Here is a 288,358-nt window from a genome sequence, read left to right on the forward strand (position 1 = left end):
GCTGAGAAGTTCTGTGACGGTGGGGAGACAGGCTTAATGCTCTGTGACAAAGAATAATTCGGCCAAAAAGGAATGGGAATCTCAGAGAGCAGAGCTCCCTATGGAAAAATCCCAGCATTCAAATGAGGAGGTGGCCAGACTTCATTCTAGATCTCTGTTGTCCATGTCGCAGGCTAGGGAGAGAGACAACCTACATAGAAGCATGGAAAATATAGCCATATGTGTGTGTATGTGTGTGTATGTTTGTGTGTGTGTATGTGTGCGTGCGTGCATGTGTGTGTGTGTGTGTGTTGGGGGTGGGTACCTGGCCATGGTTTAAAAAACAAAAGAATCCCAAAGAACCTGAATGTGAATCTAGAAATCAATGTCACCCTAAACAGGTGGAGGGAAAGAATCCTAACAAAAGTGGGACACCAACCCCATTTGTGAGCCCAAACTATGAGCATCTAGGTTTCTTTAATTAAGGTCAAGGTGACAATGGCAATCCCGACTAGGGAGCGTTTTGCCCAGAGATAAATATGTCCCTCTGCATTTCTGCCAGGCAGCAGGGAGGTGTGTGTTTGGAGCTAAATTAATTTGATTTCCAGCACTCCATGGTAACTTCTGTTCCCTCTTTCCCGCTGTCAGATGTCTTCGCTGGCTGTCTCCCTTCCCTTCACCCCCACACATTTCATAACACTGAGGGAGAAAGCATGGGCTGGCTTCGGGCAGAATTTAGAAACTGAATAACTAATTTGATTCTTCTACGGAGTGCTATTCTCTCTCTCTCTCTCTCTCTCTCTCTCTCTCTCTCTCTCTCTCTCTCTCTCTCTCTCTCTCCCTCCCTCCCTCCCTCCCTCCCTCCCTCCCTCCCTCCCTCCCTCCCTCTCCCTTGAGGGAGAGAAGTTGTAAACCCGAGCATAAGTATGGTTATTTTTATATCATGCTTAGCAGCACAAACTGCTTGACAGAACTTTTTCTTTGGGGCCAAACCTGGCGGCTCACCTCTCCTCTTCCCTTGGGTCGAATACTAACACCAACAAATGAAGTCAGAGCCCAGGCGCCCCGGAGGAACGTGCTGTTTTGACTCTGGCTCTCCCCACTAGCCAGACTTTACAGGCTCGTCACACCTAAGGACACCCAGCCCTGTTATGGCAGCCTGGCCATAGCACGCCTAGCCCACCGCCCCTCGCTCTTCCTGCTGCGGCTGGGCACGATAAGGTTACTCCCCCGGTCGCAGGGAAGAAGGCGGGCCGCTGGGGAGTTGCCACAGTTGGCAGCCGGGGTCCCTTGGGAACGCTTCTCTGCAGGCGGCTGGGAGCTGAGGGTGGGACCCAGAGCGCAGCCGGAGGTCGGGGTCCCCGTCATGGCCACTGCCAAGCCTCCCGGGCGTGGTTGTGGAGCCCTGCCCCGGTGGCTGTTCGGTGCTGCGCTGCTTCTGGGCCTACGGCTTTGCATGGAGTTGCGCCACGCGGGCTCGGGACCCCCGGGACGCGGCGATTCCCCAGGGCTACCCCGGACACACCTACTGTCGGCGCCCGGCCCCCCGCGCGGAACCAGAAGGAGGCAGGTGACCTACGTGCGCAGTGGGCGTCGAGTGCTGCCCCGGGGTGGCGGGAGCACGACGCCCCCAGAGCCGAGCTGCTGTGCCCAGAGCGGGCTTCCCCGCAGGAAGGTCAGTTGCAAACCATGCAGACATGGACCTTGGAGTTGAGCCTGCACCCAGATGGCGCTAGGGAGCCTTCTGCTCAGGCCGGTGGACTTGACTTGGCTGGGACCTCAAGATTCTTCTATTTCCTTCTAACTGAGCTCTCCCTGAAACTTTCTGTAGTCTCACTCAATGTCCCTATAGAATGAAGTGGAATCCAGTAGGGATCATGCAAATTCAACTAATGTTTGCTGAACGCCTACTGTGGCAGACCTCCTTCTAGGAAAGGAGCACCAAGCAACCACACCCATTTCAGCAAGGGAGGGGGCGCTGAAAGGGAAGGAGGCATGGCTTGCCATTGTGTTTTTCCCACTCAGGCCTGGACAAAGCAGGATGGGTAGACACTATGAAAGGCTCATCCAGGTGATGGTCAAGATCTGCCTTCCAGTAGCATCCAGACACTGCCCCCTTCACCCACACCGACCCCCGAGTCCCTACCCAGCGGTCGGGACTGGCACCGGGTGAGAAGCCAAACCCATAGCACCACTTTAGTGGGAAATAATTGGATGCTCCAGGGCCAGATCCTTGCCTCGTTAACTTCGCACACTTCATTGAGTAGGTCAGTTTAAACCTCTGGTTGTTAAAGCCTCACCTTACTAGCTTCTTTTGGGAGCTCTGTGGTACCTAGGACTGAAAAGTTTAGGAACTGGATATATGAGCTTGCCAGATCCTTATACCTACCACTCTTGCTTCCAACCGCGGTGCCATCCTCCGAAGCAAGGCTGTCTGTGCTGCCTGGAGTCGGGTTTTTCTTGATGGCATCTGAGCACCCAGCCCCCGCCTGCGTGCTGGCCCCTGCATTTACCAGTCTACCCTTCCTTTGGCTCCTCTACTCTAACACCCCCGCTACTTTCAGTGATTTTCTTCCCCCATTTCTATATGCCCTGCACTCAGTCTTCCCACATGACAGTTGCTTAACAGGCAGTTCTCTTATATTCTGGGATACACACAGCTCTGTTTTCTGTCTCCGAAATGCACCTCCGATATAAAGACTTAGCTAGTTACTCTAAAAGATACACCTCCTTCTCATTGTGTCCATGCAGTTCCCATGATGCTGTGCTAAGTAAGCTTTCAAAACCCTTGCCAAGGGCTTCCACTGGATACTGGGTCAAGTGCTGCCAGCACAAACTGAATTCAAAGTGTCTGGGGCTCAGGAAAGTCATACAATTTGATTCAGGCCTTGAACCTATAAAGAAAGATCAGAAAGAGAACAAAGGAGACATTTGAACTGAGATTTGATATTCTAAGAGTCTGGCCTCCTTTGTCCCTCTGTGGACACCCTTGAGCACTCTGTCTTTGATAATCTTCCCTTTCTGTGTGATTCTCCACAACTTTTGTTTCTGCTGTCTCCTGTTTAAGGAGACCTAAGGGGTTGTCTTCCAGGTTATTGGTGACTAGAGCCTGCCTTACAGTGTTTAGGTTTGGAATGCATAGAATCAGGGGGTCACTGGGGGTGTTTGTGGGGAGTTCACCCCTGTCCCCTATAGGATGCTGGAACAGAGATCAGTCTGAAAATGGCAGGCAGGTGGTAGATATGGAGGTGGCCAGACGTAGCAGACACTGGGAATGTTCGAAAGTTACGGGGAGAAGCAGCTATCTTGGTTTATCTCTGTTATCTGTTTATCTTTGGTAGATTACAGATAGAATGTGCTGACTCCAGATAAGTTTCAAATATCTTTTAGTGATTCAGTTGGAAATGCCAAATAGACATCCAGACACATTGATCTGGGGCTTAGAGGCAATGTCCAGGCTGAAGTAGCAATTTGGGGCTATTGCTCGCAAGTAGCATTAAAACTATGAGATGGTATGAGGTCAACTGGGGGTGAGTGTGACTTACAGGACAGGAGTCTGAGTACTGGGGTTCAGTCATTACAATTAAATTAAAAAGAAAAATGAAAGGAAAATGTTAGCATAGTGTCCAGCATGTTATAAACACAATGTAACAACTTTTATTTTCTCTAAGTTGTCTGAAGCCTTAGCTGTTCCTCGAGTGTAAACTGTTACAGAGTATTTAAGTTCTTTTGCCTTATCCCGGTCCTGCTCTGCGCTCCCACCTGCATCTTGTCAATCTTCTGCCCATTCCTACTGCAAACATTTAGGTCAAGGTTCACTGAGAACCCACTCCTATCTCCATGCCGATCTCTCTGCCGTCTGTGATGGCAACGGACAGCAATGCCTTCTGTGAGTTTGAGTTGCTTTGTTCCTGCGGAGACCTGAGAATCCATTTCAGATGGAATGTTTTGACTGAACAAAGTATTCTCCATCGGGCGGAATTTAATTTCCCATGGTTACCGTGGTAAACTCCGGAGACACTAACATGTGAAAGATGGATACAGCTACTTCTTGAGTTTCTAAATGTCTTTATAAAAAGTAAGGCCTATCACTATTGTAAAAAATATTGTTATTAGCCTCTCATGGGAACATTTGCCTTAGATTACCTTCTCCATAGTTATTAACTTATTTTATATGAGATTTTAAAAATTATAAATTTACAATGAGATTATAAATTTACAAATATATTTTATATATAAACCATATATTTCATATATAAACATATATAATTACAATTATAAAATTATAAACCTTACTTACTTCATAGTAAGTATTCTTATACTCATTATGAGAATATATATCTCATCTCACTAAGTTCCTAGACAGGATTTTAGATTTGTTTCACTTTGCCAGTCTTTCACAGCTGAGTTAAAATATTCCTCAAAACTGGAAAGGCCAGTTACTTCATCTGTGTTCTGATTTATGGGGATGGAGTTCACCATCTTATATCCTGGGATAAGCTTTGTTCCTTTTGAGCCATACAAAGCAAGGTATAATTCAAGGTGATGCACCACCAATAAAAGGAAATAGGATTTGGAAGTTACCCATTGAACTTTTACTTATTTTACTTTATTATTTTATTTTAATTGCTTGAGAATCCCGATCAACAGTTTCACAAGATTTTCAGTTCCTTTGCCCTGGGCGGCTTCCACATGGGTAAAGAAGGACAGACTCCATTCTGTGAGCAGCTTTCTGGGTGATGAGTGCTTGTGGGGAACACTTACCTGGGTTGCAGAGTGTTTCTTGCCACCAAGCTTTTGTTGCAGGAGTGAGAGGTACAACCATTCAGCAATTATATTACCACCCTATATGCTGTTCTTAATGGAAACAATCTGGAGATGCATGCACACATGTACACACACACACACACACACACACACACACACACACACACACACACACTGACACATACACAGAGAGAAAGAGAAAGACAGACAGACAGGCAGGCAGAAAGGCAGACAGGCAGACAGACAGACAGACAGGCACGCACACACACACACACACACACACACACACAGAGAGAGAGAGAGAGAGAGAGAGCAGAGGATAGTCCTCCTGTAATTCGCTCTCTCTTCCCGCATCCCCCTTTGCCAGGCTATATAGAGATAGCTCTAAATATGAAGTCCTGCGTATAAAGAGTTCTACTCTGTGAGCACTGGGAGGTGGGGACAGATGGCAGATGGTAGCAAGCACTGCCTCTCCTGATCGTGACGATCTTGGAACCTATCCATCCCTGAACATTAGCCTGTGAGCATCTCACCAGTGCTCTTAGTCCATAAACTTCGCAGAGTATGTGCGTGTTGAAACATCCCTCATGTCTGTCTTTACTTTCTGTTTCCTGTGTGTGTCTGGGGTTTGCTGTTGTTCTCTTTCTTACATAGGCATTTATGGTTTCTATGGGCAAAGTTCTTTTGTGGGGGAGGCTTATTTACATAAGATTTATGTGGTCTCTGTGACATAGGCTTCTTATGCACTCTTGGGGTGCATGTGGTACCCCTTACAGGTCATCAGTCCACCTACAAGGAAGCAGCTTTCTAACCCCTAGGCCTTACTTGTTCTGGAGATACTTAACCGAGGACCAGGCTGCCAGGAGAAATGTCTTTTCAGAGCTATGTCACTTGACATTTAATATCCTGGCAAGAAAAGTGACTGTGAGTCACTAAGCTACAGAACCCAGCCATGTGCTGCTGACTTGGCTGGTATGTTACAGATCCTTTGGAACAGTGTGCTTGCATGAATGTCTTAGTGTGTGAAAGCATAGATGTGTGTGTGTGTGTGTGTGTGTGCATGTGTGTGTTTGTGTGTGTGCCTGCATACATACAAGTGTGTGCATGTGTGCATGTTTGTGTGTGTGCGTACATGTTTCATGTGCATTCTTGTGTGTGCATATATGCATATGTGTGTCCATGTGTGCATATGTGTGTTTGTATGTATGTGCCTACATATATGCATGTGCATGCATGGATGTGCTTAGGTGTGTGTGTGTGTGTGTGTGTGTGTGTAGGGGAAACTGTTTCCTCTTCTGACCAAATGGCAAATGTAGTCTGGCTTCTTGTCCTTCTCTTAGTTCTCTAACTCTGTAGTTGTCATGGAGAAGATGGGGAACTGGCATGTGTGCCCTCCAGGTCTACGCAATTGTCTTAAGAGCCCTTCTTGTTTTCAGACTCCTTGCAGGAGAGACACAGAGAGAAGACATAGTCCTGTGATTTGCTTTCTCTTCCCCTTGGCCGAGCTCTGTAGAACTAGCTCTAAATATGAAGTCCCCTTGCACATGCAGAGTTCTAATCTGTGAACACCGGAAGATGAGAACGGATGACAGATGGTGCGTAAGCACTGCCTCTTCTGATTGTAACAATCTTGGAGCTCAGCAGTCATGTCCAGCCCCTCCGGTTGTGCATACGTACCCATACTTCTGACGTACAGGGAGCAGCATGAGTCAGCCCTCACCCACTTCCCACAGAAAGCTGAACATTTCCATTTGAAACAAAGTCAGTGGAGAGTAATTGAGAGAGCTCCAGCAGTCCGTGGGTGGGAAACAGCAGTTGCTTAGTTTCATTACAAAAAGTGGGTTTTTATTACAATTTTGATGTGCCTTAAGGGCTCTGCTTCTACCCAAACCCTACAGTTAATTTCTTGGAGTGTGTTCTGTGGGCAGAGGACTGCTAATGGAGACCCTATTGTTTTTCAACAACCAGAGGTGGGGATTTTGGGTTTTTGTGTATAGTCTGTGCAGTCCATTTTCTCTAAAGAGAAAAATCACCTGCCAGTTTTCTCGAATAGAATTGGTTTTCCTTTTTCAGTCTGTGAAGAGAATCAGGGCCTCATCATTAAACTGGAGACTGGCAAGGGTGGAGGGCCCTTGTGTTTTTCCATTTGTACAATGATACCTTTGCAGGCCTTCTGCCTCTGAGAAGTTGGGCTCTTTGTTCTCTCATACAGGGGAAGTAACAGGAGCCTGCTTCATTTACCATGAAGTCTCAGCACAGCAATCTGCCAGCAGTGATAAGCGTCTTTTTAAACAACACCTGGGTCCTCTGGATATGTCACAGTGGACCCATTAGTGTCCTGTGGAGCTTTCTGATAAAGAAGGGTGGGAAAATTTACTCTCCAACAAGCATTTTTATCCCAATCAAGTGATTGAAAGAAAATTGAGTTTTAGAAGCCTTACAATCCAGGGGCATGTGTAATTTAAAATAATAGCAAGCTAGCCCGTTAGTTACCCTGAAGGTAAATATAGCCAATGAATTTGAATCACATAGCATTTTCTTTCTCTAGTAGTAGAAACTGAACTCAGAGTACATACCTGCTAGTGCTCTACTTCTGAGCCCTACCTTCACTATAATGCAAATGTCTTTAGACGGGATATCCAGTGGGATCCAGCACTAAGCCCTGTAGAAGAGTTTTGGTGCACGTCACATTGAGTGACCTGGGTCTGTGTGGTCCAGTTGGAATGCAGACATGCCACATACCTTTAATCCCCCTGACTGGAGTACGGACACAGCTTTAGTACACACCTTTATGGTAAAATTAGTTTGTAGAAGGAAGCAGCCATGTTTGAAAGTAATGTCTGGTTGAGAGGCAAAGTGACAAATCAGAGAAAGATTTGACCAAATGAGTCAGAGACAGGAATTGCCCAACTCTCATGAGACTAGCACAGGGGGGGCGGGGGGAGCTATTTAAGAGCAATTCAGGGAGAGAGAGTCAGTTGGGAGGCAGTGCAGTGCAGTGTAGTGGAGTTGAGTTCATTCTTGAGTTCAGTGCAGGTTAGAAGAGGCAGTTGAAGCCAGAGAATGAGAAGAAGCCAGAAGATTAGAACCAATTACCAGAGTTAGTTTGAGGCCAAGCAGAGCAATTTCGTGAGAAGCTGAGAGAAGCCAGATTGAATCAGTCAGTTGGAGAGGAATGCTACCTTCACTTGCCTCTTGGTATTTTGTTCCAAAAGTGAGAAAGCAACAGATATGTCTACTTCTACCTGGGGGCAGAAGTAGACACTGGGGAAGATGCTAATAAGGAAGTGTATTTACTCAGGGTAGCACTGCTTTGGGTTTTACAACAAAAACAAGAACAATTACAAATCACCCAGTTTTTGTTTTTGTTTTTTTTTAATATTTATTTATTTATTTATTTATTTATTTATTTATTTAATGTATTGAGTACACTGTAGCTGTCTTCAGACACACTAGAAGGGGGTATCAGACCCCATTACAGATGGTTATGACCCACTGCATGGTGGCTGGGAATTGAACTCAGGACCTCTGGAAGAACAGTCAGTGTTCTTAACCGCTGAGTCGTCTCCCCAGCCCCAGTTTTTGGTTTTTAAATAAGAAAATGGCATTCTTGCCTGATTTAAAACAAACAGAGAGAAGAATTAAAGAAGTGTGTTGGGAAAAGCTGGCGAATTCTCACTGAGCTGGAGGAAGAACTTTCAGTCACTTCCTTTTGGAGGAGGGGGCTGTTCAGAAAACTCCAGTTTTTGGAGTCTACTGTCCTCATTTCTGAAGGGTCAACAGAAGGTGGCTTTCCTTGCTTTACCCTGTACCCTGGGACTAGCTCTCTAATGTCCACTTTGAATTGGCCAGCTCTGACCACTTGCTTTAAACATACCACAGGGTCATCTCCTGTCCTGAAAGCCATTCTTAGAGTAAGGGAAACTGTCACTAAATCACTGGCTCTAAACAGCTAAGTCCTTACTGCTCCCTAACCACTTGGAATATTTTTGTGGTTCTCCTTAGACTTTTGTTTTCTCACATTTTATATGATTTTGATTGACTCATTTTGGAAATCTTTGGCCTGAGTCCTAGAAATAGGTTATTACTTTTGTTTTGCTTTGCTTTTACTAGTGCCAGACCCTGTCCTGTATATGTGAGTTTATATGGTAATGTATGTGTCTACTTTTATCTCATAATTATTCACCTGTTAATTGTATCTTTGGGGTGTAGGCATTGTTTGTCCCCATGCGGAGACCAGGGGTTGATATTAGATGCCCTGCTTCATTGCTTTGCTATTTTTAAAATAAAGATGTATTTATTTTTACTTCCTGTGTATGAGTGTTTTGCCTGTATGAACATATGTACCACGTGCAGGTCTGGTGCCAGAGGACGCTGACAGAATGCATTGGATCCCCTGGAACTGGGGTTTCAGGCAGGTGTGAGCTGCTGGATGGTGGGTTCCTGGAATTGAACTGGGGTCCTTTAGAGGAACAGCAAGTGCTCTTAACCACTGAGCCATCTCTCTAGCCCTGTTCTCTAACTTCAATTTCGAGAGAGTGTTTCTCATTAAATCTTGTGTTGACCTATTGGCTGGACTGGCTGGCCAACAAACTCCTGGGATCCTCCTGTCTCTAACTTTCTATGCCAGAATTATAGCTATGTAATACTAAGGTTTTCACATGAGTGTGCGGGATCTGAGCCATTCCCCAACCCCTGTTTATTATAGTCCTGTCTTAGGGGTTTACTGCTGTGAAGAGATGCCATGACCAAGGCAACTCTTACAAGGACAACATTTAATTGGGGCTGGCTTATAAGTTCAGAGATTCAGTCCATTATCATCAAGGCAGGAAAGGAACATGGCAATATCTAGGCAGGCATGGTGCAGAAGGAGCTGAGAGTTCTACATCTTCATCTGAAGCCTGCTAGCAAAATACTGGCTTCTAGAATACCAGGAAACAAGTAAAAGGGCATTAAAGCCCACTCCCATGGTGACACACCTACTCCAACAAGGCCACACCTCCAAACAGTGCCACTCCCTGGCCAAGTATATACAAACCATCACAAATCCTATACCTAGGTTGTATTTGGCAAGAAAGTGGCATCTGGTGCACACTCGGTGGGTGTGTATACACAGAATCCCTTTTTATGGGTTTCCATTCATCCATCTATGCCTCCATCTCTTTTTTTCTCCCTCCCTTTATTTCTTCTTTATTACTATTTTTTTTTAAGAAGTTCTTTGGAAAGACTTATAGAAAAGTAAATAGCGATAGTTAGCTCATCTCAATTTAGGTTCTCAAACCCAAATTAGAGTCTTTTAGTATTTGATTTTTTTTTTTAGTGCAGTTCCTTTTCAAAAAACATCCAAGTTATTGCATAGTATGCTTGCATCTTTGCAACCTCCTTTCTTTCTTTCTTTTTCCTTTTTTATTGGGTATTTTCTTTATTTACATTTCAAATGTTATCCCCTTTCCCAGTTTCCACCCTCCCAGAAACTCCCAATCCCTTCTTCCCTCCCCCTGCTTCTATGAGGGTGTTCCACTACCCACCCACCCACTCCCACCTCCCCACCCTCGATTCCCTTACACTGGGGCATCTATGGAGCCTTAATAGGACCAAGGACCTCTCCTCCCATTGATGCATGACAAGGCCATCCTCTTCTACATATGCACCTGGAGCCATATGTACTCCTTTGTTGATGGCTTAGTTCCTGGGAGCTCTGGGGGGCATCTGGTTAGTTGATATTGTTGTTCTTCCTGCAGGGTTGCAAACCCCTTCAGCTGCTTCAATCCTTTCTCTAACTCCTCTGTTGGGGACCCCGTATTCAGTCCAATAGTTGGCTGTGAACATCTGCCTCTGTATTTGTAAGACTCTGGCAGGGCCTCTCAAGAGATTGTCATATCAGGCTCCTTTCAGCATGCACTTTTCGGCATCTACAATAGTGTCTGGGTTCGGTAACTGTATATGGGATGAATGCCCAGGTGGGACAGTCTCTGTGTTACACTTTATCTACAAATTTGCTCCTGTGAGTATTTTTGTTTTCCTAAGAAGGACCAAAGTACCCACACTTTCATCTTCCTTCTTCTTGAGCTTCATGTGGTCTTGAATTTTACCTTGGTTATTTGGAGTTTTTAGGCTAATATCCACTTATCAGTGAGTGCATACCATGTGTGTTCTTTTGCAATTGGGTTATCTCACTCAGGATGATATTTTCTAGTTCAATCCATTTGCCTAACAATTTCATGAATTCATCTTTTTAATAGCTGAGTAGTGCTCCATTGTGTAAGTGTACCACATTTTCTGTATCCATTTCTCTGTTGAAGGACATCTGGGTTTTTCAGCTCCTGGCTATTATAAATAAGGCTGCTATGAACATGGTGGAGCATGTGTCCTTACTACAAGCTGGACCATCTTCTGGGTATATGCCCAGGAGTGATACAGCTAGCTCCTCAGGTAGTACAATGTCCAAATTTCTGAGGAACCACCAATCTTATTTCCAGAGTGTTTGTACCAGCTTGCAATCCCACCAGCAATGGAGGAGTGTTTCTCTTTCTCCACATCCTCGCCAGCATCTGCTATCACCTGAGTTATTGATCTTAGACATTTTGACTGGTGTAAGGTAGAATATCAGGGTTGTTTTGATTTGCATTTCCCTGATGATTAAGGATGTTGAACATTTCTTTAGGTGCTTCTCAGCCATCTGGTATTCCTCTGAGAATTCTTTGTTTAGCTCTGTATCCCATTTTTAAATAGGGTTATTTATTTCTCTGGAGTCTAACTTCTTGAGTACTTTATATATATTGGATATTAGCCCTCTATCGGATGTAGGGCTGGTAAAGATCTTTTCCCAATCTGTTGGTTACCTTTTTGTCCTATTGGCAGTGTCCTTTGCCTTATAGAAGCTTTGCAATTTTATGAGATCCCATTTGTTGATTGTTGGTCTTAGAGCATAAGCCATTGGTATTCTGTTCAGTAATTGTCCCCCTGTGCCCATGTGTTCCCTACTTTCCCTACTTTCTCTTCTATTAGTTTCAGTGTATCTGGTTGTATGTGGAGGTCCTTGATCTACTTGAACTTGAGCTTTGTACAAGGAGACAAGAATGGGGAGATTTGCATTTTTCTACATGCTGACGACCAGGTGAACCAGCACCATTTGTTGAAAGTGCTGTCTTTGTTTCACTGGATGATTTTAGCTCCTTTGTCAAACAGCAAGAGACCATATGTGTATGGGTTCATTTCTGGGTCTTCAATTCTATTCCATTGATCTTCCTGCCTGTCTCTATACCAATAACACGCAGTTTTTATGACTATTGCTCTGTAGTACACCTTGAGGTCAGGAATGGTGACCTTAGAAGTTCTTTTATTGTTGAGAGTAGTTTTCACTAACCTGGGTTTTTAGTTATTCCAAATGGATTTGCAAATTGCTCTTTCTAACTCTATGAAGAACTGAGTTGGAATTTTGATGGGGATTGCAATAAATCTGTAGATTGCTTTCTGCAAGATGGTCATTTTTACTATATTAATCCTGCCAATTCATGAGCATGCGAGATCTTTCCATCTTCTGAGATCTTCTTTGATTTCTTTCTTCAGAGACTTGAAGTTTTTGCCATACAGATCTTTCTCTTGCTTGGTTAGAGTTACACCAAGGTATTTTATATTATTTGAGACTATTGTGAAGGGCATTGTTTCCCAATTATTTTCTCAGCCTGTTTATCTTTTGAGTAGAGGAAGGCTTGTTTGAATTAATTTTATATCCAGCCACTTTGCTGAAGTTGTTTATCAGGTTTAAGAGTTCTCTGGTGGAATTTTTTGGGATCACTTATACTATCATATCATCTGCAAGTAGTGATATTTTCACTTCTTCCTTTCTAGTTTGTATCCCTTTGACCTCCTTTTGTTGTCTAATTGCTCTAGCTAGAACTTCGAGTACTATATTGAATAAATACAAAGAGAGTGGGCAGCCCTGTCCAGTCCCTGATTTTAGTGGGATTGCTTCAAGTTTCTCTCCATTTAGTTTGATGTTGGCTACTGGTTTGCTGTATATTGCTTTTGCTATGTTTAGGTATGGGCTTTGAATTTCTGATCTTCTCAAGACACTTAACATGAAGAGATGCTGAATTTTGTCAAATGCTTTTTCAGTATCTAATGAAATGATCATTTGTTTTTTTTTGAGTTTGTTTATGTAGTGGATTATGTTGATAGATTTCCGTATATTGAAACATCCCTGCATCATTGAGATGACACCTACTTAATTGTGGTAAATGATCGTTTTGATGTGGTCTTGGTTTCATTTGGCAATAATTTTATTGAGTATTTTTGCATCAGTGTTCATAAGGGAGATTCATCTGAAGTTCTCTTTGTTTGGTCTTTGTATGGTTTAGGTATGAGTGTAATTGTTGCTTCATAGAACAAATTGGGTAATGTTCCTTCTGTTTCTATTTTGTGGAATAGTTTGAAGAGTATTGGTATCAGGTCTTCTTTAAAGGACTAATAGCATTCTGCAGTAAACCCAGGTGGTCCTGAGGGTTTTTTTGGTTGGGAGACTATTAAAGACTGCTTCTATTTCTTTAGGGATTATAGAACTGTTTAGATGCTTTATCTGATCCTGTTTTAACTTTGGCACTTGGTATGTGTCTTTAAAATGGTCCATTTCATCCAGATTTTCCAATTTAGTTGAGTATAAACTTTTGTATTAGGGTCTGATGATTTTTTGAATTTCCATGGTTTCCATTGTTATCTCTCCTCTTTCATTTCTGATTTTATAATTTGGATACTGTCTTTGTGCCCTCTTGTTAGTCTGGACAAGGGTTTATCTATCTTGTTGATTTTCTCAAAGAACCAGCTCCTGGTTTTATTGATTCTTTGTATACTTCTTTTTGTTTCTATTTGGTTGATTTCAGCCCTGAGTTTGATTATTTACTGCCATCTACTCCTATTGAATGTATTTGCTTCTTTTTGTTCTAGAGCTTTCAGATGTGCTATCAAGCTGCTAGTGTATGCTCTCTCCAGTTTCTTTTTGGAGGCCCTTAGACCTATGAGTTTTCCTTTTACCACTGCTTTCACTGTGTCCCAAAGTTTTGGTATGATGTGTCTCATTTTTATTAAATTCTAAAAAGTCTTTAATTTTTTTCTTTATTCCTTCCTTGACCAAGTTATCATTGAGTAGAGTGATGTTCAGCTTCCATGTGTAGATGTGCTTTCCATTGTTTTTATTGGAATTTAAGACCAGCCTTAGTCTGTGGTGATCTGATAGGGTTCATGGGATCATTCCAGTCTTCTTGTATCTGTTGAGGCCTGTTTTGTGACCAATTATATGGTCAGTTTTGAAGTAGGTACCATGAGATGCTGAGAAGAAGGTATATTCTTTTGATTTAGGATGAAATGTTCTATAGATATCCATTAAATCCATTTGGTTCATAACTTCAGTTAGTTTCACTGTGTTTCTGTTTAATTTCTGTTTCCATGATCTGTTTATTGATGAGAGTGGGTTGCTGAAGTCTCCCACTATTAATGTGTGAGGTGCAATGTGTGCTTTGAGCTTTAATAAACTATCTTTTATGAATGTGGGTGCCCTTGCATTGGGTACATAGATCTTCAGAATTGAGAGTTCTTCTTAGTAGATTTTTTTCTTTGACCAGTATGAACTGACCTTTTCTTATCTTTTTTTTTTTGATAGCTTTTGTTGAAAGTCTATTTTATTCTATATTAGAATGGCTACTCCAGCTTGTTTCTTGGGACCGTTTGCTTGGAAAATTGTTTCCCAGCCTTTTACTATGAGGTAGTGTCTGTCTTTGTCACTGAGGTGTTTTTCCTGTGTGCAGGAAAATGCTGGGTCCTGTTTATGTATCCAGTCTGTTAGTCTATGTCTTTTATTTGGGAATTGAGTCCATTGATGTTAAGAAATATTAAGGAAAAGTGATTGTCACTTCCTGTTACTTTTGTTGTGAGAGGTGGAATTATGTTTATGTGGCTATCTTGTTTTGGGTTTGTTGAAAGATTGCTTTCTTGCTTTTTCTAGGATGTAGTTTCCTTCCTTGTGCTGGAGTTTTCCATCTACTATCTTTTGTAGGGCTGTGTTCTTGCAACGATATTGTGTAGATTTAGTTTTGTCATGGAATATCTTGTTTTATCTGTCTATGGTAATTGAGAGTTTTTCTGGGTATAACAGCCTGGGCTGGCATTTGTGTTCTCTTAGGGTCTGTATAGGATTTGCCCAGGATCTTCTCGATTTCATAGTCTCTGGTGAGAAGTCTGGTATAATTCTGATAGGTCTGCCTTTATATGTTATTTGACCTTTTTCTCTTACTGCTTTTAATATTCTTTCTTTGTTTAGTGCATTTGGTGTTTTGATTATTATGTGATGGGAGGAATTTCTTTCTGGTCCAGTCTATTTGGAGTTCTGCAGGCTTTTTATATGTTCATGGTCATCTCTTTCTTTAGGTTAGGGAAGTTTTCTTCTACAATTTTGTTGAAGAAATTTACTGGCCTTTTAAGTTGGGAATCTTCACTCTCTTTTATGCTTATTATCCTTAGATTTGATCTTCTCATTGTGTCCTGAATTTCCTGGATGTTTTGGATTAGGAGCTTTTTACATTTTGTATTTTCTTTGACTGTTGTGTCAATGTTTTCTATGGTATCTTCTGCACCCAAGATTCTCTCTTCTATCTCTTGTTTTCTGTTGGTGATGCTTGCATCTATGACTCCTGATCTCCTTTCTAGGTTTTCTATCTCCAGGTTTGTCTCCATTTCTGATTTCTTTATTGTTTCTATTTCCATTTTTAGATATTGTGTGCTTTTGTTCATTTCCTTCACCTGTTTGATTGTGTTTTCCTGTAATTCTTTAAGCAACTTTTGTGTTTCCTCTTTAAGGGCTTCTATCTGTTTCCCTGTGTTCTCCTGTATTTCTTTAAGGGAGTTATGTATGTGCTTCTTAAAGTCCTCTATCATCATGAGAAGTGACTTAGAGTCTTGGTTTTCCAGTGTGATGGTGTATCCACGACTTGCTATGGTGGGAGAACTGGGCTCTGATGTTGACAAGTAACTATGGTTTCTGTTGCTTATTTTCTTATGCTTGCCTCCAGTCCTCTGATTACCTCTAGTGCTACCTGCCCTTGCTCTATCGGACTGGAACCTGCTCTTCCTGGATCCTGGTTGTGTTAGAACTCCTCTGAGTCCAGCTGTCTCTATGATCATTTTATTCCAGGATCCTGTGATCCTGAGATTCTGGGTGTGTCAGAGTTCCTGGGAGTCAAGCTCTTTCTGGGGCCCTGACATCCTGGTGTTACCAGGCTCCTGGGATCCTGTGTGTGTTAATGTGCCTGTGATTCGAGCTTCTTTTGGGTGCTGTGAGACTGGCTGCAGAGTTTCTACCAAAGGTAAACTGGCACAGACCAAAAGGAACCTAAGCCACTGCTAGCACGGAGTTCCTGCGCCCCTGTATCCTGCTGTTCCCAGTTACTCCTGGTGGTGTTGGAACCAATGCTGTGTCCTACTTAACACTGTTCCTATGATCCTGGGAGTGTTAGAGCACCTGGGAGTGGATCCTCTAGGTGTTGTGGGACTGGCTGCAGATTTGCACACAAGGTGAAGGCTGAAACCTCCTTTCTAATAGGCTAGTTTAGGATTCCTTAGTATAAGTTACTTCTGTATCACCTAGGACTTGGGTTGTGAGTGATGGACCTAGTTGAAACTTATAAACCCAGAGAATGGTTGGAACAGTCTGACAAGACAAAGAAGAAATACTGAAGCAGGGATAGCTCCAGAAAATCCAGCAGGGGCTAAACTGAGCCTGAATACCCCAGCTATCTGGATGACTCCATGTTGCAGTGTAGTGGATATCAACTGTTAGTGGTGCCTGTCCCCTTTCCTCCTCTTCCTGTGTTTGCAGAATGATCTATATTTTAAGAAGACATTTTTTGATTTTTCCTTGCACCTGATGTTCCTTCAAGGGACCTGGGCCTCATTCCTCAGACACACTTGCAAGGGAGATTGGATTATGCTTCACAGATGTAAAGAAGTGGACAGCAGGAGGACCACAGCGTAGCTGAGGCCAGCATTCTTGTGATGGGGAAGTGGGAGGTCTGTGGTGTCTGTATCCAGTAGTGAGGCAGTGCAGTCTATACTAGTGTGTCTGAAGGTGGTATCTCTAAGCCAATAAATCTTTAATCAATTCCCTTTCTGCTTAACTAGCTAGAGTGGTTTCTGTTGTTTACAAGGAAGAACATTGACAGAACAGTAAATTAGAGCTGGTACTTTGCAGTATTGCGACTATAACTTTCCTTTTCTGTTTTGCCTGGGTCTGTTTAATTCAGGTTTTGGAACATAATGATCGAGTGCTGGGTGAGCTATGGGCTGAGGGATCTCTCCCTGACAAGATGATAATATTTAGTTTCAGACACTAAATTATACAGATCTGCTAACTCATCTCTAGAGACATCAAGCCATGTTTCATAGTGTTGTTTGCCTGGGGTATCAGGAAGGAGGGAACATGCGCTTGAGGATATCACAAATAACAGATCAGGAACAGGCCTCACACTGCTGTAGGTTCATTTCTGGCTGGGCCATGTGTAACTTATGGATTGCATGGATGTGTGCCATGCTATTCTGAGTTATAACTGTTCTTTCCCTGGACTCAAGTTTCTTACTTACCTAAGCATAGGATAGGTGCTCTAGTGAGCTTTGCCTGGCCTTATTAAAAGCCCCAGCCTGGGGACTGGAAAGATGGCTTGGCAGTTAATAACCTAAATGTTCTTTCAGAGTATGTATTCAGTTCTCAGCACCCACAAGGCAGTTCACAATTACTAGTGACTTCAGTTTTAGGCTTCTCTGGACTCCTGCACAGGCATGGTGCACATGAACATATACGGGAATATATACATACACACAATTAAGAATTGGAAAAAAGAAATCCTAGAAAGGACAAATCTCTCTCTTGCACACAGTACAATGTTCAGAGATACCCAAGGCCAGCAGTGTCCTCCCGCAAGGTGTCAGAAGACAGCTGCAATGTTTAGTGAGCAGGGCAGTGTCATTACAGAATGTAACCTCTCAATCATGGATGCCTTTGTGGACACTGTCTAGGTCATGTTTTATGTCTATGTTTGGAACTCCTTGCTGTTCGGCATGTTTGATAGTATTGAAGAAAGCATGGTTGTTTGTTTTCCGGGGCTGAGATATGAAATGAAAAAGCTGTCTGTGATGTTTTGGATGACAATGGTCCCTATAGGCCCACAGGGAGTGGCACTTTTAGGAAGTGTGGTTTGTTGGAGGAAGTGTGTCACTGTGGTGGGCATTGAGGTCTCAGGTACTCAAGCCAGGCCCAATCTCTCTCTCTCTCTCTCTCTCTCTCTCTCTCTCTCTCTCTCTCTCTCTCTCTCTCTCTCTCTCTCTCTCTCTCCCTCTCCCTCCCCCTCCCCCTCCCCTCCCCCCTCCCCCTTCCCTCCCCCTCCCTTCCTCCTCTTCTTCTTCTTCTTCTTCTTCTTCTTCTTCTTCTTCTTCTTCTTCTTCTTCTTCTTCTTCTTCTTCTTCTTCTTCTTCTTCTTCTTCTTCTTCTTCTTCTTCCTGCAGATCCAGATGTAGAACTCTCAGCTCTTTCTCCAACACCATGTCTGCCTGCATGCTGCCATACTTCCTGCCATGATGATAATTTTCTAAACCTATGAAACTGTAAGCCAGCCCCAATTAAATGTTGGCTTTTATAAGAGTTGCCTTGGTCATGGCATCTATTCACAGCAATAGAAACTCTGAAGTTGGTACCGAGGACTGAAGTGTTGTTGTGGTAGGCCTGACCATGCTTTGTTTGTAGGAATCTGGTCTTGGGACTTTTGATTTTAAAAGCAGTTGAATGTTTTTAGTGGGTCTAATGTGTCACATTAACAGAAGTATGGAAAACAGTGATCTCAGGACAAGACCCCACCTGGCTAAGCTCCCAATGTGTGCAAAGGAATTAAAGAAACGTCCAGGGATGGGCATACAGCACTCAGAAGTCGAGGTTGATGGATCTCTAAATTCAAGGCCAGCTGGGTCTTCAGAGCTAGTAACAGGACAATCAAGCTTAGGAAGTAAAGGAAACCAGCAAAAATAGAGAGCTGGTGAAAAAATGTATTTGAACAATAGGACCATGTTCATCCCCAGCAAGCAGAAGAACTTGGCAGCTTCTTCTCTGCTGAGGTCAGGCATGTCAAGGGTGTCCCTCCACGGAGACTTAGAGAGGCCATTGCATGAAGCTATGAAGTTAAAGCCTGGATTGCCTTGGAGACCCCCAGAGTCGTCTGAGTTGTGGGATACCTGCTAAGAAAAGCTGCTAACAGGGTGTGGAAACAGCCCAAGAGAGAGAAGAGTGATGCAGTCAACAAAGCTGAAAGGAGTTGTAGATCTGAAGATGGTTTTTGACATCAGACATGGAGATATAGAGCCTAGAGTTTGCCCAGCTGATTTTACATCTTGCTTTGTTCCAGTATTTCTTCATTATGCTCCCTCCCCTCCTATTTGGAATGGTCATGTATGCATTGTGCCATTGTATGGTGGAAGTATGTGATCTGCTTTTTCATTTTGATTTTACAGAGGATTACAGTTAAGAGATTGCATGAGTCTCAGAAGTGACTTTGATTTAAATAGTGCTGATTCTGTGATAAACCATGGAGACTTTTGGTGCTGGGCTATGCTATGGCTGCAAGCCTACGGAGGCCAGGGAGCAGAATGTGGTGATTTGAATGAAAATGGCTCCCATAGGAAGAACTGACCATAGGGATTGGCACTATTTTGAGGTGAGGTCTTGTTAGAGGAATTGTGTCACTGCTCAATTGTTACAGGAATTGTGCCTCAGATGCTCAAGCCAGGCCCAGGGTTGCTCTCTTCCTGCTGCCTGCAGATCTGGATGTAGACCTCTCAGCTACCTCTCCAGTACCATGTCTGCCTGCATGCTGCTGTAACAATAATGGATTAAACCTCTGAACTGTAAGCTAGCCTCAATGAAATGTTTGCTTGTATGAGTTGCCATGGTCATAGTGTCTCTTCACAGGAACAGAAACCCTAACTAAGATACAGTCTAAATTTAGTAGTACTGTGTAATAAAAACAGACTTAACGTATAACTTAAACAGTGCTGGAACTAATCCTGGAGTCTGTTAGACACAATGGTTCTTGTTGACTTTCCTTATGTTAAACTCTTCCCAGGGCAGATGGAGGAAACAAATTATTAAATAAAATTATGAATGTAAAGGGCTGGGAGATGGCTCAGCTTCTTCTAGAGGACTGGAGTTTGGTTCCAGCACTCATGTTAGGTAGCTCACAACTGCCTGTAACTACAGCTCTAAGGGGAATCTGAGTCCTTCTTCTGGCCTCTAAGAATATCAGCATGCATGTGCTCATGGTCTCACACAGACACACAGACACACAGACACACACACACAAAGACAGAAACAGACAAGAGACACCCACAGTCACACACACAGATGCACAGACACTCCAAAGCACAAACACATACACACAAGCACACACATTCACAGACACACAAAGATGCACAGATGCACGCACAGACACCCACACACAGACACACAGATGCACACACACTCCAAAGCATACACACAGACACACCCAAGCACACACATTCACAGACACACAAAGATGCACAGATACAGACATACACACAAATAATCACACACAGATAAACACACTCACAGACAAGACACACACAGATATGCCCATAATTTGCAGCACACACACAGACACATGTATTCACAGACCCACACAGAAGCATTTACATAGACACACACACAGAGAAACAGAGACACATACACACACAAACACACACATTCACAGAAACACACACAGACACACACACAGAAGAACACACACGGATCTCTCTCTCTCTCTCTCTCTCTCTCTCACACACACACACACACACACACACACACACACACACACACACACTCAATCTGTAAAATAAACAAGCCATGGATGTAAGTGGACAGCTTCCAGTAAGAGGAGTCAAACACTGTCTCTAAAACCATGTTTGTGGTGATCATTTTCTCATTTTTACTTGGAGTTAACTGAAAGAACTCAAATATACTTCTGGAGCATGGTTACAGATTGAAGGCAATACTTGAGGTGGATACACACATAACACAACATGACAGCCAGCAATTTAGTTTATTTCTTATCTACTTTGAGTGTGGAACAAGAGATCGCTTAAAAGCCCTGCTTAGTCAAATGCAAGGATTAGGGGGCAGGAAGTGGCTTTTTTCTGTCAACTCTCTTGAGAGGAGACTTTGGAAGAATGTTAACACACGAGATCCTAGGACACTGGCGACATTCATTGAAATGTCATGCAAATGCTCTGATACAAGTAGCTTGCTTGTGAGATGGGTTTCTGGATTCTCTGGTGTTCTTTTCTGTTAGGAGTCAAACCCAGAGCCTTGTATATGTTAGGTCCAGGGCTCCCATTTTTATGTTTGGGGTCAGGTGGTAAAATTCTGCTCTTGTACATGTTGAATGTAGACAAGAGATGTCATTTTATGAACTTTATTTCCTTCTTTCCTTCTTTTCTTTCTGTCTGTCTGCCTTTTTCTTTTCAAGGTTGAATTTCAGTTTTAAATTATGTGTGGGTGTGCATGTCTGCCTGTGGGTATGTGTGTCAGTGCAGGTGTCCTCCGAGGCCGGGGGCAATGGAACCATCCCTCCCCACTACAGCTGGAGAGTTACAAGTAGTTGTGACTGTGAGCTGCCCAAGCATGGGTGCTGGGGGCTTTAAGGAGGAATTTGAGTCCCTGCAAGGTCAGTAAATATTCTTAACCACAGAGCTATCTCTCTGCAAAACAAAACTGGTTGGTAGTGCATAACTCACGGGGCTTCTGTGAAGATGGAATGAGAACATGGGGGCAACGGAAAACGTCAGCAGGGTGCGTGGCCCACGGACAGACACGCTCCTGTCACGGTCACTGGTGTGCAGTGTTAGAGAGTGACAGGTGTGGTGTCTGAGGAACGTGAAGTCAAGTGTTGTGATTGTGTTTCCTCAAAAACAATGGTAAGTTTGTCTGTTTGTTTTAAACAAAAGTGCTGTTGAGTTATTTTTGGTTTGTATAAGTGTTATAATGTTATTCTAAGCTTTTGCAACATAATTTTTCCTCAAAACAAATGTTTACAAATCTATTTATGGCCTCATCTATGAACACTCTATTATCTTTACTGCAAGGGAGGCCTGTTGGTGCATTCAAGAGTTAATTGATAAATTGGTTTGCTGTTTTTGTCTCCTACATCTTAGCCATATCGAGTGACTATTATTATATTCTGTATTTTATGTGCCTTTTAAAGATAAGCTTTACCCAACACATCAAACAGCATGTACATATTAATGTTGTGCCTGGTATTGGGGGATATAATTCCTTCAAGCAGCATAGACTTTGAATGAACCAGGAAGAGACCGTTCTCCTAGGTAGGAATTGTCCTAAGCCTGCACACAAGGAATTCAGTTAACACTGGAAGGAATGGCTGGGAGCACAGCTCAGTGGGAGAAAGCTTACAGAACGCAAGCTAGGCCCCAGCTCTGCTAGAACAATTCAATTATCACAAAAAAACATTTGAAAAGTACAAAAGAATGAAAAGACAAAAAGTAATACGTACATAGTGATCCACTCTACTGATATGTGGGGCAGGCAGATTGAATAAGATTTCAATGAGATTGTATTTCACCCACATCTTATTGGAAACAAATACACCATATTTGATAAAAGCTGATCGTGTGGCGAGAAGCACACTCCAGCACTCTGCTTTATTCAGAGCTGCTTCCAGCTCCTACTCTTCAATACATTTATTGTCTCCATGACACCACTTCTCTGTCTGTCTGTCTGTCTGTCTGTCTGTCTGTCTGTCTGTCTGTCTGTCTTCATCTCTGTGTGTGTGCTGTGTGTGTGTGTCTGTCTGTCTGTCTGTCTGTTTGTCTCTGTTTCTGCCTCTGTCTCTGTCTCTGACTGTCTCTCTCTCTCATGTCTGCAGTTTCATGCCTCATGAAACCATGAAGGCAGAAAGCTCATCTGACTTGCTGACAGTTCTATCCAAATTGACTGCAATAGTACTAGCACATAGTAGGTATTCACTAACACTTGCTGGAAGAATGATTTTCTTCATCGATCCTGGTACTAGCCAATGGGTTTGAAGCCACATGAATCTGTTCAGTGCTGTGCTGTGTTCCCTCTAAGGTCGCTCATTTCCAAGATGGTGAAATCCCACAGATCTTGGCACAAAGCAACCACCGTTTACTTTGCTTCTGACTACAGGATGGAGGCTGGAAGCCACATCCATCCCACACCTGTTCTTGTGTGGCCTGGGAACTCAGAACTACTCTCACAAATAGACCTTTGCAGTCATTTTAATGTTAGAAACATCAATCCTGGGCACAAATGAGACGAAATAAATAAAATAAAAATTCCAATTTTCCTTAGTAGTTCTACATTACTAAAATTTATGTCTAATTGCTATTGTGGCTTGGATTCTTCATGAGAAATGTAAGATTGTCCTTTTATCTTGTCACGTGACCACAGCCATGTGGTCGGCCTTTGAGTGTTTATAGCTGTGAAGACCTTTGTCACATGACCATAGCCATGTTGTCAGCTAATGAGTGGTTTGTCATTTTGAAGGCCTTTGTCTTGTGACCATAGCTATGTAGTGAGCATTCAGGTAGTTTGTAGCTGGCTTGGCTTACTAGGACGTGCTCTTGATTTTCAAACCTAACTGGACAAAGTCTGGGGTCACTTACATGCAAAGGGTATGAGCCACAAAGTAGATGTCAGTATCTTTCCTTCTGTATGATATCTGATAACGTCTGGGGGGGCCTCACATTTTCTGTCTATGTCTCTGAATCTGACTTCCAGTTCAGTTTCTCTTCTCTGGCCTGCCCTACCCACTTCTTTAATCTTCCAGGGTGATGCCACAGAGGCCTAAGGGGATCAATTCAGCCCAAAACAAATAAAATCAAAAGCATTCTAAAATCAATTCTTCAAAGTTGTCCTGGCAGTTGGGTCTTAGAGGCTGGCCTTTCTTCTCAGGCTTCTACTACACAGTTGTTGCCTTCTCTAAACACCTTCTTCCATTGTTGAGCTTTCAGTCTCAGACCACTCTTTCCTCTCTCAACCTCCTAACAAATTACCAATCCATTCTCTCTCTCTCTCTCTCTCTCTCTCTCTCTCTCTCTCTCTCTCTCTCTCTCTCTCTCTCAGCTGAAGCAGGTTTATTTTACTTTTCAAGTCTGCTTTTATATCATTCTAGGTACATACAAAGAATATGGTCAGTCCTAAGGCATAAAGCAGTCACGGGAAATAAACCAAGGCCTAAACACAGGTCTCCTGATTGCTGGACTCAGTCTTTCTTTTTTTGAAAATGATTTTAATATTTTCAACTGTTAATATTCAACAAACAGAATAATTATTTTAAGACTTATTTCATTGTTATGTCTTCTTTATTATTTCTGATTTTATTAATTTGGATACTGTCTCTGTATCCTATGGTTAGTCTGGACAAGGGTTTATCTATCTTGTTGATTTTCTCAAAGAACCAGTTCCTGGTTTTGTTGATACTTTCTATAGTTCTTTTTGTTTCTATTTGATTGATTTCAGCCCTGAGTTTGATTATTTACTGCCATCTACTCCTATTGAGTGTATTTGCTTCTTTTTGTTCTAGAGCTTCCAGAAGTGCTGTCAAGCTGCTAGTGTATGCTCTCTCCAGTTTCTTTTTGGAGGCACTTAAGAGTTATGAGTTTTCCTCTTATCACTGCTTTCATTGTGTCCAATAAGTTTTGGTATGATGTGTCCTCATTTTCATTAAATTCTAAAAAGTCTTTAATTTTTTTCTTTATTCCTTCCTTGACCAAGTTATCATTGAGTAGAGTGATGTTCAGCTTCTATGTGTATGTGTGTTTTCTGTTGTTTTTACTGGAATTTAAGACCAGCCTTAATCTGTGGTGATCTGATAGGGTGCATGGGATCATTTCAATCTTCTTGTATCTGTTGAGGCCTGTTTTGTGACCAATTATATGGTCAGTTTTGGAGAAGGTACCATAAGATGCTGAGAAGAAGGTATATGCTTTTGCTTTAGGATGAAATATCCTATAACTTAACTGTGAGATCCATTTGGTTCATAACTTCTGTTAGTTTCACTGTGTCTCTGCTTAGCTTCTGTTTCCATTATCTGTCCATTGCTGAAAGTGGAATGTTGAAGTCTCCCACTATTATTGTGTGGGGTGAGTTGTGTGCCTTGAGCTTTAGTAAAGTTTCTTTTATGAATGTGGCTGCCCTTGCATTTGGAACATAGATCTTCAGAATTGAGAGTTCATCTTGCTAGATTTTTCCTTTGACCAGTATGAACTCTCCTTCATAATCTTTTTTGTTTTGATAACTTTTGATTAAAAGTTTGTTTTTAATCAATATTAAAATAGCTACTCCAGCTTGTTTCTTGGGACATTTGCTTGGAAAATTGTTTTCCAAACATTTGCTCTGAGGTAGTGTCTGTCTTTGTCACTGAGGTATGTTTCCTGTATGCAGGAAAATTTTGGATCCTGTTTACGTATCCAGTATGCTAGTATCTGTCTTTTTATTGGGAGAATTGAGTCCATCTATTCTAAGAGATATTAAGGAAAAGTGGTTATTACTTCCTGTTATTTTTGTTGTTAGAGGTAAACTTATGTTTGTGTGGCTACCTTCTTTGGGTTTGTTGAAAGATTGCTTTCTTGCTTTTTCTAGGCTGTAGTTTCCCTCCTTGTGTTGGTGTTTTCCATCTACTATCCTTTGTAGGGCTGGATTTATGGAAGGATATTGTATAAATTTGGTTTTGTCATGGAATATCTTGGTTTCTCAATCTATGGTAATTGAGAGTTTTGCTGGGTATAGTAGTCTGGGCTGGCATTTGTGTTCTCTTAGGGTCTGTATGGGATCTGTCCAGGATCTTCTGGCTTTCATAGTTTCTGGTGAGAAGTTTGGTGTAATTCTTATAGGTCTGCCTTTATATGTTATCTGACCTTTTTCCCTTACTGCTTTTAATATTCTTTCTTTGTTTAGTGCATTTGGTGTCTTGATTATTATGTGTCAGGAGGAATTTCTTTTCTGGCCTAGTCTATTTGGAGTTCTGTAGGCTTCTTGTATGTTTAAGGGCATCTCTTTCTTTAGGTTAGGGAAGTTTTCTTCTACAATTCTGTTGAAGATATTTACTGGCCCTTTAAGTTGGGAATCTTCGCTCTTTTCAATACCTATTATCCTTAGGTTTTGTCTTCTCATTGTGTTCTGGGTTAGGAGCTTTTTTGCATTTTGCATTTTCTTTGACTGTTGTGTCAATGTTTTCTATGATATCTTCTGCCCCTGAGATTCTCTCTTCCATCTCTTGTATTCTGTTGGTGATGCTTACATCTGTGACTCCTGATCTCTTTCCTAGGTTTTCTACCTCCAGGGTTGTCTCCCCTTGTGATTTCTTTATTGTTTCTATTTCCATTTTTAGATATTGTGTGCTTTTGTTCATTTCCTTCACCTGTTTGATTGTGTTTTCCTGTAATTCTTTAAGAGGTTTTTGTGTTTCCTCTTTAAGGGCTTCTATCTGTTTCACTGTGTTCTCCTGTATTTCTGTAAGGTAGTTTTTTATGTCCTTCTTAAAGTCCTCTATCATCATCATGAGAAGTGATTTTAGTCTTGCTTTTCTGATGTGATGGTGTATTCAGGACTTGCTATGGTGGGAGAATTGAGTTCTGATGTTGACAAATAACCTTGGTTTCTGTTGCTTTTGTTCTTATGCTTGTGTCCCATCATCTGATTACCTCTCGTGCTACCTGCCCTTTCTATATCTGACTGGAACCTGTCCTTTCTGGATCCTGGTTGTGTTAGAACTCCTCAGAGTCCAGCTGTCTCTATGATCCTTTTATTCCAGGATCCTGTAATCCTGAGATTCTGGGTATGTCAGAGTTCCTGGGATTCAAGCTCTTTCTGGGACCCTGAGATCCTGGTGTGACCAAGCTCCTGTTATCCTGTGATTCTGAGTGTGTTAGGGAGCCTGGGAGTGGAGCTTCCTCTGGGTGTTGTGGGACTGGCTACAGAGTTCCTGCCCAAGGACTTCTCAGGGCACTGTCCCAGACTAGAAAGTTCTCTCTCTCTCTCTCTCTCTCTCTCTCTCTCTCTCTCTCTCTCTCTCTCTCTCTCTCTCTCTCTCTCTTCCTCTCAGAGCTGGCATGATTTATCTCTGTGTTTTTCCTTTCCTGCTGGCCTGACCTAATGATGCTTTAAGCTGACATAGTGGTGCAGAACTTGTTTTCCTTTGGTGGTGATGGGGACTGAACCTGAATCACTGTGTGTGTTAGAGAAGGGTTCTACTGCAGTTCCAGACTCCCAGATCTAGCATGCACATGGAAGCAAGAGGACACCCTCCAGTGTCTAGGCTTCTTTTTCACCTTGTTTGAGACAGGCTCTTGTTGGTTGCCAGTGTATATATAGCAGGTTCAGTAGCTCATGATTCTCCTGTTCCTACCTCCCATGCCTCCATAGGAACACTGGGAGTACAGATGTGTGCTACCGTTGCTGGCCCTACATGAGTGCTGGGGCCTTGAACCCAAGCCCCATGCTTTCTAGGGCCTTACTCACAGAGCAATCTCCCAGCCCTATAGAACATATTTTTTAATGTAAAATTTGTGCCGGGATATTTAGAGCAACCTTATAACATCCAGAAATAAGAAACCACTCAAGTGTCTCTTAGCTGATGAATGAACATGTAAAGTGTGGTTTAGCCAATCCAACAGAACTTAGTCAGGATTTGAAGGGAGGGAGGTGCTGGTGTGTGCTAACATGTAGGTGAACTTGGGAACACCGCGTTAAGTGAAAGAAAACACTCACAAAAATATCACATATTCCACGAACCCCATTTTAACAAAATTATCTACCAATGACAAGTGTAGAGTCAAAAGGTAGGTGTAGGGAGGAATAGAAATGGCTGCTCTTGGGAACAGCTTCTTTCTGAGAATATTCTGGAAGTGGCAGTGGTTACACAACTTGTGCCCATCCAAACCCCGCTGGATTGCACACTTCAAATGGCACATCTGTGGTATGTGGATTGAAAAGATTCCTAGAAGCCCACGAGTGACGGATGTGAAGTTCCATGCTCTGCCCTGTTCAGATGAAGATAAGCAAACCCCGAGAGGGCCCGAGGCACCCCAGCCTGCTGCTGCTCATGGATCAGCATGGTCAAGTGCAGCAGGGATGTGTCTGTCTGTCTGTGTGGCTCCAGAGATGTGTCTGTCCATCTGTATGGCTCCCGGGATGTGTCTGCCTGTCTGCATGACTCCCAGCTTGGCCTCGCAGAAGTTCCCACAGCTCTTCAGACCTAGCAACACATTGCAGGCTTTAGCACATCCAGTTCTGTGTTTTCAGATGAAGGAGAACCTCAAGGTTCCATTGGTTTGAGCTTGCTGGCAATTACTGCTCCAGATTTTGGCAGGAAAGATGGTGGAGAGCACCCTGGGTACAGACTTACTGTGACACATCAAGTCACTGCAGGACTAGACCACCCAGGTCTTCTATGTACATTGGCTCTTTCTCCTCTTCCTCACTCTCATCCATGTGACTTCTTTTTGTCTTTGCAATGATTTGTGAGGTGGTCCAGACAACGCTTTCTACCTTACAAAGGCTTACTCTTTTGTTACCCTAAGTGGGCCTTATGTAGTGCTGTGTGTACAACATTCATTACTCTCTTTTTATCAACAGGGAACCTGGTTGCATTTCTGGTTCTATATGAAATAAGAGTGTGAACCAGGTCTGCTGAGGTCAGATTTAGATCATTCCTACTCTCTATTATCAGTTATTACTGCTGAAAACCAAATTGCAGAAAATTGGTTGATTTCTATAGAATTCAGGTTCTATATCAAAGTGAAATAGCTAAGACATTTTCCAAAGCAACTAATATATTTTAGAGTTTGGCTTCAGCTATTTCTTTTAGGTAGAATTTCAAGTATGCCTTACACTGCTTAAAAACAAATTTGGACTGATTATGTAATTATGATGGGGAATGTTCTTTTGGGTGGTGAATATTCATTTTGCACAAAAATAGTAAGAAGCTGGCTTATTTAACTAATGTGCACTCAAAGGACCCTCAGTAAAGAGCAGGCAGCCACATGAGTTTTGAAACTGAAATGGCTTGAATTTATTTGGCTACCTTGGAAACAGAAAATTGTTTTGGAAAATCTGATGCCCAGGTCTTATTCTTGGACAAGGAATGTTCTTATTTACAAAAGCCGAGCGAGCAGTGAAGACTGACACTTAGCACACGCAGCAGCATCCAATTCTTCCTTGGGATGGTGATACACAGAGACAAAACCATGAAAACACTATATTATCCGTCTGTATAGATCTTATTTTTACAGGTAATATGTGGTGCTAAGAGTTAAATAACATGTGTGTTTGGTGCCATCATTAACTTCACAGTAAAACCAAAAAGTGTTTCTAAGGTTTGTTTTTAATGCTTTAATAACAAAACCAAACAGACATGGAAGGAGTTGGAAAAGGCACTTTGGAAATTCAATTTTCTATGTCTTTTATTCAAGGAATTTTTAGGTTATAGCTATTTTGAAACCAAAAATTTTCAACTTAAAAATAGAAGTGAAAAAATAGGAACAGATTGCAGTCTTCAACAAAAAGTATAAAAGAGAGTGGGGTGGGGGTGGGGGATTCCGCAGAGTGGGGGACTGCCAGGGAGCACTGGTGCTTGTTCATCCTCTGATGTTACAGAGTGGAGGACTGCCAGGGAGCACTGGTGCTTGTTCATCCTCTGATGTTCCAGAGTGGAGGACTGCCAGGGAGCACTGGTACTTGGTCCTCCTCATATGTCCCAGAGTGGAGGACTGCCAGGGAGCACTGATGCTTGGTCCTCCTCAGATGTCCCAGTGTGGAGGACTGCCAGGGATCACTGATGCTTGGTCCTCCTCAGATCCTCAGGGTGCTGCTAGTGAACAAGCAGTGAAGACATAGGCTGAGAACACAGCTGAGCATGTCCATATTTATTTATTTATAGTTACAAACTTGTGACAAAGATAGTTTGATGGAAGCTGTGGAAAGCATTGCTGAATATTGAACATTATACACAAATTTATACACATTAACATATACATTTATACACATACAGTTTACACACAGCTCACATACATGGAGCTTCAGTTGGGGAAGTGCCTTCATGAGATCTAGCTGTAAGACATGTTCTCAATTAGTGAGCAAGGTGGGAGGTCCCCTTGTGGGTAGTGTCATCTCTGGGCTGGTAGTCTTGGGTTCTATAAGAGAGCAGGCTGAGCAATCCAGGGAAAGCAAGCCAGTAAGTAACATCCTTCCATGTCCTCTGCATCAGCTCCTGCTTCCTGAACTGTTTGAGTTCCAGTCCTGACTTCCTTGGTGATGAACAGCAGTATGGAAGTGTAAGCTGAATAAACCCTTTCCTCCCCAACTTGCTTCTTGGTCATGATGTTTGTGCAGGAATAGAAACCCTGAATAAGACACACACACACATGCATACACACCCCCCCACTCATACATTCACATACACACATGCATACACATGTACACTCATACATTCACATGCACACACATGCATATACACATTCACTCATACAATCACATGCACACACACATGCATGCACATGTACATTCATATAATCACACATGCATATACACATGTACACTCATATATTCACAAACACATGCATACACGCGTTCACAAATACATTCACATACACACTCACATGAATACATACCCTCATTCACATAAGCACACCCCAACACATGCACAGCCACACTCTCACATACTCAAATACTCACACATTCATACACACATATTCTCTTATGCACAACTCACACGCACAACCACACACACACACACACACACTCAGCCCTGATTGTCCATGTCTTAGCCTAACACTCTCCTCCCCTAGGGGTGACCCTTCACAGAAATCCTTGGCTAGGTGAAGTAATTAATTTTGTTGCTCAGAGGTGAAGGCAGTCGTGACCCTCCTGAAGCTGCAAACTCTTACTGTGGTTCAGTATGACTCATGGGGGTTTCCAGAACCCCGACATTTCACCTAGTCAGGGATTTCTGTGACGGGTCTCTCCTCCAGGAGGTGAGTGTTAGGTTAAGATGGGGACAGATAAGGTTGAGAGGGCCTTCCAGTGAGAGGGCCCTTCCCCACACAGCAGGAATTTCTCTTCCGGAGTCTCTTCACTGTGGGCGGGGCTGAACTGAGTGACACTCCAGAGGGGTGGAGCATGCTGTTGTGGAGGATAGCCTGCTGAGTGGGGGCCATGCCCGGGCGGGTTAGCCCCAGCTAACCACTCCCTGGTCCCGTGACACGCATCCTACAGATGTCCAGGGTTGTTTACCTTGGCCTCCGTAAGTCACACCGTCAAGAAGAGCTGTATTTTCTTGTTCGAATAGAAGCCACTGGCTTCTCCTTGCTATTGATTTTTGTGTTATTTCATTTGTAAACAGTGCTTGCTCTGTGCTATAAAACTAGTCAATGCTAAGCAAATTTTTGAAGGTTGAAAATTCAGCTTCTAGTGAAAATAAATATGAAGGAAAGCATAGGCCAGCTCTTCCATCTTGTGCACATTCCGATTTTTGTTTCTCTTTCTCCAGTCTCACACCTACACTGGGTTGGCATCTTTCTGTGCCGGTCAATAGAATCGCACCATCTCTGACTAGGCATTTGTGCAGTGTCTCCAACTATCCAGTTATCACGCTGAGTCAAAGCCCTGTGTCGACAATCACCCACTGCAGTAATGAGGTCAGTTATAGAAGAGATAAAGCAGTAAATCGCAAAGCACACACACACACACACACACACACACACACACACACACACACACACGAGGTCTGCTTTAGCTGCAAATGTGCCTGTATATTAACCTGCCAATATTACTTTGCAGCCTGTCTTGCAAAACTCCATCGAAACTCCATCTCCCCGCCCTTTCCAGTTGGTTTCTTCAAATGGAGCAATAGCTCGACACCCGCGAAGCAGTTTAAGTGCAGAATGCTTTGAGATGGTAGCAATTAAAATATTCATTCACAGTCTGCTCACCCATACCTAATATTGCATTCTAAAAATTGTCACGGTGACACAGTTCCTGCCAGAAGCAACTTAAGGGAGGAAGGGCTTAGCTTGGCTGGTTGCTTGGGGTTGCTGTGCATCACTGTGGGGAAGGCATGACAGAGGTCCACCGCAGTGGGAGCCTGCCAGAGATGTTGCGTACACACGTGGTACCAACCAGCAAGCAGAGCACTGGGGTGGGAGCAGGTGGCTATAACCCTCCAGGCAACATCCCAGTGACCCAATTCCTCCAGCCAGACCCCCACCTCCTAAAGGTTCCTCAAACAGCACCTTAAGTTGGAAGCTTAAACGCATGATCCTGTGGGGGGACATCTCACAAACCATAAGAAGTACCTAACCTGCCCTGATTTCATTTTTATACCAAAAGAATCTGTTCTTTTCCTGGACTTGCCTAATGATCAGTTAAGCTGTCATTTCAAAAATCTGTCAAACTGGTATGGACTGGTCTAGGAACAAATGCAATGATTGCTAGTGAAAATAAACAAAGCTGTTAGCAGCAGGGGTTTACAGCAAAGACACTTCGAATGTCAGGTCACTGATTTTGTGGAGTGTTTCTGTGGTGGTGTGTGCCTATAGCCTCAGCACTCTGGAAGCCAAGGCAGAAGGATTGGAGGCCAGCCTTTGGCTACACACAGTGTGACTGTATCTCAGCCCTCCCTGTCAACCTCTCAAAGTGTTTCTACTATAATGTATAATGACTAGTATATGAGTATTTAATTAAAAAAAGAAAAGAAAAGAAACAAATTTCTGGTTTTGGTGATACTGAGGGCCCCAGAAAGTCACCGTGCCACTGAGCTACAGTCCCAGCCCCATAAATCTGTTTAAAATATTCATGTGTGAACATGTTCGCATGTGTGTGGGCACATGCGTGTGTGCACGGATGTGGCATCCCAAGGTTGATACCCGCAGTCTTTCCTGATTACTCTCCACCTTGTTCACTGAGGCAGTGTTTTTGGCTTGCGTCCAGAGCTTGGCAATCCTGCTAGTGTGTGTAGTAAGTGAGCTTGCTCTTGGGATCCTCTGTGTGGAGCAGTTGCCACACCCACTTGCCATTTCCTGGTGTTCTGGGGATTTGAACTTCAATCTTCACGTTTGCTGTATGGCTGTAAGCACTTCCTTTGCTGAGCCATCTCCTTGGCCCACAAGCGCTAATCTTTCATGACATGCTTTAAATTCTCAAAAAATACTTTCTGTAATTTCTCCTCAAGATTTTGGCTAACTCTACGTTGTCATCCTTGATTTTTCTTTAAATTAGTATTTTTATTTATTTATTTTTTTATGTGTGGGTGCTTCATGCCTGGTTCCTGAGAAGGCTAGAAGAGGCCATTTTACCCCCTGGAATTGGAGTCACAGGTGATTGTGAGCCACCACATGGGTGCTGGGACTCGGACCAGAGTCTTCTGGAAGAGCACACAGTGCTCCCTATAACTGCTGAGCCATCTCTTGTGGGGCATTGGGCTATGCACAGACAGCCTGGTTTCCAGTTGAGGCTAGATGTTGAACCCCGGGACCTGGTGGTGATAATTCACCTACATGGGACAGAAGGAGTTCTCTCATGTCTCCTGGAACTCTGGCTCCTGTCGAAGTTACAGCCCCCACAGGAGAAGCATGGCTAGCAGTCACATAGACAATGTCCCTAGCTTCTGACCTTCAGGCTAAACTCCTCCCCAGTTACCTAGCAACAGTAAAGATAACAGGATACAATAAGAGGGGCTGCTTGGCCCCACCTCACTCTCTTGCTCTTAGTCCCCTTACTCTCCTCTCCTCTCACTTTCTCCCTCTCTCTTTCTTACTCTCTAGCCTTTCTTCTCTCTCTCTTTCCCCCTTCTCGCCTTTTGGCCATGGCTAGTCTCTCTCTTTCCACCTCCTCTCCTTTCCCCCTGCCTTTCTACAATAAAGCTCTAAAACCAAAGACTGTCTCTGTTCATCAAGACCCACTGCGCAGACTCTCACCTGTGTGGGAACGAACCTCTCTCCCTCAGCCCTCTCTCCTGTAACCCTGGGGCTACAGGGTGTCGCCCTGGGCCCCTGGTTAGGGGCTGCCCCTTGTCCACCCCTTGTTGAGTGGGGTCAGTGACTTAGATGCCCACCCAGGGCCGAGTGGAAAGCGTCTGGCAGCCCTCCCAGAAAGCATCAGTTTGCCTACCCAGAGCATAGGAGGAACTCTGGCCAGACGTGGACTATCCTCTCTCCCCACTTCTTCCCCTACCCCCTTTAGTTCCCACAATCTCTCTAGCCCCTGATTTTTATTTTTATGTGAGCAGAACTGAATCAAGGATTCTCAGATTTCACAGCTTATTTCTGTCTGAGTAAAAGCAGTTATATTTAGCTACTTTAAGGTATTCCTACAAAGCCAAGTTAGTGAATTCTCCTACCCTGCCCCCAAATTAATAAAAAAGCCATTCTCAACTCTGAGAGATGTATCATGCTCTTTTCTCGCTGGCATTTAAACCAATGTAAAAATGTCCCTTGGAACCAGTTCTGTGGGGGATTGCAAGGGACATGTGGTGTCTTCATAAGGCTCCTAGTTAAGCCAACTCCCCTGCATCAGATCATACCAAATAGTACAAAGTGAGAGGCTAGAAGAATATCAGCAAAGCATCTGCCCCACGTAGTTTACTTTGCACATAGCAGAGGCCTGAAAAATTAGGACTCTTAAAAGCAGCATGTGACTAACACTGGACTGGGAAGGATAAGCCAGCTTTGAACCTACTCGTGAAGAAGAGGGAGGATCCTGGACAGGAGGGGCAGGCCTGGCTCAGTGTGGTATAAGCCAGATGCACTTAGAGAACAGATCAGACAGTAGGACTAGTTTTGCCACAGAAATTTCCTTATAGGTTCCTTCTGAGTGTGCCCTAGCTCCTCTGTGTCTTGACTCTCAGTTGTCCTTGGCTGTATTTCTTTTCTTTCTCTATCTAAGAATCCCAAACAACCCATTGTTTGCCTGTGCCCGCTATTCAGTCTCTAAAGGTGTGGCACTGGGAAGATCCTGTGACCATGTGGCCATCCCAGTAGTAAATGTCTTTTACCCCCTCAGTGCCTGTCAGTCAGGACAGGCTAGGTAATGCTGCAGTAACAAGCATTCATGTGGATTTCAAATTTAGGAGGGTTTAAAATAACTAATTTCATTCCTCACTCTTGCTACATATTCAGTGTGGGTTGGGGAGGGCAATGAAGCACACAGTCTCAATTGCTGCTGTCATTCAGAGGCTCGTGTGACCCTGATATCACCATCCATCAGCACAGCCTAGATCAACTTAACCCTCCCTTTTAACTACTGAGCATTAATTATACATAACGCTGTCAGATGCATGGGTGAGTTTCTAAGCGTGCCCGCTATCTTATGGATAAACAGTTTTACAAATTTGTTCCCACTGCATCAAGGACTGTGTGAGTGCAGGCCAGCCACTGTGCTTTTCCTGCACAGGCCCTCCTGAAGTTTCTAGTAGCATGGCCTATCTATAGGATCAAGACAACCGTGAGTGGGGAGTTAGAACAGAGCCAGCATGGAGGCAGGACGGCGTAGAGAGCAAGTGTGGGGCTAGCCATTCGAGTTCCACAGCTGCCTGCCACCTCCTCCTTGGGACTTGGGTTTGTCACTTTGCCTCTTCCAGGCTCATTTTCTTTGATAATCGTGTGGAGGACATGACATAGTGTGTTCTAGGTGATGTGTAAGGCTCCTTTCAAGACAGTCATTCTCTTCAAGCATAACCCAAGTAAAAGTTAAAGCCAGAAGCAGACTGTGCCTCTGTGCCTCTGTGCTCTCTAAAAATTGCAGTTTTAAAAAGGATTTTAAGCCAGGCGTGGTGGTGCACGCCTTTAATTCCGGCACTCGGGAAGCAGAGGCCAGGACAGCCAGGTCTATACAGAGAAACCTTGTCTCGAAAAACCAAAAAAAAAAAAAAAGGATTTTAAGCTGTTGCTTATAAAAGAAAGTTGTTTTCTTAATTTTATTTTTTGAGATTCTCGTGCATAATTCACCCTCCCTCCCCTCTCCAATCTCTCCAGTGCCCTCTCCTCCCAGACTCATGAGCTCTTCTTTAATTATTATTGTTACTTGTATATGTATGTGTGTATGCACACAAGCCTATATAACCCACTGAGTCTATTTATTTAGCTTTGCTCATGTGCGCATGCGTCTAAGGCTGAGCACTTGTGATTGGACGGTCCGTGTAGGAGTCCTTGGGGAGACTGGGTCTGGCTGTGTCAGAAAGCATCGAGCTGTGGGACTAGGTGGAACTTCCCTCCGTGTTGACCCGCCCACTAGTGTTTTCATTTTGTTAGTCTTGTTAGTCTTGTTCAGGCAACCAAATTGTTGAGAGCTCGTGGTGAAGCTCCCCTGTCATACCTAGAAGACACGTTCTCCCAGCTGCTGACATACTATTAAGAACGTTTACCTGCCATATCCAGGGATCCACCCCATAATCAGCTTCCAAACGCTGACACCATTGCATACACTAGCAAGAATTTGCTGAAAGGACCCAGATATAGCTGTCTCTTGTGAGACTATGCCGGGGCCTAGCAAACACAGAAGTGGATGCTCACAGTCAGCTATTGGATGGATCACAGGGCTCCCAATGGAAGAGCTAGAGAAAGTACCCAAGGAGCTAAAGGGATCTGCAACCCTATAGGTGGAACAACATTATGAACTAACCAGTACCCCGGAGCTCTTGACTCTAGCTGCATATATATCAAAAGATGGCCTAGTTGGCCATTACTGGAAAGAGAGGCCCATTGGACATGCAAACTTTATATGCCCCAGTAGAGGGGAACGCCAGGGCCAAAAAAATGGGAATGGGTGGGTAGGGAAGTGTGGGGGGGAGGGTATGGGGGACTTTTGGAATAGCATTGGAAATGTAATTGAGGAAAATATGTAAAAAAATATATATTAAAAAAACAATATCTTATCCAACTAGTAAAAAAAAAAAAAAGAACGCTTACAGTGCTGGTCGTGGTGGCGCTTGCCTTTAATCCCAGCACTCGGGAGGCAGAGGCAGGTGGATCTCTGAGATCGAGGCCAGCCTGGTCTACAGAGTGAGTTCCAGGACAGCCAGTGCTACACAGAGAAACCCTACCTCAAAAACAAACAAACAAAAAAACCCAAACAAACCCAATGCTTACAGAATCTCCTCAGCTTATATCTGTGCTATTTATTTGCGCAGTCTGTTCCCTCATTATTTCCAGTCTGCCGTAGGGAAAGGGTCTGGGTAAAACCCCTAGCCACCAGCGGCTTCACTTCCAACTTTGGAGAGGCTCATTCTCTTGCCACAAAAGAATCGCAAGGCCAGATGTTACACAGCAGCAAGCTGATAATAGCAGACCCCCAGAAAGGCCTGCTTCCTTCAGCAATTCCTCATGTTCTGAGAGGGGCACTTAGTGAGAAAGAAATTTTCCTTCCATTTAGGTTCGAGGCTTAAGTGCTTTTGGAACCCGAGGCGTCCAGCCAGCTCTGCCTGCCTTCTTTCACACGGTTGGCAGTTTCCCACAGAAAACCTTCACTGGGCTTTTGCTAACGTGTCAGCCGCTATGATTTATAGTACATTCGGGAAGAAAAATGTCCTATAAATATAGAATCATGCAAAGAATATCCTGGAAGCAAAGTCTTATCTCTAATTGTCAGGTAGGATTTCCCAAAGCTTCCAGGACAGTATGAGTACCTAAGGGCCAGAGGGGAATGGTGTGAATGCTATGAAATATGGACATTATAAGATGAGAAATAGTTCACGTGAATAAATGCACATTTAACACCGAGATATGCACACATGTACACATGCACAGTTATGTGTATCTGATGCCATTTTCAGGGGAATGTGACAGCTTTGTCTGGAAACTCATTTACCATGAGTCCTATCTCATGTATCAAAAGATGGCCTAGTTGGCCATTACTGGAAAGAGAGGCCCATTGGACATGCAAACTTTATATGCCCTAGTACAGGGGAACGCCAGGGCCAAAAAAATGGGAATGGGTGGGTAGGGAAGTGTGGGGGGGGAGGGTATGGGGGACTTTGGTTCTCGGCATTTGGTTCTCTCCCTCGTGCCTGTATGAGCTGTTCTCACAGGCGCCATCTTTGTGGAAGATGGCTCAAGCATCGCCCAGTGTCTCCAGTGACTTCCAGTGACTGTCCTGCTTCCTTTCAGTGTATGCACACGTGGCTGCTGTCCCACTGTCAGCTGTGGCGGTGGCTGTGGGGTGACACTGCCATTCTGTGTTTCCGAATATCGTGCATGCATTGCATTGGGTGCATTCCTTCTGGCATGATCCCCACACCTGGTGGCTGGGGTAAAGCTTGCGTCTTGTGTTGAGTTCAGAACAGCAGCACTTCTCCCGGTCTAGATAAGGTGTGAGGACTTAAATAGTTGAGAGCCAGCAAAGAGACCGTGGGAAGCCCTTGTGAACCACTGTGGGTCCTCATGAACCTGCAGGGGTTGTAGGTACTGAGAAGAAGCCCCATTTCGTTCTCTGCTTATAACCCTTCCAGTTTTCTTCTTCATGCTTACCCCATACAGTGGCTTTCCTGCCCTGCCCTGCCCTCTTGCCCACTCATTTGGACGTTGTTTTCTAATATGCAGACCTCCATCCTAAGAGGATAATGTTTTCAGGGAAGGTGGCTGTTCGGGGATGCTGATGGGTTTTTTTGTTTTTTTTTTTTTGACTGAGATGTGGACACAGCAGATTGATGTTGATGTGAATGATGCTAAGCTCCTAGAATTCTGGGACCCGACATGTCGTGAAAAGGTTGTGTATGCATGTAGAGGGGTGTGCATGTGTGTGCACGTGTGAGAGAGACAGACACACAGCAAAAACAATCCTGAGGAATATGGTTTATACTTTGCTAAATTTTTATTTGCTTTCCTAGGCAAACATTTTAATATAAACTTATCTCTAAAAGAAACAAAACTCCCCCTCCTTCCCTAGTTGGTATGCATGCCACCCCAGTGAAACTCCTAATTTGACATTTGAATCCCCACTGTATATGCAGATAGTAAATAGCATCTACATTATGCAAACTACTAGAAACCTCTGGCTCTCTCTGGATCTATCCTAGGTATTTGGCTTCTCTTTTTTATGCCTGTAATAAAACCCAGAAAAACGTGAGGTTTTATTCTCTTAGCCTTCCCTTGGGGTGTTCAATTGGAGACATTTCAACGTGCACAGAAAATGCAGGGAACTTAAAGATGTCTATTCTGTAGTAGGAAGAAAATCCTACTCTAATTTGCTTGTCTTCTCTTTCCGACTTAGCAGAATAACTTTGAAAATAAATCTAGAGTGTTTATTTCTCCTTCTCCATTTCTCCATCCCCCCCCCTAAGTTATCAGGGCCTGCTTGAGTTATAATGCGTTTTTTTCCTGTCAAAGAGGATTTGATTTCTAGTTCCCTCGTCCCTTGCCTCCCAACCCACACTCGGTGTAATGATGCTGTGGTGGCAGATTGATGGAGTGAGGATTTGAGATGCCTCTGTGGCTGTGGATTTCAGCATGTCTGATGCTGCCGCCAAAGGCTGTTAGCAGACTTGGTGAAGGTGAGGTGGGCTTGGGCCTCACAGCGAGTATCCCAGGGACTCTGTACCCTGTGACCTGGATTGCTTCTGTGTGTTCACACTCAGCCCTGATGCTACAGCAGTAACGGACTCAGCTTTCTTGCTATTGTCTTTAGTTTTAGTAGGTTGACTAGGATGTACATGGAAGTAAAAATCCTTTCATTTTGTGATTTTATACAAGCTCACTTGCATGGGGGTGGGGTGGGGGTAGGGGTGTTGACCCTAAAGCCTCACACACTCTAGTCAGACTCCACCACTGAGCTGTATCCCCGTGCCCCTTGTATGGAGCTCAGTGAGTGTTTCTCCTGGGAGTTTGCTGAGCCCTTTGCTGCTTTAGATGTATGTATTTTGTCAAAACTGGCAGCCTCTTAAGTATGAATTGTTTGACTGCTATTTTTCTACCCTGTGCTCTTTCTCTTTCTCTGGGATATCAAGGCTATGAATGTTGGACCTCTTGGTATTATCATAAATGTCCCCAAATCTTAAAAGATTTACATTTAAGTGTGTGTGTGTGTGTGTGTGATTATAGCTTGAGTGTCAGTGCCCTGAAGAGGTGGAAACCCCTGGAAATGGAGTTACAGACAATTGTAAACTGCCCACGATGGGTGCTGGGAACAGAACGTGCATCCTCTGTGAGAGTAGTACAAACTCTTAGCTGGAGGCCCGTGCTCACACCTCAAGCTCTTTTCATCCCATGCCCAGCCCTTTTTGTCTCTCAGTTTTCCTTTCTATTGCTTCATCTGTATTCTCCTGACTCATTCTGCTGCTGAGTGCATCCACTGAGATTTTATGTTAGTTACTATATTTATTGTTTTCTGTTCAGAGATGTCCATTTGGCTCTTTTTAGCTCCCATGCCTGGGCTAAGTCTTCTCTTCCTTTTCACTGCCTTCAGAGGCACATCCTTTTATAACAGTTGCTTGTCAGTCTCGGTCAAAGCATTCCCACGTGTTCTGTGCTGTAATTGGAGTCCAGGAATTGTCCTTTCTCGTCGTAGCTGGGAGTTTTCCGATTCTCACATGCTCAGTGGTTTGGGATTGCATCCTGGACATTTTGAGTATAATCTAGGACCTCTGGGTTGTAAGTACTATGAATAATAGTGATCTATATCATATTACATTATATTAAATTTTATTATATTATATATTCTATTTTATATTCTACATTCTATATTCTATTATATTCTGTATTCCACATTCTATGTTCATTATTTATACATATTCTATATATGTATTCTATATTTTATACTTTATATCCTCTAGTCTTTTACATTCTATTCTCTATATTCTCTATTTATTATAATATGGGACCTTCCTCATTGGGCTCAGGCATAAAATTCCAGCCAGCTTTCAATGGTTTTATGGGTTAAATATGGAATGTGCCCCCAAGCAATTTGTTGAAGGCTCTTACTGCTTTTAATATTCTATCTTTATTTAGTGCATTTGTTGTTCTGATTATTATGTGCCAGGAGGAATTTCTTTTCTGGTCCAGTCTATTTGGAGTTCTGTAGGCTTCTTGTATGTTCACGGGCATCTCTTTCTTTAGGTTAGGGAAGTTTTTTTTCTATAATTTTGTTGAAGATATTTACTGGCCCTTTAAGTTGAAAATATTCATTCTCATCTACTCCTATTATCCGTAGGTTTGGTCTTCTCATTGTTTCCTGGATTTCCTGGATTTTTGAGTTAGGATCTTTTTGCATTTTGCATTTTCTTTGATTGTTGTGTCCATGTTCTCTATGGAATCTTCTGTATCTGAGATTCTCTCTTCCATCTCTTGTATTCTGTTGCTGATGCAAGCATCTATGCTTCCAGATTTCTTTCCTAGGGTTTCTGTCTCCAAAGTTGTCTCCCTTTTCTTTATTGTTTCTACTTCCATTTTTAGATCTTGGATGGTTTTGTTCAATTCCATCACCTGTTTGGTTGTGTTTTCCTGTAATTCTTTAAAGGATTTTTGTGTTTCCTCTTTAAGGCCTTCTACCTGTTTAGCCGTGTTCTCCTGTATTTCTTTAAGTGAGTTATTAATTTTCTTCTTAAAATTCTCTACCAGTTTCATGAGATATGATTTTAAATCTGAATCTTGCTTTTTGGGTGTGTTGGGGTATCCAGGATTCACTGTGGTGGGAGTACTGGGTTCCAATGATGCCGAGTGGTCTTGGTTTCTGTTAGTAAGATTCTTACGTTACCATCTGGGAATCTCTGGAGTCAGTTGTTATAGTTGTCTCTGGCTGGAGCTTGTTCCTCCTGTGATTCTGTTAGCCTCTGTCAGCAGACCTGGGAGTCCAACCCTCTCCTGAGTCTGAGTGGTCAGAGCACTCTCTGCATGCAAGCTCTCCTCTGCAGGGAAGGTGCACAGAGGTCTGGAGCTCAGCTCTGCCTCCTGGCTGAAGATAAAGGCCCAAAAGGGTCCCTGTCCCAGAAGCTATGTTGCTTCTGCAGCCCGTGGGCTCTCCTGCGCAGACTGGTCTCTGAGGGACCCAGGATACAAGATGGCTCTCTCACCTGCTCCAGCGGTCAGAGCCCTCCCTGGAGGACACCTCTCTTCTGATGAGGAAAGTGCACAGATGTCTCATGTTGAAGGTCCTAAGCTGGTGACATTAGTTCTGGACTGGGGGACAAGTCTTTGAGAGGCATCTTGACCTGACCTCTTCCTGCTGCTCTGCTTGCTGCCCTCTTTGTGAGCACTCTGTGCCTTCTCCACTATCATGCTCTGCCTCACCAGACCACACACCCAGAAACTGGCCATGGGTCGAAAACCTGTGAGCCAAGGTGAGTCTCCTCCAAAATCGTTTCTCTCTCTGGTACTTGGTGCTGGGATGAGAAAACGTGTAGATTGTAAGCTTTATGTCAGTCATGTGTGCTACGCATCTGTAGTGTGCTTCAGGTCTACTCATAGGCCTGTGCCTACATAGCCAGTCTGGGATCTGGGCAGGGATCAGTCTGTCTGGACGGAAAGGCCAGGGTCAGATCTCAATGTGTGCTGGACCTCATAAACTACCATGGCATTTCCTCAGCTGATATTTCTTCCTGGTGGCCCCAGTGACCTCTAGTTCCTGATGGCTTCTAACGCTCTGGACAGAGGTTTGGATTTTAAGAAGCCTCATGTTTTTGTTCACATTTCTTCAGGCTGGATCTCAGTCCAAGGCCATTGAGGGGTGAGGGAGACACAGCGCCTTCCAGGAACTACAGCCTCAGCTCAAATCGCAAGCTGCTTTTTCTCAGATTAGTAGCCTTTTGACCTCAATTTTCACTTTTATCAGTTCAGTGGGATTGCCTTGGAGTTAGGATACAAGAATGGAGACCAGGAGAGGCTGGGGAAACGGGTGGCTGTCTCTGGGGAGCAGCAGCTGCCTTCCTTCCCTGATTCTGAGGGGGAGGGCTTCTCTGGCTTCCATCCCTGCTAGCTGGCCTGAATGGGGACAGGGCCATAGCAAAGAACAAAGGAGCTTACCATTGGCTCCATTGTGCTTTGAAGTCTAGGCTTTCCTGACATCTGCCTGCAAGCATTTACTTGTCTGAGTTTCTAAAGAACGATTCTTTGTTTCCCATCCCTCATTGTGTGAACTTGGGGGATGAGGACGCACTTAGCCATCTATCTGACCCATACCTGAGACTCAACTCTCATTCCAATATTTTTGGTAAGGTATCACTACAAAACATATGACTGACCCTTGCTCTTACTAAGTCAGGGCTGAGTCTGAGAACCAAGGCAGTAACCGAAGAAGGTTTTTGGAATTCTGGTATCTAAGAGCAGCATAGCTTGTAGAGGCCTGATGCCCATCAACCCTCAGGCAAGGCTGGATTTATGTTCCATCCAGATACTACTGTGTTTCCCCTCCCCCAACCACTCCCACCACCCTCTTTTCTCTCTGAAGAAGAAGAAACAGTTTCCTTCACTGGTCCCTGCCCAACAACAGATGCTCTCAATTATTGCAAAATTGATAAATAAATCTATTTTACTTGTTTTGGTTTGTTTCCCCAGGAAGCTTTGGCTTCTCTGATCAACACATAAACACACACTCAGTTCCATATCCTGTTTAGTTTGAATCAAAGATGTACAAGGCGTCTCTGTCCTTTGGCAGCCACTGTGCAGAGACTCTATTGTTAGCTCCCTCTCCTGGTGGAAGATGGCCGGCTATGAACCCTCAGGGGCCTGGCAATGTGCCTTTGGGAATACACTGATTAAAAACAACCCCCAGTACTCCATCATAGCCAAAGAACTGGTCATTTAAACCACCCATTACATGACCTCCCAAAGGAACAGGTAGGGCCAATAGAAAAACAATATTCCCTTTTTGTTTGCTTTATCTTAAAGTTTTCTTTCCTCTACCTGTCCCAGTTTTTAAAAGGCTTGTATAGAACCTGCCTGTACTGCTATGCCCAGTGACATGTGCTTATAAATCCTATGACTTGGGAAGCCGAGGCAGGTTCGAGGTCAGGATGAGCTACATAGTGAGTTTAAGAGCTGCCCGGGCAAGACACTGAAACCACAAACCACACCTCAAAGGCCGCAAGGTCGCTGTTTTTAGTTTGATGCTTTTCTCATGGGCTGCATGAGATTGTGTATGAGAGTGAGAGGAGCCTTGTGAAACAGAAAACTGTTACTCTAAATTCCCAGGCAACGCTTTTGCAAGGCAGCGCTGATGGCTTTTTTTCTAGGTCAAGGGTGGGACTACTTTAAAAAAATTTTTTTTTATTACTACTAGTTTAGCTCAAGGCCTTTGTCTTGAATTAATGATTGTAGGCTGACAGGCAAAAAATATTTTAAAGGATTGTTTTTAATTTTTCATTATTGTTTGGGAATAAAATCTTAGAATCAAGCTTCCTGGCTTTGAGAGATCCAGTTCTGAAAGAAAGAAAGAAAGAAAGAAAGAGAGAGAGAGAGAGAGAGAGAGAGAGAGAGAGGGAGGGAGGGAGGGAGGGAGGGAGGGAGGGAGGGAGGGAGGAAGGAAGGAAGGAAGAAAAAAGGGAGACAGATAGACAAACAAAATTTAATGTTAAGGTAATACTTGATTAAAAATATCCCCAAGCTTCATATCTGTGCTTGGTACAGACTCATGAAGTCAGACCCCTTGTTTGTTGCATGGGAAAAGCCTTTTTCATTTGAAAAGCAGAACTACAAATGTCTGCAAAATAGCAGGGGGGATGTGAGATAGCGTCTCAGAAAACCTTCTGTCATCCTTGATCTTAATGTTTGGAATTCTATGTTTTAAAAAAAAAAAAAAACAGCATCCTGCCTTCCTTTTAAGATGTAAACCTCGAAGTCCTGCTAGATGGGTAAAAGATTGCTGTTCCCTTTTCTGAGGCGTCCAGGAACTTGCCCTCCCAAGAAACTCACGTGATAGGAACCCCCACCCACCACTGCTTCTAGTGAATTCCTGGTGTCTGTCATACAAAGCAGGACCGCGGATTTTTAAAGGTCTGCAGGGGCTTCAATCCTTGGGGGTGGGCTCTGTGTAACAACCCCTTGTAATGCTGTGCTAGCCATTTCCACACAGGCCTGTGGGCAGCAAACACACAATACGAAGTGTCTCTGAGCACTGCCATCTGCTGCTAAGAGACTGTTTACCTGCCTTGGGAGTCCGCTGATGGACAGAGGGCTCTGGGAGTCCACAGCCCCACTGCCTAGGAGTAATGGAGGTGGTGTTGTTGGTCACTTGATATTTGAAGCACACGGATAATAGACACACAATGCACCCTGGCATTTAGGAAATTGTGTGGAGCAAAACCATCATCATCTATTTTTTAAAGAAAATTATGGGTCTTACTCTTTTCAATTAAACTTGCCTGGGTATTTGAAGGTGCTCATAGAATTCCATTTGTGGGAATTTGGGAAAGGCATTGTGTTGATGTGTGCAGTGGAGAATTAAGATGAATGGTAATTGAAAGAGAAGATAAAAGCGAGTGGTTTCCATGGGGAAATAATCACGACCTGCTGTCAGATTGATTCCAATAAGAACACTGCTTTATGTGAAATGTTTTTTAAACAGCTAAACCAAAGCAGTATGTGAGAGCTCATCTGAGAGCGTGTATTGCTGTCTGTGTGCTGTTATTAGACCTCCATCTGAGATTCCTTGACGTGCATTCTCCACCAGCACAGCTGTGTTTTGGCTTCTTTGTGGTCAACTCTCAGCTGGAAATGAGGAGTATCAGGTTGCAGAAAGATAATCCTATATTTAACAAGAGGGATTCACAACTACCAATGTGTGAAGTCACTCCTGTGTGCTAGCCCTGGCTTAATGCTGGTGCTGAGTCTGACGTGTCTCTGTAATGTTTCCAAAACACCTTGCAGCGTTTGGAAGCATTTAGCCATAGAAATTCTTCCCTGTGATTTGTATCCAAATTTTTTTGTGCATCTTTTGTGAGTAATCCTTAAGGAAGCCATTTCCTTGTGCCCCTATTGTATCCCATAGAGAACTCCATCAGAGACCCTAAATAATTCCTTGCTTTTATTGCATGACACCGCTGTGCCTCACATTAAATGGAAAGAAACATACCCTGTAGGCATGAAGCACAAATGCCTACAGAATAAATAAATGAATGAATGAACTTTGTTCAAACCTTGCTTCCATTTCACCTCCACTACTCTACCAGCTGGGACCCTGGGGATGGATGTGATGGGCAGAGGGGTGGGGGGACTGACAGGGGCCAGTCTCAGTTTTCCTCTCTGCGGATTTGGCTCACAGAAGGCAGGAGACCAGCAGATGTGGCAGATAAGGTGATATCTGTAATAGATTTGGCTGTTTTCCTTTCTTAAAGTCCCTCTCCATACCATTTCCCCAGAGGGTCGTCTGGTGTCACCTGTCATTGTTATCACCGTAATTCCTCTTTACCCTTAATTCCTGCCTACAACTTTGTAAAGGGTCTCTTTGTGAAATTCTCCTCAGTCAGTCAGTGTGACAGGTCCCTGACTGATATTTACCCAAGCCACAAGATGACAACGTTGACTAATATAGACACAACAGTTTGGCTCTCTTGTGTTCTAACTAGTAAATGGCCTAGGAGAGATCTGTGAAAGTGCTCTGTCTGTTTGATGCAGGAGAGAGTGTGGCTGGGTCCGAGGAGCAGGTGTTTGCCTTTAAATGTGTCTAACTTGTAGCTTCAGAAACCGTTCTCTGAAAGGAATAACTCTCTTAAATGTGTTCCTATTTCCTTTTCAAAGTCATTATGTACAAATCTGATGTCTGCTCCTAGCCATGACATCTCCTGGGAAAGTTTACATCTTATTCAGTTTTGTATTTATCCTTGCCTGATCCATGCTGGTGCTTGATAAATATTGACTGACTGAATGGTTATTAGCATCTAATAAGAGAAGAAAAAAATCAATACAGGGATGGAGGGTGGATTAGATAGTATTCCTTGATGCTCTGTGTTCTCCCTTCACAAGACAACAGCTATAAGACATGGCTGCCCTCAGAAAAGCAGCTTGCAGAGCAGAGTAGCTACATCTTTTCCCCCAAGTTAGAGTCTTGCTATGTAGTTGTCTTAGTTTCCTTTTCTGTTGCTCTGATAAGAACCCTACCAGATGCAACTCTAGGGATTTTTGGCTCACAGTCTGAGGCAGAAAAGTCACAGTGACAGATGGAAGCAGTGGGTCCCATTGCAGTCATAGTCAAGAAGCAGGCAACAATGAATGCTTGGGCTCAACCCACTTTCTTCTTTGTGTGTACTCTTTGATCCTAGTCTTGGGAATGGTGCTGCCCACAATGGGCAGGTCCTCCCATCTCAATCAGTCTAATTAAGATATGACCGGCAGGTGTGCATGGACACCTATCAACTATGGTTCTAGACCTCATCAAGTTGACAACTGAAATTGACCATCACAGTAGTCTGGGATGACTTTGAACTTGTTATTCTCCTGCCTCAGCATGAGTCAGTGTTGAGATTACCAATATATGCTACCGTGCCCTAGATATATAATTTATAAAGACTCTTGTTTAAAAATCACCAAGATTTCAGGACAAAGTCAGCCAGATGATAGGTTAAGCGAGAACCCCACAAAGCCTTCTTGAATGGATCCCTGAGAAAGAGGGAGATTCTCTGCTGACAGGTGTGAGCGGTCTCTCTGTGCTAGAAAGCCATCCTTCTCAGCTCAGCATCCTTGTCCCACACACCAGCTCAGCAGTAGGTCTCATTACCCATCTCTCTCAGTGCTAAGAGAGATGACCAAAGGCCTCAGTGTCTCTTCCACCATGCACCTCAGCTTTTTGATGCTGTGACCCCCAAAACTGTTCTTTAGGGAACAGATTCTTGAAACTCTAACCTTAGAAAGCAGTAACAGGTAATGACCATTCCTCTCTGAGTGTGAAGGGGTATCATGTATCCAGTTGCATTAAGGTCCTTTCAGGTGGAGTCAGGTGGAGTTTGTCTTTAACTAGACAGTCCCCAGGGGCCATTGTCATTAGCTTCTTAACTTGGCCACTGGACATCTCCTGTGGCTTATGCTGCCTTCAATGACAACAGTGCTGGGCACATATGCTGATAACCTTGGCCTAACCTTGTATTTCTTCTGTTCTGCCCAGATCCTGAATCTTTACAGACCCACTGTGTTCTCTGTCCTTCACAGGGTTCCCGATGGCACATAGAGCTCCAGCCATGGGCAGGCCCTTCTCGGTCCCTGGACGAAGAGGCCTCAAGGTTCCTGAGCTACATCAGTACCACTCAGGTTGTGTTTCAAGCTCAAATAGGTTTGGGAATAATGTCAAAGGTACTGACCAACCATTGATAGAAGATTTTGCCATCTAAGTCCTGGGAGTTGTGAGGAGCTCCTGAGCAGGGTAGGGTCCCCTGTTGCTACTCAACTTTTTCCCACACCCATGAAGGCAGAGAAGATAGCTTCTGTTTGCCTGTCATCTTCCTAGATTCTCACCAATCTGGAATGTTCTAATGATTCATCCCCATGTGTTTTAAAGAATCACTTTAGAAAATTGCTTTGGAAAGCCATGTGAAGAGACAGATTTGTCCCTGTGAGTAGGCAGTCAAGTATGTCACAAAACCAAACCATCTTCTTTCCCATTTGGAAGCATCCGGCTGTATGCTTCCCAGCCATGGGCTCTTGGCAACCAGGCTGTGATAGGCAAGGAAGACGGAGGCTCTGAGAAGAGAACCACCAGAAGCTAGTGACCCCAGCGCTCACTTCCCTCTCCTTGGATCGCCCTAAGTCATCACTGAGCAGCCCCAGTAATGGATGGCTTTCCACACAGTGGCAGCTCCTGTTCAGCTCTGGGAGTGAGGCAGAGTCCGGCCCTGAGGAGGCAAGAGAACATCCATTAAAGTGACTCTCAGGCTCTTGACACATTAATTAGAAGGTTCACTGTCACATTGCCCGATCCTAGAGAAGGCAGATGTAACGGAGAGATGAAGGCCCGAGAGATGCTTAGCCCTGCACTGAGAGGAGGAGGAGGGTAGAACTTTCCGAGCCTGGGAACTGAGCACAAGGTTACCCTAAGAGGCCCCCTGGGCACAAGTGGCCTGCGGGAGGGGGTGCTGGATGCTTATTTCCTTAAGTCCACTGGCCCTTACCACTGCACTGAGCCTCACGGCAGCAAAGCCGTAAAGGATAAGAAAGAATATGGCCCTTACTGTGAGACAGAGTCTGGCTGTTTAGCCCAGGCTAGCCTTGAACTCCTCCTGAGTGCTCAGGTCTCAGGTGTATGCCATCATGCCTGGCTTGTTGCCAGAGCTGTAGGAGGTTAGTTTAGGTTAAAAATCTTATTTCTTACATGATGCCACAAGACACTTATAGGAATTTTAATACTTGTCCCCGAGACATGGAAATAAAAGCTTGTGGAGTTAATTGTGGCTGATAGAATGATAAATCAGTCCTCATGCTTTATAGAAATTTATCTTATTTTGGCTGCTTTAAATTAATTTGGTGGATTTACCCAGGCTTAATTAAAATACTGAAATTTTAATTTCACAATTATGGTTTTAGATGAAGGATAGAATGCTAGATCTCTTAATTACAACCTAAAAACACTCTTTAAAAGCCTGGAGAAAAATTAGAGGTATTAAAATTATAAAGTGAACTTGAAAACGATGAGCCCCATCCTCCAACATTAATTTATTGAGCACAACTCTCCAAATCCTACTTTACATGTATTTTGAGCTAATGTTGCTTAACTTTTATGAGGAGTGTTTACTTGCAGGATGCGCTTTGGGCATCCAGTGGTCATTTCAGATTCACTTGGGTCTTTCTCATGAGCCATGGTCTGAAAGGGGGAAAAGTCTAGGAGTAAGAGGCACATTCTGATGTGATATGGGCTAATGCTGGAACCTGGACCATTGATTTTGCCTCTGTGACTGTCCCTGTTCTGATCCCCAAAACCTTGAGGTTGGACCAAATGCTTCTAAGATCTTCTCCATGGCTGAGAAAGTAGGTGAGGGTGGCTATTACCCAGGCATTCCTGAACAGCTAAGTGGTCAGGCGTTTCTGAAGGCAATGGGCTTGCAGTCTTGGCCTCACGGAGCCCAGAGATGAGTAAATATATAATCATCAGACAGCTGGAGAAGATCCATAAGCAAGAGCGTGTTTGAAGCGGTGAGAGAAAGATGCTTCCCACCTCCATGTGCTGTGGGCTCCATAGCAGGATCTTAGTTCCTAACTGATACAAGAGCTGGGAAGTGCAATACAAGAGCAAATGACAAAGTTTATGCTGAACTCCGTGGGTGTCTTCATAAGACAGTGCTGCTCTAAGACATGGCCAAAGCACAATGCTTTCATGCTTTGCACATGGAGAAAGAAAGGAACCTGGAAAGGAACAACAGGACAAATGGATTTCCTCTAGATCCAGGCAGTAAATTCTAAGGATGCTGACAGGAGATTTTTGGTGGAGACCTCAGCTGCAGGGATGGGGCGGGTGGGGCAGTGAATCTAAGAGCTAGTGGACAATGAAGAGATGAAAGCGACTTTAAAGTTTATTCTGTCTTATTGCAATCCCAGTGACCAGGAGGATTCAAGGCCCTTCCCCAGCCTCTGCATGGGAAGGCCACCCCACTCAAAAGAATCTGTATAGCTTGTTACACATAGAGGGAGCCAATTGCTCCCTGTGAAGTTATAGTCCCTTGAGAGAGTGCAGTTTGAGGTAATGATTGTATCAGGTTGGAATATTTTGAAATGATATGGCCCGAGTTCCTTTCAGACTCAGTGGAAGGCTTTTTGTCCTTCAGAAAAATGTGACAGATTGCAGACCTCTCAATGGTTTTGTAATCAGGAGACATTTTATCCAGCTGATGGCTTCCAGGTGGGAGCCGTCATAGATGACACTGATTCTCCGTTCGATTCTTTCACTAACTGTTGCTTCTCTATGCAATGCGGAGCTTTGCCGATGCCATTGTGACTTATGCCTCATTTAGAAATCATGTTAACAATGGAGGCCTGCAAAACTTGCAGAATATTAAAGTCACTGTTACCTAAAATTTTCTGTTAGCAGCAGTGAGCCACTGAGTGAATTCCACCCCCATCTTCCTCTGCTGCTTTAAGAAAACAATCCCTCAAATCTATGCTCAAACTGGTACAGTAAAGGCCAGCACTTGATAAGCTCATGGCTGAGTTTTTCATGTGTCAATCACCTACCCAGGGCCTGGCACTCTGTGAGTCTCCCGGATCTCAAACCTTAATAAAATGCCCTTCTCAAACGGTAATTAAGTAAGAGGGGTGTCTCTCAGAGGTTGAGCATGTGGGTGAGCTTTAGACAGTCATGGGTGTGGTACCCCTCTGCATACTGATGACCTTGGTGGCATGATTATGGCCCTGAATTTTTATATTTTTATTTTTCTTCCTTCCTTCCTTCCTTCCTTCCTTCCTTCCTTCCTTCCTTCCTTCCTTCCTTCCTTCCTTCCTTCCTTCCTTCCTTCCTCTCTCTCTCTCTCTCTCTTATGAAACACCAGAGGCTATGGCATTTGACCACAGTACACAGAGCTTCAGGTTCAGCTAAATTAGCAATATTGTTTTTCATAATATGAGAGGTCCTGCTCACACTACAGAGTTCTGCATGAATAATTCGGTGAACTGCTAACAGGAAACAGTTAACTCGTGAGCACTTGCTCTGTTCTGATGGAAGGCTCCAGAGCCAGCTTCTTAGGGCAACCCCCACACCATATGCCTCCAGGAAGCACGGCTTTGAGTACAGAGTTCATCTAAGCAACAGTAGCTGTTTTAAATAAGAAAAAAGGTTTAAAATCTGTTTTTCTGACTATTACTACCCATCTATTATCTGTTATTTATCCAACTACCTATCTCTACTTGTAAAAACAAAAACAAAAACCCTTTGAAGTCAGTCTGGATACACAGATTAGAACTTTGCAACCTTGTATCGATAGTATGTATTATATTTGTGCTCTCTCTCTCTCTCTCTCACACACACACACACACAGAGAGAGAGAGAGAGAGAGAGAGAGAGAGAGAGCAAAAAAATTCATTTTTGCCTTTGAGCTTTTCAGAAATAATGTAACCATATAAAAATAGAGTGAATTTTTAAGGGATTCTTGTCAAAACTCCTCAAATATTAAGAACCTCTTTGCCACATTCTATTCATGAGATGGTAGACTTGCTATCCAAACTTTTGGGATGCAAAACGAAATGGAAATGTATTAGACCTCTTTAAGCTAAATAAAAAAAAAATTTCACAAAACATTTTTTCCTGGAATCTATTTGCTTCTGTTCAGACCTAACTTACTTTATATGGCTAAAATTACAAGGGGAATTAGGCAGGCAGAGAGTATAATTACTTCAGCTGGAGCTTAGCTTGAAGTTGCTGTCCTCGCTTGTTTTGTTTGCAAGAGAGTTTTTTGAAACCATGGCTATAAATCTTAGCCAGAAAATTTGAAAAAAAAATCAATATTTAATTATTTTTTAAGAGCAAAGTTTTATAGAGGACTTCTAGTTATTTTCCAAAAATGAATGTCTGTCAATAAGATGGTTAATGAATGGTTAAAATTAGATAATTCCTGTGCTGTATCTTTTAGATAAGACAAGAAGGGGAGTGGAAAAGAGTGTCTCTCTGATTAAAGTATCTGTGCATGATTAAATCTTAGATTAAGGAAAAAATGTAATTAGATAAAGTACAATCCTTATAGAGAGGATTCTAAGTTAGTAACTGTCAACCTTCTTAATGTTATAACCCTTTATTCTCCCAACCATAAAATTATTTCATTTCTCCTTCATAATTGTAATGTTGCTACTGTTATGAATTGTAATGTAAACATCTGATACTCAGGATATCTGATATGTAATCCCTGTGAAATTCATTCAACCCCCAAAGGAGTTGTGACCTACAGGTTGAGAACTGCTGCCCTAGACCGTGTGGAGGCTCAGGAGGAACCACTGGTGCTATAAGCTTGACTATCTCTCTCCCAGAGTTCCTACTTTGAGAGGCCTCTGGTTAATTGTTGGTGCCAACTTCTCTGTTCTTTGTTGGGGGTCAAAGAGGATGCTGTCTTCACTTGAAAGCCCTGGCCCAGGTCTAGTCTCTTTCCTTAACATTCTAAGGTTCAGGTGGGCAGACCATGCTGGGTCTTTTTTTCTGGGGCTTTATAAAAGGCCAAACCCTCCAGTAAACTCAAAGGGCTGCCTTTCCAAGGAACACCTCCCTGCTCCATCCACTGCGGGGTGTGTGAGAGAAAACTTATTATACTACGGGTTCCCCAGGGATCATGATACCTTGTCAATCCGGAGTGGAACACAGAGTGTAACTCTTTTTTCTTTTTCCTTTTTTTCTTCTACAACTAAGGTGATTTGTAGCGGAGGAGCCGTGTTAACCATCACTTACATGGAAGTGGCCAGAGCAGAGTTTTGATGCCATTAGAATGGCAGTAGGAACATACCCTGTGTGTCATTGTGGAAAAGCTTAGAGAGAAGTGTCCACAATAAGTGTCTTATCTTCAGAGCAAGGCACTGCCCTGGAGCAAAAGGCTCAGGCTTAGGCAGCCCAGGACCCTCAAAAGTGCCTCCTCTAAGCAGCCTCCTGGAGGAGGCACGGCACAGAACAGAGCATGGAGAGCTCAGGTTTAAGACGCAGCAATTTTTCTATCAGTGGATCAGCTCTGACCAATTAGATTGGCAACAACTCTGTCCTTGGGTGGTTGAGGAAGAGCAGCAGGTAGGCAGACAGAGGCAGAATTTCTACCTCTGTCTGGCCAAATGGTGGAGGATGAATTGTAAAATCAGAACACTGTGCGCCGTTAACACACGTGTTCTGTAGTTGTTGCTTGGGAGAGGACTCAGATCCATTTTCTGATGACTAATTTCTTCTTTGAACAGTGGCCGGAGACGGAGAGGTGGAAAGACACTGAGCTAAAAGGAGAGAAACTTGAGTGCTTTTCCTTGCTTTTTTTTTTTGAGACCTCAGATCTCATGCAACTTAGGCTGGCCTCAAAGTCCTTATGTAGCTGAGGAAGCCTTGAAGTCTTCATGCTCCTGCTTCCACCTCCCCAGTGCTGAAATTACAAACACGTGCCACCACGTCTGGCTGATTTTTTGCTTTTGTTTATTTGTTTGGAGATTTTATTTATTTTTATTTCATATATGAATGTTTCCCAGAACATATATTTGTGCACTGTGTGCATACAGTACCCCTGGAGACTAGAAGAGGGCGTTGGATCCTCTGGGACTGGAGTCTGACTATTGGTCAGAGCTGATCCACTAATGGGAAAATTGCCGAATCTTAAACCTGATCTCTCTGTACTCCGTTCTGTGTCGTGCCTCCTCCGGGAGGCTGCTTAGAGGAGGCCACTTTTGAGGGTCCTACCTAAGCCTGAGCCTTCTGCTGCAGGGCAGTGAGAGCCCTGCTCTGAAGATTAGACACTGAAGATAAGAGTGCTCAGAAGAGCAGCCATTGCTCTTAACCACTGTGTGTGTGTGTGTGTGTGTGTGTGTGTGAGTGTGTGTGTGTGTGTGTGTGTGTGTGTGTGTGTGTGTGTGTGTGTACAGAGTCTTTCATTGATCCTGGAGCTCACTATTCAGCTAGACTAAGCTGTCTGTGGAGCCCCCAGGGTCTGCCTCTAATCATGAGTGCTTGAGTTACAAACATGACACCATGACAGCATTGCAGTTATAAATGGTCCAGGACAAGATTTCTCAGCAATCACTTTACATGCTGAGCCATCTTGCCAGCTCTAGAATATCTTTTTAATTAATAATAATAATAATAACTGCCCTGCTGTTGTTTTCCAATGAACAAAAGCAGTGAACTGCAGAGCTCCTTTGTACCAGGAGTGAGTGATCTTTTGTCTCCTGGGTGATGGCTCCTCTCAGCTTAGAAAGTCTTGGAGGATAACGATAAGGGGACTTTTGATCACTCAGTAAGGCAGGTGTCTGGGACTCAGAGCTGTTTTCTTCTATTTGATGAGCCCTGGCCGTGCACAGCACCAGCCTCAAACCCAAGCCCCCTTCCATGACCAAGTGCACTGGCTTTTCATGCACTTGGAGTAAGAAGTCTCTTAGCCAAAGTCCACTTCCCTTTGGTTTTCTTATCTCATTTTCATGCAAGCATTAGGAGAAACACTTGGGTTAACTGCGCAGCACTTTTCTGCTCCAGAGCTCCAGAGCGGCTCTCCCAGGAGGCAGCTCATTAGAAATGACCACAAAGTATCATTTTCTCAGTGACCCATCCCTCTTCTCATCAGGGATGGTCACTTGTCCCAGGATCAGCTATGCCCACAGGTGGCTTTTCTGGTCTCAGTGGTCCCTCCTTGCCTGCCTGAGTTAAGGCACTCACAACCTGGTGAATGTCTTCGCCAGGGTTGTGTCATATTCTTGTGGTAGCGCACTGCCCAGTTCTCAGTCCAGACCCCTTCTCATCCGCTCATCCCCCAGGCTAGCCAGACTACAGTCCCTCTCTGCACAGCCGCCTGACTCCTCTTCCATTCCATCCTGGTTTCCAATTTGCAATCTAGGCAGATGGCCACTGCAGCCCTTAATTTCCCTTCAAACCCGCACCGAGTCTTTGCGAGGTTGCTTCTTATCTGGCACGTAATTGAAATTCCTCTGAACGTTTTACAGCGGTCTTGTGGTTCCCTGGGGAGGAGAATAGTTAGCAGCGGAGGACATAACTCTCCTATTACTGTTTTCAGGAGCGGGAAAAGCAGTTAAGTCTCTACCTGTCGTTTATCATCTAGCATTTTAAATTATTCATATTGATTTCCAATCCTTACAGATTGCATGCGATCACATGGGTACAGACAGCTTTGCTACTGACTCCATCCCTGCACCGAAGCCCTGGCTGGTGTGTCTCGATGACAGGTTTGGCTTAGCTCATCAAATCCGCAGCAAGCGGTGCCGCCTCTACTCTTTAGGGTAAGACACTTTTTTTATAGCTGAGGAGAACACAAACATGCGTGCAGGCGGCCAAGGTCTTTTCCGTGACAACGGGGTGGAGGGTGCAACGTGCTGTCGCTGTGATTGGTCTCATGCCTCACTTCAGGCTGATCTCCCATGCAGCTGCAGGTGCCCGCAGATCACCAACTGAGGTCACCTTGGCACCGCTTTTTCTCCCATTCTGCTGGTAATGAGGTGCCAGCTTCAGTTCTCAGCATCAGGAGGATTCCCCTTGGAGAAACCAAAGGCTTCCAGTGTGAATCAGATCATCTTTGTTAGAGATAGAAAAGGTATCAATGGTTATATCGAGGAAAGAAGAATGTTTTGCACTGTAATGAATGACCCGAGACAGATAAGGCAGCTACTATTTATTTTGGTGTTTGGTTTCTGGTGTGTGTGTGGACCAGTGCCGATCTATATGTATAGCTTTGTATTTATGGGGTGTGGGGGTGGGGGGTGGGGAGTAAAGGAATCCTTGCAACAACCATGTATGTTTGTCCAACAATTGACTGGGTCATACAGGTTGAAAACGACCTCGACACGCACACATATTTAGAGAGGTTCCGTGTAAGAATGAATACGAAGCAATGAGACAATTCCAGCAAGTCCACCAGCACTTTTGTAAATTCCTGAACTCACAAATTGTTGTCTTAGCTTTCCATCGCTGGGATAGAACAGCATGACCAAAAGCATGATTTAAGCTTACAGCTCCACACCACACAGTTCACCCAGGGAAGTCAGGCACAAAGCTTGAGGCAGGAACTGAAGCAGAGGCCAAGGAGGATGCTGCTTACCATGATGTTGTGGCGTGCTCAGCCTGCTTTCTTATAGAACCCAGGACCACCAGTCCAGGGATGGCGTCACCCACAATACACTGGGATCTCCTCCATCAACCAGTAGTTAAGAAAATGCCCTACAGGCTTGCCTACAACCAGATCTGATGGAGACATTTTCTCAAATGTGGTTCCTTCTCAGTTCACTGTTGACAAAACAAAACAAAACCCACACACAAAATAATAAAACAAAAACAACCAGGAAAAAAATGATACCTATCTCAAAACAAAGCATTTTTGTTTGGAGTACTCTGCTCAGTAGGCTATTTATAGAAGCCAAGTCGGTTCTTAGGTTAGACCACTGCAGCATTTTTTTTTTTTTCGAGACAGGGTTTCTCTGTGTAGCACTGGCTGTCCTGGAACTCACTCTGTAGACCAGGTTGGCCTCGAACTCAGAAATCCGCCTGCCTCTGCCTCCTGAGTGCTGGGATTAAAGGCGTGCACCACCACGCCTGGCCACTGCAGCATTTTTAAAAGCACTTTTTAAAGAAGACCCTACATGATGTCACATGCTTGTTTCTCACAAATTCTTTTTTTGTTGTTGTTTTTGGTTTTTGAGACAGGGTTTCTCTGTGTAGCCCTGGCTGTCCTGGAACTCACTCTGTAGACCAGGCTGGCCTCAAACTCAGAAATCCGCCTGCCTCTGCCTCCCGAGTGCTGGGATTAAAGGCGTGCGCCACCACGCCCGGCCTTCACAAATTCTTAATGTGACATAAAAATACAGTCATCAGTCACAACTTCCCATTCTTCCTAGGGCCTTGAAGCATAGCTGGTGGCTTCCAGGAAAATCTTGGTTCTAAACAACAGGCTACACAGCCTCTGTCTGGCTCAAGCTCCATTAGCCACAGAGCCAGGGTCCCCTTCTCAAGGAACCCTTGACAACCTGTACCAGTGTCACCTATAGTTTCTCTTACTCCATTCCACTGTCCAGAGTTAGACATCTTCCAGACTCTGTGGTCACGGGGAGGAGCAGACATCTGGGTCTTGTGGAGACCTCCCCAAAGGAGCTAGTTACGAGGGGACCCAATCATGGCTATCAAACTATTACAAGCAGTGTGTGGACAAGAGATGTAGCTGAGTTTTGGAGTGTTTGCCTAGCATGCATGTGGCCCTGCCCTTGATTCTCAGTTCTACAGAAGCAAGGCATGGTAGCTCACACCCGAATCCCACCGCTCAGGAGGCAGAGGCAGGATCAGAAGTTCAAAGTCATTCTCTACTGTATAAAGAATTCAAGGCCAACCTGGGATTTGTGAAATCCTGTGTCAAAAAAAAAAAAAAAGTCATTGTGGATTGTGGATTTAAAAAAAAAAAGAAAGAAAGAATTCAAATAAAAGTGTGAAGTTAATGAAATATTCACAAATGTGTCAAACGGAGGTGTCTCGAAGGTCTCTGGGTGGGACTTGGTGTGATGATATCAGCTGTGTCAAGGGTTGCTTGAGAAGGAGATGCTGGCTATGTGTGGAGTGGAGCTTGAGTCAGACAGGAGCTGAACAGCCCTAAGAACTGAGATTTTCCTGGAAGTCACCAGCTCTGCTTCAAGGCCCTAGGAAGAATGGGAAGTCCTGACAGCAGACTTTATTTTATGTCACATTAAAAATGTGTGAAAGTAGGTCAAAAAAAAATAATTGCATAGTATAGCATACAAATTGGCAATGTCATCTCCATCCTATTTCCTGGCTCCAAACTGCCTTTATGTTCTGCTTAACATTTTACATTCCACAATAATTTCATTTAAAGCACATAACTGAGTAAAATAAAACTGGGGAAGTTATTTAGGGGGTGTTTTGAAATCCCCCCCTTATTCCTCCAAGCTGTCGGATAAGACAGTTCTGCAGCAAGATTTCAGATTATTACACAGAGAAAAAAAATGTCTCTCATTTACATTCAAAATCAGCTATGCAAAAAGCAAACAAGATACTCTGAATTACACTGGAGACAGAAATGAATAGATTATAGGGGTCAATATTTGAATAAAACCACGAAAGCTTTTATTACAAACTGCAATCTATCTGGGCCTGGTGGCACACACCTTCAATCCATCACTCAGTGGACAGAGGCAGGTGGATCTTTGTGAGCTCAAGGCCATTCTGTCCTGTTCCCAAATGAAACCCTGTCCCCAAAACAAAATACACAAACAACCAACCACCAAACCCAAACCAAACAAAAACAAAAACAAAACCACAAATAAATAAGGAAAAATAAAATGAAGACAGAAAACTGGAGTTTAAAGAAATTACGTGTGGTAGAAAACAAAATGACATTTGGATTGTATAAGGATGGTGAGTGTGTTATGACTTGGGGTCTGGGATCTAGACGGCCCTCCCATCCTGATGAACCCTCTTGTTGCAGGACAAGCAGATGGCTATTGGCCATCTCAGTTGCTGCTGAGAGGAGATGTTCAAGCAGTGGTTCTGATGCGAAGAACCACCACAGGGAACGTTGGCCCTGGGTTACCAGTGTCTGGGAGTGTTGGGACAGATGTGTGATAAGTAGGGGGTCAGAGTCTGTGACCTTCACATCCAAGTGTGTGTCTGAGTGCCAGAGAAGGCTAATGAGGAAGCTATACCTCTGCTGGCCCAGGCATTCCCAGGCAAACCGCAGATACAGAGCAGCTGTGGTGACCATTCCTGCACGAGACTCCAGGAGTCAGAAGATGAAGGCTGATGGCCCTGGGTCTGATCTGCCTCACTATCTCTCCTTCAGCCTCATCACTGTCTCTCTCAGGCTGAAGTGTCTCTGCTGGCTGTCAAAGTTTCATACTCCATGGTGGATTTAAAAGACAATATGTGCTATCATGAAAAAGTTAAATGCAGATCCTTTTCAGTTTTCAAAGAGCGGAGAGAAGAGCAGTGAGCATACAGGAGGGGACAGGAAAGGAAGGTAAACATTGACGAGAAGAAAAAGAAGGGGGATGGAAAACGAAACAAAACAAACAAACCAAACCAAAGAGACAACCCAGATCAGCTTGTAGGCTCAGAGGATAGTTTACACCTTACAACTTTAGACGGGCACTTCCCAGCAAGTCTTCCAGGGTAGAGACTGGTGAGGGGATTGTCCAGGTGTGGTGGGAGAACAGGGGATGAGAGGAACAGAGGGAAGAAACCCAGTCGCTTTCATGCCAGTGGCTGTGTTTTGGGGTTGAACTGCCCGTGGAAATGACAAGGAGAGGAAGCAAGGTGGAGGCCCACTGTCTTCATCTCCCCTTGCCCTGCGTTAAATTATACCACTCGGTTTCAAGACATAATATCTTGGTGTAAGACAGAAGATTTCCTAAGTCACACTTGTCGAGGCAACAGGAGCCAGTGTTTTAGACAGAAAACCTGCAATTTCTGGCGGTTGGGAGCATTTCAAGAAGGATGAATGAGTCTCACAGCCAAATACGTTTGTTTTCCAGAGCTTGAATGGAGGCAGAAGGAAAGTGCTAGCACAGGGTATGTGAACGGGGAAGGAGAGGACTGTGGCTCTCAGTATTTCTAGGTACTTGCTCCGACACCCTTTCTGTTGTCTGGTAATACCACAGGCACACAGACACACATTGTGCCTATGGTATGTTTTTGCAATGTATAATATCTATGCTATATATGTAAATAGAGGATGTGTGTGTGTGTGTGTGTTTCTGTGTGTGTGTGTGTGTGTGTGTCTGTGTCTGTGTCTGTGTTGTGTGCATGCCTGTGCTCCCTAAAATCCATTTCATTCTTTTGGGAGTGGTACTGTTCTGAAAAGACATGGGTTTTATTTGTTTTTTAAGGTAGGTTTCACTAGGTAGTCCTGGCTGTTCTGTAACACCCTACGTAGACCAAGCTAGAAACAAAACACACAAAAAGCCTCCTACCTCTATCTCACCTGATACTGGGATTAAAGGCCTGTACCCCATGCCTGGCTCCATGTTTTAAATGAAATTTTGGAAATTTGCAATGTTACTAACACACAAGTCAATACTTATAAACTGTAGTATTAACTATCCTCCTTGTGCTTTCAGACCCTACACACACACACACACACACACACACACACACACACACACACACACACACACACAGAGAGAGAGAGAGAGAGAGAGAGAGAGAGAGAGAGAGAGAGAGAGAGAGAGAGAGAGAGAGAGAGTCAGCAGTTTATAGATCTAGTTTAGATTCTGCCACCAGGTTACAATGCCTTTCTTGACCCTGCTGGTGTGTTCCCCCTCTGGAGGAAAACATTTCTTACCACTTCCAGCCCTCTCTTCTCAGTGATGAGGGCTGAGAACTTTGCCGATCTGTATTCTAGATTTATTTTTATTGGATTCTTCTCTTTCTTTCTTTCTTTCTTTCTTTCTTTCTTTCTTTCTTTCTTTCTTTCTTTCTTTCTTCCTTCCTTCCTTCCTTCCTTCCTTCCTTCCTTCCTTCCTTCCTTCCTTCCTTCCTTCCTCCCTCCCTTTCTTTTTTTAAGCTTTTTAACAGCTTTAGCTACATCTAGCTCACATACTTAAGTACATAAACGTAAGTCACTACCCTTAAGTTTAAAACATTATCTTTACCCTCTCCTTCCCCAAAGTCCTGGACCACTCCCTATTGTATCACTCCCTATTTCCCTCTAGGCTTTATCCCCACAGCTGTTCTGCCCCTTCCTGCCTACGCCCTGGCTGTGAGCAAACACTAACTGACTTTCTGTCTACACTCACCTATTCTGGACATTTCATGCAAACAGGGTCATGGACTGCGTTGTCTCTAACACATGTTCTCAGAGCTCAGCCACAGCAGCATGTATCAGTACTCCATAGCCTTTATGTCTGAGTCAGTCCATTGCATGGAAACTCTACAGCCTGTCATGTCACCCATCAGGTGATCCATTGCTTTGATTCCCTTTTTAGTGAGATGAGCATTGGTCTATAATTTTCGAGACTACGTCTTTTAAATTATCTTGAATGGATACCATTTTACACCTCCACTACCAATCTCTGACTGTTCCAGTTTCCCCATGTCCTGTCAACACCATATCGGACTGTTCAATTATACCCCTCCTGGTGGTTGGGATGGGATAGATCATCCTGGCTTCAAACTGTCTTTCCCTTCTGAGTAATGATCCTGAGTACCCCTTCATGTCCTTATGGTCCAAGCTTTTGATTCTGAGGGAACATAAGACCCACTTACGTGTACACACAATCCTGTTTGGGTTTTTTTTTTTTTTTTAGTTTTTTTGAAAAAACCAAAGACCTGCCACAATCTGTTCCTTTTTGCCTTTCTGTGGTCTATAAGAGCTCAGGTTGGCAACACACACAGTTCACATACTTAAAGCACACCCGTAGTTAGTCCAGAGAGCAGTTGCATACAACTTTCCAAAAAACCACTCCTCTTTCAAGAACTCTTAGTGCCATCCACCAGGAAATTATTATGATTCTAAGGTGATTCTGTGTGGAAGGAACATCTTAGAGTTATTTAGTGTGTACCCTACACAGCTACATGCAGAGAACCTGGTTGCTTTACTCTGAAACATCAGAGATGGAGGGCTAACATGGCTGTCCTGATATTCCAGTCTAGTCTACTTTTGGGAATTTAGCCCTGTAAGTCTTTCCCTTCTTTAGAAAAACCTTTTAGATTTTATATCCTTGCTATGCTGAAACATTCAGTGTGCCCTAAGATCCCAGCACCGGGATGTGTGATGGTATTTATTAGCTAATTGGATAACTTCACCTCCCTCTTACAGAGGGAGGATGGCCTTTGAATGAGCAACTTAACTGCTGAAGTGCTTCAGAAAGGAACTGTGGGGGCTGCTAATTGTGCCCTACTGTCTAGTCTCCAGTTATTCCCCTGGTAACATAACTCGTCAAGTTAGCAAAACACACAGCCACTGTGTGGATTCCTGGATTTCCTGACTTTCTGTATGAATAATCTCTTGTGTGCTATGTGGAAGCAGCACCTGTCAATAAAATCTGATGGCCAATGAGGTGAGACAGGGTTAGAAAGTGGGACAGAAGGCAAAGAGAGAGGAACCCTGGGAGATAGTCAGGTGCAGGAAGATCCCCCCTCCAACTCTGATGAAGTAGGGCATGTGAAACTAGCCATGTGGAAGACATAGAATAATATAAACGGGTTACTATGAGTTAGGAGCGAGTTGGGGGACAAGCCTAGTTTATGACCTAAGTGTTTACTCATAAATAAGCTTCCAGGTCGTTATTCGGGAACTGGGGCGTGGGTGGGAAAGGCAGCAGCTTTCCTTGTAGCTTCAATGGCCCTGTGATTAGCTGTGAGCAGTGACTGTGGGTGGAAGAAATGCGTGGAGGTTTCAGAAAAAGAACATAGCCACTGTTTCCCCTTTTACCTGTTTGGCTGCTGCAGGAGAAGGGAAAACTGGACCAGTCACTGCTGACCTTGAGATGGAAGCCAGACATCTGCTCTGTGCTACTTGCTCTGTGCACTAACCCTAAAGTAAATAATTCCACTGAGTAAACTTGTCTACAGCAAATTTCCTTTGCAGTTAAGTAACAGTAAACGATGGTTTTACCTTCGTATTTGTTTGTATTAATTAAAACAGGTATCATGACTATTGGTTTAAAATGCTCCTTCCTCATCTCTGTCTTGGAGTGGCCTCAGCTCAAGGGCACTTAGACTCTACTTGTTCCCACGCCAGTGGATTTCTTACTTACGTAGAGCATTCCATAAATACTCATTTCCATACGGGAGTAAGTCAGTGAATTGGAGGCTGCTCTGTGCTACATCTGAATGCTGTTGTCTATCCTGGGAGCTGGAGACATTACATAAAGTGTTCTGTGGGAGCATCATGGCTCTATCTGTCACCTGTCTGGGGCACAGGGGAGTTAGGAGTAAGAAATGAATCAACTACAGTCCTCCGCTCTACCAGCCATATCCAGGGATCCATCCCATAATCAGCTTCCAAACGCTGACACCATTGCATACACTAGCAAGATTTTGCTGAAAGGACCCAGATATAGCTGTCTCTTGTGAGACAATGCCGGGGCCTAGCAAACACAGAAGTGGATGCTCACAGTCAGCTAGTGGATGGGTCACAGGGCCCCCAATGGAGGAGCTAGAGAAAGTACCCAAGGAGCTAAAGGGAGCTGCAACCCTATAGGTGGAACATTATTATGAACTAACCAGTACCCCAGAGCTCTTGACTCTAGCTGCATTTGTATCAAAAGATGGCCTAGTCGGCCATCACTGGAAAGAGAGGCCCATTGGACTTGCCAACTTTATATGCCCCAGTACAGGGGAATGCCAGGGCCAAAGCGGGGGGGGGGGGGGGGGGACTGGGGGGGGAGTGTATTGGGGACTTTTTGGATAGCATTGGAAATGTAATTGAGGAAAATACCTAAAAAAAAAAAAAAGGAGTAAGAAATGATAATGCAGCCTCACTCTCTAAGATGTGACAACTTTCCAGACTTTGAGAGGCATGTTCTGCTAGAGCTCCGTGTCTCCGATCCCCTACAGGGAAGGAGAGAACCCACAGAGACGTGCTTTGGAGGTGCCAGACATGGATCCCTCTTCTGGCTCTATTATGCTGGGATGTGTGGCACAATACCTTGGCTCTTCCTCTTGCCTTTTACGTATGCCATGAAACTTGATCAATGTAAACTAAGCCTGGGAAATGCATTATTTTAAATACACAAAAGGCAAAAATCGCACACACTAAGTAAATGAGCAGAGCTCATGACTTCCCGACAAAGTACATATTTATGTATTAAAATTAAATGGTGTGGAAATGCCATGGTGAAACCCCACTACTTGATAGTCTATGTGCACTAACTGTGATGGTTAATCTTGTCAACTGGAGTAGACTGAGACACACCTCACGGATTAGTACAGCGCAGTATCTATGAGATTACAGGTCTCTGACGTGAACGGATTAAACCATTGATGGATTCAAGATGTGAATCAAGTGTTGGGAGGTGGTAGAACTGAGGAAGGTGAGAGCTAGTTGGACGTGTCCTGGGGATCTGTCTTGCCCCGCCCCCTTCCCGTTACTGTTCCACTCTGCTCCCTACCAGTCACACTGTGAGCTGTTCTACTGTGCCTTACTCTCTGTGATGGGATGAAACCACGAGCCAGAATTAGTTATTTTCCTAAGTACTATTGTCCCACAGCTACAGACTAAAATACTGCTAAGAAAAGAAAGGAATTAAATAGATTGAGTAAGTAATCTCAGTAAGTAAGATCAGTTAATAAAAATTACAAATAGTTTCAGATCATCTGAAACATTATATAAAAATATCGCTATTATGTAATGATCAACATACATCTATATGCATGTGCTTCTAATAATTTAGAATAGAGACCATTCCTTGTATATGTTTATGGGAAGACACAGGAAAACTACTAAACATATTAATCTTTAGAAGTTAATGGTGTGTGTGTGTGTGTGTGTGTAGAGCACGCATATATAAAGTTCATTGAATGTGTACATCTGAAGTTTTTAAACAGAAAGCATGATGTCACTAGGAAAGCATTAGAGGTGCCAACTTGTTCATCTAACTTTGCTTCATTATTCATATACATATATGTGATATAGATCATGTATATATCACAGTTTTTTCTCCCTCTGGTCTCTAGGCTGGGAAGCGATGACACACACTTTGAGGTGAGCATGGCCAACGGTGGATGTGAAGTGCATCGTTTTGATCCGAGTGTCAAGTCAGCCCATGTTCTGGAGCGGCAGGGCCTCTGGCATCACCGCTTGTCCATCGATTGGCGGGATCCGCATCCAGCCGTGGCTGCTCAGAAGCCGCAGAGCAACACCAGAAAACTGGGAAGCATTCTGAATGAATTTGGGCACCACAAGGTAAGACATCTCATTTGATTTTATAATTAAGTAAAGTGAATGAACCCATCAATGTAAAAAAATAAAAACCGAGATTAAGAACGTGGACACTAGAAAGTTGACGGCGTGGTTTTTCCGTTGTGCTGGAGGCTCAACATTACTTGTAAAGTTGACCTGTAGAGGTGATGTTTTGGTAATGCCAGAGCTGTTTAGGTTGAATTGAGGATTTTAATTGTTTTAAAAATTTATTTTCAAAAGTTCCAACTATAAAAAGTGACAGAAAAATAGAACTACATTTTGATATCTGTAACTTTGAACTGTGATCATATTGTTTTAATTTTAATTACAAAGAAGCTAAAAGAGAATTGGCATATAAATATCAATTTTTATTTTTAGGGAATATATTCCAAGAAAATAGAATAATGTTTATAAAGATCTACTAGCATACTCATGTTTATTGATTCACAGTAGCTTAAGTATAGAAGCAGCTTGTATCCATCAACTGATAAATGTATTAAAAAGTACAGTATAGCTGCATATAGCATTCATATAATAAATAAAATTTGATAATTAGCAACCAGAAAACCATAAATGCCAAGAGTTCATATAATAGACCCTTAGTTGTGAATATTATGGTCTGTCAGGTAAGCCAGGAACAGAGACAAATGCTATAGAGTCTTGTACAGAGCATCTAAAACAAATTAACCTTGAAGAAACGGTAAAAAAAAAATTACCAAGAATTGGTGCAAGTGGAGAAATAATATGAATGTTCAAAGCCTGTAATGGTATTAAAACACATTTCTCTGAAACCAATGGGAAGTTCATGTTGTGAAATCTGCATGTAAAAAAACAGTAGTATTTCTCAGTTTTATTTAAGCTTGGCCCATTTAACCAGTCTGGCCTGGCATTCTTTGAGATGTCTTAGAGTTAATTTTAATAAAAAGATTAACTGTGAGAGAAAAATCCATCTGGTTCATGCTAACTATGCCATGAATGTAGCTTAAAAAAATACTTTAAAATAAATTATATTTATTTGTTTTTAGGTATCAAATTCTTATCTTGTGTTATAAAATCAGAATCCCCAAGGAAAGCTAAAGAAGAGATATAAATTGCAGAGCTGTAAATTGTGTATGAAAACATTTTTGATCTTTAATTTTACCATTTCCAAAAGCATTTTCCAATAATTCCATTGCCAGTGGTATGTGTGTATGCATGTTTATGTGCAAGGGAAAGGCTACGAAGAGCAGGACAGTCTTAATGGCAAAGAAATCAGTCTAATGAGCTGCAAGCAGCCAAGCTTCATGAATAATCAATCAGCAGGAGCTGTTTTGTTCCAAATTACCTAATTTGATCTTATGTTATAAAAGTTAATTTAAAGATCTGAAAGCACTGTCTCCTCTCCAGTCTCTCCTGCTTACTTCTCCATTTTTATTGGCATATATTTGACGGAGATTGTGTGCATTCCAGATATATATGATAATATTTGGACATAACTTATTTGAGGTGAAAAATGATCACCACAGTCAAGCTAATCTGCATATATGCTAACTGTGTTTGGTAAAAAGACTCAAGAACTTCTTGGTTAGCAATATGAAATATATGACACCTTATCACTGATACTGTTACTATGCTGTGCATCCATTGTTCAGAACTTGGTGACCATATGACTGAAACTCTTTACCATTTGACAAGAGGTTGACTTTTAAAGAGCAGAAAATACATGTAGCTTTGAGTAAAATCTACTTTGTAAAATTGAATGAACACTATGTATATTAAAAATTATATGATATGTTAAAGGATGTAAAATATATGCAAATACTCTGTTGTGGAGGAACAGTGTAAAGAAATTCCCTCTTTGAGCAATGTTCCTTGGACCCAAGTTTTAGCATCACGTAGCCCAGTTAAGTGAAGTCTCTAAGCAGATGCTGAAAGGGACTGCCATTGCCCTCTTTGGTCTCCTTGATGTTAACCTGTCTTAGCCTATGGTTCCCAGTCCTAGGTGCCATGTAATTTAAAACACGTCAGAATAAGGGTCCATTTGTGAGGCAAGGTGTGGGAGACTTTGAGTTTCAATTGGCTTATTGATCTTTAATAAAAAGACTTTCCCTGTTATTCCTTCTCTTTTTTTCTCTTCTCTTTCTTCCCTTCCTCCTCTTCTTTGTTGTGTTGTGTTGTGTTGTGTTGTTTTGTTTTGTTTTGTTTTGTTTTGTTTTGTTTTTCGAGGCAGGGTTTCTCTGTATAGCCCTGGGCTGCACTGGAACTCACTTTGTAGACCAGGCTGGCCTCGAACTCAGAAATCCACCTGCCTCTGCCTCCTGAGTGCTGGGATTAAAGGTGTGTGCCAACCACCACCCGGCCCTTCCTCTTCTTTGAAAAAAAAAAAAATCCTGTTTAGGGTTTCTGTTGCTATAATAAAACACAATGACCAAAAGCAAGTTTGTTTCCTCTTACAGCCTGTAGTTCATTCTGGGAAGGCAGAGCAGGACCTCAGGGCAGGGACCTCAAGGTGGGAGCTGGTGTAGACAGAGGGCATAGAGGAGAGCTGGTCCCTAAGGCTTGCTCAACCTGCTTCTTATAGCACCCAGGACCACCAGCCCAGCAATGGTAGCACCCACAGTGGCTCTGGGCCCTCTGACGCCAATCATCAATTAAGAAGATGAACCACAGGCTTGCTTGCCTACAGGCCAATCTGGTGGGGACATTTCTCTTTCCAAATGACCCGTGTCAAGTTGACCCAAAACTAGCCAGTGCACTCCCTTTAATCAGACAGTCAAAGCCTTTTCAAGAACAACCTTAAAGAATTTATTGTTCCTCTAACGTGGGGCTAGTTACTGGTTTATGCGTTGTTTTTGCCACCAAGAATATCCAGCACCCTACAGTCAGGAATCTTAATGCCTCCTACCTAGAATATTTTGAGTAAAATCTGTGAACAGAACTTTTCTTCATGTGCTACGAAATTTTTTAAGAGACGTGAGAAGTGGGGGCATTGTTCAGAGTTCTAGTCTAGATTATTCTATTTGCCGCTCCTACATTTAAAAACCTGCCTTTCTTTACTGCTGAAAATTACAAACCAATTCCCTAATATGTCAAGTCTAGGTTATTCATAGAGGGAAGATTCTTTGTGTTCAGTAAAGAGTCTTTTGTTGTCCCTCTCTGTGAGTGTCACTGTCTGGTCCTGTCCTCCTTCACTCTTCTGAGAGCAGACTGAAGAGGCCAAAGAGGCTGATCAGAGTCAATACTCTGCTGCATTTTTCCAATCAGAGTTTAGCAAAAGATCTGCTAGACAATAAGAGAAAATGAAGCTTTGAAAAAGCGATGTGTGTACATAATTTATTCCAGCACATTTGCTATAAAGAGTATGCTTTGGGCTAAGGAGGCACAGACCTGAATTGCTCCTGTGTGGCTCCCTGGGAGCAGCAGTGGGCCAACCTTTATGCTGAGGGTCATCGTGTGCAACATTTTATCCCTGAGATAGCAGAAGCATTTCCAAGGATACTTACTTACAGAGGAGAGATGATTAAAGGGCTGCTTTGTTCCTATGGTGATTTATTCTTCTTTAAAAAAAAATTAATAACAATGAAAGTGATCTGCCTCTGTCTCGGAGTTGCCAGGTATGGATTTGATGGGTTTTTTTGTATTTTTAAAATTTTATTGTTGAAGAATGGAAGATGCCTTAGACTCTTTGGGTGAGTGCTCCCAAACAGAAGCAACAAAACTGAACTACCAGCCAGTGATTGCTTTCATTAGAAACACACTTCTAGGGGCTACACAATGCCAGATAAGAGGAAACCTCATTTGTGGCCCGCAGAGAGCATAGTCTGTTTTCATTTCTCTCTGTGTGTGCAGACATTGATAAATAGGACATGGCTGAAGCAAGGGAGGGAGTTAGAGCAGAGCACTTGAAGGTATCAGTACTTCTTCCTCTTCGTCCACTGATTCCAGAAGCGGCAACAGAAGCCAAACAATGCTGCAAAGACTTTAAAATATCTCATAGAGCTCTGTAATAATTTCCATGTTCATTTGTTTTTCTCTTTTCTTCTCTGCATCCAAACCTAGTTTCTAGTCAAGCAAGGAATGTGAGAGCCAAATGCATGCAGTATTTGGAGACAGTGACAGAAAGATGCATATGGCTTTTGTGCTGCTGTAGAAACTCTTTGCTAATTTTAACTTCGAACTATAAATCAAGAAAAACCTTTGCAGAGCGCCATGCCGAAGCAGCTGCATCAGCAAAGCCGTGTGGTCCTGAAGCCCGGTCTGCCAGGGAGTATATCACCTGGATTCAGCCTTGCTCGGGATGATTTACTGTCCAGCTTGTGCTGAAATGATTGTTGCTGTTAACTAAATCTATGGATTTTTCAAAACTGTTTGAAGATTAAACCTGAGGATTCTGTTCTTATTCATTTTATTGTGTGGCGTTCCCCCCAAGCCCCGCCAAACTCTTTATCACAGACTCAGCATTTCCTAGATGAACCTGGCTCGGTAATGATAAATTAAGTTCGTTATTGCTTCCAGTAAGCCAAGGGTGCTTTTGCCACGTTTGGATGGAAAATGTGGCTGTTAAATTGAAGCTCTCTTAGTGCCAGCCGCTCTGAGTCTAGGGTATTGAGAGCCTCTGATCTTTGCTTTCAGCTCTGCCACTCCCGCACACGCACGCACGCACGCACGCACGCACGCACGCACGCACGCACGCACACCTCCTCTCCCTGGCTTTGGGCTGCGGTGCCTGGAGCTTGCTGTTCTTGCGACTCTTGGCTTTCTGTAGTCTCTCCCCTGCATTGTCTTGTCTCTCTACAGCCTTTGCCATCTGCAGTCTCCGGAGTCTCAGCTTTCCACAGAAACACTTCTGCAGGCTTTCATAGTCCTCCCCTGGCTCTGTTCAGAGCCATTCTCTGGAACTCATCAGTCGCCCTCTAGTTACTACTGGGGTGGGGGGGAGCCTAAGGCTGGAGGCCCAGATAGGTGTCTCCTTTTTGTGCTACCAGCTCAACCCACTCTATCCATAGTAAAGACCACAAGGTAGGCAACAGGGCCACTTAGAAGAGGCTCTGAGAATGCCTAGTGTCGCAGCTCACTATAATAGTGCAGGAAGAAGATCCAGCTAGACCAGTGAGAGGCAGGCAGCTTCCAGAGCCACTCACCCATGTGCACAGTCCTCTGCCTACAACCACAAACATAAAACCAGTGCCCAACTTGACTGAGGGTTTGGGGTCATTTATGGAGTGGCTGATCATCTGATCCTGTCGATGGCTGATACAACATTTTCAAGAGTTGATTTAGAGAGTGCCCTGGAATGGCTCTTAATAAATGACTTTTTTTTTTTTTTTTTAGAGCAAAAGCCATGGTTTTGGCTAGTAGTCATGAAAGCTACTGTTGGTTTATATTGTTGGAAGGAAACCCTTTTCAGGCACCTGTGGCTGGGTAGGAGCCTTCCTCAGCAGCCATGAGGTGATCAAAATAGAGCTCCCAGTGCAACAGCTGGAGGAATCACACAAGCGATAGCTGGCTGACTGATGGCTCTCATGATTGCCGTGACAAATGGAGCTGAAGTCATAGCTGCTCCCATCCCTGATGAGATGACACCAGTGACATTCCCAGTCCCACTAGATATGAGAGTCATGGAGATAGCAGAATAGATCCCCATCCAGACACAGTCCTTTATGGTCCTGGAATCAACCCCTGGCTGGGCTCCTTAGCAACCATGGTAGCTGAGCACAGAAAAGGATTTTTTCTGACAGCTGTTAGTCAAGCAGCTGATTAGCTTACCCCTGGCAACTCCAGTCACTGAGAAAAACAACAACAACAACAACAAGCAAACAAATGAAGCTTACAACAGAGATCTAACATGGACATCTCATCCGTTGTGCACTCTATTTAATAAGACCTAACCCCTAACTGCTGTCCTGAGAACGTGATGGGTTCTCCTGCATACATCTTCCTTATTCCATCCTTCAGGCTTCACCATGCTGCTGACTGCAGGAAAAGATGCCTTTCTGGGTGCTCACCTCAGTGAAGGCTTTAATCTAGATTTGAATCTTAAGTCTGCTTGCTAGCATCTGGAATGGGACAAGGACCTGATCTCTCAGGCATTCGTTTGACCATCTGTAAAAGCAATGACATTAGTAAAGTGTGGCTTTTTGCGGGTTGGGGAATTAAATCTGAGAACACAGTGTGGCAGTCTCCAGCCGAAAGCCTGTCATGTGTTCATTACTTAATCTCTTTTGATGAATTTAAGGGATCGTGATCCACGTTTTCAGTAGCTGTTAAGAGAATAATACAGGAGATGTTTATTTTTTCTTTGTTTGTTTTCAGGGAGAATGTAGCATAGATTCATTTGGACATTGCTAACTACTGCTAACTTCAGTCAAGAGTTGTTCATGGAAGCTGTGTGTGAAACTAAAGGGCTCTTGGTCCTTCAGATGTGGCTGAAAGAGAATTATTATGTTTGCTGCCTTGGGGCGCTGAACAGCTTTGCCTGGTGATTGTGTAGAAAGTAAATACTGTGCTTCAAAGAGAGTAAATAAGTCACTGAGAATTAATTGGATTCTGTTCCACAAGAGCAGATGTCCACCTCAGGGCTGGGCTGTCTGGTCAGATGGCTCTGGGTGGCTGGGCTTCCTTCCTGTCAGCTCAGGTCTCTGCCCCTGACAGTCCTCTGGCTCAGTGTCCACTTGGGCCCTAGGAGGACTGTAGTCTCTGCCTTCCTGAGATGAGAGCTTTCTATTCAATCCAGAACATAATTTTCTTCTATGGTGTGTGCTTTTGGAGAGAATATGGGCTCTGAATAGAAAATAAATCCCTTTCCTTCCTACTTCACAGTCAGCTTCTGAATGTCTGTGAGGAGTGTGCAGAAAGTTCATTGATATAAATAGACTTTGGTCATTTGGGATATTTAATGTTTTTTATTTGCATTTTTAAATAATAAATTTTATTAAATGCTTTAGAAGATTTTTAAAATGAGACAAAAACATTTGTAGAGCTATGTAGAGGCAGTGTGAGATAGCTTATTAAGTATGCCTAAGGCTCTAGATTTGACCCATTGCAAAAAAAAAAAAAAAAGCCATATAAACTAAAACCAAAAAGAATACAGAAAGCACCTGATGAGAAACAGATCACAGAAAAGGAACAGAGGATTCATGAAAATCACTCAAGCGTCCTCATATTAAGAGAAATGCAAAATAAAACTGCACCTGAATGTTTCATCAAGCCACCAGCCCCAGAGCAGCAGGAACGGGAACCGGCACAGATTTTCTGCAGCAGCAGCTTGCAAGGGCAAACCTGCTTCTGTGAGCCTCCATACCCCGGGCTCCCATGTGTGTGAAGACAGCCGAATGAACGAGATCACCTGTTTGCAGCACTGTGTGATTGGGTAATCCACCATGGGGGGTACTGAAATGCCAGATATCTTTTTGTGGACTCCTGACAGTGCTGCAGTGACACTGACATGGAACTATTATTCAAACACACACACACACACATTATATACATATGCATTTGTGTATAAATACCAATATTATCTATCAAAGGAAGTCACAAGGCAAAGAAACTCACAGTTTTGAAAAATGAACTGATGACCTACACTAGTCGAGTCTAAAATTTAAGTTGTAGCCATCAAAATAGTATCATATTGATTTAAAGATAAATATAATTGGACTGTCCAGAGAACTTGCAAATAGAACCATATATGCAATATATACATATATGCAATGCACACCTATATGCAATGCATACATATAATGGGTTTTGGCAAAGTGCTGATGCAATTCAACGGTGAAAATGATAGTGTTTACAACAGAAGATGTCAGAACTGTGTTGAATTATCTGTATGGGAAAACATTTATACAACACAGTTTGATCACACCCTCCACCTTCCTCTAGTGCTCCTGCACTGCCCCCTCCCACCTTATGCTCTTGTTATTGATAACCTCCTGAGTCCCACTAGTGGTATCCATAAGCACTCCAGTGTGGAGCCATCCCCGGGAAGCATGGATAACCAACTAGCAGTTGTGTCCCCAAAGGAGAGTGATTTTCCCTCCCTCAGCAGCCATCACTATCAAGAGGCCACCTACCAAGCACAGGACCTTGGGAACCCTCCTTCTGCCATGTTAGAGTTTTGACTGGCTTGACCTTATGCAGCTAACCACAGCTGCTGTGAGTTGATCTGTACAGAGCGAGGTCTTGTGCAGCAGTTAGCTTCTCACAGCTCTCCTTCTCTTATGGTTTTGCTTTTCTGTCCGCACTTCCATGATGTTCCTGAACCTTGGATACAGGGTAGGTTAAAAGACATGATTTGTCCACAGCTAGTGGCTACTTCTACGTGACACCTTGGCCAGTTATGGGTCTGCATTGACCATCACTCATTGTGAAATGAAATTTCTCTAAACAAAGTTGAGACATTAAAATAATACAGGCATAAACATAGAAGGCAAAATTATAAAAATTTTGGAGATGTTTAAGACCTAGAAATTGGCAAATATTTCTTTAGAATTTTTTTGTGTATGGGTTTTGGCCTGCGTGCATGTCTGCTCATCATGTGCACGCCTGGTGCCTGAGGAATCCAGGAGACAGCGTCAGATGTTCTGGAGCTGGAGTTAGGGGTGGTTATGATTTACCATAAGGATGCTGGGAATCAAACCTGCAGCCTTCTGGAGAGCACCAGTTCGCTTAACCACCAAACCATCTCTGTAACCTAGGTAAACATTTCTTAAGACAAAAAAATAAAATAAAAGTATAAGCAATAAAACATTTTTAAAAGGTAGTGTTTCTAGCAAGATTTTGCTGAAAGGACCCAGATATAGCTGTCTCTTGTGAGACAATGCCCGGGCCTAGCAAACACAGAAGTGGATGCTCACAGTCAGCTATTGGATGGATCACAGGGCCCCCAATGGAGGAGCTAGAGAAAGTACCCAAGGAGCTAAAGGGAACTGCAACCCCATAGGTGGATCATTATTATGAACTAACCAGTACCCCAGAGCTCTTGACTCTAGCTGCATTTGTATCAAAAGATGGCCTAGTCGGCCATCACTGGAAAGAGAGGCCCATTGGACTTGCCAACTTTATATGCCCCAGTACAGGGGAATGCCAGGGCCAAGGGGTGGGGGTGGGTGGGTGGGGGACTGGGGGGGGAGTGTATTGGGGACTTTTTGGATAGCATTGGAAATGTAATTGAGGAAAATACCTAATAAAAAAAAAAAGGTAGTGTTTCATGAAGATACTCACCCAAAGACATTGCTAAGAACATGAGACCTAAGATTAAAATATTTACCACAATGTATCAGATTTTATAGCTTTCATCCAGGATGAACAAAGGATGTTCACATTAAAATGTGAAAAGAAAGGAAGCAGGCAGAAGCTCAGCTCAGAGCTGGGCAAAGATCTGGACAGACACTTTCCAAAAGGAGATAAATAGAGGCAAAAACACACGAGGAGATGCTCAACATCATTGGTCATCAAGGAAATGAAGGTTGGAGCTAAAATAGATGCTTTACAATAGTTACAAAGCAAAAATGATTGACAAGAAGCAGCAATGGAAGCACGAGATAACAGGACCTCTCAGGCACTTTTGGTGGAAAAGTGGCTGCTTTGGAAGAGTATGGCGATTTCTAGTTAAGTTGGAACTGTAGTTTAGATTGGAAGTGTTCCCCAGAGGCCAGGTATTACAGCTTGGTCTCTAGCCCTTGGCATTATTAGAAGATGGTGTGGGAGGGCTTCAGGGTGTTAGGTGTGTGCCTTTGGAAGGACTCCTGGGACCCCAGACCCTTCTTCTTCTCTCATGCCCCGTGTTTTAGTGTTTTATTGCTATGAAGAGACACCAAGACCAAGGCAACTCTTATAAAGAAAAACATTTAGTCGAAGCTGGCTTATAGTTACAGTATTATCATCTTGGCAGGAAACATGGCAGCATCCAGGCAGACATGGTGCTGGAGATGAAACTGAGAGTTCTACATCTTGATCTGCAGGCAGCCAGGAGGAGGGTCTTTTCTACACTGGGCAGAGCCTGAGCATAAGACACCAAACCAAAGGTCACCCCTGCAGTGATAGACTTCCTCCAACAAGGCCATACCTACTCCAACAAAGCCATACCTCCTAATAGTGCCACTTCCATTGGGCCAAGCATGTTTAAGCCACCACACCCTGGCCATAAAGTAACCCACTTTGTCCTGCCATGATATGCTACCTACAGGCCACAAAACTATAAGCCAATCAAGCATGCATTAAAGCCCCCAAAATAAATCTTTCTTCTTTACAAAGGTAGTTAACTCAGATATTTGTAACAGTCATAGAAAGTCAATGACAGTGCTCGCTTCGACAGCACATATACTAAAAAATTGGAACGATACAGAGAAGATTAGCATGGCCCCTGCGCAAGGATGACACGCAAATTCGTGAAGCGTTCCATATTTTTTGGAAAGAGAGGCCCATTGGACTTGCAAACTTTATATGCCCCAATATAGGGGAATGCCAGGGCCAAAAGAATGGGAATGGGTGGGTAGGGAAGTGGGGGGCGCTATGGGGGACTTTTGGGATAGCATTGGAAATGTAATTGAGGAAAATATGTAATAAAAATATTAAAAATTTAAAAAAAAAGAAAGTCAATGACACAGTTGAGCATATATTTACTAATAGATCGAAAGGCCTGCTTCTAGACATTTAAGCAAGAGAACTGAGCATGTACGTCCACACAAAGGCATTGTGCTTGAAAGTTCATGTAAGCTGTATTCATAATAGCCCTAATGCTATCAGTTCTGACATTATTATTATTATATTAACAGGGGTAGTAGTTATCTTCCGAAACGTGATTTAAAATTGCCTAGGAGAGACATCTTTAACATCTTTCCAGAAAGAATTAACTGAAGAGGAAAGGCCCACCCTGATGTTGATGGCACCATCCCATGTGCTGGAGACCCAGACTGAACATAAGGGAATGCAGGAGAGAGCCAAGTGAGCACTAGCACTCTCTCTGCAATCTGCCCCAGATGTGAGCAAATAGCCTTATGACTCCCCCATCAGGCCCTCTGGTCCATGATGGATTGTAGTTGCTAATACCATAAGCCCAAACCACTTTCTCTATTAAGTTCCTTCTTGTTAGGTAACTAAGTAATACAACATTTGAACAAATAGGCTATAGTTTGAATATATGAAAAACAATATTCCATATCATCCATATAGACTGAATATAGCTTAGAATTTTTTTTAAAGGGAATAAGCTTAGTAACTTACAGAGCATGAATCCATCTTACAGATTCCATACTGGATAGAAGAGAATGTCATGTACAATTTTGTACTCATTCAGACTCTAGGAAAAGAAAAGCCCTATTAGCTAGTGGTGAGAAGCTGACCAATCATGTCCTGGTGCCACTGAAATAGGAGTAAAGAAGGGTGCAGGAGATCACAGGGGACTTTGAGGTGTGTGAATGTTCTGTATGGACATGTGTTGGTGGCTTATATGGGTATTCAGGAATGCCACAAGTCTTTGGGCTGTACACTTGAAATGTACTTCACTGTATATTAGTTATACCCTCAAAAAGGAAAAGTACAGAAGAGTATGTCAGTTTTGACATTCCACTGGTCACACAGTAGTTTTGGTTTGCCTAGCCTCTCTAGGAAAGCAATGAGAACCTAGGGAGGTCTTTTGCTTCTAGGGAGAATAGGTCACTCAGAAAGAGACTCTATACTGCACATCTTGGATGTTGTACCTTGTGAATATTCCCAAAGACTGGTGTACTGCAGGCTTGGTTCTCAGCTTGACACTGCCGGGAGGGATGGAGCCTTTGAGAGGTGCAGTCAAGTAGAAGGAAGTTAGGTCACTGGGAACCTGCCCTGGAAGCCTTTTAGGACCCTGGTCTGCTGCAATCTTTCTCTTTTGCTTGCTGGGGGCCAGGAGGCAGCCCTTGCAGCCACCTGTTCTTTCTTTGAAGTTCTGTCTCACTGCAGGCCTAAAAGCAGTGGGAGGTCCAGTCAACCATGCATCAGAACTGTGAGCCAAAACCAAACCCTCTCTCATTTGGAGTCTTTTGCCCCAGGAGTTTTGTGCCAATGACAACGACTGATAACTAACATCCTTTCACAAGTTCCTTATAGATGCATTCTGGAGCTTCTCTCTCTACCCCCCCTCTCTCTCTTAGTTGCTTTTTCATATTTTTAAAATGTCATTTATTATCATACTCTGTGTGGATTTCTTAGTAGCAGCTTCCAACTCTTTCTTTTAAAACCGCATCCAGTACAAAGTTTATACCACTTATTGATATTTTTTTTACTAGAAAAATAACTTTTTACTTTCAAGATTTTTTAATTGGGATCCTTCCTGTCCATCTGTTCTGTTATAGTTGTACATGTTTTATTTAAAAATGTAGTGCCTCTGCTTACATCTTGTGAAGGCAGATCTTATTTTTGACTCCCCTGAGCATCCTAAACACACCATTTATAGCCAGACTGTTCAGTACAATTAATTTTGGAGTGGCTACCGATCCATTTGTTGTTGGAGTTGCCCTTGCTCTCATCCTGTGACTTGTGTGCAAGTTGGAATTTTGATTTGCTGACTCATTTTCTGCGGAAGGGTTTGGTTTGGCTTGTCTCTCTTCTTTCTTTGTTGGCTCACCCTTCTCTGCTAAGTGCTTTTGCAGTAGCCTCAGAGACCTCATCTTACACAAGCATATGGGGCTTCCACTCCCTTCAATGATGCCGGGAATGTCCTGCCACTGAACCATCTGAAGTATGTCTCATTTGCCATTACTAGGGTGTCTTTCTTGTCAATTCTCCTTAGGAAAGTAGCTAGTTTTCAGTCAGATCTTCAGCCAGTGGTGGTCAGAAATTTATTTCAGACTCTTTTCTGGAGCTAGGGAACTCCACCCTAGCCCTGGCTTTAATCAGTGGCAGTGGCTCTGGCTTTTGTCTAGAAGCCCCGCCTCTGTCTAGGCTCCTCCTCTGTGCAGAAGACTCCCAGCATCCGGTGCCACCTCCTTGAAGACTGAAAGCAGTCATCCTGGTTTCAGTCCTGCTCATGGCGTGAATGAGACACTCTTCTTGCTTTTGAGCTCGCCTCTGTTCTTTCCTTTCCTCTTCTTGAAATGCCTTTCTCCCTTTTGTTTTGTGTACGGCATGTGGCAGGAGTCTACCTCACCTCCGTACAATCACTCAACTGTGCTTTAAATGAATTCAACCTTCCTGGACTTCGGTAGATTATATTCAGGGGTCAGCTTCCCTAGTTATCTTTCCTAACATTTAGAATGCCAGGAATGAATGATTTTGAGATGTTTACAATGCCTGAAAATTATATTCCATATCATGATTTCTCAAATGGAATGTAGATGTTAACTAACTGGAACCTAATTAAACCGATGGCAATGGCAGCAGCGGCGGTGACGGCGGCAGCGGCAGCAAGGCGGAGGTCAGAGCTGGGGCCAGAGTCCTGTATTTCTCTTAGGTTCTAAGATGATGCTGGAAAGCCAGGCAGTTGGTGGTGCATGTCTTTAATCCCAGCACACACACACACACACACACACACACACACATACACAAATGATGCTGGAGCTCCTAGATGGAGAGCTATGCTTTCCGTAGCAAGTTCTGTAATCTACTTAGCAACACAAAGGACCTGAGGATCGTTAATAGCAATGGTCAGTGCTGGAACTTGAACCTGAGTGACATTCCCCAGAGCCAGAGCACTGAGCCACACAGCTCCTGTCTTCTTCCACACTCAGCATGAGTTCTTGTTAATGTGGAACAAAGGCTAAATGCCATGCCATAGGTCAGTGTTTTACCTGTAGCATATGACACCAGGTTTCTGTCATCCTGACATCTGAGCTGCCATCCTGGGACAAATTCTCCCCAGCTGGCCCATTACATCAGCTCAAGGCCCCAGCATGACTGAGTTCTAGATGATTATTGACCAACCTTTGAGCTGAAACCTTCATCTGAGATGTGTCCTCCCAACTGAGCCATGTCCCCCGACCTAAGATCCCTTATATTAGGTTCTCCCACTCCACACATCTGACCGAGTATTGTGGAAAGCCTAGGGAGCTTGCCAAACTAAGTCCTCCCCAGTACCATGCTAAGTGCTCCCCAGTACCATGCTAAGTGCTCCCCAGTACCATGCTAAGTCCTCCCCGGTACCATACTAAGTCGGATGTGCAGTGTTCCAATGCCTCATCTTTTGGTACAACCTAGTGCAATACCAGGAAGCACAACATTAATAAGCAGCAGGCACAAGCATACAGATCTCTACAGGAGATTAGTAATGTCTCCAATGAGCTTTTGTGAGAAAGCTTGCTGAAAACCAGCTCTGTTGCCGTAAAGGCTATTTTAGGCTCAAGTGCAATCTTCTACCTAAATTCTCTTGCATTCCTTTTTTTTTTTTTTTTTTTTTTTCAAAATGAGCTGGGTGTCATTTGTCATTCCATACATTTGAAGGCAGCTTCATCTTGTGGAATTACTATTTAGTCATGAAGGTTCTGTGTGTCTGTGAAATCAGCCAGTGGTGATTTAACAGTAATGAGTCATTCGAGGCTCCGAATTGCAATTGGAAAAGCAGAAACGTCTTTCCACTTCCATCCATCTGCAGTGGACCCCCGAGGATAAGGCATCTAGAAACAGGAGTCCAGAACTTTGCAATTCCACACTTAAGAAATGAGGAGTGTTTTGTTTTTTCCTTTTTCCAGTTTTGTTCACTCATCTGTAACAGTGAGTTTTTTCCTGTGGGGCACAATATCTTGCAATATCGTTTTCAAAACACCCCGTATTTAACTCATAGCACAGACCGACAAAAGACTAGAAAAGTTGCCCAGGAGAGAACTAAGCACATCTGGATTAAGTCGTCGGTGGCCTGGTTGTGTTCTCCTCACTGTATTCCAGGGGCAGAGGGTCTGAGTGACAAGCTTGTAGGAATAGCGTTCTGGGTCTGGGGCTCTGCTGCCACCTGGATGGGGACAATGGCAAACAGTAGGAAATAAACCAACATGGTAGCGAGGTACGCGGTAATCAATGAATCCCAACTGCAAGAAGCACTTGATTGAAATGGCAAGTCAGGACCAACCCTCCAGAAGGGGAGGAAGTTAGGTCCCTGAAAATATCTCCTTGAAGAGGTTCTTGGAACCCTCCCTCTTTTCTCCAGCTAGCACAGGGTAAGTCAATTTGACCATAAGCTGAGACCTTTGAACTATGAGCCAGAATGCCTATTTTTTTTTCCTTTTAATTTGATCATGTCAGGTCTTTTGTCACAGCATCGGAGCTTACTGTCTTTGCAGGAGCCTCTGAGGATAGTGAGGGCTTGGATGACGTAGGCTTTCATTTGGAGCCTCCCACTTCCTGCTGTGAGTAAGGCCCTGTAGCAAGAAGATCCTGACTGCCCACTTCTGCAGCGTCCTCCCTGCTTTCTCACCAGTCTCCGAGTCTGCTTAGTTCCCCTGTTATAAGATATATAATGTGATCGGTCATGTAGCCTAAAAGATCCACCACCACCGGAGAATGTGATGCAGGCAAACGAACTCATACTGGGGAGAAAAAGGAAGCAGGGGTATTCGAGAGGCACAGAAGTGATTATACTTTACGGAGAGTAAGGACTGTTGTGGCCCTTGGAATGGGAAGGAGCCCAGTCCTCTTAAAATGACGGCGATTTCCCTCGTGGTGGGACCGAGCCTCTGGGTGCTTTCTCTTTGTTTTTGTTGTTTGCATGCACCAGGAGTGGGCGGATTTGTCTCAGAACCTTGCCATTTTGAGTTTCCAGAACGAGAACCAAACGAACATGGAGAGGTTCTCTAGACGCCTCCTTGATTATTCTTTATATGGTGCCCTTTGGAGAGTCCTGCAGCCCCACGCTGGCTTTGTGCGTGTCTAATAAAAGCACAAAGCCTTCGATAGTAGAAGGCATAGGACTTGCAAATCCTCTGAGAGCATGTACCCCTGAGCAAGCAATGGGGTTTTATATTTTATTTATTTGTTTACTTATTTATTTGTTATTGCTGTGTGTGCACATGCGCGTGAGTGTATATTTGCAGGGAGGAGGTCAGAGGACAGCTTTATGGAAACGGTTCTCTCAACATTTAAGAGAGTGCTGAGAATAGAGGTGATAGTTGGTGAGCAAATTCAGCATTGAGCCTGTCCCAGGCTCCCCCGAGCAAAGTCTTCCAGGTCACATCTGTGATGGCCATTTTGTCTCTGGAGCTGAGCCGGAGCAGAGCAGCCATGAGTTAAGTTCCAGGTGTCTGAGAAGAGATGGACAGAGTCGACTTAGACATTAAATCTGCTTTCTTTTCCATCCAGGGAAAATACCAAGAAAGGAAGTTTCATTTGCTACTATTTAGTTAAGAACATGAAGACCCTTAAAAACCCCACAGCTTTCTCAGCGTGGAGTGATATTCAACAGTGTTGCAATTAAAACGATAATGAAACTTTTTCTCCCTAGCACTTCCCTTTAAAATCAGTGTGATGGGTACACAGCACACCATTAGGAGGAATTATGCAAAGCAGCCTCCCTGTTCCAAGTTTTATTTTAAGATTTAATTTATTCCAGATTCTGCAGGAAAAAATGCCCATGTGACAAGCCTGCTAACAGATGTCAATTTAGTTTTATAGCACATGCCTGCATTGCGGAGCCAGAAAATGGAGATTATTCCCCCTGCCTGCTGTTTATGGCACACTACAGCCTTGCAGCGCTGAGCTCCAGAGGGCGGCTGATTACTAACCTGTGGGCATGCGACTTTCCCTGCTTCCTCAATGGTGCTATCCAGTGTAAGCCTCAATATACACTGTCAGGTGAATAGAGACTCTGCGAAGAGCAGAGGTGTCTGCATATGGATTTTTCTCCACTTTAATATCATCTAAGCCAAAGGATGGGTTAAATTATGTTATGATGTGAGAGAAAAGAAGAGAATTGCATATTTATATGTACAATTAATTTAAATAATAGGTACTAATAAATAGGTCATTCTTTAATATTTATTTTCTTATTTCCTACTATTATTTTGGGTTTTTGAGACCGGGTGCCACATTCTAGCCTTGCTGGCCTATTAGCAGGGTAGGGCTGGCCCAAACACACAGCAGTCTTATTACCAGTGCCTCCAGTATGCCGGAATAATAGACACATGCAACTCAACTGGCCTTGTTATTTTCAATTGTGTTCAGGTGAATATAGAATGAGAATTGCTCGCTTATCTATCTTAAGTGGCTCAGCAGTGTGTGTTAGTGTTAAGTCCAGTGATGGTCTCCAGAAAGCCAATACCCAGTAAGCAGTAGCTGCCCCAGTCTCCACCCCCACGTCCCAGTGGCATCCTCTTGCTGTCTCACGCAAGTGGAGTCCCACGGAGTGTTTGTCCTTATTTGTATGTGGCAGTATTTCGCTTGGCATGCTGTATCAGTTACTCTTCTCTCGCTGTGATAAAATACCATGACTAAAAGTGACTGTGTAAGAAGCAATTTATTTTCGAGAATGGTTTCAGAGGTGTCCTAGTCTGCCATGTGGGGAAGCAAGGAGGCAAGCAGCAGGCAGTGGGAGCAGAGAGCTGGAAGCTCACGTCATCAACAGCAGGCTGGAAGCAAAGAGAGCAATCCAGGAGAAGGGCAAAGCCATGAACTCACGATGCCCACCTCAAGGGATATGCTTCCTCTCCAAACAGTGCCACCAACTGGGGGCAAGTATTCAAGTGCCCAGGCCTGTGAGGTGTTCGTTTCTCAGTTAAAACACCACACACATTTCCAGGGTTCCACCACTGAAACATGTATCAGAAAGTTCTTCCTTATTTATTTATATGTATTTATTATTTTTTGAGACAAGTGTCTTTCTATGTAGCCCTGGCTGTCCTGGAACTCTGTGTAGACCAGGCTGGCCTTGAGTTCACAGGGATCCGCCTGCCTCTGCCTTCCCAGTGCTGGGATTAAAGTTGTACGCCACTGCACCTAGCCTTCCTTCCTTGTTAAAGCTGAAAAGCGATTTCACTATATGTATAATGCATTTAGCTTATCAATTCGTCTGTCAATAGCCACTTGATTTGTGTCTAGCGCCTGTCTGTCATGGGTGGTGTGACTATGAACATGATTCTCTATAGCCTGCTTTCAACTCCTTTGGATGTATATGGACTATGGGGTGGCTCTATTTTAATAATAATATTAATAACGTTTTATAATAATATGTACTTATAAAATATTTTGGATTTGGCCTAGATGATATTAGATATATAAACTATTTTATATATTATAGTACATAATTTATAATTATAGCAAAAATCGTTATTATTTTGGTGGTGCTGGGAATTGAACTTAGGGCATGCTAGATAGAAGCTCTGCCACTGGGCTGGATCCTCAGTCCCTAATTTGTCTGTCTGTCTGTCTGTCTGTTTGTTTTTGAGGAACAACCATACATTTCTCATAGTGTGTACATCATTTTATATTCCCATAAAAAAGTCATTTGAGATTAAAACGTTGTCGAAAAACAGAACTCTTCTTATAAGCTACAAAGAGGAAGTTGGGTGTGCCATGGGAGGGTTTATAGAAAAACCTAATCTTAAGGTTGATTTGTTTTGTGCTCCTGCCAGCCAGGCCACTGTGGAAGCTGGGTAAGTGATGGGTGGGTCAAGGGGTCACCCCCACCTTCTGTGACTCCATTTTCTTCTTCCTGATCTCCTGTGCCCTCTACTCTACAAGATGGCAATAGAGAAAGATTGGAGAGTTTGCTAATGAGTCCAACCTTTTCATGGTGACCTCTGTATGTCTCTGCCAAGTTATAAAAAAACATGTTCTCAAGTTATAGAAAAACATTTTCCATATTCTATACTTCATCTAATCTTTAGAGATGTTTCTACCAGAGATTTCCTCCCTTGCCTTGAGGGTGAAGGAAGAACGTGCCCATTGGGCTGGGATGCTGTTAGGAAGTGAGGATATCTCAGGGAGAGACTGCTCTTTCTATTCTTAGGAAACTGGCTCCATTCTCTAACTCTCTAAGGAATTGTTTTATAAAGAGAACAGAGACTTTTTGCTTATTTTCTCACTTGGTTTAAATTAGTAATATTTTGCTCAATTGCATGCTGTATATAGCTATTTTAAATTGAAGCCTCTGCCTTGAGACACCAAGAGAGTCTCAGGTAGTAAGACTATAAAGAAACTACTTTAGAAGACCTACCTTCCTTCTTGTACTTGACTTTATAAAAGAAATATGTTTATGCCAAACATGATTGGAAAACTAGTAGAGGGTACAGTTATTCTAAGTTTTGCTGTTGTGGTTGCTGTTAGCAATCAAGGCAAAGAAAAAGGCTGGCCACAAAAACATTTGGCTCAGCTCTTTCCTTAGAAAGTTTTGTGTCTTGCTGTTACCATTCTGATTAACTGAAGATACTAATTATCTTTCTGAGGGGAGTTCTGAATTCCTCCGGGTGGCTCTGCTGCTGGCATGGGAGAGTCAGATTGATGGTGTTTTCAGGATGCCTCTGGAACAGTCAGTACATACTGAGCCACATTGCATGGTTTCTGCAGAGTGAGGACAACTTTCCAAGCAAGAAACTTGAGGGCATGACCAAAGTGCACCATTTGCTCCTGGTGGAGCTGACTACTGAGTGAGACAGAGCTAATGACTTTAGGGCAATGTTCAAATATTGAGATATAGTATCATGACATAGCTGACAGTGTGTTTTGTTGCTCTTTTTATCTTCTTAGTGGTCATGGTGGATTTCTTTTTATTATTATTTATTTTTATTTGATATTTTCTTTATTTACATTTCAAATGTTATCCCCTTTCCTAGTTTCCCCTCTGGAGACCCCCCTATCCCTTCCCCACTCCCCTGCTCACCAACCCACCCATACCTGCTTCCTGGCCCTGGCATTCCCCTACACTGGGGCATAGAACCTTCGCAGGACCAAGGGCCTCTTCCTATGATGACCGACTAGGCCATCCTCAGTTACATATGCAGCTAGAGCCATGAGTCCCACCATGTGTTTTCTTTGGTTGGTGGTTTAGTCTCAAGGAGATCTAGAGGTGACAGCTATATCAGAGAGATCTAGGAGACAGCTATATCAGGTTCCTGTCAGCAAACCCTTGTTGGCATTCACAATAGTGTCTGTGTTTGGTGGTTGTATATGGGATGGATTCCCAGATGGTACAGTCTCTGGATGGTCATTCCTTCAATCTCTGCTCCACACTTTGTCTCTATAACTCCTTCCATGGGTATTTTGTTCAGTAACCTACTATATAAACAAACTCAAAGAAAAAAAACCACACGATCATCTCATTAGATTCTGAGAAAGCATTTGACGAAGTCCAACATCCGTTCATTGATAAAAGTCTTGGGAAGATCAGGAATTCAAGGCCCATACCTAAACATAATAAAAGCAATATACAGTAAAGCAGTAGCCAACATCAAACTAAATGGACAGAAACTTGAAGCAATCCTACTAAAATCAGAGACTAGGCAAGGCTGCCCACTCTCTCCCTACCTATTCAATATAGGACTTGAAGTCCTAGCCAGAGCAATTAGACAACAAAAGAAAATCAAGGGGATACAAATTGGAAAGGAAGAAGTCAAAATATCACTATTTGCAGATGATATGTTAGTATACATAAGTGACCCCAAAAATTCTACCAGAGATCTCCTAAACCTGATAAACAACTTCAGTAAAGTAGTTGGATATAAAATTAATTCAAACAAATCAGTGGCCTTTCTCTACAGGAAGGATAAACAGGCTGAGAAAGAAATTAGGGAAACAACACCCTTTACAATAGTCACAATTAATATAAAATACCTTGGTGTGACTCTAACTAAGAAATCGAAAGATCTGTATGATAAGAACTTCAAGTCTCTGAAGAATGAAATTGAAGAAGATCTCAGAAGATGGAAAGATCTCCCATGCTCATGGATTGGCAGGATTAATATAGTAAAAATGGCTATCTTGCTGAAAGCAATCTATAAATTCAATGCAATCCCCATCAAAATTCCTACTCAATTCTTCAGAGTTAGAAAGAGCATTTTGCAAATTTATCTGGAATAACAAAAAACTTGGGATAGCAAAAATTCTCAACAATAAAAGAACCTCTGGTGGAATCACCATGTCTGACCTCAAGCTGTACTACAGAGCAATTGTGTACAGTGACAGACAGGTAGATTAATGGAAGAGAATTGAAGACACAGAAATGAACCCACGCACCTTTGGTCACTTGATCTTTAACAAAGGAGCTAAAACCATCCAGTGGAAAAAAGGCAGCATTTTCAACAAATGGTGCTGGCACAACTGGTGGTTAACATGTAGAAGAATGTGAATCGATTCATTCTTATCTCCTTGTACAAAGCTCAAGTCTAAGTTGACCAAGGGAATTCCACATAAAATCAGAGACACTGAAACTTATATGGGAGAAAGTGGGGATGAACAGAACAGCAATGGCTCGTGCTATAAGATCAAGAATCAACAAATGGCTCTTGCTCTTCCTCTCTCACCCTCTCCCCACCCCCCATCCCTTCCCTCCTCTCAGTCCAGGTGGTCATGGTTGGCCTCTACTCTATTCCTCCTCCTCCTTCTCTCTCTCTCTCTCTCTCTCTCTCTCTCTCTCTCTCTCTCTCTCTCTCTCTCTCTGACTTTCTCTGTTTCTACTACCCTCTCCTATGCCCTAAACAAACTCTATTCTATACTTAAAAAAAAATTGACAAGTGGGACCTCATAACATTGCAAAGCTTCTGTTAGGCAAAGACACTGTCAATAAGACAAAAAGGCAACCGACAGATTGGGAAAATATCTTTACTAATCCTAAATCCAATAGAGAGCTAGTATCCAATATATTCAAAGAACTCAAGAGGTTGGACTCCAGAAAAACAAATGACCCTATTAAAAATGGGGTACAGAGCTAAACAAAGAATTCTCAATTGAGGAATGTCAAATGGCTGAGAAGCACCTAAAAAAAATGTTCAACATTCTTAGTCGTTGGGGAAATACAAATCAAAACAACCCTGAGATTAAACCTCACACCAGTCAGAATGGCTAAGATCAAAAACTCAGGTGACAGCAGATGCTGGCAAGGATGTGTAGAAAGAGGAACACTCCTCCATTGCTGGTGTGATTGCAAGTTGGTACAACCACTCTGGAAATCAGTTTGGTGGTTCCTCAGAAAACTGGACATATTGCTACTGGAAGATCCAGCAATACCTCGCCGGGGCATATACCCAGAAGATGCTCCAACATGTAAAAAGGACACATGTTCTACTATGTTCATAGCAGCCTTATTTATAATATCCAGAACATGGGTGAATTTTTTTTAGATCAACCATTTGCTCAGATATTGTTAAATGGGGAGGGATGTCAGTATTCTGGATCGGATCTTGGAAGTACTTGGAACAGAAACAGTGAGAGTTTGGGGTCCAGCACTCCCTTTGGTGTCTTTGGAACTGATTTTGCTACAGTGACAGATATGGGCACATTGGTGTGTGATCGTGTGCTTGCTTCATGATGTCAGTAGAAATCTCCTCTAACACTAACGGGAAACAATCTAGGTTCTTTGGACATTTTTATGACGTCTAGCAGTGGAGCCGTACCTCTCAGTGGTTTTCCCCTATGACATTCATTTCTTCTGGCTCCCCAGTCCCCACGCTCCATCTCTGTATCTTGTCTGAAGCTCTCTGTTATCTAATTTTGACACCTTCTGGTATAGTAATAAATTCGATATTCTGGAATTTTCTAGATAGCTTAAATTATCTGACTAAATCAAAGAGGGGCAGCCACCTATCCTTGTCATTGTCCCCAAGCCTTGCCACTTAGTTGTGTTAAATAAAAACATCTCACTTGATATGAAAGGTCTGAATGTGTGTGTGTGTGTGTGTGTGTGTGTGTGTGTGTGTGTGTGTGTACTCGTACCAGGGGTCGACGTCAGGTATCTTCCTCTAGCACTTTCCATATCATAATTTTTTAGAATTACTTATTTTATGTATATGAGCACACTAAACTGTCTTCAGACACAACAGAAGAGGGCATTACAGATGATTGTGAGCCACCAGGACCTCTGGAAGAACAGTCAGTGCCCTTAACTACGGAGCCATCACCTCTCCAGGCCCTATATTATACTTTTTAAAACAGAATCTTTCACAAAGGCCAGAGCTTGAGAATTGGCTGGCTGGCAGTTGAGTCCCTGTCTGCACTGGTCCCAGCACTGGGGATTGTAGGCACACACCACCTTACCTGGCTGGGACCCTGTACTGGCTGGTTTTATGTGTCAACTTGACACAGGCTGGGGTTATCACAGAGAAAGGAGCTTCAGTTGGAGAAATGCCTCCAGGAGATCCAGCTGTGGGGTGTTTTCTCAATTAGTGATCGAGGGGAAAAGGCCCCTTGTGGGTGGGACCATCTCTGGGCTGGCAGTCTTGGGTTCTATAAGAGAGCAGGCTGAGCAAGCCAGCGAAAGAAAGCCAGTAAAGAACATCCCTCCATGGCCTCTGCATCAGCTCCTGCTTCCTGACCTGCTTGAGTTCCACTCCTGACTTCCTTGGTGATGAACAGCAGCATGGAAGTGTAAGCTGAATAAACCCTTTCCTCCCCAACTTGCTTTTGGTCATGATGCTTGTGCAGGAATAGAAACCCTGACTAAGACAGACCCTAAACCAGTGCTGTGATTGTGTAGCAAGTGCTTACTCACTGAGGCATCTTCATAGCCTCTGAACTCAATTTCTAACCGGTTACATTCCCTAGTATATTCCTACAGATACCTTTTTATTTTTGAGGCAAGATCCTACACACTCCTAGCTGGCCTTGAACTTGCTCTGTTTGGCGTTGAGGATGGCTTTGGTGTTGAGGATGGCTTTGAGCTCTCCAGTGGCTCAGTTTCTCTGTGCTGGGATAGAGCCCAGGGCTTTGTGCATGCTCTGCTAACTGAACTTCTCCATCCCTTCTGTTCACCTGACTGGGTGGCCTTACTTCCATTTGCCCAAATCCTTCCACTTCATGTAGCGTTGATCACGATTTCCACTGTTTCTAAAAGTTTTCCTGTATTTAAACAAGCAAAGATATTCTACTCATCTTCTGGATCCCAGATCCCACTCCAAATGCCATTTCTTCCACAAAGCCTTTCTCACGCCCATTTAGTTTTTATTGCATACATGATGTAGGTTCACTGTCAGAAATGTTGATGATAGAGAACCCAGGAAGGAAAAGAATGAAGATTAAAACCACAGTTAATGATTCTACCACTGGTGATGCCTTCTGTTAATATATGCAGTCTTTCATTCCAGAGTTTCCCTTCCTACACTAAATGCATTTTAACCATTACAGCACAATCATACAATATATGCTAGTATACACCTGATTTTCTTTTAACTTAAAATACCTTGAACATCTCTATATATCATTAAGCATTTGATTTAAGTATATTGCAGTATCATGTGCAATAGCCAAAATCTGGAAACAACACAATTATCTTGTTGAAGGATGGAATAAATGAAAGCCGCTAAAAATCTATAAGGCCAAATAATCAGTGACTATGAAAAATACCCTATCATATGGTGGTAGTGGGACATGCCTTTAATCTCAGCACTTAGGGGTGGAAAGTGGGCAGAGGCAGGTGGATCTCTGAGTTTGAGGCCAATCTGTTCTACAGAGTAAGTTCCAGGACAGCCAGGGCTACACAGAGAAACCCAGACACAGGGGGGAAAAAAGATGTACTTAAAATATCTACCATATATCTGTGTTTTGTTAATATGGAAAATATCTGAGCTAAATTGTTAAGAATTGAAAGCAAAGTACCAGATATACAGTATACTGTGACACCCACAATCTGAATAAATATAAGTGCGCATTTAACCCTATGCTTGTTTGTGTACTTTTAGGTAAGCATATTGAGGATTCTTTAGATAAAGGTACTTTTTGGGGTACCATTAGATAAAGGGATATTTTGCGTGTTCATGATAAATATTCAAATGGGGTAGAAAAACCCACCTCGTTGTCCTTTGGGAAGGCTGATATTTTACACATGTGTACTTTATTTATTTTTAATACATTCATATTGAATATTTATGTACAATGTAATCTTTGATGGCCATATATTCTAGTGAATATCTGCATCATAATGTATGGGATCACTTCTTAATTGATGTGGATATAGGCTACTTCAAGGTTTTGAGTATCCTACATCATTCAATAATGATCTTTCAGTATGTATTGCTAAATTTCCCACAAGAGACTTTGCTCTTAAAAAAGAAAAAAAAAATCCCCAAACTGAGATCTTCCAGTGGATGTGATTGCGTATATCTTAAAAGTCCCATACAACTTAACTTGCAAATCTGTTCTATGAGAACGAAATGCGGTTTCTTCCACCACTGTAGAGGAACACTGGATGCCCATCTTATACTCTTGAGTCCTCACTGTATCTCTGGCTATATGAATCATACTGTATATACATTAGACACTTTGAGTCCTCACTGTATCTCTGGCTATATGAATCATACTGTATATACATTAGACACTGAGTCCTCACTGTATCTCTGGCTATATAAATCATACTGTATATACATTAGACACTTTGAGTCCTCACTGTATCTCTGGCTATATGAATCATAATGTATATACATTAGACACTTTGAAATGCCAGATAGTGATTGTCCTATTTGCTTCCCTTTCCCCACTTCAACACAGGGTTGAAGAGAATCATAGCATAAAACTCTGAGTTTCACATAGTGAATATCTTTCTAAAATGATGGTAATGAAATTTGTCCAACTGACTATCCTGGGATAGCCTTCTTTGTAGGAAATACCAATATCTTCAACTATTCGAACTAAGACAAATTTACCTATTCATATGTATGTGTACATATGTATATGTACATATATGTATGTGTACATATGTATATGTACATATATACATGTGTGTTCATATATGTGTATATGTCTATATGTGCATATATGTATATATATGTATATATACATAATTATATATACAAATATATTTGTACATATAGACATACAAACATACACATAGACACATATACACATGTATATATGTGTATATACATATGTATATACATTCATATGTATATACACATATATACATGTGTATATATACACATTCATATATGCATATATATAAGTACATATCACATGAATAGATATCATAAATTCATGTAACCAAGCTGCAAAACTAAGCAATATTGACTGCTTCTGGCTTCCTCATTAATAATTAGCTGTCACTTGTCATTTATTTTCCTTCTATTGGCTCATGGTGGCAGACAATTAGCAGTCAGTGTGGAGGCAAGAAACACTGATGAATTTTGTCGTGTGGGAAATTACCCTGATGCAAATAGCCTCCGCATATACTCGAGGTGAGCTATCCCAGAGGTTATGGATCACAAATTAAGATGCCTGAGTTACATGCTTTATTGAATTAATTAAAAACACACAGTGGGAAGTAAGGGGAGGGAGGTGGAGTACATTCATGTACCAGTGGGATAGAAGAACAATTCTGCATGCATCCTAATCAGCCATCAGCCTCCCTGCCCCCTCCACCATCCCTCCTCTTCCTCCCCTCCCACTCTGTCTCCTCTGATCAGCCTTCCCTGCGGATGGTGGAACAATGAGGACCAGAATTAAGGTTGGGAGAAAGGAGACTCCATCCCAGAGATGCAGGTAGAAGTCATTTCTGTCACAGCCGTGAGCTCACTTATTTGGCTGGTAATTGATGACTCCCTGAATACTGATTGACTCCTGAACACTCACTGCTCATTAACCACTTGAATGTTTAATCAACATTCCTCTCTCTTGCTAATTCTCAGCACACATACATTCTGTAACCGTCCTGGAAGGAGTGACACTATTCTAAAAGGACTCTGGTACCCTTCTCTTTCGTTACTGAACAGTAGGGACAAGGTATTCCAAAGGATCTACAATTTTCCCAGGAATCTCCTGCTGGAAAATTGTAGGAAAGAAGGAAAAGGCTGGGAGCCTGGTGTTAGCCAGAGCAGAGCTTGTCTCCCAAAAAGAGATGTATAACTTGTTAGACAATTTTGTGGGAGAGACTGGAGCAGAGACAAAGATGCAACCACACTTCACCTGGAACTATTAGCAATTTACACCTCTTTTACTTCTGCTTAAGCCTAATCCTCATGTCAGGACCCGAAGATGGATTTGAATGTGTCGCTGGGCCTTTCTTCCCTTTCCCAATATGGCCATGTTGAGTAAACCTTTTTTTTTTTTTTTTTTTTTTTTTTTGCTTTTCACTATTATTATTTGTTTAATTGGCCCACTGAAATCAGCGGTCCAGCCTGATTTGTCAGCCTATCGAGGTCTAGCCTTAGTGACTGGATCCTAAGTTACTTGTTCACTATACAAGGTTTTGTGAAGTTCATACTTTCCATTTGCTGTCTCATCTTCTGTAGAACTAAATATTCTTAAATACACCAAGTGGCCATTACCAGTTTAAAACCTAAAATAGACAGAACTATGTTGAGTGTTCGTTTTCACCATTAACACATTTCTGGGATGGAACTCCTCTTTGCAGGATCCTGAGACAATCACTGGGTTGTTATGAATCAGAGTGAACAAAGTGAGGTAGGCATTCCACCATCCTGAAGACCCATCCTGAGTTCCATTCTTATGGTGGCTAGAGTCATCGGAGACAAACCTGGCTATTGCGCAAAGGAGAAGTCTCCTTTGCAAACATTTCACTTTTAAAATCACACTGTGTGTGTGCATGGGAGTGTTCATGAGTGTGTGTACGTGTATGAATGTGTGTGCATGCACTGTGCACCCATGTCTGTGTGCATGCAGTTATGTGTGTATGTGCATATGTTCATGCCTGTGTGTATGGGCACATGAGAGCATGCACCGTGTGCATGCAACTGTGAAGTGTGTGTGTGTGTGCACGCAGGTTCCTAGGCAGATCCTGTGGGAGTCAGGTCACCTCTTCCAGCACACGGATAGTGAGGATAGAACTCAGGTCATTAGGTTGAATGGCAAAGGTCTTCACACTCTGAGTTCTCACACTGGGAGAAACTGTTCAGAAAAAATAAATAAATAAATAAAATATATGCACTTTTCAATGTCCCTCAGTACTTAGGACATTATTTTATGACAAGTAGGAAATTTCATTTTATGGTTGAATTCTGGCTAACTGAGGTTTAAAGATGGTCTGCTGAGGACATGTGTTTAAGGGACAAAGTCTCTAGCGCTAGGCATAGTGCAAGTAAGCTCTTATCATTTCACAGAAAACTAAATGCCCAATTACTGCGACTCTTTTGTTAGCCCCCGGTCTTTCCTCAGTGTAGGTTTTAACACATGCTGTTTCTAAGAGGAATGTACAGAGATAAAGTTTAGCATCTCCCTGCTTCCTTGTAAAGATCAATATGATATAGAAAAGCCAAAAGCACCAGCAAGGTAAAAAACAAAAGGAGTGCTCTACCTGCCAAGGGTCTGGCTCCCAGGCTGCCGGTACTGTTTTAACACAAGGGAGCCAGAGATGAAAGACTTAGCATGCCCATGAAATAATTATCTTGGCCTGAAAAGTGTCATAGGAAGTAGAAAAGATAGGGATTTGGCTAGCAGTGTTGTCCCTAAACACCATGCACACACATGCACGCATGTATGAACATGTGCACACACACACACACACACACACACACACACACACACACACACACACACAGGGCAAACCTGTAAATGTCCCCTCTGAGAATCACCTGAAGTTTTCTCTCATAGCTGGGCTTATCACAGGCAAGAGTTGAAGAAAATCTGTCTTGTGAAGCAAGCTGAGTTCCTTCTCTAGCTTCTTCCACACTCTGTTATCAGCAGTAATTTATCTTGAGTGCTTGGAAGAATTCAGAATAATAAGTTTAGTTCAACTAGAATATCCCTATTTGAGTTTTAATGTGCTAAAAGCTTTTAATCAAGATAGAAGAATGCTAATTTATTTAGACAGCAAAATATATCAAGGGAGATTTAGCTTTCTGCAACATTTTTCCCTGACAATTTCTTTATTATAATTTAAACTGCATATTTTGGAAAGCGTTTTCCATTTAGAGTGAATTTAACATCCACAGATATAATGTAGGATAGCAACTTCTTAGAAATTATTGGACAGCAAGCGACAAATGAGTCCCGTTCCCTAGGCAACCACATGGAAAGATGTAACATCCCTCACACTCTTAAAACGAAGTTTAAGGTTGCAACTATTTTGGATTTCGGCTTCCTCTGAAAGTGGTTTTTATTTCTCAAAATTATTCTTTGCTCTAATGAAGTCTGAGCCCTTTCCACTCCTCTTTGCCACGCTCTTGTGTGTGACGGCTCTCAATCCTTTGATCTCAGCGTGCTGGGCTGTTAGGGGAATGGGCACCGTGCAAATGAGATCAAACTGGAGACTAATATGGATGGAGACCGGCAGCACCGAGTGTTCCCAGCCCGTTGGGAGGCTTTGTCGTCTGCCTGGAGTTTTCTGACCCCCCTCACTCTTTTGTGATCTTTTCTTTTTTCTTTTTTTAGCAGATGTGGTATGATGCGCTAACCTTTAGATGAAAACTGTTCTCATGGAAGAGATGCTGATGCATGTATGTTTCTGGTTCTTCTAACTGACTTTTCTGTAGGAGGGCTAAGAGCTATCTTGGCTGTGGAATCTTCTATGGTGACGTATCATCCTTTCTTTTCTACCAACTCTGGCTCAACTCTTCATTCTCCTTCCCCTGCTCTGTGTGTCTTGGTGATTTTATTTCAGTATTGCCTAGTCTATTGTGCCCCGAGCACTAATCCCTTAGGGGAGGCACCCTGATATACCCCTGCAGAGGCCTGGTATCAGCACCTTTCAGTAATGTGAGGACTACTTGTTGACAGTCTCTTTCCACCATGCTGTCTGTGGCTGGGGGTGTCTTGTGACCCAAATGATACAAGTGGCTTCTAGAATAAAAATCTCTTTCCCCTATTGCAGTGGTTAGACTTTACTTTATTTTAAAGACATTTCTTAAAAGACCAAGCTTGTTTTTGCCCAACTATCAACTACTTAAGTTATGAACTCTAATTGGTCCCTCTCATGCCATATGATATTTAGTTGTGGGCATGAAGATTGACCAACATGGAAAAGGAGAACGTTTCACTGTGACCTAGTGTGTGTGTGTGTGTGTGTGTGTGTGTGTACATACATGCTCTATAGCTACCCAGAGGGCATCTGCTGGTAAAGCTGGGGGTACAAAGGTACAGAGGGGAGAAAGGAGCAGAAAGAATGTTGGCAGAGGCGAGCTCTGGGGGCAGTTTGCTGCCTTTGCATTTTGGCTGCGTTGTGGGGCTATGGACGCTCCTTCTCCAGACTGTAGAGGTACATGTCCCCTGTGTGGGCCAGTGTAGGCTAGGCATGCTGCATGTCTGTATTAACTAGCACCACAAACCCTCAGTCCAGACTTTTAGGCCCATCTAATATTTTGAAACTGTGACAGAACATCATCTACAAACTTGACCCTCAAGAGCTGTGCAGTCAAGTTATGAAAGAAAATACGCCCACCAAAAACTCTTAGTGTTTTATGTACATTTATGATTTATTTTTGTTAATCTGCATTCATCTCTATCCTAGGGTGTAGGCAGGGCACACCTGAGAGAAAATGGATTTGGGTTATTGATTGAATTTGCTAGATTATAATGAAAAATTCTTAGTATCTTAAAAATCCTTTTTGACATTTTTTTGCATAAAGAACTAAGAGTGAAGGGCTAGTGCCAAAGGTCATTGCCCTCAGAGATAGCATCAGCTGTAAAGATTATATATGGTGTACACAATGCCTTGCACTGTCAGTGGCTTGGGGATCCATGGGTGGGACGGGGCCAGTCTATTTCAAATTGCTCTTGGCAATTATAGAGGAGTTTAATTTTTGTTTGTTTGGTTGGTTAGTTTTTATTTATTTTTATAGTGTTCAGGATTGAATCCAAGGCCTGTGTATGGGAGACAAGCACGCTAACTCTGAGCTACATCTTCAGTTTCAAAAGGAGGAAAGACAGTGGACACAAGGACATAGATATGAGAAGGAAAGAAAAGAAAGGGAATTCTGAGGGTGACTGAAGAATCAGCACATACTGTGTTCACAGATGAGCACTAGAGAAACCAGGAATGTTGAACAATTAGGCTTGCCTCTTCAAAAGAAGAAATGTATAGCCTGTTTCCTGTCCAGAAGGCTGGGAATGGAGGCCGTTAATATTAATTGCATAGCCTAGCATAACCTCTGCACTACTTACAGGCCAGGGCACATCTGGCTCCCCCAAGCTATCCAAGACTCTTACTAACAGGACCTTTGTGCTATCTGTTGGGCCAGGCCACATCTGGCTCCCCCAGGTTCCCACAAACAGAACCAGAGGTGATTAAACCCTAGATGACCTCTGCACTACCTGTAGAGCCAGGCCATACCTGCCCTCCCCCACAGACCTTTACAAACAGGACTGGAGGGAGACCTTTGAGACCACACCAGATCCTCTCCCAGGCCTTTAAGATGATGCATACGGTCAATCTATAGAGCCCATCTCCATGGAAGAAGGCACGTGGACTTTGAGAAGAGTTTTAATGTAATTATGCCTTAAGCTTTATTGTGCACACTGGATTGTGTTACACCAGAAAACTTTTTTTTTTCCCAAATTGTACTGTACTTCTGTGTGCATAAGATAAAGTGGCCACTGTGAGACTGGAAGTTAGGACCAGCACAGCTACTGAGTCATGTTGAATCTGATTTCCTTCTTTTTGTTTGTTTGTTCGTTTTTCCAGACAGGGTTTCTCTGTATAGCCCTGGCTGTCCTGGAACTCACTTTGTAGACCAGGCTGGCCTCGAACTCAGAAATCTGCCTGCCTCTGCCTCCCGAGTGCTGGGATTAAAGGCATGTGCCACCACCCCCGGCTCTGATTTCCTTCTTGCCTCACGCAGATCAATCTACGCTGGGGTTGCCCTGCGGGGCTGGAAGGGAAACGCTGGAAAGTCAACCAGTCCTTTTGTAGCTGAAAAAACTAGTAGAGACCTGTCAGCAAGCCTTAATAATTGGTTTTAAATGACCTGAATTTGGATGCCTGGTGGAAGTTGAACAATTCAGGGTCCAGATCCTCTGAAAAAGTAGGCAGGCTTCACTAAAATATCCTGGACAAAGCAAACATTAGAAAGGGTGATCTCAACTAGTGTTAAGGAAGGGGACATCAGGCAAGTCTGACATTTTAGTAATAGCTATCATTTCTGTCAGCAGACGGCAAAATTTAAAATGTGGACAGGCATGACATACCTCCCTTAGCTCTATTTTTATGACTGGCTTTCATAGAAACACACTTGTTTTTGAAAGAGCGGAGAATCAAATCCCACCGCAATAACGCTGAGGCATCCACATGTTCGAAAAACCCTTAGTTAATAATTTATTTTCCAAAGAAATACTCACTTCTAAAACACTGAAAATTACTCTAGGGATTTATATGAACAGATTTGAACTCTGTTGGTTTGTTTTGTTTTGTTTTGTCTGTGTAGAAAACAAAATATGTCACATTTCCCAGAAACAATGAGAGCAATTTCTGCATTGTCAGCAAGTTATCCCGTTCTGCCAAGGACCCCATTAATGCAAACTGTAGGGAACCCCAAACAAACATCTACTGTGAACACCTGCCCTACTTTTGAAATCACTCTATAGATAACTGAGAATTGAATTTTCTGTGAAATTTGTAGAGGGCTTCTTCACATAGCCTATGAATAGTTCTTTGTTGATACTTCCCCATTAACTGTTTTGTTGTTGTTGTTTTGTTTTGTTTCGTTTTAGTTCAAATGCATATCTGAGTGAAATATTCCAGTTCATAACTAATACAAGTAATTCGTCAAATTCAATATTTAGGGAACTGCAAGCTGAAAAGATGTGCTTTTCACTGAAAATGTTAAAAGTTGTAGTCAGCACAAATTCAATGGACACCCATCTAATTCCTGAGGTTGCATCATCAAATTTGGCAGCTTCACTTCTGTAGAAGGCATAGTTTTCCTTTCCTCGAGTTTGATAAGGGCAAAGCGCTGGTGTGAGGGTAACAGCTATGTGAACTCAGAGGCACTTAAAGTTACTACTTTCAAATCTTATAAAAGACGTGGACTTCTTTTGTCCACGTGAAGTTCTGCCCAGGAAGTTCAGGGGAAACGCCATTAGGTCTAGAGGCACTTCTCATTCTGCTTAACATGATTTGAAGTCACAGTCGGTGCCTAAATGATGTCTGCCTGAAATTGCCCGCTCCCTGGAAGAGGGAATGCTCATGGTATTGAGGGACAGTATTCCTGGTGATAGGAGACAACAGTCTCCTAAGCTCTGAACCGTGTCTGCACACCGGAGAAACTGCATTCTACTCTGATTCCATTGGTAAAAATGCTACCAGAAAACTCCTCTGATCCCGATACAACTGCATTGTCTCGTGATTGAAACTACCAGGCATCAGAAATTTGTCTAATGAAGGAAGATACACAGTGGGCAGAGACTCTTGGGGCTTCCGTTTCAGAAGCTGCAGAACCAAACCCAGCAACATGAAACAGGATGATGATGCCCTTGGCTGGCAACCCACTGGGTGTTGCTGGGTACCTCTAGGCTCTGTTCCAGGCCAACACACACACTTTTTTAAAAATCCATTACATATATTGGTCTTTGATTCTGTTAGAAAAGTATATTTTTGGATCATTTTCAAAGGATAACCATTTATCAAAATGTCCATGTTAGACAAAGTAGTCAAGGTATCTCTGTGCTTTGGCAGCCATCCTGCAAGTTTCCTGGCTGTAAATTTGGGACTAGAGAAATGATTTAGAGCCAAGAGGAGAAACCCCAGCCTGACGTCCTGTAGCATCCTCTCCCACTCCATATCCCCTCCCCCACCCCTCACAGCAAATGGATTAGGCCGTTTACCTTACATGAACGCCTAGGTGAGCCCCCTCTGCTCCTTCACTGTGCTGCCTGCCTTTTTTTTTTTTTTTTTTTGCTTCAGTATTTGCAGTCTTCTCTGCTTGTGGGGTGGGGTTTCTCACCAGGTGTGGAAAACAGTGGATGTTGTGAAACATTAAAAAGAAAATGTCTCTAAATTTTAGTTACCACGAGACTACAGTTATAACCACGTTGTTGTGAGGCTCCACAGAGATTAAATTGTATGACTATAACTTCTATGAGACCCTCCATAAAAAGAAAAAAAAAAACTCCAGGACATGGGGCTGGAAAGATGGCTCAGTGGATAAGCGCATTGGCAGGTCTTCCAGAGGACCTAGCTTCAATTCCCAGCACCCACAAGGCAGCGCACAACTGTTTGTGATTCCAGTTCCAGGGGATCTGATGCCCTCACACAGACATACATGCCAGCAAAACATCAATGTACATGAAATAAAATTTTCAATTAAAAATTAAAAGAAAAAATTCCCGGGACACATTACTGAGTTTCTCTCACGAGAAGCCCAGGCTGTCTGTCAGCACACGCCTCCAGAGCCTTCAAGTTAAGCTGCTGAAATGATCTTCGCCTGAAATATACAGGAGTTGTTTATGAATATTAAACAGATGGCCTTTTTAAATAAAATAACTGTAAAGCCCACAAGAAACAGATCTCAGAATTATACACACTATGTGGTGTTGATTATTTTCCAAATTGGATGAAATGCTTGCAAGAGATACAAGAAAGCTCTGTAAGGGGAGCAGCCATTTCTTCCAGCAGGGGGAGGGGGGGACTGGGACAGTGGCTCAAGGAAAGATGCCTAATATACCTTCAGCTTTAGTGTCAGTCCCCTAGTACTGAGGAGGAGGGAGGAGGGAGGAGGGGAGGGAGGGACAAAGAAGAAGGGAGAGGGAAAGAGGAGAGGGGAAGAGGGAAGAGGGGAGAGGAGGAGAAGGACTGAGGAGGGGAGAGGAGTGGAGAAGAAGAAGGAGGGAGATAGAGGGAGGGGACAGGAGGGGGTGGAGGGAGAAGAGAAGGCAGAAAACTAGAAAAAGGTCTTGTTTGGGGACCAGAAGATTGAATGAGCTCCTTTTTCTCTTCCATATACCTTTCTGTAGTTTCCTAATTGTTAACCAACACCATGTGTTAGGTTTTAATAATGGAAACCAGCTCATGGCTTCCTAAATTGTTCTCCCTTTCTGGGGTATGGAAAGGCCTGGGTGGACCTGTGTGCTACATAGCTTTTTGCTATATTGATCGGTTCCAGGCCAGTGAGAGACCCTGTCTTGAAAAAGAGGCTGAGTGACAACCAAGGTTGCATTCTGGCTTCCGCACAGATGAACCTGAATCCATATGCACATAACCCATGCATGTACACGCACACACACACACACACACACACACACATATACAGAGAGAGGGAGGGAGGGAGGGTCCCCAGGACCAGTACAATAAAAGGAGAGAATCCACTCTCACCAGGTATTCTCACAAATAGAATAAAGTAAAATATTTAAAATGTACAGACATGTACAATCCCCTGGTGATTCACAATTAGTCAATATCTGGTTTCTTAAAAATGGTATAGAACTACAAATGTATTGACTGGAAAGAAAAAGAGAGCTAAGTTAATTAGCATAATACTTCAAATGTAATGTTTTCATACTAATATGAACTGACTGAGTGTGGTTTTGATGTTAAGTTTTACTCTGCAGTGTAAATTCTAGACAAAGAAAGAAGGGCACATGGAGTGGTGGTCTAAGGAACTGCGGCAGGGGATTTGATTCTGGAACAAAGGAAACAGAAGAGAACAAAATGTCTGGAGAACCTGGAAGGAAAAAAAATGTAGATTCGGGAATTAAAAAGTTATTAACTGAGATGCTAACTAAGAACAATGGATTTTCAGGCGATAGTTTCTTTGCAATTTTGTGACAAAATGAATCTAAAACAAGGAAGAAGAAGAAAGGCCTACTGTGGCTCATGGTTTCAGGTGTTTTACTCCATGGCTGCCTGGTGCCATTGCTTTTATGTTGTCTTAATGTAGAGATATCATGATGGAAGGGGTCGCCCGCCATAGAAAAGCAGTGTTCTGCACAGCAAACAGCAGAGAAGCCTAGAGAGGAAGGGTCTGGAGACAGAGTATTCCTTTCAGCTCCATTTCCTCAGCAACTTGTTTCTTCCACACACCTCATAGCTCTGGATTCGTCAATACACTGACCCAATGATGTTAGCAGCTTCCTGTTCAAATCACCTTTCAATAGGGCCATCCCCTGGGAACCATGACTTCCACACTGAACATGGATCGTTCATATCCACATATCTAAATCACAGTATTCCATCCCTATCCCCCAGATAACATGTCTATCTTATAATGCAAAATCTTTCACGACCCATGAAGGTATCCACAGTTCCAGTGCTGCTCAAAAGCCCCAGTTTAATGTCTTCCCTGAGACTCAAGGTAAACTCTTAGCTAAGAGCCTCTGTAAAATCACTAAGAAAGTTATGTATTTCCAGCATAAGATGGTGGGATAAGGTACAAACTACCATCCCAAAAGGAAGGAATAGAAAAATAGCAAGGTGTGTGTGTGTGTGTGTGTGTGTGTGTGTGTGAGAGAGAGAGAGAGAGAGAGAGAGAGAGTAAACAGAGAGAGAGAGAGAGAGAGAGAGAGAGAGAGGGCTCAGTGGTTAGGAGCACTGGTTGATCTTCCAGACGACCTGTGATGGACTCCCAGCACCCTCATGGCAGTTCAAAATTGTCTATAACTCTAGTTCCATGCAATCCAATGTCTTCTTCTGGCCTCCGTGGACACTGGGAATACACAAGATACATAGACATACATGCAGGCAAAACTGCCATACACATAAAATAACAAAAATTTTAAAAAGGAAATAAAACTGAGGTATCAAACTAAAGCAATTTCAAAACCTGGCAAGGGAAACATTAAACAACCTGGCAGCTAGGTACATGGTGGCAGGATGTGGGTCCCCAAAGCCTTAGGAAGTCCTGCTCTTAGTTGCTGCTGGGGCAGCTCATGTGAGCCCTCTCCTGGGCTGGCATTTGCTTCCTACTCTGACCTGTCCATATACCATTTGACCTGCCAGATCTTCTCTGCAGCCTGGGTAGAAGCTGTGACCCTACAACTTTTTTCTTTATGCCTGAAAATTAAGCATTGTATACGCATTGAGAAGGCCTGATGCCAGCTGTACCATGACCAAGGACAATTAGACCATGGTCCCTGTGACTCTGGATAGGTGAACATAGCAAACGCTTCTCTATGGGACCGCCTTAAAGCATGATTTCTTGAATGAATGGTACAGCTTCACAAACTTAAGTCTGTGGTGAATTGGGTTCAGTCAGAGACTGAGAGCTCAGATTGTCAGGCATCTATCCAATGTCTCCATGTAAAATACTTAGCTGTTTTCATGGTGTTAATAATCTAGTTACCATGTCTTCCTTGCTTGTCACTTTATTTTTATATTTTATTTTTTATTAAACTAATAACATTTATTTTAAAATATACAACTCAGTATTAACATTTTTAAGTCATCAAAATAATTTATAATAGTTAAATGCCTCTTTAATATACATGATATCTTCTGAAGCTAAAAGTAATATGCACTCAACCAGTTTTAAAATCTATTTTAAAAGATAAAAGTAGAAAAAAACTCTTATGAAGTCCTCTATGAAAGAAACTTGTGACAAGTTCCTGATTAGACAGAAACCATTCCATCTCAAAAGGAGAATACTCAACATAACTGTGGCTTCATAGAATGAATTGGGTAGTGTTTCTTCTGTTTCTCTTTTGTGGAATAGTTTGAGGAGTATTGGTATTAGGTCTTCTTTGAGGATCTGATAGAATTCTCCACTAAACTCATTTGGTCCTGAGCTTTTTTTTCTTTGGTTGGGAGATGTTTAGTGACTACTTTTATTTCTTTAGGGGTTATGGGACTGTTTACCTGATCTTGTTTTAACTTTGGCACCTGGTGTCTATCTAGAAAATTTTGTTGAGTATAAGCTTTTGTAGTAGGATCTGGTGATTTTTTTTTTTAATTTCCAAGGTTTCCGTCGTTTTGTCTCCCTTTTCATTTCTGATTTATTAATTTGGATACTGTCTCTGTGCCCTCTGGTTGGTCTGGTCAAGGGTTTATCTATCTTGTTGATTTTCTCAAAGAACCAGTTCCTAGAGCTCTTGATTCTTTGCATAGTTCTTTTTGTTTCTATTTGGTTGATTTCAGCCCTGAGTTTGATTAGTTCCTGCCATCAATTCATCTTGGGTATATTTGCTTCTTTTTGTTCTAGAGTTTTCATGTGTGCTATCAAGCTGCTAGTGTATGCTCTCTCCAGATTCTTTTTGGAGCTATGAGTTTTCCTCTTTCATTGTGTCCCATAAGTTTTGGTATGATGTGTCTTCATTTTCATTAAATTCTAAAAAGCCTTTAATTTCTTTCTATATTTCTTCCTTGGCCAAGTTTTCATTGAGTAGCATGTCTTTCAGCTTCCATGTGTATGTGTGCTTTCCATTGTTTTTGTTGTTATTGAAGACTAGCCTTAGTCCCTAGTGATTTGACAGGTTGTATGGGATTATTTCAATTTTCTTGTATCTATTGAGGCCTGTTTTGGGGCCAATTATATGGTCAATATTGGAGAAGGTACTATGAGGTGCTGAGAAGTAAGTGTATTTTGATTTAGAATGAAATGTTCTATAACTATCTGTTAAATCCATTTAGTTTTTAATTTCTATTAGTTTCACTGTGTCTCTGCTTAGTTTCTGTTTCCATAATCTGTCCATTGCAGAGAGTGAGTTGTGGAAGTCTTCCACTATTATTGCGTGAGGTGCAATGTGTGCTTTGAGCTTTTGTAAAGTTGCTTTTATGGATGCAGATGCCCTGGCATTTGTAGCACAGATGTTCAGGATTGAGAGTTCATCTTGGTAGATTTTTCCTTTGATGAGTATGAAGTGTCCTTCCTTATCTTTTTTATAACTTTTGGTTGAAAGTTGATTTATTTGATGTTAGAATGGCTACTCCAGCTTGTTTCTTGGGACCATTTGCTTGGAAAATTATTTTCCAACCTTTTACTCTGAGGTAGTGTTTGTCTTTGTCACTGAGGTGTGTTTCCTGTATGCAGGAAAATGCTGGGCCTTGTTTACATATCCAGTCTGTTAGTTTGTCTTTTTATTGGAGAATTGAGTCCATCAATGCAAAGAGATATTAAAGAAAAGTGATTATTGCTTCCTATTATTTTTGTTGTTACAGGCAGAATTATGTTTGTGTGGCTATCTTCGTTGGGGTTTGTAGAAAGATTACTTTTTTGCTTTTTTTAAGGGTGTAGTTTTCCTCATTGTGTTGGTGTTTTCCATCTATTATCCTTTGTAGGACTGGATTTGTGGAAAGATGTCCCGTCTCATGGGACAGTCGAACAGGGACTTGAGAGGCACCTGGTAGAGAATGGAAGACAAGAAACACAAAGAATGGACAGCAAAACAAGAAGTCCTATTCAAGCTGACAAATTTGTATTTTTCCCACACAGGTTATAGACTCATAGGAGCAGGAAGGGGGTGGAGGGGGTTGCTTTGTCTCTGGGTAATGCACCTGTTCCCAGGAACAGGATTGACTGGGCAAACAATTCAGCAGGAAGATCAGAACAGAGTGGGTTATTAGACACCTACCCACAAGATTTATAGCTATTTGTTCTCTGCTGACTTCAGGATCTATGTCTATTTGTACACAGCTGGGCTAGTACTTTCCCACAGAGGCCAAGACTTTATGCCAGCAAGCACTTATGGCAGTAAATGTTCAAACAAGGTCGCTCCCAACAGAAGGATATTGTGTAAATTTGGTTTTGTTATGGATTATCTTCATTTCTCCATCTATGGTAATTGAGAGTTTTGCTGTATATGTATAGTTGCCTGGGCTGGCATTTGTGTTCTCTTAGGGTCTGTATGAGATTTGCCCAGGATCTTCTAGCATTCATAATCTCTGGTGAGAAGTCTGGTGTAATTCTGATAGGTCTGCCTTTATATGTTACTTGACCTTTTTCCTTTACTGCTTTTAATAATATTTTTCTGTTTAGTGCATTTGGTGTTTTGATTATATGTGAGGCCAACCCAACTTCCTGGGTTGGCCTCCACAAAGTCTCAGGACATGGACAAAATGGAGACAAAATTTCATATATTCTTTTCTGGTCCAGTCTATTTGGAGTTCTGTAGGCTTCTTGTATGTTCATGGGCATCTCTTTCTTTAGGTTAGGGAAATTTTCTTCTATAATTTTGATGAAGATATTTACTGGCTCTTTGAGTTGTGAATCTTCATTCCTTTCTATATCTATTATCCTTAGGTTTGGTGTTTTCATTGTGTCCTGGATTTCCTGGATGTTTTGGGTTGAGAACTTTTTGCATTTTGCATTTTCTTTGACTGTTGTGTCAATGTTTTCTATGGCATCTTCTGCCCCTGAGATTCTCTCTTCTATCTCTTGTATTCTGTAGGTGATTCTTGCGTCTATGATTCCTCATCTCTTTCCTAGGTTTTCTGTCTCCAGAGTTTTCTCCCTTTTTTATTTCTTTATTGTTTCTATTTCCATTTTTAGATCCTGGATGGTTTCGGTCATTTCCTTTTCCTGTTTGATTGTGTTTTCCTGTAAGTCTTTAAGAAATTTTTGTGTTTCCTCTTTATGGGAGTTACTTATGTCCTTCTTAAAGTCCTCTATCATCATCATCATGAGAAGCGATTTTAGTTCCAGATCTTGCTTTCTGGTGTGATGTTGTATCCAGGACTTGCTATGGTGGGAGAATTGGGTTCTGATGATGCCAAGTAACCTTGGCTTCTGTTGCTTATATTCTTACACATGCTTCTTGACATCTGGTTATCTCTAGTGCTAACTGCCCTTGATATATATGGCTGGATTTTGTACTTCCTGTAATCCTGGTTGTATTGGAACTCCTCAGATTTCAGCTGTCTCTGTGATCCTGTGATTCTGGGATCCTGGGATTATGAGATCCTGAGATCCTTGGTGTGTCAGAGCTCCTAGGAGTCAAGCTGCCTCTGGGACCCTGAGATCCTGGTGTGGCCAAGCTCCTGTAACTCTGTGATCCTGTGATCTTGGACATGTTAGAGCCCCTGGGAATGGAGCTGCCTCTTGGTGTTGTAGGACTGACTGCAGAGTTAGCACTCAAGGTCTGTTCAGGGCACCTCTGATCCTATGATCCTGGGTGTGTTAGAGTGCCTGGGAGTGGAGTTTCTTCTGAGTGTTGTGGGACTGCCCTGCCTGTCACTTTCTAAGCTGTTTTAAAATCTCCTCTGTTCTAATATTTGTTCCCAGTTCTCACTATAAATCTGGCCCAAAGCAGTCAGCCATAATAGTGCTGCCTTGGAACTTCCTGGGTTGGCCTCCACAAAGTCTCAGGACATGGACAAAATGGAGACAAAATTTCATGCCACAGTGTAACAGGAGTGGTAGTCCCTAATACCATGCTCTTTTCCAACTGAACCCTCATAATTCAGTCTTCACATTTCCTCTTGGCATTCTAGTCTTTAACACTCCTACCATAATCACACACTAAACTCTGTGGTCTGTGTCTTCATATATTGATTTTTTTTTTCTTTATAGTCTTTCTGATGACTCTGAACAATATGGTCAATGTGGTGGTTTGAGTGAGAGTGCTTCTTTAGGGTATCTATTTGAATACCTGGTCCCCATTTGGTGGAACTATTTGGGAAGGCTTAGTGGATATGGCCTTGTTGGAGGAGGCATGTCACTGGAGGTGGGCTGTGAGATTTCAAAAGCCCACATCAGGACCAATCACTTTCACTCTGCCTCCATCTTGTATAGATAGATGTAAGCTTTTGACTCCTGCTCCAATGCCATGCCTGACTGCTACTATGTTCCCGACCATGATGGAAATAGACTAAGCTTCTGAAGCTGTAAGCAAGCCCCCAATTTAATGCTTTCTGTTATAAGCTGCCTTGGTCATGGTGTCCCTTCACAGGAATAGAATGGTAACTGAGATAGCTAGGAATAGTCAAAGCAATGGCTCCACTTCTTGGTACCGAGTTTATTTTTGTGTGTGAGGGAGAAAATACTTGAGAAAATACTTAAAAAGAAAAAAAAAATAATTTTGATTCATGGTATCAGAGGTTTCAGTCCCTAGTGACATGGCTACATTTTTTTATGGGTTATGAAAAATCAGGGGCATGTATCAATGGAGCAAAGCTATTCACCTCATAACAGACAGGAAGGAAAAAGAGAGATGGAAAGGGACCAGGGACTCATATTCCCTTAGTAGCATTCTATCTATAATCTACCTGTAAACTGTCAGCTAGGCCCCAGTCCTACTAAGCCCATTCAGTGTGGACTTACCAGTGGGTCTGGAGTCTACTGGTGAAGCTAATACCTCCATGATTCAATCATCTTTCAGTACTTCCATTCATTGGACACCAAGCTTTTGGGGGAACACTTTATATCCAAACTGTAATAGATGGGGATCAATGACTTCTAATAGATTTAAATTATTAGTCTGTTGCACTGATGACCACTATTTCTTCATGGAAGTCTTCAGCTGTGCACAACTTTTAAAATATGCACCCCACTCTTGGAAGATAGCCAAGAATACTAGCATGTGATTCATATATGTAAGATTAAGTTGAATTGCATTTGGAAATAAAACAAACAAAGCAGTGGCTTAAGTGACAGAAACATTTCTTCCCCTTACATAAAGTCTAGACCTGGGTGGCTCAAGTTTCATGTGGAGATACCAAGTCATCGGGGACCATTGCTTCTATCTTTTCCTCTTTCATCACTGTAATATAACACTTTTTCTCTTGGCCCAGAAATGTTGTTGAAAGGTTCAGCCATGACAATTTCACTCCCAGCAAAGATTGGAAGGCACATTAAGTAAGGAAACTCGTTGGAAATTTCACATGACAGTTTTATATTATTGGGTAGAATTTTGTTGCCTTATTGCACAACTATTGAGAAATTAGAAAACAGAGCCTTTTCCCAGGGCACATGTGACTCTCCTTACCCTTGTGGATCAGTGGCAGATATCAGTCCATGTGGGCAAAGGGAGCAGAGATAACAGGGAGGGGGATTTGGAAGTTCTGTGTGTATGTGAAAAAGACATACAAAGACCAGCTTCAGGAAGGCAGATCAACTTTACTTGGGGGTTATTCAGTGCTTATGTAATTTGAGGGACCAGGGATTGGAACATCCAGGAAGAGGAAAGGTCACTCATTGGCTGAAGGCTTGGGGACTGAAATGCCTCATTAACATGAGGAGGCATTTCAGGAGTCTCAGGTGCTAGCTGAATGAGTTCTTATTGGGGAGAAAGGAAGTTGAACCTGTAATCTTAACCAAGGCTACATGACATTCTATAGGTAGAAACTCTCCAGATAAGGTCAGAGAAGGGGAAGTCCTGTCAATGAAGGGAGTCCTCCAAACTGTGCTGAGCCCCAGAAGGCTATCTGAACAATGGTAGACTTTGACATTTATGAGCAGAGTTTTCCCACAGGCATAGACATACACATAAATACAAAGCAAAAATAAATGTGAAAATTTTTAAATGTGCTGAGAGATCACTCAGCAGTTAAGAGAACATGATGCTCTTGCAGAGGACCCAAGTTAGAGTCATCTGTAAATCAAGGGCTTGTTGCAGAGGAAGAAAGATAAATAGGGACATGTGGGCAAGCAGCAGCTCTACTGGACTAGTTACCTTTGAAATATCATATACATATATAGACATATATACATACGCACACACACACACATATATATGTATGTATGTATATATATATTCCCCATTTTGTAAATGCGTTTCTCAAAGAATTTTATGAGACTTCCATGTATTAATATAAAAACTTGTATTGATCAAAAACAGGTTTAGAAAACACCAGATTGTGCTTTTGGTACAAAGAGATTCTTGGCAGAGAGGGAGGCTGGGAAGAGAAAGAAGATGTGCATCCTACTAAAATATGACTGTCTTTAACTTGGCCACCTGGCTAGGTCTTTAAATCTCCCTCCCTATTCTTCATGCCTCTTTCCCTACCTTCTCCTTTCTATCTGATTCTCCTCCCCTCCCTTCCCCTCCCCTCTCCCCCCTCCCCTCTCCCCCCTCCCCCTCCCCCCTCATCTCCTCTCCTCTCCTCTCTGAGCCATGTTTGAGATTAAGGCTTTATCACCAAATAAATAATTTGTGATCTTAAATGTGTCATTTAGGCCTTATCTTTTAAATGAGGAAGTTGGGCCAGATGTCCACAAAGCCTAGACTAGTAGGCTCTACTCTATAACAGAATACAATAAACGAGCATTAGTCATTCAGCTACCTATCCATCACCATCTGTCCATAAGAATCCCATCTATACATCCACTAATTCATCTTCCCAGATATAAAGGAGCACCTTCCAGATCCCTGGGAGTGTACTAGAGGCTGGGGATTCAAACCCAAACCATCATCTTACAATCGAGCTCAGAACTTTTCTCTCCTGTCAGATAAATATGTAGCTGAAGAAACTGTCTTCACTTGCCAGTGTGCCATGTATAGATGACTCATGGCTATCATGTTTAGAATGCCTCTGTATAATTCCTGGTTCAAATTTTAATATTGCTTCCGAGCTATCTACCCAAACGTGGGTGTTAGGAAGCATAGAAAGCACATTTTGAAGTTGCCTTAAATCAGACACTCATTTAAAATTTATATTTAAGTTTTAACTGTGTGTATATGGCTGTATGTCTGGGTAAGTCTGTGAATGTATAAGTGCAGATACCTATGGAGTCCAGAAAAAAGAGTGAGGTCCTCTGAAGTTAATGTGGTTGTGAACTGCTTGGCAAGGGTGCTGGGAACCAAATTCAGGCCCTGTGAAAGTGCAGTGTGTGTCCCCAACCACTGAGAGATCTGCCCTTTCCCTCAAAATCAGATACTCCTAACTTTTTTTTGGATTTCAGATTTTAGGAAGAAATAGTAAAAATCAGGAGGTGTCACTGATGGACCTGACTTTGCTCCTCACAGACATACATGGAGATGTTTGAGGTGTATTTCTTGTTTAGCCCCCAAATGGTCCTATGGTATGGAATATGCTGTTTTTCTCCAAGTCACTGAGAAGTTAACTTGTCCCAGACAGTTTGATTTGCCAGTCTGCCCTAGATCCAAGGTCCCCAGCCATTACACTGTTAATAGAAAAGGGTTCATGTGTGCAAATACATTTTTTTGTACACAGTTCCAGGGAATACAACTCTCACACGGAAAGCCTGTGAACTTAGCAGACTTTGACCTGATGGAATCATAATTTAAAAAGCAATTGGTTGTAAAACCACCATCAGCCTTCCAAGGCCAAGTATCACCGACATGCAAATACCTCTCTGCATTTGCTGATGAGAAGGCATGAAGTCGGCTGAGCTGAGGATGAGAGTCTCGGACATTTGCAATAGGAACAGCTCAGTCAGTGTCATCATCAGAGATTCTCCAAGTGTTGTCCTTGGACCAGCAACATCACCAACAGCTCAGCTCCAGTAAGAAATACAAATACTCAGCTCACACCATATCTACCAAGTCAGAAACTGTTCTCTGACACTCTCCAGATGATGGGGTGGGGGCGGGGGCGGGGGAGGGCACACAGGACTCTGCACAGTGTTCTCACAGGAAGTACTCCACCAGTGAACCTCTGGGGGGCACACAGTACTCCGCACGGCACCGCCAGTGAACCTCTAGTTAGAAATGGAGCATGTCTAACACGGTAGCCATTTGCCAGGTGCAGTTACAGAGCACTTGAGGTACACAGGAGGACCTGTTATGTGCTTGGCACATATGGTAAATGGCTACTTTACAAAGCAACACAGATGAGCAGCAGCCTCAAATTCTTTATCTCTTCTACTGAGCCCAGTGCAAATAATCTTTATGTGATTTTCTCAAGCAGTGTATTTCAGTTGTGTGTTTTATAGACACGTTTGTCTGCAGCTGTGAGCACAAACTCGTATCTGTTCTTACCTATTCAGCATCTAACTCTATAGCTTGTCCACAGCTAACCCCTTTCTTACTTTCATTCAAAGGACAGCATTTCTCCTCAGATTTAAAAATACCCTTTTTAATAGTCTTCATAACGCAGGAAGTTTATCTTGTTTCCACGTAAATAAGTGCTAGGCAGTCTTGCCTTCTTGCATTTGGGTCATATTTGGGGTCCACAGGCTCCAGCACGTTATCTTTCTGGAGAGTATTTTTATGTGTGCTTACTTGATTATTTATTGTTTATACATCTATTCATTTAAATTCAGCTTGCATTATTTGGTAAAGCTGGCTATATGGCCAAAACTAAGTGCTTGTAAATGTTGAACACTATTTCCTTTTAAATCCTAGGAACTTAGCTCTAGAGATGCACATTTTTAAGTTTCTTCTCATTTTAGAAATACTTCAGAATATTTGCATCAATGCAGTAGGCCAGAAGAATAGACGAACCAGAGAATACAACTTTTAGGCATTGAACTTTGAACTTAGAATTGCAGGCCCATGTGTTGTTAGCAGTAGCCCAAGAAGATAGGGAGGAGAAAGCTGCCTGGCTCTGTTCTTGGTTCTGTCCTTTCTACCTGACTTTGTTTTGGTGCAGGATGGGGAGAGAGAGAGAGAGAGAGAGAGAGAGAGAGAGAGAGAGAGAGAGAGAGAGAGAGAGAGAGAGAGAGAGAAAGAGAGGAGAGAGACAGAGAGAGAGTGTATGTGCATGCATGCACACATGTGCATAGGTCAGAGGAGGACTTCAGGTGCCACTGTTCATCTTCAGAGAGAGGCAGGGTCTCTCATTGAACCCAACATTTGCTGTTTTGGCTAGGCTTGCTGACCATCAAGTTCCCAGGATCCTGCTTCTATCCCTCAGTGCTTTCAGGTGAATGTGGCCATGCCTGGCTTTTTATGTGGGTTCTGGGCTCTGAACTCAGATCTGCATGTTTGTAAGACTCGTGTCTTAACCACTGGAGGTCTCCTAGGCCCTTTGATGTTTTTCTCCTGGTCCCTGGATGCAACCACAATAAAGCCTGCTTCTTGGTCCCTTACTATTGCAGATCTCCAGGATCCTGGTTCTACTTCTTGACTTGTCATAGGCTCAGCCATCCGCTCGTCCCTAACTTGGGCATCTGGGGCCATTCTTAGCATCCCCTTGCTAAGGCAGTGGGTTCTTGCCTATTAGCCTCAGATTAGAATCTATCAAGCTGGATATCTGGAAGAACAGTCTTTGTAAATGCCATTTCCTTTAAAACCCACAGAGTGCTGTTCCCTGCAGAGGTCATTTCTGAGAGCTGATTATCACATAAAATATTTCCCTTTATTATTAGTTCAGAATTTGTCTCAGATTAGCTTAGTGTGACCCTTTGTGCTTCTCATTATGTGCAGGGAAGTTCTTGTCTTTCAGACCCTAGTGGTGGCAGAAATTTTGCAGTTACATTTCTGGCAGTTGACAGTGTTAATTGAACTTGATTTAGTGTGTTTAAGGCTCCAGAAGAGACTTTTAATCCTCCTGCTCATATGTCCTATTTTTCTACAGTAAGATCACTTCCTAGTGCGTTTAGCATCAATTTTCTATGTGCATAGCTATCTTCCTTTAAGTAGACTTGATATATAGAAGCTTAGATTTACTTTATCATTAAATAGCAACCTTTCTTAATTAAACTAAAAAGAAGGAAGAATTGATACTTGTATATCCTAATTGAATATTGACCCACACTGTAATAATTGTAGGGAATTAATATATCTTGATTTCTTGAGATGTAAATAATTCATGATAATTCAATCTTTAAAAATATTCATAAATAGATGATGAGTTAAATGGCAGTTTAAATATGAGATCAATTACAAAACTCAATTTCTATACTTCTTTTCATGAATCTTTCACAAAATGAAGAATTTCCATAAATATCTCCCTGTGTGTGATCTAAGCCTCATGCTCAGACAGCTGCTAATGAGGAAAGGTGTGTTTGCAGGTAAAATGCTGCCCGTGTGGTTTGGCCCTGTCTGGGCTAGGTGCGTGGTAAGCTGGTGGTTTGTAATGACAATTTATCGATATCATTTATGCAGTTTCAGGTTCTCACCCCAGAGTTTGATTAATGAGTAATCATCATTATTGATAGAAGTAGTCAAATTAAAACTGCATGAATGTTTTCCAGGCTGAAAAAAAAATAATCTATACCTTGAAATTTTAGTATAGAGCAATGTACATCAGAAGCATATTTGTTCAAATGATTCAAGTCACAAGTCATAAATATTATAACATCAACTATTTAGTTAAAATTGACCCATTTTGGTTGTTTTTTTTTTCTTTAAAAGACATTCAAGTTTCTGTGTCACCCAGTAGCATAAGTACACAGGCAAGCTTAGAACTCCATCGAACAGGGTTGAGGGTATAATCGAAAGATGGAGTCTTCACAGTGTGCTTGAGATCTTCAGTACATTGAGGAACAAAAGTATTACATGGCTTCAAGGTAAGAGAAGGAGCCATGACCCGTGACAATGTCGGGTCTCTACAGTCCAGTCTGTTTGCTCTGAGTCTTAGCACACCTAGTTGGTCCCATTGTCACAAGTGCAGAGCCAGCAGAGACAACAGATTAATCCCCTGCTTCCAGAAATTTCTGTCAAAGGAAATCACAGGACATGTTCAAAGTCTGAGCTGCAAGTTTATTGATCGTATCCATTTGTAATATTATCAAATTTGTGAGAAACTTAGAAATCTGTCTGAAATTTAATTAACTGATCAAATAAGAGAAACCATAATAAAGACCTAAAACCTTAAAAAGGCATGAATGGGAGCTTTCAACGTTAAAAATAAACACGAGTGTTCTTATGCAAAGTGATTTTCTTCTTCTCTAGAGATTCAAAACGTTAAACATGAAATTAGAGGGAAGCATCTCCCAGTGAGGGATGTGTGAGGAGGTCACCTTGTGACTTCTATCAGAGCCCTCATTACTTCAGCCAGATTCTTAAGAGAGACTCGGAGGCTTAGCTGGAGAAAACGTTTTAGATGGAAATTCACCCATGTGGAAACCCATTCATGATCTGACACATTACAACACAATTGAGACTGGGGGAATCTCAGTGGTGCAGCCCTCATGTGACATTCGAGTGCTCGGCTCATTCTGCACACAGCAGAAGGCAGAGCACAGGCAAAGCATTAACTCTAGTTTAGTTTAGTTTTTTAAAATTGTGTTTTAGATGTAGTCACACATGTTTTATCTTTAGTGTTTATGTTGGTGTTTAGAACAAAACTTTTAAGCTCTTGATTATAAGTTTTAGAAATCTTTTTCTTTTGTTTATTTGAGTTTAACTGTTTAGTTCTAGTTACTGATTGCTGCATAAATGAGACAGCTTACAAACTTTAACAACTGATCATCATTCATGTGAGGTGAAGTTTAGGAATGGTTCTTGCCTTAGTTTCCATTGCTGTGAAGAGACACCACGTCCAAGGCAACTCTTATAAAGGACGACATTTAATTGGGGCTGGCTTACAGGTTCAGAGGTTCAGTCAGTTATCATCATAGTAGAAAGCATGGCAGCATCCAGGCAGTCATGGCACTAGAGGAGCAGAGGGTTCTGTATCTTCTTTTGAAGGCAAACAGGAAAAGACTGGCTTCCACATGGCTAGGAGGAGAATCTCAAAGCTAACACCCACGGTGATAAACTTTCTCTAAAAAGGTCACACCTACTCCACCAGAGCTACATCTCCTAATAGTGCCACTCTCTGGGCCAAGCATATTCAAACCACCACAGTTCTGCTGGATGGATCTGACTCAGAGTCTCTAATGTAGCTGAAGTCAGGTATTTGACTCTTGGTTTGAAGTTGAGCTCTTCACATGATCTCTCTGGTAGGGACTGTTCAGACTTTCTCAGAGCATGGCAACCTGAAGGGCGGTAGACACCTTGCACAGTGGCTAGTTTCTAAGAATGAAGATATCAGTGAAGGTGGCTGCTGCAGTACTTTCTGTGGCCCTGATAGGTGTTACAGCAAGGTATATGCATCCATCTAGTCATAAGCTCAGCAGGTTCAAGGATGCTGGCTACATGATTTGTGGGGCTTAGTAAAACTGAGATGAGGATTCTCTTGTTCAAAATGAATTAAGGCTTTCAAGAAAATAATACCAGAGCACAAAGCAAGCTTAGAACCCATCTCTGTGTGTGGCCTATGTGATTGTACAGGCGGTGGGCCTGCAAAATTCACCATAGGGAATCAACCTGAGGCTATCTCTTAATGAAAGGAGTGTCAAGGTCACACTCTATGAAAGCTTATGAGGTTGAAATTAGCATCTCCCATAGTCTCAGTGACTTACCTTCAATTAATTTGGTGACTCAGATGTGTGCTAACTAAAATCAGAGGTGGCCATTAACAGAGGAGAAACAGTTACTGAAACAGAGACAAGGGTATATTTGACATATTAGTAAAGAGAATGGTTGCTTCTAGATAAAGCATTGCAAAATACAATACATATTTTATTATTAGGGCTAAAATTGTGCCTTTCTCCAAATTTAGAGATGGTCCAGATTTATAGTTGTGTGAGAAGAAATTAGATATCCTGAGAGTGAAGATCAAACTTGTCCCTAAGGAATTTGATGCCCCTAATCAGCAGGAAGTAGTCTTACAATAATGTCACTCCCTTTCAGATCCCTAACTTTATTCAGGGATCTCTTTCCTTTCCTCTCCATCCTTACAGAGGCCAGAAGAAGGCATCAGGTTCCCCAGGTCTTGAGCTACATATGGTTGAGCTGTCATGTGGGTGTTAGAAACTGAACTTGGGTCCTCTGAAAGAGCAGCCATTGCTCTTACCTGGTGAGCCACCACCCCAAACCAAGATTTTACCAGTTTAATGTTTTGGCTTTCCTTCATTGCAATCGAGCCTTTGTATGCTTCTCTTGGTTCATACACCCTCTGCTGTATTTGCTTCTTTTGTATTTTCCTTTTGATTTTGATAAAACAGAAGTCCAAGACTACAAGTTGGAAGAAGAGTCCATTATTCAAACATAAGAAGAAAGAGCACAAAAAATTCAAGTAGCTTCTTTAACTTGAATAGACTTAAGCCTATCTCAGCTTTCATAGTTTACTTGGTGATGCTCACTCATTTGGATCTGAACCTATGCGTATCAATGTTTAAAGGGTGTTGTTAGCTGCCCTTTCTCACTGGCTCTAGTCCTAGGATAGTTCTCACTCTTGAAGATGTTGATGTGATATCCATGAGAATGAATACCTGTGCTCATGTCGGGCCACTGTTGTAAATCCAAGACTTCTGAGCAACCTTTCTCAAATGTCTATATTTATTTCACATATTAGAAAGTAGATCATGTGCCAAACAGAAACACGAGTTCATATGAAGAATTGGTATGTCTTTGCAGCATGTGTATTAAGAATAGTTTTAAGGGGTGGAAGATGGCTCAGCAGGTAAAAGTTTTTGTCAAACAAGCCTGGTAACCCAAGTTTGATCTTTGGGACTTACTTAAAAGTGGAAGGAGAGAACCAACTCCACAAAGTTGTACTGTGACTTCCACACATGTGAATGTGGCATACATTTACACACATGGACATCATGCACACACATGCACATACACACATACACAGCACACAATTTAAAAATTATTTTTTGGCTTATAATGGATTTATAGAATACCAAATGTCCTAGTGTGCTTTCTGTTTCTGTGATAAACACTAATGACTGAAACTACTTGGGTAGGAAGTTTGTTTGGTTTACATTTTTTAAGTTATGGTCCATCATGAAGGGAGGGTAAGACAAAAACTCAAGCAAGGTAGAACTCTATCAGGAACTGAGACCATGGACGAGTACTGCTTACTGGCTTGCTCCCATGGCTTGCTCAGTTTGCTTTCTTATACAACCCAAGACCACCTACCTGGGAGTGGCACCACTGGGCTGAAGCATCCCACATGTCTCTTTAATCAAGAAAATTGACTACAGACTGTCTGTAGGCCAAACTGATGGAGGCATTCTCTCAACTGAAGATTCCTCTTCACAGTTAACTCAAACTTGTATCAAGTCGACAAGAAAGAAAACAAAACAATACAACACAAAAGAGTAATAACAAAAACCTAACCTGCTCACCACACTTTGTTCAATTGGCCATAGGATTAAGTTCCTTCCTTTGTTGCTGGTGTCCATGACTCTCTGTGGCCTTGTGCACATAAGACAGGATATTTGGGCACACCATTTGCTCTACCCATGCCTTTCATTTAGACTTTTATGAAAATTACAATTAATATAATTTATGTAAACTTGCTAAATGTAGGGACTTTTTACTTCCACACTCAACTTTAGGGGCATTAGAGTAAAATTCTCTGGCTTTTACCTATGCCTGCCTATTACTGTGAGATTTTCCACCTGGTCTTTTTGTCCCCAGAATAATGACTTTGAGGCTAATTATTTAATAATAAATTCCTAGACCATAAACTTTGGCTTGTTCCCCGACTAGCTCATAGCTTCAATTTCCTATTTATTCTATTCTATGAGTACTACATGGTTAGTTATCTCTCCTTCAGTTTTATGTTATCATCTTCCTTAGAGTTCCAGGACAGATTCTCCCATGCCTGACTCTATCCCAGAATCCAACCCTCCTTCTCTTTCTCAAATTCCGCCTCAGCTCATTGGCCATAGGCTTTTTTTATTAGCAGGTTATGCTTCCATACAGCGTATAAGACATTCTCTCTACCTATTCCACCACACATTTTTCTTTTCCTTCTTTTTAAAATTTGTTTTCTTGTATTTGTCTTTTTGTTGAGTACATTCTCAACTTGTAGCCCAGACTACTCTGAAACTCATGTTAACACTAATCCTCCCGCCTCCTAAGTACTGGAATTACAACCATTATACCTGGCTCTTCGTTTCTTTGACTAATGACATTGGCTATTTTCTTCTGTAGCATGCACATCTTCATTGACACTCTTTGAATTTGCTTGAGTAAAAGGACTTGTGCATGCATGTGTTTGTGTGTGTGTGTGTGTGTGTGTGTGTGTGTGTGTGTTTGTCTTTGTGTGATGCTAAGGATCAAGCCTACTTAAAGAAAACACTGTAATGAAACAAATAATTGAAATGACCCACCAAGGAAGCTCTGTCAAGGTGAAATCTGGTAAGTAATTTTAGGTAATTACAGTAAACTAAGAGAATTAGGCTTGTGATTACTACATTAATTTGTATCTGGTAAAACATTTTTATTCCTATTAAAATATTTAGGTATTTACTGCTCTAGGTGTTACATAAATGAAATATCAATTCCTGTTTCCCCATGGTTGTAGTGAGATGTTCAAAGACTCTACTGGAGCAGATTTTCCACTCCTATACAGCTTTTTCCTTTAGTTGACAGGGTAGAACATACTGGGGTCAATAGCATCTGCTGATGCTATTTTGCCCTTCATTTTCAATGAGCCCAAATCCTCCTCTCATTTGCATCCACATACCATTTTTCAGATATTGGCTCCATTTGTGTATCTGTAGCCTCAAATTACTGTAGATACTGCTTTGTACACAGCACCTGTACCTCAAAACCAATGGTCATCCTGCTTACTCCCTGAAAAGGCAAAAGAGCAATATAGTACTGTGATTGTTTTTAATTTTACAGTTCAATTACATGTAAATAAATCTGTAATGAGGGCAAGTAGATTATTCTAAAATGAATATAACTCATTGTTATTGATTGATTGTAGAATTTAAAAAATTTCCCAGAGTCAAATTTCTGTGATAGCATCTTAGTTTAGGGTTTCTATTGCTGTAATGAAACACTAAAACCAAAGCAGCTTGGGAGGAAAGGGTTTATTCAGCGTATGTTTCCATAGCACTGCTCATCAGTGAAGGAAGTCAGGAAAGGAACTCAGATAGGTTGGGAACCTGGAGGCAGGAGGTAATTGCAGAGGCCGTGGAAGGTGCTGCTTACTGGCTTGCTCTCAAGGCTTGCTCAGCCCGCTTGCTTATAGAACTCAGGACCACCAGCCCAGGGATGGCACCACCCACAATAGGCTAGGCCCTCCCACAAAAATCACTAATTAAGAAAATGCCCCACAGGCTTGCCTATAGTTGAATATTATGGAACCACTTGCTTAATTAATATTCCCTCTTCTCGGATGACTTTGTCTTGTGTCAAGTTGGCACAAAACTATGCACCACAGTGAGTCATTTGTTTTTCATGGATATTTGTGAACTATCACATAATTTATTGTGTATCAGACACAATTAATCTAAAAGATCAGAGGCCATGCTATTCCTGACCATGACAGGGCTCCTGTTGGCTATGATGAACAATACAATGAGTGCTTGAGTTTTAATTTATAAAAATAAAATGCTAATATTTAACCTACCTCAAACTTACTAAATGGTTTTATGCTGATGAATTCTTCATGTTTAATGTCTTTTCTCCTATGCCACAATTTAGGATATGAAAACTGGCCAAACCTAGTTTATGCTAGGTATCTCTGTGTAGTTGGGAGAAACATTCCTTCTTTTTTTTTTTTTTAATATTTTTATTACATATTTTCCTCAATTACATTTCCAATGCTATCCCAAAAGTCCCCCATAGCGCCCCCCACTTCCCTACCCACCCATTCCCATTCTTTTGGCCCTGGCATTCCCCTATATTGGGGCATATAAAGTTTGCAAGTCCAATGGGCCTCTCTTTCCATTGATGGCCGACTAGGCCATCTTTCCATACATATGCAACTAGAGACAAGAGCTCCAGGGTTCTGGTTAGTACATCATGTTGTTCCAACAATAGGGTTGCAGATCCCTTTAGCTCCTTGGGTACTTTCTCTAGCTTCTCCATTGGGAGCCCTGTGATACATCCAATAGCTGACTGTGAACATCCACTCCTGTGTTTGCTAGGCCCCGGCATCGTCTCACAAGAGACAGCTATATTTGGGTCCTTTCAGCAAGATCTTACTAGTGTATGCAATGGTGTCAGCGTTTAGAAGCTGATTATGGGACGGATCCCTGGATACAGCAGTCTCTAAATGGTCCATCCTTTCATCACAGCTACGAACTTTGTCTCTGTAACTCCTTCCCTGGGTGTTTTGTTCCCAATTCTAAGAAGGTGCACAATGTCCACACTTTGGTCTTCATTCTTCTTGAGTTTCATGCGTTTATCAAATTGTATCTTATATCTTGGGTATCCTAAGTTTTGGGCTAATATCCACTTATCAATGAATACATATTGTGTGAGATCTTTTGTGATTGTGTTACTTCACTCAAGATGATGCCCTCCAGGTCCATCCATTTGGCTAGGAATTTCATAAATTCATTCTTTTTAATAGCTGAGTAGTACTCCATTGTGTAAATGTACCATAATTTCTGTATCCATTCCTCTGTTGAGGGACATCTGGGTTCTTTCCAGCTTCTGGCTATTATAAATAGGGCTGCTATGAACATAGTGGAGCATGTGTCCTTTTTACCAGTTGGGACATCTTCTGGATATATGCCCAGGAGAGGTATTGCTGGATCCTCCGGTAGTACTATGTCCAATTTTCTGAGGAACCGCCAGACTGATTTCCAGAGTGGTTGTACAAGCTTGCAATCCCACCAACAATGGAGGAGTGTTCCACTTTCTCCACATCCTCGCCAGCATCTGCTGTCACCTGAATTTTTGATCTTAGCCATTCTGACTGGTGTGAGGTGGAATCTCAGGGTTGTTTTGATTTGCATTTCCCTGATGATTAAGGATGTTGAACATTTTTTCAGGTGCTTCTCTGCCATTCGGTATTCCTCAGGTGAGAATTCTTTGTTCAGTTCTGAGCCCCATTTTTTAATGGGGTTATTTGACTTTCTGGAGTCCACCTTCTTGAGTTCTTTATATATATTGGATATTAGTCCCTTATCTGATTTAGGATAGGTGAAGATCCTTTCCCAATCTGTTGGTGGTTTTTTTGTCTTATTGATGGTGTCTTTAGCCTTGCAGAAGCTTTGTAGTTTCATGAGGTCCCACTTGTCAATTCTCGATCTTACAGCACAAGCCATTAATGTTCTATTCAGGAATTTTTCCCCTGTGCCCATATCTTCAAGGCTTTTCCCCACTTTCTCCTCTATAAGTTTCAGTGTCTCTGGTTTTATGTGAAGTTCCTTGATCCACTTAGACTTGACCTTAGTACAAGGAGATAGGAATGGATCGATTCGCATTCTTCTACATGTTAACAACCAGTTGTGCCAGCACCATTTGTTGAAAATGCTGTCTTTCTTCCACTGGATGTTTTTAGCTCCCTTATCGAAGATCAAGTGACCATAGGTGTGTGGATTCATTTCTGGGTCTTCAATTCTATTCCATTGGTCTATTTGTCTGTCACTATACCAGTACCATGCAGTTTTTATCACAATTGCTCTGTAGTAGAGCTTTAGGTCCGGCATGGTGATTCCACCAGAGGTTCTTTTATCCTTGAGGAGAGTTTTTGCTATCCTAGGTTTTTTGTTATTCCAGATGAATTTGCAGATTGCACTTTCTAATTCGTTGAAGAATTGATTTGGAATTTTGATGGGGATTGCATTGAATCTGTAGATTGCTTTTGGCAAGATAGCCATTTTTACAATGTTGATCCTGCCAATCCATGAGCATGGGAGATCTTTCCATCTTCTGAGATCTTCTATAATTTCTTTCTTCAGAGACTTGAAGTTTTTATTATACAGATCTTTCACTTCCTTAGTTAGAGTCACGCCAAGATATTTTATATTATTTGTGACTATTGAGAAGGGTGTTGTTTCCCTAATTTCTTTCTCAGCCTGTTTATTCTTTGTGTAGAGAAAGGCCATTGATTTGTTTGAGTTAATTTTATATCCAGCTACTTCACCGAAGCTGTTTATCAGGCTTAGGAGTTCTCTGGTGGAATTTTTAGGGTCACTTATATATACTATCATATCATCTGCAAAAAGTGATATTTTGACTTCATCTTTTCCAATTTGTATCCCTTTGATCTCCTTTTGTTGTCGAATTGCTCTGGCTAGGACTTCAAGTACAATGTTGAATAGGTATGGAGAAAGTGGACAGCCTTGTCTAGTCCCTGATTTTAGAGGGATTGCTTCAAGCTTCTCACCATTTACTTTGATGTTGGCTACTGGTTTGCTGTAGATTGCTTTTATCATGTTTAGGTATGGGCCTTGAATTCCTGATCTTTCCAAGACTTTTATCATGAATGGGTGTTGGATCTTGTCAAATGCTTTTTCCGCATCTAAGGAGATGACCATGTGGTTTTTGTCTTTGAGTTTGTTTATATACTGGATTACGTTGATGGATTTCCGTATATTGAACCATCCCTGCATCCCTGGGATGAAACCTACTTGGTCAGGATGGATGATTGTTTTGATGTGTTCTTGGATTCGGTTAGCAAGAACTTTATTGAGGATTTTTGCATCAATATTCATAAGGGATATTGGTCTGAAGTTTTCTATCTTTGTTGGGTCTTTTTGTGGTTTAGGTATCAGAGTAATTGTGGCTTCATAGAATGAGTTGGGTAGAGTACCTTCTGTTTCTATTTTGTGGAATAGTTTGTGAAGAACTGGGATTAGATCTTCTTTGAAGGTCTGATAGAACTCTGCACTAAACCCATCTGGTCCTGGGCTTTTTTTAGTTGGGAGACTATTAATGACTGCTTCTATTTCTTTGGGGGATATAGGGCTGTTTAGATCATTAACCTGATCTTGATTCAGCTTTGGTACCTGGTATCTGTCTAGGAACTTGTCCATTTCATCCAGGTTCTCCAGTTTTGTTGAGTATAGCCTTTGGTAGAAGGATCTGATGGTGTTTTGGATGTCTTCAGGATCTGTTGTTATGTCTCCTTTTTCATTTCTGATTTTGTTAATTAGGATGCTTTCCCTGTGCCCTCTAGTGAGTCTGGCTAAGGGTTTATCTATCTTGTTGATTTTCTCAAAGAACCAGCTCCTTGATTGGTTGATTCTTTGAATAGTTTTTCTTGTTTCCACTTGGTTGATTTCACCCCTGAGTTTGATTATTTCCTGCCGTCTACTCCTCTTGGGTGAATTTGCTTCCTTTTGTTCTAGTGCTTTTAGGTGTGTTGTCAAGCTGCTAATGTGTGCTCTCTCTAGTTTCCTTTTGGAGGCACTCATAGCTATGAGTTTTCCTCTTAGAAATGCTTTCATTGCGTCCCATAAGTTTGGGTATGTTGTGGCTTCATTTTCATTGAACTCTAAAAAGTCCTTAATTTCTTTCTTTATTCCTTCCTTGACCAAGGTATCATTGAGAAGAGTGTTGTTCAGTTTCCACGTGAAGGTTGGCTTTCTATTATTTATTTTGTTATTGAAGATCAGCCTTAGTCCATGGTGATCTGATAGGATGCATGGGACAATTTCAATATTTTTATATCTGTTGAGGCCTGTTTTGTGACCAATTATGTGGTCAATTTTGGAGAAGGTACCATGAGGTGCTGAGAAGAAGGTATATCCTTTTGTTTTAGGATAGAATGTTCTGTAGATATCTGCCAGATCCATTTGATTCATAATTTCTGTTAGTTTCACTGTGTCCCTGTTTAGTTTCTGTTTCCATGATCTGTCCATTGGTGAAAGTGGTGTGTTGAAGTCTCCCACTATTATTGTATGAGGTGCAATGTGTGTTTTGAGCTTTACTAAAGTTTCTTTAATGAATGTGGCTGCCTTTGTATTTGGAGCATAGATATTCAGGATTGATAGTTCCTCTTGGAGGATTTTACCTTTGATGAGTATGAAGTGTCCCTCCCTGTCTTTTTTAATGACTTTGGATTGGAAGTCAATCTTATCAGATATTAGAATGGCTACTCCAGCTTGTTTCTTCATGCCATTTGCTTGGAAAATTGTTTTCCAGCCTTTCATTCTGAGGTAGTGTCTATCCTTTTCTCTGAGATGAGTTTCCTGTAAGCAGCAAAATGTTGGGTCTTGTTTGTGTAGCCAGTTTGTTAGTCTATGTCTTTTTATCGGGGAGTTGAGTCCATTGATATTAAGAGATATTAAGGAAAAGTAATTGTTGTTTCCTGTTATTTTTGATGTTAAAGTTGGCATTTTGTTCTTGTGGCTGTCTTCTTTTAGGTTTGTTGAGGGATTACCTTCTTGTTGTTTCTAGGGCGTGGTTCCTGTCCTTGTATTGGTTTTTTTCTGTTATTATCCTTTGAAGGGCTGGATTCGTGGAGAGATAATGTGTGAATTTGGTTTTGTCGTGGAATACTTTGGTTTCTCCATCTATGTTAATTGAGAGTTTGGCTGGGTATAGTAGCCTGGGCTGGAATTTGTGTTCTTTTAGTGTCTGTATAACATCCGTCCAGGATCTTCTGGCTTTCATAGTCTCTGGTGAAAAGTCTGGTGTAATTCTGATAGGCTTGCCTTTATATGTTACTTGGCCTTTTTCTCTCACTGCTTTTAGTATTCTATCTTTATTTAGAGCATTTGTTGCTCTGATTATTATGTGTCGGGAGGTATTTCTTTTCTGGTCCAGTCTATTTGGAGTTCTGTAGGCTTCTTGTATGTTCATGGGCATCTCTTTCTTTAGATTTGGGAAGTTTTCTTCTATAATTTTGTTGAAGATGTTTGCTGGTCCTTTGAGTTGAAAATCTTCATTCTCATCCACTCCTATTATCCGTAGGTTTGGTCTTCTCATTATGTCCTGTATTTCTTGGATGTTTTGAGTTAGGATCTTTTTGCATTTTACATTTTCCTTGATTGTTGTGCCGATGTTCTCTATGGAATCTTCTGCACCTGAGATTCTCTCTTCCATCTCTTGTATTCTGTTGCTGATGCTCGTATCTATGGTTCCAGATTTCTTTCCTAGGGTTTCTATCTCCAGTGTTGCCTCATTTTGGGTTTTCTTTATTGTGTCTACTTCCCTTTTTAGGTCTAGTATGGTTTTGTTCATTTCCATCATCTGTTTGGATGTGTTTTCCTGTTTTTCTGTAAGGACTTCTACCTGTTTGATTATGTTATCATGTTTTTCTTTAAGGATTTGTAACTCTTTAGCGGTGTTCTCCTGCAATTCTTTAAGGGATTTTTGTGCTTCCTCTTTATTGTCTTCTGCCTTTTTATCAGTGTTCTCCTGCATTTCTTTAAGTGTGTTATTAAAGTCCTTCTTGAAGTCCTCTATCATCATCAGGAGATATGCTTTTAAATCCGTGTCTAGCTTTTCCGGTGTGTTGGGGTGCCCTGGACTGGGCGAAGTGGGGGTGCTGGGTTCTGATGATGGTGAGTGGTCTTGGTTCCTGTTAGTAAGATTATTACGTTTACCTTTCGCCATCTGGTAATCTCTGGGGTTAGTTGTTATCGTTGTCACTATTTAAAGATTGGAGCAGAAGCTGTGTTCCACTCACCAGCAGTCTCTAAATCCTGCGGCGGGGGTCGTGGGTAGCTGACGGTACCCCGGTGCTGGTCCAGCCGGAAGAGGCCTGTGGTCCTACTCAGGCCGTTTTTCTGCTTCCCTAACTAATGCAGTCTCTGGTCCCGCGTGCAATTGGATTGGAGCAGAAGCTGTGCTCCACTCACCAGAAGTCTTAAGATCCTGTGGCGGGTGTTGTGGGTAGCTGGTGAGTGTCAGCTGACCCTGCGCCCCAGCTGCACAGGTGCTTTTCTGACCGGAAGAGGGTTGTGGCCCTATGTAGGCCGGATTTCTCTCTCCCCAACCAGAGCAGTCTCAGGTCCCGCGTGATTGGACTGGAGCAGAAGCTGTGTTCCACTCAACAGCAGTCCCAAAATCCTGCGGCGGGGGTCGTGGGTAGCTGGCGGGTGTCAGGCAACCCTGCGCTCCCGCTACCCCGGCGCTGATCCAGCCGGATGAGGCCTGTGGTCCTACTCAGGCCGGTTTCTGCTTCCCTAACTAATGCAGTCTCAGGTCCCGCGCAATTGGATTGGAGCAGAAGCTCTGCTCCACTCACCAGAAGTCTTAAGATCCTGTGGCGGGTGTTGTGGGTAGCTGGCGAGTGTCAGCCGACCCTGCGCCCCAGCTGCCCAGGTGCTTTTCTGACCGGAAGAGGGTTGTGGCCCTATGTAGGCCAGATTTCTCTCTCCCCAACCAGAGCAGTCTCAGGTCCCGCGTGATTGGACTGGAGCAGAAGCTGTGTTCCACTCACCAGCAGTCCCAAAATCCTGCGGCGGGGGTCGTGGGTAGCTGGCGGGTGTCAGGCAACCCTGCGCTCCCGCTACCCTCGAAACATTCCTTCTTGAAGGCTACATGTAACTATCAGAGTTCTTGGCAAAGTGGAAAAAGATTATTTCAACAAATTGGAACGAGATGTTTGTAGCCTCCAATTGCTGGGGAATCCTGCTCTTTGGGCTTAAAATTATGTCTAAAGTACTCAGGACAAACCCAGTGTGGCTTCTATCTGTTGCTTCAACACAGAATTAATTGTAATTTTAACTTCATATAATTGAAGTGTACCTCTGAATACTTATTGACATTTTACTAAACATACTTGTATTCTTAATGTAAATATAATGAAGCCTTATCAAAGCCAAAATGTCATATCTACTCAAATGCCACTCTCAATTTCGTGCCTAGTGGCCATCTTCTGTAATCTTCTTTGATTTTGTTCTTCAGAGACTTGAAGTTCTTGTCATACAGATCTTTCACTTGTTTGGTTAGAGTCACACCAAGATATTTTATATTATTTGTGACTATTGTGAAGGGTGTTGTTTCCCTAATTTCTTTCTCAGCCTGTTTATCCTTTGTGTAGAGAAAGGACACTTATTTGTTTGAATTAATTTTATATCTAGCCACTTCACTGAAGTTGTTTATCAGGTTTAGGAGTTCTATGGTGGAATTTTTGGGGTCACTTATGTATACTATCATATCATCTGCAAATAATGATATTTTGACTTCATCCTTTCCAATTTTATCCCTTTGACCTCTGTTTGTGGTCTAATTGCTCTGGCTAGGACTTCAAGTACTATACTGAATAGGTAGGGAGAGAGTGGGCAGCCTTGTCCAGTCCCTGATTTTAGTGAGATTGTTTCAAGTTTCTCTCCATTTAGTTTGATGTTGGCTATTGGTTTGCTGTATATTGCTTTTACTGTGATTAGCTATGATCCTTGAATTCCTTATATTTCCAAGATGTTTATCATGAAGAGGTGTTAGATTTTGTTAAATGCTTTCTCAGCATCTAATGAAATGGTCATGTGGGTTTTTTCTTTCAGTTTGTTTATATAGTAAATTACATTGATGGATTTTGGTATATTGAACCATCCCTGCATCGCTGGGATGAAGCCTACTTGATCATGATGGATGATCCTTTTGATGTGTTCTTGGATTCGATTTGGGAGAATTTTATAGAGTATTTTTGCATCAATATTCATAAGGGAAATTGGTCTCTAATTCTCTTCCTTTGTTGAGTCTTTGTGTGGTTTTGGTATCAGCATAACTGTGGCTTCATGGAATAAATTGGGTAGTTTTCCTTCTGTTTCTATTTTGTGGAACAACTTGAAAAGGATTGGTATTAGGTCTTCGTTGAAGGTCTGATAGAATTCTACACTAAACAAACATATCTGGTACTGTTGTTTGTTTGTTTTGATTGGGAGACTTTAATGACTGCTTCTGTTTCTTTAGAGATCATGGGACTGTTTAGATGGATTATCTGGTCCTAATTTAACTTTGGTATTTTGTATCTGTATAGAAAATTGTCCATGTCTAGAAAATTGTCCATTTCATCCGGATTTTCCAATTTGTAGAGTATAGCCTTTTGTAGTAGGATCTGATTTTTTTTAATATTTATTTATTTATTATATGTAAGTACACTGTAGCTGTCTTCAGACACTCTAGAAGAGGGAATCAGATCTCGTTACGGATGGTTGTGAGCCACCATGTGGTTGCTGGGATTTGAACTCCGGACCTTCGGAAGAGCAGTCGGGTGCTCTTACCCACTGAGCCATCTCACCAGCCCCCTGATTATTTTTTTAATTTCCTCAGTTTCTGTTGTTATATTTCTCTTTTCATTTCTGATTTTGTTAATTTGGATACTGTCTCTGTGCCCTCTAGTTAGTCTGGCTAAGGGATTATCTATCTTGTTGATTTTCTCAAAGAACCAGCTCCTTGTCTTGTTGATTCTTTGTATAGTTCTCTTTGTTTCTACTTGGTTAATTCTATCCCTAAGTTTGATTATTTACTGCCATCCACTCCTCTTGGGTATATTTGTTTCTTTTTGTTCTAGATCTTCCAGAAGTGCTGTCAAGCTGCTAGTGTATGCTCTGTTCAGTTTCTTTTTGGAGGCACTTAGACCTATGAAATTTCCTCTTAGCACTGCTTTCCTTGTGTCGATAAGTTCCGGTTTGATGTGTCTTCATTTTCATTAAATTCTAAAAAGCCTTTAACTTCTTTCTTTATTCCTTCCTTGACCAAGTTATCATTGAATAGAGTGTTATTCAGCTTCCATGTGTATGTGTGCTTTCTGTTGTTTTCGTTGGTATTTAAGACCAGTCTTAGTCAGTGTTGATCTGATAGGGTGTGTGTGATTATTTCAATCTTCTGGTATCTGTTGAGGTTTGTTTTGTGACCAAGTATATGGTCAGTTTTAGAGAAGGTACTATGAGGTGCTGAGACAAAGGTGTATTCTTTTGATTTAGAATGAAGTGTTCTATAAATATCTGTTAAATCCATTTAGTTTTTAACTTCTGTTAGTTTCACTGTGTCTCTGTTTAGTTTCTGTTTCCATGATCTGTCCATTGCAGAAAGTGGGGTGTTGAAGTCTCCCACTATTATTGTGTGAGGTGCAATGTGTGCTTTGAGCTTTTGTAAAGTTGCTTTTATGGATGCGGATGCCCTTGCATTTGCAGCATAGATGTTCAGGATTGAGAGTTCATCTTGGTAGATTTTTCTTTTGATGAGTATGAAGTGTGCTTCCTTATCTTCTTTGATAACTTTTGATTGAATGTTGATTTTATTTGTTATTAGAATGGCTACTCCAGCTTGTTTCTTGGGACCATTTGCTTGGAAAATTGTTTTCCAACCTTTTACTGTGAGGTAATGTCTGTCTTTGTCACTGAGGTGTGTTTCCTGTATGCAGGAAAATGCTGGGCCTTATTTACATATCCAGTCTGTTAACTTGTCTTTTTATTGGAGAATTGAGTCCATCAATGCAAAGAGATATTAAAGAAAAGTGATTATTGCTTCCTGTTATTTTTGTTTTTACAGGTGGAATTATGTTTGTGTGGCTATCTTCTTTTGGATTTGTTGAAATCCAAAAGAATTTCTTGCTTATCCTAGGGCGTAGTTTTCCTCATTGTGTTGGTGTTTTCCATCTATTATCCTTTGTAGGGCTGGATTTGTGTAAAGATATTGCGTAAATTTGGTTTTGTCATGGATTATCTTATTTTCTCCATCTATGGTAATTGAGAGTTTTGCTGTATATGTATAGTAGCCTGGGCTGGCATTTGTGTCCTCTTAGGGTCTGTATGAGATCTTCCCAAGATCTTCTAGCTTTCATAATCTCTGGTGAGAAGTCTGGTCTAATTCTGATAGGTCTGCCTTTATTTGTTACTTGACCTTTTTCCCTTACTGCTTTTAATATTCTTTCTCTGTTTAGTGCATTTGGTGTTTTGATTATATGTGATGGTAGGGATTTCTTTTCTGGTCCAGTTTATTTGGAGTTCTGTGCTTCTTGTATGTTCATGGGCATCTCTTTCTTTATGTTAGGGAAGTTTTCTTCTATAATTTTTTTGAAGATATTTACTGACCCTTTAAGTTGGGAATCTTTGCTTTCATTTATACCTATTATCCTTAGGTTTGGTGTTTTCATTGTGTCCTGGATTTCCTGGATGTTTTGGGTTGTGAGCTTTTTGCATTTTGCATTTTCTTTGACTATTTTTCAATGTTTTCTATGGTATCTTTTGCACCTGAGATTCTCTCTTTCATCTCTTGTATTCTGCTGGTGATGCTTGCATCTGTGATTCCTGATCTCTTTTCTAAGTTTCTATCTCCAGGGTTGTCTCCCTTTGTGATTTCTTTATTGTTTCTATTTCCATTTTTAGATCCTGGATGGTTTTATTCAATTCTTTGCCTGTTTGTTTGTGTTTTCCTGTAATTCTTTAAGGGATTTTTGTGTTTCCTCCTTAAGGTCTTCTAGCTCTTTCCCTGTGTTCTCCTGTATTTCTTTAAGGGAATTATTTATGTCCTTCTTTAAGTCCTCTATCACCATCATGAGAAGTGATTTCAGATCCAGATCTTGCTTTTCTGGTGTGATGTTGTATCCAGGACTTGCTATGGTGGGAGAATTAGGTTCTGATGATGCCAAGTAACCTTGGTTTCTGTAGCTTAATACTCTTACACTTGCCTCTCGCCATCTGGTTATCTCTAGTGTTGGCTGGTCTTGCTTTCTCTGACTGTAGCTTGTCCCTCTTGCAATCTTGTGTGTCAACACTCCTGAGAAACCAGTTCTCTCTGGGAGGAATTTGGGTATTGAGAGCTGTGGCACAAGGTCAGCTCTGGGGTGCAGACAAAAACTAGAAGGATTCCATCCCCAGCTGTTCCTTGGTTCCTGTGTCCCAGTGACTCTGGGTGGGTCCATCTTGGGCCAGGAATTTGAGTAGAAGTGGTGGTCTTACCTGTGCTAACAGATGCGTTAGCACTCCTGGGAGACCAGCTCTCTCCTGGTGGTATTTGTTTATGGAGAGCTGTGGCACAGGGTCAGCTCTGGGTGCCAATCACATGTATTCTTAACACTTAGTTGTTGTTGATTTGATCTGATTTTCTTTTATCTCATCACCATGTATGCCTAAAGCTCAGTGCTGGCACATACTAAATGGTTTTTGGACTGATAAGTTATTCATGTTTAATATTCTTTCTATTGTGTTACATGTTTAGTACAATTTAATTTTTCTAGATGACTGTCTTGATTGGTAGAGTGTGTGCCAGGGTCCCAACTCTAACTAAGCATGAGTAGCCACACTCCCTTGTGTGCCTTTCCCCCAGTCTACCGCACCTTGTAAAGAGATCAAAGAAATGCCAGAGATGAACACTAATTGGCATGTTGTTTCCTTGGCTTCGATCTTCCAGGAAGTAGATCTGCAGGTTTTATTTCAGAAATCACTCAGATTTCAGTAGCCTTTAACTATGCTTGTATGGTGTTTATCAAGTACATGGTAATTTAAAGAAAATGTTTCATTCCTTCAACTATGATGTGCTCAAATATGTGACCATTTGTTATGCAATGAGGACACATGGCCTGCATTAAAAGGACCACCATTGGATGCTTTTTTTTCTTGCTAGAGATGTCTATAGTATTGACAGTTAGGGCTACGGTTTGTCAAGTAGCCCTTTCAACATTTTACTTGTGAAATAAAAGGAAACTAACCACTTAAAAAATAAAACATGCAGCCGGGCGTGGTGGCGCATGCCTTTAATCCTAGCACTTGGGAGGCAGAGGCAGGCGAATTTCTGAGTTCCAGGACAGCCTGGTATACAGAATGAGTTCCAGGACAGCCAGGGCTATACAGGGAAACCCTGTCTCGGGGAAAAAAAACAAAAACAAAAACAAAAACAAAAACAAAAACAAAAAAAACAAAAGCAAAAACCAACTAAACAAAAATACATGATTTGGTTTCTCATCTTAGTTTTTCTTTCTTTCTTTTAAATGGAAACAGGATCTTGCTAATGTAGCATAGGCTATAGATTGCAGCCTGGCTTCAAACTTCTCATTTTCATGCCTCAGCTTCTGGAGTGCTGGGGCAATGTAGCAGTCTGTCATCATACCTGGCCTCGATATTTTCTTTATTAGTTATCCTAATCCATTGGCTATCCAGTTTTCTCTGTCACCTTCCAAGAAAAGATATCTGTGTAAACAAATGCCATGTATAATTAATATTCCTTTCTTAATAATAATTGTCCTAGTTTGCTTGTTTGGTGCTGTAATAAAATACGGAGCAAGGGAAATTTTGGGAGGGAGAGGGTTTATTTGGATTGCAGGTTATATAGCATCATAGAGGAAGCCAGGGAACGAACTGGAGATAGAAACTGAAGTAAAGACCATGGTGGTACACTGCTTACTGGTTTGCATGCAGGCTCATACTCAGCCACATTTCTTACACAGCTCAGGCCCACCTGAGTAAGAATGGTACTGCCCACAGTGGACTGGGCATCTCACATCAGTGACAATCAAGAAAATGTTCCACAGAATGCAACAGTCCTTCTTTCCAGATGTGTCAAGCTGAACATCAGGATTAGCCATCACTGGATCCTCATGGATGAAGGCTTTCCTGTTCATTTCTTCCTTAGCTCATACCTACTAAACATCCATTTCTATGATTTGCATAAAGTACAACTGCTTTTAATCACTGGGGCCAGTCATTTGCAAAGATGGCCATGAACAAGTTCTCCCTTTCTCTCTCTGCTTGCCCCTTCTCCCTGAAGTGGCTAGAATCTATTGCCTTCTCTGGAACCTGAGCTGGCTTTGTGATTTATTTTGACTGATAGGATGCAGTGAATTTTTGACATCAAGACTAGGTTCAACTTGAAAGGTGTAGCTCCCATTATTGCCCTCTTCAAAGCCAGCCAGCATGAGCAAGATCTGCTCATCCTGCTGAAAGACCTGCTAAAGAGTAATCTTAGATGGAAACATTCTATAATGAAAGGATGCTGTGAGCCTGGAAGTGACACAGGGGAATGGGGAGAGATTGTGGAAAAGTGCCCCAAAAATGTTGTACATGATTGCATGATAAAAAGAACCAAGTGACAGGATGTGGGCATGTTTCCATGGTGATTTTGGTTGAGATTTTTTTACTTGCCTGGCTTGGATATTTAGCAAGGTTGAAGCTGCCAGTCTTGGCTGATATAGTGCCTGGCAGAATAATGGTCATAAGTGCCTTGGATAGTTGCTGCCTTTGGCTCTCTTTAACAGGACCTCCTGTCTAAGCAGCAACTCCTGAGTAACCTGTCTTGCAAAAGCCCTGTTGCAACTGTTGCCATGAGCAATGTTTTGGGTTAAATCCTGCTTCTCTGGCACTACAGAATGTGACCTTGATTGTAAATACCGTAGTTGCAGATGTGTTACCTAAAATGAAGTCATAAGAGAGCATGCTTGGCTCTAATCCAAGATGGCTGACACCTCTATGAAAAGAGGGAACTTGGACACAAACACAAAGGCACACAGAGAATACTATGAGACGATGGAATCAGAGACCAGGTGATGCAGAAGCTAAGGTTGTTGAGCCTAGAGAGGAGGAGGAACAGTTTCTCCTTTAGGGAGAGACATGAACTTTCAGATGTTGTGATGGTGAGGTGACAAAGTTCAGGGTTTCAGTCACTGGGTCTAAGCCCACTCCCATGCACACCCCTTCCCTTCAGTGTCTCCCAGCAGATCTGGGTGGATCAGTCGAGGGATAGCCTTGCACTTTGGATGAGGATGTTGCCAGAGGCATCATATATTAATCCAGTTAAAATTAAAATTCTCATTGCTTCACAAAGTTGTGTAAAAGGCAACTTATGGGATCTTGGAAGCATAAGGAGAGGAAATAATATTTGATGCTAGAAGCTCTTCAATACCTTTGAAATTAGACCAGACAAGATTGTTTCCTCTACCATCTTTGAGACTCTTCTATAAAAAATTTTTTTCAATTATTGCAGAGTTTACTAGACATTATCACTTACTTGTTTTGCTCAAGAAACATGATTTAACCAAGTATATTAAACTTGGCACTTGTTAATCCCAATATACTCATTTGCATGATTTGGGATACCATAATTGTTGCAAGCTGGTATTAGGATCTTAAAAGTGGCATATCTTACCCAGAAATCTTTAGTGCTTTATAATAACAATAATATTGTCTGCATTATGCAGTAATAATGTAAATTACATTTGCAAAATAGTTCATGGTAATGGGATCTTCTGAAATGCAAGAAAAAGGAACTGCATAATGGAAGAGATAAGTTTGTTTGATGCGCTGCATTTGGTTGTCTGTATTCTCAGGTTGGGAGGCAGGAAAGAGCATGTAGGCAGCTCCATGCCCCACCACCCAAAGGCTGAGCGACAAGGCCTGGACAGTTCACATTAGAGTGGGGAAGCTCAGGCTCTGGGGTCAAAGGTTTGGTGTTGCCTTATTTGCATACTGCTTGTTCTTTGGAAGAGATTTTCACCAAATGAGTAAAAGGTGGATTTCTAGAGCAAGCACATATTGGCTATAATTCAGCTTTGTTTGGTCCTCTTCTAGCTGCTTATGACTTCTGATGGATAATTTACTTAAGATACATCAGGGGGATGGGGAGATTTCTCAGCAGTTAAGAGAACATGTTTGTTGTTCTTACAGAGGACCCAGGTTTGATTTCCAGCACCCACGTAGCAGCTCACAACCATCTGTAACTCCAGTTCCAGGGGTTCTAATGCCCTCTTCTGACCTCTATGGGTTACCAAGCATATACACATGTATATACATACATGTAGGCAAAATACCCATGCACATTTAAATACAACTCTTAAATGTACCTGGACCATATGTGATATATTCCTTTGTATCTTTACCAGAAGAGATTTTAGGTCAATATAAAGTTAATGGATTTTATCCTGCCTCCCTGTTCACTCACTCCTGACTTCCTTCCTTCCTTCCTTGTTTGTTTATTTCCTCCAGTTTGCTAAGCAACGTACTCTATTGAGCTACCCTGTCCTTTTCACATTTTAATTTATTGATCTTACTCATCGTATCCAAACTCGCAGAAAACTATGGTGAAAATAAGTCTGTAGGGAACCTACAGAATTCTTGGCTATGTGACTCAATACAACACATGCTGCTCTTTGAATTTTTGGGTGTATTCTGTACCAATGAAGACATTTTGTGAAATTTTGATTAAGCATTTCCTTTGTTAGCTTAATTACCCTTAATCCAGGAGGATTCTGTCTAAAACTGCAAAGGTTAAACAAAGCTATAGGAGTGCCAGGGAACTGAGAATGCAAAAGGGGGTGAGCTCATTCCCTCGGGTCCCATTCATGAGAATTAATTTAGCCTGGCCCATATTCCCATAGAACCTATCTTCGCTCAGTTATCTCCATGCAGAAGAATGTTGGTTTTCACCTTTTCCGTTTGTTTTGAAACCACTGCCCCACAGCCAGTTTACAGACACTGACTTTCCTAAGGCCTGTTGGATTTTGGTTCCAGGAAGTCCAAGCAAGAGTGGTAAGCCATGTGTTTCAGGTCTCAGGGTGTTAAGCAAAGCCTAAAATTCAGTAATACCAGTTTAAGCACCTCAATGACCCACATTCACTCCAAACCTTCCTGGAACAGAGTTAGACTTTCCTTTTGTGGTTTCCTGGAAGGGTGATATTCTTCAATGGTTAGGAACCCCTGGGGAGCTGGAGAAAAGATGGCTCAGTTGGTAAAGTGCCTGCCTTGCAAGCATGAGGACCTGAGTTCAGATCCCCAGCACCCACAGAAATGCGGGCATGGTGGCATCTGTAACCCCAGTGCTGGGTGTGGGTGTATCTGCAGTCCAGCCACAAGCATGAACCCTAAGTTCAACAAAAGACCTCACCTTGAAAAGTAATAAGTTGGAGAAAAAAATAGTAAGGTGGAAAGACACCTGATGTTGACCTCTGGCTTCCACACATGTATATATACACACACACACACACACATATGTGTATACACACACAACCACAGGCTGTTCATATTTCACCACTGCCTGTCCAGCTGTGGGACTGGAGTGGGTTACTCACCGAGTCTGTTTTCATAAATGGTAACTAAGGTCTGGAGAGACACTATGACCATGGCAACTCTAATAAAATATATCATTTAGCTTGGGTTAGACCCCAAGTGACACACTTCCTCCAGCAAGGGCACACCAACTCCAACAGGGACACACCTCCTAAGGTGCCTCAAGTAGTGCCACTCTCTGATGAGCAAGCATTCAAATATATGAGCCTCTGGGGGACATTGCATTCCCGATTGGCACAGTCACAACAGAATTACGCTTTCATTAGCTGATATGTAATTGCACGGAGGTTGCACAGGGAAGTTCTTAGCTTGCGGTTTGGCACATATTAGTAACTTGGTAACTTTTTTTATGGTGCTGTCATTGAAACTTGGGACCCCGTGCCTGTCAGCTAGGAAAGTGCACTGCCACCAAGCCATGCCCACTCTGCTTCCACTTCTTTCAAGAGGTATTTCAGTTCATATTATTCCAATGGATTTTGTGCAAGTCCAGCAGAAGGAAGCTGACTCTTATAACCTGATTAGCTGCAAAATTAATTTTTCCCATTCCATCTTCTTCTTTATTGCATCTTAGGAAGTAAACCAAGTCAGACAAACAGATGTTTCATGGGTTTTTTGTTTTGTTTTGTTTTAGAATGTTATCCTGGGATATAAGTAAAAGAAATCCTAGAATAATAATTCCAAAACTCAGAAACCCCAAATCTCTTTCTTAGGCTTCAAATCCTAGTGAAGCCTCCAGAGAACGACCAGGCAGGCAGGGGCTCTCTGTCATTCGCTGTGTGGCCGTCATTCCATCAGGACTTGTCTGGGCTCCTTGCAGTGGCACACAGGTTGTGGGAAAAGCCTGTAGGGTAGGGTATGGGGCTCTTTGCAAATGTGCCCTAGTTTTTCCTCCTTTGACATCTACTGCACCGGACAGAAAGCACGAGAGTTCACCATGATGTTCACCTGCCATTTCGTTGTTTTTAAGTCATTAATGGTATGGAAGAGGGTTGGAAATCTTTGTCATAAATTGCCATAGACCCTCTGGATCCCTTTGTCTGCATGGAACGAGTCTCTGGAGCAGGTGGGCAAGGCATCGGCGGGTGACAGACAGACCAACACTTGAGATTGTGTAGAATCTGAATGTATTGTCACAAAGTGAACACCAATCTTATATAGTACAGAAAATACAAGAGGTAGCAGGCAAAGTACATTGAAGTTACCTGATACAAAATTAAGGAATGACTTCAAAAGGATTCACAGGAACCAGGTAGATGTTTACAGTAAAGATAAAGCAGTCCTGCCTAGGGTCAGCTAATGACAGGTAAGGATTTCACACTCCTACCTTTGATCCTTGTGAAGGCTAGCACCAGGGGGTTCTGTTCTTAGCAGACCTTTTCATGAACACTGCAATACCAAAACCCCCCTATTTCCTGGGTCTACAGAAGAATTTACCAACTTGCTTCTAATGTGAAGCTTGCTATACCTAGCTGTAGAGAAGATCTCTGTCTCAGTGGGAGTCCCTAGCTCTATTAAGGTATTCCCTTGCTTGGGTGAGATTTGCTACTGTCCTTAGTAAATATTTTGCAGACCAGCTCTGAGTTACTGGCTCTATCTTTTGTAATGCTCAATTAGTTACTGAATATGTAACTTTCTTACTGCATTCCTGCCAGATTCCAAGCTCATTGGCTTCTGGGACCTTGGAATACTGAGGAGACTTAACTATATTAGAATTTAATCTTAAAAGGCATTTATAATAAAATACTAAAAGAGAGCTCGTAGTTCCATACACCAGACTAACGTGGGAATAGGGTATGAGTCTATGGGTAAATGAGAACGCCAAAGCTCCAGGAGGGGAGTTTCTGTGCCTGTCAAGCAGACTTGACCGGAGTGCGAGGCAATAAATGGCTACTTGGTTATTTGAATCAAAACACACACACCTAAAGCTTAAAAGCTAGCACCAATATATAAGAAAACAAGCAATATTTGGGTTTTTTTGGATCTTGATTAGAAACATAGGGAGAATCTTGGAGGAATTGAAGGAGGGGGAAGAATATGATCAAAATATATTGTATAAAGATATTTAATAACATTTAAAAATGGCTACTTAGAAATGATTTCCAACTCAAAAAATTAAAAAATCCTGCTGCCATTGGAGGTAGACATTATTGATGCTATCATACAACACAACACAATAAGATACAATTTGACACAATACGATACAATATGATATGGAGGTGATACAGTGAATGATCAAGTCTCATTGTATTGCTTTGTTACAGATCGATGTTCTCAAGGCAGATCTGGAAAGTGCCGAGTGGAAAGTTCTGGAAAACCTTATTCTGGAGGATGTTCTTGAGCAGATAGGCCAGCTCGTCTTCGAGATTCATCTCCACTGGCCCGGTTTTGAAGTTAGCGGCAGCGAGAGCGGCGTGGTGCGCTTTTGGTACAGCCTCCTGAAGGAGTTGGAGCGGAAGCACTTCCGACTTTTTCACACCTATAAAGACTTATCGAAACCTCAGCTTTTCCTGAAGAAGGACCTTTTCAACGCTAGCAGCTGTTATACCTTGAGTTGGGTGAATACAAAGTGGAGGTGAGATGAAGCCTCCAGTTCATACAGCACAGGTGGATGCGTCCGTCCTTCCAGTCATGGAGTTACGTCTCCAGTCTCCCCCAGCTTGTCACTTGCTTGAGGCAGGGCTTGGGTGATTGTCTCTGCAGTACGTAATGAAGCCTTGAGCTTGGAGAGAGACAGCGACATGGGTGAATACCTTCACTTGCTCAGACTAAGACCTTCGCCTTCTTAGCCTTGGACAGAGTGGGGGTGTGTCCCTTGGATGTACAAATACCCTGCACAGGCCAGCTTGTGGTTTTCTTAAAATCCATTATGTATCTACAGCTAATGAATTTACATTAAAATGAAATTTTATTATTTCATACTTTTTACTAGGTCAATCAGATTTTAAAATTAACTGTTCATTTCTTAATTTTTTTTTTGTATTTACATTTCAAATGTTATCCCCTTTCCCAGTTTCCTCTCTGCAAGCCTCCCATCCTACCCGCCCTTACCCTGCTTCTATGAGGGTGCTCCCTTCCCGGACTCCCGCCTCACTGCCCAAGCATTCTTCTACACTGGGGCATCAAGCATTTACAGGACCAAGGGCCTCCCCTCACAATGATGCCAGATAAGGCCTCCTGAGCTCCTTCAGTCCTTCTCCTAACTCCTCCATTGGGGGTCCCTGTGCTCGGTCCATTGGTTGGTTGCCTCCATATCTGTATTGCTCAGGAGCCTCTCAGGAGATAGGTGTGTGCACTGTTCATTTTAGGTTGAGTCACTCTGCGGAGGGGTGGGGTGGTACCTGCCTTTTATCCCAACACTCCACAGAAAGAGGCAGGAGGGTCTCTGAGCTTGAAGACAGCCTGGTCTATAGAGTGAGCCAAGGCTACACAGAGAAACCCTGTCTCAAAAACCAAGCAAGCAAACAACCAACCAAAAAAACTGGTCCACTCATTTGACTTTAACTTGCTTCCTTCTGGCTGGTTTCTCTTGTCCAGTCAATGAAGGCCAATCTCTATAGCCTGTGGACTTCAGTCATCCTTTGCAGTCCTTGCAGAGGCCATGCCATGGATTTCTAAGAACTGCTGAGTCTAGTTCCCGGGAGCTTTCCATACATGAGGTCCTGTCAGAATTTCAAGAACTTCAGTTAAAAATCTCTTTCCAGACTCAGCTGTAAACACGCATCATCGTCTGTGAAACTAGGCACAAAGCAGAACTGGAGTGCTGTGCTATTCCCTGTCAACCCTTAAACCTGCCTGGCACCTCAGACCTACCTATGTTGTCAGACTTTCCAAATACACTCTCTTAGGGCTGAGGAGATGGCTTAGTCGGCAAACTGCCTGAGCAGAAACATGATGGCCTGCGATTGCATTCCCTACACATAAAAGCCAGGCATGGCCTGCAACCGCAGTGCAGGGGATTATGATGGGCTGGAGACAGGCTGGGCGTCATTGGTCAGGCTAGCCTAGGCGAGTCAATAGGCTTCCGGTTCAGGGAGAGGCCCCTTCTCAAAAACTTAGGCATGGTGGCACACACCTTTAATCCTGGCACTTGGGAGAAAGAGACAGGTGGATCTCTGTGAGTTCAAGACCAGCCTGGACTCCCTAGTGAATTCCAGGACAGCTAGAGCTACAGAGTGAGACTCTACCTGGGGCGAAGAAACATAAATTGTACAGAGATAGAGGAAGACACCAATCACCAATGCCGACTGCTCTCTCTCTCTCTCTCTCTCTCTCTCTCTCTCTCTCTCTCTCTCTCTCTCTCTCTCTCTCTCTCTCTCCTCCTGTCTATCTGTCTGTCTTGCTGTGTCACCCAGAGTGGTCCAGAACTCGCTCAATGTCTCAGGTTGGTTTTGATCTTTGATCCTCCTGCCTCAGCCCCTGATTTCACTTCTTTTTCACAAGGTTTTTGTTTGTTTGTTTGGTTGGTTGGTTGGTTGGGTTGTTTGGTTGGGTTGTTTGTTTTTTTGTTTTTTGTTTTTTTAAATTAAGCAGAACCAGTAGGTTTTTAATGGTTCAAATGATGTCTATTAATTCTCATTTATTGTCCTGTGGATGGTTTTCAGAATCTAATTTTCAAATTTAAAATTTTAAATTTCAAAATTTAGTTCTGCTAATTAAACAATATAAAAATAAGCCAAGTTAAGGGTTTAGGTGCACGTTATTTTACATACAGTGTATGAAAACCGTGTGTTCATTGTTCAGAAACCCTGTGGGAGGCAGCAGGGTCCTGGCTCTCGCCACGCCCATCTCTTGTCCCAGGCGTCCCTTTCCAGGGCTTGCTTCTACCCTCAGATAGTCCTGGTCCAAGTGTTGGTTTGGAACTTTGAAAATATCATTTCTCAAGTGAGAACCTGACAGATGTCAGTATGGGATGATCTCTGTACCTAAAGGAGATCAGAGTTCTGAATTAATTGAGATAATTTAAAAAAAATCTGAAGTTTTGATTCTTAAAACTCACAGTGCCTGAAAAAAAAAGGGGTAGAGAAGAGCACCTTGACTAAATGTGATCAGCAATGGTGACTCAGTCTCCTGAGTGCGCACGTGTATTGCAGCTGCCCGTGAACACAGAGGGGTCCACTCGAGGTCAAAGGTGGTTCGTACTGTTAGTTTGTATGGTGTTGTTTCTGAAGAAAGGTAACTTTATTCTGCCTTTGTTTGGATTTTCGTCACAGACTTTTTTTTTTATATAATACTTTAATGCACTGGAGTGTATATATATACAAGTAAATATTCTTCAGCAATTTATAGAGTGCACTAATTTTAAGTGTGGCCTACCCCAAGATGTGTGCACACCTACAGCAAGATTTTTAGTGCATGGAATTGGAGATTCCAGAGAAGTGGTACGCAGCACTGGCTCCATCACACCACATAACAAAACAAAACAAGCAAATGAAAACAGAACCTCTGCCCAGACCCACTTAGCAGGCAGCCCGAGGACTGGTTATGATATTTATGCTTAATTTTCTTAATAGACAGTTTAGTATTTACAATGGATATTCTGATGGCTTCCCTGTCTCTAGAATTTATTGTGCTTATGTTAGTCAGGGTCCCTGCATTGCTGCCATTTGGAGCTGGGGAAATCTTCAAGAGTGTGAAGACTGTTCTGTGCACTGTAAGATGCTTAGCAGCATCCCTGAACTCTACCCATTAGAGGGCAGGAACAATAATCTCACCCTCTAAGTTGTCGCACCCAGATGTGTCTGCAGCTTCAAATATCCACTAGGGGGCAATCTACTGCCCACACCCTCACCTCCAATGTGCACAAGTACTGAGAAGTAAGCCAGGCTACTGTAGCCCTGGTGTTTACTTTCAGAGGAGGGGTAACACAAATGGCTTGTGAGGGACAGACAAAAGAAGAGCCACCTCCCCTGATGCAACGCAGACAGAATGCATCAAACAATCAAACCAACGAAATGGAGAGTTATTGTTTTTGTGAGCACTTGAGACACTGCAGGCAACAGTCATTCCGTCTTCTCTGAATGATCCAACAAGGAAGTATAAATTTCCAGGTATATGGGCTAAGAAACTAAGAGGTTACAGAGCCCGTATTCTGACTACTCATCTAGCAGATGGAATGTGAATCTACAGTTCCCATCAGATCCTACAGAGGAGGAAAAACAGCAAAAACACTTTAAATAGCCCTGCAAAGTGGTTACAATTATGCTGAGCACTGGGGTTTGCTTAACTTGGACTTAATTTAAATAATTCTGGCAGGTGCAGGCATAGCAAGGAAATACGGGGACCCCAAACTTGTCTGTTAGTGTAAGCTAGACTTCTGTGAGGCTTGGTGGCCCTCCTGCTCCTGCCTGCCACAGTGCTTGGCGCTCTCCTCCCACGTAGGAAGGATGGCGGCTGTGGCTGCAGCATGGTTCTCCAGTGCCAAAGTTCATCTTTGGTCTACAAATAAGTGAGGAGAGAGTTTAGTATCTGTGGTACACACTTCCTTAATCAGCGCTTAGACGTGTAGTGTTGCACAAATGGTCCAGAAAATACGAATTTAGTAAACACTGAATTATCTCAAAAAGCCGGCACTTTTTAAAGTGAAGAAAATGGGAGGATGTAAGAGATTCAGAAGTTGTCTTTTAGCATAAACTGTGTGGCAGTCCAAGGAAACGCACCTCTTCTTGCATGTTAGGTGTGGTCGTAACAGAGCCTGGGAAAGGGGACAAACCTACACAATTGACTGGCTGGCACTCCAGGAACATTTACATGGGATAAAAGAGCAGTCATTTCATGAATTCACAGTTATTCATGAATCTGTTATTCCCACCAGCGTTTCTACCTTGGATATATGATCTTTTATGTGAACATGGTCCAAGATGTGACTTTCCTGGGTGTTAAATGCTTGGATTTGGCAAAGGTTGGATTAAACCCAGAGGCAGGCTCATCCTGGCTCAGCTAGTGCAGCTGCCCTCCAGTGATGAACTCAATGCTGGTTGGGGTCTTGTCAACCAAACACAACTAGAGTCATTTGGAAAACTCTAACCTCAACTGAGACAACTGCCTGCTTAATCGGTCTGTTGGCATGTCTGTAGTGCATTTTTTTGATTGATGATTGACAGGGGAGGGCCACCATACATCCCTGGGCTGATGCTCCTGGGTTCTATATGAAAACAGGTTGAGCAAGCCACGAGGAGCAAGCCAGTAAGCAGCACTCCTCCATGGCCTTTGCCTCAGCTCCTGCCTCCAGGTTCCTCCCCTGACTTCCCTCAGGGACAGAGTCTTACCTGAGAGTTGTAAGCTGAGATAAACTCTTTCCTCTGTAAGTTGCATTTAAGATAGGCAGTAATTATTGTCTATTAGCTGATTGCTGGTACTTTCTTATGGACCTGAACTTTATAAAGCCACCACCTAAAGATTCAGTAAATTCTTAAAACTGACTCAATATTGAGATTATTTTAAAAATTGGAATACTTTTATGATATTTGCATTCTCAAGAAAAATAAATCAAGCTGGCCTAATACCATACTTCATGTTTAGAGTGACAGAGGAAAATGCTACATTATCAATGTATTAAAAAAGAAATTCTTGCCAGGCATGGTAGCACATGCCTTTAATCCCAGCACTTGGGAGGCAGAGGCAGGCAGATTTCTGAGTTCAAGGCCAGCCTGGTCTACAAAGTGAGTTCTAGGACAGCCAGGGCTATACAGAGAAACCCTGTCTCAAAAAACAAAATGAAAAAACAAAAAAATTCTTGTAGATAGAGGGATGTTAAAAGCACATGTCTACATTGGCACCTGCACTCACACACCCATATCCCTCACATACACATAAATACAAAGATAAAAATAAATCCTAAAGAAATGGTGTTTAAAAACCAATAGCTTCATATTTGTCTCATGTAAAGTTTCTTTCTTTTTTTTTTTTTTTTGTTTTGTTTTTTGAGACAGGGTTTCTCTGTGTAGTCCTGGCTGTCCTGGAACTCACTCTGTAGACCAGGCTGGCCTCGAACTCAGAAATCTGCCTGCCTCTGCCTCCCAAGTGCTGGGATTAAAGGCGTGTGCCACCACTGCTCAGCTCATGTAAAGTTTCTTAGTAGCTGGTTTATAAAGGATTATATTTGGCCAGATTTAAATTCTAATACATGATACAAAAGTCCTAGTTTACACAGGATAATATCCCATCACTGGAAACCAGTAGAAGAGACCTGCTGCACGCACACACACACACACACACACACACACACACACACGTGTGTGTGTGTGTTCCTATCCTTGAGAGAAAGGATGTATACCTGTGTACTCACATACATGCATATATACATATGTGGAGAGCTTTTGGTACTGCTTATAGAAATTTGCTAAGTACTTATCATTGGGTTCAAGGAAGTAAGCTCAAATAAGAATATTCACATTTGGGCTAATGCAAGGATCAAGGTGAACTCAGCTAGGGAAGGTGTGACTTCCCTTTTGCCTTGGTAATCCTGCTAAGCCCCCAGACCCAGGACTCTGAGACTTTTGCTTCCTGCTTTGTTTGATTACTACCTGGTGAGATCTCTTTGTTCCTTGCCCTGTTTAATCACTTTGTCTTTGATCTGAGAACTGACCCTATTCTCTGCTAGTACCTAGAATGGTGTAAAAGCTGGCTGGGAAAAACTAAAGCCACTTCAGCCTCAGAATGGCTGGAGTCATGTTATAATGTTTGTCTAATTGTCCTTTTCTTTTCAATCCTCACTCCTGCCCTTGAGACTCTGTTGACTGACTGAGCTGGCTTGGTCAGATGGCGCCTCAATGTTGGAGCTCCTGTAAGCAGGATACAGTGAAGGATTCCGCAAAGGGAAGCTCTAACAAAAGCAGCAAAGGAAAGGAAAATGAAAAAGATTTGGGCCAGCGGTGAATAAACCTTGTAAGAAGGGACAAGGTAGCCAGGTGTGGTGGCACATGCCTTTAATCCCAGCACTCCGGAGGCAGAGGCAGGCAGATTTCTGAGTTCGAGATCAGCCTGGTCTACAAAATGAGTTCCAGGATAGTCAGGGCTATACAGAGAAACCCTGTCTCGAAAAACCAAAAACCCAAAACCAAAATAAAATAAAATAAAATAAAAGAAGGGACAAGGTAATGGTAGAATTAAATGAAAGCTAAAGGAAAAATAAAGTGGAATAAACCTTTTTAAAAGGGACAAGGTAATGATAGAATGCATTTGTGTATGTTTTTAGACTCGTGTTAAAACATAAAGGAGCGAAGATAATTTTCACAGATGGTTTTAGTCTTTGGATCCTAACTAGAAACAGTTTAACCCTGGATATGAGAGAGAGAATTGGTTTCAGAAAAACATTCTTCTCCCCTGTCAGGGATGTTTTGGCAAAAGAGAGGGAAAATGAATATAAGCTGTTCTCCTAGAGACAGGAAGAGATGTCCTGCCTTCTCTCTGGCTCCTACTGGAGGAATGCTTAGTTCTGGTTCTGGGTCTCTTAGGTGGGATATCTGGGTCCCTTTGGCACATCTAGTTTTCTTCCCTCTCTGTCTATTGTCTGTCTTTTTCTCTGTCAGTTTATGTCTTTGTTTTTGTTTCATTGTTTGATTGTTGCTCTGTGTTTCATGTTGGAAAGAAAAAAATGGTTAAAACTTTGCCTGCTAAGTCATTCACCCCTTGGTTTAGTTTTAACACATTTCAAAACAAAACAAGAGGCAGTATCAATTTGCACAACAAAAAGTGTTAAGTTGCCCTGCACCCCTAGCTAGGAGTCAAGCACAGCAGGAGAAACCCTGCCAGCAGCTTGAAATTACAGCTAGAAAAAGTAAGAAAATTTTGTCAAGTATAAATATATAAGATGTGTGTGGCCACTCACTTCATGTTTGTTTCTGACTAGTCTTAAATGTATAAATATGCTCTGCATGTCTTGGTTATAGATTATTGGCTTATAAGTTATTGAGTATGATTAAAAATTGGTAACATTGGTAACAGAAAGTTAGCTGAAAACTGATAACTCAGAGTTGGAGTCATTCTAGACAACATGTGGCATTAGCCAACTTAGGAAATTAGGTCTCTATAGATACCTCAAAATTGGGATAATATTTTATTTAATTCTTGTTCTAGAAACCAGACTTATAAAAGATAGGATTTAAAATAATGAGGCATTAAAAGCCACACCATCATGCATTCATATATAAGAACTGGCAGCCAAACTTTGTAACATGAAATTAATGAACTTGGTGTTGATTTTAGAGAGAAAGGATTCTTTATACTGGTAAAACTTGGTTTTGTGCCGAGCGGTGGTGGCCCACGCCTTTAATCACAGCACTTGGGAGGCAGAGGCAGGCAGATTTCTGAGTTCAAGGCCAGCCTGGTCTACAAAGTGAGTTCCAGGACAGCCAGGGGTGTACAGAAAAACCCTGCCTTAAACAAACAAACAAATAAACAAACAAACAAACAAACAAAAAATTGGTTTTACTTTCCAAAATTATGGTTATGCTCTAATACTGCAAAAGAAACTTTAAAATTATAGTTAAAATGCCAATGTTCCATTAGCTTCAGTTTACAATTCAAGATCTTAACTCACCCATATTTGTAATTTAAAAAAACTCAAGCAAGTGGAGATTATTGCAAGATTTATGAAAAGCTAGTGAAACTAGCAGCTTTTGGGAACATTATAACCTGACTTACCTACTCCAGCTGCCATTCCAAAAGATATGTATAAAATTATTATAGATTTAAAAGATTGTTTTTATACTACTCCTTTGCATCCTGATGGTTGTAAAAGATTTGCATTTAGAGTGTTTTCTTGTAATTTAAAAAAAACAAACAAACCATGAAGTGATATCGGAAACTTGCCACAGGGAATGGCTAATAGCCCTTCATTATATTAAAAAAAAAATTGTTGCTGCTTCAATATAAGATGTTAGGACCTTGAATCCTTCAGTGCATATTGTTCATTATATGGATGTTTTATTAGCTGATCCCTCTGAAGGGGAATTTTACTACAAAAACCTTTGCTCTTATTCAACAAGCTTTAAAATGTTGGGGAGTAGTTGTTGCTCCAGAAAAGATTCAAAGATAATATCCTTTTCAATATTTGGGGCATCAGTTATATCCTAAGCAGATTGTGGTGCAGAAAATTCAAATAAGAATAGTTTACTTACTTTAAATTAATTTCAAAAGCTTCTAGGAGACGTTGCTTGGCTAAGAACTCATCTTGAGCTTACCACAGGAGGATTTAAGCCTCTGATTGATATTCTCAAGGGGGATGCACAGTAACTGGTGAGTGATGAATAGCTTTGTAGAAAGTAGAGGATATAGACTATACATCAATTGTTGGCTGTTTGCGTTATTGTTACTCATGTGCCCACAACAATTCTTTGGCAAAAGGGACCATTATTGTGGATTCATCTTTCTTCATCTCCAAAGAAAGTTTAAACACCCTGTTCTGAAGCTGTTGCTGTGTTAATTCAGAATTGTAAGTTAAAATCACGAAAGTATTTTGGGAAAGAACTTGATGAAAAATATATTCCTTATTCCAAACAGCAACTAAATTGGTTATTCCAGAATAACGATATTTGGCCTATTGCATGTGCAAACGTTTTAGGCAAAATTGATAATCATTATCCAAAAGACGTTACAATTTGCCTCTCTGAATGCTTTTGTATTTCCTGTAAGTTTGTGTATATAGCCAATAGAGAAAGTGCTATCTGTATTTACAGATGGCTCATGTAATGAGAAAGCAGCATATGTGATTGGATTGCACGTGTATTCTCTTGACTTTTCCCTGTTTCAGCAAAGGTTATTGAATTGTGTTTTAACCACTGTTTTTGAAATGTTGAAAAATCAAGCTTTTAAATTTTATACTGATAGGTAATATATAGCACATGGTTTACAATTGCTTGAAATTGTTCCTTTTGTAAATACTACTAATTCTCAAAATTTGCAATTATTTATGCAAATACGACTTAATTTAAGCAATACATACTGTTCCTTACTTTACAGGACATTTATGAGCTCATACTGGATTGTCTGGACAGACCCCTTGGGGCAATGCCAAAGCAGATTTGTATACCAGGCAGATTATAGGCCTTACAGAGAAACAACTGGCCATACAATCTCATTCTTTACATCATCAAAATAGTAATAGCTTGAGACAACAATTTGGTATTTCTAGAAAATATGCACATCAAATTGTAAAGACTTGTTCTCAGTGTCCCCAATTTCAACCTGTATCACATAATGGTGTTAATCTTCAAGGACTTGTACCTAATTAATTATTGCAAATGGATGGTACTCATATTTCTGATTTTGGAAAATTAAAATATGTACATGTGACTTGACACCGTTTCAGGCTTTCTAGTTGCAACTGCTTTAACAGGAGAAGTAACTAAAAATGTAATTAGTCATTGCCTGCATTGTTTCTCTATGCTGAGTGCTCCAAATCAGATTAAAACAGATAATGGAACTGGCTATTGCAGTCAAGCATTTGAGATGTTTTGTCAACAATTTAATATTACCCATATTACTGGGATTCCTTATTATCCTAAAGGGCAAGGTATTGTGGAACAGGCCCATGGAACTTTAAAACAATATCTTCAAAAAAAACAAAAAGGGGGAAATTATATCCCTGTACACCACATTATTTAAATCATGCTTTTCACTTTTAAAAATTTTTAAATTTGGATGCCAAGGAACTCTCTGCTGAGTGTCTATGTCACTCTACAACCAGGCATACTTATGCCTAGGTGAAATAGAAGGATCCACATACTGGCATATGGCAGGGTCCTGATCAGGTATTTAATATGGAGAAGAGGGCATGTTTGTGTTTCTTCCACAGGATGCTGCAGGAGCATGCTAGCTGCCAGAGTGATTGGTGTGACATGGTGATGCTGGGACAAAGAATGATGCTGACCTGTGAGCTTGCTGAGTGCCCTGACAATGGAGACAGGAAAGCTGTTTTGGACGAATGTTCCTGACCCACCTTTGCTTGCCTATATCCCAGATTGGACAAGCTGTCTTGTTTTAAGCGTTTAGACCTTGTGGGACAGAGAACATGGAGACTGTGGAAACTGCCTTCAAAACTTAATCAAAAAGAGAAGTTATGATGATTCATCTATTTCCTTCAATGTGACCAGTTATTCTGACTCGATCATAGACTGGTCTAGAAATCAGTTCAATATTGGAAAAAAGAAAATGACAGTCTTCATTTGGAAGGCTACTTCTGGACATTCTCAGAGACATATTTGAAAACTGACAACTGTCTTGCATGATGTTACGTTTGCAGTGATTAAAACTGGGACAGGATCTGGACTTGGATTTCAAACGAATGTTAGTGCATGTGTTAAGGCTCCTAATCTATTATTAACCGGTCACGTTCAAATTATATTTATTTCTTCTATGATATTTGATGTAAGTTGCATTGATTGTACACTTTCTAGTTGTGTTAGTATATAGAAATCTGACATATGTATTATGGTGGTCTATCAACCAGCTTTTGCCTGTGAGAATTACAGGACCTTGGTATTCTGTAAAGAGCTTGCAAGTACTAGAAAAAGTGAGTCAGTCTTTAAGCAGAAGCAAGAGGGTCGTGGGCTACATGACTGCTGGCATAGTGGCTTTAATTGCATTGATGTTAACTGCTTCTGCAATTGCTTTGACCCAAGAAGTTAAGACAGCTACTTTTGTTAATCATTTAGCAGAAAGGGTTACTCAGGCTCTGAGTTCAAGAAAATTTAGGCAGACTAATTTGGAACAACGGATTGATGCTCTTATGATACTATTCGAATTATTGGAGAGGAGGGTCAGAAAGAAGCCATCTCGAGTGTCACACTAAATACCAATGGATTTGTGTTACTTCTAGAATGTAAAATGATAGTCACTATAATTGGGAAAACGTTCAAAGACACTTGCAGGGTATTTGGCATCATAATTCTAACAACCCTCTGGATGTTTTAACTTTGCATACCGAGATTACAAATTTAAATAATGCTGCTCCACTGAGCTTTGATACTGCAGATACTGCTGGTAAAATTGTTCATGGCTTAAGGTCAGTATTTCCATTTTGGCCATACTTCAAGAGTGGCTTATATAGCTTGATCATATTAGCCCTTCTCATCCTGGGAATACTTATATTCCTGCCCATTGTGATAAAACTTGCCTTTAACAACATTAATATGTTGGTGGCCAAAATACATGGCTTGAAACTAAAAATGGATCCCCAGCTGGGCGTGGTGGCACACGCCTTTAATCCCAGCACTTGGGAGGGAGGCAGAGGCAGGCGGATCTCTGCGTTCAAGGCCAGCCTGGTTTACAGAGTGAGTTCCAGGACAGTCAGGGTTACACAGAGAACCCCCCCCCCCCCCCCCCCCGTCTCATAAAACCAAAAAAAAAAAAAAAAAAAAAGATCCCCATACAGAGTTAGTCAATGACAGGTAAGTACAGTGCCTTACCAACCTAAGACAGAATAGCATTGTTTTTGAAAATGCTAATTCCATGACGGGTAAGGAAGGCATTTTTGTCAGAACCTAAGACAGACACAGTCTTGTTTATTAAATAAAAAAGAGGGAAATGTGGAGAGCCTTTGGAATTACTTATAGAAATTTGGTAAGTACTTGTCACTGGGCTCAAGGAAGTAGGCTCAGATAAGAATATTCACATTTGGGCTAATGCAAGGATCAAGGTGAATATAGCCAAGGATTGTGTGACTTCCCTTTTGTCTTGGTAATCATGATAAGTCTCCAGACCCAGGACCCTGGGGACTTTATTGCTTTGTTTGATCACTACCTGGTGCAGTCTCTTTGTTCATTGTCTTGTTGAATCACTTTATCTTTGATCTAAGAACTGACCCTATTCTCTGCTAGTACCTAGAATGGTATAAAAGCTGGATGGGAAAAATTAAATCCACTTCAGCCTCAGCACTGGCTGGAGTCATGTTATAGTGTTGTCTTTTTCTTTTCAATCCTCACTCCTGCCCTTGAGACCCTGTTGACTGACTGAGCTGGCTTGGCCATACATATATGCCCCTATTCTTGATAGAAAGGATGTACACGTGTATACACACACATACACACATATATACATATATTCTCAGTTCCTATCCTTGATAGAAAGGGTGTACAAATGTATACTCACACATAGATGCATACATACACACATGTACATGTGTACACACACACATACACACATATATACATATATTCTCGGTCCCTATCCTTGATAGAAAGGGCCTAACGTCATCTTACTTTCCTTTTATCACTAAATAAGTAAAACATTCTCTGCTCAACTATGAACTGAGTGCACTATATTATAATTTACATACTGACTCAGAAATGATTGTCTCTTGAAAATTAATACAAAGGACAGTGAAGAACAAGAAGGAAGACTGGAGTGACTGTCCCAATACTCAGATGGATTGTCTAATAACTGAGCCTTCGTTATTACCATATCTATTCCTTTCAGTCATTATTTAGCTCTCACTTCCCCAAGGTCAAGGCTAAGAAGATCTCCAGGTTAGGGTCTTTTAGTCAGGAGTGAAAACCACAAATTCAGTATAATAAACAACAAAAGGACAACTTTATATTTATATCTAAATATAAAGTAACAAGATAAAAGAATAGTAACTCAACTAATTTCTAAAAGTGTTTTAAACATTTTTACTGACAGAAAACTTCAGTAAGAAATCATGAAATAATTTTAATAATTTTATAGGAACATTCTAGTTGTAAGAACATTTGAAATTTATACCCAAGAATACCTATTGATGAGGTTCCTAGTAGGCTCCATGGTAGGCACTGGGGCTCTAGGCCGCATATGTGACCCTTACATGGAGCACACATGGAGCACACACAGAGCATACATGGAGCATACATGGAGCACACACGGAGCACACATGGAGCATACACGGAGCATACACGGAGCATACACGGAGCACACACAGAGCATACACGGAGTATACATGGAGTATACACCGAGCATACATGGAGTATACATGGAGCACACACAGAGCATACACAGAGCATACATGGAGTATACACTGAACATATATGGAGCATACATGGAGCACACACAGAGCATAACGGAGCATACATGGAGTATACACCGAGCATACATGGAGTATACATGGAGCACACACAGAGCATACACAGAGCATACATGGAGTATACACTGAACATATATGGAGCATACATGGAGCACACACAGAGCATAACGGAGCATACATGGAGTATACACCGAGCATACATGGAGTATACATGGAGCACACACAGAGCATACACAGAGCATACATGGAGCACACATGGAGCACACACAGAGCATACATGGAGCACACACGGAGCACACACAGAGCATACACGGAGCATACATGGAGCACATATGGAGTACACATGGAGCATATAGGCTTCTGGGAAAGGCAGACATCTTACAGCAGAGTAAAGGCAGGAGAGCAGTCAATGGAGACAGGAACCTGGAGACCTTACCTAGGGGTAGGTGCTTCCTCAATCCCACCGCAGTCCTTCAGAAAAGCTTTCATACACACTTAATAACACTTCAATTGCTACGTAACTGGCTTCTCACGGAGGCTACAGACTACACCTGGACTCTCGTTTCTTACATATGTCAACCCAGGAGTAGCTATCTACCCATATGCCCAAAACTCAGTCTCAGAAGACAAGCAGAAGAGAAGCTGGCTATAGTGTTGAGGCAGGTCCTAGAGACTGCCTGCCATAACTGGGCAGTGCCTGTCAGTGCCCCTTGATGAGGAAGTTGAGGCTCTCCACAATAGAAAAAAAATCCCTTGGAACTCAGGACCACAGTATTAACTACGTTAGCTCTATGGAAACTGGGTTTTGCTTTACTTGTTCGATTTTGTATAAGTATGTTCGAAATGTTTCATGGAATGTTTCACTTTTAAGTTAATAAATAGAACCATCTGTATTTATTATGTATGAAAATCTTTGGTATATGGAAGCATGGTGGAATGACTAAACCTAACCTTACTTCCATTGTCGCTCAAGCCTCCCTTTTGCTGCTTTGTTTCAGATGAGAATATTTAAAATTTACTTTCAGTAGCTTTTATACTTATGTAATTTTAAAGATTCAAGAGACACTGTTTCTTTTTTTATTTATTTTATTTTATTTTTATATTTTTTAAAGATTTATTTATTGATTATATGTAAAGACACTGTAGCTGTCTTCAGACACTCCAGAAGAGGGAGTCAGATCTCGTTATGGATGGTTGTGAGCCACCATGTGGTTGCTGGGATTTGAACTCTGGACCTTCGCAGTCGGGTGCTCTTACCCACTGAGCCATCTCACCAGCCCGAGACACTGTTTCTATAAGATGAAATGAATAACAAGAAAGCAGTTAACAACAATATCAAACAACCAGACCCCCCCCAGAGCTCCCTGGGACTAAACCACCAACCAGAGTACACATGGGGGGACCCATGGCTCCAGCTGCACATGTAGCAGAAGATGGCTTTGTCAGGTATCAGTGGGAGGGGAGGCCCTTGGTCCTGTGAAGGCTTGATGCCCCAGTGTAGGGGAATGCTAGGATGTTCAGGTGGGGACAGGGAGAGGGGGAGGGGATAGGAGGTTTGCAGAGGGGAAACCAGGAAGGGGGATAACATTTGAAATGTAAATGAATAAAATAACAAATTAAAAAAAAAAGCAAAATTCAAGGCAGGAAAGGTATATTTTCAAGACTGATGTATGCACCAAGAACATCTCTCTGTGGGCAGAAGAACTGGTGGAGGCCTTCTCTAAGGTAAGGGACTCTGAGAAACTCTTCAGGAACAGGTTCTCTTTCACTAAAGGAAGGATAATCATATGTTGATTATTTAGTGCGTGTGTGCAGACCTGTCACAGGTAACATCTGGAGGTCAGAGGTCATTTACTTCTTTCCTCCCAGCATGTGGTGGGGTCAACATGGGAATCGAACAGTGGTCCTCAGGCTTGGTAAGTGTCCTTACCCATTGAGCAGAGACAGCTCGATGAAATTACGAAGATTTGGACGTAAGTGTTAGTTTTAAGACATTAATATAAGTGTGGAGGCAGGACAATGGGGCCAAAGGAATGAAGAGACCCAGACATTGCATCTTCTTGCAGGAACATCTCACTAGTTTGACTCCATGATTAGGTGACGTGGTTGGGTGACATCTTGATTGTGTGTCTGCTGAGTCTGAATGTCCTTCCAGGCTTACTTACCCTGAAAGCTAATAACCTGTGCCTTGGCATTAAAGGCAAGGCATGGGTGAGGTGAGTAGATTATGAGGGTAGAGCCTTGATGATTGGAATCAGGGTATTTTAAAAAGAGGCCGGGGGAAGACTGCTTCCTGTTCCCACCATGAGAGGAAGCAGCAAGCAGGCGCTGTGTGAGGAGGCAGAGTGATCCCAGCTCAGACACTTGCTCCTGCTCTTTCTTGAGCATCTCGGCTTCTAACACAGCGAGTGATACATCTGTTATTTATGAATTATTCAGCCTAATACATTTTGTTACAGAAGCTTGTCCAGATGGAGACACTTGCCAGGAAAGGAAGTTATAGGATATAATGTGCTTATTCATTTAAAAAAAAGGGGGGAGGGAAGGGCAGGTAAGAGGAGAGCCCATTCTCATGGCTCCCCAGAAAGCAGAGTGCTCCTAGGAGGAATGCCTTTCTCGGTCACGTAAACTCAGGGTATAAGATGAGAACTAACTCAGACTTTATAGGTTCTCCTAGCTTATTGTTTTCAGATTGTCCCAATACCATGGCAGAATGCTAAACAGAACTATGAATAGCCCTAGAGATTCTTTCATATGCATACAAGCATAAATGCATATAAGCATATATGCATATGTATATTTGTGTAGGAGGTGTAGGTGTGGGGTGGGTGTGGCTTGATGTCCAAGAACGAACATATAAAATCTAGAGCAGAAAGACAGGCAGGACCTCAGGCCAGTCTTAGGACTTTAGTGTGTCTGTGTCAGGAGAAGTGGAGGGTGGTAGAGATGAGCCTGCATTTGGAGGAGGACTGGATTCTCGGAGGGCATGGCCTTAAGGAAAACATAGTCCACACAACATCACACCCAACAGCACCAGGGAGCTTTGTGCAGAGATAGGCAGAGGCTTCGCACAAGAAATAAACCTCAAGCTTGTGCAAGGGCTGCACTGTGGGATTTATTTTAATCACAAAGGAACAAAACTGTAAGCTGAGGGGTTATGATAACCACTTGGTTCTAGGGGTGATGCCCTCTGGGGGACACTGGATGCAAAATGCTTTGAAGGGACCCTTCACCAATCCAGGCTGCTAAGCATTTCCTCAGAGGAGACTCATTCATAACAGAGATACATCTGATAAGGAAATGAATGGCGTAGCATGAAGCAGAGCCAAACACACACACACACACACACACACACATACACACACACACACACACACACACACACACACACAGGGAATTTTAGCCTCGGTACTGGAGATAACTGAATAGCACTCCCTTTTGGAGGGAACAGTAGAGAGATGGGACCAGGCATCATCTATCCCAGGCTGTCCTTAACCTGCAGCTGAGGATGAGCACAGATTCTGACTCTTCTGCAACATTTTAAAGGATACAGAATATGGGGCTGGAGAGATGGCTCAGCAATTAAGAGTATTTGCTGCTCTTCCAGAGCACCTGAGTTCAGTTCAAAGCATTCACATAGGGTAGATCACAGCTTCCTGTACAAATGTTACATGCGTCCGCTATGCACACAAACACATAAATAAAAATAAATCTTAAAAAATACAAACTATTCATGATTGAAGTCATAAAGGACTATATAAACCTTAAGAAAAAAAGTCTATGGAAAATAAAAAGACATATATACAAGATCACATAGTGTTCCCAGAGAAGGAAAACAGTGGCTGCATTGAGAACCTTAATGGATTAAAAAGATTAGACATACCAAAGAGAATTTAAAATTTTCTGGACATAGATGGGAGGAAATATCCCAAATGTAACACACGGCAGGACAATATGAACAACAAAATTGTTACATGAAACCTGTTATGAGCATTTTGGACCTTAGAACATCTTTTAAAAGATGAAGCAGTCACACTTGGATACTTGAACTCTTTATGTGGGAAAAAGTGGTCCTAGGGCCACACTGTTCAGCACAGTACGGTAGCTGCAGGCACATGCTGCTATTTGTGTTCTTACAAAGTGGCTGATTGAGACAGTGCTCATCCATGCTTATCGCTGAGTCACAGATGCTAGGACATGGGAACAGCTGATGAATGAGAAGGTGGCGCCTGTAAACAACAGAATTCTGTCCAGCTATCTTGAAAAATTAAATTATGAAATTTGCAGGTAAATAGATGGAGTTGGAAAACAAGTGAAACAAGCCAGACCCAGAAGGATTGGCATCACAGGGCCTTACTCATGTGCTACATGGTGCTGAATCTTCAGATTTGTGTTGACCTGGTATGCCTATAGAATCCAGGTAAGTAGAAAGGGACTGCTGGTGAGAAGGACAAGAGAGATCCTAAGGGGGTGGGGAGTAGAACACAGGTGAGGTAAAGAGGAAATAATGCAGAAGGAAGGTTAAGTTCAGAGAGGGATGAGAGGGTAGAGCAGAGAAGAGAGGGTGGGAAAAGGGGTAGCTGACCCTAAGGATGCTTGGAAAATCAGAACCACCTGTATAGGGAGCCTGGCAAATTGAGAATGTCTTAATTAAGACGCCCCTCCCCCCAAATGTGGGTAGCACCTTCTAATAGCAGCCCAGACACAAAGGGCATTCATTAGCAGTGGGGCAGTATTTGCCTGTTGGTGATTTGGCCTTGCCTCTTACTGCTGAGTGAGTTTATTTTGTACTGCTACTGTGCTATGACTTCTTTGCTGATATCAAAACCAGTGTTGCAGGGCTTCCATGGGTGACTGAGGACCAGCATCTCTCCAGCAATTCTTTAGGTCCTGGGTGAGCTTTGGACTGCTGAGCCACCCAACCTCAAACGCAAGCAACTACACAGTTCTCAGTCTCTGAGGTGTGCTGCAGCTGGTGTTACGATTTCAAAGCAAGCCGACTTAACAATCTTTGAACACATTCATTTGTCCTATTGGTTCTGTGCCTCTACTGCAGTGATCCTCAATCTGTGGGTGCAACCTCTTTTGTGGTTTGAAAGACTTTCACAGGGTTTGTCCAAGACCATTAGAAAACACTGATATTTACATTAGGACCCATAACAGTAGCAAACTTAGTTATGAAGTAGCAACAAAGATAATTTTATGGTTAGGGGTCACCACAACTTGAGGAACTGTATTAGGAAGGTTGAGAACCACTGCTCTAGAGAAAGCTGGCTAAACCGCCTCTCTTTGTTATGTTGGCCATGGGTGCCCTAGAGCCTCCAAAACCAATACAGGTTATCTTCATTGTTCTTGGTTGCCCAACAGAACTTGATGATAAGACCCCATTGCTGAAACCACCACACATTTCGGTCACAGGATGTGGAGTCTTGAAGATGGTACTGACAGGGAGTCATCCCTGCCGATCGGCTTTCATAGTACGGTAAGGTGCTGTGGAGCTTGCTGGGGGGTAGGTTAACAATAGTCAGTTGTAACCTCCATGAACTACAACGACGACCAATGTGTAATAGCTGTGCTAGCACTGCAGAGGTAACCAACCAATTCCTGCTTGGATCTAAGATCTGCTCCACAGGAGAAAAAGAAATGTTTAGTGCTGTAAATCTTGCCAAGAACTCATGGGTGGGGAATTCATAAGCCTCAGGAGTGAATCTACAGCTCTTATTTTGCTAAATGGACACAATATCAAATTGCTTTCTAAATTTATATCTCTATACTCATAAAATAGCACGGCCCTCAGAACTCATTAGAAAGTTTCTTTGTGTAATAGAAAGTAGTAAATGCAGAAATTCACAAATGGCCAAAGTGTAGAGTATCTGTGGACTGCCCAGCCACACATGTGAGACACAGTGTCATGCCCAGCCACACGTGTGACACAGTGTCACTCCCAGCCACACATGTGAGACACAGTGTCACTCCCAGCCACACATGTGAGACACAGTGTCACTCCCAGTCACACATGTGAGACAGTGTCACTCCCAGCCACACATGTGAGACACAGTGTCACTCCCAGCCACACATGTGAGACACAGTGTCACTCCCAGCCACACATGTGAGACACAGTGTCACTCCCAGCCACACATGTGAGACACAGTGTCACGCCCAGCCACACATGTGAGACACAGTGTCACTCCCAGCCACACATGTGAGACACAGTGTCACTCCCAGCCACACATGTGAGACACAGTGTCACTCCCAGCCACACATGTGAGACACAGTGTCACTCCCAGCCACACATGTGAGACCCAGTGTCACTCCCAACCACACATGTGAGACAGTGTCACTCCCAGCCACACATGTGCGACATAGTGTCACTCCCAGCCACACATGAGACACAGTGTCATGCCTAGCCACACATGTGAGACAGTGTCACTCCCAGCCACACATGTGAGACACAGTGTCACTCCCAGCCACACATGTGAGACACAGTGTCACTCCCAGCCACACATGTGAGACACAGTGTCACTCCCAGACACACATGTGAGACACAGTGTCACTCCCAGCCACACATGTGAGACAGTGTCACTCCCAGCCACACATGTGAGACACAGTGTCATGCCCATCCACACATGTGAGACACAGTGTCACTCCCAGCCACACGTGAGACACAGTGTCATGCCCGCCCTGCATGGCTCAGGGAGAGTCTAAAGCCAGAAGCCTCTGACTTTCTACTTGAAATGTCTGCTTACTTACTCACTAACCATGTATTTCACGATGTGAATTTCAATCCAATGCTTGTGACAGGTCTCTTCCTCCCACTAGCTTCTCTCTCCCCTGGCTCCTTTGTACTTGGCTTTTTCTATACTCTATTACATCAACCATTTATGACTCATAAGAATGGATGCTGCCAGTGAATCTATGGTACAGCATAGCTTTCAACTAGAGCCTTATCCTGAGACATTAAAACGAGAACCCTCTGTGTCTGATGAAATATGGCAGCTGTGTTCCCTAGGTCTTAGGCTGAGATACACAGTTAAGGTCTGGGTGGCATTTTACATTCCTTTCTGGCGCCAGAACATATTGTGGCACCCTTAGCTATCTGCTGCTTTTTTCTGCATCCTATATGATGGCAATCAACACTATCGAAACATACAGTTCAGCCAGCTGAGCTTCAAGGAGCTTGCTTCTGCAATTGTTGCCGGTATTAGGATCCTCATGGCTGCCTCTCAAAGGTTGATGCTTCTCTGCCATTATTCTCTGATAGGAACTTTATAAGCATTTTAAGTTAGTGGCCAGCCCCATAACGGGGTTCTCAAGAGCCAGTTCCTGCCAGATGTGGCTGGTCCAAGTCTGCAATCCCAGCATTTGGGAGGTAGAAGCAGGAGAATCAATTCTAAATGAGACTCCATCTCAAAATACACAGAACATAAACTGTTTCTCCTCGGAAAGATTTCTGTGACCCTCCTCTGTATCCTTTGTCTTAAAATTGTTTCCTTACTTATGGCAAAACAGCCCAGCTTCTGCTTCAGTGTCTAAATATTCATTCAGTTGAACCTTTTACATCAGTTCAACAAACCTAACTTTTTGGGAAGAACTCTGTCTGGGGTGTGACAAAAAGCTTGCAGCGAGGAGGAGGAGGAGGAGGAGGAGGAGGACAAAGAGGAGGAGGAGGTGGTAAGCACTCACCGTGAGCAAGCACTCACCATGAGCAAGCTACAGCATGCTTTCAGGGTTTCTACACTAGGAAGGAGCCTGTCTGTCTGCATGCTCTAATCCCACCTGCCTACACCCGCTTTGGTCCTGTGGTTAGAATAAAGCCATTACCATACTGAACACAGCCCTCCCACCTCTCAAGCATTTCCTTCTGTGACCCATTTAAGTCTGGGGTGGTTTGTTGGTCTCTTCACAGACCTAAGACAAAGGATACAATAACTCAGCAGCACTTTCTATAAAAAGAATGCTTTATTCAAAAATAGGATCTTTTCAAAAAGGAGAAAACTTTTATGTACAATTACTCTGTTTAGAAACAGTTGAAAACACAATAAAAGAAATTGAGATTACGAAATTATGATTCGTTAACATGCAATACTGTTGTTGAAGTTTTTCTCTTACTACATTCCAATAATTCACATTTGTTAAGACAGTGGTTTGGACGACAGAATGGTTTTGTATTAATTCCTTCCTCCTATATGCCACCCTTCCTGGAAGACACAGAAATGGCAATGGCTAGGCAGTGCAATGTTCAGCATGTGATTTAAAAAAGAGAAATCCCCGTGGCCTTTCAGACTGGGGGGCTCTAGGCATTTTCTTATAATGTCAATGGTTTTTCAAAGACCTGAAAAGAAATTTAATTTTTTCCTAACATTCAAAAGTTTTACTGTTTATATTCACAAGTAAAACCAGAGTGATTTTAAGGACAAAACTGTGACTTTAAAGAAACTACAAGTGGTATTTTGGACTCTGTCTTCACACTCTGGCCAGAGGGAACTCATTATTATTCATCCAGTGGCGAAGCAGAGCCTGAGACCCTGATTTCTGAGTGCAGCCAGGGCCTTACAGACAGTGATTGCAAGTAACATTCAAAGCCTTGGCTTGTTCCTTTGAGTTCCAGCTTCAGAGACAACCTCACTTTCTGCTTAGGTCTACACAGTCCTGTCTCTCGTGACTAGGAAGCGAGTCAAGAAAGGAACTTCGGACTGCTTTTTAATTTTACATTGCTTAATAGTTAGAAGAAAGCTGCAACCAATGAGGGCCACTAGTTTACAAGTAAAAATAGACAACACAGGCCATAAAAAATAATGAAACTGGAAGAAGACAAGAACTTGATTCAGTGGGCGGTAACTGTAGGTGGCCCCGCCTGTATTCCTGCCACCCTGTGGGATGGGTCGGTTAAGTGCCTGGCACCTCTCTGAGTCGTTAGCTACATCATTTCCCATAAGATCCCATATCCAATAGGCATTTTTTTCTCCACTCCAAAACGATCCTTTGATCCTTTCAGTGACATCACAGGGACAAACGCAACTGCCTGCCAACAGTAACTACTTGTCAAATATAACCAGTTATCATTCCCCATATAAATAACATCTATAAAGAACAAAATGAAGTTGCTGTTGAACTTCTCTGAGGCAAATTTACCAAGCTCTTAAAAACAATAGGCCAACTTCATAAGGCCATATAAGAAAAGATTACCTATAAGTCAAACTGTCATCCAACACGTTTTAATAATTAAATAGTTAAATAAGACACTGGATCAGAAATGACCCCAGACAGTGAAAGGACTAATCCCATTAATCCCACAACTTAATGAGGCCGTCCCAACCACACGTGATGACCTTGGAGGTCTCATGGGGGTGCCACACTGCGCCTATGCACACTTTATCATGGGCTTTAAAGCGACTGTAGAGTTTTGTGGTCTTCCAGTCCCAGATGTTTAATTTCCCATTTCCATCTCCTGAAATCACATAGCTGCAATAGAATGAAAACAAGTCCTGGTTATTCATACAACTTAAACTGGTAAAGTGAACGACACAGCCCCGTTACCACAGGAAATGTGAAGGTAAGGCACTCAGAAGAGTGAGTGCACGAAGCGGTCTCTAGTTACACATCTCTAGCCTCTCCCTTCCGACATGCCGCCAGTCTAAGCGTTAGAGAGTGTCTAGACAGGCAGGCTGCACAGAAGAACCAGTTTCACATGTAGTCAGTGAACATGTTAAGCACACTGTGCTGCAATGAACTTTTTAACATCTTTAGCTTCAATATGCTCTGATTCAAACACTGAATCAGAGTTAGGAAGCTGAGGCCTAATTACCACGCTAAATATAAAAAAACGACAGGCCTATCTGAATTCTTTGCACCTATATATTTTTAACTAAGAGTTGGGAAGTGAACGCAGAAATTTCGCTAATTGTGACCTAGAAGTATCTGAAGTTGTGTTCCTGTTTCCAGCGTGGACAGTTCTGTAGGTGAGAGAGGAAGCTGTTCAACAGTGTTGCAGATCTCCTGGGACCTCCTCAACCACGGCCATGCACAGCAGCAGACGGAAAGCGACATGGTGACGCAGATGGATTACTAGGGGGCTAATGGGCACGGTCAGAAAACACACTGAAGACGACACCACAGAAAAGTCTATCTAGTTTTTACAGCTCATTCTTGCCTTTATGTCTGCCATTTTCAAAGATTACACAGTTCTCATGCAATTTCCTAAGTCACAGAGACGTGTGAAGAACACCCTACACACATGCATCATATGTGAATACAAATGCATCATATGTGAATACACATGCATCATATGTGAATACAAAGACTTAAGCTTACCTCATGTCTGGTGAGAAGTCTACCTGACAAGCGTAGCCTGCTACCATGTGGCCCTTAAAAATTTTCTTCTTATTCAATCTGAATCTGTTCTGTGCTCCAAAAATTAAGATTTGGTTGTCCATTGATTGGCATGCTAGCCATTTTCCTGTCAAATGCAAAAGCAGTATATTTTAGAGGAAGATTTAAACATTTTTAAAATGTTTATTTAAAAAATATTAGCTTTCATTACACCTTTGTTCCAAAATACTTTATAAGATGAGAAAAGCAGGTTCCTGTGGCATCCTGTGTTATAAATCAGTCATCAGCAAGAGGTGTTTTTATTTAACATAATGGGCTCTGGAAAAGCAGGTTCCTGTGGTATCTGTGGAGTTACAGATCAGCCACAGGCAAGAGGGAATCTTCCGTCTAACGTACCTGACTGCCACTCTAACCGTGTCTCCACTGAGTACATTTCAGAGAGCAGCTTTTCACTTTTTAAAACTACGGAAACAACATCCAAACCTAGTGTCAATATAGGTAAGTTATTAATAATACATGCTCAGTGGAATTAGCTTATAATGAGTCCAGCCAATAGAACTACAGAATGGAACAGACCTGTGGCAACTATTAAAGACTAGCTCCATGATAAACGAAGGATTACGAAATAAAACTGCACTAAAAATGAGGATTAGCAAGACCATATCAACTGTTTCTTAAAGGCACACTGCTTTTATTTCCCCAGGAGTCGGCAAAGCCCCCAGGCCCTGCATACAGTATTTACTCACATCTGATTTACTTATAAAAAAAGACCAAAATGAGGAGAGGGCTAACCGATGGCTGAAACCCAACATGAAGCCTTGAATCCTGACGACAAAGGGTATAATATGGTGACTGTCAAAATGGTGACTACTTGCTGCTCTTCTAAGAATGACAGGGTCCCTGCCAGCTGTCATTGAGCTGCACAGAAAGGCAGATGGAGCAGCAGACTCTTCCTTGCCTCCATGTCCCCTTCTACGCTCAGAACACCTCTGAAAACACTCCCTTCCCACCCTCACGAGAGACTGATTCCATCAGTGTGCCTGTAGCACAACTACCTATTATTTCAAAGGGTTAACAAACACAAACCACTGATCTTTTGTTTTGTTTTGCTGAAGGGACTCTTTTGGAGATGTAAGTCCCTCTCACAATCCTCTGCACCCCTTTTCAGCTTGGGCCCTGCAAAATGGCTCCCACCGAGAAGTGGGGAGAGAAGGTCCTCTGTCATCAACAAGAATATCCCATTAGGGTCGGAAAGATGGCTCAAGCACTGGTAAGAGGACTGGATCCTCTTCCAGAGGACTAGGGTTCATTTCTCAGCACCCACATGATAGCTCCAGAGAATCCAACACCTTTATATAGATATACATACACCTAGGCACATAAAAAAATGACGCCATTAACACTCACAAGCGCATCCACACAATGAGTGGGCTGCATGAAGTGTGACCCTTGGCACTCAAAGAAAGACAGAAACTTGCCATGAAGGAGAGGGAACTCCAGATGTGAGTGCCGATACCAGCTCAATCAAGCCATCTGGGCCAGAGGAGTAAAGTTCCATTTCATATCTGGGCATGTTGGTCCAAAAGTGTAACCAGGATGAGGGTTCATTAACAAGCTCTTCCCTGTGGGGGACCTAACCCTGTGACCACATCCAAAACTCTAAAGAAAATGTGCGTGGGACTAACTTCTCCGTGTCAAATAGGGGCATAAAGCTTCCTTAAAAGATCTTTTACATGTAAATTGCTAAATTTCTCATTTTGAAGAGTCAGACCAAAAATTTCTATTCCCTTGAAATAAAAGCACTTATTAAATGCTTTACTGAACCTGATTTGTGTTGGAACGAAAATTATTAAAAACTAAGAAACAAAAAACTGTAAGAAATCCTTAACGTTAACTATAAATCACTGATTCTTGTATTTTTTTCAAAACAAGAGAGTGGGCGAGGTGATTCACATATGAAAACCAATAATTACCCTCATTCTGAAAAGGTTTCCCTACACAAGGATGGCAACACAGCAACTCCCCAGATGCAGGGTTCCCGCTCTTGTGGACCCAGCAGTTCCTCTGTGTCTTAGACGCTCATTTTAAACAAGTTCTATGCACTAACTCACCATTTGGAGACAAAGTCACTGCAGGCATGGAGTGCATGCTGGGCTCTGCTATGTACTTAAAATCCACAGGGATATCCCTAAAAATGGAAAACAGCATATGCATTAGAACGAGTAATTCACACAAGCACATTTGGAAGAATTACCCAAATGTAACCATATAAAAGCAACTTGCCTTTTCATTAAGCTTCCAGGACGGAGTTTTATTACTAAAAAGCTTTTGTTTTACAAATTCCTTTCCATGAAAATTATAACAGTGTCAGTGGTTCTGCTTTCTAACTATTAGACTTAAACTCTGGTCCTTATATTGCTAAATATTCTGGAGTGCTGAACTCATCTTAAAAGGCCGCATGATTGGCAGAGGCAAGGAGCTTGAGCAAGCTTCTGAGGGGGTTCTTACCTGGCAGCCAGCCTTACCCATCACCCCAGGAGCAAGCCAGCCAGCCTTACCCATCACCCCAAGAGCAAGGGGAGTGTTAAAAGGCCTCCACGGCAAGTGTGGATGACAGGCAGAGCTGTGGGGATCTACGCTTGCTAGTTTTGTTTTATCTGCCCAGAAACAATGGCCCAGGCCCCAGGGCGAGGGCTTGATTCAGTGCTTGGTACCAAGCCTGTAAATATACAGTGGACAAAAGCATTTTCAAGGTGCATAGTACAGGGCAAAAAGTAAAATACAGAACAGCAAAAACTTCATGATAAAAATACCTGAACATAAAAAATTCAAAAGTACTCAACTCAACAGAGAACAAATGTATTATGTACCTTTTTGTTTTCATTCTTTTTTATAATAAAAGATATTTGGTAATCTGAAGGAGTTTTGGTATTGTTGTTTTCTAGGGGGACCAACAATGTTTGTGTGGGCTAACATGTGGGAAGTGCACTCGAATGAACACCATGGGGTGAAGAGAGATTTCAACTCAAAAGTATGATTTGAGTTTCAATACTTTGCTTAATTGGAAAATAATTGTACTTCACTTCTCTTGTGGGTTTCTCTATTCATTTAGCCAACATGCAGAAGGAGCAAACGTCCAGAAGAAAGAGACTTCTGTTGTAAGCAGGGAAGCGACATTTATCAGCCCCTGTTTGAGGTTTGAACTGTCTTTCTGAATGACCCAAGTATCAGGAGCCTCACCCTTTAAAAAGGACTCATGCTCCCCCTCAGATTTATCACGAGTAGATAGTGAATTTTATAACACCGATTAAAGCAAGAGCACTTTCTAAATGAACCAACCCTATTTTCGGTTCACATCTTTAGCAAACATAGCAAAAAAACGTTGCAGGGTGTACTGGCTGGTTTTGTGTGTCAACTTGATACAAGCTGGAGTTATCACAGAGAAAGAAGCTTCAGTTGAGGAAATGCCTCCATGAGATCCAACTGTAAGGCATTTTCTCAATTAGTGATCAAGGGGGAAAGGCCCCTTGTGGGTGGGACCATCTCTGGGCTGGTAGTCTTGGGTTCTATAAGAGAGCAGGCTGAGCAAGCCAGGGGAAGCAAGCCAGTAATGAACATCCCTCCATGGCCTCTGCATCAGCTCCTGCTTCCTGACCTGCTTGAGTTCCAGTCCTGACTTCCTTTGGTGATGAACAGCAGTATGGAAGTGTAAGCTGAATAAACCCTTTCCTCCCCAGCTTGCTTCTTGGTCATGATGTTGTGCAGGAATAGAAACCCTGACTAAGACACAGGGCCCTATTTTAACAAGTCTTGGTACTAGACTAGAACAGCAGTTCTCAACCTGTTGAGACCCCTCTGGGGGTCAAATGACCCTTTCACAGGGGTAGCATGTCAAATATTTACATTACAATTTACAATAGTAGCAAAGTTAGTTATGAAGTGGCAACAAAAATCACTTTATAGTTGGGGTCACCATAGCATGAGGAATTGTGATAAAGGGTGGTGCGTTAGGAAGGCTGAGAGCCTCTGCCCTAGAATAAGGACTGAACCTGGGCCACCCTACAACTTCATTATCTCTGGCAAAAACGCCTGCTAGGTATAGCTGAACTTCATAAAAACAATGCCAGTTGTTTACTTAGATCTTGTATTTCAATATAACAAGGTTGGAAATGATTTCAGATAATCTGGTCTGGAAATGAACTTATCCAAAGCTAACAAGCCCGTGGCATTATAAAAATAAAAGACACATGGCAACTTTTACCATTTTCTGTCAAAAATTTTAAAGATATTTTACCAAAATAAATACCTTTGGTTAAAAGACAAAAATAAAGCCATCGGAGCAGAAGCCCCACAGGCCCCAGCCTTCGTTCAGCTGCTCCACAGGGCACCACTGCTGGCTTCTAGCATAACCTCCAATCAGCATAACCCCCCACCCACCTTCTCAATGGCGGCAGAGCTTTGCCTGTGCAGCACAGTTAAGAACGCCTGCTTCCCTTGGTTGTTTCCTTTAGTGTATGGGTGCACTGTATGTGTGCTTGGTGACCTGGTAAGGCATCAGATCCTCTGGAACTGCAGCTACATAGACTGCTCTAAGCTGCCATGTGGGTGCTGGGAATTAAATCTGGGTCCTGGTCCTCTTAACCACAAACTGTCTGGCTCTCTTCTTCTGTCATGCTATGCTACAATGAGGTAGAGGACACATGAGTTTGGAAAACCTCCTCTTACATAAAGTCCCAGTGCTGGGAACTTCCTTCCCCTGGGCTCAGTCTGCTCTGGGCTTAGGGACCCTTCCTCCTTTCAGAATCTCCAGGGAGCAGTGGCGGGACCTGAGGTCCCCGGTTGGTTTGCTCTCAACTGAGCAGATCCGAGTCACCTTCTCTGCCTCCATGTGTCCCCATTTACCAAACAAACAAAAAGTTCTGGAATCAATCTGACCATTTCATGCCCTATATAACCTTAGGTACATCACTTTAATTATTTTAGTTTTCTTATATGAAAAAAGAAAGAGGCCACCGCACATAAGACTGCTCTGCACGTTAAATCACAGTTCATATCAAATGTTCATCTTAGTGACTGACATAGAGAAGCACTAGCTCTAGAACTTATCTTCATTAGTGACCAGAGCAGTGCTGACTTCTGAGAGGGAAAGGAGGACTTTAATAGCACTGCCTTAATTTAGTCAAAGCATCGTATTGATTAAATTCTACACAAGTGTTTCCAAGCTCTCTCACTGGCATAGCTTCTCAATATTAACTGCTTTCTTTCACACCACTCTACCTTCAATGATGGAAACAGCAACTCAAGACACAAACATCTGAATGTAAAATCAAACCATAAAACACACACACACAAACTCTCTCTCACACACACACACACCCACAAACTCTCTCTCTCTCTCTCTCACACACACACACACACACAAACTCCCTCTCTCTCTCTCTCTCTACACACACACACACACACACACACACACACACACACACTACACACACACACACACACACACACACAAACTCTCTCTCACACACACATACCCCTAGTCAGGCTGGGGAAATGGCTCAGTGAGTAAGAGTGCTTGCAGTGCAAGTGTGAGGACCTGAGTTCAAATCTCCAGCACCTATGTAATAGCAAGGCATGACTATGAGATAGAATAAGTCACCTGATGCCCTTGTCTGGCCTCTGCATACATGTGTGTACACACTGTGTGCATACACCCAAACCCCACCCCACCACACCACACCACACCACACCACACCAAACCATCCAAACAAAGACACTCAGTGTCCACATCAGATTCTCTGTAAGAAACAGCCTCTCTTTCTCGCTCCCTTTCTCCCTCCTCCTACTCTTTCCCCTCCTCCCAAGCACTCTTCCTGGCCAACACTCCCCCACTGACCTAAATCTCTAGGTCTAAGTAGTATCTTTTCTGAAGAAAGACCTAAGATTTTGAACAGTGAACAATAAGGATGAAGCTAACTGGTAAGATTAGATACAAAGTCCAGGGTCCTTGGGGATAATTGGGAAGGGTATAGTGCAGTCGTAAATTTCATAGAATCAGACTTGACCTCAATTATCCTGATAATACTGAGGGCCTACTCCACCTACTTGGCTCTCCTAGGGAGTAAGTCTGAGGAGGCAACCACTGGCTGAGGCTCAAGGCCACCCGCTTTCTCTTAAACTGCCACTTCTAGAGATGGTGCACTTTCTAGTCCTGGCAAGGCTATGGTCTCCACGGAGTTGTTCTTTGTGACTATAAATACAAGCTGGGCTCCACCCAAGAGCTGACTTGAATTCGAAAGGTTACCACTTGTTTCTTTGTCACTAAATCATAAAATATCAAGATACTTAATGAAACCAGCTTAAGGACTTTTTTTTGACTTTAGAAAAACATTTTTTTTTTTTTTTGGATAAAAGGAAAAGGTAGTCAATGTATCCTGATTATAGTCAACAAGGAAATGTTTAAAGCTGATGATATGAGGCAGCTTACAACATGGATGGTTACAAAGCAGGCCGTAAGAAAACAAAGTGCTCACTATACTGGCACTTTCCTTGGATCTGTTCTGAGGCCAGGATCTCTATGTGTAATGTAGCCAAACATCCTACATCCTGCCTGCCTGCTGTCCTGCGAATCAGGAAAGCATGCACAAGGGGGCTATCGAGGTGACTCGGTGGGCCTGAGTGTGAGCTCTAGAACTCGCCAATGGACACATAGCCAAGCTCCCATGCACATCCACACACATAATAATAAAAGAAGAAAACCATAAAAATAAAAGCAGGGCTGTGGCACTGAGTCAGCAGTAAGAGCAAGGCTGCTCTCCCAGATGACCCTGGTTCAACACCAATGCACATGAAATAAGTTATTCATAATTCACTAAAAGAAAAACAATGTGAGGTGTGACAATGTAGCAATTATGGCCACAAAACAACAACAATGACAACAACAACAGCAGCAGCAGCAAACCAAGTTCAAATCCATGTACTTTTGGGAGAATCTCCAAAGACTGTGAATAATAGTTATAAATGTTTAGACTTCAATTTCCAAATTGTCAGTATTTACATAATGAAAACACTTTGGTTGGAAGACATGAAAATTGCTGCATATTCTCAAGCTTCGGCTATAATTTTTTAATTGCTTGTTTCATAAGTCAGATTTCTTCTGACAACTCACCATTCCCAAACTCGTAGGCTTTTATCATCAGATGTACTCACGAATCTTCGGTTCTCATCGACAAAAACAATCGTGTTGACAGCCCCCAGATGCCGATCATATTCCTGAACAATCTCTCCACTGCGGATGTCCCACTGTGCAGCAACAAGAGAAGGCACACACAGAGGTAAGAGGACTCATGAAAACCAGCCAAAGGCACTTGGGAACCTAAAACTTCTCATGCTCTAAGGTTATGAACTGACTGCTGCCTTCTTAGCGCAACCAGAGTGGACCCTCAGAGGGGCAGACATCAACAATCTAAAGCTCACAGACCCCGACAGACAGACACACACACACCAGAAAGACAGACTTACCTGTACGATCTTCTTATCAGACATCCCAGCCACAAAGAGATTTTGCTTATCTTCATCGGGATTGAACTTGACGCAGTAGGGTACTTTGCGGTTTGTAAATCTTGATATACACTGTCCTAGACCAAAGAGTCAAGTTAAACAGAACCGTAAGTGTGACTTCCAGAGTGTGACAGCGGCATGAAGACCTAGTGAGTAGCCCTCACTTACTGACTCTGAGGAAGGGCAGCTTGACTCTTAAAATCACGACACTGGTACTTTTCATAGAGGGCTGGGGAGATGCCTCAGTTGGTAAGAATGTTTTCTGTGCAAGTGTGAGGACTTGTGTTTGAATCACCAGCATCGTATCAACAGTCAGGCATGGCTGTGCATGTCTGTAAACCCAGCGCTAGGGGCAAAGACACACATGAGTTCTGGGGGCTTGCTGGCTAGCCAGTGTTGCAAAACTGGTAAGCTTTCAGTTTAGTGAGAAACCCTACCTCAAGGCAGTATAGCGGACAGACACACAGACAGACAAAGACACACACACACACACTTTCCCCAAAAGTTATAGAGATAAATCCTAATGACATCACTGCAGTGGGATAGTTTGAGAACAGAACGCACTCCCGGTACAAGCCATGAGAGTGAGCAGCTCATCATGTCAAGGTGACAGATGAGTTAGAAAGAGAGAAAAGATGGTATGCTTCTATCTACAATGAATTTAAGAACTGGCAAAGGCTCTGTGGTGACAGAGAAGTTACTGTGGTTCCTGGGAATTGGTGCACAGTAGGAAAGGGTGAAAGAACCGTACTGCATGCTGGAATGTTCTATGTCTTGACCTTGGTGGTGTTTAAAACAAATTTGTCTAACTTTGCTATATTAAAAAACATCAATGAATACTTGTGCACCTTTATGCACACCTTAATGTTGAAGAGCTGTAGGATGGTCACCTTTTAGTCTTGGGGACACTGAAGAAGTGCCTGGTCCACATGGGACCATACTGGACCAATCACATAAAGTAGGAGCTCACATCAACATCAATTTGGGCAACTGGACTAAATCTTGCTTTTGGTCTGTGCAATGCACTGTATTGGGTATGTGGGGGGCATCCATGTGAGATGGATCAGATGGCGCCCAGAGCCACCTGATTGAGTCTGTTTGCCCTTGAGGGTTTACTGTGTAACCATCCAGGTGAGAGGAGTGCTTCCTAGGGATAGCACTGGCTATACAGATGAGTTCCAGTCTACAAACACGCTGGTGCTGTCAGCTCATTTCCGATGAGAAGCAGCGTTTGCATGTTTGGATGACGCATCATTTCACCAGGGACCACAGAAGTGCACAGCAATGCCAGCTCGGGAGAGTAGGACACACTCACTCACCTGTCTCAGTGTCCCAGAGTTTAAGGTACCTGTCGTAGGCCGCACTGAGGAACTGTGTTCCTGCAGTGTTGAAGCAGATGTCTCTCACAGCTTTACTGTGACCTGGAGGCGAAGCCAGAAGCTGAGGTCAGAGAGGAGGAGCTGTACCACAAGGGAAGCTAGACAGAGCCCTCAAGGAAGCCCCCACGACGGGGCTGGGGGAGGGGCCGCTTTTATTCCTTCAAGGTGTTCTGCAGGTGGGTGAGCCGCACAACACTTTGGTAAGAACTGAGAGAAAAGGTCTGTTTTTGTTTTTAATTTGTCCTGGCATCTTTTTAATATGCAGTACACACACTGATGACTACCCAGCCAAGGATTTACTGAGACCTGAGGTTCTAATGAGACTTGGGAGGGAGGCTCACTGTCAGTTTCCTCAGTGTGCTGGGAGGAAAAGCAAAGAGCTCCAAACCCAAGATCAGGGAGTGCAGTCCTCCTTCAGGTACTGGGGACTTCAGTGATCTCATTACTTCATTTCACAGAAATGAATTCAAAACTATAGTGTTAGATGTATTTTCTAAAAGATGTTATTCTGAAACTAAATTAATTTCAGGGCACTGATCACAATCCATCTTCCACAGTTCTGAGGAAAGTAAAATGCACTTAAACCAAGGCAGAAATTCCATCTTTTCACTATGACCAGGACACAAATAATTTCACAAGATGTACACTGCTCCAACGGTCAACCCCGGGCTGTCTCCTGGAACCACCCGCAGCACAGCACTCCTGTCAGGCAGGTGCGGGCAGCAGCCACCATGGCAATACGCATGGCAACCAGGAGACCCTCCACAGAGCAGCTGTCTGGAGAACTCCACTTCCCTCTGAAGAATGTCCTGGCAGGAAATGTGAGGCCAATGGAGATCAAATGCACTGTATCTGAGGGGCATTTGATTCCCCTGGAGACAGCTAACGGTTTCCCTGGAAGTCTTGCGTGCTGGTGTGGTATCTTGGTATCTATTTGCACAGAGTACCCACACACAGGCAGCACAGCATGGGAGAACAGACTCCCACTTCAATCTAAAAACAGAGCCACTGTGATCCACAGCCCTTCAATGTGATACAGTTAAATTTGGAAAAAGTAACAAGAAGCGACAAGGACAGAGACAGGCTTGCCAGAGAGGCCACTGGCACACCTGTCCTTCCTGTCTTACCTTCAGGGAGCTTTCTCAATCACGGTTCTCACTTCTGCTGCTAGCTCCTGACCTGGCTTTAAAGCTTCGCCTAAGGCTACTGTTTACAGGACAGCTTCACTAGCCGCTCAGACTCAGCAAGTCCAACCTCAGGACCCCCTCCCCCCTCCCCTTGCTAAACAGCCACCCGGGGTCACGGAGAGTTTCTGTCCTGTACCATTCACATCCTGCTACTGAACTCATTACATTTTCTCTTTCCACCATTTCAACAGAGACTAATAAAATAACTGTGTGGTTTCTTTTCTTCCTTCTAGGCTTGTCTATCAGAGTGTCTTCCAGACTGCCACATAATCTTTGTTCTCTTCCAATCCCATTACTTTCTAGTAAGGGCTGTTAAAAATGGCTCTTCAGTGCCATTACAGGACGCAGCCTCTTTCATTAGTGGCATGATGATTCTCCATACTCTGGCTCTCTTCTATTTTTAACCATTTGTCCCTCCCCTATACCCTGGCAGATCTTTACCACAGGCACGCACGCAGTCCCTAGCGCAGCACACAATCTCAGGGCACTCAGTCAGCCTCCGCCTCTCTCCCTCCCTCGCCCTCCTTGCCTGTCTAGAGAGACTGACTCCTTCCCGGCACTCAGTCAGCCTCCACCTCTCTCCCTCCCTCGCCCTCCTTGCCTGTCTAGAGAGACTGACTCCTTCCCGGCTCGGCTCGCGCCTGTGCATACTTTCCTTTACATCAGGGCAGTAAAATTACTGCTGCTGGTGCTATTTTTCTTGCAAAAGCATTCCTAAACAGATTTATAGGCAGTGAGAAAAAGAAATATTACCAATAAATGTTCTCAGACAGCGCCGGTCTCCATAAACTTCCCATAGCTGGAGAAAATAAAAAACACATGAAAATATTAATGTTTTCTTTATGGTGTTAGAAACTGGACCTCATGCACACTGAGAATGCGCTCTGCCCCTGAGCAAAGCTCTAGACCCGGGAATATCAAGCTTAACACAAGTTTTTATCAAATAACAACAGTCATTTGCTAGCTATGTGTGTGTACACATCTTTGTGGGTGTAGTGGATTTAATTACTAAGTCCTGCCTAGTTTGCCAGTCTGTGTTACACAGTTGGGACGCAGTTATGTACAAGCATATTCTTTACACTTGAGGAGACTTTTACAGCAAAGCCTCAAGACGATTTAGCTGCACATGCAGTTTATCTGGGATTTTCATTTTCTTACCATTTTTTCCCTCTATATTTTATGTATTCTTCTATGAGGAACAGTTCTTACTTTTTGTAACAAACTAATTTTTAAAGCAATTAAATATTATTAGAACTGCTGCCATGTGCCAGTTTAATATTGAAAAGTGTCTTTAAAAATATTTTCTGGGTAACATGTATAGACTCTATGAAAAACAGTATCTATGGCTCACAATCTAATCATATTTAAAGCAGATGAATACAAAGGTTTCACAGCTATGCCCGCTTGCCTCCCTCACATTCATCCCTGACAGTGTTGCTAGTGCTCTAAGACAGAAAGCACTTCTGAGCACCCAGTGCTAAGCAGACAGAGGTCTCAGTTCTGCCCATGCCAGGCAAGGCCCTCTGTGACCTGCTCCCTTGCCTAGGACTGCAGTCATTTTTTCCTCATATATTTTCTGCTCTGACAGCCACAGAGCTGCTGTCCTTCCAGCACCCATGCTGACTGGGCTCCTCTCCCTGCCCCATGCCCCTTCCTTGGCCTTCCTGTCAGCAAGCTTCTCCGGGACAGAACCTGCCCCTGTGCCTGCCTGGCTTAAGGTGATTTACATCAAGATGCGATGATCGGTCCCAAGGACAGTCCGAATTTCAAACCGTTGATATTATAATCCCTCTGCATATAACAGTTTCCAAATTAATGTCCATAGATGTCAGCTATATTCAACTTTATGTTTTGTTCCTTGATCCTAGGGAAGATTGTAATCTCAATGGATAAAGTTAAAGTTAGAGAAAATTAGAGATTTTCTGAGAAACCATTTTAATCAGAGACAAACCGTTTCTGTCACAAATGCCTGAATGGCTGCTCCTATTAAAAGCAGCAGCTTTATATACTGAGAGTACTCATCAATATTTAAAAAGGATAAAGCCTTAATGATCTGATCTTCCAAGCCGCAAGAATACTATAGGATTGGTATTTATTGAGCCACCACAATGATCTGGACATAGAAGAGACACAATGATACTATTCTTTAAAACTTAAGGTTTCAAAGACGCTCTGTTCATATCAGGTTGACAAAAGCGATAGCTCGCTTCCCTGCCTCACTATGCCTGGGAGGAAGGTTCAGATGGCGCTCGCTTCCTGAGAGCACCAAGAACAGAGATGGCTAAGGGCACTGCTGGTTGGTGTCCCAGTGTTCAAAAGGAAAGGATAAAAGAAATTATACTGTCTACTCTCTAGGTGTGGGATTTTCATCATAGTCTCTTCTTCCTCAGCCAGTCTGAGGAACAAACACACTCAGTTACATATCCATAACCTCCATAAAAAATGCATTATTCCTGATTCAATATTTATGTGCCCAATGCCAAAGCGATTGGATTACATCCTAATCAGTTGTCTGTGCTTTAAAAAGAGTCTAGCCAATTGGACCACAGAGCCATGTCGGAATCTACAAGTTTGGAAGCAGTCCATCAATAGCTACATCCATAGGGCTTAATAGAAAATAATTAGCCTCTAATTGCCTAACAACCACAAATTTATTTATGATTAACCAGACAGACTTAACCAAAGCACTGGCTCTGCAGCACTCTCAGGGTGAGGGGAAACTCACCTTAATTTTACAGTCCATGGAGCAAGACAGCAACAAATGTCCAGAAAGAGGAAAGAGCCTGACGGCACTGACACCCTAGAAAAAGGCATCACATTTTCAAACCGAAGCACCCAAGAGACAGCAGATCGCAAGCAACCCGATTTGCTATTTTTCTTTATTCCAACCATCATGTTCTAGACTAGCCTTCATTGGGGTTGTATGAGGTCTTCTCTCAACACTACAAGCTAGGGAAGATGTCAGATTTTCACTTCCTCATGCTGAGACAGTCAAATGGCTCCATGGCCCATTTCTTTCCCTTTTCTCTAGTTCCCTGTTCTTGGCAAAGATCTGGAAATTAACAGCTGGAACGGTGCAGATGACAAAATATATCAGCCTCTAACATTTGTAAATATCTCACTCTGCATTAAACTTTCCCTTGGATTTGACAGCAAGGAACATCTACTCTTTGACATGTAATAACCCGGGAACCAGAGCAACGTGACCAAGGCTAAGCAGCAGACCCGGTACCATCTGCCCATTACCCACTGTGTGGTGCCAAGAGGAAGCAGATGGCAGCAGGAACTTGCGGGGAAAGGGACAAGCAACAGTCTGGGGGATGGATACTGACCCATAAACTTACAGCATGGCCAGCCTGGATGGCCTTGAAGACTGGAAGCTGCAAAGCCTGCCTCACATTTACCGTGACTCTGATGCTCCTACTCTGCCTGCCTGCCCTGTGTCAGCAGCTGAAGCTCTGAACTGGCTTCTCTTTGACTTGCATAATGACAACACTCAACTGCCTTACCTTTGTGTGTCCAGACCACACGTGAATTTGTTTTTTGGGAAGGTAACATTTTTCAGGTGGCACAGATGACCGTAGATTAACACCAACATCCTGAGGTATGTGAAGGTAGGACCTGCCTTGATAGTCATACATTTCTTTAACTAAAACAAAATGTTGAAAGAAAGCCATAAATAAACATAAACTATAGTCATGAAATCTATGTTCTTAAAATAGTAACAAATTCTCAGGACTACTGCCCATATTGAATGTTAAATGTTAAATGTTAACATCATGAACTGGCTAATATTATGCTCTCAGAGTTCTTTCTGTCACTACACTGAAAGGTAGGTTAAGAATTTCTAAATACCCAAGAGATAAGAGACCTTAAATAAATACTTTTGGATTGTGTTTGTTTGGTTTAAAAAGCTGCTATTTGAGTGGTTGGTTTGAGCTTCATTAAAAATTACTAAATGAGTTGTAGCTTGGAATTAGGACAGATTTTCCAACAACTTCTGAAATGGCCCTAAATATTCGTCTGCCATTTTGTACTATGCATTCATGCGAAGTGGTGTTCTCAGAAGTGATGACTGTAAAATCAAAATATTGATCAAGTCTGAAAAACATTAAAATGCTCTCTACCTCCCACAGTATCAAATATTCAACCAAGATTTAGTTCTTATGTAAAAATCAATAAGAACGTTGATTTCACTGCCATGGACATTCATTTCCGTCTTTGCCAGTTTCCGCTTGTGGAGCTTACAGTTTTAAGCACTACAGCACTAACCAGATGCCTTGGAAATAAAACTGAAGTTTGTGAAACCATGTGGTCTTCTGAAGCCTCAGGACTTGATGTGACAAAGCACCATGCCAGCACTGAACCATTCACTGTCTAAGCTCTGGTCATCAGCACGTAATTTCCTCAGGTAACGATTCTTCATGAGCCTGTGCATTATTGCCCATTCTAAGTCTAGTAGTCTCTAATAGTTTCTTCTTTACTCATTTTTAAAAACCCACTGATTCATAAACAAAAATTTCTGTGCTTATCATTAATCATGCTACATTTTCCCTTTTAGTAGTATAAAAGGTCTATGATGATTTCTTTAGGATGCAAATTGCTCTTAATATAATGCTGACATAACAGCAGCCAACAGTGCAAGCAATTGGTATTATATGGCGTGAGAAAACAAAACAACAGCAGATTTTTATGAAAATAAAGATGTTTGAAAATCATACTACCATGTAAGATTGTCTTCTCCTCCCCAGGTTTCTCTTCTTCCTGTTTGCCTTTTTTCTGCCTCTTTGCTGTGATTTCATCCAATTCCTTTTGTTCTTCCTACGGAAACAAAGCAGTGAACTTTATTGAGAGCCTGAAATCTCATCATGCCCACCACTGCTGGCGTATACCCTCTGTAATGAGGCTCACAAACATGTCTGCTAGGACGGCAATGGCAACTCTGCCACAGCCAGAGACGGATCAACTCTTACACAGATCACAAGATGATATTAAACACATGCTCGGTAATATTTTTAAACTGAGTCTGTCTACCCCCCCTCCCCCCACCGCCCCAAATGGCTAGACATAAGTTTATCATGCTGTGCTAATCAAACGACAAGCCATCAGAAAGTCTGGTATCAGAGGACACTGAGTTTAGAGCACAGTCCTGATTTCGTTGAGTTGCTTTTACATTGACAAGACAACGGAGTAAGTAGCAATCATGGATGTCATGGATGTGAGACCAACTTTTTTTTGGGAGATCTAGAGAGGTAAGGCGGGGGACAGCAAATCCGCATTTATAATAAACAAGCCCAGGCATGATGTGTACAGGAAGACAGCAGCATATGCATGCTACAAAGTGAAGCAGATGTAGGAACAGCTGGATCACCACCTTCCTAAGGACAAAACTATCTTGAGCTTGTCTGTCACTGTGCTTCTGAACCTGGGACAGTCCCTAGGTCTCAGAGACAGTGGGTTACAGATGTGAGCAAGAATTCTGTCGTTCTATTTTATACACTTCACAAGGATCTTTTTAAAAATAATATAGATAAAACTTAAGATTTTGAAAGGAAATTAGTAAGTAAAGTCACTACCGATCCCAGTGTGAGAGCAAGGCTGACTCTAGTAACAAGGTCAGGGATGGGAAGGACAGCAGGCAGGGGAACTTCTGAGCGATAGTAACTAATTATATTAAAAAATGGTTCCATATTCTACATAAGTCAAAAGACTATGGGGACAATACGACAGAAAAAAAATGCAAATTCAGATATTGCAAAGAAAAGCTAAGAAATTTTATTATATTTTCTGTCAGGTAAGGCTGAGAAATTCTGATGAGTCATGGGTTCTTCAGGAAATCTCACATTTATCAACCACAGACATGACTGGTAGAGACACACACACTGGAACTGACAGGAACACATCAAAGCTTACTTCTGAAGGTTTGGCCACATCTTTTTCATCCACATATTTTGCCCATGGTCCCAAGAAACCATCAATATTAGATGCATCATTTTCTTTGAACTTTTTCCTCTTTTCTGTTTTCTTCTGACCAGTTTCAAATACAGTCAAGCCTGCATTAACAACAAACATAAATGGAGCGAGTGCGCTGATTCTCTTTAGAAATATCAGCACACATGATTCTATATGGTTACAGTAGGCCTAAGCAATCAAAACCCAAATGCCTAACTCTGCCACACAGACCCACTCGAGCTGACAAAAAGAAACAACTTCTTCTTCTTCTTTTCTTCCTCCTCCTCCTCTCCCTCCTCCTCCTCCTCCTCCTCTTCTTCTTCTTGTTATTATTAATAGCTTAAGGAGGGGGAGAAAAGCTGCTGCTTGGCAGGAGACCCAGGAAGTAAGGTGTCACCAGTTTGCTAGTCTAGGTCTCTTAAAGACTCATGACAGAAGCAGGGGGAGGTGTGGGGAGAAGGGAGGAACTGCTCAGACCAGGTGCCTTCTTAATGAATCAAAAACCAGTAATGGTTTTTGCTTTGTTTTTAGAGACAGTCTTATGCAGCCTAGGATAGCCTTAGTTGAGGTTATAGACATACACTATCATGCCCAGCAAGGTACCAGCAGCCTCTGAAAACAAAATAACTAATTTATCATTTAAAAATGGAATTAAACTACAGCAAATGCTAAATAATTTATTCTTACTTCATGTATAGATAACAATACAAGTTAAACAGGGTTTCATAGATCTGATATAACTTCCATATGATGTTAATCTAAACTTGGCCTCCAGTGTCATCAGCTTTGAAAAGAATTGATAAAGGATGATGGTTTGATTCTGATGTCATTAGCAGGTGAGGGCTGCATACTGTTTGCATTTACTAAAGTCAAAGAAGCATTTGAGCATCATAATCACAAGCTAAGAAAGAAAAAGGAGTGTAATAGAAAGAAAAAAGCCCATTTGTATAAACTCAAAGCAGTGTTCACTGGGCTCTATGTTACAACAAAGCAATTAAAATTCCATTTCAGTACTTCATGCATGCTTGTAAGACAGTTTCATAATAAAGGTTATCCTTGTACAACTATCACATTTTACTTTTGTGGCATTTTATAAATAAATGTTCTGATGAGCTTTGAACAAAGCCGGCGTTTCGCTATAGTGGCTCGCCGCATTCTAAGTACTAAGTGAATATGAACGTAACTATGCTTTAAAAGACACTGAAAGTCTGCTATTACAGCAACTTGTCAAAATTATTTTAACAGATACCTAGTATAGCATTTCTCTGTTAAGAAAGCCCAACTGCCAAATTTACCTAAACATTCATTGTAACAGAATGATTTGTAGAGGTTGGTGTGGTGCCAAGTACTCAAAATCACCAAAAGAGTTAAGTACCACCACGGTCCTGAGCAGACTGTGCAGCTGATGACCCCCCACAGTGCGCTGTGAACAGTACTGTTCTAAACTCTACTGCTCTAGCCTATATCACTCCATTTCTTCAACTTAAAAAAAAATCCAGGAGCTGAACAGAGTGCTATCTCTCCCACCGACCGATGCCTGTGAGACACTGTGACCGCCTCCGCTGAGCGCATTACCTTGGTTCTTCTCCGCTTCTTCCACAGAGCCAATATACTTAGCAGACACCTGGTGATTATCTAACGAAGGGTCCAGTGCATAGCCTGAAAGCAAGAAGGTACAAGTGACTGACGCCCTTTACAGCTCCTTCTATTACTATCCACAAACACCCATTTCATATTTTCCTCTCCAGATAACAAAAACGTGTCTCTAAGGATTAGGCCTTCCTTTCTGGGCAACATTTTCATTTACAATGCTTAACCCACATGTCAGGTTGGACCATGAAAGACTCCAGAGGAGGAAATAGAATTTCTTAGGATGAATCTCACAAACAATCATTGCATCACTAAGAACCTTTCTAGCTGTGAATTCCAAGTTCAGTTTCAAATTATCTCAGAGCTTAAATATATAGGTGTGCTATATATTCAGAAAGCTAGAAGCTATTTCCTTGTTCGTGTTAATGGATGTTACAGTTAAATTATTAAACTAAAAACAAAATTGAATAAGAAATTATATATAAGATACAGCTATTATATGGGAAATACCATTCTCAGTAAGGGTAGTCTCTGTAGTGTTTCTGTAGTGAGAGAAAGAAGGCTAGCTGCTGGCATATGAATACGATCCTTCAGCCAGTCACACACAATACACAGCTGCATGTGTTTGTGGTCTTCATCGGCCAAAGGGAACCAAGGGACAAAAAGAATATGCACACTCAGATTTCTCAAGTGGATGTGCTATTACAATAAACTCTGATAAATTAGTCTTCATACAAAGCAGCATATTCATAAAAGCAAGCGAGATCATCAGTCTGTCCTGCAGCCCCACGCCAACTATCACGAAGACCACTACTGCACTTCTTAAAGGACCCGTACTGGAAGATGGATTTAACATTTATTTTTATTTTTTGCAGTTGGAGATCGAAATGAATTTCTTTGGGGAAACAAAAAGATTTGGTATGAGGTATACCTTTAAAACAGGCCAAGAATGTAGGAGTTCAAATCATCCTTCTAATACCAGAATAGAACCAACCATCTGGATATTAGCTCATTTGTATATAGTTTTCTCTTTTTTCCATCTTTAAAATATGTTCTTAGCCAGAGGGCAGATTTGATTGCCAATGACTCAGGCTTTGGCATCTGTGTGGTGGGTAAACCGAGGCAGGCAGCTGTTTGGGGTCAGTGCTTAGAACTGTTGACTGGGGTGGATCCCGATACCTACAAGGGCTGCTGCCAAAGGATCTGAGAAGCTGCTCCACAGACGTTTCCTGAGGGAACAAAGCTTTGTTTACTGGGGCTGGCACTCTGTGGCCAGTGGAAAAACTATGAACTTGCTTATCTCTTTCAAGGCCGGTGAGAAAGATAAGGAAAGAGAAAATTCACATGTACACACACACAAACACACACACACTGAATGGATGAAACAAAAGGCAGTCCAACAACACACAAATAAACATGCTTACATACATACACACACACACACACGTATATACATGCATACAGATCTACAGACAGACATATACATACTTACACATAGAATGGTTAGAGCAAAGCTCCAACAAGCAGGCTCTAAGTATTGCACACATATGTACATACATAAATACATACAACTGGTGGATGGAAGGAACAATGTTCTAACTCCCTTCGCAGACTTTACACATGCACACACTGTTGATGCACGGGAGAGACAATGTTCCAGCCACACTATACCATACCTTACCATACCATGCCATATTTCTTCCAATAGCTTATATACCCTAGCAAAATCTTTCAAGCAGTATACAATTATAGTGCAATTATGTGTTAATTTTCTTCTAATAAATGAAAAAGAACTGCTGACAATCTACATCTCTTAAGCTCTTCTCTAGGGTGGCGACTGAGTCACTAATCTGCTCCAGGAGCAAAGCAGAAGGAGAGCAAGCATTTGTACTGTGAGTGCCTGAGGTACTGCCCAGTGAGGGACTGAAAGCCCCTTAGAGTTTTCCTATAATTCTTAGATTAAGAGGCATGTGAGGGCAGCAAGCATAGCAGAACTCAGAACTCCATAACAGCATAAAGTCCTCAGAACACATAGTCCTTTGGGCTATGCCACACCGAGGCCCACCCATGTGTCTGTGGTAACCTGTGGGCTGCATCCCATGAGTGGCTAAAGCCATCTGCTTAATGAAAATGAGATTTTTGTTTACATGAATGGCACTGCACGGTGTTGCAGGGGATTGGGGGGGGGGTTCCTGGTCATTCTCTCTCTGTGTAAGCACCAGTCCCCATCTCGTCTGACCAGTCTTGATCTTAAGAAAAAGAACTTCATTTGCGCTTCTGCCATCCCAGACGCCTTTCCCCCAGGGGATGAGTCTGCCGCATTGTCTTCCTTTCACAAGCAAGGGAGAGCAGAGCAGCAAGGAGTCGCATCCTGCAGCTGGAGATAACACAGGTCCAGAGTCGCATCCTGCAGCTGGAGATAACACAGGTCCAGGCCTAACACCCTGGGATCTCAGTTCAGCAACTGTCCATCGTCTGTATCTCAGAAATCAACACAGCTTCAGCTTCATCGTTGTTTTAAGTGTGCTCATGTATCTTCCTGAAGCTTATTTCCCATTTCTCCTTTTCAATGGAGTTCATATTCACTTCTTTTCCTTTTGGTAGTCATACTTGAAATGCCCATAACATTAATTTTATTGTTACACCCTCACAATTATAAAACAATTAATGTCATTATAGGTGAATCAAAAGACACTATAGACAATCTGCAAAGAATTACTTACAAATACATAGAAAAACCTTCAATCCCATTAGTAGTCCAGAAAAATCAAACTGAAATAGAGACTTACTATTTTGATTCTAACAAAGGAAAAAGCAGTCTCGTGGGTCCCGGGTAAAAGCACACCTTTCATACATGGCCTTCCATGCATCACATGGTGGAGTAAACTGGACAAATTCGCTTAGAAAGGAACTTGATAATGTACCACAAGTTTCAAAACACAGTTTTGATCTACTTTGGAAATTTATTTAAGAAAATAATAATAAAGTATAAGGTTTTGTGCATAGGAATATTCCCTACATTATTTTAAAGGGCATCCTACTGTATAACACACAAATTAAAATTTTAATATTGAAAACTGGAACCAATTTGAAATCTAATACTTCAAGGATTTCTTACAGAAATTATCCTAACAGACTACAATTTTAAAAAATGTTAATTGCTCCTAATATTGAAGTTAAATGCATGCTAATAACGACTATGATGAGATTAATGACATTAGTTTAAAATTCTACTTTCCCATTCTAAAGACTGATGAAGGGAAAATTCTGGGTGAGAGCTGAGCAATGGGAAGAGCCCTTCTGAGAAGCCTCTCCAGAGATCGGCAGTAAAAGCCGCCAGAGCAGGAAGCAGACAGGAAGAGAGTCCACACACACACACACCAGGGACTGGACCAACAGGAGAAATACCACCAGCAGGACCTACAAGCTATACTATAAGCTAAATAAATGGGTTTCTAGAGTAAACGAGACTACTTTCACTGATAATCAGGATTCTACAGGTTGGTTCCAGCATAATCTAAATGCCCTATGGCGTATGAATCTACAGCAAGTCATTTACTGAGATGGTGGGATTGATGCTTGTTCTATTCCTTGGAGCCAGGATGTGATACTCAGATAAAAGTGAATGTATGTGCCATCTTCTTAGATTACAGCGGGACAGGACGTAAGGAAGGCCTTCACTAGTACTTTCCAAACGAGGGACAGTAACGTAAAACCTAGATTTATTTTTGTATAAGAGAGGAAAGTCAGGCAGGACACATCTGCTTTTCAGTTTCCAGGCTGCTTCAGACACTCTGGCCACACACTCATTTCTTATGTCCTACCCCTCCTCCCTCCAGCAGCACGGCCTCTCCCTAGCCTACCACTGCCTCCCAGGAGAGGTTAAACTCAATCACTCCTTTTTTCCTTTTTGAAAGTATTTTATTTTATCTTTTTGAGACAGGATCTCTATAGCTCTCGCAGTCCTGGAACTCATGATGTACACCAGGTTGTCCTTGAACTCATAGAGATCCACTTGCCTCCCTCTCAAGATTACAGGCATGTACATATTACAATGGCTCTTTTTATTCAAATAAGTCCATTCCCAAACTAAAGCAAACTTACTGGCTGTAAATGCTGTTCTTGCTGTAATTTGAAAAGTGGATGTCAATACAATTTATTATTATTATTATTAAATCTTGCTTTGTTTTAAGGAAATTTAAGCTATCTAAATTATTACATATATACTCCTAAAAATCTATGAAAACAAAAACTTTAAGTCTGTCTTTGTATAGGCTAGAATATATAAATTCAAGAGTTAAGTCTTTGTTTTCATTTTTGTATGTGCGTGTTTCATCCGCATGAAAGTCTATGCACCGTGTGAGCATAGCAGTTCAGGCCTGTAATTCTGGAATACTTGATGACAGGCATACATCCCCACATCACCTAAGTTATGCTACACTGGGCCAGCAGTCTGTCAACTGAGCTCCATTCCCAGCTGGTATGCAGATCCCACCATAACTGGTACTTGCCATGGTAATATGTAACCTAACAATATAGGACAAATCCTCTCCAGAGCCACTTTTCATTCTGGCTAACTTACAAATATCAACACTGAGAGAATACAGCTATTTTATACTATGAACTCATTACTACTGTACTGGCCAATGTCCTTTAGTAATTAAGAGAAAATATTTAAGAAATAAGATTTGAGATAGAGAGCAAAGTTAAACAGTATATAAGATAACAAATGTAATTTTTTCATATTATATAGTTTCATTAACAACTTAATAACAATCTCCATGTGATGAGATCTAATAACAAATGCTCATTACCAAGTACAAAACAAAGAACATCATGGTTGTAGGACTACAGATTATTTTCAGTATTGAGAAAATCACAGAGGATTTAAAATAAAAGCTCAATATTTGCAATCACTTCCCACTCAGTCTTTATAGGTGAGCGTGAGAAGGTACACAGCTTCTCCAATGAAAGCTAGATGAATAAATTTACAAAGCCAGAAGACAAAATCAGTGATGGCACGCATTACTCACTCTCCTAATAAGCCAAACTTACAACTGTTAAGTTTTTGTCCTCGTCTTACCATACGTAGCAAATGTTCTTCTTTGCTGCTCAAACATGAAGTCATTGATATGTGCTGGCTCTGCATACCCAGAAAGCATATTTCTAGGGGCAGCCATTTGCTGTGTTCGAAAGGGATTTTCTGGTCCAAACTGCAACGATATAAGGAAGGAAAAGAAGGGTCCTGAAATTACAATGTATTTTCAACTCCAATCCACCAGGGCTGGCTGGCCTATGTGGGATCACGCCAGCTGCACGCGGTTCAGTGTAATCAGGCAATGACTGATTAGCGCTGTTTGCCAGGCCCTGGGACAGGAGAAGACAGCAGCTCACGTAAAGTCCACCCATGGATCTGTATTTCAAGAACTCCATGTACGTATTGCAGGAAGTCTTGTCTGAAGGCACTTCTCTGGATAACAGAATTACTATAAACTCATGACTTGGGGATTTGGGGTGAAATACAGTTTTTGTTTTAAAAGCCATGTTTTCATCTACTACTTAGGAGTTCTCAATGGTAGACACTCAGAATCCTTAACATTCACCACAGTGCATGGCAAACAGAAAATACAGACATCATTAATCAAAACCCAATCAGAATCCTAGTGAAGGTACAGGATAGGAAACAAACTAAAAAATAAGTGTTTGAAACATACTCAAAGAAGAGAGATCATAAACGTAAATGAAACTTACCCACTCTGAGAATTCACATTCACAAACTAAGCAGCGGCACTATTACCTATAATACTGGTAATTATAACTGGTTTATAATGCAGTGGTTTATAGTAAAGTTAGACATGTGATCTCCCCTGTCATACATGGAAAAGCCCACGCATGATGAAGCATTTTACCTGCTCTAGGGCCTAAGTTGTATCCCCTTTAAAACCAAAGCTACAACAAACTCAAGTGTTACGACCTTAAACCACTCCCTAAATGTGCAACATAAAGTCTAACTTGTAAGATACTCAGTTAAGAAGTTCCACAATACGCTATGCCAGCCTATTTAATAATGCTACTAGAAAAGACCCTGGAAAAACCACTTTCTGAGACAGGGCTCCAGTCTTTAACCCAAGCTGTCCTTGGGATTCCTGGCAACCTTTCTATCTTGAATTCTTGATTTCGTATTTGTTTTTATGTAGAGTAAAATGAATGTTCACATTTAGCAAAGAATGAACTTAATATTTTTCTCATTATTATTTTGTTTCACAATATAGCTCAGGGTGGCTTAAAACTTGCTATGGAGCCCACCCTGGACTAAAGTTAGCAATCCTCCTGTCTTCATGTCCTGAGCACTGGAACAGGTGAATTGGTGACACACACCAATTCACCTGCACATACCTGTATTTATTTGAACTCGGGAACACCCATTGTTCCTGATGAAATATGCTGATGTTAGAACAACTCAGATTACTGCTTTAGGACCATCTTTTCTATGGTATACAGATGTAAATTCCTAGACCAGCATTGTGTCTTCTAGATTCACTGCACCATGCATGGAAAATTACGAATTTAGCTGTCAGATTATTTACCTAACATATTTTTGCATTAGAGAAAAATAAACTGCTACAAGATTGCTGTAGACTGATAACTTGCATTTTTTTTTTTACAAAGTTTTTAATTACTACTCATTCCAAATTATAAAGGATACATACAGCATGACTTTGTAGTCCACATCTGCTGATGGGTGGAACACAGGAAGAAAACAACATAGACAGCTTCTTTCCTCATGAATGCTGTTACAATGAGCAGAAACAGCCATAAAATTCAATGTGAAAATGGCTAAGAGCTTCTAAGATGCGTGACCTGTGCACTCACAGACCACCTCAAAACAGCGTCAGGTGCTTCTCCAGTGGGGAGCCGAGAGGGAACCTACCCCAGACTCCACTCTGCCTTTGGCATCCTCCTAGTTTGTGTGAGGACTACCTCGGTGCTTTCAGGGTCATGTAGCTAGAAAAGGAACATCTACTTCACAAATGGACAGCTCCAAAGGCTGGACACTATTACAGACCACCCTCAGTATCAAGAATAGTCATTTCTATACAGAAACATATTTACTAAAGCTACATGAAGTTTATGTATGGTGTTGTGACTGCAGCAGTCTTAAAATTTAATTGTCTTACAGATACATGAGGGGGACAACAATAAACTCTTCTAGTAATACTAGGAAGCTAGAGTAGAAGAGGGTCCACCCACTTCAGGCCGTCCTAACTGCCTGCTAACTGGCAACAACTGAAGCTGACATTAAACACACACACACACACACACACCCGACAACAGGAGGCAGAGAGCGAGACCCTGTTCTATGTGTTACTGAAAAAACTTCCCAGATGTCCTCGTCTCTGTGAATATCCAACTCTTTTAATTCTGAAGTAGCCATTTTAAAAAGTATATAAAAGTATAGAAGGCAATTTCAAATTTTCTTTTCAAGTTTTAGTAGCTAAGTGTTAAGGTTTGTCTGGGTTAGGGACTTGGCACCAAGCTGGAGTGCCCTTAGGGGGCTCTGGAAACTTTCTCGGGTGGGACAAATGCTAAATGCTACTGGGCACAGGCAGATTCTAGAGGGTGTCTTGGCCCTGGCATCTGTTCCCGTCCCCTCCCTGCCATGGCCCAATGAAATGTGGAAGTTTCTCTGCCACACAATCTGCGACCACACACTCTGCTCTGGTTCACGGAGCCAAACAACCATGGAATCAGTTGAAATCATGAGTTAAAAAGATATATTCCGAGGGCTGGAGAAATGACTCAGTGGTTAAGAACACTGTGTGCTCTTACAGAGGACCTGGGTTCGATTCCCAGCACCCATATGGTGGCTCACAGCTCTCTTTAACTCCTGTTCTAGGGAACCCAATGCCCTCTTCTGACCTCCACTGGTACCAGGCACATAAGTGGGTGCACTAACATATATGCAGGCAAGACACCCATAAAACCCAAAAACCAAAAACCCCAAAACCCCTCCCTTACACTGCTTATATCAGAAGCTTCACCCACATGGATGAAAAGCAAACCTATATGCTGGGTTTAAGAGCTAACCCATTCAAGTGATTTATTGCAATTGATACCAATATACTAGCACAGCAAGCATCTGTACATGAATATATAATATATTCACATATCAAGTTAATTAACTACGAGAATTAAGTTTTCAGTTAAAATTATATTGGAGCAAACTATAGTTAGCTACAATTGTAATCTTCCTATATAACATTCAAATGTAAACAAGAAACTATTCATAGTTGCAAACCATATACTGATAAGGGGTTACTATCCCAAATCTAGAGAGATTTCAAAAGATCAATAGCAGAAAACACAATTAAGTACCGAAAACAGACAAAAGATCATAACAGCCATTTCAAAAAGGAGACATAAGCAATGGGTAGATGAAAAGTGTCCATCATCAGTAATCAGAAACCTAAATTAAAATCTCAATGAAGAAGCACTTCACCTCTGTTAGAACATTCCTTTGTTTATCAGAAAGACAAAACCCAATGAGCACTGGTAAGGATGGGAGAACGTAATTCATGCCTGTTGTGGGAGGGAGTGTACATTAGTACCCGATCCGATGGGGCACAACACGGAGGGTCATCAAAGTTGAAACCTAGAACTGTCACTTGATCTAGCAAGGCTATTTCAGGGTATGTACTAATGGAAGTGAATGACATGTTTATGCCCACGCTCACGGCAGGATTATGTACAATGGCCAAAGTGTGGAATCATCTTAAGTGTCTATTGACTAGGACGTGCAAAAAGAAAAGTGAGTAAGCCAGGCAGTCAGGAGGCAGAGGCAGAAAAATTACAAGCCTGGGGCCTATCTGATCTAAGTAGTGATTTCTGGCCAGTCGGGCTACCCAGTGAAACCCCCATCTAACTACCCCCTCAAAGAAAACAAAAGAAGAAAATATCTATATGCAGAGTAGAAAACAATGAAACCTTAAAAAAAATATCATTTGTGACAACACAGATTAACCTAGAGAATACTCTGTTAAATGGGATAAGCCTGGACCAGAAAGACAAATACTGTATGATCTCACAAGTATGTGGAACTGAAAATTGCATGTTTTGGGGCTGGAGAGATGGCTCAGCAGTTAAGAACACTGACTGCTCTTCTAGAGGTCCTGAGTTCAGTTCCCAGCAAACACATGGTGGCTCACAACCATCTGTAATGGGATCCAATGCACTCTTCTAGTGTGTGTCTGAAGAGAGCTGCAGTGTACTCATATAAATAAAAAATAAATAAATCCTTAAAAAACAAAAATAAAAAAAGCCAGCTTGTTTAAAAAAATTGCATGTTTTATTAGTCAGGGTTTTCTAGAGGAACAAAATTCAAGTGAATATATCTAGAATATATATCCTAAGGTATAATATTACTTATTATATATATTTATTAGAATGGCTTACAGGCTATGGTCAAACTAGTTCAGCAATGGTTGTCTACCAATGGGAAGCCCAAGAATCCAATAGTTGTTTATTCCACTAGACTAGATGTCTCAACTGGTCTTCAGTACACATCAGAATCCCAAAGAAGTAGATTGCAATGCCAGTGAGAGAATGGATGACACATGGCTAGAGCAAGCAGGCAGAGAACAAGCTTCCTTCTTTATGTCCTTTAGCCAGGCTGCCACTAGGTGTGGACCAGATAAAGGTGGTCTCATCACTTCAAATAATTTACTCAAGAAAAAAAAAAAATCCCTGCCAGGTGTACTCAGCTGCTTGGATTTTGGTTAATTCCAGATATAGTCAAGTTGACAGCCAAAAGTAGCCATCAAACAGCAAAAGCAGAGAGAAGAGCGAGTGAGCAGCAGAAGCGGCAGGCTCCTGTGGGTGCACCGCTCAGTGAGAGGAGGCTGAGGAGCTCAAGAGCACTGCGGAGCTTTTGGGAATGACAAGGGCCTCGAAGAGAAGCAGCCTGACCTTTTGAACTCTGTGAAGTGGTGACTTATGGAGAGTGGGAGAAACATTTTTAATATGTGAAGATGCTCACATAAATCACAGAGATCTGCTTATTATAAGAGGTTCTGAGCTGGGCTGCAGTGCTGCTCTTCTTTACGCCCACACTTGGGAGGCAGAGACAGTTGGATCTCTGAGTTCAAGGGCAGACTGGAGTATAGAGTTCCAGGACAGCCAGAGCTATACAGAAAAACCCTGCCTCAAAAAACCACCACCACCAAAAAAGAAAGAAAAAAGTTCTCATAGGCTGAGATTCTTAGAAGTCTTCAGGAGACTCAATATCTCAGCAATGTTTCACAACATCATTGGAATTAAGAAAACGTATACAGGTAAAAATAGATTACACGAAGCCACAACTAGTAGTTTATATACAAGGAAAGCCCACAGTGGTCAGAACTAATATTGTAGCTATTGCTAAATTGTTCATTAATGTTCATAGTGTCATTAATGTCTAAAACTTATAAGCATACTTTAAAGGTAGAAGAATTTATTTACCGAATTATTTCTACAAATCATGAACAGATCCAGACAGGTTTTTTTTGGCAGAATAATTCTGTGAGAGATAAGTGGAGTCTGACTGTTACTTCCACAGAGCACTTCACTGCTGCTGCTGACAATCTCGGGCTCAATCTTCTCAGAAGTCAGGAGCTATAGTATTTCTAAAGCACTAATATTTAAGCAGCTCTTATAATAGATTATTTTAATAGCAACTAATATTTGTTCTCTGAATTTACACACACACACACACACACACACACACACACACACACACTCATACTCCCCCTAAAAGTATAGCTGGTTTAAGGGGTAAGGAATTCTTCCTGAGTCTAGTGAATTCAAAATGATTTCTTCTTTTTTTTTTTTTTTTTTTAGATTTATTTATTTATTATATGTAAGTACACTGTAGCTGTCTTCAGACACTCCATAAGAGGGCCCCAGATCTCGTTACGGATGGTTGTTAGCCACCATGTGGTTGCTGGGATTTGAACTCTGGACCTTTGGAAGAGCAGTCGGGTGCTCTTACCCACTGAGCCATCTCACCAGCCCCTCAAAATGATTTCAAAGAAACTAATTGTAGAGAAATTCTAATCCAGCAACATGGCTACTTTTGCAAGGGATCACATCTAAAGACCTTCTAGGTCTGTGTGATCCAGCAGCAAAGACGACATACCTTTAATCCCTCTGGCTTAAATACATACCCTTGGGCTGCAATAAACACCTTTAGCACACATTTTTAATCCCAAACAATGAAGGTAAAGTTAACTTGTAGAAGGAAGCAGTCATGTTTGAAAGTGAAATCTGAGGGGCAGACAAAGTGATGAATCAGAGAAAGATTTGACAGAATGAGTCAGAAATAGGATGCACCCAACACTCACAGTTAGGAAAGAGGCAACTTAAGAGAGCATCACAGGGAGAGAAACCAGTTAGAATAGGTCTGCTGGGAGAGGAGTTTGGGCCAGAACAGCTGAGTTGAACCAGCTGGCTAGAGTGCTGGAAAAAACTAGAAAGAGTGAGCATATTCAGCAGTAAGCCTCCTGAATGACAATTACATCTGATTGATACTTTACAGCTAACAAATGACTTATCTCTAAGAAGCTAAAAAGGTCCAAGTTCAAGGAAGAAACTTGCTGGTCTAAAACACTATTATATTTTTAACTTAGTCAATAATTTGAGGAAATGATTCTGTATCAACAGGCAGACCATCTAGGAAAAGTTGTTGGTTGAGATAGAGGACTGATATTTCACAAAATAAGCAATTTGGTTAATTTTCAGAATTAGTAAAGGCACAGGACTATATCATGCAGATTACATAGGGGCTTTCAAATCCTTCTTCCAGTTATTGATGGATAATTAATAGTAATCTAGACCTGAGTCCCCAAAAATATTACCTAGTGGCAGAATAACCAGCGAGTTGGTTTCTGTTTGTCAATAAACACTTACTTCATAGGTTTAATAAATACAAAAGGAGCAACAGTATGTCATCACTTCAGTTTATACATGTCTATTATAAAAATGGTAGTTTTTCTCACCCATTAGTCTCTTTTTCTGTACTTTTTTCTACCAATCAAGCCCAAACCAGACATCTTGTCCTAAAAATTCAATTTTTATGGTATCGCTGCTCCATTTAAGAATCTCACTAATCAGCTGGGCATGGTGGCGCACACCTTTAATCCCAGCACTGGGGAGGCAGAGGGAGGTGGATTTCTGAGTTCAAGGCCAGCCTGGTAAACAAAGTGAGTTCCAGGTCAGCCAGGGCTCCACATAGAAACCCTGTCTCGAAAAACCAAAAAAAAAAAAAAAAAACCCAAAACCAAAAAACCAAAAAAACTCACTAATCTATCATCTATTTAAAACCACACTCTCCCCTTGGCTCCCAAATCCTTGCAGTACTCTGGCTTTTATCCCTGCTCACATCAACAGTTTATGACTGAAGCTCTTTACCTCCAGCTCCTCTTTCCGCCCATAATCCTTCCCATAAAAGCCTGCATCATCAATGCCATTGATAAAGAAAGAACACAGACATCCATACCTACTCTGCGCCAGTCACACTGTACATGTACTCATGTGCTCTTATGTCTTCGTAAAGTAGACATTACCTTTATTTTAACTATGAAAACAAAACAAAACTAAGAATATCCAAGATCTTACAATTGCTAATAAACAGTCACATTCCAAATTTCACTGTCTAAACCAGGGCAGTATTGTCCATTGTTCACTTCAAATATGAATATTATAAAGAAATATCTGTTTCTCCAACTAGATGTAGTCTCCTTAAACCTGTGAATGTGAGCTATACTTTAGAGGCCAGAGGAGACAGTCTAGTCTTTATCTGTTTAAGATAACACACAGCATTCCCTCTGTCAAATACTAGGTTGAAGAGAGGGACTATATATCATTTCTAACAGTGGATCCTCAACATTTAGGGACTTGAATTGAACCTGGCACAGGTCCTGGTGACACCTTTCCAGACTCTGCCAAGTGATTTGGATTCTAGTCATAAAACACAAAGCTCACACCTGCTATCGCACAGATGAGTGCCTCCTTGGTAATTATGAAAGACTAGTTCTGCTCCCAAGCATCACTCCTCTCTTAAACTCTAACCGAGTGGCGTTCCTAACGTCAGTGAGCTTACATGTTAGTGCAGGCTCCTTAGATGAGGAGGGACCGACATAATGACTGGATGGCTGACTTGCCAGTATCATCACAAAATCAATTAATTCACATTTAGTCTTTTGATTGAAAGCTAAAAAAAATGTAATTATACAGCAATATTGTAATAAGAATTCAGAAAAAGCAGATCTTGTAGAAAATAAGTTAGCATCTAAATGTTATATGCCACACTGCTTTTGAGTTTTCTCATCCTCTGAATGCAAATAAGCACTATTTTACTGAAGCCCCTTTCATTTGTAGAAACCATGAAGCATACATGTCGGTGCTCTCCTTAAGGGGCCAGCTGAGGTATCAGTCAATGAGAGCAGACAGCTTGCAGAGCTTAGGAGGGCAGGGCCGAGACAACAGAATAGGGTGTAGAATGCACAAGTCTCCAAGCCCCCAGTGGACCAGGCTTCCACAGAACAGCTGGAAGGTTGTCTGATGCCAGCGGCATAGCACCGGCTATGCCACACATGTCAATGGCAACCATCCTGATGCCATGGGAACCTAGGGTAAAGCATGGCACTACTCTGGGAGGCTGACGTGTCTGAATGCTACACAAAGAAAACTATTAAAAGCAACCCTTTTCTTTTTTTCTTTTCTTTCTTTTTTTTTTTTGTTTTTTGTTTTTTCGAGACAGGGTTTCTCTGTGTAGTCCTGGCTGTCCTGGAACTCACTCTGTAGACCAAGCTGGTCTCGAACTCAGAAATCCGCCTGCCTCTGCCTCTCAAGTGATGGGATTAAAGGCGTGCGCCACCACGCCTGGCTAAAAGCACCCCTTTTCTACCAAGACACAATAAGATATAGTTCCCCATATCTGCCTTTAAGATGCATCTTAAAGATTCTGCTAGTCAAGTCTTTTTTGGCAGGGGTGGGGTACGTGCCTTATAATGACTATTTTCTAGCTTTTTGTCAATCAAATGCCTTTTCCATTTTGATTTTTAAATAACCCCTCCTTAATAGCCAGTGCTCAAAGACTTCAGGTGGACATGAGGAATTTTGTCCTCATTCGTTCCCAATGTTTACATTGCTACTTATTAACAAGAGAAAGAAGGGAAGGTCCCAGAGCACAGCCTTCAGCCGCGGAAGCGACTGTTCCCAGCAGGTGAGCACGGTTTGCAGAATATACTATGTACTAATGTTACTAGACCAGTTTTCTTTGTGGTTAATTATAATATTCCCTTATCAATGCTGAGAAGGCTATCAAGTTCATAGCGAAGAATTATATTTCCAGATTCCTTTTTTTCAAAGACACGGCAGTACAACCAGACATTTGCGTGCAGGCAGATATACAATCAGTGGATTTTTAAGGAGGATTCTCCTAAAAACTATTTAGGTTTTAGAGACTAGAAGGATACATTTTCTAAAATTTATAGTAGTATAGTTTCATGAGAAACTATTTTAAAAATTCAACCCTGTCAGGGGTCTCTAGAGTCACATAACTTATGAAATTTCTCTCTTTCTCTCTCTGTCTCTCTCTCTGTCTCTGTCTATCTGTCTTTGTATGTATATAGATATAGATATAGATATAGATACACACACACACCCCTATATATTTATGGAATACATGCATATATATATATATATATATATATATATATATATATATATATGGAATACTGGAATGACTTACAAGCTATAGACCAACTAACCCAACAATAGCCAGCTGTGAATGTGAACGGACAGTCTGAGAATCTCATAGTTTCTCAGTCCCTCAAGGGTGGGTGTTTTGGGTGGTCTTCCAAAAAAGTAGGCTCCAATGGAAGTGCTGGCAAAGTGAGTGCAAGCAGGCAGTGACCGAGCAACCCCTTCCTTCTTTCCTTTACTGTCCTCATGCAGGCCTCCAGCAGAAGGCAGGACCCAGATTAAAGGTGTGCCTCAATATCTACATTAAAAGGTTTGTTGATCCAGATCAGAAGTTTGTGTCATTCCCACCTCAAGATCCAGACCAAACCCCTGTGTCTTACGGCTTCAATATCTGAATCACAAGTGGGGTCTCCGGTTCTGAATTGTAGTTCATTCCAGATATAGTCAAGTTGACAGCCAAGAATCGCCATCGCAAACATCCACTTATCTACTGCTGTATAATTTAAATGGTCAACATCAGGGAGAACTCATCGTATGCTTTCTTACCTCAGGAGCGAACATGGTCTCATAGGTGGGATTATACTGAACTTCTTTGACGGCAGGGTCAAGGTGAACTCCAGTCTCCAGGTCTTCCTAAAAGAAAGCCAAATGAGCATTACAAATTTGCTGCATTTTAGGAGCTACATCAGCAATTTAAACACCTAAACACTTATTTCACAGCTATTTAGTATCACAGCACTAATAAGAATCAGAGAGTAAAAGAACATACATGGAATATATACAATTTTAGACATAAAATATATATTTCCTTTTTCAACATACTAATTTTATTAATTAACTAAATTAGCCAGCTGTGAATGTGAACGGACAGTCCAAACACTGCCCAAACACTTCAAGTAAGAAGTTCTAGCTTCCTCATGTCATCACTGTGTCAGACGCCAACACCCAGAGGCACTCTCTAGGAACTCACTGTCCTCTGCAGCCTGGGATAGACTATGTTCACCCTCCTTCCTGTCCTCCATTTCTGGTGTCCCCAATCTCATCTCAGCAGACCACCTGCTGTGGCCCCTCCTCCTGCTCCACCTCTACTCTGTGGGAACTCTGCTGAACTTCCCAGGACCCAGCCTTCCTCCTGCAGTGCACCCTCTCAGCTCCCCTCCTCCTGCAGTACACCCTCTCAGCTCCCCTCCTACAGTGCACCCTCTCAGCTCCCCTCCTCCTGCAGTGTACCCTCTCAGCTCCCCTCCTCCTGCAGTACACCCTCTCAGCTCCCCTCCTCCTGCAGTGCACCCTCTCAGCTCCCCTCCTCCTGCAGTGTACCCTCTTAGCTCCCCTCCTCCTGCAGTGTACCCTCTCAGCTCCCCTCCTCCTGCAGTGCACCCTCTCAGCTCCCCTCCTCCTGCAGTGTACCCTCTTAGCTCCCCATCTGCAGTGCACCCTCTTAGCTCCCCTCCTGCAGTGTACCCTCTCAGCTCCCCTCCTGCAGTGCACTCTCTCAGCTCTCCCTTTCCTGCAGTGCACTCTCTCAGCTCCCCTCCTCCTGCAGTGCACCCTCTCAGCTCTCCCTTTCCTGCAGTGCACCCTCTCAGCTCCCCTCCTCCTGCAGTACACCCTCTCAGCTCTCCCTTTCCTGCAGTGTACCCTCTCAGCTCCCCTCCTGCAGTGCACCTTCTCAGCTCCCCTCCTCCTGCAGTGCACTCTCTCAGCTCCCCTCTTCCTGCAGTACACCCTCTCAGCTCTCCCTTTCCTGCAGTGCACCCTCTCAGCTCCCCTCCTCCTGCAGTGCACCCTCAGTTCCCCTCCTGCAGTGCACCCTCTCAGCTCCCCTCCTCCTGCAGTGCACCCTCTCAGCTCCAGTGCACCTTCTCAGCCGGCACTGCTAACCCATCCTCATTCCTTCTTGTTAGCCCCCAATATCTAGAGACACCTTCTACCCAGGACCCACAGTGGCCACTAGAAAGGAACGCAGAAACACTACCTACCAGGCATTCTACAGCTACCACACTCTCCTAAAACCCAGAAAACAAGGAATGCAACACCCACCCAACCTCCAGTGAAAAGTCAGGTGAATTCCAACAGATCTGACTTGTAAGTTACATGGTCTTCTTCCCTTGCAGCTCTTCCTAGTCTTCCTTTGGTCTGTACATTTACTGTGTTGATCATTATATGCCAACATCAACACCTAGGATCACAATCTTTCCAAACCCAGATGAGCAGTCATCAGAGTTAAAACAAAATCAAAACCAGCGAGGAAAATATATGTGCAGCAGAACCCAGCAACCGCACCACACACGCCTCCGACATGCAACACAGCTGAAGCACAAGGCAAAACTTCAACGCGGCTCTCACGGATGCGCTTGAGGTCCTGAAAGAAAGCATTACATCCACTAACAAGATACATGAAAATACAAACAGTGAATGAAAAAAGAAAACAGTGCAGACATGAAAGTAGAAATAGCATCACTAAAGAAAATCTGAATTGAGGTAAAACTGGAAATGGAAAATTTAGGAAGTCAACCTAAAAACCTCAGAGGTAAGACTCACCAAGACAGGAGAAGGGAGAATCTCTGATACTGAAGACGAGAGAAAAGAAACAGACACCTCAGTCAAAGAAAATGGTAAACTAAAAAATATCCAGGCACAAAATATCCAGGAAATCAGGAACACTCAGAGACTAAATTATGAATAACAGTAATAGAGGAAGGAATAGAAATCCAGGTCAAAGGCACAGGCAATCTTTCCAACAAAACCACATAGGAAATGTCCTTAACCTGAAGGAGGAGGCACCTATGCAGGCATTCAAAGCATACAGAACACCAAAAAAACTGGACCAGAAGAGAAACCCCTCATGACATGTAGTAACCAAAACACTAACCATTCTTTCAAGGAGAGGCTACAATTACCCTGATACCTAAACCACATAGAGACCCAACAAAGAAAGGGATTAACAGACTAATTTCCCTTATGAACACAGATGCAAAGGTTCTGTAAAGGACTTGCAAACCAAATATAAGAACATATTAAGAAGTTCATCTACCATGATTAAGCAGGCTTCGACCCAGAAAGGCAGGATGGCTCAACACATGCAAATGAATAGATGTCATCCACCACACAAACAGACTGAAAGACAAAAGCCACATCATCATCTCATTCAGTGTGGAAAGAAAGGGCCTTTGACAAAATCCAACACCTTCTCGTGAGATCAGAGAGGCGAGGGACCTCAACCGAATAAAGGCAATTTACAGCAAGCCCATAGCCAACATCAACCTAAATGGAGAGAAACTAAGCAGTTCCCCTCACAGCAGGAATAAGACAAGGCTGTGCACGCTCTATACCTGCTCAATACAGTGCTGAGGTCTTAGGTTGAGCAGTGAGACAACCAACACAGATCGCGGGGACACAAACAAGAAGGGAAGATGTCAATGTGCCTTTAGTTGCAGAGAATATAGTTGTATACTTAAGTGACTCTAAAAAAAACACCACCAGGAAACTTATATAGCTGATAAACACTTTCAGCAAAGTACCAGGATGCAAAATTAACACATAAAAATCAGATAGTCTTTCTGTATACAAATGACACAGACTGAGAAAAAAACAGGGAAACAATACCTTTCACAATAGCCTCAATAAAAATCTTGGGGTAACTCCAACCTAGCCAGTGAAAGACAGATAATTAAACGTTAAGACATTAAAGAAGATTCAGAGAATGGGAAGACCTCTCATCCTCATGGGGTGGTAGCACTAACATAGTGAAAATGGCTTCCTACCAGAAGCAATCTACAGATTCAAGTCAGTCCCCATCAAAATTCCAACACAAATTCTTCACAGAATAGAAAGGACAATTTTCAGCTTCATATGGGAACACAAAATACCTGGGATAGCTAAAAACAATTCTGAAAAATAAAAGAGATGTTGGAGGTGTCACCATCCTTGATTTCAAATCATACTACAGAACTATAGTATTAAAAACAGCAGAGAGAAACACGTTGATTAATGTAATCAAATTGAATACCAAGATACCTGTCCAGCCACCTGTTTTTTTATAAAGAAGCCAGAAATACACACGAGGTGGAGGAAGAGGCAGCATCTTCAACAACTGGTCAAACGGATGACTGCTTGTACACGAATATAAATAAATCCATAGGTATCATCCTGCACAAAACTCAACTCCAAATGGATCAAAGACTTCAATGTAAGACCAGATACACTGACTCTGATAGAAGAGAGAGTGGGGAACAGAGCACCATCAGCACAGGTTCTACGAACAACAACTCGTAAGTGAGACTTCAAGAGGGTATCAAGAATAAACAAATGACCCAATTAAAAATTGGGGTACAGATCTACACAGAGAATCCTCAAAAGAGGAAACACAGATGGATAAGACATACTTAAAGAAATGTTCAACATCCTTAGTCATCGGGGAACTACAAATCAAAACCACTCTGAGATTTCCTCTTGCACCAGCTAGAATGGCCAAGATCAACAGAACAAATAGCTCTTGCTGGCAAGGGTGCGAATATTTACTCATTGCTGGTTGGAGTGCAAACAGCATAGAAACTGGCGTGGAGGCTGGGGATCTATCTACCTCAAGATCCAGCTATACAACTCCTGGACACATACTCATAGGACTCTACAGCTACTACAGAGACCCTTGCTCAACCATGTTAATTGTTGCTATTTATAATAAACAGAATTAGCTGGGCAGTGGTGGCACATGCCTTTAATCCCAGCACTTGGGAGGCAGAGGTAGGTGGGTTTCTGAGTTCAAGGCCAGCCTCGTCTACAGAGTGAGTTCCAGGACAGCCAGGACTACACAGAGAAACCCTGCCTTGAAAAACAAAACAAAACAAAACAAAACAAAAAAACAAAACTTAAAAACAAAACAAAATAATAACCAGAATTGGGAACAGACTAGATGACTGACAACAGAAGAATGGATAAAAAAAATATGGCACATTTACATAATAGAATATTACTCAGCTGTCAAAAGAGTAAAACCATGAAATTCACAGGTAAATAGATGTAGCTATGAAAAAATCTAGACATATCTAGCCACCAAAAGAAACCTCCAGTGCCAGGAATGAATTACATCCAATCAAGTTGTTGGTGCGAGGGGCCTCATGGAAACCTCAACTCAGGGCATTGGTTGCTCTCCACAAACAGATGTTGAGGCCCTACTGCTAAAGACAACACCTACCTAACTCACTGGACAGGGAGAAAGAAGTTGAACTGCTGCCACCTAGAGCTTTCACCTTGGTGACTAATGTGCATGGTACTCATCTGTGGAGAAAGATACATGCCAATCTAGCTACTAACCCTTCCATTTACAATGGTGACCAGCCTGATACAGCTGTGCAACACTGTGGAAACGCGGTGGGGTAGCCAGCCACACTACCTGCTTGGTATTATGGCCCACTCCATGAGATGGAATCTATGCCTGACACTGCTCCGACAGCCAAGAACCTGAGGGGCCTTTTCAGGTCTGCACAGGACTGATGTACATATGTCCCCCCATCCCCACAGGAGATGGCCAACACAAAATGAACTCAATAGCATTTGTGAAGGTTCCTTGTCTTATAATGCTTTGTTTATATATATGGTTTCTGATCTTATTTTTATGGGATTTTTGTGCATGTGAAGGTGTGTCTTGGGTCTGTATGTTTCCTGTGGGTTTTTTTGGTTTTTTTTTTTTGTTTTGTTTTGTTTTCTTTTTCCCATTTGTTTTGTCTTACTCTGGCTTGTTTCTATATTATTTTTATTATTTTATCTCATCTTACCATTGTTATTTCTATCCTTATTGTTATCGCTATTATTATTATCATTGTCATCATCATCATCATCATCATTTTAGAGGTCTGTTCTCAATGAGACAGTGTGGATTTGAGTGAGTTCAAAACACACTTCTGCCGTATTACACTAATGGAAGCTTTTTATAAAAACAAACAGCAGGTACTTTGATACTTTCTCTGCCTCTTACACCAATAAAGCCCCACATCACGGGCAAACCGCACTGTTACCGCCCCACATCACGGGCATCCCACACTGTTACTGCCCCACATCATGGGCATTGCCTTTGTAATGTGATAAGTCACCTTCTCATTTCCCTTGACCCATTCCCTCTTCTTGCTGCAAGAACGAAAACAGTCTTTTTCTGCCTAAAGTCTTATGGAATGTTTTATTTTTCACAGAATTTGTGGTGCATTATTTATTGTGTATGGCTTTTACATTTTATATCCTTAATGCCATACAGAATGCAGGGCAGGTGGCACATTTCAATAATATTTGTTAAATTAGAAAGATGAAGGAGAATGTGAATCTACAGAGAAGTTATACAGAATAAGGCTGACTGACGACAGTCACTGGACTTGACACATCCTTTGCCAGAGTGATCCTAGCCCTGAGATGGACCATGGTGGGCACATGCCTAGAGCACAGCTGTGGATGAGGAAGTGCAAAACAACACAGCAAGAGTTAAAAGAACAAAAACACAAAGAAAAAACAATACCCCCCACCCCCACCCCACCGACCAAACACACATCAATAAAACCTCGGGAGAGGAGCTGTCAGATGGAAGGAGTTCCAGAATGCAATGTTTGTATTTCCCCTTAAGAAAAACCTAAGTTTTTCTTAACAGTCCCAGTGCTAAAGGGAGTGAGATGGCAAGGAGAACCACAGGACAACAGGAGAAAGGCAGTGTGCAGTGGCGGGCATTTCGGGAATCCCAACACCAGGGATGCTGGGTAGTGGGAAGATGAGTTCAGGCCAAGGAAAAAGAACGAGGGCATATGAAATGGTTATCCTAGAAGCGGTAACAGGGGACAGAACCCAACACTCAGCTGGAAGCACTGGCATCTTCTGAAAAGAGGACTCTTAGAGATATGGATAGTAGGCGAGATGCTGGCAATCAAAAGTGATCGTGTGAGTCACTTGTGTAGTTAAGGTGCTAAGACACAACACATTTAGCAGGTGCTGACCATGTGCCTGTTGCCTGCTCAGTGTCAGGCACTGTTCTGGGCTATAGAAATATACTAAGTTGCCTGCCTTTAGTGGGAAAGAAAGACAATAACGTATACAATAAACAGATAGATAGCTTGTTATAACAAAGTGTCACACAAAAAGGAATTTAGCAATCCTAAGGTGTTAGTGCTGGGGCAGTAGATACATTGTTTATGTAATCTTTGGGGTGGGAGGCAGAGCGCAACATTCAGTTTCTTTTCTCAGCACTGGCTCAGAATTTGCCAGTAGGCTGGGGTAGCCAACCAGTGAGTCCCAGGGTCCTCCTGTCTCACTGCCCAGCCAGCCCGGTGCTTGATTATAAGTGTTCACCACTATACCTGGGGCCCTAACTGAGGTCCTTATAACTGTTAAGGCAAGCACTTTACTGAGGTTTTTTCCCAGTCTATTTAACATGATCTTCCTATCATTTCTGTGAGTTAAGTTCTAAGCAAGATGAAGCCACTCATGCCAATGAACTAATGCCAATAGAACTAATGATAACAGGGTGTGGTAGTTTGAATGTAACTGGCCACCATAGCCCCAGAGAGTAGCACCATTAGGTGTGGCTTTGTTGGAGGAGATATGTTGCTATGGGGGTGGGCTTGGAGATCTATGCACCGTGTGACACATGGTCCCTTTTGCTGCCCGAGGATCAAGATGGAGAACTGTCAGCTCCTCCAGTACCATGTCTGCCTGGACGTGGCCATACTATCCACTATGATGATAGTGTACTAAACCTCTAAACTGTAAGCCAGCCCCAATTAAATGTTTGCTTTTACTAGAGCTGCCTTGGTCATGGTGTCTCTTCACAGCAGTAAAACCCTGACTAAGGCACAGGGGAAGAGTTTAAAGCAACCATATGAGGAAGCAGCCTCATGGCTTAGAGGGTGAACGAGAGCCTGACGACGTGAGTTTGACCCTAAGAACCTATGAGGTAGGAGAGAACTCATTCCCACAGTTTCCCTGTAACTTCTAAATGTGCACTAACCTGCCTGCTACGAACATACACAACAAACACAAGCATTAAAAAGGATAAAGTAAAACAACAACAACAATAAAAATGAGACCAAAGTAGGGAATCAGCTCCCACTTTAAAAAAAAAAACAAAAGCTGCTTGCATACTAACTGGGTGTGTTAGTCAGGGTTCTTAGCTACAAGTGACGGCAATCTTCCCAGGCAGATGAAACAGACTGAATTATGAAGTCCTTTTAGAGTTTCTAGGAAGGTTAGAGGCACAGCTTTGAGAAGCAGGCAAATGGAATCATAAGCCAAAGCCAAACAAATTACAGGGCCAATCCAGCGTGCACAACAGTTTGTGACTGAGCGTCTCTACTAAACAGCTGTTGCTGCCATGGGATGTTGGAACCGCTGACCTGAGAGGCTAAGCGTTGGCCACCACTGCCACTCAAAACCTCATTCCTTGCTCTGCTGTGGATGAGCTCACACAGGGCAGGAGTTCAGGTAGACCTCGAGAACTTGTTTGGAAGTTCTCACTGCTACTCCTCTATCCTCGATCCAAGACGGGTCCTCCTCTACGGGTCCTCCTCTAGTCTATTCTGGGAAGGTCCCTCCCAGCGCACAGCTTTGAGAGGGACAGCTGCCTAGCCGGTCAGACCAGCTGAATCAATCCAGGCAAGCAATGGGGAGACACTGTTGCAGCCAGAGCACTGTCAATTAAAAAAAAAAAGGGAGAGAGAGAGAGAGAGAGAGAGAGAGAGAGAGAGAGAGAGGCAGAGAGAGAGAGAGAGATTGATTGATTGCATGGTCATAATGGTGCCTCTGGTTAGGCCCATAGCAGATCAGAAAGGGAGATGGGTGGAGGGGAAACTAGAATCTCACTTTCTGATGGTAGGTGTGGGAGGGAGCTGAAAAGCTAGAAGAACTAAGGATAAAATCAGTTAATATCTGTGCTGATTTATGTCAACTTGACACAAGCTAATGTCATCAGAGAGAAGGGAGCCTCAGTTGAGTTAATACCTCCAGAAGATCAGGCTGTAAGGCATTTTCTTATTTAGGGATCAATGGGGGAAGGCCCAGCCCATTATGGGTGGTGCCATCCTGGGCTGGTGGTCCTGGGTGCTGTAAGAAAGCAAGCTGAGCAAGCCACAAGGAACAAGTAAACAGCAGCCTCCATGGCCTCTGCATCAGCTCCTGCCACCAGGTTCCTGCCCTGTGTGAGTTCCTGCCTTCACTGGTTTTTTGTGGTGAATTGTTCTATGGAACTGTGAGCGAAATAAACCCTTTCCTCCCAAAGCTGCTTCTGGTTGTGTGTATCAAAGCCAACATTGGAGCCTGAACACAATGTCAAACCCATTACTGGAAAAACATTGCATAAACTAAATAAAACCAAACTTAAATACCATCACCTCTTAATAGTCAACCCCTGGAAGACGCTATCTAAAAGAATCTAACCCTGGATTCCTATCTCCTCGCTGGAGTTTATATGGTAGAGGTGGTTAGCAGCACTGGTAATATCAGAAGCTTCCCAATTAAGAGTATTTAGAAGATTCTAAACTTTAATTATTTTGAATAGACTATGGTGTAACGTCAACTTTTAACAGAAAGTGCAATTAAAAAAAAATCAACCTTTTATAATAACAACAATGACAACCAATAAACAATAGATCATCCCCTTTCACTATGGCTGATGTTACAGAATGAACTGAACAACCCTCCAGAGAAAGGTGGTTACTGAAGATTTACCTAGATAAATGTGGGCAGCACCACAACTCCCTTAGCTCTCAGGAGGAGTCAAGGCCAGCTAGGCATGCATGTGGAATCACCACAGACTTACAAAGGATTCCTACCCAATTCCAATCAGCCACAGAAAGTAAACGTGCAGTAACCGAAGGGTCACATAAATGTAAGCTGGTGAACTGCTGACTTATATTGGAGACCACACAAGTCACTGTTGGGTCCTTTCCCCATTTCTTCTGGTATAGAGGTAAGAAATCAGGCATGACAAAACTATGTAAACTGTGAAAATATTAGACATTTTGGTCATTATCATCGAGTTCCTATCAATTTATGACATTTGTCTCTCTCGAATTAGAAATGACTAAAATTCCCAAAATTAAGGGATTGATAGATGATGAAGAAGAATACAAACTTGGATACGTACATCTCCGAGCTCGGCAACAAATCAAAGCTATCTGCAGATGTAAGAGGCAGAACCTGCATTTTACTCAATGGCTATGCTGGACGAGGAACTCACTGGGAGAAAGTAACACTCACTGTCTGAAATGACTGTTTTTAATTAATTTATTTAAACTTACTACAAAGTAAGTTAGTAAGTATTTTTGTTGTTGTTCCTGGCGAGCTGCCTGTGCTTCCTGAGTGAGCCAGCACGCGGGCAGAGTGATTCTTGCCATCCAGTGAGGCTTATCACAGTCTGTTCTGTCTTTGTCCTCCTACCTTAGCTTTAGGTGTGGGAATCACAGATGCATGCCATCATAACACATGGTAGTGATTTCTAACATGGAGATAGGACAATTTTGTATCAAAAGTTCAACAACAACAACAACACTACAATGTCTAATCATTGCTACACATGTAGATGAAGTTCCAGACTCGGAGAACAATGGGGCTAAAGTGGTTTGCAGCAAGGAGAACTGTGAACTTCCCAGAATACTGAAAGATCCACACTCCAGAGACATCTATCTGCTGCTGGAGAAGCTCAGCAGAACTCTACGTGGAAAATGAAAAGAAAGCCACAAATTCATTTCACAGGAAAAACAACAAAACTTCATATTAAATAAAATGGGGGGTAGGTATCTACCTATAAGCTGTCAAAAAAAGAAAAAAAATCACTTTCAAGGAAAACTAAATTCACTAGAAAAAGACAGTCCGTTACCAGTAACGACTGAGTAAGAGAAAACATCTTAGGTGAGCTGAGAGGAATTCTCAGCTAATAAACTAAACCTAGTAAAATATCCAAGATCGAGTACTGAGCACTAACACTGAAGACAAACTAGAAGGGTAATCACCAACCACTCTATTAAAGGACAGCCTAAAGAAAGCACTTTGACAGAAAGCAGACATCTTTGCAGATAAGATGTAAAAAAGCCTGTCACTCATGTCTGTCTTGTGTGTACGTGTGCACACATACCAAACAAACTATCCCAAAAGGTAGGGATGGGAGTGGAATTGAAGTAGGGCTTGTACGGCTTAGAAGCTGAAGCTACTGAGTAACTCAGACATGTAGTTTCTAGGGTAACCACTTCAAGAAACTCGGGGCATCATCTGTACATGACAGCAGATAAAAAGAACACTGACTAAAAAAACCATCCAGAAGCCTGGGTGCCTGACATGTTTTCTGCCTTTCTTCTACTACATCTATAGCTTAACAGTCTTATATGTACAAACGTATACTTTATAAAAACACTGACATGGCTGTACCTCACTGGTTTTATATTACCTTCTTTATTTTTTTCATTTAATGTGTATGTATGTATATATTTTTATTATTATTATGGGCAGAGGATGTAGCTCAGGTAATGGATTGTTTCCTTAGCATACACAAAGTCTTGGTGTGGATAGAATGGTGGCACAAGTTTATAATCTCAGCACTTGGAATCAGAAGTTCTGGGTCATCCTGGGATACCCAAGGTCCTGTCTGCAACCAACCAACCCAAAACATCTTGTGTTTGACTCTGGCTAAAAGGCAAGTTCATGGTTATGTGCAAACTTATCCTTTTATGCCTAGTTTTCAATGTAGATGCACTGAGGCCAGGGACTGTTGTGTTATTTTGTGGTCTAGCACAGGGGTTGGCAAACTCCAGAATATGGGCAAAATTTAGCCCACAGATGGAATTTTGTACTAACAAAATAATAATGGTATTTGCAGTCTTACTGTGTTGATTAAAATGAAATGAACATCAACAAAAAAGACTTGACAAAGTATATGAGGTCAACAGTGTAAGTCACGCTTGGAACTTGGTCCTTTACTGACGTTTTCGAATCTCCATATACATGATCAGTTGTTTTTTAAACCTTTAATCAATCTCTCCTCACCCCACCCCCGCCCTGTGCGTGCGTATGTGTGTGTGTGTGTGTGTGTGTGTGTGTGTGTTTGATGTCAAGGGTCTTCCTCAATCATGCTTCACTTTACTTCTGAGACCTGGAGCTATACTGGTGAGTTAGGGAGCCAAGGAATAAGTTGTCGCTGACCTCCACAAGGGCATTTTAACATGCACCCCCACCCCCACCCCCAAAACACAACAGGGCATACATTTATTTTTGGCCAAATACTCTCAGTCACAAGAGAATCATTCAAACAGACACGTGTAATTTCCTGCTTCACAATTCTTCCCTTGATAATTTTCTAACCCCTTTACTTCATGGATCTTTCCTTCTCTGGTGCACACTGCTCATCTCCTACAGAACCCACACAGCTGGGGATCTAGCCCAGCTCTCAATGAACCGCTGGTATCTTAGAGATTGATTCCAACTCGTTCTCTTTACGTACTGAACCATTCCTTAGAGTCTGAAGTAAACAAGATGGAAAGAAAGCTTCCTCCCAGCCAGTGCCTGCTCAACTCCAAATCTGACTCTCAATGTCCATACTTAGTCAAGACCTTTTCTTTTAGTTTTTCTTTTGTGTACAAGGCATTGGCGATAGAACACTCTCCAGGCCCCGGAAATGAACTTAGAAATGTGGTTAAGTGATGCCCTGGGCTACGACAAAGAGATAGAGATAGAAGAATCAAGGAGCCTGAGGCTGGGGGATCACAGGTTTGGATCTATGAGGGAGGCAAGGGAATCTTGAGAAGGAGCTTGTTATACTTGTGAGGCTTTACAGGTCCTTCAGCACTGGAGGACGGCAGGCCTCACATGCTGTATAAAGCATGAAGTGCTTATCTAAGAGACAACATGATGCTTTGGGGATGTGATAGGAGTTCTGAATTTAGGAATGAACAGTCTTGATGTACTGTGTAGGAAAGACGTGGGCGTGCGGCTAGAAGAAAGAAGCACACAAAAAGTTATTCTTGTTTTAAAAGAAATGAGAATCTGAGCTAAACAGTGGCAACTGAAAAAGAAAGAGACATTTGATAAACATCACTCAGTCACAGTGGGAAAAAGTAGCTGTCACTCAAGAAGTCAAGAGTAATCCCCAGAGGAAAGAAGGATGCTCTGAAGGCTGTGCTAAGGAAAACAGAGAGGAAGAGATCAAGTTGGGGGGGGGGGGGGGAATCAAAACCAACCAACCAGCCAAAAACACGATGAAGGGGAGGTAGCGGCTGAACAACTAACTAGCGAGTTAGCGGGGCTGAGGAAAAGGAAAATGGTGAGCCTTCTGTTTGTGGCTTGAGCCAATGAACAGGATGTGGATCAATCAAAACGGGGAATACAAACGTGCACTAGAGAGAAAGACACTTAAGCTTTTAGCACACCATACAAAAGGGGCACAAGAGCCATTCTGGATGAGATTTAAAAAAACAAAATTAAGAAAGCTGGCATGGAGTTTAAGACAGGGGTTTACTAGGACAGCTGGTATTTAATCAGTATATAACTGTTACAGCTAAAATTGCTTTGCAGTTTTGAAAATTGGTAGCTAAACATACTTGAAGGATGAGTAAGAATGGGCTCAGAGCTCTTAAGTGATGTCTCCAAGGAGGCCATGTGGCTAAGTGCTAGAGGGAGATATGAATAATACTGGAATCTTGATTCATGCTTATGTTAACCTCTTCACAGTGGTCACCTGTGAGCCACCAGAAGTATATATTGCAGTTAAAAATATGTGAGACTATGTGGAGGGAAACTTGAAATAACATCCTAAACCTAGAAAACCAAACGCTGACAGGGCTGTCAGAACAGGGAACCTGAAGGCTGAGGATAGCTCGGTGGACATCATAGGAAAAATAAAGAATAGAGAAAAGGAATTATAAGAGTTATTTGATGCAGCGATTTAATTCAGATGGCAGAACCGTCTCATGACTGCAAAAGGCCTGGGACACCATTTCCACCAAGCAATTAATCAAGAAGCCAAGGCTAGACTGTACTGAGCTGGGGTGAGGAACCCTGTGACAAACACGGGGAACAATGCATAGCACTGAAAGTTGGAATGTCTAAGGAACACACGGGGAAGGCTGCTGGAAAGTCCTAGGCTGGCAGAGCTTTGTTCTGTTCTAAAGATAGACTTCCCAGTGTTCTTTCATGCCAGGTGTCCTTATAAAAAACTTCAACTTCATAAATGACACAAACAAGACCCAGGGAGAGCTTAGTTAGAAATCTTCTTCTTTTCCCTCGTCACAGTCTTTGAGCTGGTCATTCACTCACACAGGGCTTGCTACAGACTGGCGCTCTCAAAGGGCTCAAGACACACTAAGTCTTCTCCTTAGTTTGGAAACTCCTGCTTTAGCTAACGTGGCCTCTCTCTCTTTGAATTGACATTTTATTTAACTCACTCTGTACCAGGCTGGCCTCGAACTCAGAAATCTGCCTGCCTCTGCCTGCCACCACTGCCTGGCGACTTTTTATTTTTTTTATTTTTATTTTTTTAAGAAAGGTCTTGTCTGAGCAATCTACCAAAAAAAAAAAAAAAAAAAATCACACTTCTACCTTATTCTTTGTTGTGGCTATTACCCCACCCCCATCCCACCCCTCACCCCCGGACACCCAGTGTTCAATTCAATCTGTAACTATTTGTCCACATTTAATTGGTTGCTTCACCCACGAGAATGATTCCAGTATGAACTATGATAGCAAAGATGTTCTGGTTGGTTGACCCTTGTGGCTTTAATCCTGTTGTTACTGGGAAACAATACATGCTCCATAGAGAACTATATTATAGAACTATAAAGCTGGGTTTTCCCCCTTTATCAACTTCCTCGGTTGGGTTCGTGCATGCTACTTCCTAAACTTTATGTCCTTTTTCCATTCATTGTATTAACACAAAGAATCACAATAGCTAACATGTATCGCTTTCCACTAGATAGATATTAGGCTCCGTGCTATAATCTTTACCATATAATTTCACTCAATTTTTACAATAACCTCCCGGTAAATATGTTTTTATACGGCTATCTTCATTGCACAACTGTACAAAAGAACGTTGTGTAATTTGAAAGTGGTGAAGCCAGGATTCGTGCCGAGTTCCTCAAAAACAAAACAGTGCCTGGCCATGGCTCACTTCTAGTGAGGGCACAAATTCTAGTTTGAAAGTCATGATCCAATATTATCTATGTTCTGAACTTATACCTGCTCTAATAAGGCTACATCTTAGTCTACAAATTCAAACTTTCCTCCTCTCGTGGACTACTTTTATCCGACGGAGATACGAAGGACAGGGGTTAGTGGAGAGCTGCTCCGTACTTCCAATCGTCAAGGAGGATGTGGGAAGAGATGTAAACGCTAGTTACGTACTTCTCAGCGCCCAGGTAGACCAGCCTCTAACCGAGACGAGCTGAAAGCAGTTCCTGAGCTCATTAGTGTCCAAAACACTTACCTTAACTGCCACCTCCGGAGCCGAGTCCACCGCCACGGTCAGAGAGAGCTTGGCTGAAGGCGATTTGGTCAAGTGCATGAGAGAGTCCGCGGCTGGCAGCGGACACCGACTGCCCTCACTGTCCGAATCCGATTCGGACCCCGAGCCCGAGCCATACGAAGCAGCTAGAGCTGCAATCGCAGCCGACATGACTGCAACAGATACTCTCTGCTAAGGCCAGGCCAAGGCGGAAGAAGCAGCGTCTCCCAGGTCCTGTCAGATCGTCATGGAACTCGATATTTACCTCCTTTGAAAACAAATCATTTATAACTTCTCGAAAAAAAACTTAATTATTATTGCGATAACTGTATAAAAACTTGAGATTCACAAACATTTATCTAAAGAAGCACAAGGGATTATAACTATTTGTAACTTTCAGGACCTCGTTGATTAAAGACCCAGTCCTGAGATGTGTTTGAAGCCTCGAGGACCTTCACTCCCGGCGTACAGTGCGGCGAGGAGCTCGCGGCACCATGGGAAATGTAGTTTGGAGCGAGGAGGTGGAGCCGGGCAGAGGGGGCCTGCCTTCGACCCCGCCCCCAAGAGGATGCTTCATTCAATTGGATGTCATCTTCCCTCATTCCCGAGCCGGGCACCGTTCTCTCCGGCCCCCTCCCCCAAAGTGCGGATCGGGCAATACCACAGAGCCTCAGGACAGGGGGAAGCGCCGTCCTCTTGCCCACGGACCGGTAAGTGGGTGGATGCTCACTCTCCCACCATGCCGCCGTACGCCCTGCAGGGTTCGAGGGGAGAGTGCGAATCCTAAGTTCCGAGACCTGGGACCCGTCTGGTGCAGCTCCGGGGAAAGGTCGTGAGGCCAGGCGGAGAGCGCCCCGCGGCTCCCCCTGCTGCAGGCGCGGGTCCCCGCGCCCGGTTGTGGAGCGTCGCGCGGGGAGGGGGCGGCGCAGGGCAGCGGCGGCTCGCGGTGTTGTTCGCTCGCGCGTCGAGCGCACCGCGGCTCGGGCGAGCAGTGGGCGCCCCCGGCGGCATTCCCGGCGGCCCGGCGCCTCAGCCAGTGCCCGGCGCGGCTTCCATCCCGCAGCCCGACGCTCCCGAGGGGCTCCTGGTGGCGTCCCAGTGCGGAGCCGGACCGGCGGCAGCCGCCGAAGCATGTAGAAGGGGTACGGCGCGAGCCCCCCACGGTTTCGCGGTGAGCACGAGTCTCTCAGGATTTTGTCCCTTTTTTTTTCTACCCGGGGTCCTGACGAGGGAACTGTTCTCCACCGACCCGAGCCGAGAGGGGCGTGTGGATGAGCCCGGGTCTGCAGCGGCGGCGATGGATGGGCGCGCCGCCCCCGCCCCCATCCCGGGCTCCCCCGCGCCCGCCGCCCAGCAGCCCGGGCTGCGCGTGGAGGACGAGGCGTGGGATCTCGGGCGCGGGGACTGGCCCGAGGCTGCTCTGGGTGCAGCATCTGCGGCTCTCACCTGCGGCGCGGGGTTCGGGGCTCCGATCCCGCCGCTCCGCCCTTGTGCATCGGCCCGGCGAAGGCTGCAGCCAGTCGCGGAGCCCTCGGCTCGCCCGGCGTGCCAGCGGTTCTGAAAAGCGAGTCCTGGCCGTGGGTCTTTACGCCGCGGCTCTCTGCACGACCATGGTAAAGCGAGTGCCGGCATCCCTTTATATTCCAGTTTGGAAGAGAAGGCAGAGAGGGTGCCGGCTCTTCTGATGCCTGGAAATGGGGAGGTTCCTCGGGCAGAGTTAGGGAGACGCTTGCTGGGCTCTGATGTCGGCAGGACTCGCCCATTGTGCCACCCAGATAATTATTCAACTATGCAGCATCCATTGCACCTTTCCCATTTTTCTTTTCCCCTAGCTACAGCATGCCCCCTAGCTTCCGTACTCTGACACCTTCTTTTGCACTTGCGGATGATGAACTAGAATAATGGTGAAAAGAAAGCTCATCGGATCCCAACATTCACGACCTGCCCTGTGACTGACTAATTAATACCTAGCTAGAATAGGTACTTTAATTCGACTCATTCTGACCCTATCCTTTACTATACAAAATATGCCCGAGATTCTATTTACATTTTTTTCTTGGTGTTTCCATTAGCTAAGTCTTTATTTTCAGTAATCGGTGTGATTAGTTTATTAGTTGTTCAGTTGTACAAACATCCATTGACATTGTAAATTTAATTGGTAAACTTTCATTTTTCTAATTAATTGTTGGGAGCGGCATAACACAAGTACAGATGCAGTCCCATTTGGAACTCACAGGAACAGTTTGTCTTTGATCTCAGTTTCTGTTAGGGAAAGTATTTTTATTTATTTTGAATATTTGAATAACGTACTTAATATAAAGTTTTCTGTTTTAATAAGAAAAGTTTTATATTTGTAGAATATTTGAACATTTGATTTACTAATCATATCTTTCATTTGAATGAGAGGAAGGATTTAATATGGGAGGAGAAAACTCCCTAACTTGGATTTTAATTTTCACTTAGTTATTTTTACAGTATATTTTATTGCTAGTTACAGTTTTTTTCTTTTAACTCTTATGGACATGGATAAGTAGATCCAGTTTTGAATACCTTAAGGACAGAATATATCTCGAAAACTTGGGAAACAAACATAGCTACTTACTATTTAAATGATATCATTTAAGAACAACCTATTAGCCACTAGAAACATCTTTTCGTTTTTATCGGCTTTTCCCTCTTTATGTGTTTAAGCTTGTTTTGTTAACCCTTTCGATATGAACAGAATTGTACACAGACAATGCAAGAGTTTGAAGGTGCAGTGATTATTTAATTTGTAAAGGGCATACATTTAAGTTGACGGTGTAGAATCGTTTTTTTTTTTTTTTTTTTTTTTTTTTTTTTGGCTAGGAAAGAACTTGCAATTTACAAAATGGACATCTTGCCTTGGTTTCCTAACATGTAAATGGAAACAATACTCTTATGCCACACAATAGTATGCATTAAATATGAGAAGATATTTTCCCAGTACTTTTAAACTAACTTTAAGTATTTTAATTAATCGATGAATCATGAAGATGCTTCGGTATGCTTTTCCACAGTGCCTGGGAGGGGCTGATTTACATTTGAGTTTGCTTTGGCCAGATGGCTTTAGCTTGAATTCATTTCTTGTTTTTTAACTATAGACTTAATGCCTACATATAATAATTATATAGTTAATACTGGTGAAAATAATTGGTAACGAGTAGAATATTGAGTTAAATTTGTGAAAAGTCTAGAAAATATTGAAGATCTCTTAAATTTAGAAATGCTAGTTAATATATTTCATAATTGTGATTACTTATAAGATACACTGAAGGTCAGCTTTATTGGTTGGGTTTCTAAATGACCATATGTTGAGAGACAGCATATTGGTATAGTATAATACTCAATTTCTTTTTTGTTTAATTTTAAGAATAACTTAAGCTATCTTTTCCAAAGGCTTGATCTTCAGTAGAGATTATATTTGGGTTCTTATTAAAAGATTAACTCCTTTACCTTCATAGCAGAAACTACTGTTGAGACTATATTATTATAGCTTTTATTAAGATATTAGACTTTTGGTTACTTTGTAGGAGGAAATCTTAAAGATGGAAAAAGTCTCTATAAATGAGTCTATAATTCATTAATTTATAATTCATTGATTAGCTGATATTTTTTAGAATTATCTTAATTATATTTTATCATTTTCTCAAATATAAAGAGCTAAAATTTAGCTTTTTTTTTTTAATTGGGTAAAGAAAAAGTCTGGTTTTTCTTGAGCTCTGTGAAGAGAGGAACTATCCTGCAGCTTTACTGTCACAAATCCAAAGATGGTGGCAAAGGGTTCATCTGTGTGCCACAAACAAAAGGAGTGAAGAAGGAGGAGCGAACGTTTGATTTACTAAAGCAGCGTGAGCTCCAAAGAGAAAGATATGCTTGAATTGTTTTTGGAACCTCTGCTTATAATCCTTTTACCGCATGTTATTGAGCTAGCACTAGGTATTGCATGATGGAGATGTTGGCAGCCTACATGGAAGGATAGTAATGATCTTGCAGCGCACTTCCTGAAAATGGATGGGAACGCTTCTGTTTCCGAAGTTATCTTTCTCTGTGACTTCAGTTTTCCAATGAAATCTTAATAAAAAAGATGTATATAAATGATGTCTTGTGCTTGTTTGTGTAACAGGTTTTTATTTTTAAATAAATGACCTCAAGATAGAACTTCGTAAAATTAAGAATTGTGGTTTGTTTATTTATTTATTATATACAGATTATAATTTTAAAATTTTATCTCCTTTTTTTTTTCGTCTCAGTGCTGGGAATAAAATCCAGGGCCTCATGTGCGCCACACACTCTTACTACTAAGCTATACTTCCTGCCCTTAACTTTGAATATTGAATTTTCATAAGTTGGTAGTCTTAACTTATTTATTATGTTTGAAAATCATACCATGCCGTAGAACTTTGCAGTAGTTTTTTTTTTTCTCATTGCTGAGATAGAATAACAAAAATTAATGGAAGTGGCTTACAGGGGGAATGATTTATTTTACCTAGTGTTTGAATGGATATGGTCCATCAAAGGGGCAGGGGCAGGGGCAGGGCATAGTTGCAAGACCATGAGGCAGCTGACCATATAACATCTGCAGCTAGGAATGAGAGAAATAAATGCTGTCTGCACTTAGTTTTTTTCTGTTTTATTCAGCCAGGATCCAAGCATATAGAATGGAGTCATAACATTCAGGGTGGGCCTCCGTTATCCAAACCTCCAGAGATTTGTCTCCTGGGTGATTATACACCCACTGGAGTTTCCAATGAAGACTAACCACCACAGACTTGGAACTTATTTTCTCAGAAACTATTTACTTCATGATTAGACTCAGCCTACCAAAAGCCTATTTAACCCATAATATACTGCAGTTACTCGATTATGTTACTGGATTATACTAGTAATTGTAAAATTCTAGAAAATCATGAAATTATGCTAACAACTATAAATATATCAACATAAGTATACGGTGACAGCATTATTGAAACTTCCTCGCTCTCATCCATGAAACAGGAAGAGGAGGATATTTCTCGGAGTTTGTATTGCTTAGCCTTATCTCATAAGGCAGGATGTTAGGGAAATTGCAAGGGTGTAGGGTCTTCTTGTGATTTTACTTCTCAAGGGTTTTGGTTTTGTCAATTGCAGTATCAAAAAAGTTGAAGTAGAGGACCCCTGCTCTGGTTTCTTCCCTAGAACAGAAGTCTGAGGTACTTGGAGAAGTCTGTGGACCTCCCCTTTCTTGTGAGACATTTTCCATTTCTAATATTTCTGCCTATACATTTGTCAGGGATTTTTTTTTTTTTTCCCTTCTAGTTCTCCTTCTGGAAAGAGCGTAGTTCTAAACTTTTCTTCATATGTCTCCTTTTGGAAGCAAGGTGTTTAGTTCTTAGGTTGTTACTAATTTTGATGGTTTTTAAAATAAGCTCTCAGCACAATTAAATGTTATTATAATTGTACATTAGACTTCGATGGGGTGTGGAAGGATTGGAGGCAGGTTGAAAAACGAATTGTAAATGCTTCAAGGAGAGAGGCGTTTTGAATGTCTGTCCTTCCACCCCCAGCTTCATTTTTATGTTCCAGTGCCTGTTTTTTAGCTTAAGCTCAGTGGATTTTGCAGTTGCGACAGAAGAGCAGGCAAGTCTTTCTGCTGTGAGAATGTGTTGTGAGAAAGTGACTCATGAAACAGCTGTTTGTCACTTAGGTTGGAGGTTTTTAATGGACTTATTTGGAGATTAATGATATTCAGAGATAATGCATAGCATGTTCTCCTAAACGGGAAGGAAGTACTGTTATATGCTAGCTCTAAATGCAAGTCACTCCATAGGGTCTCTTACGTTTGTTTTACCAAATCAGTACCATTGGTGCCAGTCTCATTAGGATTTTATGGAAGATTAGATCAAGTTAGCTAAATCAAAAAGATACAGCTTTTTGCTATTCTGCTTTTTCCCTAGGATGCCCAAAGGTTGAACAAATTTGTTTTTTTTTCCAGTTGTCCAAGCTATAAACTACAAACTCTGAGACTCCTAGTGGCTGTTCCCTTGCCTGTAGACTAGGTAAATAAGTGGCCATATCTAGGACCTCACAAGAAGCCTTAATTACAAGGAGCACCTAGCTTCCTGACTATAGGCTAGGTATGTCTTTGTCCATGGTCCTGAGATTGAGTTCGCTAAAGATGCCATTTTTGTTGTGTCTTCGTAGTAAGTCTTTATTCTACCATGTATTGATTGGACTTGTATTTTAGATAGTTGCCAGCTACCCAAGAGCATTCCATCATAGATGATATAGTTAGTTTGAGGTCACATGGCTAATAAAATTGGAGGTCAACACAGATATGCACTTTCCAGTCCCTCTTTTTTCCTGCTACTTTTTCGGGAATATCATTTCTTAAAGCTAAGAACCTCAGAGGAACTCTAGAATGGACTTAAATGTTGTTATCTCTTGAATTTAAATAATGAAGGCAGCAGATCTTTCTTGATATGGCAAATAGTGGACTAGCTTCTTGCTATTTTTTCTTCTTGAGTGGCCAGTACTCTAATTAGCTGATGCTTCTGCTTTAATTAAATCAGCTTAGAAGATGAACCCTTTGTGTCAGAATATGGATTAGCTCGTTTGGTTCCTCTATCAAAGATTAAGAGAGCTCTCTTATATTTATTCTTTGCTTGTTAAATTTGCTTGCAAATTTGTCTACAAAGTCTAAGCAGTTTTATTTTCTATAGAAATGTCTCCTGTCTTACATTTGTCCATTTTTGGTAGTTTTTAACATACTTGTACAAGAGTTTATGATAAAAAGGTATAGAAAATTTAAGCAGAAAGAAAAGAAAGTAACTTGTATCCTAGTGGAGAATACAGACTAACAGTTTCCTGAAACCGAAGCAAAATCTTTCTGGTAGACTTAGAAATCTATCAGGTTTGTTGTTTCTAAAGAGCCTTCTATGACCTCACTGATTTTTCCCTCTTGCTCTCAGTTTTTAATTGCATCGATGCCTGTCCTTTTTACTCGTTTCTTTCTACTTTCTCCAGGCCCATTACCCTTAGTCGCTTGAGTTGGAGGTTTATTGATTTAAGATCTTTCTTCGCCACTTCTCCTCCTCCTGGATTTTGAGATAGAGTCTCATGTACCTCAAGGCAGCTTCAGTCTTGCATTTGTAGCTGGGGATCACCCTGAACTCCCAGACTTCTTTTCTCCATTTCTAAGGTGTTGGAATTAGATGTATAAACCTCCAGACCTGACTCCTTTTATTTCCCCAAAATAATCATTGATTTTTGAGCTATCTCACAGATTTGAGGACATACTTTCCTTTAGTTCTGATCATTCAAAATAAATTCTTTTGAGACCTTTGAACTATTTTGTTCAATTTCCAAATATTTTGATATTTTCCACTGTCCTCTGAGAGTATGCATTGTATAGTTCCTATTCATTTTTCACCAGTGTATTTTATAACCTGAAATGTCATCTGTCTCAGTGAATGGACCATGTGAGCTAGAGAGGAATATATTCTGTTTTGGAATTAAAGTACTTTATACATGTCACTTAGGTTCAGTTGATTGATGGTTGTTTTTTGTTTTTTGTTTTTAGTTTAACTGTATCTTATTTTCCTGCCTGTTGGGCCTATTAGTACTAATGAGGAATTCTGAAGCCTCCAACTCTGCCAATATATCCAGCTACTGCTTGCCATTTTGTCAAGTTTTACCACACACATTTTGATGTTCTATTCTGAAGAACGTTGTACTACTCAGGGTTCTCTAGAGTCACAGAACTTATGGGTTGCCTCTATATAGTAAGGGAATTTGTTGATGACTTACATTCTGTAGTCCAACTCCCAACAATGGTCAGCAACAGCTGAGAATAGAAATACAAGGATCTGGCAATTGCTCAGTCCCACAAGGCAAGCAGACGAAGGGGTGGGGGAGAGAGAGAGAGAGAGAGAGAGAGAGAGAGAGAGAGAGAGAGAGAGAGAGAGCGCAAATGAATATCTTCCTTCTTCCAATATCCTCATATGGTCTCCAGCAGAAGGTGTAGCCCAGATTAGAGGTGTGTGCCACCATGCCTTTAATCCCAGATGACCTTGAACTCAGAGATCTCCCTGTCTTAATCTGGGATTCATAACCACTATGCTTCAAGATCTCCGTACCAAGATCCAGGTGAGAAACTGTATCTCCCAGCCTCCAGATTAGGATCACCGGTGAGCCTTCCAATTCTGGATTGTAGTGCATTCCAGATATAGTCAGGTTGACAACCAGGAATAGCCACTACAAACGTGTACATTAAGAGGGATTGTTGTGTTGTTTTGGTAAAGGTAACTTTATTATAGTATACTTTTACATTCCAGATAATCCCCCTCATGCAGAGGACTCCCTGGTTTACGCTGGCTACTTCAAGCCTTCTTTAGGTTCATATTGATATAGTTAACATTTGTATTTTCCTTCCCTCTGAAGAACTTGTTTGGTCACTTGTTGACAGAAGTATTATCACTGGTGACCAATTCCCCTAGTTTGTAGTTATCTGAAAGTCCAACACAAAGTAAGTTTGTTCTTCCAAGATTTTCTTCATCCTTTCATTTTTAAATCTATGTCTTCCTAAAATAGATTTCTCATAGACTGTATGAAGTTGGACCTTTTTACTCCCTCAATATCTCTGTCTTTTAATCGGTATATTTGAACCATTCACATTTAAAGTAATTAATGATAGTTGGATTGATTGCTATCATATTTTTAACTTATATTCATTGCTTTTGTACTTTGCTTTTTTTAAAAAAAAATCTTCTTTATCTTCTCTGACATTAATTGAATATTTTATATGGCTCAATTTTTCTCTCCATTCTTAGAATATCAATTATATATTTTGACAGTTTCTTTTAATGGCTACCCAGATTTTTTGGATGCATTTATGGTTAATCTCAGTCTCTGTATAAATATACTAATGCCACTTAACATGTAGTTTAGGTATCTTTTAACAAAATTCCCAATTCCCCTGCCCTATCCTTTGTAATATTGTTGCCATTCATTTGATTTAATTATATCACACAATAATTTGTATTATTTTTAAATGAATAACTATCTGTATAAAGATTTTATTTTACCTTCCTTTAATCTCTGACATCCTTTATATTCTTATATAGATCTGCCCTATTTTAGTATTTTCTTTCCCTCTGCAGAAGTGTTTTGTCATTTCTGGACAGGCATATTTACTGGTGACAAGTTCCCTTGGTTTTTATTTGTCTGAGAAGACAGTTATTTCACAGTTTGGAATGACTGAATCCAAAGTCTTAAGTTGGTAGCTTTGTTCTTTCAGACCTTGCAGTACCTCATTCTTCAGCATTTGAGCAGCTGTTGCTGAGAGCTAGTGTAATTCTTACCGTCTGTCTATATAAGGAAAACGGTTTTCCTCGTCAGGATTTTGTTCCCATGCTTTTCAGATTTAATTTAGTTTAATTAACCAATTAGTGCTAGGGGATCCAACCTATTGCCTCATCCATGCTAGGTCGGTTCTCTAGCACGGAGCTGCAATCCCAACCGACTTGTCTTTGCAATTTGAGTATCATCTGCTTAGGTGTATCGTGTCTGGTATTTGGTGGTCTTTGTGGGTCTGTCTTTTGGTTTCTGTCATTGGCTTTAGAAAACTTTTGATTCGATATGTGCTGCATATTTTACACAGTAAATGGAATCCTCACAATGGCTTTGTGTAAAGGCATAATTCTTTTCAATTTTGGTTGAAATTCTTTTCGATAAAGGTATAATGCCTTTGCAAGGAAAGAGCTAAATTTTAAATATAGAGCATGACAAAATCTTTATAATTCTAGCCAAATATTAATGTCTTATATCTATTTCTGACTTAGGCTTTTTGTAGATATAGAGAAGAAAACAGAATTATTTTAATTCACTTACTGAATTGCAATATTGGAGATGGTTGTTAGGAATTAGTTCCAGAGTTCAAGTTATATGCAGCACACCAGATAGATCAGTTTGCTATTAAAAGATTTGAATGAGACCTGGGCAGAACACTTGACAGACCAAAAAAAGGACTCCTTTTAAATCCTCCTTCTGGGATTGTTGGAGTTACTTATTGAAGAGTGGAAGACAAGTCGAGAAATCTACTGTCCCAATTCCCAGTCAGCCTTCCACTTCCTGTACACTCTCACAACCACGACACCGGAAAGAAAGAAGTGGTGACTGGAGTCACAGGTGAGGGTCTCCTGATCTTCTCCCCCATGCCTGCAACCTAAGATGCTGGAAACAGCCTTTTTATTGTAGCCTTGCACACACGGGCCATCACACTGTATTGTTCTTCTTTTGTTGCCCAGCTGGGAGCCAAGGTACTCGGTACATCATCAGAGCAGCTCTGATTTGTGATGGCCACAATCCTGTCACAGTTAGAGGAAATATTGTTACAAGAACACACTGCAACTGTTGGACCAATGGTTAGTCCATAGTCAGGAGTTGGCTGTGGGATGGTTCAGTACACTAAAGTGGTTGCCTTGTGAGCCTGTCAACCTGAGCCCGATCTATGGACTGTGCACTGGGAGGAGAGAACCCACTCCCAAAAGTTGTTTTCTGACCTTCACCTGTGCCAGCTCTATGGCTCTCACATACACTTACAGAAAGAAAGCTTGAGTGAATTGATTAACAGAGAATCCACTACTCGCTCTAAATTTATGTTAAAGATAATCTTTTTTTTATTTATTTTTTTATTAGGTATTTTCCTCGTTTACATTTTCAATGCTATCCCAAAAGTCCCCCATACCCACCCACCCCCCCTACCCACCCACTCCCCCTTTTTGGCCCTGGGGTTCCCCTGTACTGGGGCATATAAAGTTCGCAAGTCCAATGGGCCTCTCTTTGCAGTGATGGCCGACTAGGCCATCTTTTGATACATATGCAGCTAGAGACAAGAGCTCTGGGGTACTGGTTAGTTCATATTGTTGTTCCACCTATAGGGTTGCAGTTCCCTTTAGCTCCTTGGGTAATTTCTTTAGCTCCTCTATTGGGGGCCGTGTGATCCATCCAATAGCTGACTGTGAGCATCCACTTCTGTGTTTGCTAGGCCCCGAAAGGTAATCTTAAACCTAAATGATATTGTGTTGTTTCTAGAACTTGTTAATTCCAAAGAATGAATAGGTTTCCTTTGGAGAAAGAGTGGAAAGTCATGGATATTGATTTGGGGACTGTTTGATTTGAATTTGTGACATGTCCTTTGTTTGAGCTGTTTGAGTTTCTACAAATAATGGAGAGTTGGTAGTTCAAGATCTGGGAATAGATGGGTTTATGAAGTGAAGGGGGGAGTTTAAAGACCTGGCGTGTGGTAGAATTTGCCTCTGACTTAGGTTTAGAGAGTGAGAAGAACAGGAGAGAGAAGAGGGTCTTGAGAGGATATAGTGTGCTACTTTTGACCCTCTCTCAATAAGCACAGACCAAGGCCACAACTCCGTGTCTCTGAAGAGAACCCCAAGGCTAGTGAGTGGGGAGAGGCAAAGTCAACCCTGCTGTTACAAGAACAGAGAACGAGAGGAGCATGGGAAAGATAGATGTTTAATGATGAGCAACAAGGGCATCATAGTTTAGGTAAGAAGGGGCCAGGCCTAAGATGGAGTTCTGGAAGTAAAAATGTTCAAGATGTGCACAGGCACTTGGCATGCTTGGTGGAAGAATGGCACTAGTTCTGTCCTTAGAACTGGAGTGATGATGCTCAGGATAAGGGCCACACTTCTGAAGGCCTTGTTCTTTGTCCATGTGTTTCTAACATGTGCTTTAGTCAGTGAATCATACAAGCCGCGTTGAAGTATGAGAGACGTGAAGGCATGAAAAGCGCCATGTATCATGTGCCACTACTGATGGCTCTGTTAGAAAGATACTCGCTTTGCTTGTAAAAATAAGACTTTGATTCTAATAGTTATCTATCTAGTGCTTCATATACAGTAATCAAATGTCATAAAAGTCAACCATTTTATTGTCCTAGAAGGAAACGAACCAGAGAATGTGTCTCAGTAGATTTCTGCATAAAGACGTTACATTCATTCTTAGCATTAAAAAGAAAATGTACAAGCTGGGAAGGGGACCCAGTACAGGTCTTGCAGAGAACCTGAATTCATGAGTTGCACTCCCAGCATCCATAGATCCAGTGGGATCCAATGCCTTTAGCCCTCTGGGCGCCTGCAGTCATGTGCTCGTATTCCTACACGTTGTATACTTTTTAAAATAAATCTTAAAAGAAAAATTTTGTTAAGTATAGAAAGATGATGTTAATGCTCTTTCATACATTTTGTATATATTTCATATAGTAGAGGTGGATTTTATTTTGTGTGTATATCTATCTATGAATGAGTATATGGGGTGGTGGTGCTTGTGGTGCCCTTGTGTGCTCCCATGGAGACCAGATGCTGACATGGGCTGTCTTTCTCTATCATTCCCCACCGTACGTGTGCGTGGGGTGTGGGGCAGGGGCCAATAGTCTCCCATTGAGTTTGGAACTAGCCATTTCTGCAAGGCTAGCTGACTAGTTGGTCTTGCCTAGAATGTTGCTCCTGACATTGTTGGGATTACAGACACACACTGTATGCCCCGCTTTCCCATGGGTCCCGAGGGCCCGTCAGACCTTGTGCTTGTACACCAAGTACTTTACCCACTGCGCCGTCTCGCCAGTCCTCTAACTTGGCTTTTCAAGTCTTGCTGTGTGGCTAGACCAGCACTGCACCCCTTGAGTCCTCTTGCCTCAGCCCCCTGAGCCGGTGCACATGTACACACCACTATGCCCACTCGGTAAATTCACTTACTGAAAGTCGCTACAGGCTGGGTGTGCCTCCTTGTACCTGGAAACTTGTAATCCCACCACTGAGGAGGCTCAGTCAGGTGTATCACCTTAAGTTCAGGGCCAGCTTGGGCTACAGTGTGAGAGGGGGCTGTTTGAAAACAACAAGACCAGTAAGTAGCCTGTGAGAAAATGTCAGGTCCAGAAACTGTCAGTTTAAAAACTGCTTACTTTACTATCATTAGAATACTATGGTGGTAAGAAGAAAGTTATTATAGAAAGGCATTTGAAATAAGGGTACCACCCAGTGAGTCCACGGGCAAGACACATTGATATTTTTATGAAATATCCAGTAAAGAGTGCTCGCTTTGCTTTTCATTAGCTTAGCTGTATTACGTCTGTGTGTCTCCACACTACTCATGTTAAACTTTAAAGAAAGACGAGTGGTTCATTGAAAATTAAGACACTTTAATTTGATTTTTTTGTTTGTACTTGATTTTCATTTTCATCTACCTCACAAAAACCACTCAAATTACCTTTAAGTGCATTTTGAGAATGAAGCCTGACAGTTTTAATGTTAGGGTAAAGTATATCGCATTGTAAGAAAGCCAAGGAAGTGACTATAGCTCAAGATAAACGACCTAGATTATGTATGGGGAATGGAGACTGGGGTAGGAGGACAGCTGTGACCGGCGGTGGCCTAAAAGTCAGACTACATGTTCTGAGGTAGCGAGCCACTGTTCGTATCCTGAGTGAGAAGAAACTGAATCCACTTGGTCACAGCTGACCCTGGTAGCATGATTGAAAGTATGAATGGAGCAGATTTAAGAGAGAGCCAGAGAAGTCACACGTGACCTGTTTAAGGAGAACAGAGGGGAGCAGTGGCAAAGGAGAAGTGTGAGACCAAAGGAAACCTTGTTCTCTCTCTCTCTCTCTCTCTCTCTCTCTCTCTCAAGATGGATGAACTTATAGCAGCATTTTGCTGATGGCAGAGATTCAGTACAGGGAAACAGTGCTGAGGAAAGCCCTACTGCTTCAGTAGCTTAGGGAGCTGTCCTGGAATTCATTCACCACAGAAGTGGTGTCTATGGGAGGCAGGTTTTACTTTTGATGTAAGTATATCGTGAAAGACCTGGCAATGTATCTAGTCTTTTATATGCAGATTATCTCTGGTAATGGTGCCATAGGCTTTAGCATAGCCATACCAGTTTTCCATTGTACAGCCACGCGTGTTTTCAAGTGAGGCACATGGTTGTAATACATCCACAGGTACAGCCACGCGTGTTTTCAAGTGAGGCACATGGTTGTAATGCATCCACAGGGTAGAAAGCAAAGTCCTTGGTTGCTCTGTGCTTTTCTGGATCTGCTTTAGGCTGTTTGTGTTGAAGATTTTCCGTCTGCGTATTTCTAGAAAGTGTTTTGAAACTGTTGTGCCTTCTTATCCACTGTCAAGTTGATATCTAATATTGATAATCTTAGATCACTTATATTTTTGTTTGTAGGTAATAGAAAACAGTAAATATTTTATAGCACGAGTATTTTCTTTAGTTGGAATGGTTGATTGTATTTGGTTAGAAGTGTTACGGGTTCTACTGAAATGGAATCGACATAATGAGCTGCTTGGATGAGTTTTAACTTGGAGATTCACACGGGACGCCGCGCTGCTGAGCTAAGGCACCGTCAGAATTTTGCAGTCTTTGTGTTCTCCCTGCACCTTCCACCAATCCCACTCCCTCCCTCCCTAACCGGTGGTAACCAGTTTTCTGCTGCTCCCTGTTAGTTTGCATGTTAAAAGCTTCTTGTCTATGGAATCCATAGTATACGTACATTTAAGGTAATGATTGGCAGAGTTACCGTGTTGTATCTGTCACTAGTTCGTCATATTGCCGAATACTCGTCCACTGTCTTGTTTCCATTCTAAAGAATAATACCACATTACTCATTCCCTTGTTAATGGGCCTTTGTATCACCTAGTCCACAGGCTGTGAATGGCCTTTATGAAATGCGTATAGAAATCGTAGAGTGAAGCAGTTGACTAGTTTCTAATAACCCACAACCCTAAGGGTAAGTGGGGTGAGGGTCATAGTCATTCTATGAAAGGCTACTACCTGGGGTTTGGTAGTAGGTACAGAGTGAGTTCAGAGAGTTTGGGCGCTTTAACACTGTGTGTAGCCTGGGGTGGTGGCACATGCCTGTAATCCCAGCACCGAGGCAGTTGGGGACTGGGGGAAGAGCAGTTCAAGGCCAGCCTGGTCTAGTTAGGAGCTTAAGGCCATTATGGGCGACATGAGACCATACCTTTGAGGGAAAACAAAAACAAAAAAATATCAGTAGGATGTGTTGAGGGGGTGGGGATTGGTGGGAGGTTGAAGTTTGGGGTAGCAAAATTCTGACGGTGCCTTAGCTCATCAGGGCGGCGACCCACGTGAATCTCCAAGTTAAAACTCATCCAATCAGTTCATTATGTCGATCAAGATACATTGTCTACCAGTGTAAAGTTATCAAAGGTTAAAAATATTCTGAAACAACCCCCAAGATTTCCACAAAATAGGTCTATTTAAATAGTAATATAGCCAATTTAAAACAGTTATTTGTTGTCTAAAATGTATACTGTTATTTCCTTAGTTGCTAGGAATTAGAGAACTTTTACTTTCATTACATATGAGTGTATATTTCCAAAAAGAGATTATATAATCCACAGCAATCAGTATTTCCTACGATTAAAAAATATAATTTCTGAATAAAGTTAGAAAAAAAACCATGGTTTGTGCTAATTACTATTTGGTACATTTTTAGAATTAGCTATTTTGCTTTATTATACTAGTTTCATGTCATAAAGACTTGCTATTCTTTCATAGACATTAAAATTTCCCTCTTTTTTACTGCCTGGAAATAACCATTGTTAAAATTGTTGCGTATAGTTACTGCTTTTGTGCTAGAAGTGGGATGTGATTCTCTCTTTGAAACCCCATTTCCTATGTTTCTAATGAATGCATCAATCCCATTTCTGTGATTTAGAAACTGCTAATGTCTTGTAGAAAAGTAGGGTGAGAAGTCCCTCTGGCAGTGATAGGATGGGCCCTTTGTTTCTCAGGTCAAACTGCCACTCAGAGAAGCTTAAGGCTTAGGCGAGTCATTGCCCAAGCTCACAGCTGCAGGCACTTACTTTTAGGCAGTAAATATCAATATCAGCATGGTTGAGATTTGACCTGCATCTTTGCTTTTCATTTCCTCTGTACTGTTCTTAGAGTGAACCATGTGATGCTCCACAAAAAGTAAAGGACACACACACTGCTAACTATTGGAACAGTCATGAATGGAACATGGCTTCTACCCATATAGAACTTATACTGTAAAGATGGAACAACAAAGCCAAACAATAAAGGATTACATTCACACATTTCAATGCAGGCAAAAGCTGCTACGATGATGTTTTAAGCCGGCATCTTTGCTAAGGTGGCTCTTACTGTGACGAAGCACCATGACCAGAAGCAACTTGGTAAAGAAGGGGTTTCTTTGTGGCTTATATACCCTGAATCATGGTCCATTGAGGGAAGCCAGGGTGTGAACCTGGAGGCAGGAGCTGATGCAGAGGCCATGGAGAAGTGCTGCTTACTGACTTGCTTCTCCTTGTTTGCTCAGCCTGTTTTCTCATAGCACCCAGGACGGACGGCTCAGGGATGGCACCACCCACAATGAGGTGGCACTCCCTCTTCAATCAGTAATTTTAAAAAATGCCCTACAGGCTTGCCTGCCTATAGCCTGGTCTCGTGTAGGCTTATTTATTTATTATTTTTCCATTGAGGTTCCCTCCTCTCAGATGACTTAGCTTATGTGGAGTTGACATAAAAGCAGCCAGGGTGATGGGGAAAATCACATGATCGGGCTTGCATTGTAAGCCTACCAGTAGTTGCTCTAGGAAGGCAAGTGAACTCAGGTAACCAAATGGACACCAGTTCTAGTCTGAGCAAGAAGCTATAGCAGCTTGATCCAGGGTAGCTGTTTGCGAAGATGGGAGAGGAACAGATGAATTTGATACTTATTTTGAAGGTACAGTCAACCTAGTGGTGCCAAACAGGTAGACAAAGAGTAGAAAGAAGAGTCAAGAATCACTAGTATATCCTGACAGGTCACGCATTTGTGAATGTATCTTAATATATACAGGTGATCGAATTGTTTTCAGCTGCCATTCTTGAGTTACTGTTCTTGCAGAGGACTTGGGTTTGATTCCTAGCACCCATCTAGTGGTGCACATTAATCTGTAACTTTGTATCCAGTGATCTGGCTCTCTCTCTGGCCTCCACCTGTACCATGATGATGTGGTGCCAATGCACACATGGAGGCAAAACAGTATAACACATAAAATAAAAGTAATTAAATAATGTTTAAAATGGCTTTTGTTACTTTACAGATTTTAAATATACAAATAATATACTTCATGTCAAATACTAGATGCCAGAAAATAGTTCTGGAATTAATTATCTTGTTAATAGTCCCTCGTGCTTTAAGGAGGAGAACCTGTGTGAAAAGAAGTTTTTCATGAGACAACATTACCTTCTTGAATCCTGAGCACTTAGCACAATGACTAACACGATAGGCATTCAGTTGAGATTTGTTGAGTGAATTATACTCACTGAAAGCAAAGTGCACTTTCCACAGTCAGACTTGGACAGGATGGTTTCTGTGGCATACAAACAGCTTTGAATTTAAGTTGACCATGGGTGATTTGTAAGTCAGGTAGGCTATCCAAAGTAATCAAGCAAATTTGATTTTAATTTATATCCCAAATTAACATTGAGAAGGTACTTTATAGAATTACTACAGTGTATTGAATTGTACTGCCAGGATCTTGCAGTAATAAGTTGATGTCATGGACAAAACATTGACCTAAGTAAGTGTCTTAGTCAGGGTTTCTATTCCTGCACAAACATTATGACCAAGAAGCACTTGGGGAGGAAAGGGTTTATTCAGCTTACACTTTCCGCATTGCTGTTCATCACCAAAGGAAGTCAGGACTGGAACTCAAACAGGTCAGGAAGCAAGGGCTGATGCAGAGCCACGGAGGGATGTTTTTAACTGGCTTGCTTCCCGTGGCTTGCTCAGTCTGCTCTCTTATAGAACCAAGACTACCAGCCCAGAGATGGCACCACCCACAAGGGGACCTCCCTCCTGATTACTAATTGAGAAAATGCCTTACAGCTGGATCTCTTGGAGGCATTTCCCCAACTGATGTTCCTTTCTTTGTGATAACTCCAGCCTGTGTCAAGTTGATACACAAAACTAGCCAGTACAGTAAGGCCTAGTTTTTGGTTTTGACTCTGGCGTGATAATGTTATTTTGGGGGTGGTTATTAGTTGTAGAAACTTCTATTTCCAGCCTGATGTGGTGGCTCACACCTTGAATCCTAGCACTTGGGAGAAAGAGGCAGGCCAATCTCTGAGTTCCAGTCCAGCCTGATGCACATAGTAAGTTCCAGTACAGCCAGGGCTATTGCACAGAGAAACTCTATGATGGTTTGTATATCCTTGGATCAGGGAGTGGCACCATCTGAAGGTGTGGCCTTGTTGGAATAGGTGTGGTCTGGTTGGAATGGGTGTGTCACTGTGGGTGTGGGTATAAGGTCCTCACCCTCGTTGCTTAGAAGTCAGTCTTCCACTAGCAGCCTTTGGATGAAGACAGAACTCTCAGCTCCTCCTGTGCCATGCCTGCCTGGATACTGCCATGCTCCCACCTTGATGCCTTGATGATAATGGACTGAACCTCTGAACCTGTAAGCCAGCCCCAATTAAATGTTGTTTTTATAAGACTTGCCTTGGTCATGGTGTCTGTTCACAGCAGTAAAACCCTAACTAGGACAAGTTGGTACCAGGAGTGGGGTATTGCTGTGATAGGCCTGACCATGCTTTTATTTGAAAGAATGTGGATTTTGGGACTTTGGATTTGGAAAGCAGTAGAATGCTTTAAATGGGGCTTAATGAGTCATCCTAGTAGGAATATGGAAGATTTTGTTGCTGGGAGTGATTTGAACTGTGTTGACCTGGCCCAAGAGATTTCAAAGGAGAAGAATTTCAGAATGTGGCATAAAGACTGGTTTTGTGGTATTTTGGTGAAGAATGTGGCTACTTTTTACCCTTGTCTGAAAAGTTTGCCTGAGGCTAAGGTGAAGAGACTTGGATTAATTGCATTGACAAAGGAAGTTTCAAAAAAGCCCAGCAGAGACTCTGGTCTCTGGTTAAGTCTCACAAAGAGAAGTTTGAACAAGCATAGCAAGCTTAGAAAGGCCAAATATAAAATATATGGTTCGAGTATTAAAGGCATACCAGGAAGTGAAATGGAGCAAAATCCTGTGTTCTAGGAGATAACAGATTAAGGGAGTGGGACCTTGGGGCAAGATCCTACCCAGCTAAATTAAATCCAGGCATGGTGGTACACACCTTTAATCTCAGGAGACTGGCATGCTGATCTCTGCATTCAAGGTCAATCTACAGAGCAAGATCCAGGATAGCCAAGTTTAGGCAGTGAAGGATTTGGAAAACAGAAAGCCAGTGACAATGTAATAGGACAAGGGGATCATGTTCTAGTTCCTGTATGCAGCAGAACTCAGCAGCTTCAGCCATGTGGCTCTGGCTCTAGAGTTAAGAATGGAAGGAACTACTGGGAAAATTGATGCTGGTTAGCTGGAGCTAAGGAATTAGCAGTGATTAAGAAGAGACCAGCATTACTGAGGTGAAAGCTTATGGGAATTGTTTTCTGGGAGCACAAAGAAGCTGTGTTCCAGAGATAGCCAAGGTTGTACCTCGTGCTGCGGCTGGACTTGGTAATGTGTAAGAGTCACTCAGGTGGTACTGCTTGTGAAGGAATGAAGGGATCTTGGAGAGAAGCTGAGGGTTAGCACTGTGAGAGGCTAGGGAAGAGAGCCTATGAAAGGCTATTGGTGAAGCCTAGTTGGAGTGGAACACCCCAGTGTATTGGAGATGTCAGTACCATGGGATGATCACCAAGAACAGCAGCTGTAGTGGAGTGGATCAACCTGAGCTTAGAGTGCTACAGAGGGCAGAGCTGGAAAAGTGATGCCAGCCCTTAGGAGGAATACAAAAGATCAAGTGGAATCCCAGACACTGAAACAAGAAGCTGTAACATTGAAATTGCCTTGGAGACGCAAAGATGTTAAAGATGCCAGAGCCATGGGATACATGCTGAGGAAAGCTGCTAACAGGGAGTAGAACCAGCCCAGGAGAAAGCAGTTTGTTGCAGTCAACAAAGATGAAAAAGGAATGGAGATCTGAAGACCGCTTTGACATCAGCCATGGAGATGCAGAGTTTGGAGTTTGCCCAGCTGGTTTCCTGCCTTGCTTTGGGGATTACAGTTAATTAAGTTGAATGAATCTCAGAAGAGACCTTGAACTTTGGACTTTTAACATTGTTGCAACTGCTATAGACTATGAGGACTTTGAAAGTTGGACTAAATGCATTTTGCATTATGCTATGTTTAAGTATGGCCCCCATAGACTCATGTTTTTGAATAAGTCTGTGGGGACCAGGGAGTGGAATATGATGGTTTGTATATCCTTGGATCAGGGAGTGGCACCATCTGAAGGTGTGGCCTTGTTGGAATAGGTGTGGTCTGGTTGGAATGGGTGTATCACTGTGGGTGTGGGTATAAGGTCCTCACCCTCGTTGCCTAGAAGTCAGTCTTCCACTAGCAGCCTTTGGATGAAGACATAGAACTCTCAGCTCCTCCTGTGCCATGCCTGCCTGGATACTGCCATGCTCCCACCTTGATGCCTTGATGATAATGGACTGAACCTCTGAACCTGTAAGCCAGCCCCAATTAAATGTTGTTTTTATAAGACTTGCCTTGGTCATGGTGTCTGTTCACAGCAGTAAAACCCTAACTAGGACACTCTCAGCCAGGGCTATTGCACAGAGAAACTCTTATCGCAAAGAAAAGGAAAGGAAGGGGAGGGGAAGACAGGGGAGAGTAAGGGAAAGGAACTTTCAATGTCCTACATGCCAAGAAAGAAGTCTTCCTTTCCTGAGGATTTTTGTGTAATGAATAAATGTAGTATAATAATTAAATGCATAAGATTATATAACTGTATGCATATATGGTACAGTACTTAGACTGACTGGGATGTCGTGGACAGTACTTGATAAAGTACCATGGTAGATTGTGAACCACAGTGAGCAGCTTGGTGACTCTGCCTTTCCATCCGTTTAAGTCTCTGTCCTCCTTGTCGTAGGGCGTTGGCCAGCAGACTCGGTGGAAGTTATGCTTTGACTCTTAGTGTAGACATTATGCCGTACATGTTTCAAGTCTCAGCCAACTAGATGATGTACAGGCATGGAAAATGGATGGAAGCCATCCTGCCTACGCCATTGTAGATCAATCAGCTACTTGGCAGCTGGTCATAAAGACAACCTAAATTGCTGACCCATAAAATCAGTTGTTATGCTACACTATGATTTTTTTGTAGTGTTATATAACAATAAGAACTGATAAAATCAGAGTCCATACTGGATACAGTTAAGTAACAGAAGAATGGAAGTTTTAGAATGCTTGTATTTATTAATTGCCATATTATTTTGTTAAAATGGGACCTCATACAGCACAAGCTGGCCTTGACCTTTTTTATTTATGTATAAAGAATGAAGTCAGGTTATTTGTAGGAAAATGTGTACAACTGGAGACAAGTGAATTAAGCCAGACTTAAAGCAAATACTGTTTATTTTCTCTCATTTGTCATTCTTAGGTTTATATGGATACACAAAATCATGCTTGCATATGTGACAGGAAAGTAGAAGCAAAGCTGTCTAGAGGAACCAGAGAGTCTACTGGAAGAGGAAGGGGGTAAAAGGGAGATAGAAGTATATTGTGGTTTGAATTAGAACGGCCCCCAAAGGCTTATACACCAGTCATCAGGGAATAAAACTACTTGCAACAGATCAGGAGGTGTGGTCTTGTTGGAGGGATTGTGTCACTGGGGATGGGCTTTCAGATTTCAAAAGCCAGGCCCAGTGTCTGTCTTCCTGCTGTCTGGGGATCCTCACGTAGAACTCTCAGCTCCTTCTCCAGCACCATGTCTGCTTGCTGCCACCATGCTTCCAGACATGGAGACAATGGACTGAACCTCTGAAACTACAAGCAAGCCCCGCCCCAGTCAAATGCTTTCCTTTAAGAGCTGCTGTGGTCGTGTTGTTTCTTCACAGCAATAGAACACTAAGATAGAGGGTATAGGGCAGAATAGACACAAAAACTTCAATGTTTTAAAGGTGTGCTAAGAATTTGTAGCTATTTTAATTATCAGAGTTTCTGAGGTCCTTAATTTTTTTTTAAGTTGCACAACTTTAATGAATAGTTTGATCTTTTGTTGTTACCATAAATAAATATGCGAGGCTAAGAAACTTGTAAACACAATGGCTCATGGGTCTGTTCCATTATTGAGAGTCTGCATCTGGTCACAGCCCTCTTGCTGGCAGTCCTAAGAAAACATAGACGTCTACATGAAAAGTAACACAGCTGTGATCTTATTGAACCCTACTCAGCTCCCTAAGACTCCAGGTCTAAACATGATGACTACATTGTTTCAGTCCTCCTCGAGTCTCACAAGAACTGTGGAGGGATATGGTGCAACTCATGCAAATCATGTAGGAAATGATGCATAGTTACCTATAGATAGGCCATCACAAGTACCAACAAGGAGGGCAATACATTTTGGGAGGATATGATGATAAAGCGGGGAGCTGCAAGCGCCTGAGTAGTCACTGAGATGTTATGTGCAGGTGTGACGTTTTGTTAGAACTGGAGAGTAGGGAAGAGCGCTGGGAAGCTTTGTCTCCTGGACATGATGTGGCTGCAGCTGCGTTCATCTCCACAAAGACTTGTGCAGGGTTGAACTTGTCCACATTTCATCAGGATTGGGGGAAGGGCTCAGGGAGCCGAGGTCAGTGATTGCTGGGGGAGGAGGAGTGGTTTCTTCAGTGATGTGATCGTTGGTAGGTTGCTCCTGTCCCAGTAAGTAACCCTCTTCCCGAGCTCACGCAAGCAACCCTGACTTAACACAGTGGGAATGAGAAAGGAAAATACATTATATACATGGAGGAAGTTATCAAAGAATTAATTTTAATAGTTAAAAAGAAATATAAGGTGCTTAAATATTTGGCCTTTATTGTTTTATCTTTTCTTTGATTGGAAATAGATTTTTTTTTCACATAATATATCCTGATTATGGTTTGTCCTCTCTCCTAGTTCCTTCCTATCTTGCTTCCCCATCCAGAATCTTCCCCTCTCTGTCTCTTTAGAAAACCGACAGGCTTCTAGGAGTTAATAATAAAATAAAATAACAAAACAAACTAACACATTGCAATAGGACAAAACAAACAGAAGCAAATGAGCCCAAGAAAAGACACAAGAAACCGATACAGATGTACAGACCCACTTGTTTACACACTCAGGAATCTCATAGAAATACTAAGCTGAAAATCCCTAGTATGTGCCTAGAGGACCTGTAGGGTAAAGGAAGAGAAAAAATATGAGTAATATAAAAAAATAAGAAAAAAAATGAGTAAGCCCCGATGTGACAGTGAGACAGAACTTCCAAAGGTTTCTGTTGCCATCTCCCGCTGGGCATGCAGCCCTCCCTTGAGAGGAACCACTCTCCTCCTCCAGTGAGACTCCCTTGGAGAAAGCTAAATTCTTATGTGCATTTGGTTATCAGTTGGAGCTAGCTAGCTTTGGGGTGAGCGATGAGCGCATAGGACCCTAGCAGAGCAGTACAAGCCCCACACATGCTGCTGTCTGCAGGCTCTGAGCTCATATGTGTGTCTAGCCTCTTGATTTCGAGGGCTGTGTCCTTCCCTCTGGCTCTTACATACTTTCTGTCTTCTCACTTGTAGGGCTTCCTGGACCCTGAGAGGGGAGGGATTTGATGGAGATGTCACCATTTAGAACTGAGTGTTCCAGAATCTCACTCTGTGTAATGCCTAGCTGTGGGTCTCTTTTTTGTTCCCATCTGCTGTAGGAGGAAGCCCCTCTGATGATGGCCGAGCAAGGCACTGATCTATGAAACAGATTGTCATTAAAGTCTTTCTTTTTACTACAGTCTTGAATTTGTTAAATGGATGAATTAAGAATATTGCTATTGCTGGGTGTGGTGGAACACCTCTTAAATCCTAGTACTTGGGAAGCAGAGGCAGGTGGATCTCTTGAGTTCAGGGCCAGTATCAGCTACATATTGAGTTCCAGGACAATCAGAGCTATGAAATAGTGATACCTTGCCTGAAAAGAACAAAAACAAAGAAAGAATGTTACTTTTTTTATTTTCTACTTAGAAAATAAAATACTCTTTGAAAGGATTATTTGATTTAAAAAAGTTATTTTGTGTGTGTGTACTCAGACATGGAAAGAATTCTGGGTATTGAACTCAGGCTGACAGTCTTGTTCTGCTACCACGTGACCTTCTGGGCTGTCTCCGCAATCTGGTGTTTGACTTTATTTAAAGCTAATACTTTTTCAGTCATAGATTTTCTTAGTACTGGTAGCTTAATGTTTTCCTAGCAAAACAATCTTTCAACTTATACTTTAGTAAAAATAGCATCTATCTAGTCTAGATGGTGTCAGTTTCACAATTAGTAGAACATGATTAAACAGGGTTTTATTGTATTGAGATTTTAGTTTTCTATTATAATTAAAAGTGGCTACTTGAGCTTAAATTTAGGCTTCATAATTTATTATCCTAATTACTCAAAGAAAAAAATAAGTATAAGGACAAAAGAATAATACTGGCTATTATTCTTGATTTCTTAATTAGGAGAGATTGATGGTGGCTATTGGAAAGAAGCTGTATTAGAAACTGGACAGTTTTACATTTTCAAGATAAAAGTATGTAGTAAATTACTGTAGCTCTCAGAAACCAGATAATAAGCAGGTGTCAACTTAAAGTCACCCAATTTCTACTTTAAAAATTATATTTTAATAAAAGAATTGTATTTGAAACATCTTTTTTATTAAATTAAGTGTGCAGGGGCAGTATTAATATAATATCCTTGTCAGTTTATTAATTTATTAGTGATAAAATATAACTGCTTCTAAAAGACTCTTATATCCAATCTCCCTTTAATTTACTTTTTGTTTGTTTGTTTTTACAAGACAGGGTTTCTCTGTGTAGCCCTGACTGTCCTGAAACTCACTCAGTAGACCAGGCTGGCCTCGAACTCAGAAATCCACCTGCCTCTGCCTCCTGAGTGCTGGGATTAAAGGCATTCGCCACCACTGCCTGGCTTAGTTTATCTTATAATAAATTATTTTATTCTTTGGCTTTTAGTTATTATTATATACTTGATTTGAATTGATGTTTCTTGCCATATTGTTATTTCATAAGTACTGTAGTGTAGTCAATAGAATGTTATAGTGTCAAATGGAGTTATTCTCATGACAAACATGTTTAAATTGAACTTAGCATTCTAAATAGGTAAAACTGTCAAGATGCTATTTTTAAATTCAATGTTACCATTTTAATACTAAACAGTTTTTTTTTTTAAGAAATGGCTAAAGCCATATTTTTTGAGCCATTTAAAGAGAAAGATGCTTTTGAAGGTGTCTGTGTCCTTTTGAATAATGGTATTTATTCACTTTGCTGGCAATGGCCCAATCCTAGGCTCTACTAGGTACCATCTGGTGTCAGTAGGAATTGATATCTGAAGACCCTTCTCAGGTGCCAGCAGAACTGAAGAGGATCTTGTCATGTCATTGCACTCAACTGATAGCCACCCTTTTCTTGGGATTTGGCAGTGTCCTGTGGCTCTCCTGTGTCGGTGGATCTCATCTTCATCAGGCAAAGTACTGTGGCAAGATTACAGTAGTAGTAGCCTGATCTGGCAGCCTAATTTGTTCATTTTCTGTCCGTCTTTCCCTGCTTCCACTGTGTTTTTGTCTGTCTGTCTCTCCTCTACCACCTTGATTGCTCTACCTGACTAGTTGAGACAGGGTCTCTCAGTCAAACTCAGACCTCACTTGTCTGGCTAATCCTTGGTAAGGAGATCCTCTGTCTCTTCCTTCTGAAGCTAGAATTACAAGTAGGTAGCAATGCTCACTCACCCAGCACTTATTTATGTGTGTCCTGGGGAATCCAAGCATTTGCTTAATCACTGAGCCATCTCCCTGAAATTCAAATTAGACTAGATAAAACTTGATAATAAGGCAATGTTGGTCACACTTGGATGGCTAGACTGCTAATATACAACATCAGGTGTTAGCGTGGATGTCAGCGAACTCGCTGAGGTGCTGGTAGGAATATAAACCAGCTCGAGCACTTTGGGAAACCGGCAATTTTTACTAAAGCTGTGCATATGGGTGTGTCCAGAGCCTGTGATCCAGTGAGTCATTCCTCATTCTGGTTAATTCCACAAGACACGCTCTTTAAATCAAGCGTCTGCCACCTTCCTCTTGGAGCGAGTATTTGCTCTTCTTTGAAAACTGAAGTTTGAAGTCTGTAGTTTCAGTGCACTGTTTTTCCTTCCTGCTTCTGTGTTTTTTTTTTCAAACAAGTTGTTCTCTTTCTTTCTTTCTTTCTTTCTTTTTTTTTTTTTTTTACCTTTCATATACTTGATTTAAACTGTCTTCATCTCTGTCATCTTATCTATCATGATACATCAGTGCTATTCGTGGAGCTTTCTGCAGCTCTGTGAGGACCCTGTACAAGGAGCAGCCACAGGCCGTATGTGGTGATTAGGATGGCTGTGGAGTGGAGTTCGATACGATCTTAAATCTAAGTTCAGCCACACGTGACTAATGGTTCATATTTTGAATATCACATATCTATTTAATAGGTTCCTCAACCTCTCACTTGCCTTGATTTCATTTTTCTCGACTACTTTGGTCTGAGCTACTGTAGACCTTAGCTAAATGTTAGTTTTAACTGGTTTTAAAGTTGAGCTTTCCATCTTTGTTCCTGTTGTGTAAGCTTCTAGGTGGCAAAGCTATTTTAATTGTTTTGCATCTTCACTATCTATGTTTTAATCCTAGTATATAATCTGTAGCTATTTATTGAAAGGAGTAGTCATCTCTGAGAATTGGAAAGCATTATTTGCGTCCTCAAAATAAATTGGAAATGTTGAGGATATTGGGAGAGGTGGGAGGCTGCCTTGTCAGAAATACAAAGTGGGTTTGAAACAGTAGCGGATTAAGAACAGAATAAGCAGTATATGTAAAATGTGGAACCCACATTTTATCTGATTATTATGATCTGATCTCAGCTTTGCTGTACCTTTTATGAACTTTGACCATTTTCTTAACTTCTTCAGCCATGTCTAGTTATCTAGTGATGAGACATAATTATCTAGCTCAGTGGTTATTAGTCTGTGTTAAGACCCCTTTGGGGGTCGAATTGTATATCACGTATTCTGCATATCAAATATTTACATTCTAATTCTTATCAGTAGCAAAATTGCAGTTATGAAGTTGCAATGAAAATAATTTTACAGTTGAGGTCACCACAACATGAAGAACTGTATTAAAGGGTTGCAGCATTAGGAAGGTTGAGAACCACTGGTCTCAGTTTTAATGTTTCTTCCTGTCTTGAAAATAATAGGCTTTTATGAGTTAAAAAGCTATTAAGTATGAGGAGTATAGTTGGTTGTGGGGTTTTTGTTTGTTTGTCTGATTGTTTGTGTTGTTTTTTGCTTGGTTGGTTGGGGTTTTTTTTTTTGGGAGGGATTGGTTGGTTTTTTGGGTTTTTTTTGTTTTGTTTTTGTGTGTGTGTAATTTGAAGGTGTCCAGGAAGAGAAATTATGTGTAGAAAAGCCCAGGTTTAAAATGAGAAAACAGTTCTGTGCAGTAAACTGCCAAGATGACAAATTATGTCAAAAATTTATAATAGGTGAGAAAATAGCAAGAGTTTCTTTGAATACTAAACCGTCTTTAAGTGATTATGTATTCCCAGTAATTAGTAAACCCAGGAATCCACACGAAAGCGAACGCGATGCAATGAGATGAAATGAACGAGTTGGAGTTTGAAACATCACTATCCCTGTAACGCCAGCATGAAATAGATAATTTATATGCAGTAAAGTTAGAAAGGCTCTTACTTCTGGGTGCTGTAACTTGTACCTTTAGACTCCAACAGAAACAAGGTATCCTTTTGCTTTCAAAGGATCTAGAAGTTCTCCTGTGACTCATCTCGAGGTTCCTCTGAGTCAGCCAGCCTTTGTTTTCATCTTCTGCACCCGGGAATGCTCGCTCCTTGGTTGACTGATTTCTCCAGCCTCCCCAAATCCCTCTCCTATATTCTCGAGACACTTCTGCCTCTGTGACCAGCAAATATCCCTAACGTGTAGTTATTTTCAAACTCTTCTCTAAATTTGACCCTTCTGTCACCTTGCCATGCCTGAAATTTGTCCTCAGTACATTTTATCTGTGTCCTCTGATGCAAGAGTGTGTACTATGTCCATATATGCAGCCCCCTTGTGTTATGTTTGGAAGCCATCTTTGCCCTGTGATACCCGCGTATCCACTCATTTTCTCACTTAAAAAACAAAGAAGTCAGAGAGGCTGCCAGTTGTGTCTGCTAAAGCTCAGTGTGGTAAGAAGGTAGCGGTGTTGTTTAGTGTGTCCCTACTCTGCATTAAGGACTTCTCTAAAAGCTGTATCCGTGATAACCACTTTAGCTGCCACCTCGAATGTTTTGAGGTAGATAATGTTTTCCTTATTTTAAAGATAAGAAACTGGGGCACAAAGGAGTTAACCTGTTCTGATTCTTAGCGAGCTGAGAAAACAGTAACAAACCTTCACATGAGGGCTGAGAACGGCCAGAGTCCCTCACATGAGGGCTGAGAACGGCCAGAGTCCCTCATATGAGGGCTGAGAATGGCCAGGGTCCCTCATATGAGGGCTGAGAATGGCCAGGGTCCCTCATATGAGGGCTGAGAATGGCCAGAGTCCCTCATATGAGGGCTGAGAATGGCCAGAGTCCCATTCCAGCAGGGCAGGTACTGAGGAGGACGTGTGGGTGGAGCAGTTAATCACAGCAGGTTTCTTCTCTGAGGGAACAAAACTTAAATCTCTGGGGCTGGCAAAAGGGACACACACACACACACACACACACACACACACGTCCCTTATTTTTGAAGCATGCTTACGTACTTCATTGCTTTTCCCCTACAGTTTATATCCCCCAAAGAAACCTTTCAAGCAATATAAAAATTACAATGTGGATACATTGTTTTTCTTCACATGAATGATTACAATGAATATAAGTAAAAAATAGCATGTTCTCCAACACTCTTCCATGATCAAACATTGTACATATTACAGGTGAAGGACTCACATGCATTCATGTCTAAGCAGCTTGTTATGGATTAACAGTGTGAAGAAGCACGGTATTTCTCAGCCAGTTCTCTTACTGGCAGGCTGTGTTTTGAAGTTTCAAAAAAAGAAGCAATCATTTTTATTATTTCTCTTAAAAAGTAATCTTACCAAAAAATCTTAAAAGACACTGGGCCAACAACCAGGCAGCATACACCAGCTGATATGAGGCCCCCCCCCCCCCCCACACACACACACACTCATATACAGCAGAGGACTGCCTGGTCTGGCCTCAGTGAGAGAAGATGCACCTAACCCTGAGGACTTGAGGCCCCAGGGAGTTGGGAGGCCTGGGGTGGGGGTGGGGATATCCTCTTGGAGACTGGGGCAGGAGAGGGGGATGGCGCTATAGGATGGGGAATGGTTGGGTGGCAGACCAGGAGGGGAAATGAAGTCTAAACTGTAAAAAAAAAAAAGATTAAAGAATTTAAATTAAAAAAAAAAAGATAAAAAGCACAGGTAAGCAATTATTTGGAAAAACTGTGATGAAAAGTTTGAGCTAATTTTGTTTCAAATAAGAAAATTATGTCTTAAGATTATTCAAAATAAAATGAAAATATCCCAGAAAAAAATCTTCAAAGAATCACACATCTAAACTTTTATATATAAAAAGCAATCAGCCATTTCTACTCTATATCCTCAGGGTGCACAGCTACTCATTGACATTTAAATCATGGAATCAGAAAGCTGAGGGCATACACGGGTACAGGAAATTCATCATCGCCCTTGATTACCAACCCATCATTAGCAAGAAAGGCGCATCAGCTAGCGATAACCAGGCCGCCATTGTTCTTGTACCCTGGCCTCAAGGAGCCCCTCACTCAGCTATCAAAACTATGCCTTTCTGAACTTTAAGTTGTTCCCTGAGATTTTCAACATCAAGGCCACTACCAAAAACATCTTACCTTAACTTTACTCACAGCCTTCATCTCTAAGTTCTTTCCGAGTATGACAATGGAGTCATTGATCTTCTCCAGCAGCAGTGCTTGAGAATCACAGTCACTGTGATTTTCTGTGCCGCTGATACTGCCAGCGGGGGGGGGCGGGGGGGGGGGGCTGGGAGCCCCGGAGAGTTTCCTTACAGCTCGTAGATTACAAGGGACTTGCTGACCATGGGGGCACCCACTTGTGTTATATTTAAAAGCCATCTCTTCACTGTGATAAGTATCCATACGTTTTCTCACTTAAAAAGAAGCCAAAGGGGCCCCAATTCTGTTTCCTAATGGGTAAAGCCAAGCGGTGCTCCATTACTGCGTGAGTACTACCTTCAGAGCCTCATGCAGGACTCTCTGAGGCACACCCATCATGCTTATGCTAATTTGTGGGCTGTCCTCTAAAGGTTCCTTCCAAAGGTGCTTGCTGTTCCTCTTGCATGCCCCGCCCCCTTCCCCAAAATTTTTATTCTCCTGTAAAAGACATATTTTGAGAGTAAGTATTTCAGAAGCTTTGAGTTTTTCATATTTAAGTCAATAGCAACTGACCCTGGTGAAAACTTGTCCAAAAATTTTGAAAGTCATAAAAATGTCCACACTGGAGGAAAGTTAAATGACAATATATCCTATAAGCTCTAAAGTAGGAATTAAAATGTGTTTTTCCAGTGTTTGTGAGGGAAACGAGAATATAAATTTGAGAAAAGTAGATTGTCAGTTTTAAAAGATGTTTTGGTGTGTGCACTGTGTATGTGTGTCCATGTAGGTCAGAGGGGCTCACTGGTGTGTGCACCTTGTATGTGTGTGTGTGCATGTAGGTCAGAGGGCTTCACTGGTGTGTGTACTCTGTGTGTATGTGTGTGTGTGTGCATGTAGGCCAGAGGGCTTCATTGGTGTGTGTACTCTGTGTGTGTGTATATGTGTGTGTGTGTGTGTGTGTGTGTGTGTGTGTGTGTGTGTGTGTGTGTGTGCATGTAGGTCAGAGGGCTTCACTGGTGTGTGTACTGTGTGTGTGTGTGTGTGTGTGCATGTAGGTCAGAGCGCTTCACTGGTGTGTGTACTCTGTGTGTGTGTGTGCATGTAGGTCAGAGGGCCTCACTGATGTGTGTACTCTGTATGTGTGTGCATGTAGGTCAGAGGGCCTCACTGGTGTGTGTACTCTGTGTGTGTGTGTACTCTGTGTGTGTGTGCATGTAGGTCAGAGGGCCTCAGATGTCAGTCCTTACCTCCCACTTTGACACAGGGCCTTGTTGTCTAACCTTCTACATGGCCAGCAAGCCTCTGGGCATTCTCCTGCCTCCACCTCCTGTCTCACTTCAGGAGCACTGGGATTGCAGATGCACCAGCTCTAAGTGGTTTCTGGAGATTGGAACCCTTACCCTTTCACAGCCAGTGAATGACCACCTCAGCCTGAGCTGCTTAAAAGTTGTGAGAGATGAATGCCAGCACTCAGATTTCAAAGCAACATCTTTTAAACTATTGAAAATAATGTTACTGTAATGATATGGTTATGTAATAGATTTATAAAGTTTCAGTACTGGTTTATTAACCCAAGAAATACATGCTTTCTTGAAGAGTACCATGGAATCACATAATAAGCTGGTGTCTGATGGGTCAGATTACTGCTTGTCTGCACTCTGTCTCTTTCAGCCCTCTTCGAGTGAGCCGATAGCATCAATGTTAGGATTACTGTAGCTTATTTTTTTCCACTTTTACTTTATTTCATATAACAGTTTATCCTTTTCAGTCTCAGCCTATCAAAATGTAACACTTTAGTATTGTCACATGAGGTACAAAATGTAATTACTGGTTTTTGTAAAGGCAGCATTATTCTTGGGACAATTTCTTTGATCAAAGGCCAGAGCATCTCAAAGCAGTTTGGTACCTGGAGTAACTCAGCATGACTCACAGTTCTTTACACTTGTATATTGGTTTTTAAACCTGAATGCAGATTTTAAAGATTCCTATTCACAACAAAGAAGAAACTTGTTATTTTTGTATAATCCTGAGATGGTTTGCTACCAGCTTCTTCTATTACACTTTAAAGCTCTATATTTTTCTTCCAGTCTTTCGTTTACAGTAATGAATGCCTGGAATATGAACACTGGAGGCTTAGAGGGAAGCAAGCTATAAGACCCTGTTCTATTACTCTTTTTAAATGGTGTATTTTATGGTATATTTTATGATAATTTATTGTTGACAGGCCTTTTGATTTTTTACATAATTAAATTGTGTTTCAAAATTAGATTGGTTATGTATAATTCTTTTTTAAAAATTATGTTTTCTTAATCAGTTTTGCCTTTTATAACTGCAAAACATCTTGTTATTTGTACTGTGTTTTAAGAAAGCTATTTTCATGATCCAATTATTTCATTAGTTTATTGAATGTAATTAAGTCCGTTCTAACCTTAAAGTAGTGGGACATTTCTTTTAACAGTAGTTTCCTTAAGTGGGGAGATGGCTCAGCAGGTGAGTGAGTGCATGGGTTTGGGGAATCTGAGCTCAAATCTGCACCCATAAAAGGTGGGTGTGATGTCACGCACCTGTAACCTCGGTGCTGACAGAGCAGAGATAGGCAGATCCAAGGGGTCACAAACCAGCGTTCTAGCTGCAACAACAAGTTCCAGGTTCAATGTACAGCCCTATCACAAAAAGTAACATTGATAATAGTAATAGCCAGGTGAAGAGCAATACAGGAGGAAGATACCCAAAGGTGGCCTCTGCACATATGTGCACACACATGGGCCACTTGCACACGCATACGTATACCACAAACACAAACATTTTCTGTCAAAATCCCTTAAAAACTTAAAGTACTGGAACTTTTTATTTGAATAATTATTTTATAGTAATTTATTCCCATCAATCACATAATACATTTCTTAGATTGAATAACTAAATATCCAGTAGTCATAGGATAATTGAAAATAATTTACCTAAGAAACCATTTGAAATTAACATAAATGGTTTGACTGACAATGAGTTCTAAGACTCGTCACTTAACTACTCACAATAAAACATTAGTAATTTTTATATCCCTCTAGAAATTGCTTTCCCTAGGTTGTATTAGTGACTTTTCTCATTGCCCTGACAAAGTAGTGGCCAAAGTAACTTACAGAAGGTGTTTGGTTGATTGTTCTTGTTATTTTGTTGTCATTGTTGTCATGTGACTGATGGAGAAAGGATGACAGCAGTTTTGTGGCTACAGGGACACGTAGTGGAGATCTTCATATGGCAGCTAGATTAAGAAGCAGAGAGGACCATAACAAGGCAGGCCCTCTAAATCTCATTCTTAGACCCACCTCTGCCCTCCCAAATACTGTCACCAGCTGGAGACCCTTTAAATACATGACTATGTGAAGGACATTTTACATTTAAACTAATACATAGTTATTGATTGTAATTATTTTGTATATGTATAAGCTGTTATAGAAATTTTTATTCCCGACCTGGGGTTTCTATCCCATCTTTGACCATCCAGTTCCCAGCTAAATTAAGACACACACAACCTTTATATTTACAATAAGCCTTAAACAGCACAAGAGCGTCTGTGTTATTAGAGTCTACTTTCCTATATTATTAGAGTCTACTTTCCTATTGATGACCCGGAGTTATTACTTACTATTTACTATGTTTCACCTGGGCTGCTCTTATCTCCAGTTGACCAACTCTCAGGGCCACTTTTTTATGGCTTACCTAACCCATGATGGCTTCTTCTCCTTCCTCCTGCACCATCCTCTCCAAGGTTCTCCTCTGACCCCCTAGCCCAGAAATCCTAAACCTCACCCACTGTCTCTTCTGCCCAGCTACTGGCTGTTGGCATCTTTATTTACCAATCAGAAATAACTTGGAGTCAGGGTCACTCAAGGCTATGTGCATACTGTAGGTCTTGGGGGCCCACACTTAGCATTACAGTAGACAGTAAGACCAAACCTCAACAAGTCCCCTCTTTAGTCCAATAAAAGGCTTTTTCCCCCCTCAGATATAAATTGAATACAATTATAACAATTATCAAAATATCAAAAATGTATGATATACATTTATAATGTCTAGTCCATTATATTCAGCAATTTAGATAAAGTGTTTTATCATCTATTCTACTTTAATGAGTTTATAATTTTGTACCTACACCATCTTCTATTTTAACTTGTATTACTATCCTAAAACCATCTTTTCAAGTCTAGAATATCTTCAATGCTAAATAACTTAAGTTTAATTGTGAGACTAAAACTATCTAGTCTTCAGTCCCATCAGATTTGAGAAGGAATAAATATTTGAGTATGAAGGAAGTGCAGAAACACAGCTTCCAAAATTGAAACAGTTGGCAGAGACAGCTACTGTTTGGACAGTCCCCAACATTCCTTATAACGTTGGAGCACCATCTTCAGTCTTCTGGCCCAGAACATCTGACAGACAGACCTTAAGTGAAGGAGGAATTTTGAAGGACTAGCTTATCCTGTCTTGGCAGACATTAACAGTTGACTATCCTACATCCATTTGACCTTTTTGAACAGCATTCTGCCTGTAGATAAAATTAGGGCATTTTTTAGCTTCCCACAGTTGAAGCAACTCCATATGGAGGTATTGAAGCTCATCACCTTCTTTAAAATAGAATGGGAATACAGTTAGGAACAGACATGTCTCGTAGTCAAGAGATCTTTTAATAATGAAATAATCTTACTTGCCATATTCTGTGGATCTCTGATGCTTTTGAAGACCATCTATCTATATATAGCATAACTGAATTGTTAAACATTGATTGGATTTTAGCTACTTACTATTTGAATAACCTTGAAAACATTGAATTGTAATTAGCTAAATTAGAATCTACTGTAACCATGAGTGACTATCTATTAACTTGCATTAATTATTCTAAAGGTTGCAATAGCAGCAATTGAAAGGACTGTATCTGGGCCTTGTATTCTTAAATAAGTTATATGCCTATCTAATAGCAACAAAATTCATTTTAAATTTTGAATCGATAAACAAAGATTTATACCAATGAGAACCTTAAACCTGTATCAAAATACAAATTCTGTACCATTGTAAAAAATATAGCTTCAATGCTGCATCCTACTATGAAGATCTCCACCAATGTAGGGTTATGGATAGAAGATGCTTTTGTTTCCAAGGAGATTTAATAATCCATTCCCATTTGTCTAATTTCTTATAATATTACTGTATCTTCCTTTTTTCTTTTCACCCCCCTTCCCTTCATCTAAGAAAGAAGGGTAGAGAGGAGGAGAGGAAAGACAGAAACCCGAGACTAAGCTCTCTATGTAGTTTCCCCCCTGTCGGAAACTGTAATGTTTGTGCATCATCTCTGAAACGGAGGGTGCGTTATTTACTCGGGCTCCTTGGACATTTTTAAATAGTTTTTATTGGTTAGTTTTTGAGTTCTGAAAATGAGAGTTGGTATAATTGTTTTTGTGATTATTTTTACCCCCCAAAGATTCAACATCATTGTGGCATCTGATCTTGGGATAGTTTGACACTTATATATTGCTTTTTGCTTTTATACATAGATGGCTTCATTAGAAAACACACTGAAAAGAACTTAAGCAACTGTTAGTACAGCTTTAGTTTCAAATGCTGTCAGACATTTTGCTGCAGTTAGGTTTCAGTTATATTTCTTTGATCTCCTAGAAGGGAGCATGCAGTCAGTCTACTTGTTTGGTAAGCCTGTCATCTTCAGCATTATTGTAGCTAATTTAACATTTTAAAACCTACATCACGATTTAGAAATATACCTATCAAAAGGGTTTTTTTTTTTTTAATTGAAAACATTACTTAAATTTTAGGTAGAATTTTCCTTAAAAATTATTTCAAGAATTGGTCTGATTAGGTTATACAACATGTGTTTGCATCAATAATTTTGCATCTGTAATTGATTATTTAATAGCTAAGAATAGTGGAAATATACATATGAAAAAATCCAAGAATTGTTTTATGTTCTTTTATCTTGAAGGACCCAATTGTTTTTAGAACCATTTGAATTTTACAATGGTTGGGAAGTATAGGTCTTGACCTAGGGGAACAGAGTAACAATTTCAGAAATGAGTTGTTTTATGTTTTACGTTTTATGTTATAGCGCAGTAGAATCTGGCTTTCTTGTTAATAATTTTCCCTTCAGAATCAGATCAAACATTGATAATTTAAAAGGTATTATTTATAATTAGCTTATTCTGTACAATTTTATATTGCTTTTAAATAAAATGTCACAGGATATTAAAAATAATGAAATAAATTTGATTTCCTCTTTGCTTGGTAATTAATTTACATGTTTTAATGGGTACTTTACCTTTTTCTCTTTTTAATCTGACAGAAGATGCTATGCTAAATGTGGTGAAGCGTTTTCTAACACTAGGAATATGACACTTTCATAGCCTTTATTTGTTTTTATTGCTAAGATTTTGATAGCTGAATTAGATAGATGGTCATATATGGCATGAACTGAAGGGCAGGGGAGGGATAAGAATGGACTTCATTTCAGGTACCTTGCACTGTATATAAAGACACTGTTTTAACACAGTAAAAGCCATTTTTCCTTCATGATCAGAATAATGTCTGGAACCACTTCATAAGTCATTACCGATTCTTTCTATCAAAAGGTATGCGTTAGCCTCTGAGCTGGACTCTATAGATACCAAAAAAAATAACTCACTGTCCCTGCTTTATCCCCACATGGAACCAGCCAAGTTTGGTTTTGCAATGAAACTGTAGGATATTATTTTTCATAGTAGATCTATGCAAATAAAACCCCTCAATCCTTAAATCAGAACTAGTTGTTTTAGAAAGGTGTATGTTTGTCTGCCTAAGTTATATGTTTGGTGACCTAAAGAGCTTTGTTGGTTTTGCCTTTATGTGCTATGGCCATTGCTTTTTCTTCCACTTACATATTGATCAACTGTCGATCACCACCTACTTAGATATTAGAAAAACAAGTTGAATAGGACAAGATTTTTAGTTCTCTCAAACTTTTCAGTTAAGTCCAGTACAATAGCATATACTTAATAGAATTCTGTGAAATGTAAATATGAGTCAAAGTTAAAGACAGGAAAAGTAGGTGGGTACATCTTCCTGAGGAGTTCGGTGAGGATTCAGAGGAGAGATGCTGGGTATAGGCTCAGCAGTTACTCTTCCCTGTGAGGAGAGAGAGGAAAGGCATTCTAGACAGAGCATGTGAAGACAGGATGAGAGTAAGGTAGGAATACAGTGAGAGGGGAGTCCGGGAGCAGGAGAGTTGGGGCTCTTAGCCCCGAGTGCATGCGAACACACACACACACACACACAAGCTTTAAAAAGGAAGTCATGGGGGTGAAGAGATGGCTTAGTCAGTGAAGGACTTACAGGACCCACATGCAGCTGCCTGTCCCCTGCACATAAAGTCAGTCAAATAGTGATCCCAGTGCTGAGGGGCTGGACCACTGGCTAGCCTTGATCTGAAAGCTCTGTGTTTGGAGAGAGACCACGTCTCAAACAATAAGGTAGAGGGTGATTAAGGAGACACTCAATTTCTGCCTCTACCCACCCCCACCCCCACCCCCAGATACACACACACCATTAAGACTACAGAAAATGATCTTAATCTGTGGGAGAAATTATACCGTTTCATTATAATGTTTTAGTGTTCGTTGGGATTTTTGTTTTGTTTTCTCCAAAGCAAGAAGGCAAGATGACTCAGCAGGTAGAAGTGCTTTGTTACAAGCCTGAAGACCTGGGTTTGATCCCTGCAGCCCTTGCTGGGAAGAGAGAACTGACTGAGAGGTTGTTCTCCTCTGTCCACAAGTTCATGTCTGCACCCGTACACATCATAACACACAGTTAAAAACAACCAAAAAGCATTAAGAAACTCTTGCTGTTTTAAAATGTACAGGGACACTTTTTCAAAGTAAAATTTACTGGGTAAATGTTACCGGCAAGAAGAATTGTGTTTTATTTCTCACTGAAGAACTCACTGAGAGCATTTTGAACAGTGTTTGCCTTGTACAGCTTACAATAGCACACATAGCAGCATGAGCGTCTTTCCTGCCTTGGCAGACTTCTGCGCAGCTCCTTTCCGCTGCATCTGAATCAGCCTCCGACCTATTGTCTTTTCCCTAAGTGCAGCATTACAGCGCTAGGGTTCCTTGAGTGTGAAATTCTTCTCCCAGCGTTTACTTTGTACAGAGCATACTCCCTTTTGTAACAAGTACACACTCCTCATTTGTGACCATATGCTGACCTTTCCTAAGTTCTTCCCATTGTGTAGCTAGTCTCTCAAGCAGTGACAGTAGTGACATTTCCAGTCATCTGTCTGTTCTCTTACTCCCCTCGGATTATATCTGAATTTCGTTTTCAGCGTTGTCTTCTTTCATTGTCCTGTCAGCTCCCCTTCCAGCTACCCACTTTGTAAAATGTTGTGTGGCTTTAGGATGAGAGGCAAGAAGGCATGACAGTTAAAAGCTTTGCTGCCTGTGGTTGAGTAACACATACAGTGCAGTGAGCTACATGGCACCCATGGCACACTGGCCACAGCGTGCATCTCATAGCAGCAGTGATTCATGATCCAGACTGCTAGTCGTGACGCTGGAGTTTATACGTTTATAGTTACTATTCTGTGGTCAGTGAAATTTGAACCACAGTGGTGAGAGGCTTGTGTTGTTTGACTAACCATTGCTTGCCAAATCACCCAAATGAGGACAGGCTGAGATGCAAAGCAGCAGAACTTGTTGATAATTAAACATTGGGTAGATTTGATGCGATTTAGGGTGTTCCTCTGGGGCACAGCTGGTATATGTAGAAATATAAACGTGATGTTTCTTCCCCAGCCGTTTCAGATTTCCCTCTTACACCAGCTACATAGTACACATCTCTACAATGGTAAATATCAGTGGTGTGCATTCCTCACAGGCCAATTAGTGCTGAAAGTAAGCTTAAAAGAATGGTGTAGTTGGAATAATTGCAAAGAAATGATTAACAAGTGAGTCTGGCTTCTTTGGGTCAAGTGGCCCTGCTTTGTCTTCATACAGTATGTACCTTTATTCTTCCATGTGCCATTCTCTGACTGATGGCAGTTTCTCTTTCTGTTTCTCACAGGTGAGCTGGTTCAGTGGCTGAGCTCAAGATGCCGTTGGTGAAAAGAAACATTGACCCTCGGCACTTGTGCCACACAGCACTGCCCAGGGGCATTAAGAACGAGCTGGAATGCGTAACCAACATTTCCCTGGCAAATATAATTAGACAACTGAGTAGCCTAAGTAAGAATTTATATCACTTTAAATATTGCAGACCAGAATTTGCTTTGGAGTTATTGTGTTTAAAAATGTACTTGTTATTAATTTAAGAGGGATGTTTCATCTAAGGATTATAACATTATTATGAAAATTTAGTCACTAAGTAACATCAATGAGTTACAACAGTAATTTCTTCCTATTAAGGAAATAACAGAACCTCTCTAAACAGTATCACACAGTGGTTAGAAGTAGTAAAACTGTTGTGAAAATGTGATTTGACCTGCAGAGGCTAGAGCCAGAGCTATATGATGCTTGGTTGTTATTGGTTTTCTGTTTTTGTATGATTCAACTATTTGTATTTGGGAACTTTAAGATCTCTTGTAAAATATATCTTATTACTACCAGGAAAAAGCTTCACACTATCAAAGGTGTATAGAGCAAGGTAAGCCCACACTAGTGGGGGGATTAACAAGTGAGTCTGTGTGATATCAGAACGTGGGACCAAGCGTCTAGAATACACCGTGACGTAAAAACAGCAAGAGAATGCAGCTTCTGTCAGGCAAGATTGGCTAGAGAGAAGGCATTAGGAGGCCTATTGAGACAGTCACCATGGTACATAAGTTCAAATCCCCAGCACCCACATAAAAAGCTGGGTATATCTGAATGTGCTTCTAAGTCTAGTATTGGGGATCAAAGATAGCAGATCCCAGTGGCCACTGGCCAGGCACCTTAGCTGAAACAGCGAGGTTCCAGTTCAGTGAGAGACCCTGTCTCACATGCACGTGCGCACACACACACACACCCATACACTCACACACGTGGTACACAGTGGTGGGCACATAGAGAAGGAAGCATGTAGTAACACATCCTTGAGAGGTAGCAGGATGCACTTTGTTAAGGAATTACACAAATTATTTTTTGCTGTTATTAACTTTTTTAGAAAAAATACATCCAGTGTGTCTTTTAATGGAACCAATGAGCTTTTTATTCAGATAACTATATTTCATTTTAAATATGAATTAGGTGTTCTTGACTAGATGTATTCCCTGAGTGTATTTCTACTAGGTTTCCCTTTAATACCCACCATCCTAGAGTCTCTTAGCGGTTGGGTTTGGCTCCTTTCCTCTCCTTTCAACTCATGTCTCCTCTTGGTTCTCATTAGGGATCAGCTAGATTCCTCCGATACCATAATTCACAGATGGTCACGCCCCTTGGATAAGGTGGTATATTTATACATTTTCCCATACATCGTGCAGAATTACTCACAACACTTACTACTTCATAAAAGCTGTGTGTGTAATTGTTAACTGTGTTACTTTCCAGAAAAAGTCTGTATGTATTCAATACAGAAGCAATTTTTTTCAATTTTTTCCAAAATTGATTGAATTAGATTAAATCCACAAATACAGAACTCACTAATGCAAAACTACAAGATCCATCTCCACGTGGCTCAAGAAATTATTAATCTTATGTATGTGTGTGTATATATATATATATATATATATATATATAAATATATATATATGTACATGTGTATGTAAAAAGGCTTGGGTCTTTACCGCTGCAGCTAGGACAACATGGGAAGTTACACAGGTGACCCTCACTTTTTCGGTCTCTGTGTTTCAGCAAACCTATCATAAATACAAGCACCTCACCCACTAAGCATCGCGGGTTAGCGGCCCAGTGCACGGTGGCTTATTGGTTGATAACCCTCAGAATCACTTAGTTACCCGAGAGGCTGCCTTTGCCTGCCACCCCTGCCAGCCCAGCATGAAAGAGAGCCCAGGAAAAGACCAGGTGCACATCTCCAAGTTGAAGAATCCCCTATTGGAGTGTTCCTTGTGAGAATTTAAAATCCTTGCATCACCTGAGAAGTAGCTGTGAGAATAAATAACAGGCTGTTCATTTGAAATTAATTTAATTCCACTCTATTTCTGTTGGTGGCTGTTTTCTCGGGTCAGTTATTGAAATCACTAAAATTACAGTTTACAGTGTTTGTTCCACAGGAAAGCCATCCTGAGTTTTTAACACTAGTCAAACCAAAAATCTTAGAGGTCTTAGATACTGTATTAACATAGAATTAGCCATGTTTTTTTAAAAATTTTGGTGACTTTCTGTGGTCTAAAATTAGTTGGTTTAAGTTCTAAAACATCATATCCAATCTGTTTTCATGCCTGTGTTAGTATATTAATACTAACCCATATACTAATACTGAGATACATGCTGAGAGCTTAGAAAGGGCAGGAGTAACTTTGGGGGAACATTCTTAAATTTAAACAGATTTTGAATCTAATAACAGACATAGTATTTTGGGTATGTACGTGCCCAATACAGAATTTAGCATTAATATGGTTTGGGTGAAATACTAACATTTTTCATGTAACGTAAAGATGAGAGTGTAAAGAATCCTTGACTCTAAATAAACACGTGGTAACTGATGTGTGTAAGACAAACACTATCGGACGTAATCATGACTAGGCCTAATGTTTGTGTTCGGACCATGTAGGTATGTAATAGGTAGATAATTTCTAAGCTACCCATAGAGACTGTAAATCAGAGAAAATCCCATGGGTTCAAAGTGTAACAACAGTTTATTGCCCTGAAATTAACCTTTCATGTTTCCCTACTTGGCATAATTAAAACCCTAGAATTAAGTTAAATTTAAAGGGCTTCTTGGCCTTTTAAATAATCCTATACTCTTAAAAAACCAGACACACGGGGTGACCAGTTGACCCCTCTCAGAACCTGTTTGCTTTTACTTTAATAGTTTTGGTACATTTGATGGTTCAGTTTCTTAAACTTGTATGTTTTGAAGGATTGGCAGAAGGGGTCTCACTGAGTTCAGTTAAAATAAAAAGCTTTTATCAAAGAAAGGTCGGCTGAGCACGAAATGTGGAAACTGCAGAGACCATTTGTGTCAATGCAGATAGTCTTATATAGTCTAAGGCTTTTTATGGCTTAGGACAATTCATTGACTTTCATAATTAATTTCTGGCCCTAAGACTGAAGAAAGTTTAATTTGTAATGTGTTTTCTATCCCATTTAAGATGGTGAGAAAAGAAAGCCTTAGAGTACGTTTCACACTAGTTTTCATTCAAAACAGTTAAAATAACAATGGAAACACCTATAATTTTAGGTTTCTTTAAATTTAAAAAAAAAAAAACTATCTAAATTGATTAAAAGCTATCTAAAATGATTGTGTAACAGTCAGGTCCTGGGGCTCACATTTGTAATCTCGGCATTCAGGAGGCTGAGGCTAGGTGATTGCTGCAATTTGGAGCCAGCCTGGGCTACAGACTAAGGCTGTCTCAAAAAAACCAAATAAACAAGAAACAAGTAAGATAGCTCTGGACACTGGTGGTTTTCTGTTCTAAGGCACTGATAGCACACTAGATACTGTGTAGCAGCGGGACTGCAGGCCTCCTGTGGCTTGTAAAAACACACAACCCAAAGAACACACAACCCAATTAAACATTTCATGATACTTTCCTATTAGAACGTAATTCTGCTTTCTAATAGATAACTAATGAAAATTTAAAATTCACATTCTGTAAATTTCTTCTGTTTCATTGTCCCTTAACCATTGCGGTTCCAATCATCTAGTGGTTGTCTTTTACTGCTCTTCCTGTGGTTTTTGCTTGTTGAAAGCGTTCAGTTTATTCTGCTGAAAGGAACTAATAAAGTCTAGTTTTCCCTCTCACATGTAAATAATTTGACGATTTAACAAAGCACCTGAAGCTGGAATCCTACAGAGAGGCCACACCTTTTGAAAGTTAGGTCTGAGCAGCCTTATCTGCACAGTGCCTTGATGAGGTCACAGTATGATGGAAAAGCAGGGAGAAGCAGCTAGCTGAGGACGAGGTCAATGGCATAGGGTAGCTTGATCATAGCTGCTTGCTTAGAGCTAATCCAGTCTGGGGGAACAGAGCTACAGTCCTCTGAGAGACATCACCGTGACTTAGTCACCTTGTACTGCACCCCAGCTCGTAATGCCCCACCATTCTACCAAAGACCAGACCTTCAGCACAGAAACCTGGGGAAACAGTCTGTCTAATCTGTAGACTCCAGGGAGGAACAGGGTAGAAGGTAGAAGAGAGGATAGATGAACTAGAGTTATAGGACAAACATTAGCAAACAAACAAACATTGGACGGATGAGGCTGAATATTCTGTGTAATGTTAAAGGTTTGTGGCTCTTGTCCCAAAATACTATCTCATTTAGTTGAAGACTCTCCAGTAGGATAAGTACAGAAACCATTCTGAAAAGAACGATCAGGTATATGTTAACATTGGAATGAACTGTAGATTGTAGGAACTATTCGTAAAAGGTAATTTTGTGACTTAAGGCAGGCTTGCTAGGTGAAGTGTAGATTGAGATGGGCCTGTAAGGAATGAATTTTGAGGAGAGGAATAGAACTAAAACTGGTGTGTTCACTGGGAGACCAGGCGTGACTTGACAGAGTGTTAGATGGGAGGTGTTATGCCCACTTGCATAGATAGTGACGGTGGCTCTAGAGGGGTGGTCTAACGTAAGCACAGTGATCTTCAGATAGGAACACATTGGTTTCACGTTGTAACCTCATTCTTACCTCTCCCTGGAGACAAGAGAGGAGGTAGGTTTGAAATACAAGGAATACAAAGACAATGAATGGAATGCTATTGTCTGAAGTGTTCCAGCATTTAAACTTATCGGGGAGACGGCCATGGCCTTTGAAAAACCTGTTGACAAGCTGTGGACCCTCTCTCCAGAAAAATACAAATGTATCTATCACTGTTACATTTTCTGTGCTGTGATAAAATGCCTTGGTCATAAGCAGCTTTGGGGAAGAAAGGGTTGATTTCAAACTTACAACTCTGATATCACACTCGATCCACTGCAGAGGGAATTCAGGGTAGGCACTCAAGGCAGGACTTGACTCAGAGGCCATGGAAGAGTTGCTCCACGTTGCTTGCTGAGTCAGCTTTCTTATAGCACCCAGGACCACCCAGCCCAGGGGTGGCCCCACCCACAGTATGGACCTTAAATTATCAAGCATCAATAAAGAAAACGCACCCTACCAGACTGGTTTGTCTGGTAGAGGTCATTTTCTTGAGGCTCACTCTTCCCAAATGACTAGCTCATGTCAAGGTATCATAAAACTAGCCAGAGCAGCACCTAAAAACCTCATCATTTCAGGCACAAGTAAAGTATAAAAGGTTCCTTGTTTTAATATGATCTCTCTTAGAAGTGAAGGAGTATTTTTCACCTCTGTGTCTCTAACATTTATACCCAGGTCATTTCTTAAATCAGTGGATAGCTTCGTAACTGCATGGTCTCCCATCTGGGATGGTGCTTTTATCTGCCGGTAAACCGGATCTGTAAACACCCTGAGCGTGTCCCACACCCCCTTAGACGTCTCCCTCTTCTCTGGCTCAGACCAAGATGGCCTGCTGCCCAGTCTTACTTTGTACCAGGTTGCTACCAGGCATTTTGTTGCTTATGCCTTCTTTTCGTAAAACTTCGTTGAGACAGATACTTTTATTCTTATTTAACAGTTATGGGGATTGGTGCCAATGTCTCAGTGTGAATGAAATCAAGATTTGAACTTATTCTGCTTTCTAAATTGCTTCCCATATTTATTTAAACATTATCCTTGTTTAAAATTTGTGAACTTCAGGAGATTTCTGGTTGTTTCTGGCTTATACTTTTTGGTAATAAGGATGTACATGACTAGAAAAAAAAATGGAAGAATTTTAGCTTTTTGATGATCTTAAAAGAATTATAATAAGAGGAGGTAACATGTCTCTACTAAGTGTTGGTTCTGTGTCTTCTGAGACAGTAGCCTGTCTTGATTCAATGCTGTCTTGCGTGAGAATAGGGTTTAAAGTTTAAGTTAGTGCCAAATGCAACAGACAGCGCCCTTAGCTGCTAAACTGCTTGGCAGGTACATTCATGGTGTGTTTCGTTCTTTGCTTAGGTAAGTATGCTGAAGACATATTTGGAGAATTATTCAATGAAGCACACAGTTTTTCCTTCAGAGTTAACTCATTGCAAGAGCGCGTGGACCGATTGTCTGTTAGCGTCACACAGCTTGACCCTAAGGAGGAAGAACGTAAGTTTCTGCTTTCTGTATTTTCCTTTACATTGCGTTAAGGCAGCAGAGATGAGAGTGTTTCCCAATAGTATTAAGTGTGAATATACAGTCTTCCCCGACCTTTGTGTCTGTGCAGAAATAAATCTATGTATTATCTGTAAGAGTGCTCAGCCTGGCTTTCCGTTTCTCTACAAAAAACATCATATTGTCTATACTATCCATCTCTTGATTTTTTTTTTGACATAAAGACATGTTAATTAGACTCTTCAGTTCTTCCTCCCTTAGTCTTTTTGTACTTTTTATCTGAGAAAGTAAAGTTATGTGAAAAGTATCTAAAATCTTAAGGTTTGTAATTTCTTTTCTGAGCCTTTGTGTAGTATTGCTGAACCATTGCTTCTATAGGTAATCGACAGCTACTGCCTGTTTTAAATGAACGTTTCCCCGCCCCACCCCTCCCAAATTGTTCTATGTTAAGAATAAAACAGAAATACCAGGGTTTTGTTCTGTTTTCACTTTTTGTTTTCTTAACACTGCTATTTAGTAATGGTAGAAATTTTAGTGGTAAGAGCAGACTTCATGCTTCTATAGATATCTTGCATGTTAATAGTTGTTTGTTTAAAAAATGCCTTGAGACGTTGATAATTCACAAATTCCTTTCCTTTTTTAATCCATTAAAAAAAGGAAATTAAGAATATAATGTTGACTTCTATGCTGTTCTATAGGTTCTCAACCTCCTTAATGCAGTGGCCCTTTAATACAGTTCCTCATGTTATGGTAACCCAAATCATAAAATTATTCTTAGTGCTCCTTCATAATGGTAATTTTGCTACTATTATGAATTATCACTCATTTGGAGACAGAGGTCTCTCACAGGTATGCAACAATGGGTTGAAAGCCACAGCTATAGAGACTTGTTTCTTGTGAATTTTTCATAATATATTCATCAATTTTTTTTCTGAATAACATCTTTAGTACAAATTCAAGTTATAGATCTAAAAATTTTCCCCCTTCCTTTCTCCCTCTTGCTCCGGCCCCTGCTCACTCCAGCCCCTAGATCTAAATTTAAACAATGAAAACAAAGGCTATCCTAGAAGCAGAGTGTAGAATGTTTGGTTAAATACATTGATGATTAAACACGCTCCTTTTGACATAATGTAATTCCTATTTACCACTCTTTGACTTATCGCACCCGTTAAAGTTGAGAAACAGTTCGGTGATGTCATGTCAGCGTATTTAGCCAAGCTTTATTGGTACAGTCAGTATTAGGACATTTTTAGCCTACCATAAAGAGGTTCCGCTCTAATTTCGTCTCTCACCCACCCGTGGCTTCCCACTGATCTTCCGCATCTCTGATTCCCTTGTTCTGGACATGTCCTATGAATGAATGGCATAGCGGTCTCTTGTGGCCAGGGCATCTTCTGCTTTATTCATAAGATCCTGATGGCTAATGGCATTGAGATTAGAGCCCTGTGTATATTTTCTTGGAGAAATATCAATTCAGTTCTCCCCCCGAGTTTTTTCTTCTAAACCCTGTCCATTTGCCCATTTTGAGATTAAATTCTCTTTTTATTGTGATGTTGTAAGAGTTTTGTTGTACTATAGGTCAAACCCTCTGTCACATGTCTGTGTTTCATCTCCACGTTGCCTTTCTTAGAGGTTTCCTTTGAAGTATGTTTGCATACATTTAATCATGTTCCTTAAAATCCTTAAAATACATCTGTAATTATTACTGCTGAGAAATACATTGTAATCATAAATACTTTCAAATCTAATTTATGCCAAGGTTTTCTTTTTAATATCTAGTTGTAAATATATGCTAGTAATAATGTTTGTATGAATTCAGTTTCATATATATATATATATATATGAACATTTCATTTCAAAATGCTATTACTTTTAAAATATTGCCATCTATTGATTTTCTTCCTTGGCAGTTCCATTTATTTTCTGGCTACTCTCATACTGATAAGTGCTAGTAAATGCCTTAACATCATTAGTAAACTTCGCAGTAAAAGTGTAGATGCCAGTAAATGATTAAAGGTAGGAGTGGCTTAGATTTATGCGTAACTTGCTTTATTTTTTCTGTTATTTCTTTAAAATACACAAAACATGGAGAAAAATTCTAAATCTAAAAGCCGAACTCTTGTTTTGGAATTGTTTTGTGGAGATTTGTGATTCAATTTGGGTTTTGAAATGTAGAGGGAGTTCAAAGAAAGGAACATGAGCATATAATTAAACTACAGAGTATAATAAAGGTATTTTGTATTATCTTTAAGTGGTAGCAACCTAGAAAATGTGTAAGAATGTTATAAAAATTTATACAATTATATTTAATTCAATTTGCTTACAAGCACATTGAGCTAACGTACTTACCATGCGTATAATACTGTTGAGGTAGTGTGAGATGCTGTTGAGTGGAAGGGGCTGTTGTAGCAGTGTCTGCTTTGTCAGTGAGATGACACAGTAAGGAGCTGAAGCTAGAACAGTTCTTCTCTCTTGCATGTGTTTTTTTTTTAATCCTTTACCAAAATGGCTTTGGGCATTTGGCACCCGGCTCTGTTTTGGTTCATAGCTGGTAAGTAGAGAGAGGGGTTGGCACTGACTAATCCATTGCCCCAAGCACAGGCCACTTCTGGTAGCCTGAAAACAGTGTTATGGTAAAAATCAGCCTCAAGAACAGATCTGAGTTTTCCGTTCTGGTGAGCTGCTTAGCTTCCATTGTTGAGCCTGCTGTGTATTTTATAGCTTTTCTGTATTTAAAGATGGAATGGCAGTTTCTCTTTCACTGAAGTGCTGAAAGGTTAAATGTCATGAAAATTAGTGAAAGCACCCATCACGTAGAGTACCTGCTCACTATCTCCCGCACCACTCTCTGCTGATGGGGGGTGGGGGGGAGCTCTGAACTCTGTTCTGATGTTTGTAGGTATGTGACAACAGGAGTGTGGGTGGGCCTGTTGAGATGCAGTTCTGCTGTGACCGTGCTTGTAGAGCAGTACCATTGCTCCCCTGTGACATGCAGACTCATGTGTGCATGAATTGGCCTTAAGAAATGTTAGGGTATCTTAGGGAAAATGATTGAAAATTATGACTGATTACTGACATTGCTGTGGATATTGTATTTGTATACTTACAATACAAATATATATTCAGTATACAAGGTTGTTTCTTCTTTTGATTTTGGTTTTATTTTGACTCTATAAATTAGTCTTGGAATGTGTGGCAAATTTGCCCTCCCCTCCCAAGTGTTGGGAGCCATCATACTGGCTTTGCCCAGTGTTTTAATGTGAAGAAATCACTCTTAATATTAAAACTACAGTTTGGATGAATTTTGATGTAAACCTTATTTAAATATTCTGGAGAGCACAAAAGTAAACAAAGCTAGTTTTAAATTATCACAGATGTGATGGGGCTCTACCAGTTACCGCAGATACTAATGTACAAGATAGTCTCAATCCTGTACGGTTAGGCTGAAATCAGCATAGTACAAATAGAAGAGTAGCCTCAAAACTAATACAGATCACCCATATGTGGTATTTATCGTGTACACAGGAGCTGACACACTAGTAATTAGTCCCTTCAGGCAATTCTGACCGGAAGCTAATGATGCATAAAGGTAGACAGGAGAGATGGCAGAAAAGTACAGAGGTTTCTGTCGGGTGGGCTGGGCAGGAGTAGCCAGGAGAGAAAGGAAATATTGGTGGGAATGCGTCCTAGTGCTTCAGAGCTTGTGAGGACAAAAGCTGCGTTAAAACTCATCTGGAAGATCAGGCAGGGATTGACAGGGATAAACACGATAATAAAATATTTACAACGACTCCTGATTTAAGGCACACAACCTTTGGGGCACGCTAGCTTTATGCAGTACTAATATGTCATTCGGTTGAGTTGTCTTAGGAAAACAAGACGAATCTGTGGTTTTTGTTTTAGTGTCTTTGCAAGATATAACGATGAGAAAGGCTTTCCGGAGCTCCACAACTCAAGATCAGCAGCTTTTCGACCGCAAGACGTTGCCTATTCCATTGCAAGAAACATACGATGTGTGTGAGCAACCTCCACCTCTCAACATCCTCACTCCTTACAGGTCAGCAGATAAGTTAAACCCTGCCGTCTGCCTCACACTCCAGGGTTAAGTGCTTGATTCACGGAACTTTTCATTGCTTTTGAGTCTAGCTAACAGAGAACGGCCTTCCTACCTACTGCTTTCATGAAACCTGTATTCACAGATGAGCTTTGTAGGATCTGACACACAAAAGCCAGGGCCAGCAAAGGTGTTACCATGGAACTATGTCATGGAAGTTGCCCTTGTCTTTCTAATTTAAATTTTAACCATAAGAAATTGAAGCTTGAAATTCCCCAGTGCTGACAGACATCGTTGCAATCCGTCTGTTCCCAGTGTGTACATCTGCCCTGTCTGCATAATGGATATGTAGGTTGTTAATACTTTCCACCACTTACTCTGGTGAAGCCTGGAATGACTCAGTTTCTTGGAAATTCTTTCCCAGGGTTTGTTAAATAGGCAGTTTAAGACATGCAGCACATATCCTGGGGGAAAATGATATTGAAATTGTTGTTGGAAGCTGTAGTTGAGCATGCATGTAAGTAACTGCTAGCACTGAGCTGAAAGTTAGGAAACCCCTTTGCATTTGGTAAGATAGCGAGTTGGTAGCACACCAGTGGAAACGGGAAAGGTTCTCTGTTCTAAGCGACGCTCCTGCTTTCCAGACTTTGTGATTTGGCAGAAGTATTTTTAATTATTGAATTTCCCAAAGGACTTGGAAATTTAGTATTCAGGAAAAGTGGGCCCTACAGTTGAGCAACAGTGCTTTACATTATTAACCAACTCTGAAAGGCGCCTGCATTTCCTTTTTTCATAGTTTCCTTTCCAATTTATAAAAAAAAGAAAAGAAAGAAAAAAACTGTATTAGTATAATACTCTATTTTGACAATATCTATTTATTTTGATATACAATCTCCTTATGTCACCTGGAGTGGCCACAAGCTTGGCCACTTTTCGTCCCTTGCCGTGAGTGTCAGGGTCACTGATGTGCACCCTGCCTGGCAAGGCACTAGTGTGCCCATGCTGTGTGTGTGATGCGCTGTCACGAAGGAAAGCACATGTCAGTGGTAAGCGTTGGTCTGCTTGTTTCTCTGTCTCACCTAATACACTGTTGGACGTGCTGTTTTCCAGGGATGATGGTAAGGAAGGGCTGAAGTTTTATACCAATCCTTCATATTTCTTTGACCTGTGGAAAGAAAAGATGTTGCAAGATACAGAGGATAAGAGGAAGGAAAAGAGAAAGCAGAAGGTATTGTAGAAGTTACTTTTTTTGTATTCCCGTGTTGTCTTTCCCAGGAAACGCTGTTAATCTGCACTTTGGCAGCCCTGCTTTGTTGGGTCCGTGCATGAACGTCCTTATAATTACACAGATCACTAGAGAGTGTCTTGCAGATGTGAGTAAAGTTGATAAATGGAGCCACTGTGTTTCTGCAACACCACGTGGCCTGGCTGTCTTCAGCAGGTTACTTACTGTCTTCTCTTTCCTGTTGCCGGCCTGTTGCGCTTTGCTTTCCACTTTGATAAGATTTTCCCGAATCTGCTTGATTTCATATGTAAAATCTGATGATTTTATAAGCACATGGAAGGAGGAAGAGACAAGTCTTATTTTGGCACAGCAGAGGCACAGTCTGTCTTCACCATGTCTCTGTCTATCTCCGCCTTCCTCAGTCCCCACAATGCCCTCTTGTTGCATGGGTATGTGCTGGACAGTGCCCTTGTGTTCTAGCTGGGGTTTGCAGACTGGTGACTGGCAGGCCAGAGTGCCCCTAAACACAGGTTTTAGTTGCTAAGCACAAGGGATTTAAAATTGTGCTTGAGGTAGAACTCCTGTCAACTTCATAGCATGCCCCATCTTAGACCTGACAGGCTTTTTGTTCATGTGTCACCTGCTTTGTCCCTACCTTCTCCAGGCCTTTCTACACTGTCTCCCCTGATTTCAGTCTCTGGCCGTTTCCCATACAGATAACTTCGTATCTTAGTTATTTGACTAGGGGTTGACAGTTCCATCCTTGGTAAAGCGTTGATACTTAGTAAAAGTAGGTATAGGAGGAAGGATCAGCGACCTTTTCCATCCAGAGGACTTTCTGCTTTAAACCTAGGCGCGCACTATTTTCTATCTGAACTCTCAGTTTGAAATTGAGTTGCTAAACCATGGTGAGAAACTGGGATCACAGTGACCTCTGATCAATTTTAACTCTGAATGTACAGTAAAATGGGTCTCTGTTTTGCTAGATTATCATGGCATTGCCGTTTTCAGTATTGACCTTAGAGTTTTATTTTGTCATAACTTCCTTCTAAGGATTTAGCATTTCACCACTTGGCGTTGTTTCATTATATCTGTTATAGCAGAAAAATCTAGACCGTCCTCATGAACCAGAGAAAGTACCAAGAGCACCTCATGACAGGCGGCGGGAATGGCAGAAGCTGGCCCAAGGTCCAGAGCTGGCTGAAGATGACGCTGACCTCCTACACAAGCATATTGAAGTTGCCAATGGCCCGGCCTCTCATTATGAGACAAGGTTTCATTTGTTTGTTTGTTTGTTTGTTTTTCTAGTGAATGATAAACATTGGATCTACCTGTAATACCTATACTTCTGTACTAGCAAGTCTTGGCTTCTGAACTGTTGAGTTCTAAATTTTGAACTTCTAAATTCTAACTCCCTTGGGCAGGTCATTTTCATATTTGGACTTTTTGTTGTCATTTGTAGGGAAAAAAAAGGTTTACAGTGTATACTTTTCTGATTTGTTTTAGCTTTTATGTAAAGGCTTAACTACCCCCTAGTATTTCAGGTAAAGTGTGTTAGAATGCTGTAGTACAGTGTGTCTGAAATATTTCTGAGGTGTTGATTTTCATTGCATATGCGGCAGGGGTTAAGAAGAGGTTTGATTTTGTTCTTTCTCTGCCCCTGACTTCCTTTCTTTTCCACACCCCTAAATTCAGATGTGTCAGGGATTTCAGACAGAATTCCTTACTTTCTTTTACAGACAAGTGGGCTGGATCTGGGTCCTTTCTCAGTGGCCAGGAGCCCTATCTAAGTACCACGCTACCATAGCAGACATACTTCCAAGCTTCTGTGGAGAAAGCTATGTGTGTTTTTATCATACTGATTTTATTGGAAACTAGCTTAAAGTTTTCTTTTGAAAACACATGAAGTCTTGAGGCATAACTGAAATATTGGGGCCTGTTTTAAGAGAGTACATATCTAAGAGGTACCATCTAGCTACTTTAATTAAAGAAACTGAAAGAATGGAAATTGAAAAAAAAAAAAAAGGTCTGGCCTGTTGACAGTGTAAGTTGAGTACCTTGTGACATGCACTGTGCATGTCTGTTAAAAAAGCTCTGCTCCCAGAATGTGCTGCAGTCAGTAAACCCAGATTCTCACGTGCTCACCTAGAATCTTGGTTTATGTAAATTTCATGTTGCTGTGTCTCAGCTGTATTCTGAGTTTTCTTGCCTCTCTCTGACCGTAGAAGCAAGTTTTCTTGCTCTTACTCCAAGACTTTTGAAAGCCATTATTAGTTTAAGAAAACACAATGTCCACGTGGTAGCAAGTTCCATTTTTATACTTTCCTCACCGGTCATTGGTTAAAACAATTCACACAGAAATTCACGACTGCATTCAGGAGACTGACTGTCCGTGCGGCGATTCTAACAGATGCACTGATGCTGTGTATTTCTTGAAGGCCGCAGACCTACGTGGATCATATGGACGGATCGTACTCACTCTCTGCCTTGCCATTCAGTCAGATGAGTGAACTTCTGACCAGAGCTGAGGAGAGGGTCCTAGTCAGACCCCATGAACCTCCTCCACCCCCTCCAATGCATGGAGCAGGAGATGCAAAGCCCACAGCCGCCTGTATCAGGTATGTGGGACAGCCTCATAATGCTTTGTCTTGGGGACCAGTGACCTGTTCTTTGAAGGGTCAGTCATAAACATTGTAGGTTTTCTGGAAATACTTGATATCCCAAGTATACCATCTCTGTGTGGAAGCAGCCAAAGATTGTCCATAAATGTCTTTTTAAAATAAAACCTGGGTTACAAAACCAGGCGGCACCTTTAGACATTAAAGGTATTTGTTTTCCTCCGATTAGAGCTGGCATTTTCTCCTGGGGTCATTTAGCTAATTGCTTTAAGGATTAGTGTTTTCATGTATGTAATTATAGCTTTGTTGACATGTATAGTTTATTAAGAAAAAATGAGTTTTTTCAATCTAGCAAAGCTCTAAATAAGGAGGTCAAAGATGTTAGGCTGATACTAAGGAAACATATCAGCAACTTCAAGGCTTGTAGCAGCATTTCTGTAAGGCTTCTTTAAAGTTTTATGTGATCCAACTTAGAAATTGTTAACATAGGCATATTAAAGAGGTTTTCTTTCTTTCTTTTTTTTTTTTCAATTAGGTATTTTCTTCATTTACATTTCCAATGCTATCCCAAAAGTCCCCCATACCCTTCCCCCCACTCCCCTATCCCTCCCACTTCCACTTCTTGGCCCTGGCATTCCCCTGTACTGAGGCATATAAAGTTTGCAAGACCGATGGGCCTCTCTTTCCAATGAATACAGACCAGCTTACCATTTTTAGTTTAAAATAGGATATAAACCACAGAAGCCTCCTATGTAATTCTTGCTTATTTGGTATAGCAACCTTAGGAAGAAAGTGGCATAAATGTCTTTGTGTGGTTTTTAATGAGCTGCCATCGGCTTCGCTGAAAATACATATGATGAACCTTAACACCTTCGGTACAAAAACACCATCATCATATTAGCCAAATTCTGCTGTAAGTGTGACTACAGACACTGCAGTGTGGTGGTGGGATGCGGGGGGGAGACACTGCAGCCACCCCGTCACAGCATACAACTGGACACTGTTTACTGAAGGAAGCATGAAACTCCTGAGGAGGTGTGAGAGCTGCATACAAAGTTAGATTATTATAAACCAAAGCATCGCCCATTAATTTGCTTTGTTGTTGTTGTTGTTGTTGTTTGATTTTTGGTTTTTCGAGACAGGGTTTCTCTGTATAGCTCTGGCTATCCTGGTACTCACTTTGTAGACCAGGCTGGCCTCGAACTCAGAAATCCACCTGCCTCTGCCTCCCGAGCGCTGGGATTAAAGGCGTGCGCCACCACGCCTGGCCATTAATTTGCTTGTACACTTTTAGTCCTTATTCTTTGGAATAATGTTAAATAATTTAAAGCTTCTACAGGAACATGTTAGTGGGTTTCTTTTGATGTGGCTACCGGTAATCGTTTATAGTTTCTACAGTCGTGTTCCTTTTTAGCTTTCTGATTAATAACGTCTTGGATGTCTTTGTCTTTTCAGTTCTGCTACAGGTTTGATAGAGAATCGCCCCCAGTCCCCAGCTGCAGGCAGAACACCTGTGTTTGTGAGCCCCACTCCCCCACCTCCTCCCCCACCTCTTCCCTCTGCCTTGTCCACTTCTTCACTAAGAGCTTCAATGACCTCAACTCCTCCCCCACCAGTCCCTCCTCCGCCTCCTCCCCCAGCCACTGCTTTGCAGGCCCCAGCAGTGCCCCCACCTCCGGCTCCTCTTCAGATTGCCCCTGGTGTTCTTCACCCAGCTCCTCCTCCAATTGCTCCTCCTCTAGTGCAGCCCTCTCCCCCAGTAGCTCGAGCTGCCCCAGTATGTGAGACTGTGCCAGTTCACCCACTCCCGCAAGGTGAAGTGCAGGGGCTGCCTCCACCCCCACCACCGCCTCCTCTACCTCCACCTGGCATCCGGCCATCATCTCCTGTCACAGTTGCAGCTCTTGCTCATCCTCCCTCTGGGCTCCATCCAACTCCATCTACTGCCCCGGGTCCCCATGCTCCATTAATGCCTCCATCTCCTCCATCACAAGTTCTACCTGCCTCTGAGCCAAAGCGCCATCCATCCACCCTGCCTGTAATCAGTGACGCAAGGAGTGTGCTGCTGGAAGCCATCCGAAAAGGTAGGAGCGCTGTCAGTGTGCTTCCCCAGTACTCAGCTAGGACAGTGCCTCGTTCCACACTTAGAAGCTTTTGGGTGGTCATGTGTTTATACAAATGGTCTTAGGAAACAGGAATATGTGGAACTTACATTTTAAATGACTTTCAGGGAAAACCAGGAGGGCTTCTTAAAATGAATGAGAAGTTGACAGCCCTGGGTTGGGGGTGTGGCTCAGTGGTTAGGGTGCTTGCCTAGCCCGTGCAGAGCCCTGGGGTGGATCCCAAGTGCTATGTAAGACTGAGCACTCAGTAATTCCAGCACTGGAGAAATAGAGGCAGCGAGGGAATCAAGTTCTAGGTGATTCTTGGCTACACTTAGTCCCATGCCAGCCTAGTCTATCTGAGACTGTCTAAAAAAGAAATTTAAAGCATTGGACTTCTATGATACAGAAAAACTTAATAAGAATTCTCTCGAGTACCTATATTAACCTCCTTAAAATGGTATTCCTAGTGTAGAAGCTATTTATTTGGGGTATTATTGACATTCGTTTTGCCAGATGCCTCTAAAAGATTAAGGTTCTTCTCTTAGAAACAAGAGAGGCCATGTTTAATCATTTCTTAACTCAGCATTTCCTGAGCAGGGGTCAAGCGTGTACAGAATTAATAGTGCCTTTCCCTCAGGAGTGGTAGAGGGGTCGTCTGGTTAACTTCTTAGGGGGAGCTAGAGAGGAGCATGGTGGATAGATACAGAAATCCATAGGACTGTCTCAGTGGGGTGGGGTCACTATACAGTTTACAGATGACCATGTAACAAAAGACTTAATAAGGCAGATGCGATTTTGTTTTCCTATTAGTGGTACTCAGATGCTTTTGGTTTTAATCCAGAAGGATTGTGTCTAGTTTTGGGATCTGATTTAAAGTAATAGGTCTGGCTTTGCTCTGTCAGGTATTCAGCTTCGCAAAGTGGAAGAGCAGCGTGAACAGGAAGCAAAACATGAACGGATTGAAAACGACGTGGCCACCATCCTGTCTCGCCGCATTGCTGTGGAGTATAGCGACTCGGAAGATGACTCGGAGTTCGATGAAGTAGACTGGCTGGAGTAAGACAGCCACAGTGACTTGGAAGATGACTCGGAGTTCGATGAAGTAGACTGGCTGGAGTAAGACAGCCGCCTTGCTCTGTATTGCAAGGCTGAATGCACATGTCCCTCGTGGCGCTTGTTCTTTGAAAATGTTCAGTCATTCTAGTGTTTTGCTTCCTATTCCTCATAATGAATAACCCTTTCCCTCCATTATTTTTGATTTCTATGAAAAGTATTAGCATATATTTCAAACTAAATATTTTGTGGCTTATCTTAATTTTTCCCCCTGGAAAAATATAATTTGGTCCAATAAACTACTAAGTATTAAGCATGGAAAGCCGTTATTAGAGTAGCAGATTCAGTTTTTGATATTCCTTAATTGTGCACTTTGTGATTTTTTTTTTTTAATTTGAAGAATGCAACTGAGACTGGAATCTTGAAGGCAGCTCTGTCTGTGAACGAGCCTTATTCCATTTCTTGGTGTTTTAAATGAAGAAACACTGCCTCGATTATATGAATACACTCAGAAGGAACATGTAGCTTGTAGTGTTGAATTCTCTTAAAGGAATGGTTAGCTTTGGTTATCATTTTGTTGTTTTTGAATACTTGCCTTATTTGAACGTTTAGCAGAGCCCCCTTCCCACTTATATATTGTGTGGTACAGTTTTGCTTGCCTATAGAAGTTTAAATTTTTCCATGTGAAATACTCAGAATAAGCATATGTGTAACTTACATAATGTGAGAATTACAATCTGATGTAATAAACGGTTCATTTTAAAGGCTCTTGGGTGTCGCTCTTGGAGTGAATGCGTTGGTAAGGAAGCATGTGGGAGATTTCAGGGAGCAACTTCAGCTCTATCAGTTCCTTAGTTTTAAAACTCAAACGGTCTCTTATGTGAGGGGACTTTGTGCCATGCTTTTCTGAAGCTACACAGTTCTGTCTCTGTTCCTTATGGTCTTCACATTCCAGCTGGCCAGCTCCCTTCACCTGCCACGTTATCAGTGTGACACCACTCCTGTGGCTTTGTGTGACAACAAGTGGTTAGTATCGCATCGGAGCAAGGTGATGGGGAGACACCGTTAATGTCAGATTACTTGTGTTAAAGATGCTGAGGAGCCAGCTGCCACTTGCTTGCCTGCAGTGCAGTCTCCAGCACTTGGAAGGCTGACAAGATTAAGAGTTTGAGGTCAGTCTGGGGTGCATAGTAAGGTCGGATCTCAGTAAAACAAAACAAAAACTATACTAAATAGAGTTCGACTGGTTGATTGGCTGCCCGGCTAGTTGGTTTGGTTGGCTGGCTGGTTGGTTGGTTGGTTAGTTGGCTGGCTAGCTAGCTGGCTGGCTGGCTGGCTGGTTGGTTGGCTGGCTAGCTGGTTCGGTTGGCTGGCTGGCTGTTTGGTTGGGTGGCTGGCTGGCTGGCTGGCTGACTGACTGGTGGCTGGCTGACTGGCTGGCTAGTTGGTTGCTTGGCTGTCTGACCAGCTGGCTGGCTGGTTGGATTTGCTTTGTTTTTTGAGTGACTCTACTTTCAACCCTGCCTGTGCCTACATCTTGGCCAGTTCTTACCATCAAGATTTGTGCTGTGTTCCCACACCCATGTAACCGGGAGCCTCTAAGATTTGCCTTGACCTGGTGCATGTGGGTGAAGTAAAGTTGTACCAGTTCTACGTGGAGGCCTTCTCCTGGATGTCCGTCCCCCTCTCTGTTTCCCATCTCCGGGCTGTCCTACAGATCAGAACCCTCATGGAGAACGGCACCAAGAAGAGACCATGTTAACGCAGGTTCACCTGCGTCCTGGCGTATAGTAAACAGGCAAACAAACCTGGCCCTGGACACATGAGCTCATGGACAAAAAAATGAGTGTTTATTGTTTTGCATCTAAGTCTGAGGTGAGTTGTTTCATGAAGCATTGCTGGGGAAGTGGGTGGCTGGTTCATGAAGTCACTGCTAACATGATAATAATGGGAGGTATTTTAGCAAATAACCTGTGATCTCTGTAAAGTGGAAATAATGAACGAAGTTCAACTGTAGCAATTCAACTTGTGTCTAAAAAATTCCTAATGGCTTAACAAAAGATTTGATTTATTCTTTTAGGTAGTTTAGTTTAGAATGGTGTTTTTTAACCTTGCTAATGTTGTGACCCTTTCATACATTTCCTCATGTTCTGGTGACCCCCAACCATAAAATTATTTTGTTGCTACCTCATAATTGTAATTTTGTAACGTACGAATCATAATATAAATATCTGATATGCAACCCTGTGAAAGGGCCATTTAACCTACAGGCTGAGAACCACAGGGTTACAACAAGAGTTTAAATAACCATTCAAGGTTCCTTTCCAGCCTTAGGAAAACACAGTATCCAATTTAACTTAAAATATGACATTTTAAAAAGTTATAACCTGCATTTTAAAAGAAATCTCTGTAGGTGTTTATACATGTGATGTGTGTGTACAAGGTGGGGCACACACGCCATGCGTACCTGTGGAGGCCAGAAGACGGCTTCTGGTGTCGATTCTCACCTTTCTTCCACCTTGTTTAGCAGATGCGCTCTTCCTGCTTGCCAGTGCATGCACTAGGCTTACTGGCCTGTACGCTTTCCGAGTTCTTCCTGTCTCCATCTGAATGTAGGAGTGCTAAGATCTCAGATGTGTACCACTGCACTGAGGTGTATACAGGATCTTGGTACCCAAACTCAGGTCCTTAGATGTACGTGGCAGGCACATTGCACACTGAGGCATCTCTCCAGGCACTAGTGTGTGTGTGTGTGTGTTTGTATGTATGTGTATGTATGTATGTATATGTATGTGTATGTATGTGTGTGTGTGTGTATAGATATATAGATATAAAGATTAATTATAACCAAATAACCAAAACCTAATGGTATAGGGTTTGAATGGTTACGGGAAATACAAAAGAAAACTGGTAACAATTTTCTAGTAATAATGTAGATGTGTTTATCAGTAAAGCGGCAGAGGTGTTTATTATCATAGTTTATAGAGTCCTTTGTTTTTGTTTTTGAGAATATTTCTGGAAGATAAAAACATGACTGAAGAAGCCAGATTTCCAATGTAGGGTCAAAATAACCTTTTAGTGTAGGCTATTCGGATTACTTTGCCTAAAGAGGATTTTGTTTTGTTTTGCTTTTTGTTTTTCACAAATTATCTGGGGTTGGTTTTATTTCCATAAGAATGAAAGCTACTGGGTAATGCCCACCTTCTTATGGCTGAAATTTCCTCCATATCCAACAGGGCCATCCATCCACAACCGAAGAATCAGGATGAGTGTGGGCAGTTAGTTAGCCCGTTTCTATGTTTATTCTACCTGCTTCAAGCCTTCATCTCCCCTTCTGCATTTGTGACCTCCTTCCTCTTCCCCGCGGTGGTGAGTCAGAAGATGGCAAGGTGTAGTTCCTTGCAGCAAAGATGTTGGGATGAAGTGCCACCTTTCCTGCAGAGGGAGAGGGTGTTCCTCCATATCTACCCCTAAGTGCGGGATATCTGCTACCTTCAGGCTTACAAGGCATGTTAAGCTCTCACCGTGGTTCCCCATAGCTTATAGTAATGCGAGCAGATGAGATGAATCCAAAAGAGAAAACACTGCTAGTTTTGGTTGTGCTTATAAGTTATGATGTGCCTCCTGTGATCTGACCTGCAAAAGCCCTACCCTCTCTTCCATGTCCAGTGTACATTGTAGGTCCATGAAGTCTCTCTGGTGTCACACCTAGAACTAGGTTCCTCTTTTAGTTTCCTGATTCTTCCATTGCAGGCTTTCCTTAACAAATCCTCATCCTACTGTGCACTGCAGTTATGACCTGTTTGAGCTTGCCAAATAGATTACGCACAGGACAGCCAGGCATTAATGAGAAACTTCTAAATTATTATAAACAGTTTCAGAAATGACCCCCTTTTTGTTCTGCCATCTGGGACTCTTAAAATACTCCTTCCTGTTAAAATGTTTCTCTGTGTTACTCTCAGTAACAGTTGATGGGAAACTAGCCTTGGTGTCATCCAGGGTGGGGAGGGGGTGTGCTGGTGCCTGTGTGTGTGTCCGTGTGTTTCCAGTAAATGGAAATTAGAGGAGTGGCTTCTGACCAAAAGCTGGTGATCATTAATATTTCTGAAGTCATATTTTTAGGGTAGAAAGCAAACTTGATTGTGTTTTCATGGGCATTCTCTCATGAGTTACGTTCAAAGTAGGACTTTTAACTTTACCCTCGGTAAACATGACACTGTTGGTCATGTTTTTTATTTTCAGTCCACTACATTTTACGTTCTTTAAGGTTTCTTTTTATGTATATGGGTGTTTTACCTGCAGTTCTGTGTGTGTGCCACTTGCATGCCTGGTGCCTCAGAGGACAGAAGAGGTCATTGGATCCCATGGAACTAGGTACAGACAGTTGTGAGCTCCTACGTGCGTGCTGGGAACTGAACCTGGATCTTGTGCAAGAACTTTCATGTGCCATCTGTAACTCTAACTACTAGGCCATGCATCCCACTGCATTTCCAACCCCCACTACATCTTCCTCTTATTATCATCTGTTTAAAAGCAACAACAAAACAGCACCAAAAAACAAAAAAACAAAAACAAAAACAAAACTCTCCCTAAAGTGAAGTATAAAATAAATTATTTCAAGCTTCTAAATAGTTAAAGAAATTCCTTTTTGAGTCCATTATCTATTAAATTCACTTAAGAACTGCATATAAACCACTAAAAAGATACTCATTGCGCAAACCAGGATTTAGAAGATAGCGTTTCTGCGTAATGAATTGTCAAATTCGGGAATTTCTAAGTTGGATATAAATAATCGTAGTTAATTAAAGGCAGCTTCCTGAAGCCAAGCAGAATGTATAGGCCCTTGTAATACACATGATGCGCCCCCATTTACTCACTGCTGTGTGAAGAATACACTTATTTCTGTTCTCCATGACTGGACTGTAGAAAGCGCCAGTGGTTCCTGTTGCTTTTCAAGCCTGACAGGCAGGCTCTGAGTGAAGAATGAATACAGCCTTGAATAAGCAGTTGAGAGGCTTTTTTTTTAAAGGCTCGTTATCAATACCTTTTTCTCATTATTGTAAGGCCAGCTGCTCTGGCTTTTTTTTTCCTATAAGGAGAAAAAACACAGACAGCTGAGCATGTATTGAAGTCTCTCTCTCTCTCTTTTTTTTTTTTTTCTGCCAAAGTGTGCCTTCTCTCCTGTAAACTGGAATGATCTTGAATATTTTATTGTGTGAGCATATATATCCTTGTGGGATACTGTGTGTTATACTCAAAGAGTTTTGATAGTTTTCTTGTTTATCTCTCCTGCCTCTAGGCTAACTTTTTTAATACTACTTCTTTGATATGGAACACACATATCTTCGTGCCTAATAAAATTCCCCACTACCTCTCTGACCTGAAACAACAAAAAAGACACAAGAGTTATTTAATCTTAATATGTTTTCTATGTTAACATCTTCCAGTATTCCTTAGTGTCTATTTTATTTGTAATAATAAAGACTATGAAGTTTACTTCTAACTTTAATGAAAATATATAGGAAATACGTGGACCATTCAAAAAGGGCACATCTATTAGAGATGGTTTGCATTTATTTCTATACTTATTTTTATCCTGTTTCTATTTATTGAGTAGCACTTTTTTTTTTTTTTTTTGTAACACCTTCAAGATTGAAATGGTGCTGGGTACTGGGGCCCTGACAGTGACTGGACAGTGAGTATGAGGATAAATTAACAAAGCATAATGAACAGTGTGTTCGGGAGCTTTAACAGTACAGAGACTGTCTCCGTTTCTTTTCAGTTGCAGTGACAAAACACAATGACCAAGACAACTTCTAGACAAAAGAGTTTCTTTGGGGCTCCAGTCTCGGGGTGAGACCATGGTCACCACAGCAGTAAGCATGAAAGCAATAAAGCACGTGTGGTGCTGGAGGTAAAGCTTACATCCTGATAGACAAGCATCAGAGACAGACAGACAGACAGACCGTAAGGAATGCTGTGCGCTTTTGGAACCTCAAAGCTCATCCCCAGAGATATACCTCCTCAACAAAGCCACACCTAGTCATCCCAAACCGTTCCTCCAGGGGAAGCTAGGTATTCAAACTCACGAGCCCAAGGGCTCATATGAACATTCTCAGTGAAACTACTATAGCCCTCTCCCTGGCCCCTCTCAGGCTCATGGCCGTGTAATGCAAAACACACTCAGTCCTACTTCAAAGTCTCCGTAGTCTTTCACTGCCTCCATAGAGTTAAAAACAAAAAATCCCAAGGTCTCTTATGAGTCTTGAGGCAGTCTCTTAATTGTAACTCCCTGTAAAATCAAAAAGCAGGTCACATACTTCCAACAGACAGTGGCACAGAATATACATTGCCATTCCCAAAGGAAAGTAATGGACCATAGGAAGGAAATACTAGACCAAGGCAAGACCAAAACCCAGCAGGGCAAACTCCAGATGCTGCAGCTCTGTCTGATGTCAGAGGGTATGGGTGGTTCCACCAGGTTTGCTGGCTGTTCCACACTTTTCTCTCTCTCAGTGCATCCAATCCCTGACTAGCTCTTCGCAGGCATCCCACCTCTGGCATCACCAACATTTTGAGTCTCCAGTGCAGCTCAGGCTTCACTCCCAAAGCTTTAGCAATGGCTTCTCAGAGACTCCCCGGCCACATGCCTTATGGAGGAGGATTTTGCAGCCTCCTTTCTCCTGTGCCCTTCATGAGTCTAAAGTCGGAGCCATGTGGCAGATGGTGCCAAGTTCAGCTGCCGGCTTGCGGTAGAAACTGGCTCCCCTTCCTCACATTACATTTGCATAAACTTTGATTTGCTGTTGCTTCCTTTTGGTGCATAAAGCTTTCCTTTTTGCACATTGGAAACAGCTGGATGGGATCTTGCACTGAAGGCACCACTCCCTGGATTCCGTTCCTCCTTCCCTCTTTCAGCACAAGCCTAGGCTTAGCATTAAAGCTCTTGGTGTTCTTTTTCTCCTCAAGCTGTGCATTTTGTGTCTTTGTGCCCTGCTTGGTCTTTTTCACCTACCCGAGGATCATCACTAATAACCAGATGACAGGATCAGTATTAAGCTATCTTGAAGTCCTTTCTGCCAACAAAATTAGTTTAAAACTCTTGAGTTTAGCCTCAAGCAGATTCTTAGGACAAAGGCAAAAAAGCAACCACATTCTTTGCCCAAATATCACAAGAATAGTCTCTGGTCCAGTTGCTATTGTTCCCCTCTGACATCTCTTGAACTGGGCTTCCATTGTGCACGTTGATCTCAGCACTACTGTCTTCCAAGCTCGTACTAAAATGGCCCTTTAAACCCTGCTTATGGCATTCAACTGTTTTCCGAGAACAAAGTTTCCCAGGTTCTTTTAAAAAAAAAAAAAAAAAAAAAAAAAAAAAAGCACCTGCCAGGCCACTCACAGCAATAGCCCCGCTCCCTGGTACCAACTTCTGTCTTAGTTACATTTTTATTGCCATAACTAAACATCATGATGAAGGCAACTGATGTAGTTAGGCTTTCTAGTGCTGCAATGAATAAACTAGACTGGGTTATTAGAGAGGAAAGAGTCAAAGATGTCTGCTAGGGTACAGGCTACAAGAGACTATTGAGGGAGAGGCAGGCTTGGAGAGATGTGTGATGGAGTTTCCGGTAGATCTAGGTGTAGCTGGAGGGAGGATTCGTTAAGGATGGAGTAAATGAGTAAGAAACTTGTAGAAATTATTAGTAAGCATCTACCAAGTTCGTGACCAGAGCTTACAATGTCCCTAGTATGCAGTGTATATAGGGGTTGGTTTGCTTGTTTTCCAGCAGCCTGACCTAACTTCATGATTAGATTTCTACACTGAAGTTCTTACACACGGCTGGTTTGGTCTCCTTTGCTCATTAAGTACTTTCACGGGCCCTTCCAAGTTGTCAGCTCATGTGAGTACATCAACCTTCCATCTTAAGATGTCACCCCACCTCCCTGGGTTTGCTGTAACCCCGACTCCACTCACACCCCCTTTTCCTGTCTCCTGCAGCATTTCCCTCATTTCCAGATTAACAACTATGGCTGCCCTTTACGGGACATGTTTGCAGTCTAGAGATCTCCTTCCGAGTGTCCTGTCAAAGATGATTCTGCTAGGATGATGATGTGATCCAGAAGAATGAAGGAGCAAAGGGAAGCCCCTTGGGGTTTGACTTTTGACCTCTTTCACGTCTGAGTTATCTTGTCTGCCCAATTTACTCGGTCAGCAGCAATCTATTTTCCCTTGAAGACAAACTCCTTGGCTCAGATAATAACTGTGTGTGGTCCTGTTAATTTTACCTCTTAGAGCATGTTGAGATGAGACCAAAGGTTTAATTATTGGATTGATGGATTTTTTTCCACCGTTCTTTGGCAATAAACTTTCTACCCTAGCAAGGCTTTTCAGAAATATCAGGTGTAGTCACAGAAGCAGAAGATGTAAACTGCTTAGCAGTACTTAAAAAAAACAGCTCAGAGTGAAGGGCCAGTAGCAAGCCTTCCTCTGATGCCCAAGGCTGGACACTCCCTTTGATATCCAAGACTGTCTCTCCTTTTTGATGTCCAAGGCTGGACCCTCCCTTCTGTTTAGTGCTTGACTGTTTTTAATGTTAGAAATACTCGTGGGAAAGTACATACGTTTTCATCTCCACAATCTGTCAGGAATCCCTAACCCCTTTAGGTACAAAGTAGAATCTTGCCATTACTCCAAAGGCCTCTCAGGATGCCTCCTAACTGCCATCTTTTCCCAAACCCCAGCCTCAGATTCTCAGATGACAATTAGCTGTAAAAGAAGAAAGCAGCAGCCTCTAGAAAGCAAACGATGATGGCTATTCAGACCTCAGCCTTAGAAACTCACCAACAGTACACACAAGGTAAACTTCACTGAGATTAGAAATTTTTCCCCAATGAGAAAATTTAATCATGAAAAACTGTTCCCTAAATTTTGGGTACACCTAAATAAATGAAATTTTCATTTATTTCACACAGATATGCTGTGTGTGTGACATCTTAAAACTGTGAAATGCAATCGTGTTTTTGTGTCTGTGCTTAGCTTTATAGTAGTTCATGATAGAAACGTCACAATTGAGCCATGCTACTGTTGATTACCTCATGCTGGGAATGACAGGTATGCGGAAGGATGGGTGTCACAGTACACTTACCCTCTAGCCTCTCTCCCAGAACAGTTGACGGGTCTAACTTCTCCCGCAGTCCTGAGTCTGTTCCTTCACGCCCTTGCCCAGCCTTAGAGATTATACTATTTCATTTTAGTCGCTCGTGTGTCTGTGCGACCATGTGCTGGTCGTTCTCATTATTTTTCTTTCTCTGATTTTTTTCTAAGACTCCATGTGATTTTAAGCCACACCATCATCCTTTTGTGGTGTATCTCGTTCTTAATGGTGCCTTTTGGGGGAAAGTTACTCACGTCAGTGAAGTTTATTTTATCACTCTGTGTATTTGTCCTGTGCTCATTTCAGAGACTGTTTTGTATTTCACATGGAGATTGTGACTGTCTGGGATTGATTGTTGTATAGACTGTAGGGCTGAAAGTGTAGATACACGAATGCCTGGACACCTACAGTCTGCATCCTCAGCTGCACCAGTTTTCATTACAGACTTAACTAAGGATCGATAACCAGCATGCAAGCCCAGGTCCCTAGTTTCTCTGTGGGTGGTGCTTACTAATCTCCATGCTTTGCTTTTCGCCTTTCTATATAAACTTAGTTGAATGGATGGATAACAACCAAGACATCCAGAAACAGTATAGCCAGACCATTGTGCAGCCTGTGTTTCTGCCACTGCCTTCTGTGTTTCTGGTGCCTTCTGTGCGCTGGCCTCTGGTATAGCAGAAGCAGCTCAGTCTCGAATCTCTAAGAGCTGGACATGATGGCACATGTGCGCCTATAACCCTCAACCTACAGAGCCGGAAACAGGAGTGCTGCCCAGAGTTTGTGTCAAGCCTGGTCCACAAGCAAGTACCAAGGCTACGTAGCAAGACCGTGCCTTAAAACACACCCATCATCTCAAGAAGTCTGTGCCTGTAAAGAGCAGATCTTCAGTCACCTGGCTGCAGTTACTGTTCTCCTTTTCAGCTGTATCCTTCCTGTTATCCTAGGGAGGACTTCCCATGCATTGTTGAGGAAGAGTGGTAATGGCCCACACCTATGCTCCCATACTTTGGCTTTATCCTTGCTGGGAAAGCAGCCATATTGCCCTCTAAGGTTATGACCTGCAGGGCTTTTGTAGCTGCCCTTGACCACATGGGGAGCATTCATTCAGTCCCTGTTTGCTGAGTTTTCATCCCGATACGGAGTTGAATGTTGTCAGTTTATCTCTGTCAAGCCAATGATGTACTTTTCTCGTTATTTTAATTATTAAATGTGCATGTCTAGAAGTAGATGCTTGATTATCATTCCTTTATACACTGTTGGAGTTGATTTGTTAGCATTTTATTAAATTATTGTACTGCTGATCAAGGAAAGTTTTATGTTCTTGCCTCTATTTTCTCAATTTGTATAAGATTGGCATTGTATCCTTTTTTTTTAAGTGTTTGAACTTATTTGGGTTCATAGATTCCCCAATCTCCCATGAGATTTTTTTTTTTAAACAAAGTAACAAAAATATTTGACTTTGTTAATAGCTGGTAGTTTGTTTATTTAGATTTCTTTTTTTAATTTGGTTTATATTTTTATTTTTTTATTGGTTATTTTATTTATTTACATTTCAAATGTTATCCCCCTTCCCAGTTTCCCCCTCCACAAACCCCCTTATCCCCTCCCCCTCCCCTATTTATTTAGATTTCAGTTTTGTCCCTTTCACCTAAACTGTTGAATCAAGTGATGTTTATCAACCCAAGTATGACTTACTGTCCTTGAATGGCAGAGTCTGTTTAATATTATACTTTCATCTCATTTATGATCCTTGGACTCCAGGGATATCTTGAATCTATGCTGTGGAGTCTTTAATCATTCTGGAACATTCTCTGCCTGCTTCAGGTACCTTCCTCCATGTTGGAAGTTCTCACTGTCTCTTCCCTTGCCCATCCTTCTGTAGCTTCCAAACTCCGGCCTGTTCTGTCTTAAGATGTTCTTCTGCCTACTTCGGAATTCAGTGACTCTTTGAGCCTACAACTGTGCTTATCATTTGTAGAATATATAATTTTAAAGATCTCAGTTTCCTATCAACATTTTTAATGTTCCTCTTTATTGAATATAGTAAAACTAGCTACGTTACAGCGTGTGCCTTATGATGTCCCTGTCTGGGGCCCCTACTCAGTGAGGTTGAATTGCCATCTTTCCAAGGCCTACCTTTTGGTTCAGTGGCATTACCATGGTTCAGCCCTTTAGAGTCTTGGCCTGAAATAAGGAAGTTGACTTGACTTCTCCCTCCCTGGCCACCTATCACCAGGAGGCTCACAGAAGTACCTGCTTTGGCTCTCAACAGTTTCAACTTTCTCCTGGGTGAGTTTAAACATTATTTGTCAACCCTCCACCCCCAAAATCTTGACCTGATAATTCGTCATTATCCTACCTCCCAGGTGACTTCAAGCACAGGCTTCTAATTTTGTGTCTACCTTTCCTAGTGGTTCATAGCAAGAGATTAGCAATTCCTACCCCACCATTGTTAGAAGACATTGGTCAGCTCCGTTAATCAAAATCAGTTAACATAAAGTCCATTTTTATTACTTATAAAGGCAGAAATGAATAGCCATCTTTTTCATCTTGAGTGTGAGTAACCCAACGTGCAGTTTTCACATTGTAACTGAGTTTTTAGAACTTGCAATTAAACTGTTTGTTGCATGCAGCTGCGTTTTAAGTCCTGTCAAAACACCAGCAACAACAAAAAAAGAGACTGTGAATAATCCGGGCTATTTTTAACTAGCAAAGGGGGAATGCTCAGAAGTGTGGCTACAGAGGCTTTCGAGAGAGGTGGAGATAGCATGTATTTTGAGGGCTATGAAACATGAAGTAATGGACTGTATGGCCCTTTTAGATGGCTAATTCATTGTCCAGGTCTTCCAGGGCACCTGTTGGAGTTGTACAACTTTGTCATAAGTCAGTCCCTGGAGGCATTTGTCTGTTGGATGCATGTTTTGAAGTTCAGTGCTATTTTAACTTTGAATAACTATTGGTCAGAGATGCCTTCCTCACAGGTGTCTCTGGTCACAGCTCTGCTAAAGGGTAAACCATGTCTTTCTTATCCTTCTCCCACTTCTTGGACTAGTGAATATTTGTTAAAATATCAGTTTTCTGGGATCTTTTATAAAACCATTCTGGGTATGGCTCCCTTTCAGATTCCAAAGGGTTAAAGAAGTGTCAACTGCCATTACTGCCGACTGACCTGAGCAAAATTTGTGGGGTTTTTTTCAGTTGATTTTGCTGGTAATAGAACAAGATGGGGCATGTATTATCCTCATTTCCTGGATGAAGGGGCTCAGGCTCAGAGCTACAACTTGGCCTGCGTCTTATTACCATTCATGTGGTAACAAGATTTGCACTGGGCTCCAGCCAACTCCACAACTTGTCTAAAGCTGTTGTTATTGCTGGCAGCTACTATATGTTTATTTGCCTTTTAAGGAAGACTGTGGTCATCATTTCTATTTCAAAAAATACTAATATATCATTTGTCAGAGGGTATTATAATTACTTACTATCCTCTTTCTGGTAGACTCTAAGAATCTTTGTGTGTGTGTGTGTGTGTGTGTGTGTGTGTGTGTGTGTTGCACATGACATGTGCACATGTTTACCTACATGCACATGTAAGTGCAGACATCTGCACTGGTGCCACTGTGCATGTATGGCAGTCAGGGGACGACTTTAGGTGTTCATCCACCTCAGTCACTTTAAGGCAGGGTCTCTTGCTGCTGTGTAAGTGAGGCTACCTGGCCCACACGCTTTGGGGGATTCTCCTGTGTCCACCTCCTTTCCTTCCTGTAAGAGCCCTGGGGCTACAGATGCACACTACCATATCCAGTCTTCACATTTGCTCAGCAGGCAACTTACCAGCTGAACCATCTCCCCAGCCCAGAACCTTAAAAGCTATATCTTGTTAACTTTCATATCCTCGGCCTTTAGTATAGGTTGAAGTTATAGAAAACTGTCAGTAAATCAAAGGAAAAATAACTTTTTAAATGCATGAACGAGTGCCATTGCTATCAGAATTAGTTACTGGGGGATACTAGAAATACAGAAGCAGAAAGAGATGTGGCTTATTGCAGTGCATGAAGCTAACAGGAAGGTGTTGACAGTCCTTGTACTTGAATGTTGCTTTCTTGCTCATTTTTCCCATAATCAAGTTAGTATTTACTAATACACTAGACAGAAGAATGCCTGTGGACATAAAGAGTACAGGGCTGAAATAGCCCCTTACAAGTCATAATCTTTACAAATTTGTTGATTGTGATATAACGTCTCATGTTTTCTCATGAAATGTGTGTAGCAGTGCCTCTTTTGAAAGGTTGCTAGAGGAAACTTACGGGCACTGAACAAAATCTCTTCTTTGCATCCTATCTCTGTTGGCCTCTCTAAAGTTTATTCCTCCATACAGTGGCTGGCCTGTCTCCAGGCTTCATTGTGCTTTCATTATTAGTTATGGAGTGAGGAGGAATAGCCCATCTCTGGTCCCTTTGGGAAACTTTGCCACCCTTATCATCTCATCAAATAGTTCTCCTCTCCTCTGGGATCCCAGTTGTCTGTGACTCCAAATTTTGTTGCTGTCATAGGTATAGATGTTCTGGCCTTCCTGTCAGTTTCAGTATTGGATAACTTATTCTACTCTGTCCCTGAAGTTCACTGCAGATGTTCCATTTGTTTGGCTTTTTGCTGTGGCAAGTCTACATTCAGAACTCTGTTTGTTGTTACTAGACTTATTGCTCATCAAGTTTTTTTATTTCATTCATTCTCTCTGCTGGAATTTCTTCTTGCTTCGTGCCTGCCATTTATCTTTTCTACTAGATCCTTTAAATGATTGTTCCTCTTTAAATTTCTTTATTATAGTTCCCACAAATAAAGGCAGTGTCTGGTAGTACCCTTTACACATTTGTTGACTGTGAAATAACGTCTCTTTAGTTATCATTTTCCTGTATGTTTGCTGGCCACTTAAGTTTTCCTGTGTGTTTGTCTGTTGGCATCGTTTGCCATTTTCTTGCAGAATGCTTCTTGTTCATTTTTATATTGCATGTTGATATGAACTGTAAATGTAGTCTCCTGATCTGTAGCCTTTCACTTTGAGTGTGGTGAGTTCTGTCATTAAATTCTAATCGTCAGATTTACTGTTATTTTCCTTTATGGCCTGTACTTGGCATCTCTTCTTCCCTGAGGTCATAAAGACGCTTTCAACCAATTTCTCTGAGAAGCTTTTAAAACTTAGCCTTGCATGTCAAGTCTGTTAAGCCTTTAACCCTGTAGAATTTAGTTTTGTTCAGGGGATTTAGTAGTTGTTTTTATAAAAGCTGTCTTATGTATACTGAATTACAATGCCACTTCTCCCATAGGTCACATTCCCACCCATGATGTGCACTCATGGGTAGGTTACTACTATAGCAGCATAATGTTTTCCTCAGTGTTGTCTTACCCTATGGGTGTAACCTGTGCATAGATAGTAACATATGCAAATCCAATAATAAATCCTAATAAGAAAGGTATTCATAGTATTTGATTGATCCTAAAATTTGTTTGGACAAATAAAGAACTAAGAATAGTTAAGATTGGGTGGGCAAGATTGTTGAGGGGGTGAAGTGCCTGCTACCAAGCCAAAGACCTAAGTTTAATCCCCAGGCCTCACATGATGGGAGGAGAGAGCTGAGTCTTCCAGATTATCCTCTGATCTGCACACATGTGCACTCACTCAGTGGATGGACAGATGGATGGAGTTAGATAGATAGATAGATAGATAGATAGATAGATAGATAGATAGATAGATGGATAGATATGCAATAAAAACGTTTATATTCAAACATTATATCGTGGCTTAGCTTTTTGAATCTGGTATTTTTAAATAGGTCTTTGTGTTTTTGAAAACATGAAGTTTCGATCTTGTATCCCGGGTCTCTCAAAGACCAGTCTGTGCAGGAGAGCGTGCGGGCTGCAGAAGCAACAGAGCTTCTAGGACAGGGGCCCTTCAGGCCTTCATCCTCAGCCAGGAGGCAGAGCTGAGCTCCAGACCTCTGTACACCTTCCCTGCAAGACGAGAGCTTGCCTGCAGAGAGTGCTCTGACCACTGGAATTCAGGAGAGAGTTGGACTCCCAGGAGTGCTGACAGAGGCTAACAGAATCACAGGAGGAACAAGCTCCAGCCAGAGACAGCTGGAACGTCTAACACCAGTGATTACCAAATGGTGAAAGACAAATGTAAGAATCTTACTAACAGAAACCAAGACCACTTGGCATCATCGGAACCCAGTACTCCCACCACAGTGAATCCTGGATACCCCAACACATCCGAAAAGCAAGATTCGGATCTAAAATCATATTTCATGATGCTGGTAGAGGATTTTAAAAAGGGCATTAATAACTCACTAAAAGAAATACAGAGAACACTGTTAAACAGGTAGAAGTCTTAAAGAGGAAACACAAAAATCCCTTAAAGAATTGCAGGAAAACACAACCAAACAGGTGATGGAATTGAACAAAACCATCTAAGATCTAAAAATGGAAGTAGAAACAATAAAGAAAACTCAAAGGGAGACAACTCTGGAGATAGAAATCTTTGGAAAGAAGTCTGGACCCATAGATTCGAGCATCAGCAACAGAATACAAGAGATGGAAGAGAGACTCTCAGGTGCAGAAGATTCCATAGAAAACATGGACACAACAATCAAAGAAAATGCAAAAAGATCCTAACTCAAAACATCCAGGAAATCCAGGACACAATGAGAAGACCAAACCTACAGATAATAGGAGTAGATGAGAATGAAGATTTTCAACTTAAAGGGCCAGTAAATATCTTCAACAAAATTATAGAAGAAAACTTCCCTAACCTAATGAAAGAGGTGCCCATGAACATACAAGAAGCCTCCAGAACTCCAAGTAGACTGGACCAGAAAAGAAATTCCTCCTGACACATAATAATCAGAATAACAAATGCACTAAATAAAGATAGAATATTAAAAGCAGTAAGGGGAAAAGGCCAAGTAACATATAAAGGCAGACCTATTAGAATTACATCAGACTTCTCGCCAGAGACTATGAGAGCCAGAAGATCCTGGACAGATGTTATACAGACCCTAAGAGAACACAAATGCCAGCCCAGGCTACTATATCCAGCCAAACTCTCAATTACCATAGATGGAGAAACCTAAGTATTCCATGTCAAAACCAAATTTACACAATATCTCTCCATGAATCCAGCCCTTCAAAGGATAATAAAGGGAAAACTCCAACACAAGGAGGGAAATTACGCCTAGAAAAAGCAAGAAAGTAATCCTTCAACAAACCTAAAAGAAGATAGCTGCAATAACAGAATCCCAACTCTAACAACAAAAATAACAGGAAGTAGGGACAACATTTAATTGGGGTTGGCTTACAGTTTCAGAGGTTCAGTCCATTATCATCAAGACAGGAGCATGGCAGCATTCAGTCAGGCATGGTATAAGAGGAACTGAGATCCCCTGGGCTAGAGTGGACTGCTGTGTAGGGATTAGGAGTTGAACCTGGATCGCCTGAAGAACAAACAATGTTCTTAACCACTGAACCAACTGTCCAGCCCCTGTTTTGTAATATTTTAATTATCTTTAGTTGTACTTCCCTGTGGGTAATAAGGCCATGTAGGTAGTCATAAATTAATCTGTTCATGGCCAGTTTAGACTCCTTGTGAGTTCCTTTTAGGGGCTTTGGAGGAGCCCCTTCCTCCTTTATGTAACATACATTAATATTTTTTAATTCTGAGGAGTGAAACTAAGGTTTTGGTGCCTACTACATATGTGCCCTACTAGTCAATTACATAATAGAATTTGAACCTATGTTTTTATCGTAGCCATTACAATTTATGTAATTTGGGATGATAATTCATTATTCAGATCCTTGTTTTTGTAAATAGATAAAAGACAATATTCATACATTTAAAGAAATGCATGCCGGGCGTGGTGGTGCACACCTTTAATCCCAGCACTTGGGAGGCAGAGGCAGGTGGATTTCTGAGTTTGACGCCAGTCTGGTCTACAAAATGAGTTTCAGGACAGCCAGGGCTATACAGAGAAACCTGTCTGGAAAAACCAAAAAAAAAAAAAAAAAAAAAAAAAAACAAAGAAAGAAAGAAAGAGGTGCGCATTTATTTTCAAACTAGATTCTAGCCAATATAAGTGGGCATTGATATGAAAATAATGTGTTTGATTAAAGACAGTATCAACAGTAAAATAAAAATTCAATATTAATTATGCTTTAAATAAACTGTTTGGAGTTACAAAAACAAAAACAAACCCACCTATAAAAAAAAAATCTTCCCAGGACCCAGACATGAATCATTGCCAGGTGTCTGGGGAAAGGTTTGCAGAGGCTTTGAACTTCAACTGAATATAAAAGAAAGAGTCAGAGCTGCATAGGCTGAGAACAGAGAATGCAGAGGCTGGGAAGCAAGTGACGAATGTGATATCTCAAGGGGAAGTGTGAGCATCCTTGCTGTAGCTGAGTGAGGAACATGTATGGGTGTGATCGAAATGTGAAGTGCTTTTGGTTCAGGGTTAAAACAACCCAGGGATGTTATTCAAATGCCTGAGATCAAAGCAGACTCAGGGACCAGGGGTATGCGCTTGATTGACAGGTTGATGACACTTTATAGGAGGGCATACAATATCTTGAGCTATTGCACAAATTATAAGCCCCAAACAATCAGGAAGAATGTCTCTTTCTCACGGTCGTCTTCCCCCCCCCCTCACTTTTTTCAATATATATTTAGCAGTGCTCATGGTTGGTGACTTGTATTCAGAATTCCACAGACACTGAAATAAAAATCCTATATCTTGAAAAAAAGAAAACATGAAGTTTATGTGAAGTTGGAACTGTCTGTAAAGCCCCATATGCAAAGGAAGGGCAGGATGCAAATGGCCACAGCGTAGCACAGGGAGACACGTGAAGGAAAGGGGCAAGTAGCCCAGCCAGCCAGGAGCATGGCACCAGAAAGGGCACAAAAAGAAAAAATTTAAAAACTTTTAAAATTACAAAAGGAAGAGACAGCTGCAAGGGACAAAAACAGACCACAGAGTCAAGAGAGCCCTTCCCATGTTCCTCAGGGACACACTTTATTCCTGCACCCTCTACTGTTTAAGCACCGATGAGATCTGGATGAATTCCTGTTCCCATGCATCTGTTCTAACTGCTGCTTCCTACGTGATCCGCCCACGTTAGATACATGCCAAAAGTATTTAGGTTATGATTGGCAGCCTGCGTGATGCTGCTCACTAGTCATGCATTATTACCAAGGACTCACTGAGACAGTCCTCGGTGACTTTGGGTCTTGACCACTGTTCATCCTGGTCACTTTTCAATGATGTTTTCACAGTGAGTAGCCTGAGGAAGGGACATGAAACCTCCAGCCTCAGCCAAGACTTGGCTAATCTGCTCTAAGCAGTAGGTACCCGAAGCACCACTCTTCCGTCAGGGCCTGCTGATGTGCACAGCCCACTGATGTGCACATCTATATCTGTCCATCCACCCGTGGGGGAACTGGAGCTCTGAGAACCATCACAGACATCTGCCTCTCTAGCTGCTGCTTTGACTGGAAGTAGCCCTTTGCTTCCCAGGTGTCTCGAGACCTCTCAGCTCCATGGAATTCATCCCAAGAGGTAAAGAAACTCTTGGACCTAGTTTAAACAGAGTGCATCTAATGGTGGCCATCCTACTGACCAGGTTGTCTGAGGTCTGCCCCGCACCGCATTCGTCTGATAGGATCGACTTCTCCCTTTGAGCTTCCAGCCTCTCCGTAGCATTCCTTGTATTCTGGATACTATGTATGTCTTAGCAGGAAGATTTGCTCTCAGAACCAAAGTCTAATCTCTAAACCCAGGGGCAGTTTCTACTCTGGATCCATGAGCCATATAAAATTGTTCCTCCTGTAATCAATGAAAGAAGATAACTAATATCAGAACTAAAACTTGTCCTAGGTCCTAGGAAGTTCCTGTGTACTTGGCTAAGGAATTTAGCTTCTGTGCCTTTGATCCTCGGCCTTCTGCCCTTCCATCAGTTCCAAACACTGGGCCCTGCCTTTGTTTCTTAAAGTCCCTTGGAAATAATTTCAGAAAAGTCGCCAGGATAGAAGAAAAGACACGGAACCAAGCTGTCTCAAATGTCCCAGTGGCTTTCTGCCTTACATCACTGATTGACTCAGAGCTTATGTTACTGTTTGCATGGACTTGTAAATTATTTTTAATATGTGTGTGTGGAGCACATGTGTGCATGCATATCTGTGTTCAGGTGGTCATGGGTGGTGTGCATGTATGTATGCATGTGTGTGGAAGTGTGTGGGGTATATGCCTGTGTGTGTGCATCTCCTTGTGTGTGTGGTTGTATGATATGCACGTGTGTATGCATGAGCATGGAGTGTGTGCTTGTGTGCAAGCATGTTCAGGTACATATTCATGTGTATAGACCTGAGGTCTGTCAGTGTCCTCCTCTGTTGCACTTCACCTTTGTCAGAGCTCTGGCTAGTCAGCTTGCCCTGGAGATGCATTGTCCCCTGCAGGCTGGGATAACAAGCAGGCTGGGATTCCCATCCAGCATTTATGTGGTGCTGGGATCCAACTCCTGAGGATCTGACCTCTTGTCATCCAGCTCTGAGGCATTCTACCTGACGGGCCCTCTTGCCAGCCCTACATGTGCACGTTCTGTCAAACATTCAGGCATTGTTCTCAGACATAGCTTACCTTTTCCCAAATCCCATTCCCTGGCAAGTAACATTAGCCTGGACGTGTGTGTACTGAGAAGGCCTATGAGGATTTAAGGCACTTGGCAGCTGAGAGTTTGAGTGCAGGATATTTTTCTAAGGAAATGACTGTATCATCACATGGGAATAGTGATGTTTTATTTCATTACTCAACATGAATATAGTACATGACTATCTCCAAAGCATGGTTATTAGAGATACAGTTAAAATTATATTACAGTTAAAATTATATTTTGCTCCTTCTCTGGCTTAGAATACAATAATAGCTACTGTTGTTTGGAACAAATTGTTTAAAAGGACTTTGCATATGTTGGTAATTGCCTTAGTCACTGTTCTGTTGCTGTGAAGAGATAACACGACCAAGGCAACTCCTATAAGGGAAAACATTTCATTGTGGGGCTTGCTTTCAGTTAAGAGGTTTAGTCCTTTATCATCACGGCAAAGAGAACAGCAATGTACAGGTAGGCATGGTGCTGGAGTGGCAGCTGAGAGCTGTACGTCCTGATCGACAGACAGACACAGACAGATACTGGGCATTTTGCAGCCTCAAAGTCCACCGGCAGTGACTCACTTCTTCCAACAAGGTCACACCTCCTGATCCTTCTAATCCTTTCAAACAGTTTCAGTCCCTGGTAACTAAGCATCTAAGAAGATTGGCCTCTGGAGGCCATTCAAACTGCCACAGTAATACATGTTTCCCATTAGGAGCTTGCTGATCACCCATGCGGTCCACCACTTGATGAAACACCTGTAAATGCTCACAATACAGATAGTAATTCCTGTGGCTTACAGTAATGAGATAGCATCGGTGTGTGATGGCCACTTTAAAAAAAGAAGAAGATAAAAGATTAATTTTCTAATTATTTGGAATTCTGTATATGTGGGCTTGGTATTACTCTAATGGCAAGTAGTTAAGGCAGAAGATATCCTCTAAATGCTTTATGCTTGACTAAAGCACAGTTTTATTATGGTCTAATCATAATTTATAACAGTGAAACCAAACCAGAGATGAACAGAGATCGCAGCCCTTTAGCTTGAGCTGGTTTAGAGATGTTGCATCAGATCTTCATTAACTCCACAGTTAGTTTTAAGAAAATGAAGAGAGCTGGTTTTGATTAGGATTGCAGTTTCTTGTGATAGGTACTGAAGCGAGTGTCAGGCTGTATCACCCACCTTCCTCAAAGTGCAGAACCCACAGCTCCTTGCCAAAACTTCACGTGTAAGAAGCAAGTAGTAAATGACTCTGTCATATCTTAGCTAGCTTTAATAAGAGGTCATATTTGCACTTTCACAGGAAAAACAAAAACTAGGCTTTTGATTAGTTCTGTAGGAAGTAAAATTCATTGACACCCACATATCACTACTCATTCTTAGAAAATTATGGTAACCAATACAGTTGAAGCTACTTGCCAGCACTGAAAACAGTTTTTATAATTACAGAAATTATGTTTTTATGTAGAATCTGAGTTAAGTATCCTTGCATGATTGTGGTTATACCTGTTGTAACAATGAATAATATTATAAATATATGCTGTAAATTAATGCAGAGGCTGATTTTCTTTATCTTAGCTAGTTCCCCAATAATGACACAGAGAGACCAAATTTGTTTGCAACTTAAAAGCACAATATCAAGGCATTATAATTCTAGTCTAATCTAATCTGGGTACCTCCCATGCAAAACCTCCTAGATACTTGCATTTTTTTCATTGGTCTGGCTCCCTGGGCTTCCAGTGTGTTCTCCCTTGATGTCTCTCCGGACCCCTTCCTCATGGCAAATCTCCCTACCTCTCTTTTTCTTCCTTCTTCTATGGCTGGCAAAAGTCCAGCCTTATTCTCTCTATTGTCTAGTTATTGGCTCTTCCAGCTTTTGTTGACAAGGCAGAGATTGGCAAGCATTTTTTACACAAGCTTGAGACTGGAGATTCTTAACATAAGCATTACAATGGCATATCTGCACTGAAACCAGATAGTGGGACAGAGAAATCAACATTTGAATACAAGGATAATCTTTACACAGTGCACAAAAACATTACACCTACAACCTGTAACATTTTTTTCCCCAACACCTAAAAAGAAATCTTTGTGTTGTCTAGCTAAGCGAAGGGTTTGCAGTCCTCCTCAGCGAGGGCTTTGTGATCCTTCTCAAGGCTTTTCTTCGCCTTGAGAGAGAAGCTCAGAGGTGCTGCCCATGCACTCTTCTCTCTCCATCCCCCAGGGCATGGCCTCTTCTCCTACTCTGGTTACTCATAGGCATAACTAGC

At 41.9% G+C, this 288,358-nt stretch overlaps 3 protein-coding genes and 1 non-coding gene across 6 annotated transcripts; 3 read left to right on the forward strand and 1 right to left on the reverse strand.

The window, feature by feature from the left end:
* Positions 1–1,266: 1,266 nt before the first annotated feature.
* On the forward strand, positions 1,267–138,504 carry Mettl24 (methyltransferase like 24). The gene is made up of 5 exons (XM_021175136.3): positions 1,267–1,654; positions 47,929–48,027; positions 55,517–55,656; positions 65,051–65,279; positions 137,908–138,504. Exons 1-5 carry the CDS (start codon positions 1,346–1,348, stop codon positions 138,220–138,222), a joined length of 1,092 nt encoding a protein of 363 aa, XP_021030795.1. The 5' UTR covers positions 1,267–1,345; the 3' UTR covers positions 138,223–138,504.
* Positions 75,552–75,660, forward strand: LOC115032285 (U6 spliceosomal RNA). Its single transcript, XR_003837925.1, has one exon. It is a non-coding gene; the product is annotated as a U6 spliceosomal RNA (small nuclear RNA).
* Positions 138,505–159,580: 21,076 nt separating the features above from the next.
* Cdc40 (cell division cycle 40) lies at positions 159,581–210,090 on the reverse strand. Its single transcript, XM_021173930.3, has 15 exons — positions 209,822–210,090; positions 194,926–195,012; positions 184,721–184,850; positions 179,623–179,706; positions 178,009–178,148; positions 176,820–176,916; positions 175,605–175,744; positions 174,821–174,895; positions 172,849–172,894; positions 170,849–170,950; positions 169,491–169,606; positions 169,138–169,271; positions 164,081–164,157; positions 161,952–162,096; positions 159,581–161,102 (listed from the first exon to the last, which is right to left on the reverse strand). Exons 1-15 carry the CDS (start codon positions 210,008–210,010, stop codon positions 160,925–160,927), a joined length of 1,740 nt encoding a protein of 579 aa, XP_021029589.1. The 5' UTR covers positions 210,011–210,090; the 3' UTR covers positions 159,581–160,924.
* A 349-nt stretch (positions 210,091–210,439) lies between these two features.
* On the forward strand, positions 210,440–267,004 carry Wasf1 (WASP family member 1). 3 transcript variants are annotated; one of them, XM_021174190.3, is made up of 9 exons: positions 210,440–210,549; positions 248,952–249,112; positions 255,045–255,179; positions 259,089–259,242; positions 260,350–260,467; positions 261,565–261,737; positions 262,903–263,082; positions 264,538–265,166; positions 266,090–267,004. In XM_021174190.3, exons 2-9 carry the CDS (start codon positions 248,980–248,982, stop codon positions 266,245–266,247), a joined length of 1,680 nt encoding a protein of 559 aa, XP_021029849.1. In that variant the 5' UTR covers positions 210,440–210,549; positions 248,952–248,979; the 3' UTR covers positions 266,248–267,004. The 3 variants fall into 3 exon arrangements, with proteins under 3 accessions (XP_021029849.1, XP_029338723.1, XP_029338725.1); XM_029482863.2 differs by lacking the exon at positions 210,440–210,549 and adding an exon at positions 210,583–211,010; XM_029482865.2 differs by lacking the exon at positions 210,440–210,549 and adding an exon at positions 210,583–211,010 and having other exon boundaries at positions 261,568–261,737.
* The last annotated feature ends 21,354 nt before the right edge of the window (positions 267,005–288,358 follow it).

Source organism: Mus caroli, unplaced genomic scaffold (assembly GCF_978045245.1).
Source record: "Mus caroli unplaced genomic scaffold, Mus_caroli_1 scaffold_9, whole genome shotgun sequence".
Taxonomy (NCBI): Eukaryota; Metazoa; Chordata; class Mammalia; order Rodentia; family Muridae; genus Mus; species Mus caroli.

Coding starts and splice junctions, on each gene's coding strand:
- Mettl24 (XM_021175136.3), top strand. CDS start 1,346: ATGGCCACTGCCAAGCCTCCCGGGCGTGGTTGTGGAGCCCTGCCCCGG. Junction 48,028..55,516: donor GCTACATCAGTACCACTCAG/GTTGTGTTTCAA, acceptor CAATCCTTACAG/ATTGCATGCGATCACATGGG. Junction 65,280..137,907: donor ATGAATTTGGGCACCACAAG/GTAAGACATCTC, acceptor GCTTTGTTACAG/ATCGATGTTCTCAAGGCAGA.
- Cdc40 (XM_021173930.3), bottom strand. CDS start 210,010: ATGTCGGCTGCGATTGCAGCTCTAGCTGCTTCGTATGGCTCGGGCTCG. Junction 170,951..172,848: donor CTGTCTGAGAACATTTATTG/GTAATATTTCTT, acceptor CTTCGCCTCCAG/GTCACAGTAAAGCTGTGAGA. Junction 164,158..169,137: donor AGCCTACGAGTTTGGGAATG/GTGAGTTGTCAG, acceptor TTCCATTTTTAG/GGATATCCCTGTGGATTTTA.
- Wasf1 (XM_021174190.3), top strand. CDS start 248,980: ATGCCGTTGGTGAAAAGAAACATTGACCCTCGGCACTTGTGCCACACA. Junction 261,738..262,902: donor GCCTCTCATTATGAGACAAG/GTTTCATTTGTT, acceptor TATTTCTTGAAG/GCCGCAGACCTACGTGGATC. Junction 263,083..264,537: donor CCCACAGCCGCCTGTATCAG/GTATGTGGGACA, acceptor TTGTCTTTTCAG/TTCTGCTACAGGTTTGATAG.